The sequence below is a fragment of the Thamnophis sirtalis genome, unplaced genomic scaffold (genome assembly GCF_051295495.1).
Source record: "Thamnophis sirtalis isolate CommonGarterSnake01/CBP01778 unplaced genomic scaffold, rThaSir2_p1.2 scaffold_2, whole genome shotgun sequence".
In the NCBI taxonomy this organism is placed as follows: domain Eukaryota; kingdom Metazoa; phylum Chordata; class Lepidosauria; order Squamata; family Natricidae; genus Thamnophis; species Thamnophis sirtalis.
Genome location: NW_028261382.1, coordinates 100,558,125 through 100,813,124, shown reverse-complemented (window position 1 = coordinate 100,813,124; position 255,000 = coordinate 100,558,125). Strand labels below are relative to the sequence as shown.

Genomic DNA, 255,000 nt, shown 5'->3' with positions numbered 1-255,000 from the left:
TTGAGTAGAGGGTTGGACTAGAAAACCTCCAAGGTCTCTTCTGATTGATTGATTGATTGATTGATTGACTGGAGCCTACAGGCTGCTCTGGGGCCCCGGCAGCACCCGGGGCTTCTCTTGATCCCTGCAGACAACGGCCTCTGCTGGAAGAGACTGGGAGCAGGAAAAATAATGGGGGGAGGGGGCTCCCTGCAGTCCCTGGGGGTGTCTGGGGGGGGGTGAGCCAAAGGTGAGGACACTGCAATAGATACTCCACCCATTTCTACATCAGGGGTCCATGGGGGGGGGTAGCTGGGGGCGTTGCTGCCGGTTTGCTTCGCATGTGTGTGCAGTTGACTGCAAATTGTTCTGTGCATGCGAAGAACATGAAAAAATTACTGAAAAAACATGCTGGCATCAGCAACGGCGACTGGGGAACCAGTTTGGGGGCATGGCCAGCCTGGGTCCCTGCCAGTTCTGCAACCAAGGCCAAAATACCACTACCACTCGCGGAAACTAGTGTGAACCAGTAGCAACCCACCTCTGGGACCCATCCTGCGCAGGCTGACCAGGCCCAGAAAAACAGGGGGGGGGGAGTGCCAGTAAAAGCTCCAGGCTCTGCCCACAGAGACGTCCTTGGAAGGTGGCACAAGCGGCTCAGGACGGGCCCTTCCGGCACCCCATTACTCTATTCCTCCTGCTCCTTGTTGCTGCACAGCCTGCAGGCTTGGCCAGGGGCCCCTGGAAACCACCCTCGACCACCCGCCCACAAACGCCCAGCGAAGCAGCCCAGCCAAGCAGCCCGAGCCGGTTCCTCGCGCGGTCACGAGGGGGCGCTGCTGGCTCGCCTTCGCTCTCGGCCGCGGGGCATCCCAGCCCACGCCGCTGAAGCTCCCGGGCGAGCGGCATTTCCACGCAGCGCCTGGGCTTTCTCCTCGCAGGGAGCGCAGCAAGCCCCGAGCCCGCCCGCCGCTGCTTTCTGGGGCGCTGGCCCTCGCCTGGGTTCCACCGCAGTGTCGGCTCGGCTTGTGCTCCGCGAGGTTTGCGTGGCTCGTGGGGGCGATTCCTGAAACCGGCGTCTCTCGCCCCCCCCCCTCCGCTGCCCCCTTTGGCGTTCCTGGGGGCGGGCGAGGAGTGCAGGGCCGTTTGGCGGCGGGGGGGCTGTCTTTCCCGACCCAAGGGAAGGGAGCAACCAAACGGCGTGGCGAGGGGTGGGCGCCCCTTTCCAGATAGGAGACGATTTCGAGCAGGCGGGGGCGGCTTCTCCCTCTCCCGTAAGCAGCGACGGGGCGAGGTCTGCCTGGAGCCCCCCCCACTTCCGCCGGGGAAGCTCACGTCACTCTTTGCTCCGGCCTACCTTACAGGGTTGTTGTTGAAAGATCACTTTCCCTGCCGAAGGAGCTGCTGGAGGAGCGAGGGGAAAGATTGATGGGAGCCGTTGCCCTCTGCGCCCGAAGCCCGGCAGGGGAGAGTCGGGGGGACGGGCTCCCTCGGCAGTTACCCGCCCCCCCAGCCTTCCCCCAGGAGCCTCCCAGAAGTGATGGGGGGCAGGTAGCCCCCTCCTCACGTAGGCGCCCCCCCTCATTTCCCGTGGCACTTTCCTCGGAGCTAGGCGGCCCTTTGGATAGCAACCAAACTGCGCTCTCCGGCCCGAGGCCGCCTTAGTTCGGATAGGATGTCGTGCAGAGCCCGGCCGCGGCCGATGCGGCGCTTCCCCCAGCCGCGGGTCCTCCGCCGCGCGGGCCTGCTGCATTCTGACCACCGGCTGAGTCTTCGGCCGGTCGCCCAGTTTGCCCGCTGCTCGGAAGCCCCGCTGCGAGCGAGCCAAAGCGGCTGCGCTCGTGGGGAACCCGAGGGCGAGCCAGGGAAGCCGCCCCACGGGGGGCTAAGAGGCACTCGGGTTATTAGCGCGGGCGATTGCAGCCCTGGAGGTTTCTTGCGTTGGGCAAAAGACGAAAAGCGGCCAAATCCCCGGGGTCGAGTCTGGCTGCGGGGCTGCGGAGGGACGGGCACTTGGGGACGCAGAGGACCCCATCCCCCGGTCCCTCTGCCGGGCCAGTCCCCAGCCGACGCAGCGCTTCCTCCGGGGCTGAGGACGCCCCCTCCCCGACGGCTCTCGGAGCGAACAATGAGAGCCCCCAAGGCGGCTTTCGGGGGGGGCGAGGGGGGCTTCCCTGGGGGGCGCTGATATCTTTCTTTCTTTAGCGCTTCATTTGTTGCTGGCCGGGAGGGGCGCGGGGCGGAGGGAGCCCTCCGGGCCGGGTGACCACCCCCACGCTTCCTAGCAGGGTCTTTTGCGCAGAATGGGCTTTGTAGTCCAGAAGCAGGAGGTAGAGCCCGGCTCGCCCCTCCCCTCCCGGCAACAAAGCCCGGCTCGGGCCGGAAGCGTTTCGGCCGGGCCCCCGTCAACTCCAGGCGAACCAGGAGGCCCATAAGACTCGGGGCCCTAGGGGTGGGGCGGGGGTGGGCAGCGGGTCAGGATGGCCCCGGAAAGCGCTTGAACCCCTGGCATTAGAAGTAGCGGGGAAGCGACGGGGTGCGGGTGGCCTGGCTCACCAGCAGCATTTCCGATTCAAATCCCAACGTCCCCCTCCCCCCCCGCTTAATGCAGGCTGGTTCTGTCTACCGGTACTCGAACTGGGCACCCCTCGGGGGCCAATTCAGGTGAGGGCATGATTGGCAGTTCAAGGACGCCAGAGCATCCCCTTCCCCATTCTTGCTGGAAGATGCAGCCTGCAGAATCTGAAGGGAGGGGCTGCCTACACCTGGCCTTGCCCCCCCTTTCTCCTGGGGGGTGGTGGTCAGCGGAGGGGAAGAGGCTCTGTCCAGGAGGAGCCCTGGGAGAAGCGGCTGGCAGCAGGGGCTCCTCTGGGCGATCTTGCACGGGGCGCCCAGCTGCAGCTCCCTCCGCTGCTGTGGGCAGGGCATCTGTCCTTGGGGAGGGGTCTCCCCTGCCGCAGGGACGGAGTGGAAGTGGCTGGGACCCAGCGACCCCGCTCGGCCCCCTCCCTCCTTGCCGAAGACCCTGTCAGGCTCCCTGCCTTTCCTGAATCTGGAGCAGAGAAGAGCTGAAATGCACCAATGCGCCTTGGTGGTTCACTTCTTAATTGTGGCACAATGCTGACTTCATCAGATGCAGGAAGGGAGCACTGCAGCCTTTCTACCCGTCCCTCCGTCCCTCTGCAGTTTCCTCTCTCTCGCCTATTTATATTTATTTATGCATCATATCGATATTTATCTAGCATGATATTTCCAGACCGTCCCAATTAAAAAAAAGGCGGGGAACCCTGCGCATTACGGAGGGAAGCAGGAAGAAGCCAGCAGGTTACAACTTCATAGAATCATAGAATCAACAATGCTGCACTGAGGCTTCGCTGAGCCGTCGTTGCAAAGCCAAATCGACATAAAACAGGGTTATGGGCCCGTCTGGGACTCAAGAAGGAGGGGTCCGGAGGAGCGGGGAGGGGGCTCCCTGTGGGGTAGGGCTGTTCCCAAGACGTCCTGTCTTTCGGAGGCCTTTTCTCCCAATATAATTACAGCGTTTACTTTTCAGAAAAATAAATGCCTCCCTTTGCGCAGGTGATCCCGATCTCTGGCTTAGCACAGCGGTGTGAAACTCAAGGCCCCACGGGCCGAATCTGGCCAGTGCTTATATCTGGCCCCTGGGCCACCCTGGAAAGAGTGAAGGATCGGCCCTTGGACCTCTGCCAGGGGAAACGCAGGCTGCCCTCCCAACCTCCATTTTCCCTGGCAGAGGGTTGCAGGAGCAATAGCAATAGCAATAGCAGTTAGACTTATATGCCGCTTCATGGGGCTTTCAGTCCTCTCTAAGCGGTTTACAGAGTCAGCATATCGCCCCCACAGTCTGGGTCCTCATTTCACCCACCTCGGAAGGATGGAAGGCTGAGTCGACCCTGAGCCGGTGAGATTTGAACCGCCGAACTGCAGATAACAGTCAGCTGACGTGGCCAAGGTGAGCCAAGGTGGCGCAGTGGTTAAATGCAGCACTGCAGGCTACTGCTAGATCAGCAGTTCAGCGGTTCAAATCCCACCGGCTCAGGGTTGACTCAGCCTTCCATCCTTCCGAGGTGGGTAAAATGAGGACCCAGATTGTTGGGGGCAATATGCTGACTCTCTGTAAACCGCTTAGAGAGGGCTGAAAGGCCTATGAAGCGGTATATAAGTCTACTGCTATTACTGCTATTGCCTGCAGTACTGCACCCTAACACTGCGCCACCTCGGCTCTCTACCTGTCGCAACCTGAAATGGAGCTCGGGAGCCCGTTTTCTCTGGCAGAGCGCTGGGCCACCATAGTGACATTGAGCTGGCCACACCCACTCTGCCCCCCCCCCCCAGGTCAATCACAACCCTGATGCAGCCCTCAATGAAATCGAGTTTGATCCCCCTGGCTAAGCGCATAACTCCAGATCTGCCAGCGGAAGGCAAAACCACAACACTGTGTCTCCCTTACTTTGGCACATACCGTGAGGAGGAATTGACGGAAGAAAGCAAAGGATGTTAGTGGTGAAGGGAAACCGTCCACGAAAGGACACGACGGCCAGAGACCCTCAAGGCTGGAGCACAGAACGACTCCAAATAGCAATAGCAATAGCAGTAGACTTATATACCGCTTCATAGGCCTTTCAGGCCTCTCTAAGCGGTTTACAGAGTCAGCATATTGCCCCCAACAATCTGGGTCCTCATTTTACCCACCTCGGGAGGATGGAAGGCTGAGTCAACCCTGAGCGGGTGAGATTAGAACCGCCGAACTGCTGATCTAGCAGTAGCCTGCAGTGCTGCATTTAACCACTGCGCCACCTTGGCCCACCCGGCTTAGTGCCGGGTGGGAAGACGACGTGGAGAGACCTCCTGGGCCAGAGAATCGCCAAGAACCGGACTCAGCTGAAGGGACAATGCCGTCACCATCACGGCAGGGCTCAGCCCTGGGATGGAGGCCTGGAGGTCCCCTCCTGCCCAACCCAGGTAAGTCAGGAAGGTGGGGCAGCTGCAGCCCTAGGGCTCTGACTGACAAGGGGGGAAAACCCCAATAAAGCACAAATCTTCTTGTGGCCGCTTCCTTTCCCACGTAGCTTTGAAATGCACAACGACAAATATCAGCTCCCTGCTACGACTCCGCTGAGAAACACTGTGGATTAATCTCATCGGGTAGAAACGGAATAGAACTTCGCTTGGAAAAAATAAGAAAGGCGACATGGCATTTTATTTTTAAATAGTTGCATGCAAGGTTTTCAACAGAAGAGACGCAGAGCTGATATATATTGCCGTAATTAAAAAAGGAATCCCTGCGGATTTCATTACACTAATTGTTGCTGATTGTAGGGGGCTCAAGGACATTGAGTCAGCGATGCCCGGAGGTCTTTCCAGGCTCATGTGGCCAGCATGACATGGCAGAGCGTTGTTACCTTCCCACAAAAGGGGTACCTATTCATCCACTCGCACTTGCAGGCTTTCAAACTTCTCGTTTTGCAGGAGCTGGGTGAGGACGGGGGCTCACCCCGTTGTGTGGCGCTCAAGACTCGAACCTGGGCTGCGGACTTTCCAGCTGACAAATCCAGCATCTTAACCGCTGAGCCACCATGCTGCCCGATATGTATTATTCTGCACGGGATAATTTTAAATAATCAATAATAGTATACAACAGCATTAAGTCAGAGCTGCCAATTCTTTGGGCCTTTGTTGGTTGACATTTGCATTGAATTTCCCCCCAAGAACCAAGGATGATGTCCTGTATCGGCGTAATCCATGTGCAGATCCAGGCAGTGGGTCTTTTGCAACTGACAGATGGAAATGTTGTCAATGCCCAGATTTTCTAACCGCTGTGGTACCCAGGGTGCCGATAACCACCGGGACCATCATAGCTGCTTTATGCCAGTTTCTTTCAACTTTGATTTTCAGATCTGGAGCTTTTGTGATCTTCTCCCATCCTTTGTCTTCTACTATCTCCTGATATTGCTACACTTTCTGCTTTTCAACCCCGTTAAATCTGGAGTGTTATGAGCTAAGACCTCCCCAGTTTGTATTCAGAAACGCTACAATATTTTAACCTGCTCATTATTAGTATATTATTTTGGGTCACCACACAGCCAGCCAGATGTTCGGACTGGATTCGGCAATATCTTCCACCTATGGAACTCCTTCTGAAGGGATAGGCAGAGGTGCCGCTGGAGGAGGTGAGCTTATTATTTATTACATTTAATATAATTGCCGACTCTAGTGGAAGCCTGCGCAGTTTACAAACTATAATTAATAATTAAAACAATTAAAAATACAAACAAAACAGTGCAGACTCAGAAGCACAACTGAAATAAAACTCAGCAAGTTAATAGGAGGAGGGAAGAGGAAAAGAGAGAATGGCTCACTCAGATCGGTGAGAATGATTGGTTCTCTCCTCGTTTACAACAGGCCAATGTAAGTCTGATGTGTTAAAAGCTTCCGCCAGCCAAGCTTTTGGCTCAGTTTTGGGTTCCTCCCCAGTAGCGTTAAAGCCCCCCGCAGCCAGGCAGTGAAGGGGACGGGAGGGCCCTTCCCCTTTGGTGGGCGATGCCATTCATGCCACCCATTTGGTGGGGAGGTAGAGCATCAGGCTAGGACCCAGGAGCCCGAATCCTGCCAGGCTCCATGCCAGCTGGGTGAGCTTCGCTCAGCCCTGCCAGGAGGAGGCCGAGGCACACCGCTCCCACAACGCCTTGCCAAGAAAACTGCAGTTGCTTTTCCAGGCACTTGTCAGGAGTTAACACAACTGGCACATACACACACACACATAAAACACACACACACACAAACATACACCACACATACATCATCACAAGGCAGAGCAGACCGCCATGTTGGTGGGTTGAAGAGAGGGCCAGGGAAGGGGTTTGCCCCAGTTATAATTCTAGTGCCCTCTGCTGCTCCTCTAGTTGGCACCAAGCCAGCCTGGCATAAATCTCACTCGTCCTTCGGCCTCTTTTGCTTTCCATTTGAGCATCGTCGTTGGCGTGCATGCCAGTCAGGGCTTGGCCTGGCATTCCTGGCCGCCCAGCAGAGACATTTGCTGAGAGTGAGGACAATCAATCAGTGGAACTGCCTGCCACCAGAGGCTGTGGGTGCTCCATCACGGGAGGTTTTTAAGAAGAGACTGGACAGCCATTTGTCTGAAATGGTGCAGGGTCTCCTGCTTGAGGAAAGGACTAGAAGACCTCCGAGGTCCCTACCAGTTCTATTCCGTTCTTGTTCATTTTGACACCTCCACACAAGGGACTAGAAACCTAACAGCCCAGAGACCACCAGCCCAGGGGCTCCCCCGAGGCCAGGTGAAGCGGGCTCATCCTTCCTGGGCTGCTGCCTGGAGTGGGGCAGGGCCAAACTCCCCTCGAAAGAGGGCAGGGAGCCCCGGGGATGCTTGCTGGGACTTCCTTCTGGCGGTGGGTGAGACGCAGGGGAGGGAGGGCAGCCTGGATGGAGGCACAGCCTGCCATTCTGCTGATCACACGCGGCACCTGCACCATCGGCACCCAGCGAGTCAGAAGGGCGGAGGCAGGAGAGGGAGGACGTCCGGCAGGCTGGGAGAGCATTGCTGAGTCAGGAATTGGGGAGGGAGGAGCGAGAAAAGGGGCCGGAAGGACAAGCACCGCTGGGCCCCGTCCTCTGGGGCTCCGTCTGGCAAACGGCCGGTGGGGGAAGGGCCAAAGGGGTGGAGGGGCACCAGGCCACTGGGAGGAGCTGGCATGGGGGCATGGGGGGGGCTTCAGGCAGCCCCCATGTTGGATGTGGGGGGGGGAGCAGGGCATCTGCAGCCTCACTGACGCTGAGGGGCTGCTCCACCCCTGCGGAGACCCCCAGCCTTCCTTGGAGCGAGGTTAGTGGGAGATCCCTCTTTCGGGGGGGGGGGGGGTTCCTGCTGCCAGGCTGAATTACCTTCAGGATCAAGGGGGTGCCAGGTGGGTGGGTGGTTTGGTGCTGTCCTGCAGATGTTTTGCTGCAGATGTTGCTAGGCAACATCATCAGTGCTAGAAGATGCAAACCCTCCTCCCTTCCAGCGCTGATGACGTTACTTAGCTGGGTCGTGAAATGTCTGCAAGAAAACAGCCCGGCTCAGAGGGCATCAAAGAACCCTCATTTCAGCCCAGAGCCAGAAACCTTCTCCTTTATTAGATGCCAGGGGACAGGGCTGTGTCCCACCTGGGCAGTGCCCATCGGCTTCCTTCCTTGAAAGGGGTCCTTTGCCCATGCTGGCCGGGAGCTCTGAGAAGGGAGGAGCTCCATTATCTGCCCTAAACTCCCCGCCAGCCCTTCTGGGCCAGGAATCTCCCAAGGGCTTCTGGCGCTCTTCCTAAACCCCAGAGAAAGGAAGGGGCAGCCTGGATCCTCCCCCCCCCTCCTCTCTGAGCTGAGCCCGGCCGGGGCTGCCTTGTCTTTGCAGTGGTAGAGTCTCCCTTCCTCCTTGCGGTGGAAATTTGAGATTGCCAGCCTGCTGAATAATTCTGGGGCAGATCCCAGCTCCGACTGCATGAAGGTTGCAGGGACAAACCTGTGGATGTCGGCTGCCATCTCTGCCAGGAGGAGAAGGGAGCCCAGGAACTGCAGGCCTGCCATTCGCTCGTGCTCCTCCTCCTTCGGGCAGGTGTGAGAAAAAGTGAGCAGGCAGGCGGCTGAGATGGGCACAGCAGGGGAGCAATTAAACCGATTAACAACAGCAACATCTGATGGGTGCCATGTGCAGAACATGCAGCGGGCCTCCTTCCCCTGCCCCCCCCCATCCTCCACAACCCCCTCCCCCCCCACACACCCAGAGGGTGAAAGTGGCAAGAGCTGGCAAGAGTGGAGGGAAAAATATTTGGGGAAGAATGTAGGGTAGGATTTGACTTCTCAGGCTAACCTTGGCAACTGCTGCTGATGCAGCCCTCCCATACTCTCTCTCTCTCTCCTCCCTCCCTCCCTCTCTCTTCTCTCTCTCTTTTCTCTCTTTTTTCTGTCTCTTCTCTCTCCTTTCTCTCTCTTTTCTCTCTCTCTTCTCTCTCTCCTTTCTCTTTCTCTCTTCTCTCTCTTCTCTCTCTTTTTTCTCTCCTCTCTCCTTTCTCTCTCTTCTCTTTCCTTTCTCTCCTCTGTCTCCTTTCTCTCTCTCTCTCTTCTCTCTCTCTCTTTGACTCTCTTTCTCTCCCCCACCCTCACTGTGCTACCAAAGATGCAGACGTTTGTTTAATTCCCCAGCAGCTGGGCCTGCTGTTTCCAAAGCCATCGTTGAGCTAAAACTGGTGATAAGCGAAAAAGGAAGCAGGATTTCCAGCAAAGATGGGAAATTGGCCTATCCCAACTCCTGAAAAGCGCACCCCCCCCCTCGAGGGGTCCGGGACTGTCCAGATCCCCATCCCACCCATGGCCCATCACAGGCCCCTTCCCCGACTGGGGTTCGATCACACTTTTGGCTTTCTGGATTTCTGCCCCTCCCCTCCCCTCTTTTGTCTTCTGACTCACCTTTCCTCGGAGGAATTTCTAGGAGCCCAAAATCTCAGCGTAAATCAGGGTCTCCAACCGAGGCAACTTTGAGCCTGGCAGACTTCGACTCCCCCAAAATTCCCCAGCCAGCAAGAATTCTGGGAGACGAAATCAGGCAGGCTTAAAGTTGCCAAGGTTGGAGACCCCTGGCTTAGAGTTTGTGTGTTTCACTCTGAAGCACTGGGAGGGGGGGCGCATGGATTCTGACAGCAGTGGACAATGGGCCCTATCCAGCAACGGAAGAATCTGCACTTGGACAGGAAAACCAATATAGGCCATTTTTCATACTTATGACCTCCGCACGGTCACGTGATCCAAATTCAGGTGCTTGGCAACTGTCTCATGGTTATGACGGTCATAGTGTCCCAGGGTCACTATGGTCCCCTTTTGCGACCTTCTGACAAGCAAAGCCCATGGGGAATCCAGATTCACTTAACGACTGTATGACTAACAGAACAGCTGAGGGATTTTCTTAACAAGGTCGTAAAAGGGGACAATGTTCACGTAACAAACGTCTCATTCAGTCACAGAAATTTTGGAAACCACCGTGGTCGTAAACCAAGGACTACCTATGCTTGGTGGGGAGGATATGGATGGCCTGGTGGATGGAGGAGGTTGAGCACCTGACCAGCAGAAGAAACCAAGGTAGCCTCGGCCTTCCTCCCTCAAGCTCGCGGGGAGGGCTGAACTGGTCAGACTGGGGGCTGGAAGGTGGGGCCAGTTCCGGCTGCCACCATATTAGAGCCAAGGTGGCGCAGTGGTTAAATGCAGCACTGCAGGCTACTTCAGCTGACTGCAGTTCGGCCGTTCAAATCTCACCGGCTCAGGATTGACTCAGCCTTCCATCCTTCCGAGGTGGGTGAAATGAGGACCCGGATTGTTGTTGGGGGCGATATGCTGACTCTGTAAACCGCTTAGAGAGGGCTGAAAGCCCTATGAAGCGGTATATAAGTCTAACTGCTATTGCTATTGCTATATTAGAAGGAGGCGGAGGAGCTGGAAGAGGAGCAGGGGAAGGAGACAGGGGGGGGAGGGCTTAGCGGCCGAATGCTACGCAGAAGAAACTGGCTGTATTGATCCCCAAAAAGAGAGAGGGGGCTGTGAGGAGGCACGACAGTCTTAACAGAATGGTAGAGCTGGAAGGGACCTTGGAGATCTTCTAGTCCAGCCCCCTGCTAAAGGAGGAGATTGAGACAAATGGCTGCCCAGCCTCTTCTTAAAAACGTCCAGCGATGGAGCACCAGAGCTTCTAGTGGCAAGCGGTTCCACTGGCTAATTGTTCTCCTTAATTTCAGGTTGCTTCCCTCCGTGATTAGCCTCCATCCGTTGCCTCTTCTCCTGCCTACAAGGACTTTGGAGAATAGGTTGAAACCCCCCCTCTTCTTTGGGGCAGCCCCTCAAACACTTGAAGACGGCTATCCTGCCAGCCCAAGTCCTTCTTTCCACTCCCCGATTCCTGCCAGCCGTTCTCTGTCAGTCTCTCAACCCTCGGAGGGCTCTCACAGGGAGGGGGACGGGGGCAGCTTCTGAAGGTGGGGCTCAGAGCAACCGCTGGGAGTTTACGGAGGGGGATCCAAGGCTGCTCTGGGGGGGTTTCCCGGCCTTTGAAGCCAGGGAGCAGGGGAAGAGCCAGGCTCCCCGCTGGAGCTTCCATCAAGCTTCTGTCTGGGGTGGCCTGAGAATTCCTGCCTCGGCCAGGAAGCCTCCGTGGCCCTTTTCATCCCCCTGGCGCCATGAAGCCACGGCCATGCTCCTGTCGCCCCCCCCCCCCCATGCTTCTCCCCTTCCTTCCTCTGGCCCGGCACATGGCCTGCTGCTTCCGGGAGTCATTTCATGGGCTCCATGATCCCTGGGCTCCCTGGCAGAATCACGCTGAGGACCGTGTGACTGAGGACAGGTCGACCAAGGCAGCCGTAGAATGGATCCCACTTGATCAGAAGCCTCCTAAAAGAGACCCAAAACAAGATGGGGAGATGACATCATCAAGCAGGGCGGGCCCAATCGGGAAAAGGAAGCCCAGGTGTGTCTTGGTTGGGCACCTGCAGAAGAGGCCTCCCTCCTGATGGAGGAAGGCTAGAATGAGGAGAGGAGGAGGAGGAGGAGATGGCCTGGTCTTCCCTGCCCCCCTCCCTCTTCCCTGCCTGTCTTTGCCTCTTGGAGGAGGAAGAGGAAGGGCGCCCAGCCCAGGAGGGTCCGAGGGCACCTTCAGGGTCCTGCAGAGGCAGAGGGAGCCAGGAGTGCCCAGGGCTGGCAGGGTGACGAAGATGGGAGCTGGCATTTGCACTCAAGGAGGGAGCTAATGAACGGCTGAACATCTGCTGGGCCCGCCAGAGAGCCCTGCACCGCACACCCGTCTGCTGTCGCCCCTCCTGCCCGTCCGACAGCTCTGGGCACAGATGTCGTCCCGGGGCCAAGAGGGGGCAAAGGAAGCCGGCCAAGAGGACTGGCTTCCCGGGCAGGAGCCTCTGCCTTCAGGTGGGTGCCTGAGGCCTGAAGGAAAGCCTGACCCTCCTGGGGAGGGGGGGGCAAAGCCGGCCACCCTTCTCCCTCCCAACGGTTCAGCTTATGAAGGTGCCCAGAGGCCGAAGGGCTGCAGGCTGCCCTTCCGCTCCGCAATGCACACCCCACGGAGCCCACAAGGAGTTGGCGAAGAGGTGGTGCGCTTGGCCCCGCTCTCTCCACCACAGCCAAGGGAATTCTCTGGCGGCAGAACCAACCCGGGTGGTCGGCTGATGGACAAGAGGCTCACCTGGACCACCCATTACGTGGCTCAGCCACCAGCTAAAGACACAGCCGTCCTTTCACAAGAGTGGCCTGCTTTCTTGGGGGGGAGGGGGGAATGGAGCCCCTTAAAAAAAAAGCAGCCTGTGGGGCCGTATTGGGGAGGGGGCTCTAGCCAGGCAGGGGCTCCCTTGTGCTCCCACTTTGCTCAGTGGGCAAAGCCGCAGGGGAATGAGAACTCACTAACGGCCAATATGCTGCGGGACAATTCAATAATTCGATTTAATGATTTCCAATCATTAAAAATATTCTTAATTGTTGTCATTCCCATTTCATTCTGTCCCTCCTTTGGCCTCCTTTCTTTTCCAGCATTCGCTGGCTGGGGAATTCTGGGAGTTGAAGTCCGGACATCTTCAAGTGGCCAAGGTTGAGAAACACTGGCCACTAAAGTAAGGGTGACAAGAGGGGACAAAATGGAATGACGAAAATCAAAATAATTTTTAAGGAGTGCCAAAGGTGCTTTTTCAAGTGGTCTTTCTGGGGTTTTTCTTTTGAAGGTGTTTCTCTCCTCATCCCAGAAGCTTCTCCCGCTCTGACTGGATGGTGGGGGAGGGAAGGATGGATGCTCCTTGCAGCAAAGGCTCCCTCGCAATGGAATCCTCCCATTCAGTCCCACCATCCAGTCAGAGCGGAAGAAGCTGTTTGGGGTGAGAAGAGAAACATCTTCAAAATAAAATCGGGAAAGCCCAGGTTCTTGGTATGGGGACAACCTGGAGAAGCCCCGGGAATAATTTTCAAGGATTTTAAACTATTCAATCGAATTGTTGGGCCGTGGGAAGTTGTCCCATTCTGTTTACCAACACACCAAACCGTCTGGACTGCCTCTGAAGCAGAAGCCTTCCCACACCTCCTCCATGAGCAACTGGACGCAGAGGAGCCGGACTGCAGCCCCCCCCCCAAGCCCCTCCAGCCCAGATGAACCGCCAGGCAGAGCCAGGCAGCCCTCATTAGCACGGAAACAGCTGCAGAGGGGGAGGCTGCCCCCCCAAAGCCCGCTCCAGGTGCTTTCCTCCCCCTCAGACAGATGTGAGCAGGGATGAGCTTCTCGGATGGAGCATGGAGCGTGTCTCCTCCTTCGGAAGGGGTCTTGGGGGGGGCAGGGAGGGTGGCTTTGGGAGGGGCAAAGCCCCAGGAGAGGCAGGATAGGGCTGATCCCAGGGCTTGGGACTACTGAGGAACTCAGTGCAAAATCAAAGGAAGTAATGTATTGATGCAGCATGCACCCACCAGTGGCTGGCCAGGTTAGGTGGTCTTAATAGAATGGACCTTATAAATTCATATTAGCTTGGCTTTTATTCTAGTGCCCTGGAGTCCCAAAGTTGACTTTTAGCTGGAGTGAACCTTCTCCCCAACTTCCTCATGAGTATTACAAATAGGGCTGAACAGTGTGGCAAGACCCTGTAAAGTGGGGGCACAGGAAGTGAGAGATAGAAGAGAGGTGAAAGCTGCTGACAGCTTAAGATGAAATAGGAACTTCTCTCTTTTGTATTTCTCCTATGTCCTTCGCTGTAACATTCCAAAGTGAACTTCCCCTTTTGAAATGTCATGCTTGTCTCGTGTATGGAAACGCCTTGAGAATGTACCGGGTGGAACACGGCATAAAAGTAGGATCCTGGGCATTCGCACGCACGCACACACCCCCGTCCCCATACATGCACACGCATCTCCCGCATGCGTCCTGCCCCCGCGCATGTACAACAGCGACCCAAAAACCAGCTGGCCGGCAGTAGCAGCACACGCACGCATGCCAGCTGTGGCACATAGCTGCCATAGGTTTGCCATCGGGGCCCTCTGCCATTTCAGACAAGTGTTTATCCAGTCTCATCTTCAAAATCCCTATTGAGCTCCCACAGCTTCTGGTGGCAAGCAGTTCCACTGGTTAATTGCCCTCACTGTCAGGAAGTTTCTCCTCAATTCCAGGTTGCTTCTCTCCTTGATTAGTTTCCATCCGTGGCTTCTTGTCCTGCCCTCAGGGGGCTTTGGAGAAGAGGTGGAGCCCCTCCTCTCTGTGGAAGCCCCTCAGATATTGGAAGATGGTGTCATGACACGCCAGTCCTTTTTTTAAAGAGTTTATGTCAGTGTTTCTCAACCTTGGTGACTTGAAGTCCTGTGGACTTCAACTCCCAGAATCCCCCAGCCAGCGCAGCTGCGCTGGCTGGGGGATTCTGGGAGTTGAAGTCCACAGGACTTCAAGTCACCAAGGTTGAGAAACACTGGTTTATGTATACATTCTAATTTAACATACATAAGTGCTTTTTGTACATTGTATTGTCTGGGCCAATTAGCTTATATAATAACACTTTTCCTGCTCCTCTTTCCTCCCTGTATTATCCAGCCCTTTATAGAAGAAATCCCATGACTGCAAGCATCTTCTTTGCCTCTGATCCTTCGTGTCAGTCTGTCCATTTCCGCACAATCTAATCTTGTTTCAATTACATCTTCTTCTCTCCGTGTTTCCTCATCCAGCCCACTCCTCCTCTTCACCAGACCAGGCAAACCCAATTCCTGCAACCGTCCTTTCAACAGTTCAGCCTCCAGTCTCCTGGTCATAGTTTATAGTTATAGTTTATTGGAATTTGTAGGCCGCCCTTTTCCCTGAGGGGACTCAGGGCGGCTCACATAAACTAGGGAGGGGGGAGGATACAGACAACAAAATAGAGACAAATACTAAAATGGTAAACAACATACATTCATCATTCGGGAGGGGACTATCCTTATCCCCAGGCCTGACGGGCGAGCCAGTTCTTCAAGGCTGTGCGGAAGGCTTGGACGGTGGAGAGGGTGCGGATCTCTACAGGGAGCTCGTTCCAAAGGGCCGGGGCTACTGCTGAAAAGGCCCTCCTCCTCGTAGTTGCCAGCCGACACTGGCTGGCCGATGGAATACGGAGGAGTCCTAACCTATGAGATCTTATTGGTCGCAGGGATGTAATTGGCAGAAGGCGGTCTCTCAAGTATCCAGATCCACTGCCATGAAGGGCTTTATGGGTGATTAGTAGCACCTTGAAGCGCATCCGGAGATCGACAGGTAGCCAGCGCAGCTCGCGGAGGATAGGTGTTATGCGGGTGAATCGAGGAGCACCCGCAATCACTCGCGCGGCTGCGTTCTGCACTAGCTGAAGTCGCCGGATGCTCTTCAAGGGCAGCCCCATGTAGAGCACATTGCAGTATTCCAGCCTAGAGATCACTAGGGCCCGAGTGACTGTTGTGAGAGCCTCCCGATTCAGGAAGGGTCGCAACTGGCGCACCAGGCGAACCTGGGCGAATGCCCCCCTGGTCACAGCCGTTAGGTGGTGGTCAAATGACAGCTGCGGGTCCAGGAGGACTCCCAAGTTGCGAACCCTCTCTGAGGGGTATAGAATTTGACCCCCCAGCCTGAGTGATGGTATATTAGTCAAATCTTTGGGAGGAAAACACAACAGCCACTCGGTCTTTTCCGGGTTGAGCACAAGTTTGTTAACCCTCATCCAGTCCATAACGGCCTCAAGACCCCGGCTCACCACATCCACCGCTTCATTGAGTTGGCACGGGGCGGACAGATACAATTGAGTATCGTCCGCATATTGATGGTATCTGATCCCGTGCCTGCGGATGATCTCTCCCAGCGGTTTCATGTAGATGTTGAATAGTAGGGGGTCATCTTCCTGGCTCTTCCCATCCCATTATCCCCAGCCCCCAGGGTTTCTTCCAGGGAGATGGGTATCTGCATCCTCCTCAGCTCCGGTGGAGTCTGAATTTGGCAAGCTTGCACTTCTAACCGGGGCACCAGGAGGGGCTCCTGGGGCTCCCAGAATGAGAGAATCTTCTCCAGGATCACATTCCCCCCCTCTCCAAAGCCTGCAGGTTGTGCTGTCAAAGACCTCAACCCCCCCCCAGTCCCTGAAATCCAGAGGAATTCCCCCCCTTTTTGGCCTCTCTCCTGCCCTCTCTCGGGCTGCCCTCCTTGTTGGGGGGCTGGTGTTGGGAAGGGGGGGCTCCACCTGTCTCTTCTGCACAGGCAATTACAGGAGGAGGGGAGAGGAAGGTCTGGGTACCCAGCTGACGGTGGCCAAGGGCGCCCCGGGGAAATGCGGGCGATGGGTCCATCAGGGCTCTGGGCTAATTAACGGTTGGGAGCCGCATGTGGGGAGAGAGCTGTCCGGCGCCCAGGCCTGATAGGGAATCGGCCCACACATCTGCTCCACGCCAGCTCAGCGCAGGGCAATAAATCACAGCAAGGCCGGCCTCCCCCCCTCCCCAACCCAGCCGGGCCAGGCGGCCTCCTCCCTGCCTCCATCCGGCCCTGCCTGGGCTGCCAAAGGGGCACTTTGTGTGGCTGGATATCCATTGCTCTTCGGGGGGGGGGGTGGAATTGGCAGGGGAATGGGCTGGGAGAGCATTAACCAGGCTGCCACATGCGCCTTCCAGTTGATTATCCTCCAATTAGTGCGGCGTTCAGGGCTGCCCACTGCCAGTTCTGTGGCTGGCAATAGGGGAAGGGTCCCGAGGCAGAGGAGGAGGCGAGTGGGGTAGCCTGGATCCCTGGCCTGGACCATGCAGAGGGCCAGGAGAGTGTGGCCCTTGGAGCCCCCCCCTGCAGCTCTGTACAGCACTGCCGTCTTCCAGTATTTGAGGGGGCTGCCCCAAAGAAGATGGGGGGGTCAGCCTATTCTCCAAAGCACCTGAAGGCAGGAGACGAAACCATGGATGGAAACTCATCCAGGAGGGAAGCAAGCTGGAATTCAGGAGAAACTTCCTAACAGTGGGAACAATTAACCAATGGAACAACTTGCCACCAGAAGTTGTGGGTGCTCCATCACTGGAGGCTCTTAAGAAAAGGCAGGACAGCCATTTGTCTCAATAGGCTCTACTGCTTCAGCAAGGGGGTGGACTAGAAGGCCTCCAGGGTCCCTTCCAGCTCTATTATGATTGAGGCTGGGGGTGGGGGGGCAAACTGCACAGGCTGAGCAAGTTCACGGTGGCCTTTGCGGGGGGGGAGGGGGTGTTGCAGTGCATATTTGGGCCCTGCTGGGCCTGGGAAGGATCTGCTCAATGGAAGCTCACAGCCTGCTGGTTCTTGATTTACATCAGTTTGTTTAGTGACCATTTCCCACACTTACGACCGTTGTGGCATCCCCATGGTCATGTGATCTAAATTCAGATGCTTGGCCACTGACTCGTATTTATGACGGTCGCAATGTCGCAGGGTTCCTTTCTGCAACCTTTTCTCCAGCCAATTGGGGAAGAGAGATTCACTGAACAACAACTGCAGTGGTTTTCTTTACAGCTGTGGCAGGAAAGGTCGCAAAATGGGGCAAAATTCACTTAGGAGCAGAAATGTGGGAGTCAGCTGTGGTCTTAAGTTGAGGACTAGGGGCATCTGCAGGAATCTCCCCAATCCATCACGTGATTCTTTTACTTCCTTTGTCGCCCACAGGGAGGTTGTGGGGCCAGAGGTGAACGTCCTGGCATGGGAAACGGCCCCACTGGGCCTGTGTGGGTCCGGCTGTGGGTCCCGTCTGGGGTGTAAAAAGGCTGCCTCTCTGGGCCTTCTTCTCCTCCGCCTTGAGCGTGAAGATGGAGCCTCAATCCCAACCTTCTTCAAGAAGACACACTAGCCGAGTTCATACAACATGTGAGGTGCGAACGGCATTCACACAATACACAAGAAGCAGGACAAGGGTTGGGCTACTCTGACCTGCTGACCCACAACTGAACAATCCCATTGTATCCCAGCCTAATGAGAGGGGTGAATCCAGGCAGCTCCCATGGATCTGTCCAGGGAGGCTCTCGGTCCTGGTTGTCCCAAAGGAGGCAACTGGATTGTCTGTTTTTCTCTTTTGAAGAGGTTTCGCTTCTCATCCGAGGAGCTTCTTCAGCTCTGACTGGATGGTGGGGAATGGAAGGGTTTATACTCCTTGCAAGCAGCTGGTGATTCGTATTCTTTCTGAGAGTCACTGAGACCATCGGACCGGAAGAGGGCAATGGATTTGCAGGTGTTCATTGAAGAAACCCACTCGCCTTTCCTTTGGAGGACTCAGAACAGGATGCCGGGTCCATATAGGAGACCAAAGTCAGGGTTGCTGCAACAGCTGAGGGAAACCACCTCCCCACCTTCACCCACCTGGCTCAATTGGGCCACCTGAGTGCCAGCCTGCTTCTTGGCACCTCTAGCGTGCTGCAGGTGGCTGGAAAGGACCCCAGGAATTGCAGCACCCGGGCAACCCGCAGAGTGCCAAGGAAGCCCAGCTGGGCCCTGGGCAGGCAGGGCTGCACCGTAGGCCAGATTCAGGATTTCAGCCTCTCTCAGGTCCTTCCAAAACGGGTGCCTGGATGCACGACCCACTCATGACCGAGGCGGGCCTGTCACAGCTGTGGGAAGCTTGGCCGACGTGTTTCAGTGCATTTTACAGGACGCAAAACTGAAGCTGCAGGCAAAGCAGGGGGGGGGGGTGTCCGACTCCTTTGAAAGTGCGAGCTGCAGCTGGCCCTACTTTCTCAACCTCCCCCTCCTCAAAAGTCCCCAGCAGCTTCTGAGAAGAGCCCGGGCACAGAAGACCCCCAGCAAGGCTGAATAGCAGAATACGAGAGTCGGGAGGAACTTTGAACCTCGGCAAGGCTGCCTTGGGAATGTTGCATCCGGTTTTGGTCGCCACCATATCGAAAACATGTTGAGACTCTCAACGTCATTTTTACCAACTACCAACCCTCCACCCAAGCAGGAGACCCTACACCATTTCTGACAGATGGAAGTCCAGTTTCTCCTTAAAAGCCTCCAGTGATGAAGCTCCCACAACTTCCAAAGGCAACTTCTGTTCCATGGACTGATTGCTCTCACTGTCAGGAAATGCCTCTTTATTTCCAGGTTGAATCTCTTCTTGCTCAATTTCCATCCATTCTTCCTTGTCTGGCCTCCGGGTGCTTTGGAGAACAGCTTGATCCCTTTCTCCTCTCTGTGGCAGCCCCTCAAATATTGGAAGATGCTCTCCTGTCTCCCCTGGTCCTTCTCTTCTCTAGACTAGCCATGTCCACTTCCTGCAACCGTCCATAGTATGTTTTATCTTCCAGTCCCCTAATCCTCTTTGTTGCTCTTCTCTGCACTCTTTCTAGAGTCTCAACATCTTTTTTTATATCATGGCGACCAAACTGTCTGCAGGATTCCAAGGGTGGCCTCACCAAGGCCTTGTAAAGTGGTGCCAACACTTCCGGTGATCTGGATTCCATCTCTCTGCCTGATACCACAATGCCAGGGCTCCGTGTGGGTCCATGCAGGAGTGTCTGGGGTGCTTTTGATTCCTTGGTGCTCCGGGATGGAGCTCCGATGTTGCTGAGAAGGTTCTGACCTTCACCTCTTCTGTGTGCAAGGCCTTCTGTGTCCGCCACCCACCCTGGGAGATTGGCTTCAGCTCCCAGAGATGCCCAAGGGGCCTGGGGCTTCTGGAAGGATACTGAAGGGCCAGCTGGGGGAGTCCCCCACTGGCCATTTCCAGGCCCGGCGTAATGATCCCAGCTGAGGCCAGATGGGGTCCTCATCTTCCTGCCCAGCCTTCCGGAACAGGGTGAGGGATCTGGAGGCTGTCATCAAAATGCTAATGGGGGAGGGAGTCACCCCTCGTGCTGCAGCCCCTCCCTGCCACCATCTCCTCCCTCCCTCCCTCCCTTCGGCTGAACCTGCCCCCCCCCACCTCCTCCCCGCACTCAGGGTTCCTTCCTGCTATGCCCAGCTTAATTTAGGAAGCAGCCTGTGGACGGAGGCAGGCAGACCCTCCTTGCTGCTCCTCCTGCCCATGGAGGAGACTGCCAACTGTTTGGTCCAGCCTCCTCTGGTTTCCTCTGACGTTTGGGAATCTTTTCTTGCCCAGCAGCGAAGGAGGACGAGGGCTGGCAAATGCCTCGGAATTAAACACAGGTTATCCGTCTATCCAAATATAAAACACAGAAAATTCAAAGGACAGTGGAAACGGTGGGAGAGTAGAGGAGAAAAGGGGGGGAGGGGAAACAGTGGGGGAAAAAGAAAAGTGTGGACTTCCGATTCTTTGTTTGGAGCAGCAAACTAGACAGAGGAAACCTCAACTTTTTACATCGTCATATACTGTTGCCATTTCTGTCACAAGAAATTTAACTCGTCAGCAAAACCTAAAATCAACCGAATATTTATTTTCCACTTCAAGCACAAAGTCCAAAAGCGGTTTCCAAATAGAACCAAAATAATTTTTTTATTCTTTTCCCCTTAATCGAACCCACCAGTTTGGCCACCTCTGCTAACTCCCTCCTCTTTTGCAGCCGTCCGTCCGTCCGTCCATCGTGGGAGTCAAAGGGCCCTTCCGTTTTTTGTGCGGAGGCTGGCAAATGCCTCTGGCTTTGTTTGCAGAGGTTGGGAGGGGAAAAAACACACAGATAAGCTTAGGGAATAAAGAGCAGGGGGGGCAGAGGGGGGGGCTTTGATAATTGGGTGCCTGGTGAATGATGGGAACTGCCAAGGCTGCCATTTGCTGAGCTCCTCCAGGTCTTTATCTTGACATCCCAAACGGCTCCAGGAAAGCTTCCTTGCAGGGTCCCTACCTATCCTTGGGGAGGGGGTGGGGTGGGGGCTTAAAGCTGGTGCATGGATTTCCAAGAAGGCACCCCTGTTTGGATGCCAGGGAGTCCAGGGGGCAGACATGCCAGTTGCTGGGCTGGTTGGGAACTAGATGTTTGCCGATGGAGGAACTGGGAAGTAGGTGCAACCCGGAGGAAGTGAGAGCCATTGCATGGTGCAGCAGGAGAGTAGTGTGTGTGTGTGTGTCTGCCTTACCTCCCCCCCCCAACTGCATTCTCCTCACAACGAGAGAGGGCAGCATGCCCCAATGGTGACCTTTTTTCAAAAGGCACCTGGGCTTCCTTGTTGATTTGCAAGTGGGTGGGGGCCTCCCCACTCTCTGTGGCTCACGGATGCCCTTGCAGCCCTGCCCCCCCCCAGGAGTGAATCAGGCTTAAGCCAAGAGCTTTCGCTGTGCTGCGGCTAAAGTCCTTTCCCACAACTCCCCCCTCCCCCCCACTGCAGATGCTTTGATTGTGGAAACTCCTCCAGATCTTCTGCTGGCTGTTTTCCGGATCCCCCTGGTGGGGATGACACCGAGGAAAACCTGCGCCCGGATTTCACCTCTTATTCTGTGCCATGGAGGGGGGGGGGGTTGTCAAAGTTGCTACACCTGATCCCCCATTGGCTTGGGGAGCGAGGGGCTGCAGGGATGGGTGTGTTTCCAGAGGGAGCACATTTTACACTGGTAGTTTCCTACTGGTCCCTGGAAGGGGTTCCACCACAAAAGCGCGTAGGACAAAATCGCGCTCGACAAAAGCGCGCTGTGACGTCATCACAGCGCGACGAAAAAGATCGAAAAAATGTAAAAATAAAGCTAAAACCTTCCCCTAACCCCCCCAAACCTAACCCTAAACCTAACCCTAACCCTAACTCTTAACCTAACCCTAAACCTAACCCTAAACCTAACCGTTAAAGTAACGAAAAACGTAACGCTAACCCTTATCCTAACCCTAACGCTAACGCTAACGCTCTAAAGCTAACCCTAACCCTTACCCTAACCCTAACCCTAACCCTAACCCTAACCCTTACCTTTATGTGAATCGGCTTGCTTTAATTTAATTTTTATTAATTTTTATTTGAATTTTTCGATCTTTTTCGTCGCGCTGTGATGACGTCAAAGGCGCGATTTTGTCGATCGCGCTTTTGTCGTCCGCGCTTTTGACGGGTCACGCTGGAAGGGCTGAGAGCACCAGCTCAGCCATGGGGAAGAGCCGGGGGTCTTTAGCCAAGGGTTTGCACGATGCAAGGAAGCCTATGACCCCTGGCCTTAGAAGGAGAGCTGTGGGGAATGTGCACTGGGCTCCACTTGGAGAACCGGAAGGAGGATGGTGGGGTCATTACTTCCCCAGAAAGGCTGCAATTGCTGAACCCCGATAGATGAGGCTCTGGGTCATTTATTATAGGAGCCAGCCACGGACAGCAGCTGCCAAAAAAGCCAACACAGTTCTAGGCTGCATCAACAGAGGGAGAGAATCAAGATCACGTGAAGGGTTAATACCACTTTATAAGGCCTTGGAAAGGCCACACTTGGGATATTTGCATTCAGTTTTGGTCGCCACGATGTAGAAAAGATGCTGAGACTCTGGAAAGATTGCAGAGAAGAGCAAGAAAGAGGATTAGGGGACTGGAGGCTCAAACATAGGAAGAAGAAGGGTTGCAGGATTTTGGGTATGGCTAATTTAACAAAGAAAAGGCACAGATGACAGGAGAGCAGCCTTCTGGTATTTGAAGAGCTGCCCCAAAGAAGAGGAGGGGGAGGGTTCCACCATTCTCCAAAGCACCTGAGGGCAGGACAAGAAGCAATGGATGGAAACTAACCAAGGAGAGAAGCAACTTGGAACTAAAGGGAAATTTTCTGGCAGTGAGGACAATTAACCAGTGGAGCAGAAGTTGCCTCCAGACGTTGTGGTTCTCCATCACTGGAGGTTTTTAAAAAGAGTTCGAACAACCATTTGGCTGGAATGGTAGAGAGTCCCCTGCTTGAGCAGGGGTTGGACTAGAAGACCTCCAAGGCCCCTTCCTTCTCTGTTATTCTGCTGTGTTTGTATTTGTGAGGTTCTCGGTTATTCTGGCCAGGGACACTAGAGAGGTGATTGAAGATAGCAGCCACTGTAGCCCCTCTCTCTCTCTTTTAACATGACCAGAAACCCCTTGCCTTAAAGTTCCAGGAACATCCCTCTGCCCTACGGAAAGCAACTGGTTTGCAAGGGAGGCCGAGATGTGGGGCAGCCCCAGTGGCTTGCCTCTTGATCTCAGCACGCCTGGCAATGAAGGGTGCATCCACCCCAAGTCTGTGCGTGCATGGGGGGGGAGGGAGGCGGGCCGCAGCTTTGTTCCCGTGCCTGGAAGAAAAGGGGCCCCCGTGGGAACCAGCGACAAGGATCAGACACTCCAATTTGCATAATGGAGGCGCCCCCAGAGCAACTTTCCCACCCTGCACAGCCGAGATAAAGGGGACGGGTCCCTCCTGGCCAATCAGGGGGCTCAGCCGCCCCCTCCGCCCCTCCCGGGAGTGGTTATGACAAATAAGATTAATGTTCCCTCCGCCACCTCGCCTGGCCTGCACAAAGGCCTCTGTGCCGGGGACCTCGGTTATGGCACCCACGGGCAGGGGAGCCAGCTGGGCTGCGTGGGAGCCCACGGGAGAAGGGAGGAGTCTGCGCGCACGGACACAAACACAAACGCCTGGCGCCTTCCGTACGCCTCCCCGGGCGTGGAGGCTGTGGGAGACAAGGATGCGGCATCCCCGGTGTGGGCTGGATCAGCAAGGGCCCCTTGGCTGAAGGTGTCTGTCTGTCTGTCTCTCCTTTGGGCCACTTTAAGACCCGCAGCTGGGGAACTCTGGGAGTTGAAGTCCACAGGTCTTAAAGTGGCCAAGGTTGGACTCCCTGCTTTAGAAAGGAGGAGGAGGGAAGCGTTGCAGTGAACTGGAGCCAGCATTTGCTGCGGCCAGCCCTTCTGGATGGTTCTACCTGCTGTCCGGCCACCAGAGGAAGGAGAGAGCCATTGTGCAGGAAGGAAATTCTGTGTCCGGGTTTGGTCGCCCTGATACAAAAATGATCTTGAGATTCTGGAAAGATCAGCAAAAATGATTGTGAAGTACCCGTGGTTCGCTCATGAGGCCAATGTTGAGAAAAGACATGGACACGAGCTTTCTCGGGATGAGGCGACCCAGATTGGGGTCTGGGAGCCCCTTTTATTGAGACAGGACAAAGGCAGGAGGAGCAATCAGCATGTGATTTAAGACAGCCTGTCAAACTACAATTGCTAATCTACTGCTCAGGGAAGTTCTGTCTATATATGGTCAAATCCTGGGCGTCGTTGGGTAAGGCACATCTAGAGCGAACTATCAGGATGTTATGCTATGCACTATCAGGATGTTATGGAGTTTGTTTTTTCCTGTGTGGTTCAGCGTGGCTGTGCATGCCCTGTTATGCACTGGGCCATGGGTGACCGCCACACCTACACAAGGAGTTATATGACAACAAATGATGAGGGGACCGGAGACGAAAACCTAAGACAAACCGTTGCAGGAATTCGGTACATCTAGCCTAGTTAAAAGAAGGACCAGGGGAAACACGATAGCATCTTCCAGTATCTCAGGGGCTGCCCCAAATAAGAGGGAGTCAAGCTGTTCTCCAAAGGGCAGGAGAAGAATCAATGGGTGGAGACTAATCAAGGAGAGAAGCAACCCAGAACGAAGGAGAAATTTCCTGAGAGAACAATCGATCAGTGGAACTGCCTGCCACCAGAAGTTGTGGGTGCTCCAGCACTCAAGGTTTTTAAGAAGAGACTGGAGTGGACAGCCAGTTGCCTGGAACGGGATGGGATGTTCTGTTTGAGCAGGGGGCTAGACTAAAAGACCTCCAAGGTCCCTTCCAAGTCTATTCTATTCTAATTATTCTGAAATCAGGAACTCATTCCGTGGGTTGTGCAAATGAGGAAATGATCATGTCTCGAAGCACAGAGAAAAAGACTTGCTTTTATTTTCTTTATCCAATTTTAAAACCGCCCATTTCCCTCACAAAGAGATTCTGATGGTGTAGAACAGTGGTTCCCAAACTTGGCAACTTTAAGACTTGTGGACTTCAACTCCCAGAATTCTCCAGCCAGCTCTGCTGGCTGGAGAATTCTGGGAGTTGAAATCCACAAGTCTTAAAGTTGCCAAGTTTGGGAACCACTGGTGTAGAAGTGAAATATTAAAAACAGGAAAACACAAGGGTTAAACACGAGTAAAAAGCCAGGGGGGAAGGTTTCCAGGGTGCTAACCAGCCCCACGGCTGTGTGTTCCCCTCGGCACTCCAAGGAAGACAGCAGAGCTCTGTCTTCAAGCCTTTTTTTGGGGGGGGGCGCCTCCCCTTTGGGGGTAGATGAGAACGTTCCACAGGATGGGAGGGGGGGCAATGTCAGAGGAGTCTCTCTTCCTGCCACCCCCACCCCGGTCGTTTTTGGGCTGACGGGGGCTGCATTGCAACATGCCTTCCGTGCCTGACCAGGCGGGGTGGGATAAAGACCTTTCCATGGGGGAGCCTGGCCACAGGCAATTTGGGGGGGGGGGGGGCTTTAGGTCATAACCAGCACCCTGAATTGGACCCAGAAGCAAACCTGACCCAAAGCAGCTTGTGCAACGTGTTACATGCACCGTTCTTTGGAGGCACAAGATTGCCTGCCACCTTCTGCATCTCCTGCTGTTTTATAAATGGATGGTGTTACCTGCTTGGGTCATGAAATGTCTGCAGGAAAACAGCCAAGCACTCAGAAAGGTTTATACATTCTCAGGCCTGGATCAACCCCATCCCTCCTTCAGGACAGGCCTCTGTCAGATTCAATGGCTGGTAATGCCCCCACCCCTCCTCTTCCACTCACAGGGACACAGTGTGGACCGGGGCCCCAGGCATCTCCAGAGGAGCCCTGAGTGTGTTGCTTGACAACTTGTGTTTCCTTAGTGCAGTGTTTCTCAACCTTGGCAACTTGAAGATGTCTGGACTTCAACTCCCAGAATTCCCCAGCCAGCGAATGCTGGCTGGGGAATTCTGGGAGTTGAAATCCAGACATCTTCAAGTTGCCAAGGTTGAGAAACACTGCCTTAGTGTAAGAAGAGCCGAGGCTTAGGGCGTCTGAGAGTAAAGCAGATAGACTATGCCATCAGAGGGTGTGGGTGTCTCAGACCAGGAAAACAAAGGAGGCCCCTGGCTGGAATGTGGGGTCCCTGGTGCTCTCTGAGCTTGGTGATTTTCCTGCAGACATTTCACGACCAAACTATGTAACACCATTAGTGCTAGGAGGAGGAAGAGGAGGACTATGGAGAACCTGGTTCTCTCTGAGCTTGGCTCTCTTCCTGCAGACCTCTCATTACCCAGTTGGGGAACATCATCAGTGCTAGAAGGGAGTGGAGCTTGTGGGAAGGAGGAGGGACTGTGGAGTCCTTGATGTTTTCCAGCTCTCCCCCCCAAATAAAATAAAATATATCCCACCCTCAATCCTGCTCTCCCTGGTACAGCCTGATCCATTGGGGTGGGAAGGGGTTGCCCTGGGCTGGGCATCCTTCAGGCCAGGAAGGGGACGGGTCCCCCTTGAGGGGAGGATGGTTCAGCCCAGGGCTTCTCTTCTGCCCTTAATGGTCTTGTGGTCACCGCTTCACCTGCCCATATAGCCCGAGGCATCCAGCAGAAGCTACAATGGCGCCAACCCACATGGCAGCATCACTCCCTGTCCAAGGGGCGCAGAATTCTGCCTTTTGCCCGATGCCAGAGCACACAAGTCACCAGGCTCTCCTGCTTCCCCAGGAGATGAAAGCTGGTGGGTCCTGGGTGTGTGTGTGTGGGGGGGGTGGCTACTCCTGGGGGTTGTTCTGCCCCTCTTTGCACTCTGCCTGAGCCACCCCAGAGCTCCTGCCTTCCAGCTCGGCTGCTGTTAGCCAGTTCCAAGGCTTTTCGTGGTGGAAAGGTCAGGGAGGGGCTGAGGCTCAGCTGAGCTCCTGGCATCTGCTTGGGGGTCTCCTGGCAGCTCCCTTGGTGGGGGACGGGGGGACGGGGAGGTGTGCTTCCAATGGAATGGGAGGTGATGACCAGGTGGTCTTCCCAGCACTGCCCACACCTGACCCTCCTTGAGAGGGCGGCCCCAACGGCGTTTTATGTTTGAAGTGGGGCCGCTGGGGCCTCTCCTCCCACTTTCCTCTCTCGGCCATTGCACCGTCTTATCGCAGACAAGTGGGGGTCACAACCTGATGCGGGGACGGCAACCCCGCTATGACAGTGAGTCGCATCAGCCCGGCCGGGCGGTCAGCGGGAGTCCGGTGACCGGTCTCTGCCACGCTCCGGGGCGCCTCCCTTCGCGGGACGAGGGCCGCCGAGGGGGGAGGGAGGGAGGGAGGGAGAGCCTGGGGGGGGGGAGAGGAGGGGGAAGAGCGGGCGGGGCTGCAGAATTGGTCCCAGCTGCACCTCTTCACAAAGCCCCGCAGCCCCGGGGGTTCCTGCCCATCAACTCCAGTTGCGCGAGCTGACAATAAAGTTAATAAGCTATTCAGGCACAGGAAGGGACCCTCGACGCAACCGGGAGGCCGGCGCCAGGGGATCCGAGGCGGGAGGGAGTTCAGGGCAGGCTCCGTGCGGGGCCCAGCCACCCCTCCTCCGCCCAGTCCGGGGCTTCGCAAGACCCGCGACTGCTTTCAAGGGCCCCGCCGGCATCTGGGCAGCGAGCGACCCCCCCCAACTGCAGCGGCTGCAGGTCTCCACAACCCGAGAGGCGGCCGATGACCGCTCCGCCGAGGATAGGGACCCGGCTCGGGCCGCCACCGGTGGGTGGGCGAGCGTTGGGGCCCCCGTGGGCTGGGCTGCTGCTGCTGGGGGGAGGGGCCGGCCGCGGCTCCTTGGCTCCCCGTGCAAAGCGCGAGAGTGGGAATTAAATGCTAATGAAGCCCTTTGATTCAGCAGCAGCCGCCGAGCGCTCCGTGTTGCGGCGCCTCCTAGGCCATTATTATGCAAATGCGCGCGGGGCCCGCCCCCTCCCCCATTTAGCCGGAATGAGCTCTTCTTGGCATCATTCGGAGTCAATTACGGCACTTACCTGCTTAATGATCGCAGCCCGGAGAGCGGGCGGGGGGGGGGGGGGAGGCCGGCAGAGCCTTGCCGGCAGCAGGGCCGCCTCGGCTGGGGAGTGGGGGGGGGGGGGAAGCGGGGTAAGATCACTCCGTGCTTGGGCTGTGGGGGGGGAGGGGAGGCCTGAATTTGGGGTGATTGGGCGTCCGTGGCCTCCTGCCCCCCTTCTTTGTTCTTCGTTGGTCTTGGTCTACTCATTAATTTATCCGGCTTTTAATTAACCGTCCTTGTCCCCGAGGGCCCCGGGAAGATAACACCAATTGGGAAGATGAAATCAAGTGACTGAAATATTTTAAAGCCAAAGGCACCTGCCTGCCCCCCCCCCACGAGAGCAGGAGTGGGAGAGACCTGCCTTCCCATGGGTGGGTGGTGGGGCTCCGACCGCTTCCCAGCCTCTTAGGTGGGTGACTGCAGGACCTAGAAGGGAGACCCTTACTCCAGGGGTCCCAGTTTGGCTCTGGGTCTGGGCAGGCTGTGGCCTTTCCTTGGGGGAGCCAGGGGGAACTCCGCTGGGCAGGGAAAGGGGTTGGGGGGGGGACTGGGGCTGCCTGCCTGGCTGGGGGCGGGAATTGGAGGGGTGGGTGGGCTGCGGGATCTGGAAGACGTGCAGTTAGGTCCCCCATAAGACAGTGACAACCCCTCCCCCCTTCCCTGCTGAGCATCTGAAAGGAATTAAGTCCTGGGGTGGCCTTTTATAGGCCCCCCACTTCCTCCGGTGGGCCCAGGAGGCTGGCTGCCCAGGGCGGCTTCTCCAGCCCTTCCACCCCTGGAGGCCTTTCCAGAGGGCAGGTTGGGAGAGCCCCACACGGATCACTTCACTCTTCCGGGATCCTGGCTTGGCAGAAGCCATCCTAGCCACCCTCCCTCATTCTGGGGACGCTCCGGCTGCCCCACAAAGCCCCCCCTTCCCCCCCATGCCTTATGCATCCCAAATCCCTTCAGAGAGGTGGAGCTTCAACCGCACAGTCGCAATTGTCCTGTTGGCTGTTTTGACACAGGCAGAGCCTCCAGCTGCCTCTTTGGCTGCATTCACACAACACACTTAACCGGGCTACGAGGCTGTTTTCCCACTAAGCCTCATACTTCTGATGCCCATGGAGATTCTCCACCATCCAAGAAGCTGCTTCAGTTCCTGAAGAACCAAATGGTGAACTGAGGAAGCTTCTCGGATGAGGAGCGAAATGCTTTCAAAGGAAAAACCAGGAAAGTCCAGTTGTGCTTTTTGGGGAAAAGCTCCTTTGGGTTCTACTGGCTGGGCAGCCCCGGAGCCTTTGGGGAGCTTCTGTTCCTTGGGCTTTTTCATAAAATTTGCCCTCTGGAAAGGGGCAGCCTGTTCTCCCCCCTGCAGCCCCTGGCTGGGAAGAGGGCAGGAGGCTGCCTGAACCAGCCAGGTCTTTGCAGGAGGCCTCGACTTGCATTTAATGACCATTTGAAGCTATAGTAACAATGAAAAAAAGTGACTTATAACCTGTTTCCACACTTATGACCGTTGCACCATCCACATGGTCATGTGATGAAAATTTAGGCCCTGGGCGACTGGTCACCATTTGGCATCCTCTGGGTGGGATTCCAACAAGCGAAGTCAGAGGGAGAAGCTGGATTCGCTGAATGACCAAATGATTCACTTAACAACTGTAGTGATTTGCATCACAACTATGGCCAAAAAAAAGATTGTAGCGTTGGGCATGAGTGACTTTAACATTTGCCCTGCTTAGCAGTGGAAATTCTGTTCCCAATGATGGTCATAAGTTGAGGACTTAACTTTGAATCTTGGTTATTCTTCATGTTGCTTTAGTTTGACTGTGAACTGAGCCCCTTTGAGAGACACAGGAAGGAGAAGGCGGGGGGGGGGCTGGTTTTTGCATAACCAATGAAGCCCAGCACCCCCCACTCCCTCCCTCCCCTTTGTACCTTCTTTCCTCCTTTCCTCCTTTCTTCATTCCTTCTTTCCCCATTTCCTTCCTTCCCCATTTCTTACACTCCTCCCCTCCCTCCTCCTTTCTAACCTTCTCTCCTTCCCTTTATCTTCCCTCCCTCCGGAACGCAGGACCTTCCAGCAGGGGGCAGCAGTCAGGGCCTCCTTTGACCTTCATTCTTCCAGATTCGGCCTGGGAGCCTCTCGCTGCCTGCCAGTCGCTCAGCTCTGCAACACGTCGAGGGAGGACTAGGATTCCTGGGACACCTGCAGTGTTTCCCACCCCCGCTTTGAGAGGCAGCCGCGCTCCCGATTTTGGAGGAGAAACAGGGCGCGCGAAGGGCGCCTCCTTGCCTGCGGTGTAGCGCCCACCGGAGCAGCAGCTCCGTCTCTCAGCTTTCCCGGGCTGATTGTTGAACCGGAGGGCGAGCCATGCTGGCTGGGAACGACGGGGGCTGTGAGCCAAGAGACCCGGAAGGCGTCAGGTGGGAGGAGGCTGCCGAAGGGCCTACCCGAAGATTTTCAGCATAGCTTGCAAATCTTCAGCCGCTCAGAAGCGCCGTCCGTTCAAGGAATACGGACCCCTCCTCCCATTTTTCCCCTGGGGCTCCAAGTCCAGAGTGAGACTCGGTCCCTGAGCCTGAGCTCCTGCCCTGCTGGGCGGGGGGGGGGGCGCTTCCGTGGACCCCATACAAAGCATTTCTGAAAGCAGCGCTATTCATGCCCTTATCTGCGCCTTCCCAGGAGCTGCGAAGTGGCCATCTCCCACTGCGGGGTTTAATTCTTGCTCCTCCGCCGGGAGGATTTTGCGCTGGGATGGCAGGATTCCCAAAGGTTCCCAGTCCCCGTTTGCAGCCTGAGAGGCTGAGGACCTCCTGCTAAATATTTGCTTCGAGGGGATAAAAGCAGCTCTGAGCCAAGCGGAGCTGTGTTCACACCTCCGCTGGCCCCGAAGCCCTTGGGGTGGGCTGGGGGAGCTGCTGGTGATCTGGGCTCTTGCAAGAAGGGGATTCCTCAGCGGGGCTCCTCGGCCAATGGCCCCTCCTTGTGCCTGGGACATTGTCCCTGGGTGGGTTTGGGATACAGAACATCTGAGTCAGCTCAGCGGGAAAGTTTTGGCGTTACTAGTTCTCACTTCTAAAGAGGAGGAGCCAGCTGGGTGTAATGATTAAGGCAGTGTTTCTCAACCTTGGCAACTTGAAGATGTCTGGACTTCAACTCCCAGAATTCCACAGCCAGCATTCTGGGACTTGAAGTCCAGACATCTTCAAGTGGCCAAGGTTGAGAAACACTGGATTAAGGGATAAGTCTAGACGCTGGGTGACTGTGAGTTCTAGGTCTGCCTTGGGCATGATGCCGGCTGGGTGACCTTCAACCAATGGCTCTCTCCCAGCCCTGGGAAGGGGGCAATGGCAAATCACTTCTCAAATCTTGCCACGAAAGATAGATGCCGGGAGTCAATGCTGACTCAAAGGGGTTTACACCACACACACAACAAGCGCATGTTTAAGCAGGCAGAATTCTTGCCATGTCCAAGAACACCTATTCTGCACACACCTGATGACCGATGGGACCCCTACCAGAGGCATATGGACTAGCCACCTGACGTTCTGCCTCTCTCCCAAGTCATCTACCAGGGTCAACATGTCCCATGCATGGCACAAACTGCCTGACTCTCTGACTGTATATATCAGTGTTTCTCAACCTTGGTGACTTTAAGTCCTATGGACTTCAACTCCCAGAATTCCCCAGCCAGCTATGCTGGCTGGGGGATTCTGGGAGTTGAAGTCCATAGGACTTAAAGTCACCAAGGTTGAGAAACACTGATATATAGTAAAAGAGTCAGGCAGGTGTGTGTGTGTCTGTCTATGTATCCTGCCTATATCATCTATCCATCATCTGTCTGTCTCTGCCCATCCATCCATTCAATTTAGAAATCTTTGCTGCCAATACGGCCATCATTTTTTGATTCAAAATCCGGCTCTCTGTCACCTCCTGGACCCTTGCAGGTGTGAAGTCTTCTGCATTCCCCTCCACCTTCCACCTTCCAGGAGGGCTTTGGACAAGGCGGAGCTGAGCAGCTCCATAAGGTCACATCCTGCATCCAGCAATTCTCTCCCCGACCAAACCAAATTACATCCTGTTTACCCACCATTGGTTTGGCTTGAACTCTGAACGTTGTGAGGACTTGGAAAGCTGGGCTTTGTTCAGCAAGCCACGGCTAAGGGCCAGTTCGGAGCTCTTAAGGCAGTCACTATGAAGACAGGCCTTTACCTGTGGCTCAACCTCAGGGATGAGCCTCCATTGACCAAACCGGGGTCTCCTGCCTGGCCACATGCTGTTCCTGGCCAGTTGCAGGGGAAGAGGCATTCCTGTGGGATGGGACAGACACCCCCCACGCAGGAAAGCGGGAATGCTACAGGCATTTCCCACCTTCAACTCTAACCGCTCTTAGCTCGGCGCTGGTGCCCGGAGCCCCCTCCGAAGTCTTCCGCGAGCTGCTCAGCCTGATGCCTGCGGGGGGAGGGGAGGAGGGTTGGGGTCCCCCCGGCCTTTGTTGTCACTCGGGGTCCCTGCACGCTCCCTGCTCTGCAGAAGTAAACAAACCTGCCCCGGGGAAGACAATAGCGAGCGGGCTTGTTCCTAGATATTTGTTAATTAGGGACATATGTCTCCTAAAGGAATCGTTGTGCAAGGGAGGGGGGGGGAAACCTTCTGCTCGCCATCCCCCCCCCTCATTAGCATGAAACGAAGGCCATTGGCTCGGGAGCTGTGACGTCACGGGGTGACTTGTAAACTCGGGGCGATGGGGGATTGTGAGCTTGGTTTGCGATCCCGTCCTTCTGCTGGAAGCGAGAGGGAGGGCAAAAAATTCATAGGGAAAGCTAGTATGCAGCAGGCGCCCGCGCGTCCCCGGAGCACATCCTCGCTCTCGCTCAGGCCAAAGGAGGCGAGGAATCACGGTATTCATTAGGGCGCAGGGAACGGGGGCGACGGGAATCAAAAGGCAGGGCAGCCGGGAGCCGCCGACCCAGCCTTAGCGCCGAGTGCTCGGGCGCGGGGATTTCTACTTCGGAGTCCCAGCGCTGTTGACTTGCCGGAGGTCCTTGGGTTGGCGCGTGTGTGTGCGAGGCGGGGAATGTGACCTTCAGAGGCGGTCGGGTTGCAACCCGATTCCTCTTTCCCTTGAGTCCCCGAGCCCCGACTCCTCGCCCTCCCCCAAATCTCTGGGCCTGCTAAGACAGGAGAGACGCCCTCCGAGCTAGGAAGGAGGGAAGAAGGGTAGGGACTGCTGAATGGAAGTCTTCGGGGGTCCCAGCTGGGAGTAGGCGCCACGGAAGGCCAGGCTCTCCGCACCCCTTCTTTCTAGGGGGTCGTCCCCACCCTTCCCCCAGGCTGCCTCCCCAACCTTTGCAACCGAAGGCAGAACTCCCCCCCCCCGAAATTAAAAGGGGCTTTAATGGGGCCAGTCGATGCTTCTGCCGAAGGGCTGGCTTGTCTTGGCTCCTTTTGAGTTGCGGTGACCACAAGTCCATTAAGGGCAGCTCGAAGGTTTCACTTCCTCTGTTCACACACGCAGAGCGCAGGCACAAGCCACGAGTAAGCCCTAGTTTCAGAGGGAGGGTGCCAGGAGCTACACCTCACTTGGGTCCGATGAAACAATGAACCTGTTTCCTTCTGTCCACGGTTCTTGCAACTCAAGTGATTTCTGAATTCACAGGTGGGGTTTTTCATTCCATCCCTCCCTTCCCACCCCGCCCCCACCCCGATCATAGGAAGACCTCAGATGCGGAGTGAAAAGACAAACCGGCCCCGTCTACCAGAAATGAGGGTTTAGGAGTAATTTTATTCAACCTGTAAGTTTATACTCTGCTTCTAAAATCAAAATTAATCATAATGTACAAAGTTAGAAAATTATCAGTAAGAAAACCTAAAATATAATCAAAGTATAAAAACAGCAGCTTAAAGCTAGCGTAGATACAAAATCGGACTAGTTATATAGTTTTTAAAAACCCCAGGTGTTTAATATCAGCCAAAAGTAGAAATGAAAACAACCGAGAACTAGAGAGAGAAGTTATAATAAGTGGTATTAAAATACTGAAACGGCAGATCCGAAGCCATGAAAACAGGGGACAGTGTCGGGGGTTCAAGAGTCTCGCGGTGCCTCCAAAGGGCCAGAGATGAGCAGACTGGGGGCCGCTGAACGAACTGACCTCCGGGAGGGTCTGATCCGGGTCTTGAAAAGTTTGCTCAAGACAAACCTGGCATCTGGGGCGGGGCTCACAAGCGCCAAGGCCGGGTGGAAGAAACACGCTGCCTGAGAAAACGTTTGCTGCCACTTCCTGGAACTTGCCGGTGAGACGTGGCGTGGCCTCCGGAGGAGATCCGGGGACTTGGCTGCAACGGTGGGCTCTAAACGCGCGAGGTTTGACACTTTCCTGACTGCTCTCTGCCCCCCCCCCACCTCGGTTACTGACAGCCTCCGGCGCCCGCCCTTGCCCGATCCACAGGCGCTTCTGCCCCTGCTCCGCGAATCCCCCACCCGCTTCCCTTTGCACAAAAGAATAAAGGCCCGCTGTACTCTCACCTCATTAAAAACCGAGGGCTGCGCTCCTTTTATCTCATCCCGGAGCCCACAGGTCCTCCCGACGCTCCGTCCAATAAATCATTGCCCGGGTGTCGAAGGGGGGGGAGGAGAGATCACAAAGATCGCCCCACTTCGTTAGCCAGGACTGGTGGAGCGGAGCCCGTGGGCTGTGGAATCAGGCAAAACTTCCTTCTCTTGAAAGCTGCAAACGCGGGAGAATCCAAGATTTCCCCCCCCCCATAAGACGCGGGGGGGGAGACCTAATATTTTGCGCCTCCTCCTCCTCCGCCCCCTCCCACTCGCCTGTTGTCCTTCGCATTTCCCTGGCCAGCTGAAAAGCAAGAGGCGAGAGGAGGTTTCCGAAAAGATCGGGGCAGGAGGCGACTCACAACAGCATCACAAATCATTCCGTCTCAGCGCTGCTCCCGGGAGATTTTTTTTTTTTTTTGATGGATTAAATTAAGCGCTTCCATTTCCGTCCACCACCTGATCGCTGCATTATAAATCCGAACAGCTGATCCGCGAACCTTCAGAAATCCCGGCGCCTGCAAAGCGGAGGCTGCGGCAAGGAAGGCTGGGAGCTGTCCAGTGCTGAATGAGGAACCCCCAGCCAGCCAGCAATAACCGCCCCCCCGCCCCCCCCGGCTCCCGCCACCGCCGCCGCCGCAGCCCCGAAGCGGAACGACCGTGCCAATCGCAGCGCACACACAGGCTGGGAGGCGCGCGCATTCCCGACCCGAGCAGCGGCTGCCGCACTGGAGGAGAGGACCGGCGGTGGGGGGGCGGACCGGCGAAGGACACCGAGCCCAGCCAAGCCGCAGCAGCAGCAACCGCAGCCGTCGCCGGCCGGGCTGGAGGGGCGCGCGGGCGCGGAGAGCGGCCGGCCGGGCGAGCCAGCGAGCGCGCCACCGGCTGGGCATCGAGCGAAGCGGGCGCAGGGCCGGTCAGGAGCTGTCCAGGTGCTGACTCCGCCGGCCGCCTCTTATGAACCAGCGCGGCGTCGGCCGTGATCTCTCGAACTCCTGGGGGGCTCCAGAGGCGAGCTGGAGGGCAAGCGAGCGGCCTGCCGGAGAGGCGCAGCCTTGCCTCGCACAAAAGCCGCCGCCGCCGCCGCGGAAAGGAGGACCGGCGCGGCGCAACCGCCCAGGCTGGAGACCTCCGCGGCCGGCGCCGCTCCCTTCAGGCCTTCGGAAGCAGGAGGCGAAGCAGCCGCAGCGGCGGCAGCCCACAAAGCCATAGTCCCCGCGGTCGGCGACGGCCATCCCCGGCGTCCCCCCGCCTCCCTCCGTCGCGGCGGGCTCGTTCTTCTGCCTTTCCTCTGACCCCCCCCCTCCCCTCCCTTTCTTTTCGCTGGTCTTTTGATCGCCTCCCCCCTGCCCGCCCCCCCCCCCGCCCGGAGCCCATCGGCGGAAGCTGAGGGAGCCTTCTCACATTCCGGGGGAGTCCAGAACCATGCCCAGATCCTTCCTGGTGAAAAAGGTCAAACTTGACGATTTCCCCTCGGCGGACCTCGAGAATTCCTACAGCAGATCGCGGACCGACTTCAACTCCCGGATCCATGACAAGGGTGAGGAGGGGGACGGCGCGGGTGGGCGAGGAGGAGGAGGAGGAGGAGGAGGGGGGAGTCGGCCTCGATATGGGCCGAGAGGGGGGGCGAGGGCGGGTGGTCGATTTCCCTGCGCCCGGCTCGGAACTCCGAGCCAGCAGGCCGCGAGCACCCTGGCGCGAGCTAGGCAGGGCGCGCGGGGGCACCGGGCGAAGGAGCGCCGCCTTCCTATTCTGGAATGCGAGAGCCATATTGAGCGGCTCTGCGCCTGCCTGCCTGCCTCGCTGGCGGCGGCGGCGGCGGCGGCGTTGACTCGGCGCCTTTGGATGGAACGCAACCCGGCTAAAATTAGAGCTTGCGGGAAGGAGGCGGGGGGGGGGGCGGGGGGCGGCAGGCGGGCCTATTCCGGGGGATCCGGCTGGGCGAGAGGTGGGAGCGCGGGAGGGGCGAGGAGGGGTGCGGGCGGTGGGAGGCATTTCGCCGCAGTGGCGCCTGCCTTGCCAGCGGGGCCTTTTGTCTCTCGCGCGGCGAGTCCAAGGGCAAGCGCGCGGCTGCCTCCGACGGGCCGCTCCCCTGGGGCGCGCACTTGGGGAGGCCTGCCCATCCCCCGTGCCCGGAGGCCCCCCACCTCGCAGTCCGAGCGGACGATGCCCGCCCTCCGGCCCAGGGAAGCCCCCTTCCCGCTTTTGTTCGGGACAACGCGGCTGCAGCGCGTTGCATAATCGTCAGCATTTAGCTGAAGTGGCGGGGGGGGGAGGGTGATTAGCTTCCGCAACGCTGCAGCCCCCCCCCCCCAATGCCTTGGGCCTCCTTCAGAGTTGACCTTGAGGGGAGGGTGGGGGGGGAAGAGGATGCCTCTCTCCTCTTCCTCGGCCTACCCGCCCAAGGGACAGAGGCTCCCCCCTCCCGCCCCTCCCCCTCCCCCTCCGCGCCACTATCCGGTCCCCCGGCCGTTTTCTGGCCCAGCAGCCGCAGGTGAACGGGAAACCCCTCTAAGGACGGAGCCGGGAGCCGGAGCCTGGGGGAGCACTGCGGCTATCGGCGGGACGGCCGGTTGGGCGGGCTGAAGAGGGATGCGGGGCACAAGGGCCATTGCCTCTTGTTGCCTCCACTAAGCGGGGAGCCGCGAAAGCATCTCTGATGTGCATCTCTGCCGTCCTTGTCAGGAGCCTAATGGTCTCTCCCTCCTGCCTTTCCTCCCCGGGCCTCCCTCCCCCCTGTCTCTTGCCCGTCCTCCCTCCCTCCACCCCCACCCCTCCTGGCTTCCGCTGGCTTCCCCCTCCCTCCCTCTCGCAGGTGGCTATATCAGCGACTACATCGCGCCGTCTTCGGTGTACGAGGGGGAGGGCGAGAACGGCCTCAAGGTGCCCCCGCCGACGGCTGTCATCTACCCGGGGACTCACGGCGACTCGGACCAGGCCGACAGCCCGCACTCGGCCTTGGCCGGGGGCTACATCAACGGCGACGCGGCGGTGAGCGAGGGCTATGCGGTCGACGCCTTCTTCATCACCGACGGGCGCTCGCGCCGCAAGGCGGCGGTGGTGGGCGGCGGCGGCGGCGGCGGGGCCGGGGGCGCGGGCTCCCGCCTGGGCCAGCCCCCTCCCGTCAGCGGGCAGCCCCCGGCCCCGCCGCCCCCGCCGCAGCAGCGGCACACCTGCAGCGAGTGCGGCAAGACCTACGCCACCTCGTCCAACCTGAGCCGCCACAAGCAGACCCACCGCAGCCTGGACAGCAAGATGGCCAAGAAGTGCCCGACGTGCGGCAAGGTGTACGTCTCCATGCCGGCCATGGCTATGCACCTGCTGACGCACGACCTGAAGCACAAGTGCGAGGTGTGCGGGAAGGCCTTCAGCCGGCCGTGGCTGCTGCAGGGCCACATGCGCTCCCACACGGGGGAGAAGCCCTTCGGCTGCGCGCACTGCGGAAAGGCCTTCGCCGACCGCTCCAACCTGCGCGCCCACATGCAGACTCACTCGGCCTTCAAGCACTTCCGCTGCAAACGCTGCAGCAAGACCTTCGCCCTCAAGTCCTACCTGAACAAGCACTACGAGTCGGCCTGCTTCAAGGGCGCCGTCCCGCCGCCGCTCAGCCCGCTGGAGGCCTGACAGAGCACAGCACGGCGGCGCCCCCCTCTTCCTCCTCCTCCTCCTCCTCAGGCTGTCCCCTCCCCCTCCCCGCCCCTCCAGGAAAGCGGGTGGAGGCCAGGGGCGGGGCGAAACGCCCAGCGCCTCACCTGGACAGGTAACCCCCTCCCAGCCGCAGCCTCCCGGCCGCGCTCGCCCCCCTCCCTTTGCTGCTCCCGCGGAACGACGGGACCGACGCCTCCGCCCTCCCGGAGCCCCCCCCCTCTTTGCACTCGACGAGGGGTCGGCTGGTTTCCTTCCACGAAGCCGCCGAATTTCTATTTTCCTAAATGTTTACGTTACCTTATATTTTGATTTCGCTGTTTTAAGAGAAAAACAAGGACGGGAAAGGTAGAGAGGTATGTATTTAACACGGAGGCGGTCTTATTTATTTATTTATTTATTTATTTATTTATTCATTTGCTTCCTTAACGAATGTATTCATTTCTTTACCTGTTGGTTTATTGCGCGGGGCAGCGCCCCCTCCCTCCACGTTGCACTTTTGTGTTGGTTTTTTAATTATTTTGTTGTTTTTAAAGCCGAGCCGACGATTTTGCACCGCTGTTGACTTCCAATCCGTACGTTTGTTGCCAAGACTTCTTTACTATGCCAAAGTCTACGTCACTTTTTGAAAGGGGGGGGGGACGAGGAATCCAGGACTGGCCGTTCTTTTCTTTTTGTTTCTCCTTCTTTTGGTTTTTGCTTTCTCCCCTCCCCCCTTTTCCAGGTCGGGGCGAGGGTGGGGGGGCAACGATCGCCATCCTTTCTAACGCAGGATTTTTTGCATGCAAGAAGAAATGTACTTAAATCTATGCCAATTTGATGATGCTTTTTAAAATTATTATTATGATGATGGATTTTCATTTGTAACACTTTACATCACTTTGTTTTCCTTTGCCAAACTTTTAGATAATAATAGTCTATTTGAGGGCAATATTCTCCTACTGAACTAATAGAAGCAATAATTAACGTAATGCATGTTATTTTTAAGACAATAGTACTACTGAGGAATCAGGTAACTTTTAATCCAACTTCTTAATAGCAACGGATATCAGGGACTTTGCCAGTGTAGTGAACTCGAGTTAATGAGGCGAACCTTCCTCCTTCTCTTCTCTTCTTCTCTTGTCTTTTAATGAATGCACACTGCCTGCCTTCTTCGACTTTCTTCCGAGTAGCTTAGTCAAGTCTCCGGGCCTGTAGCGCTTGCCTGGCCGGAGAAATACGAGCAACACCCCGCCCGAATCCCCCCCCCCGCTCCTCTGCCTCCCTGCGGGGCCTATGCCCTACTCCGACTCCGTGGCTTTCAGGCTTTGCCAGCCCCGTCCTCTGCCTCCGGGGGGGGGGGAGGGAAAGGGGGCGTGGGATGCAGCCCAGCAGGGGTGGAGAAGCCTCTTCCCCGTCTCCCCCCCTTCTTTCCTTCCAGGGTCTCCCCCAGCGCCAGAGCCTGCACCGAACAGGTGCCTTCCGCCCCATCGGTGGAGAGACACCGTAGCAGGGATGACTTTCCTGGTCTCCCCAGGGTCAGGTCTGCCTCCCGGTCAGCTGCCGGGTCGCTGATGGCTCCGGCTGGTCCCCCCCCCCTCCCCTCAAGGCTTGGCCCTCTGGCACGGCCGCCTCTTCCGATCCTCCCGTTTCCCCGCAGGAACCTTCCGCCCACGTCACGGGCCTGCGGGGAAAGGGAGACTTCTAGAGACATTGCCTTCCGTTACGAACATTAAGCCCCCTTCCCGAAAGCCACGAGGACCCCCCCCCTTCTCTCCCACTCTAAGCACTACTTCCCCTGTAGGTCTTTCCATTTTATGAATAACTTAAGAAAAATAAACAGCACAAAAGAATAAAAAAATACCTTAATAGAAATCAGGTAGAAGGAACTTGTATTAGCTAGCACCTCCTGTTTTTGTACTTAAGATAATTAACGATGCTACTAGAACAATGACTTCTAATACTAATATTGCTATTAATACTCCCTCTTGCTGACTTATAAAAAGGGAACCGACGCGGATGCTTTGTAAATACCGTTTGGAAATTTACATGAATTTTTACAAGCTGTTAAAAGAGTTCTGGGCCTGTTTGTGGGGGGGTGGGAAGCAAAAAGCAAAAACCGAGACTCTTCCCGGGGAGAAAAGACGGACTGTCCGAGCGGAGAGCAATGGCCAGGATGCCAGAGAGGATGTTTGAGGCAGACGCTGAGCGGTGGACCAGTAAAGCACAATTCGCACACCGTGTCCTGCAGCATTTCACAATAATAAGAAGCATAATAAAAAAGAGAGGATACTCTTGTAGTAGACCGGCGTGGCGCCTTCTTCCTCCGCGCGAGCGAGCGAGGGGGAGGGGGGCTTGCTCTCTGCACATGCTCCGAGCCTCGTCAAGCTTGGGCCGGCCTCGAAGCGGGCTCTTTCCCCGGCTCGCCCTTCTTTCTCTTTTCGGTCGTCCAGCCGTCCACGCTCACCGTCGAGGAACGTCTGAGGGCCGCGGCTAGGAAAGCGGTTGGTCCGAACCAGCTGCGACGTCCCTCTGGCCGCCTCCCTGGCCCTGAGGCGCTGCAGCTCACCAGAGTGCTCCGTGGATCTTGGGCGTCCGCTGTCACCCGGCCGACCTCTGAGCCCCGAAGCCTGCTCTTTCCCCTCCATTACCCTGCAGGGAATGCCAAAGATGCGCTGGTCCCAGGAGTTCTGCCTCCCCTCCCCACATGCCAGGAGCGCATCGAGGAAAAGCCCCCTTGTGGACCCGAGCTGGTTGGGGCAGCGGAGGGCATTGGCAACGCCTGGAGGCAACTTCTGTCCCACTGATTAATTGTTCTCCCTGTCAGGAAATTCCTCCTCAGTCCTAAATTGCTTCTCTCCTTGGTCAATTTCCACCCATTGCTTCTTGTTCTGCCCTCAGGTGCTTTGGAGACTCTTCCACCAAAGGCCTATGAAGAGGCCAAGTTGGGTTACGCTTAAGCCTGGCCCTTCCCAGCTGAAGGTCCCCACACCCTTCAGACCCGCATCTGCAAAGCCGCAGTGCCGGGCTCCGCAATCCTTCCTCGGGGCGTTTTGTAGGGACAGCTTATTATTTCGGTCACGTCTGCTTCCAGGTTTCGCCGGCCAACTTTTCGGCGGTGGCCCCAATGCGCTCGGGCCGATCGCTCAAGGGAAGGAGGGCCTTTTTCTCGGGGCTGGAGGGCCGCCGGGCGAAACAAGGGGGGCCCTTTCTTCTGAAGTCGAAAAGCGCGGCGGATTTACTGCAACGGCCGGGATTCAGAAGGTCCCGGAGTCCAGGCTGGGCTTTTGGCTCCGCCAACACGCGACCTGGGTTGGGGCGAGGAGGCGAGTTGGGCGTCTGCTATGAGGCCGGGGCAAACAGTGGCGTTTCTAGCGCGCGGAGGTCACCTCGCTCAATGTGGGCCCCGAGGCTGTGACGGCCGAAGAGGCCCCGCGCGCTCTCAGGCCAGAGCTGGCCCGGGGCGCTTCTCCACATCAACCACCGGGCAAGCCTGGGGGAGCGAGGGGAAGCGAGGAGCGACTGAGATGCTGCTGGTTCTTGGGGGGGGGGAAGGGGGGCGTATTCTAAGGCACCGGGCAGGGCGAAGCGCAGGGAAGCCCCAAAGGCGCTCCTGATGCCGGGCGGGAGGGGACAAGCTGCTGCCTCCGCTCCCCGCCTGCCCGCTGACTCAGGCAGAGGCGGAGGAGGGTCAGCTCAGGTCAGGCTGCCGCAGCGGGGGCGGGCCGGGCTCTTCCCGCCCCCGCCGCACTCCGCTGCCCCTACAGGACAGTTGCACCGCAGACACCGGGAAGAGAGCGCGGGAGAGAGGATGGGACGGATCCCTTTGGCTGCGGTGGGCGCGCGTGCCGTGCGTGCGTGTAGCGAGCAGAGATGCGGACGGGGATGTCACGTGCTCAAACCCCCCCACCCCCCCAAAAAAACAAACCCCAGCAAACAATACTTTAAAGAAGGGAGCCCCTCCCGCTCCTCCTTGGAAGGAAAGGCGAACCACCTTCCTCCCCTTGGCCGTGCTGGAATTGGAGGGGCTCCGGCCTCGGAAGTGACACGAATAGAGCCTCTCGGGGGATCCCTCTGCCGTTGCCTTCGACCCGGCCAGGAAAGGCGCGTAGCCTTTACCTGCCAGGAAATAGCCAGAGAAACGCCCGAAGAGCCCGAACAGCCAGGGCGTCCCTCTTACTGCTTTCGTCAGCGGTTCCGAGCGGGGGAGGGGGAGGTCTGCAAAGGGGCGCTCCTGTCCTCCCCCCGCCGGAGAGCAAAGAGGGAGGAGGCTGCATTTCCCCCCTCGGAAGCATTTCCCATGGTGCACAGCTAGGCTCGGCGGCGTTGATGAGGGCCTCTCTACCTACACAGGACCCTCCTGGAGCGATTTCGGCGTTACCTGAGCAGGCCGTTGAGTCCCTCCTTCCTTCGGGGCTCCGCCTGCGTCTGCCCCGCTTCGGGGAGGGCCCCGGGAAGTCACCCGCTCTCCCCAGATTAGTTCGCCCATCAAGGTGAGATCCTGCAGCCCAGGTGCTTCGTGGAAGAAGAGCGGGGGCTCCGGCAGCCTAGGCAGGGCGGGAGGAACCACCGGTCCGAGGGGCCCCGTGCGGCTGCCTGCCGAAGGGCCCGGCGCGCGCCTGCAAATCGGCTCCCCCTCCCTCACCCAGGCGCCTCCGGTTCTCTAGCGGGGTGGCGCTGCGGGGCCGAGACCACCTGTGGCGGAGCCCCCCCCTTCAGCCCCGCCCGCCCAGACTTGCAGGGAAGGAGCGGAGGTCGGGCTGGCCGATTCCGGGAGGAACCCTTCTGCGGTTCTCAAGGCGGCCTGGGGCGTTTGGTGGGCTCTTCTACTCGTGGGGAGAAGCGGCGTGGAAAAATTCCTCCCCCGGGCAGAGTTTTAGCTCCGAGCGGATGGGTTCGGCTGCCCCGGCAGGGACCGGAGGGGTTAGTGGGCGGAGAACCCTCGGCGCCTTCGCTGACCGCCGCCCCCCCGCGCCACTCCGTTGACAACCGGACTTTTCCCACGGAAGAAACGGGCGGCGCTCCTTCAAGGTCATTGCTGCGGGGCCGCTATTCCCAGACGGGCCGCTAGGTGGAGCAGCGCGCCATGTCCCTGGCTTTCGGGCGCTGCGGCTGAGCCGGGAAGCAGAGCCGGAGCCGCGCCGGCGGCTCCTTTCCCACCGGTGGCCTTAATTTCGGAGGAGCCTCCCGGCTCTTCCGCAGCAGAGTAAGCGCTGCAGTGAGGAGTCTTCAGCGAGCAGGGCCCGTGCCTGGGAGCGCCCCAACGGGAGCCACTCTGGCGATCACGCGGAGCCACAAATAGGGTCCTTCAAAAGAGTTTAAAGAGGCCGATCTGTACCTGGCCAATCAGCCTCCGTCCCTCCCCTGACTTGGCCTGAGTGGCGCTTGGGGTGCTGGAACCTCTGGCAGGGAGGGAGGAGGAGAATCCGGCCACACACACCCAGCATCAAGTGGAATGCTTTAAGGCCCGCAGATGAAACACGTGAAGCAACAATAAAAATGCAACAAAGGCCGATCAAAGAACAGGGCCGACTTTCTTCCTTGGGGAGTCCAAGGACAGGGGGTGTGCATGCAGGGAACCCTCCCCTGGACAGTCCTTTTCTCCAGCCTGGTTCTTCAGCCATACTGGCTGGGAAGCATAGGCACTGGAGTCCCAACTCCTCTGGCAGGCAGGCAGGCGGGTCAGTGGAGGGAGCCATGGGGAGTCTGAGCCCGTGGCGGGTGGGGGTAGGTGGCCGAAGGGAAACCGGATCTGGAGGGTTCATCTCATGGTTCCAATTCATCTGGCTCTTCCTCCTCTCTCCACCTTCAGAAAGACTTTTTCCCCAAGTGGCAGATCTTGAAAGCAAAGGCTTTTGTCAGGTGGCAAATAGCAATAGCAATAGCAGTTAGACTTATCTACCGCTTCATAGGGCTTCCAGCCCTCTCTAAGCGGTTTACAGAGTCAGCATGTTGCCCCAACAACAATCCGGGTCCTCATTTCACCCACCTCGGAAGGATGGAAGGCTGAGTCAACCTTGAGCCTGGTGAGATTTGAACAGCCGAACTGCAGAACTGTAGTCAGCTGAAGTAGCCTAGGCTGCTGGCTCAGGGACCCTAGCAAAGGCTGGGCCCCCACCTGGCCGCCTCCCAGGAGGGTCTCTGGGGCTCCTGTAGGAGGCTTTGCATGGTTAACATGTTAACATGTTTATTCATATGATATTCATATGTTAATATGCAATATTGGAGCATTAGGGCCCCTTGACATTATTAGCACCCCAGGCGAGTGTAGGATTAGCACCTCAATCCAAAGGAAAGGGGGCAAGTGAGCGATCTGGAAAAAAGACAAAGCCAAGAGAAACACCAGGATCAGCTACTACAAGGCACCTCCAATAGAGTGGAGTGGAGGAGGAGTGGGAGTCGGATGAAGAGAGTAGGATGGAATAGAACGAATAATAGAGTAGGGTGAAGGAGGATGCAATGCAGAATACAGTAGAATAGAGTAGGAGTAGGTTGGAATGGAATAGAATAAGAATAGAATAGAAGAATATATAATACAATAGAATGCAGAATAGAATTCAGGAGAGGAGAGCGGGAGGGGGGGGCCTTCCTCCTGACGCAGAGCAGCTACAGAAGTTTTTCCATTGGAAGAAAACAGTGGAACCACTGAAGGTTGAATCTGGACGGCCCAGAGTGGGGATTGGTCCTTTATCCGCTGCTTGCAAAGGTCTTCTCTTCCTAAAACGGAGCAGGGAGGAGCTGAGATTTCTCTGTTGTCACCCGAGGGCCCCTTTCCAAGGCCTTTCCGACCCATCCATCACCCGCACAGGCTATTTCCAACCTCCTTATCGGGGGCTCCATCTGTCCCAGGCTCCTCTGGCGCCTTCGGCTCCCCGCCGGACAAGGCCATGACGTCCCCAAAGCTCAAGGGTGGCACAGGCTGCATCCCCGCCTCCCGCCGCTTCCCCAGAGAGCATCCAGACGGTCCCCTCCCACTGTAAGCAGGCCTCCTGTTGGGCCACCGATGGCTAGCATGGAGTTGGCCCTGGGCCATAAATGCTCCTGAGGGGCTGAGCACGGGGGAGGGGGCTCCCCGACTTGCAAGGCATGAGGCCTCCCTCACTGGTTGTTAAGACTTGTGAAGAGGACGCAGCGTGCCTCCAAGGGCTGGGCCACACTTCAGTCAAGGTGGGGGCTCCAGCCTTAAGATCAAAGTGCTTTTCATGTTTGCCCTGTCAATCAAAGAGAGGAGGGCTTAACTGGACGGCTGTGGCTACCATATGGAAGCTTTTGACCCCTTCCCACCGATACCCCAGGCAATTCAGGACTGTCTCTCTAGTGAAGAGAAGGACCAGGGGAAACAGGGTAGCATCTTCCAATATTTGAGGGGCTGCCCCAGAGAGGAGAAAGGGGTGAAGCTATTCTCCAAAGCACCCGAAGGCAGGACGGGAAGCAACGGATGGAAACTAATCCAGGAGAGAAACAATCTGGAATTAAGGTGAAAATTCCTGACAGTCGGAACAATTAACCGGTGGAACAACTTGCCCCCAGAGGTTGTGAATGCGCCAACACTGGAGGTTTTCAAGAAGAGATTGGACACAGGGACTTGTTTGAAATGATATAAGGGTCTCCTGCTTGAGCAGGGGGTTGGACTAGAAGACCTCCAAGGTCCCTTCCAGCTCTGTTATTCTGTTAATTCCCGGCTTCTTTCACGCTTGAGATAGGACTTGGCCCTCCACCCCCCACTGCCCTTCAGTGCCCCATTGACTCTCAGGGATCCGGCCCCACTCTCCGCCCTGCATCTATTCCTGCTATTCCCAGGTGAGGGGCTGTGAGACCCCTGGCTGGGGTGGCTCCTGCTGCCCATCATTCCCAGCCCCTGGGAGGGGGCAGAGAACCCCCTACAAGTGTCTGCTGTGCCTTGGCATGGGGCTCTCCCCCTCCCCTTCTGCACGTCCAAGGTGCCCCCACAGCCAGGGCTGAGCTGGGATTCGGTTCAGCCCAGCCTGCCGTGGGAGAAGCCGAGAAGGGGGAGAAGAAGGGAATCCTCTACTTAGGACCACAATTGAGACCCACATTTCTGTTGCTAAGGGAGACAGTTGTTAAGTGAGTTTTTCCTCATTTTCCTCACCACAATTGTTAAGTGAATCACCGCAGTTGATAAGTTGGTCACAGGGTCGTTAAGTGAATCGGGCTTCCCCATTGACTTGGCTTGTCAGAAGGTGGGCAAAAGAGACCCCGTGAGCCCAGGGGGCTACAACCGTCATCAGTCCATGCCAGTTGCCGAGCGTCCAACTTCGGATCAGGTGACCAAGGGGAAGCTGCAAGGGTCGTTGTAAGTGGGCAAAACAGTCATAAGGCCCTTTTCTAGCACTGCTGCAACTTCAAGTGCTCATTAAACAAACGGTTGTAAGTCGAGGGTTACTTTTAAATAAAAGAGCTGCCTCCCCTCCGTTCAGTCTCTGAAATTTGCCCAGTGCTCAACTTCTGCTCTGAATGTGGGGGTGGGAGAGGGGGGTCTCCTGGGGAAGGTGACCATCCCTGAAGCAGAGAGATCCCCCCCTCCTCCCTCTCGGGCTCCCAGGTGTTCAATCTTGGGGAGAGGGGGGGAAGCAGGGAAAGGAAGGGGGGAGGCGGCAAACTCCTTTCCCCCTGGGGTCTCTTGGCCTTAAACTCTTCACAGGAAGCCCCTCCGCCCCTCCAGGCTCAGGCACCGCTTCAAAGGGACCCACCGCTTCCCTCTTCCAAGAATCCCCACCTCCCGGCCTTGCCCTCCTGGCCTCTGTGGTATTTTTAGCGGAGGGAGAAGTTCAGAGGCAAAAGGGCTCCCGCCCACGTCCTTTGGAGCTCCCAGCCTTTGCCTCCCGGACACGGTGGGGCCTCTGCCACGCACAGGGCAGCCCACTGAAGCGGAGGGGGCCATCGGCCCATGGGACCCCCTCCCTCTGCCAAATGCGTGCTGGTCCCTCTCCTACCTTTTCGGTCCTTGGAAGCTGGCAGGAACCCCCCCAGCAGCCGCCTCTCCCATCCTTGGCAACTTGAAGATGGGTGGACTTCAACTCCCAGGATTCCCCAGCCAGAATTCTCTGGGAGTTGAAGCCCACCCATCTTCACGGTTCAGGAACATGGGTTTAAAGTAGCAGCCCTTTCGGGCACCAGAATTGGGACCGGTTCAGTGGAGAGATCTTTTCCCACCGACCGGAGGGGCCTTGGTCTCCCCGGCTGCTTGCATCTCGCAGATGGAGCCGGGCTTATTTGCAGGGATCAGTTTCTGGGATGCCACGTCCTAGGGGTGGGGGACCCCTGATTTAAAACACCAAAGGAATGCCGGGGTTCAATCCTTGTGAAATGTGGGTGGCTGTGGCTGCCATATGGGAGTTTTTGACCCCTTCCCACAGGTACCCCAGGCAATTCAGGAACTCGTGAAGTCCAGTCTAGGGAAGAGAAGGACCAGGGGAAACAGGGTAGCATCTTCCAATATTTGAGGGGCTGCCACAGAGAGGAGAAAGGGGTGAAGCTATTCTCCAAAGCACCCAAAGGCAGGACGGGAAGCGACGGATGGAAACTAATCCAGGAGAGAAAAAACCTGGAATTAAGGTGAAAATTCCTGACAGTTGGAACAATTAACCAGTGGAACAACTTGCCCCCAGAGGTTGTGAACGCCAACACTGGAGGTTTTCAAGAAGAGAGTGGACACAGGGACCTGTTTGAAATGATATAAGGGTCTCCTGCTTGAGCAGGGGGTTGGACTAGAAGACCTCCAAGGTCCCTTCCAGCTCTGTTATTCTGTTAATTCCCAGCTTCTTACATTCTTGATTGTCTATTTGATAACAGTATACCTTTATATAATCACAAATTCCAATATGAATTTTTTTTTACCAACCATTTATATTTGTATGTCACTATTTTCAATTATGCATAATTCCACCAATCAACTATTGGGTATTCTTATGTTCATTGTTGTCCTTGTACATCACACATTCAAACAGAGATCTTATTCCTTCATTTTTCAACACAATATTCTAAATAGTCGCTACATATATATGTACCAATTTTTAATTATTCCCTTATTAGAATTATTTATCAACAACAAGATATCATTGTAATATGTCCTTAACGTTATACATCACCAATCCTCTATCAAGTATACATAAAATTCTTTAGCTGTGCTATGCAGGCCTGCTCATCATCTGCTGATCTTCTGCCATTCCTCTGTGGCTCTTCTGGCTCCTGTTAATTCTGGCCCCTTTGGAACGAACTCCCCGTGGAGATTCGGACCCTCACCTCTCTCCCTGCTTTCCGAAAAGCCGTTAAAACCTGGCTGTGTCGGCAGGCCTGGGGTTGATGAGCTCCCCTCCCCTCTCGACAGGTGTGGTTGTTGGTCATTTTAATATGTGTATTTTGTACTTGTATGTTTCCCCTTCCCGTTTAAGTTGTTCGCCGCCCTGAGTCCCTTTTAGGGCAGTGTTTCTCAACCTTGGCAACTTGAAGATGTCCGGACTTCAACTCCCAGAATTCCCCAGCCAGCATTCGCTGGCTGGGGAATTCTGGGAGTTGAAGTCCCGACATCTTCAAGTTACCAAGGTTGAGAAACACTGTTTTAGGGAATAGGGCGGCATATAAATAAAACAAAACTTAAACTTAAACTTCTCCTCCGACATGCCAGTGGAGACGCCTTGAGGGACTCCTGGTCCCTTTCCACTCCTTCCCCTGGGCCCAGAGCCCTCACCCCCTGCCTGGCTCTGGAGGGGCAGGTGAGAGGAAGCTTCAACAGCAGCAGCAGCAGCAGGGGAAGGATCTGGGCAGGCCACGCCTGGCTCCCCCACCCTCCCTGCTGGGACGGCTGTCCTTGGGCGAGGGGTGTGGGGTGGGGGCGGGGGACGTCCACTGGCATAAAAGAGCCCTCCTTGGCTGCCTCTCCGGGAGAGCCCAGAGCGCAGGAGATGGGGGCATGCAGCCGGCTGAGGCCCCGCTCTGCTGGCCCCGGCCTTTCCCGGGCCCTCTCCCTGGCCCCCGCTGCGGTGGCTAAGCTGAGCCCCACCAAGGTGCAGCCCTTCGAGGCCATCCCACGCAACGGGCGCAGCGCCTGGCTCAACCTCTTCCAGTTCTGGAGGACCAACGCTTTCCAGAACCTCCATCGCGTCATGGACAGGAACTTCCAGCACCTGGGGCCCATCTACAGGTGAGTCTCTCCTTCCCCTGGAAAGGGGTCAGGTGGATCCCACTGCGGGCTTTCAGGGGTGGGTGGGTCACCTGAGGGGGCTTGGAAGGAAGGTCCTCATGAGGTCAGCTAACCCCGAGTCAGTGTGCTTAGCAATAGCAGTTAGACTTATATACCGCTTCACAGGGCTTTCAGCCCTCTCTAAGCGGTTTACAGAATCAGCATATTGCCCCCAACAATCTGGGTCCTCATTTTACCCACCTCGGAAGGATGGAAGGCTGAGTCAACCCTGAGCCTGGTGAGATTTGAACAGCCGAACTGCAGAGCTGCAGTCAGCTGAAGTAGCCTGCAGTGCTGAATTTAACCACTGCACCACCTCGGCATGTGTGATTGTGTGTGTGTGAGAGAGAGGGGCGGAAGAGAGGGAGAGAAAGGGAGAGGGAGGGAAAGAGATAAAGAAAAAGAAAAAGAGGGGGAGGGGGAGGGAGAGAAAGAAGAGAGAAAGAAAGAGGGGGAGAGAGAGAGAGAGAGAGAGTGAGAGCCAATCTGTGATGCTCTCTGAGGTTGGGGTTTGTTTTCTTGCAGACGTTTCATGACCCAGCTAAGTAACATCATCAGTACTAGAAGATGCAACCCTCCTCCCTGCTAGCACTGATGATGTTACCTACCTGGGTCGTGAAACGCCTGCAAGCAACCCCCCCCCCAGCTGAAAGAGCCCCAAAGAAGATTTCAACCCTGAGCTGCAAAGATTTTCCCTTATTAGAGAGACATTCGGATCCCAGACTGACCTCCTTCGCTTTTAGGGTTGTTACATGTTATTTCACAACCCTCCCAAAAGCAAATCCCTCCCCCAGAACGACCCCTCGGAGACCACCTCACTTCAGAAATCCCCCCCACCCCCAGATACAGTGAATGTCTCTAGAGTTTCTCAACCTTGGCAACTTTAAGTTCTGTGGGCTTCAACTCCCCTTGACCTCAACTCAAGTTGCCAAGGTTGAGAAACACAGTTTTAATGCCTTGCAAGCATTCGGAGGAACTCGCTGCGAGGGCACAAAATAGCACACACACACACACACACACACACACACATGCAAACGCACTGTGACGGTGCCCAGAAGAATGAAGGGAGAGTCGCTGGTTCTGAAAGAGGAAAAACTGTTTGGGGGAAGGAGGCTAGGCCGAACCCTTCCTGGCGGTGACGGGTGTCCTAGAGCAGAACGTAGGAAGGGGCCCTGAAGATGGGGGGCACTTCGACTCCCAGAATCCCCCCCAGCCAGCCAGCAAAGGGCAGAGAAGAACAGGGGATGATTGGAGGCTATGGAAAGTTCCTATAGGACAATGTTTCTCAACCTTGACAACTTGAAGTCCTGTGGACTTCAACTCCCAGAATCCCCCAGCCAGCATAGCTGGCTGGGGAATTCTGGGAGTTGAAGTCCACAGGACTTCAAGTTGCCAAGGTTGAGAAACACTGTCCTATAGGATGAACGTAGGAAGGATGCTTTGCACAAGCTGGATCTGCCTAGTTTAATGAAACGAAGGACCAGGGGAGAACAGGGGAGCATCTCCCAATATTGAGGGGCTGCCCCAAAGGAGAGGGGCTCAACCTGTTCTCCAAAGCCCCCCGAGGGCAGGACAAGAAGCGACGGATGGAAACTCATCAAGGAGAGAAGCGACCTGGAATTGAGGAGAGACTTCCTGGCAATTAAGGTTTAGGTTTATTAGATTTATATGCCGCCCTTCTCCCAAGGACTCAGGGCGGCGTACAACATTAAAAGAAACACATCATACAAAAGTTTAAAAAAATATATTAAATAGAATATCCCAAACCCAATTAAAATTGACAATGACATTTTTTTAAAATGATCCTTCCTTCCTTCCTTCCTTCCTTTCCCTCCCTCCCTCCCTTCTCCCTCTCCCTCTTTCTCCTTCCCCCTCCCCCTCCTTCCAGGCTCTCTGCTCTCGTCCCAGGAGCGCAGAGCAGGTGGGCAGTTCTCTCTGTGACCGGATTCTGTTGCTTTGGCAGGGAGACGGTGGGCAGCCATGACAGCGTCAATGTCTTCCTACCGCAAGATGCCGCCCAGCTCTTCCAGACGGAGGGGATTTTCCCACGCCGGATGGGCATAGATTCGTGGCTAGCCCACCGCAGCCTAAGGAACCACAAATGTGGCGTCTTCCTACTGTAAGTTAGGGTGCCGCATTCAGATGATGTCACTGCAGGGCGTCTCCTCCCAAAGAGAGGCCTCACTGACCCTCTCCGGCCACCAGGACAGCCGCTGTGCCGGCCAGGAGCCCCGGCAGAGGAGGGAAGGCTTTTGCTCGGGGAAGGAAGGTGCCCCTCCTGCTTTGAAGCCGGACAGTCCTGCTCCAAGGAATTGTCCCAATGGGCAGATTTGAGGGAAGCCTCCAAGAGGTCAACCTCCTTGGTGGGATGTTTCCAGGAGGAGATGGAGGACCCCCAACCGCAGAGGGGCAGGGAGGTCTTGCATGGAGCCAGGCCTCACCTGTGGGGGTGACCTTATCTTGCAGGAACGGGGAAGAGTGGCGCTCCGACCGGCTCATCCTCAACAAGGAAGTGATCAGCCCTGCCGGCACCCGCAAGTTCCTGCCCTTCCTGAACACGGTGGCTGAGGACTTTGTGGCCTTCATGCACCGGCAGGTCCGGAAGAACAGCCGAGGGTCTCTGACCGTTGATCTCTACCACGACCTCTTCCGCTTCACGCTGGAAGGTACAGGCAGGCCTCCCAAGAGGGCCCCGTCCCAGCAGGGCCTCACTCCCTTCTGCATGCGCCCCGCTGCGCCTCACCCTTGGGGACATCTCTGTTGAGGCCTGGGAGCTCTTCTTCTCCTGGCTCCCTCTGAAAGCCAGGCGGGCCTCCTTCCTCAGGCGGGCTATGTGTTACTTGGAAGGGGCAGGGAAAAGGACCCCAAGGGGCCCCTCCAGCAGGGGGAGGGTCCAAAGCTGATGGAGAAACAGGCAGTCACGAGAACAGAGAGGCTTCTACTTCACCCACTGAGGGCCAAAGCTGGCAGGATCATCTCTGTACACGGGGCCATTGACGTAACCCTCGCAGGGCATGCTGGACCCGTCTGCACAAATGGCAGCCCAAGGGCCGACATGCCGCCCCCTACCACTGGGGTGGAACCTGGAAGACAAGGTGCACTATTAGCGGTGTCCCTCCCTGGTTTACCAGGATGTCTGCGGTGGAACTGGGCGCGCACGCGGGGTGTGCATACATCCGAGGACCTAACCCAGGCGGGTAGAACTGACTTACTGTCACGTTCCGGGATTCAGGAGCGGCTGACAGCTACTTAACCAATTCATTTAAACCTCCCACAGTTGCATTCAACTAACCAGCTGGTTAGCCTTAACCTTGTGACTCAGCCAGTAGCTCAGCCTTGCAAGGGAAGCCTTGGCTCAGGGCAGGTGTGTCCAACTGTGGCAACTTTTAAGACCTGTGGACTTCAACTCCCAGAAGGTCCCAGCCCATTGTGCTGCCTATGGAAGGGCCCCTTTGCCAAAGGTGTCTGTCTGTCTGTCGGCCCCATGTTGCATTTCCCTTCAGGACAAGGGTGTCCAATCTTGGCAACTTTTAACGCCCAGAATTTTCTAGCCAGCCAGCTTTCCAACCAAAGTCCATTTAGGTTAGGGAAGAAACAGGGGCAAAATTCTGACGTAATTTAAATGAGGTTAGATCTGACTGTCTGTCAGGTTTCTGAAAGATGCCCTAATTAATTCATGAACCTTGAGCCAAGTTTCAAAAGAAAACCAGTCATTTATTAGGAACACCATTTCAACACTACTCCATTGCAGTCAGGTCTGACCTCACGTAAATGATGGCTGAACTTTGTTTCTTCCCTCTCCTCAGTCTGTGTCACAAATCACATTCTCTAACGAGGTGCATGCCTCCCAAGCCTGCTGTAGTAATCTGAGGTAGGCATGGAATGCGCTCCCCCCCTCCTTTCCTCACCATGGCAACTTTACGAGTTGACATGTAGTCTTTGGGGTGTCCCAAGGAGTCCATAAGTCTAAAGCAGGGAAGTCCAACTTTGCAACTTTAAGACGTGTGGACTTCAACTCCCAGAACTCTCCAGTCAGTTTAGTTGCCTAGGGAATTCTGGGAGCTGGAGTCCACAAGTCTTAAAAGTGGCTGAGGCTGGACAGCCCTGGTTTTACAAGTTTCAGAGGATTGTGCGAATCCAGAAAACCCAGTTAACTCAGTTGCTAAGTTAAACCCCGGTCCTAATCTCCAAGGCTAACTAGCCATTTCAGGAGCATGAAGTGGAAGTTGAACCCTATCTGGAGAACCTCAAAGTGGAGGCGGCTGATGGATGAATCGGCCGGTGACACACCTGTCCAGGTATCGGCCATCCTTCTGATCTCCTCTTGTAGGAGAATTCCAGAAGGGACCAAATGGCCCAAATAAGCCTCCTAGACCTGGACTGTGGCGGGTGGGTGATTTCCCTCCTTTCTCTGGCTGGGCCCTGCGGCTTGACCTTCTCCTCTCCCCCGTGACCCTTCACCAACAGCCAGCAGCTACGCCTTGTATGGGGAGCGCCTGGGCCTCCTGGAGGAAAGTCCCAAGCCCGAGTCCCAGGAGTTCATCAACGCCGTGGAGACCATGCTGCAGACCACGCTGCCTCTGCTCTTCACCCCCCCAGGCGTGATGCGTTGGGTGAACAACCGGCTCTGGCAGGAGCACCTGAAGGCCTGGGACACCATCTTCAACCATGGTCAGCCTGGGAGGAGCCGGGCAGGGGGGGTTGCGGGGGTGCAGATCACTTCCAACTGGGGAGGGGGGGCAGAGGCCTGAAGGGGAACTGCAAAGTGGGTTGGGAGAGAGAGAGAGAGAGATAACACAATGGGGTGGGGTCTGGGGTTGGTTAAAGGTCATTCTCTGAGAACTTCAGGGACAGCATCTGTCCTTCCAGAGCCAGGCCCTTCGCAGCTGCCCTCAGGCCCCCTAGATATCTCTCCGCCTCCTGTCCGGTGGGGAGGCGATGGGAGAAGGGCTCAGAAGGGAGGAAGCTGCTCCAGCACGACAGAGCCTCTTTCCACCCTGCCATTCTGGAAGCCCTCTTCCCACCCAGGAGAAGGATGGGTCGGACAAAGGAGAGTCTTTGCAGCTCAGGATTGAACGGAGTGGTCTCTCTGAGCTTGGTGGTTTTCTTGCAGACATTTCATGACCCAACTAGGTAGCGCCATCAGTCCTGGCAGGGAGTGGGGTTTTCAGGAGGGAGAAGGAGGAGGGGTTGGAAGGAAGGAAGGATGGGAAGGAAGAAAGAAAGGGGGAAAAAAAGAAAGAGAAAGAAGGAAGGACTGTGGGGTCCTTGGTGCTCTCTGAGCTTGGTGGTTTTCTTGCAGACATTTCATGAGCCAATAAGTAGCGCCATCAGTCCTGGCAGGGAGTGGGGTTTGCAGGGAGGAGGAGGAGGAGTTGGAAGGAAGGAAGGATGGGAAGAAAGAAAGAAAAAAGAAGGAAGGAAGGATGGACAGAGAGGCCCCTGATGTTCCGCGCGGCACCCCATTTCCATTCAGATTCCCTGTGTCCTGAGTGGTGGGGCCCACATGGAGCAGGGTCTCGGGGGGGGGGGGGGCTCACAGGGCTTCCCCTCCTTGGGTCGTCTCTTCCAGCTGACAAATGCATCCAGAACATCTACCAGGAGTTTTGCCTGGGGAAACCCCGCAAGTATTCGGGCATCATGGCAGAACTGCTGGTCCAGGCCGAGCTGCCTCTCGACTCCATCAAGGCCAACGTCACCGAGTTAACAGCCGGGGGTGTGGACACAGTGAGTGCGCCTCTGGGACACACCGGTTATCTCCAAGGGGGGAACAAGGATGCTGGTTGCACCATGGAACACACAGGCTACCCCTTGGCCCCTTGGCTCTGCGGGGGGGGGGGGAACCTCTAGGAATGGGGGGGGAGAGAGACCCCTGAGTTCCCCTGAGTTTTGTGGGAATCTTCCACACCATTCTTGGGCTGAACAACTTTTCTAGCAGCTGAGAACAATATTTGTGACGCAGCTTCTGTTGGTTGTAAGAAAAGTAGTAGCCACCAACTGCCCGTCTTTACACCGTTTGCAATGCCAGCCTTTTGAAGGTTCTAAGCCCCCAAGGCAAAGAAAGAGGGTGCCAAGAGCACAGAGGTTGCCAGGTGGCCCAGCAGCAACTTCTTGACGTTGGGCACAGAGGTTCCGGGCCACCTGGGACAGGTTCAGAGGCTCTTCTGACAGGCTGCTCGTCTGAACGGCTCTGGAGGGACAATGGGTCCCAGGATTAATCCTTCATTCAGGATACAATGAAAACATGACAGAAGAGAAGGAAGCACACACACACACACACACACACAGACACACACCCCAAGTTATTATATCCACAATGTAGATGGAGATGATGGCAGGGACGTCCTCAGAACTGGGGTGTCCAGATGAGCCCTGCAGGTAATCTCCTCTCTGGCCTTGTTCCTGCGGATATTCTGGGGACCCAGAGGACACACAGCGTAGGCAGCCTTGCACAATACGTTTAACAGTTTGCTTATCAGCACCGCAATCACAAAGAGCGGAACCCTTGCAGGTCAACTGTGTGTGTGTGGGGGGAATTGGCACGTCTTCCAGTGTCAGGCCTAATTTTATTCCATTTCATCCAGGCACAGAGAGGCAGGTCCAAATCAGTCTCCAGCTGTGGGTGATAACAGTGGCTCAAAAATTGAAAGGCGGGTCACTGCAGGAGAGTTGGTTGCTCGTGCGTGAGATTCTGAACAATTTCTCCCCCTCCTCTCTCCTTCCCTGCCTTCCTCTCCCCTGCCCCATCCATCCATCCATCCATCCATCCATCCATCCATCCATCCATCCACTCCCCTGCCCACCCCTCCTTTCCTCTGGCTTATCCATCCATCCATCCATCCATCCATCCATCCATCCATCCATCCATCCATCCATCCATCCATCCATCCACTCCCCTGCCCACCCCTCCTTTCCTCTGGCTTATCCATCCATCCATCCATCCATCCATCCATCCATCCACTCCCCCCTCCTGGCCCTCTCCCCGTCTCCCCCGCAGACGGCCATGCCTCTGCTCTTCACCCTCTTCGAGCTGGCCCGCAACCCCCAGGTGCAGGTGGCCATCCGGGAGGAGATCCGCGAAGCCCAGGTGCAGGGCTCCAAGGAGCTCTCCAAGGTGCTGAACGCCATGCCGCTGCTCAAGGGGGCCGTGAAGGAGACGCTGAGGTAAGGGGGAGCAGTGGGGGGGGGCTGGCTGACATGGGTGTCTGAGTGCCTGTGGGGAAGAGCCCTGGCTAAGGTGGTGGCCTAGAAACCAGGAGACTCTGAGTTCCAGTCCCGCCTTAGAAGCCACCTGGGTGAATTTGAGCAAATCATTACGGCAGTGTTTCTCAACCTTGGCAACTTGAAGATGTCCGGACTTCAACTCCCAGAATTCCCCAGCCAGCAAATGCTGGCTGGGGAATTCTGGGAGTTGAAGTCCGGACATCTTCAAGTTGCCAAGGTTGAGAAACACTGCATTAGGGGAGAGCGAGTTCTCGTCATGCCTTTAGGCATTAAAGCCTGCTGAATGACTTTGGCCTAGTATTCGCTCTGTTTCAGCCCAACCCACCTCACAGGGTTGTTGTGGGGAAAAGAAGGGGGGAAAAATAATATTGTATACTTTCACCATTTTAAATTATTTAAAGTACAAAATAGTAACCAGATACAAATCTACCGTATTTTTCAGAGTATAAGATACACCTTTCCCCCCACAAAAAAGAGAGTGAAAATCTGGGTGTGTCTTATACACTGAACACAGCATCTGTGGCCTCCCGAACCCCGCCCCCTTTGCAAAAAAACGGCTGTGCAGAGGGTTTGGGAGGCCTGCAAAGTGCTCCTGGGGGCTGGGGAGGGCAAAACCGGGCCGTGTTTTGTTCATTTTTGCCCCCCCCCAGCTCCCAGGAGCACTTTGCAGGCCTCTCAAATTCTCTGCATGCCCTGTTCTTCATGAAAAATGAGGCATGCAGAAGGTTTGGGAGGCCTCCAGAATGCAAAACCTTTTTTAAAAATTTATCTCTTCAAAATCTTGGTGCGTCTTATACTCTGAAAAATAGCAATTGCAATAGCAGTTAGACTTATATACCGCTTCATAGGGCTTTCAGCCCTCTCTAAGCGGTTTACAGAGTCAGCATATTGCCCCCAACAACAATCCGGGTCCTCATTTTACCCACCTCGGAAGGATGGAAGACTGAGTCAACCTTTGAGCCGGTGAGATTTGAACAGCCAAACTGCAGAACTTCAGTCAGCTGAAGTAGCCTGCAATGCTGCATTTAACCACTGCACCACCTCAGTAATATGGTAATAAGAACAACTAACCATGAGAACTGATCTCCCTTCCAAGCATGAAGCACTTTTGGATGCTCCCCTCAACTGCACGGCCCACATTTTTTCAGGAGTGGGTTGCTGGTCTCCTTTTCCTGCGGGGGGGGGGGGGGAGAGGGACTGGCCAAGGCCACCCAGCTGTCTCTATGCCTGAGGCCGAACTAGAATTCACAGCCTGCTGGTTTCTGGCCAGCTGCTTTTAACTCCAACATCCATCATCCGAGCTTTGAAACAACCAGGGAAAGAGACATGGGCTGCGGGGGAGCAGAGGGGAAGCAGCAGCCAGCCTTTTCTCCTCCCTCTCTTCCAGGCTCTACCCGGTGGGCATCACCATCCAGCGCTATCCTCTGCGAGACGTGGTGCTCCAGAATTATTGTGTGCCGGCTGGTGTAAGTGCTGTGTCCCCTCCCCCCACCCATCACAGGCCTCGCTTGGCCTGACGGGGGGCCAAACTGGAGGCCAGGATTTCCGGGGTTCAAACGCCTGTAAAAAACAGTTCTAGGGAGCAGGAGACCCCGTCAGCCCCCCCCATGCACCCCCTCTTATGACTCCCCATGGCCTTTTCATGGATGAGGCTTGGGGGAGGCCGGCTTCTCTTCAGGCTGCCCTTCTTCGCCCCTCCCTCTTCTGGTTAACAACAGTGACTGTAAATAGTCCTTGACTTACAACATTTCACTTAGTGACCATTCAAAGCTACAACAGCACTTTAAAAAGTGACTTAGGGCCATTTCCCACACTTGTGACCTCATCCCCATGGACACGTGATCAGATTTCAGACCCTTGGGAACGGACTCATATATGCGACCATTATAGTGGCCTGGGGTAATGCGACCCCCCTTTTCCTCACTTGTGACCGTTGCAGCATCAGACCCTTGGCAACTGGCTCATACTTACGACGGTCACGTGATCCCCGTTTGTGGCCTTCTGACAAGCCAAGTCCGTGGGGAAGCCAGACTTACTTAACAACCATATGACTCACTTAATTGCAATGATTCACTTAACAACTGTGGCAAGAAAGGTTGTAAGATAGGGCCAAACTCACTGAATAAATGTTTCGCTTAGCGACAGAGGTTTGGGGCTCAAGTGTGATGGTGGTGGGGAATTGGATCGATGGGGGCTGGGCTGTAACATGAGACCCTGCCCCTCAGGAGCCCCCCCCTCTCCTGCCCTCAGACTCTCTGCCAGGTGGCGCTGTACTCCATGGGACGGAGCCCGGCGGTGTTCAAGGACCCCGAGCAGTACCAGCCCTCCCGCTGGCTGGGCAAGGAGGACAACAGCTTCAAGGCCCTGGCCTTCGGCTTCGGCTCTCGCCAGTGCATCGGCCGGAGGCTGGCAGAGGCCGAAATGACCCTCTTCCTCATGCACGTGAGTGGGGAGGGGGAGGCGGGAGGGGGAGGCGGGGGGGCAGACAGTCACCTGCTCCGCCTAGGGGAGTCCTTGACTAGTGACCATTGGCAGTCACAACAGCCCTGAGAAAAGGAGGCCATTTCTCACACTTACAACCTCATCCCCATGGTCACAATTCAAGACGCTTGGCCACTGAGTCATATTGACGACGGTGGCCGTGTTCCGGGGTCACGTGATCCCCTTTTGTGACCTTCTGATGAGCAAAGTCAATGGAGAAGCTGGATTCGCTTAACGACCGGGTCACTAACTCCACCACTGCACTGATTCACTTCACAAACGTGGCAAAAAGGTGGTAAAGTGGAGCAAAACTCACTTAACTGACTTGCTTAGCGATGGAAATGTTGGTCAACCGTGGCGGTAATTCGAGGACTACCTGTAGGAGGAGGGCCAGGGTGGGTGCTTTGCTAGATGGCCAGCGAGCTGGCCGGGGATTATGGGAAGTGAAGCCCACTGAATGCAAAGGGGGAGGCCGGGAAGGACCCCGAGGGGGGGGAGGAGCCTTCCGGGGGCCTCTCCTCCTCATGGCCTTCACGGGGCTCTTCCAGATCTTGAAGAACTTCAAGATTGACACCGTCTCCAAGGAAGACCTCCACACCATCTACAGCTTCATCCTGAAGCCGGAGAAGCCGCCCAGGCTCACCTTCCGCCCCATTGACTAGAGGGCTCTCCGCGCGGAGTCATCCCGCCCACCGGCTCTGCCCTACAGTCTGCAGGCGGGGGGGAGGGGAAGGAGGAGAAGGGGCAGGACCAATTCTCAAAGACTTGGAAGCCTCCCAGTTTGCACAGCTGCCTCCTGACAGCAAACTCCACACTCCTTACTAGCACTGATGAGGTTACCTAGATGGGTCGTGAGACGCCTGCCAGAAAACCACCAAGCTCACAGAGAACCAAGGACCCCTCATGCCAACCCTGATTCTCCTTCATTGATCCAGTTTCCTCCCCCAGTTCCTTTGTTCTGCCCACTCCCCATCATGCTGTCTTGGGGGGGGGGGAAGCCAAATAAGCCCCTTCCCATTTGCAATTAGTGGGGGGGGGAGAAGAGGGAGGCCTCCTGCAAACTTCGAAGCAGCATCCAGAATCTCCCTCTGAGGGAGAAGGGCGGTTTCAATGATCAATGAATAAATAAATCTTCTCCCGGCTTTTTAATTTTACTTTTTGGAGTTTTTTTCCCCCTCAGTCCATATATGCAAAGGGTGGAAGGACCTTCTGTTGGGAATCAAGCAAAAATAAATATACCTGCAGCTGATGTTCTGTGATTGACAGCCTTCTGTCAGGTGTAACCCCAGAGGGGCTGAGGCCCGCCTGCCCCCAACCTGGTAACTCCAGGGGTGGGTGGGGGTGTAGAAAAAAGGCCTCCATCACTCTCAGGGCACGACTGAGGGACGCTTTCCTCTCTCTGGACAAGGAATTAAAAATGCAAGGGAGGGAGGGGTGTGTGTGTGTGTGTGTGTCCGTCCGTCCGTCCCCATCGCTGGAGGTTTTCCAATGAAGACTGAAGAGCTTCAAATTTTCTTGATTTTTCTGAGGCCTCTTATCCTTAAGGCAAATTCCATCTGTATGTACTGCAGCATTATAATTTCATTTTCTGCATCACCAACCTTTTGTTGAACCACATTCATTTTCATTACCAAATTAATATTGGAATCACTAAGATCTTCCAATTTATTTTCGATTCCTAATACATAAGCCAAAATACACTTGAAAGCCTCCAAAATATCGTCTCTAATTTGTTGGTTCCAAGTCTGGACCGAATTCATGAGCTCTTCTGACAATTCCTTATGGGCAGCAGATATCTCTTCCTTTATTTTAATTTCCATCGCAGCTGCATGATTTTTTAGGGCCTCAGCTAAGGCAACACTTAGATCTTTTTGCAGTATTTCTCTGGTCAAAGGCTCCCTTGCAGGGGTAGGAGGAGGTTGGGGGGGGGGGGGAAGTAGTGACTGTAATTTAGTTCCGGGAGCAGGTGAATTACCAGCGCTCTTCGAAGCATTAATCTTATGCTCCTTAGAAGCCATTCCACATTTAATCTTCTCCACCCAATTACTAAATCCAGGCAAACCACTTGTCCAGCAATTACTATTTAGTAATAAATCCCTACTGATTTAATGATATTTAAATGTTCTGAGCTCCGTAAAAATCTGTGTCATCAGAGCCTGACCCTTCCTACAAAGCTGTTCGGCGTCATTTTCTGTGTATTTCTAGCAAGTAATTTGTCAGAAGGAATTCTTTAAAATATGGAGTTAAAGTCTTTATACATACAATTAGAAGTTCTCCAGTATCAGTTCTGCCCGTATTGGAATCGGTAATAAATCAATCCTTGAGCTGAGGGTGGACGGCAGAAGTCCTTGATGCGGAGAATCCACTATGTTACCAGGTGGCTCCGTCTTTCCACCCCCAGATTTATGTTCTGGGGGGGTTAAATGGAGTGCTGTCCAAACATAGCTTACTCGCCTCCTCCTCCTATGCCCGTAGAAGAGGTAATCAAAGTGTCAAACAGTTGGTGGATACTGTTTAGACAGCTTAACGCAGCCAAGAATCCGGAGCTGTTAACAACAACTCCTCTCAGTCCCAAACCGGAAGTCTGACCTGAATCCCTTTTGACAGCTCATCTGTGTTCCTGGAGGAGAGGCCTCCTCCATGCTGCTGGCTATGGGGACAAAGTTTAGTCTTCCGCCCTGGATGCAACATCTCTCTCCTGGTTGAGAAGACTGGTCTTCTTCCCTTCTCAAAGCACTGCCCTTCTGGTTCACGGGGTCAGAAGGGGCCTTGGAGGTCTTCTAGTCCAACCCCCTGCTCAGGCAGGAAGCCGTATAGCCCATAGTACTGTTTCAGACAGACGGCTCTCCAAGGATCTAAAATGGTTCAATCAGGGCAAGTGGGCCTTCGTTGCTTTTCAATTTGGGGAAAATTTTTTGGGAGAACTTTATAGCTCCCGCTGCATTAAGAAAGTTCAAAACATTCTTAAAGATTCCTCTCATCCTGGGCACCTTTTTTTTTTGAACTATTACCATCTAGCAGCCGGTACAAGGCAACAAAAACAAGGACAAACAGGCTGAAAAACAGCCTCTATCCCAGAGCAGTCACTATATTGAATTCTACAGTATAGTGCAATATCAGGTTTTCAGTTTCAATTATATAGAACCGTGATGGCGAACCTATGACACAGGCGGCACACACAGCCATTTGTCAGGGCACCCAAGGCTTCGGCCTTCTTTTGAGGCCATTCGTCACCTGAAAAACGTCCCCACAGAGAAACCGGAAGTTACTTCCGGTTTGCTTGTAGGGTTGTTTTTCGTCCTCCGGAGCCTTCAGGGAAACCTCCTGAAGGCTCCGGAGGGCTAAAACTGGCCCTACGAGCAAACCAGAAGTTTGTTCCTGAATGTCCGGTTTGCCCGTAGGGCTGGTTTTTCTCGCTCCGGACCTCTGGGGGGTGCAAGGAGGCTGTTTTCGCCCTCCTCAGGCTCCTACAAAGCCTCTGGAGGGTTTGTAGGAGCCTGAGGAGGTTCGCCATCACTGATATAGAATGGAAAGGATGCCTGTTGGTGTTTTTATTTTTATAATTATAATGTGCGCTGAAGACGGCACTTAATGTCTTTGCACCATGTGCAGTGGCAATAAAGTAAAGCCCCTGCAGCCTGTATGGCGAGAGTCGGGGTTTATTCCAACCGCTCTCTTGACTATCCCAAATGTTTATTTTGGCTGAAGGAAGCTACCTGGATGAGTAACAAAACATCTTCAGTTGTAATAAAGGTTGGTCCAGCTGCTGCGATTTAACCATTTGTAAAAATGACACAACACACCTTCTTCCTCCCATCTAAAATTTATTATTTGTAAATGTAATAAATGCAGGGCATAAACAACCAGCCAAGGGCTTCATTTCCTCCCCAAATCCTTCTGGACCTCATCCCCACCTTCAGCCCAACCCAGGCGGGGTCTGCTCTGCCGTCCGCGGGTAACTCTACGGATTCCTGTGCGGAGCCCCACCCGCAAGGCACACCCCTCCCCTGGCTGTTTCCAAGAGAGGCAGTACCCCTGCCAACGTTGGGGGTGGGGCGTGGGGAGGGAGAAATCATCTTGCATCCCAGGGGTGGGTTCCTACTGGTGTTGGTACAGGTTCGTTTTGCGTGTGCAGTTCACTGTAAATTGTTCTGCACATACGTGAAAAACTACTAAAAAACATGCTGGCAATGGCAGTGGAGACCAGGGAACTGGTTCGAGGGTGTGGCCAGCCTGGGTCGCTGCCGGTTCTGCAACCCAGGCCAAATTACCACTAATGGTTCGCCTGAACCAGTACAGACCAGTAGAAACCCACCTCTGTTGCAACTGCCCATGAGCCCTTCCCAGTCCTTTCGTTTTCAGGCTGTGGAAATACCTACAGACCCCTCCTTACCTCTTGGAGGTGAACTGTTTACACTTCCTCCCTCAAGAGGACGCTATGGGGCATTGCACGCCCTAGACAAGGAGACCCAAGGACAGTCCCCCACCCCGCCATCCATCTGCTAAACAGCTGTTTCCCGCAACACTGTCTATGCCCGGGGGAGGTCAAACTACCTAGCAGGGCTGTATTACTATTACTCTGCTCATCTTTTCATCTTTCCTACCACCCATTTCCTTAGCTTCTTATGACTAACACTCGGTTGTTTGTATCTTGTGATTTAGGTTGATGGCTTTTATTTGAGTATTCTAAAGCCATCATTTAGTGTTGTATCTGATTTATGATGATGGTTTTTTATGATTATGATTTATCACTTGCTTATGTACACAGAGCTTCTGCACCAGGGACAAACTCATATAGGTCCAATCACACTTGGCCAATAAAAAAACTGAACTCTACTCTTCTACCCTAGCCTTGTACTCTATTCTACTACTTTACTACCCTACCCTACTCTTCTTCTCTATTCTAGTACTCTACTCTTCTACCCTACCACTCTATTCTACTACTCTAGTCCAGTGTTTTTCAACCTTGGCAACTTGAAGATGTCTGGACTTCAACTCCCAGAATTCCCCAGCCAGCATTCGCTGGCTGGGGAATTCTGGGAGTTGAAGTCCAGACATCTTCAAGTTGCCAAGGTTGAAAAACACTGCTCTAGTCTACTCTTCTATCCTAGTCTACTACTCTACCCTTCTACTCCATTCTACTACTCTTCTACCCTACCCTACCCTTGTACTCTACTCTTCTACCCTATTCTACTACTCTATTCCATTCTACTACTCTACTCTTCTACCCTACTACTTTACTCTGGTCTACCCTACCCTAGTATTCTATTCTACAACTGTACTACTCTACTCTATTTTATGACTCCGCTACTCTATTCTACTCCTCTACTCTACTCCCCTAGTCTTCTACTCTACTCTACTCCTCTACCCTTTTACTCTACTACCCAACCCCTCTACTCTACTCCCCTACACCTTGCCTCTATTCTGTTCCTCTTCTACTCTAACACAGCTCACCTGGCGGAGACCCCCCCCCCGAACGGAGCGCGGTACCCCTGCATCCCCCCCCCCGGCTTTGCCACAGGTTTCCCCCCCCCGGGGAGGGGCGGGTGGGGATGGGCGGGCCGCAGACTCCCGGGGGGGTCTCTCCGAACGGCCAGCCCCGCCCCCAATTCGCAGCAGCTGCGATTCCAGCGCCGCGCGTCGCCCGCGGGCAGCCGGCGAAAGAAACCACTCCCCCGTTTTCTCCCATTGGCCGAGTGCGCCGCTCGTCTGCGCTGGAGGCGGAGGGCGGTGCCTGGCCGCGCGGGGCTCCTCGGGACTTGTAGTTCCGCGCCGTGAGGGCCGGGCTGAGAAGGATCCAGGGACACCCTCGGGGCTCGGACCGATCGAAGGCCCAAATGCCCCGATGAGGGAAAGGAAGGGCTCCCCCCCGCCGCGCTTCCACCCTCTAGCAGTCTAAACCAAAGCGTGGAAAAAGCGGCGGGTAAGCAAGGGTTAAGAAGACCCGGCTTCTGAGGCGGAAGATTTTCCCGCCCCATCCATCCCAAGCCCCTCCCGCTCCCCAGGACGCGCCCCGCCCCCTCGCCTGCCATTGGCGGGCGCGCCGGGCGGGCGCGTTTAAAAGGGACTACATTTCCCGGCGGGCGCGCGAGAGCGTCTGGCGTGCCGGCGGAGAGAGTGAGGCAGAGAGAGAGAGAGAGAGAGCGAGGGAGGGCGGGGCTGTGCGCGTGGGGTGGGCGGGGCTACGGCGTCCCCGAGGCGACGCGGGGGGGGGACGCTGGCGGCTTCCTCCGAGGGGGCGGGGCCGGGCGCGCGGCGAGCAACGGACGGCCAGGAGGCGGAAGGCGCCGCGGGGCCCGCGCTCCCTCCGGCCGCTCCGACAGCCATGGGCGAGCGCGGCAACGGCGGCGTCCAGCAGCCCAGGAGGCGCACGGGGGTCGCGGGCGGAGGCGGCTCTCGGCAGACCCGCGGCGCAGAGGGAGAGGCCAGCCCGGCCCAGCGCGGCGCCGGGGATGGCGCGGACCCCTCCTCCTTCTCCTCCGACGCCGACTTCAGGTAGGGAGGCCCCCCGCCCCCCTGGAGGGAGACCCCCGCCCTCCCTGGCTGAGGGGGGGTCCTTCCAGCTGTTTCCACCGGGGGCGCCTGGCAAAGAGGGAGGGGGACCCCAATGCCCAGAATTCCCTCTTCCAGCTGTTAGGCTGCTCCAAACGGCCCCCTCCCCAAACTGCATGCGAGTCTATGCCTGCCCCCCCCTCCCCGGGTGCTGGGCTTGACCTTTTGCCCTTTGGGGTCAAGGCGGGGCAGGGTGAGGGTCCTTTCCCTTCACCCCCTCCCCTAGTGTGGGGCTGTGCTGCCCCACTTGCTCTCCCCCCCCCCCCCTTGGTTTCAAGGGGAGGGGGCTTAAGGTGTGGCTTTTCATGGGGCGGACACTGCATTTAGGGCTTCTGCATGGAGGGGGGTCTTAAACTGTTCCAACTGTTTTTGGGTGGGTGGGTGGGGGGCAAAAGTAGCCAGGGAGGTGAGAGTTTAGACCTCCAAGGTGGTTTTTCCTGGGCTTTGGGTTGGAGAGTTTTGAAGAAAAAATTGGGCAGCCACCTGTCTCAAATGGGCCATATAGGCTCTCCTGCTTGAGCAGGGGGTTGGACTAGAAGACCTCCAGGGTCCCTTCCAGCTCTATTCTGATCAAGAGTCAGGCTGTATTTTGGGTGTGTGTGTGTGTTCCTTCTTCCTGCCTTGCTCTCAAACCCAAAATTCTGCTCTGGGAGAGAAGCTTCCAAGTTGTAAAAGGGAAATAGAGAAAGGGGGGGGGGGAAAAACCCTTGGCGTTTTGCTGTTTGTGCCGCTAGAAACCGAGTTCCTCCTCTTTGGTGAGAGCCTGATTTGCCTGCGGTCGTTTGCGCGGAGTTCAAACCGCTCGCCCCGACCTCTCTTGCAACACAACCGTGCAGCCTTCCATGAAAGCTGGGTGTCACAAGGGCTTGACGGGAAGCTGACATGAGGCATGCGGTCTTTGCACCAGAAGTGGGAAGGGCCTTTGGACTTCCTTGCAAAAGGCGCACACACCCTCTCCCTGACCCCACTTTTACTCACTCTTCAGGTCCAGAGCATAGCAAGCGGCACGCCCTCGGAGAAACTCGACTGGGCTGTGTCATCAGTTTAGCAGGACAAAGGTGATCTGCCTTTCAACAGCAGCAGCTCCGCGGCTCCTCCTGACTTGGTTTGGGGGGGGGGGAGGGGAGGGAGGGCAGCTTTCTCCCGCTGTCTCCTGGGCCTGGGTCCCCTTCCCTGCCTTGCCAAGGGTCCGATCAATCTCTCTGGAGCTGCCCCGAAGGAGAGGCAGGGCTCACGCTCTTCTCCAAAGCACCCACAGGCAGGACGGGAAGCAACAGACGGACATCCCAAAGGGGCCTTTTCTCCCAAGAGGCCCCTGGACTTCCTGGTTTTTCTTTGAAGTTGTTTTGCTTCCCATCCAAGGAGCTTCTTCAGCTCTGACTGGATGGTGAGGAAGGGAAGGGTTGACGCTCCTTGAAAGGACCAGGTGTCTGCAAGGGGTATCAGTCCTTCTCTTCCCCACCAACCACGCCAGAGCTGAAGAAGCTCCTGGGATGAGAAGTGAAACCTCTTTCAAAGAGAAACCAGAAGATCCAGTTGGCTCCTGAAAAGACTTTTGTGGGCCCCCTGGCCTGGGTGACTGAGGGTCTCCATTCAACACATGGCAGCTAAATTTCCTGACCCAGGAGAACAGTGGAAGGGGTTAATTCCGGAGGTTGCGTATGCCTCCAACGCTGGAGGGTTTTAAGAAGGGATTGGACAGCCACCTGTCTGAAACGGTCCAGGGTTTCCTGCCTGAGCAGGGGGTTAGACTAGAACAGTGTTTCTCAACCTTGGCAACTTTCAGTCCTGTGGACTTCAACTCCCAGAATTCCCCCAGCCAGCTATGCTGGCTGGGGGATTCTGGGAGTTGAAGTCCACAGGACTGAAAGTTGCCAAGGTTGAGAAACACTGGACTAGAAGACCTCCGAGGTCCCCTTCCAACTCGGTTATTCTGTGCTCTGAACTTCCGCAGAGTTCAGGATCCTTGTTTTGGCTGAGCCGAGGGTTGGTGAGGCATTGGGGTGAATAATGGCAAACATTAATTCAGCTAGTGGCAGGGTAGGTGCTCTTCTGGATGGGCGTATCACGCTTGTCCTGTTCCTTCCTCCGTGCAGAAACTGGCTCCCTGGGCGAGCGTTTCTCTGGGCGAGGCGTTTGTTTTGGGAGAGCGGACTCTCCCACTTGGGGAGGTGCCCAGGCGGCTGCCACTGAACCGCAACCTCCACGCCCTGGCTGGCATAACACAAGTTGGCATAACATAGCTGATCCATTACCGGTGCCAGGAACAAATTGCACATTTCCGTAGGCTTTCCGTTTGGCAAGAGGCGATCTGGGTCTCTCCCAGGAGAGGATCCCTGAGGATGGGCTCCAGCCCCAGCCCCAAAGCTTCGGAAGGAGAAAACTCTGGATTGGATCCTGCAAGATTATCCTGGCACCCCGCCCATTTGCCATCTATTTATTATTGTGCCAGACTCAGACTCAGCCACGTGTCCCCTGGGTGTTCTTGTCCCCTGCCCTGGGGGAGACCCTGGGAGGGTCTCCTGTGCTTGAACAGCCCTGGAAAGCCCACACGGAGGAGGCTCAGCTGGGCTTTGACCTGTTGGGCTGGGCTTGGGCAGGGGGGGCAGAGTTTTGCAGCTCCCATTGCTGCTCCCACCCCTCTCTGTGTGCTGGGGCTGGAGGGGGCCTGTAATAGGAGCCCCCCCTCCCCCAAGTTTTCCTCCTGGCAGGGAAGGGGGCAGAAGCATGGGGGGGCCCTCCCTCTTCAAAGGAACCCTGATCTGCAGTTTTTCCCTTCTCGGGAATGTGGCTGGGAAGAGGGGGGGGGAGGCAGGGCTCCTTGCTCCCCTGGTAAACAGGCTCCCTCCTTCCACAGAGGGTTTGGGGCTTTAGCCCCAGAGCAAATTCTTCAGGCAGCAGAGGAGGCTCACATGAGACTGAGAGAAACATATGGCTCCAAAGTGACCCCAGGGCCTCCACTGGCTTCCCTGCTTAATGGTCCCTTAAGAAGGCCGTTTGGCTGGGTGGTTCTTCACCCTAGTTGGGGGGGGCGCTAAGTGAGCAGGCAAATAGTGGTGGGAGCAGAGGCTTCGGGGGGGGGGGGGGGGGAAACGCAAGGCCTTTTCCCTGCCGCCCTCTTCCCAGCTGCCTCCAAGGAGAGGCCCTTGAATCACCTAGGAGGGCAGTCAAGTCTGAGCCAGGCTCAATTGGGCCTTGAGTCAGGCTCCCATCTCTCACCCAGGGGTCTAAGCGATGGGGCAATCTCTCACGTGCCCTGGCAAGGCTTCTCCCCAGGGCTGGACGGAGGTGGGGCGTCTTTGGGGCCAGAGGTTGGGCACCGAGAGGCAAGGGAAGCCTTTGGAGCTGAGCAGGAACCGGTTTGGCTCCTCCTCACCAGGAATTGATGCACAGAGGAGCAGTTCTGCACCAATGGCCGCTTTCCAAAGTCCGGATCTTGGCCCGACGGAGGCTCCTGCGTGGCCCAGGTGGACTTTGGTTTTTGCTAAAGCCCACCTTGAAATGCCAGCTGTGAACAGCACCAGGGACATTGTGGCCCCCACAGGAGCTCAAAGAGTTGGGGGCCACGGGGTGTGCTGCGGGTGTTGGAGGTGTTCCTGCTTTGTGGGTGGGGGGAAATCCGCACTCGTTGCCCCCAAAGGGAGGAGAGGCCCTGAGTCCCAAAGGCAGCTGGGCTCCCTTGGCTTTTCCTCTCGAAGGCCTTTTGCTCCTCATCCAGGCAGCTTCTTCAGTTCACGAAGAACTGGAGGATGAACCGAAGAAGCTCCTTGGATGAGAAGCGAAAGGTCTTCAGAAGGAAAAGCCAAGGGGCCCAGCTGCCTTTTGGGCCAAGGCTGACCTGGAGGACGGAGAATCTCTCTGGAGTTTCTGCTGGGGCGTTTCCAGAGTTGGGCCTTTCTATAAAAGGACGTGCAGGAACCTGTTGTGGAAGTTTGTGCTCCTGCCTCACCTTTTCCTCTCCTCCTGCCCCCCCCTTGGGACAGGGAAGCCACAGACCCCTTAATGGAGGGGAGCCCTTCCACCCCGTCTGGAGCCCCCAATGTTTTCTTGGTCCTTGCAGGCACAAAGGGGCTGGCCAGGCATGAGGTCCCCAGGCCCCTCTTCCCCCTCGCTCACATCCGCTGGGGCTCCAAGGGCCACAAGTGGCTAGAGAGGGCTGTTGGGGGGGAAGCTGGGCTGCCCCCTGCCGGCTGGTCCAGAATGATTAATAGCTTCTGATTGACAGGATCCTTCAACCTGGGGCTGAAGGCTGAAAAGCGGAGGAGGAGGGTTGGCACACCTGGGTGTGGTGGGAAATTCCTCGAGTGAGAGCGGCTGGCAGAGACTTCAAAGTGGGTGGAGTCCGGTGAGAATCCGGTTTTTGACATGGGCAGAATAACAGAGCTGGAAGGGACCTTGGAGGTCATCTAGCCCAACCCCCTGCTCGAGCAGGGGAATCTATACCGTTTCAGACAAATGGCTGTCCAGTCTCCTCTGAAAAGCCTCCAGTGATGGGACACCCACAGCTTCCGAAGGCAACTTCGGTTCCCCTGCTTAATCCTCCTCTCTGTTTCAGGAAGTTTCTCCTTAATTCCAAGTTGCTTCTCTCCTTGATTAGTTTCCACCCATTGCTTCTTGCTTTTGCCTTCAGGGGCTTTGGGAAATAGGCTGAGCCCTTCTTCTTTGGATCAGCCCCCCCAGGTATTGGAAGCCTGCTCTCCTCTCCTTTTCATCCCACTTCCGCGTGTTTTGTCCTCCAGGCCCCCGTCCTCTTTGCTGCTCTTCTCTGCCCTCTTCCCAAAGCCTAACTTCAGAGATGGTCCTCACTTAGCAACGCCAAGGGGGCCGGCAGCTCAGCTGCTAGGCACAGTTTCTCATGACCCACCGGGACTTGTTCGATGTTCATTCTCCATGAACTCTGCTTGGGGCAAGGCAGTTGTGAAGTGTGCAAGTGGTGATTGTGTCGCTGTGGGTTGCTGTGAGGGGGGCGGAGGCAACGATTGATCGCAAAGACGGGGGTTTCTTCAGGTGTTTTCTAACTGAAGCACTTGCCAAATGAGGACTACCTGTTTAATTAGGGGGGGGGCGATGACAAGATAGCAGTATTCCAATTTTTGAGGGGCTGCCATAAAGAAGAGGGAGTCAAGCTATTCTCTAAAGCAGTGTTTCTCAACCTTGGCAACTTGAAGATGCCCAGACTTCAACTCCCAGAATTCCCCAGCCAGCATTCGCTGGCTGGGGAATTCTGGGAGTTGAAGTCCGGGCATCTTCAAATGGCCAAGGTTGAGAAACACTGCTCTAAAGCACCTGAGGGTAGAACAAGAAGCAATGGGCGGAAACTAATCAAGGAGAGAAGCAACTTAGAACTACAGAGAAACTTCCTGACGGTGAGGACAATCAACCAGTGGAACAGCTTCACTCCAGAGGCTGTGGGGGCTCCATCCCTGGAGGTTTTTAAGAAGAGACAGTGGTTTGTCCGGAGTGGTGTAAGGTTTCCTGCCTAAGCAGGGGGTTGGACTAGAAGACCTCCAAGGTCCCTTCCAGCCCTGTTATTCTGTATCCTCTTCTTGAGGCATCCCATATCTGGATTATCCCGCACTGAAGGCCGCCGATACAGCTGGAAAAATCCCCTCTGGCAGAAAATTGCTCTGGCACAACTGGGCCAGGGGGCACCGCTCCAATCAGAGGAATAACAGAGTTGGGAGGGACCTTGGAGGTCTTCTAGTCCAACCCTTTTGGAAATTTGGGGCTCCACTGAGGACGGGCTGTATTGGACTCCCAGTGTCCCACTTTGAAACGCAGCCTAACCTGTGGCTTCTTCCCCCCCCCCCTCCAGGTGTCACAAGCTGCAGGATTCCCTGCTCAGCTCCGCCAGCGGCTTCAGCAACTACAGGGGCATCTTGAACTGGTGCGTGGTCATGCTGGTGAGTAGCCCCTGCCATCGCCGGCCCTGATTCCTGGCTCGCTGCCCCTTGGCATCCCCGGGCGGCAGCTGCATTTCTTGGGCCTTGGGCCGCGAAAGCTGGCCTCCCGCCAGGCAGACACTCTCGGCGGCCACTTCGCAGCACAGAGAGGACATTGTGGTCTCAACAGCTCGGCAGCCTGGCCGCCTCGGCTTGGGTCGAGTGGCGGCTGGTGCTGGGATGGACGGACGGGCGGCTGGGAAACAGGCCACGGGAAAGAGTTTGGGGGGTTTCTGCGGCACTTCTGGCTTCTCGGGTGTGGTGGCTGAGGACATTATGGGTGACATACCCTCAGGGGTTGGGGGGGGTGGGGTCTTCCGAGCTTCTATTGGGGTGGGAAGGCTTTAGGTCTCCATGCTGCTGCCAGATGTTTCTCTGCTGTCTGGGGTCTGCAAACCCGGCCACTTCAAGAGGTGTGGACTTCAACTCCCAGAATTCCCCAGGCCAAGATGGTTGGGCATTCCTGGTCTGCTGGAGGGCTGCCCTGGTCCTCCCCCCTCCTCTTCTCCAAGCCTTCCACTTGTGAAGCTTCCTCAAGCGCATTTGCAGGGAGGAGGGTCAGTTCCAATCCAGAGGACCCCATATCTGGTTGCCAGAGGGCACAGCAAGGGAGGGCAGCTCTTAATGGGCCATTTCAGTGCCCACTGCGGCTCCTGAGGGCCTCTGGGGAAAAGCGGCTTCAGCCTCCAAGAATTTTGGGGGGGGAAGGCTCAATCCTGGAGCATGGGGGGGACATCCAGGCAGGTCCTCCATCTCGGGGGTCATTAAGGCCAACACAGGGGAGGGAGAACGGTGCCGGGAGCACCCTCCTGAGCTGTGACGGCTCCTGGCATCCAGAAGGCTGACCTCACGAAGCTGGCGTGACTGCAGGACAGACAGCCGCAGTGCTGGGCCGGCTCCCAAGGGCCGTCTGCACTGCAGATCTGCCTCTCCTGGATGGGGATCTGGTTGCCAGCTGCACCCGCTGGTGCACAGCTGCGCCAAGCAAGACAGTCTAAGTTGGCTTTTGCCAACTGGGCCAGGGGGCACCACTCGGGAAAAAGAGAAGAATAACCGAGTTGGCAGGGACCTTGGAGGTCTTCCATCCCAACCCCCCCCTGCTCAGGCAGGAAACCCTACACCAGTTAAGATAAATGGCTGTCCAGTCAGTCTCTTGCTAAACACCTCCAGTGATGGAAGCACCCACCACTTCTGGTGGCAAGCTGTTCCGCTGGTTAATTGTCCCCACTGTCGGGAACTTTCTCCTCCGTTCTAAGTTGCTTCTCCTCTTGCTTTTTTTGGTGCTTAGAGAAGAGTTTGACCCCCTCTTCTTTGGGGCAGCCCCTCAAATATTGGGAGGCTGCTATCATGTGCCCCCTTACTCCTCCTCTTCTCTAGACTGGCCACCCCCACTTGCTGCAGCCGCTCCTCCCGTGTTTGTTCATATTGAAACTGCCCCCCCTCAACATCTGTTCAGCCACAGGGACCCCCGAGAGGCCCTTGGGCCCCCTCTAAACAGAGGAGTGAGGAGCCAAGGTGGCGCAGTGGTTAAAATGCAGCACTGCAGGCTACTGCTAGATCAGCAGGTCAGCGGTTCAAATCTCACCGGCTCAGGGTTGACTCAGCCTTCCATCCTTCCGAGGTGGGTAAAATGAGGACCCAGATTGTTGGGGGCAATATGCTGACTCTCTGTAAACCGCTTAGAGAGGCCTGAAAGGCCTATGAAGCGGTATATAAGTCTACTGCTATTGCTATTGCTATTGCTATTCTGACAGCATCTTAAGGACACGGATTCCGCTCTTCCCGTTGCAGATCAGAGCTTTCTGAGGAAGTCCATACAGGTGTCCACCCTTGGCAACTTGTAAGACCTGTGGACTTCAACTCCCAGAATTCCCCAGCCAGCTAAGCTGGCTGGGGAATTCTGGGAGTTGAAGTCCACAGGTCTTAAAAGTTGCCAAGTTTGAAGACCTCTGAGGCTAGATGGCTGGGGAATTCTGGGAGTTGAAGTCCACAGGTCTTGGCAGTTGGAGGTGGCAGTCCCTTGCCGCGCTGGCTTCTTGACCTTCAACCAGGGTGTGGTGCTGCCTGGTGCCGCCGGCCCATCTGCCCTCCGGAGACCCAGCGATCCCTCCAAAGGTCGCCTCTGAGTTGGCTGCAGGATGAGTCAACCCACTGGGGGGGGAGGAGGGGGAGTCTAGAGTGTCCTTTGCTCTAGAAACTGAAACTGTGGGATGCCCTGCTGTGTCATTGCATGCCTGGCACGGCAAGGACCCTCCAGTGCCTGGGAGGAGCAGCCTCTCCCCCCTCTCCCCCACCCCCCGTTGCTGCAAGTTTTGATTCTGCAAGTTTTGAACTTGGGGAGAGCCAGCTAAGCAGGCTGGGGAATTCTGGGAGTTGAAGTCCACAAGTCTTAAAAGTCTTCAATTTGCCAAGGTCCCCCTGGTTTTGACCTGCCTGGCTCCGTCTGGACAAAAATTGAACAGAACTGCCATATTTTTTTGGAGTATAAGATGCATCTTTTCCCCCCCCAAAAGAGGGAGAAAATCTGGGTGCATCTTATGCACTGAACGCAGTATTTTTGGCCGCCCGAAACCGCTTCAAAAAAGGGACGTGCAGAGGGTTTGGGAGGCTACTCCTGGGGGCTGGGGAGGGCAAAAATGATCAGGAAATGGGCCGTTTTGGGCTCGTTTTTGTGTCCCCCCCCCCAGCACTCTACAAGCCTCCTAAAGGCTATGCATGCCCCTTTTTTTGGCAAAAAAACGGCCCCGTTTTTGCCGCCCCCTCCCCAGCCCCCAGGAGCACTTTGCAGGCCTCTCAAACTCTCTGCATGCCCCGTTTTTCACAAAAAAATCAGGGTTTGGGAGGTCTTCAGACTGCGAAAACTTTTTTTTTTAATTTACCTCTTCAAAATCTTGGTGCGTCTTATACTCTGAAAAATACAGGTGTGATCCCTTTGTATCAGTGGAGATGGAAAGTTTCCCCTTTTACGATTGCGGTGCTGATAAGCAAACTATTAAACGTATTGTGCAGGGCTGCCCCCTCTGTGCGTCCTCTGGGTCCCCAGAAGGTCTGCAGGAAGGAGGAGAGGAGATCGCCTGCAGGGCTCATCTGGACACCCAGTTCTGAGGATGTCCCTGCCGTCACCCCCAGTTACGACCATTGCATCATCTCCGTGGTCACATGATCAAAATTCAGATGCTTGGCAACTGACCGTTGTGTGGTGTGTGTGTGATGTAACCCCTTTTGGTGACCTCCTGGCCGGCTAAGCGAATGGGGAAGCCATGATTTAACAACTATGGGGGTTCCCTTGTCAACAGAGGGGGCAAAGCTGACTTAACAAGTGTCTTGCTTAATAACGGACGTTCTGGCTATCTGGATTGCTGTTCTTATCTACCACTACTTTCTTTTAGCCAAATGCTTGAAAATTATATCCTTCCTTTGTTTAAAAAAAATCATTCTTAGAGTTGTTAGCCACACCGGTCAACCTCGTCTGAAGCCTGTCCGGTGCAGGCCGGGTCCCTTCCTGGGGTTCAATCTGACCTTCGTTCTCCAGCTGCATGATCTCCCTGGGACCCAAGTTGAGCAGCCCCTTCCCCTCCCTCCCTCCCTCCCTCCCTGCCCTGACCGTCTTCTTTCCCTCCCAGGTCCTCTGCAACGCCCGCCTCTTCCTGGAGAACCTCATCAAGTAAGTGCCAGGATCTCTTCCTCCCTCAAGCCTTGCCAGGGGAGCCTCCCCCCCCCCTGCTCCCTGGCCTCTTCCCCAGGAGGGAGGGGCTCACGAGGGGACCACCGCTCGGGGGCCCCGTTGAGGTGACGGAGGGCAATAGGGCCCCCCTTTGCCCTTGGGTGCCAAGTCAGTTTAGGCAGGGCACGGAACCCACCAGAGTCTCCCTTCTGCAGCCTTGCTTGCCCTCAGCTTTAGCGGGGGTGGGTGGGTGGGTGGGTGGGTCTCTGTAGCCACTCAGGTAACTGCAGGGACCTCAATCCCTCCCCTTCCCCACCAGTTAGTCAGAACGGAAGATGCTTCTTGGATGGGAAGTGAAACATTTTCAAAGGGGGGGGGGGAAGCCCCTTTGGGGCAACCATGATTTGGATGATGGGGAGCCTCCATGGACATCTAACCACTGTATAAAGCAGTGAAGCTATTGGATAAAAGAGAAGGTGTTTGTTTACTGTCAGCACACGGGTACATCTCAAAAATGAAAATTCTCTTTCCTGTTTTCCCAAGAAACTATATATCTGCCCATATCTACATACATAACATCTGCTACACACATACATACTTAACACCCATACATATAGGTCCATGTATGTATTCATTAATGCAGTGTTTCTCAACCTTGGCAACTTGAAGATGTCCGGACTTCAACTCCCAGAGTTCCCCAGCCAGCGAATGCTGGCTGGGGAATTCTGGGAGTTGAAGTCCAGACATCTTCAAGTTGACAAGGTTGAGAAACACTGTCCTAACCACTGCTGGGGAATTCTGGGAGTTGAAGTCTGGACATCTTCAAGTTGACAAGGTTGAGAAACACTGTCCTAACCACTGCTGGGGAATTCTGGGAGTTGAAGTCCGGACATCTTCAAGTTGACAAGGTTGAGAAACACTGTCCTAACCACTGCTGGGGAATTCTGGGAGTTGAAGTCCGGACATCTTCAAGTTGCCAAGGTTGAGAAACACTGCATTAATCAGTACAGGATGGAAAGAGGAAGCTTGAGAGTCCACAAGGTTGATTCTCTGGGGAACAAAACTGCGACTGAATGGACTAGGAAAGGGGGTGTCCTCCCGCTCCGGCCCCTGCCCAGAGGGTCAGGCGAGGCCTGGTGGTCCTGCGGCCCCTGCGGCGATGCCAGCCAGGGTGCCAGGCTGGGAAGCTGCCTGGCGGTTTTCTGTCTCTGGCAGATGGGCAAGGGGGGTGCTGCCCCCCTGTGGCTCCTCATTGCTCTGCATGCCCTCCGTCTTCCCAGCAAAGCCGCCCTCTCTCCCCTTCCAAATTGAGATGACAGCTGGCTGGGGAATTCTGGGAGTTGAAGTCCACCGGTCTTCAAGTGGCCAAGGTTGGGCACCCCTGGTTTAGAGGCCGATGTGCTTCAGCCCCTCCACGGTGACCTCATAGTTTGCCCACTCCACTCAGGCCAAGTGCCACAGGACCATCAAATAGCTTTCTGCAACTCAGAAGGCTGGCTGCTCCCTTCCCCTACAGCGGGCAGAGTCCCAAGGGGGGGTGGGGGGACGACATTCGTGCAGTGCGTGGTGTGCATGCATCCCTCCCGTGGTAAAATGCAGGGTTGTGCCTGAGGTTTAAGCCATTCCCCACGGTCTGAAGATACGAAGGGCCTCCCAGCCCGTTCTTTAAGCCTGGGATCCTTCTCTACCCCTCCCTCACCCTTGGTTAATAATCTTGGAATCCTCTGGGGCAGATTTGGGGACGGGGAGAACTAGCACTGATGACGTTAGCTAGTTGGGTCATGAAACGTCTGCAGGAAATCAAGGAAGCTCAGAAAGCACCAGGGAAAATAGACAGGACTTTGCAGGGGGGGTGGGGGGGACTGACAGGCTGTCACATCTCACAATAGCAGTCATTCTCCCCCCCTCCCCCCCGCCCCGGTTCCAGTGAGCCTGCACCCAAGAAGATCCTTTATTTTCCAGGTATGGCATTCTGGTGGACCCCATCCAGGTGGTCTCCTTGTTTCTGAAGAACCCCTACAGCTGGCCAGCTCCATGCCTTATTATTGGTGAGTCCACTTGCCCCTTTTCTGTCCTTTGGGGTGGGGTGGGGGTGATGGTAGTGGGTTGTTACTGCCTCTGTATCGCTTGAACCCCTGAGACTTCGCTGGGGGAGGGCTTAGATCAGGGCCCTCTGGCGGGGCATGGAGAGGGCTAAGGGGGCCTTCCAGCTGAAGGGGGTTTAGGGGCGAGGGAAGCCTTTGGGGGAGCAGGGGTGGCCACATTCGAGTCCAGCTTGTCTGGGGCGGAGTCCAGCGTCCTTCTGCCTTCCTTTTCAGCGGCCAACGGCTTCGCCCTGGTGGCCCTCCACGTGGAGAAGAAGCTGGCAGCGGTGAGCAGGGGAGATGGGGTGGGGAAGAAGGGCCCAAGCCTTTGTTTGGGGGGGGGCCCTCTGATTACGCCCCTTTCCTTTGTGCTCCAGGGCTCCCTATCGGAGCGGAGTGGGACCGTCCTGCACACGTTCAACCTCTTGATGGTCTTGTGCTTCCCTGCCCTGGTGGTGCTGGCGGTCACCTCCATTACTCCAGGTGGGTCCTCCTCTCCTGCGATGGGCTGGGTGGGAGGTCTCGGGGCATCAGCTGTTCATGGAGGGGGCTGCGTCTTCCCCAGTTTCCTGCCAGCACGGTCAGACTTAAAGGCATAACAGAGTTGGAAGGGACCTTGGAGGTCATCTATTCCAACCCCTGCTGAAGCAGGAGATGGCCTAGACAAACGGCTGTCCAGTCTCTACTTAAAGACCTCTAGTGTTGGAGCACCCACAACTTCTGGTAGTAAGCAGTTCCACTGATTAGTTGTTCTCACTGTTAGGAAGTTTCTCCTTAGTTCTCAGTTGCTTCTCTCCTTGATTAGTTTCCATCCATGATTCCTTGCCTGGCCTTCGGGTGCTTTGGAGAATAGCTTGACCGCTTCCTCCTCTCTGCGGCAGCCCCTCCCTCAAACTATTGGAAGATGCTCTCCTGTCTCTCCTGGCCCTTCTCTTCCCTAGACCAGCCAGGCCCGGTCCCTGCAACCGTCCATCGTCTGTTTCCTTCCCCAGCCCCCTCCTCATCCCGGTTGCTCTTCCCCGCACTCCTTGTAGAGTCTCCACATCTCGTGACCAAACCTGGATGCAGGATTCCAAGTGTGGCCTTACTAAGGCTTTGTAGGGTGGTATTAGCACCTCCCTTGGTCTTGATTCCATCCCTCTCTTAATGCAGTTTAGGATTGCGTTGGCTTTTGGCTCCTGTTGAAATGATTGTCCTCTAGGACCCCCAAGATCCCCCCCTCGCAGTTGCTACTCTTGAGCCAGGTTCCACCTGTTGTATGCCTGTGAATTGGTTTCTTGTCACCTAAGCGTAAAAGTTTTAGGTTTCTCAGCATTCAACGTCCTTTTGTTGGGTAGGGCCCAGTGTCCAGGTCTGTTGGGACCCTTCTGTATCCGGAGCATCTTCTGGAGGGTGGGCTCATCTGAACGTTTGATGGGTTCCTGTTTGCCGAGGTCCTGGGAGGGTCGGGAGGGCCTCCAAAGCCGCCAAGCAACCCACGGGGCAGCTGCTGTCCTGCGTTCTGACCATCTGGGGCCGCCAGATGTTTGGGCTACTTCACTGTTGAGGAGGGAGGGAAGGATCTGTGGGGCTTCAGGGGCTGCTTCAGTGCTAAGGGAGGCCGTGGGCCTCTTCCTTTCAGCCTTCGGGAGGCCCCGAGTTCAGAGAGCTTCTCCCCCTCCGTCCTTCTGAGCGGAGTCCTGGATTCTTCACCACGAATTGCCCCACCTCAGAGCCCCTCACCCTTCTTTCCCATCTTCCTCCACAGTTGGGGCCACCTTTGCCCTCTCGGTCCACACCATCTTCTTCCTCAAGCTCTTCTCCTTCAGGGACCTCAACAAGTGGTGCCGCGAGAAGAGGGCTGCGAAGGCCGCCGGAGGGGACCCAGGTGAGCGTGGGGGGGGGCCCTCCTCTGAGCTGGGCTGGGAGGACATCCGGGGGGGAGGAAGAGGCTCTGCAGGGCAAGGGGGCTCTAGCTGGGTGACCACCGTCTCCTCCCCTTGCAGCTTCGGAGCCCCAGAAGGCCAACGGGAACGCAGCTCCACCAGAGGTGGCCTATCCAGACAACCTGACCTACAGAGGTGAGGGGGCGCGCGGGGGGTCGGGGGGGGGGCAGGAGGGGCTCATCCACTCCACTCCAGTTCATAAGAAAGACCCCTCCCACCAGGTCATTCTCTTGACCAACCGTGTTCTTTCCATCGGTCAGAATAGGGCTGGAAGGGACCTCGGAGGTCTTCTATTCCAGGGGTCTTCAAAGTTGGCAACTTTAAGACTTGTGGACTTCAACACCCAGAGTTCCTCAGCCAGCAAAGCTGGCTGAGGAACTCTGGGAGTTGTAGTCCACAAGTCTTAAAGGTGCCAAGGTTGGAGACCCCTGTTCTAGTCCACCCCTCTGCTCAAGCAGGAGACCCTGGGCTATTCCGGACGAATGGCTGCCCCCCGGTCTTTTCTTAAAAGCCTCCAGGGATGCAGCACCCACAACCTCCGGAGGGAAGCTGTTCCACTGAGTCAAAGGGACCTTGGAGGCCTTCTAGTCCAACCCCTTGCTCAGTGCGTATACCGTTTCCGTCCAGTCTCTTCTTAAAAACCTCCAGTGGTGAAATACCCACAACTTCTGGTGGGAAGCCCTTCCACTGCCCACCCCCCCAGCCTCCCCCAGCCCCCTCCCCTCAGGCTGGGCAGATGCGAAGTGAGTCTAGCAGGACCCAGTCTGGATGCCAACGTGGCCCCTGCCCTCTGCCTCTCCCCACGGCTCCCATTGAGGGTCTGTCCCCCCTCTCTCCGCCCTGCAGGCCTGTACTACTTCCTGCTGGCCCCGACTCTGTGCTACGAGCTGAACTTCCCCCGTTCCCCACGGATCCGGAAGCGCTTCCTTCTGCGGAGGCTCTTTGAGATGGTGAGCCTCTTTCCGGGGAAGGTCCTGGGTGGGAGGGGCTGGGGGCTCAGGAGGAGGAGGAGGAGGAGGAGGGGGGTGCTTTTCATGGGACGGGGGTGGGTGGGGGGGACAGCTAAGCCTTTTGATTTACGACACTTCGTAGTCACAGTGGCATGGAAAAAGTGGCGTGTGACCATTTTTCACGCTTAACGACCGTTGCGGCATCCCCGTGATTAAAATTCAGACGCTTGGGAACTGACTCATATTTATGACGGTCACATTGTCCCAGGATTCATTTGATGCACTTTTATGACAAGCAGCGGGGAGCCCAGATTCACTTACTAACAACGGCAGGGATTCCCTTAACAACGGTGGCAAGGAAGGTCGCGAAACGGAGCAAAGCTCACTTCCGCTTAGCAACGGAAATCTGGGGCTCAACCGGGGTCGTATGTTGAGGACTCCCTGTACTGATAGGCTGGGGGGGGGGCGCCTGTCACCTCCTCCGCAGGAGGCTCAGCCTAGAAGTGAGCTGCGCTGACCACGTTGGTCACTAGAGGTGCCTTGGTCATCTAGGCTGACCCCCCAGTGGCGGGAGGGGATTTCGGCCGGTCCCTCCTGCAGCCAGAGCGGGTCACCCTGGAGAGGCTGTGAGTCCAGGGAGGGCAGCTTCCGTGAGTTCCAGGCCAGAGTTTCTGGGGAAATGGTCCGATGGGCAGGAGTGGTTGGGCTGGAGCAGGGCTTGCTTGGCTGGTTGCCCTCACCCGGCCTTTCTTCCTCCTCCTCCTCCAGCTCTTCTTCCTGCAGCTGCTGGTGGGGCTGATTCAGCAGGTGAGTGGGGGTGGTGGGGGTGGTTCTGGGCCTCTCCTCCTCCCCTGTGATTCCAAGGGTGAGTCCTGGGACAGGTCTGCCTCTTCCCTCTCGTGAGGAGACCCAGCTCTTAGGAGACTCCTGGTGCACCCAGAGTGCAGGGGGGGGGGAGTGGGGCAGCTCCGGGGGAGGTTGCAGGATTGCCCCCTTCCCACAGATGGCGGCTGTGCCCTTCTGGGCTGAGGACAAGGCCCAGCTCTTAGCCCCACAGGGAGCCCTGCTGGGGCTTCTGGGTTACGGAGATCTGATCCTGACTACGGAGGAGTCTTCCCAACCTTTGGGGGAGGCCCCGGGGTGGGCTTCAGTGAGCCCAAGACCCCCGAGGCGTCCACAGGTGTTTGCCCTCTTGAAGGCTGGGGGGGGGGGCAGGACTGTCCCAGGCTCAGGAGGCCCCTCCCCAGCCCGGCTCCCTCTGAGTGGAGCAGAATGGCCCCTTCTGGTCAAGGCTGCTGGATCTGATGGGCCAGGATGGCTGGAATTCCTGTCCCTGTGAAGATGGGCCCCCTCAGCACCCCTTTCCCCTGCCCAAAGGCGTTTCGGGGCCCCAGGGCAAGAGAGGAGCCGCTCTCGGGGGGTTGGTTAGGCCGGGCAACCTGACCCATCCCTCAGCTGCCTCTGGTGTTCCTCTTCCAGTGGATGGTGCCCACGATCCAGAACTCCATGAAGCCCTTCCGGGTAAGTCCCGCCTTTCTCCTTCCCACCCTGAAGGTCCTTGGAGCACCAGGGACTAGAAGCTTCTGGGGATAAAGGAGAACCTTTGTAGCTCAGGGTGGAAACAAAAAGACCACAAAACACACACACACCCAAGTCAACACTCAGATAAGGCCAGAGTAACTCCAAGATTAAGGTTGGGCCATTGGTCAAGATGTGAAGGATACCCAACTCCAGTCAACAGCCCAAGCAAAGAACCTCCGAGGCCACCCTGAACCCCCTCCACCCCCCCTCCAACACGGACAGGGAAAGCCACTAGAATATGAAGTTTCTAGCCCTGGTGAAGTTCCCTAGTTTGGGCCATGAAACCCCTGCGTAAAATCAACCTCGGGGAACACCAAGGACCCCTGAGAAGCAGGTGTGTTTTGAGGGGAGGGTCTCTCTGTGGAAGACCCCCAAGGCAGAGACCCCTCCCCCTCCTCTCCTTAATGGCTTGTGATAAAGATAGCCCTGCTTTCTCCCACCTGGAGGACCCCACATCTGCCTCCTGCAGTGGGAGGGGGAGGCCCAACTTCTCAGCGGTGGCAAAGGAAAGTATTTTGAGCCCCACGTTGGCCCTTTCCCTCACCGGGTGCGCCGGGTGCCGTGAGTGCGCCGAGCAGCATGGCTCAGCTGTCATTTTTAACAGAGCAGCAGAGCTGGAAGGGAGCTGGGAGGTCTTCTAGTCCAGTGTTTCTCAACCTTGGCCACTTGAAGATGTCCGGACTTCAACTCCCAGAATTCCCCAGCCAGCGAATGCTGGCTGGGGAATTCTGGGAGTTGAAGTCCGGACATCTTCAAGTGGCCAAGGTTGAGAAACACTGTTCTAGTCCATCAAGCAGGGACCCCAGACCATTCCTGACCAACGGCTGGCCCAGTCCCTTCTCTAAACTCTCCAGTGTTGGAGCACCCACAGCTTCTGGAGGCAAATCCCAGGACTGCAACATCTGGAAATTTCAGCCGTTGCCATGCTGGCTGGGAAGTTGTGGAGGTTGAAGTTCACATGCCTGAAAGCCTGGGACGTTTGGGGGGGGGGGGCTCAGACCCTAATATTCCTCAACCAATTGGGAAAGATAGGTTGGGGGTGCGGTTGGGAGCGATGGGGGCCCGGCTGCCTTGGGCAAGGAGAAGGCTGAAGCCAGTCTTCCTTTGCAGGACATGGATTACTCCAGGATGATCGAGCGTCTCCTGAAGCTGGCTGTAAGTACCGCAAACGGCTGGCTGGGAATCCTGGGGGCTGTAGTCCTGATTGGGAAGGCAGGAGATGAGGCTCAGCTGGGAAGGGTGGTAGTGGTGGTGTGCAGGGTTGGGGGCCCAGACGCGTTCTGCTTCTTCGAAGGTAGGTTGGTAGCTCCAGTTCTGGGCCCACCTGCAGGATTGGGGCTGTCCACCCCCCGGAAGGCGCCTTTCAGGACAGCCTTAAGAAGGGCTCCATCCAAGGCCTGTCTAGATGGCCACTGGGGAAGCTCAACAGAAGCTCTTCCCTAAAGATGGGTGGGAATTGCCCTCCTTCGTCTCCGCTTCTGGTCTGACCAGGAAGTTGCTCCCGGGAGCTTCCTGGCTCCAAAGAGGAGGCCTCTCCGAACTTGGCCACTTTAAGGCTTGTGGACTTCAGCTCCCAGAACTCTTCACGCTGGCTGAGGGATTCTGGGAGTTGAAGTGGCCCTGTTTGGAGAGCCCTGCTCCAGAGGGACCCAAGGCCGGCACCCATGGGCCTCCTTTGCCTCCTCCCTTCTCCCCAGGTCCCCAATCACCTCATCTGGCTCATCTTCTTCTACTGGTTCTTCCACTCCAGCCTGAACTTCATAGCCGAGATCTTGCAGTTTGGCGACCGGGAGTTTTACCGGGACTGGTGGTGAGTTGGCGGCTGGTGTGTGTTTGTGCAAATGGGCCACTTGGGGGGTTTCCTACATCTCGGCACATGGTCCAAACTGATCGGAGTGACACTGGATCCCTTGGATTACGGTAGCCTCCGAGCCTTTAGCCAAGGTGGCAAGCAAATTCCTTTGGAGACAATCCCCTAAATTGGCTACGGTATATAGGACAATGTCAACCATTCAGAATAGAGCTGGAAGGGACCTTGGAGGTCTTCTAGTCCACCCCCCCTGCTCAAACAGGAGATGCTGAGCCATTTCTGACAAATGGTTGTCCAGTCTCTCCTTTAAAACCTCCAGGGTTGCAGCATTCACAACCTCTGGTGGCAAGCGGTTCCACTGGTTCATTGTCCTCATATACATGAAACCGCTGGGCGAGATCATTCGGAGGCACAGGATAAAATACCATCAGTATGCGGACGATACACAGCTGTATCTGTCCGCCCCGTGCCAACTCAATGAAGCGGCGGACGTGATGAACCGGGGTCTTGAGGCTGTCAAAGACTGGATGAGAGCTAACAAACTGGTGCTCAACCCGGAAAAGACCGAGTGGCTGTTGTGTTTCCCTCCCAACAATTTGGCTAATGTTCCATCAATCAGGCTGGGGGGACAAAATTTATACCCCTCAGACAGGGTCCGCAACTTGGGAGTCCTCCTGGACCCACAGCTGAGTTTTGAACATCATTTGTCAGCTGTGACCAGGGGGGCATTTGCCCAGGTTCGCCTGATGCGCCAGTTGCGGCCCTACCTGAACCGGGAGGCCCTCACAACAGTCACTCGAGCCCTTGTGATCTCCAGGCTGGAATACTGCAATGTGCTCTACATGGGGCTGCCCTTGAAGAGCATCCGAAGACTTCAGCTAGTCCAGAATGCGGCCGCGCGAGTGATCGTGGGCGCACCACGGTTTGCCCACATAACACCGATCCTCCGCGAGCTGCGCTGGCTACCTGTTGATCTCCGGGTGCACTTCAAGGTCCTACTTACCACTCACAAAGCGCTCCATGGTAGTGGATCTGGCTATTTGAGAGACCGCCTTCTGCCAATTACCTCCCTGCGTCCCATCAGATCGCACAGGGTAGGCCTCCTCCGAATTCCATCCGCCAGTCAGTGCCGACTGGCGACTACGCGGAGGAGAGCCTTCTCAGTTGCAGCTCCGACGCTATGGAACAATCTCCCTGTGGAGATCCGCACCCTCACCACCGCCCAGGCCTTCCGCACGGCCCTTAAGATCTGGCTAGCCCGTCAGGCCTGGGGATAAAAAACCTTAGTTCGTCCCCTCCCGAATGATGAATGAATGTTGTGCTCTATTTTTAATATTATGTATTGTCTTATGTTTTTTTGTCTTTGTATCCCCTTTCCCGTGCTTTGTAAGCCGCCCTGAGTCCCCTCAGGGAAAAGGGCGGCCTATAAATTATAATAAACATTCCAAATATTCTAAATATTCTCACGTTCAGGAAGTTTCTCCTTAGTTTTAAGTTGCTTCTCTCCTTGATTAGTTTCCATCCGTTGTTTCTTGTCCTGCCTTCCGATGCTTTGGAGAGTAGGTTGGCCCCCTCCTCTTTCTGGAAGCCCCTCAAATATTGGAAGAGGGCTCTCGTGTCACCATCCCTGGTCCTTCCTGCAACCGTTCCTCATGTGCCTTTCCCTCTCGCATTCAGTCACTCAGAAGAGAGCTGGAAGGGACCTTGGAGGTCTTCTAGTCCAGTGGTCCCCAACCCCCGGTCCGCGGACCGGTGCCGGGCCGTGGAGTACCTGGCACCGGGCCGCGCAGCGGCCGGGGGCCATGATCGCTGCAGCGGCCGGGGGACATGATCGCTGCAGCGCAAAGGCTCCTGGGCCGTGCGCAAAAGCTCCTGGGCCGTGCGCAAAAGCTCCTGGGCCGTGCGCAAAAGCTCCTGGGCCGTGCGCAAAGGCTCCAGGGAAGAGAGCCCCGCGCAGGTACGCAATCAATGTGTCATCGCGAACAACGCCCCCCCACCCCTGCGCGCGCTCAGCGGGCCACGGTAAAATTATCAAAGGCTGACTGGTCCGCGGCGATAAAAAGGTTGGGGACCACTGTCCACCTCTCCTGCTCAAGCAAGAGACCCTGCCCCATTTCAGTGGCTGTCCAGCCCAGTCTCTTCTTTTTTATTGAAAATTTTAAAAAAAGGGCTTTTACAAATATTTACCTCCCCTCCCCCACCCTCTCCCCAAACCCAACCCCCCCAACCTCCCCCCCAACTTCCCAGAACAAATACAGGGTATAAATCTTTAACAAAGATGTTCTAAAATAAACTTAAAGAAAGTTAGTATCATCTTTCATTTGAGCTTTAACTCCTTTTGTTAGGCTAACTCTAAACAGATTATCTCATTCCTCGCTTTTTCAGTCATAAGCTATCTGGAATTTCTTAGTCCCATATTTATTTTGAATATAGTCAATCCATCTTCTCCACTCCAGTCTATATCTCTCATTTGAGTGATCCTTGAGATATGCCGATATTTTAGCCATCTCGGCTAAGTTTGTAACTTTTAATGTCCATTCTTGAATAGTAGGCAAATCTTCCTTCTTCCAGTATTGCACCACCAACAGTCTTGCTTCCGTTATTAAATGCAAAATCAAGTTAGTCTCTATAACAGTATAATCAGTAGTTATACCTAACAGAAATAACTGAGGGGTAAACTTTATCCTTTTTTTAAGAACATTTTGCATAATCCACCATATTTTTATCCAGAATGCCTTAACCTTTTGGCAGGTCCACCATATATGGTAATATGTAGCATCAACACAATCACCTCTCCAGCATTTAGGTTGGACCGAACTCATAACTTCTTCTGACAATTCCTTAAGAGCAACAGAGATCTTTTCCTGTATTTTAATTTCCATCGCAGCTGCATGATTTTTTAAAGCCTCAGTTAAAGCCTCACTTAATTCTTTTTGCAGTATTTCTGGAGTCAAAGGTTCCCCAGCAGGAGTAGGAGGGGGCTGGGAGGGGAGTAATGACTGTAATTTAGATGCCAGAGCAGGTGAACTGCGCCCGCTTTTCGAGGCATTGATTTTTTTCTTAGAGGCCATTTCTCATTTAATCTTCTCCTGCACCCAGTTACTAAATCCAGGCAAGCCGCTTGTTCCAGTAAACACTATGTAGTATAGTAATAAATCACCACTGATTTAATGATCTTTAGATGGTCTTGAACTCTATAATAGTTTAAGCTCCGTGAAAATCTGTAACATCACAGCATAACCGCCCCTACAAAGCTGTTCGGCGACATCTTTGTCTTTCTGCCAGGTAGTTTATCAGAAGGAATTTTTAAAAAATGGAGTTAAAGTCTGTAATACATACAATTAGAGGTTCTCCGGTATCTGTCTGCCCATGTTGGAATCCGGTGTAAATCAATCATTGAGCTGAGGGTGGACGTATGCCTTCGTTCCGCAAAAAGGCAGAAAAAATCCTTGACGCGGAGAATTCACTGAGTTATAGGGCGGCTCTCACACCTTCCACGTCCCAGATTTATGTTCTGGGGGAGGTTGAATGGAGCACTTCCCAAACACAGCTTCTCACCTCTCCTTCTATGCCCGAAGGAGAGGTAATCAAGCTGTCAAACAGTTGATGGATGCTGTTTAGACAGCTTAACGCAGCCAAGGGTCCGGAGCTGTTAAAAACGAAACAACTCCTTCACGTAACGCCCAAACTGGAAGCCCGGCCCAGTCTCTTCTGAACAGCCTCCAGTGATGCAACGTCCATAACCTCTGGAGGGAAGCCCTTCTACTGGTTAATTGTCCTCCCTGTGAGGAAGCTTCTCCTTAATTCCAGGTTGCTCCTCTCCTTGGTTAGTTTCCCTCCATGGGTTCTTGCCCTGCCTTCAGGTGATAGCTTCAACTGTCCCCCCACCCACCACCTCCCCTTCCCCTGCCCTCAAGGGCTTCGTAGGCCCACTTTGTCTCCGAGAGCGAGGGCTCCAGATCGTGGGAGACCCCCAAAGGGGAGGAGGGGTCTTATTGGAAGGGAACCGGTCTCTGTCCAAAAGAGAGGGGGGGGAGGCTTAGGAGCATAGAGACGCACATTCTCCCCCTAGACCGGCCGTCCTCCCCCAGGCCCCCTCTGATCCCACTGCCTTTTCACAGGAACGCGGAGTCGGTGACGTATTTCTGGCAGAACTGGAACATCCCAGTCCACAAGTGGTGCCTCAGGTAGGACACGTCAGCACAGGCAGTCCCCGACTTACGACCGTTGGTTTAGAGACTGTTCGAAGTTAACCCTGTGACCGGGTTCTCACAGTTACGACCATTGCAGCAACCCTCTGGTCACGTCATCCAAATTCGGGTGCTTGGCCACTGGCTCGTACTTATGACGGTCGCAGTGATCCCCTTTTGCGAATGGGGAAGCCCAATTCCCTTAACGGCTGTGGGAAAGAGAGGTCGTGAAATGGGGCAAAACTCACTTAACAAACACCTTGTGCAGCAACGGGAATGTTGGGCTCCAACATTGTGGTCATACGCCGAGGACTCCCCGGAGGGTGGAAGGTCTGGGTGGGGAAGAGGAGGAGGAGGAGGAGGAGAAGGAATCCTCTTTCAGCCCCAGGAACGGGAGGGGGGGCCCTTCCTGCACAGGGGTTGCTTCTGAGGCCAGGTCCCCCCACCCCCCCTGCTTGGAGGCAGCCTCCCTCCGGCCCCTTTTATCCGAGGAGGACGGGGGTCTGCCCCTCGGGAAGCCAGAAGACTCCCCTTGGCCTGTTTCCCCTCCCTCTCTGGGTGGAAGGAGGGAGGCCTCTGGGCCCAGCTGGCATGGCTGAAGTGGCTCATTGCCCGGGCCGGCGGTCGGCCTCCTCCTTGGGGCAGAAGCTTCCCTGCCCACTCCACCCTGCTTGAGCCTGGGCTGCCAGGCTGTCTTTGAGACGCCAGCCTCAGATCTTCTCTACGGCGGGGCTCCCCAACCTTGGCAACTTTTAAGCCCGGAGGACTTCAACTCCCAGAATCCCCCAAAGTCCGCCAGGCTTCAAGCTGCCCTGCCCAGCTGACTCTTCCTAAGTCCAAGCAGGGAAGGGTGCCCGGGTGACGCCCAGAGGTCCCTGAGGTCGTGAGGGGAGGAGGGGCTTGGGGAGGCAGCCGGCTCCTCCCGCTCTTCCTCCTAAGGGTGGCCTCTCTTTCCCCCCCCCTCTGTGCTTTCCCCAGGCATTTCTACAAGCCCATGATGAAGAGGGGGGCTGGGAAGTGGGCAAGCCAGGTGGCCGTCTTCCTGGCTTCTGCTTTCTTCCATGAGGTTAGTCCTTCTCGCTTCTCTCCTGCACCGACCGACACAAGCCGAAAGGAACCCAGGGGTCTCCGGGGGGTTCTTGCAGGCGATTCATGACCCAAACAGGGTCCGTGACCAGCGCTAGGGATATTCCCTGGTTTGGCTCCCGAGACGTCTGGAAGAAACCCCCCCAAACTCACAGAGCACCAAGGACCCCACAGGCCTCCTCCCTCCTCTTCCTCCCTCCTCTTCCTCCTCCTTCCTCTTCCTCTTCTCTTTCCACTTCCTCCTCCTCCCCTTCCCTCCCTCCTTTCCAGCAAAGACTTTTAAATAAGAACTGAACCTCGTTTTGGCGGGTGCGGGGGTGTCCCTTTAGCCCCCACATGTCCTCTTTTCCTGGGCTCCGCCAGGGTCTCTTAAGAGACCAGGCTGGCGGAGATAAACCGACCCCTCTTCCCACGAGAGAGAGAGAGCCCCCTTTGCGTTGGAGCTGATTTCCCCATTTCTCTTCCCCTCCCCCTGGCAGTACCTGGTGAGCGTCCCCTTGAAGATGTTCCGGCTGTGGGCGTTCATGGGCATGATGGCTCAGGTGAGATCAGAAAGCTCAGGAGGCTGTGGGTTTTCCCCCACGGAAGGGGCCTGGGCTGCCTTTCCAGCTGGCCTGAGAGCCTTGCCACCCGGGGTCTCCAACCTGGGCAACTTTAAGCCTGGCGGACTTCGAATTCTGGGAGTTGAAGTCCGCCAGGTTTAAAGTTGCCCAGGTTGGAGATCTCTGCTTTGGACAAACCTCAGGGCTGTTGCCTCCCCGACCCCCAGCCCACCCCTGTCCCTCTCCTCCTGCTCTCCCCCCCCGCCCCTCCTGCAACTGGTCTCTTCCCCGTGCCCAGATCCCCTTGGCCTGGTTCGTGAGCCGCTTTCTCCGGGGCAACTACGGGAACGCAGCGGTGTGGATGTCCTTGATCATCGGTCAGCCGATCGCCGTCCTCATGTACGTCCACGACTACTACGTGCTGAATTACGAAGGGAGCCAGTGAGAGAGACTCTCCGTCCTGCCTCTCCCTCCTGAGGATCAGCCGGGGGGGGGGGGGCAGCCTCCTCCCTCCGGCCTTTTCTGCTGCCTCCCTGGAGGCCCAGACCCACTGAGGGCACCAGCCCAGGGAACGAAGGCGATTCTCCTCCGGAGTGTGTGTGTGTGTGGAGAGGCAGCCTCACGTGTGTTATCTTGTCTGTGTGTGTGTGTGTGCGTGCGCGTGGTGGTTGCCTATCCGTTACTCTTGAGTCCGAACATATTGGATCGATGCAATAACGTTCCTGGTGCCCGAGTTTTTAGCTGGTCCTCTGGCAGGATTTGGTCCCTTGAGCCGTTGCCTTCCATCTGTGCAATAGAGGACTGATGCCAAGCGTGCCTGGCAGGGCAGAGGGAAGCCGGGCCACTCAAGACGGGCGGGCAAAGGCGGCTGCCTCCCTGGCACTTTAGAAGGACTCAGGTTCATTTGGGGGCCTCGCCAGCCCCATCAGCGGGTGAGAGCAGCCCCCTCCCTCCGCTCTGCCGTCTTTCTCAGGCCGGCCTTTCCCAGGACCAGGCTCCTCTTGGCCCCTCCGTCCTGACGCAACTGGGGCCGAGCTCTGCACAGCCATGGGGCCCTTTGGGGGAGAGGCCCCTGGGACTCTGTCCGGGAGGCAGGAGCCGTGTCCGATTCCTGGGGTGGGGGTGGGGGGCTCTGTGGCTCGGCCCCATTTTTGTCAACCCTTTTTAAAGAGTTTGCAGAATTTATTCTGCCCGGTACAAAGTGAATAAAGCATATTTTCAAAAGGTTTCTGCGTCTGCGTGGTGGCAGCGGGGGAGACCCCCTCCAGGGAAACCAGCCAGAGGGTCCCTGGGGAGGGAGGGAGGGAGGGAGGGCTCTAGTGAAGGTCAGTGGGTCAGCCTACCTGAGGGTGGAGCTGGAGGCATTTGCTGCGGATAAGACAGGAGGGGAAAAATAGGAAGCGGAAGCAGAAGTGCCCAAGCTTGGCAACTTTTAAGTCCTGTGGACTTCAACTCCCAGGGTTCCCCAGGGCTGTCCTGAAACATGGGGTCTGAGCAGGCCTGGGAAGATGCAAAGTTTGGGGCAAACCCCGGGTTTTTCCTCCGCCTGGAGAGTCTCTCGGCAAGGCCACCTTTGGGGAGAGCCCGAAGCTGATGGCCGAGGAGAACAAGGTGACCCAGGAGAGCAGAAAAACCGCTTCTCCACCTCCATAGTTATTTGCATCCCCCCCTTTATTGTTTTTATAAATAACTCAAGGTAGCAAACAAAGACCACACTCCTCCCCCCACCTATTTTCCTCACCCTCTGAGGAACAACCACCTTGCGAGGTGGGTTGGGCTGAAGAAAAGGGTCACCTAGCCGGATTTCATGGCTAAGGCAGCCTGATAACCACTAGGCCAAATGGTAGCATTTTACACACATTGACTAGACAGAGAAGAGCAAGGCGGATGATGAGGGGACTGGAGGCTAAAACATGATGGAACGGTTGCAGGAACTCTGCCTGGCTAGTCCAGTGAAGAGAAGGACCAGGGGGGACAGGAGAGCATCTTCCAAAAGTTAAGGGAGGGGCTGCAACAAAGAGGAGGGGGGTGCATCAAGCTATCTTCCAAAGCACCTGAAGGCCAGAGAAGGATCAATGGATGGAAATTGACCAAGGAGAGATTCAGCCTGGAAATAAGGAGGAATTCTCTGACAGGGAGAACAATCAACCCATGGAACAGAAGTTGCCTTCGGAAGTTGTGGGAGCTTCATCCCTGGAGGCTTTCAAGAAGAGACTTCTTCAATTCAATTTTTAAAACAATGAATGCACTTGGATACTGTTGCTTTTTTTCTTTTTCTTTCTTTTTTTTTTCTTTTCCCTAAAATTTTTTTTCCTTATAATTTTAGTGTAAATTACAAAATGAATAGACCAATGAATAGTAAAAATACACTGAAGTGAGGAGTAGAGGGAAAGAAGAGGGAGGAATGAAGAGGGAGTGAGAAGGGAATGTAAGGAGGGTGAGATGGTGGGAAGGGGAGAAAGGAATGGTTGAGGGGGAGGGGAAGTAGAAGAGGGGATTGTTGGAGGGGAGAAATGAAAGTTGGAGGGGTAGAAGAAAGGGTGTATGAAGGATAGAAGTGTTATGAGTTGTATTTATTGCTCTTTTTTTTAAACTGCACAGTATTTAAGTGATTGTATAAAGGAAAATGAAAATGAAATAAAAATGTTTGAAGAAAAAAGAAGAGACTGGACTGCCATCCGTCAGAAAGGGTGTAGGTAGGCCTGCTTGGGCATGGGGTTGGACTAGATGGCCTACAAGGTCCCTTCCACTTCTGTTAATCTGTGTCTTGGACAGCTATTCCCCTAGTTCAGTGTTTCTCAACCTTGGCAACTTGAAGATGTCCGGATTTCAACTCCCAGAATTCCCCAGCCAGCGAATGCTGGCTGGGGAATTCTGGGAGTTGAAATCCGGACATCTTCAAGTTGCCAAGGTTGAGAAACACTGAACTAGTTACTTCTGAAGCTACTTGGCTAGCCTTTTCTTGTTCAGGCAGACTATTCAGATGGCTGACAAGCCATTCACTCATTGCTGATTCTAGGTTACCTACTGTATTAAATACAAAGGCCAGTCTAGAAGAAAAAATAATTATAATAATGGCTGGGCTATGATAAAAGAAATCACGGTTTCAGGCTTTGCTTTACTAGGCAAGATGTTAAGATGAGGAGCAAGGGTGATTCAGGTTCACTCAAAGTGGAGATTATAGCCGAAGACAATCCTCCTTCCTATCACCTGGGTCTCCGGCTTGAGCAGGTTTCAGCTCCCAGAATCTCCCCCTCCCCCGCAGTCCCCCATGCAAGGCTGCCCCCCTCAACTCGTGGCCCTTTTGGGCTCCTCCCAGCTACACCAGGAACAAAGCAGAATCACAATGGAATAGGAATAGAATAGAATTCTTTATTGGCCAAGTGTAATTGGACACTCAAGGAAGTTGTCTTTGGTGCAGATGCTCTCGGCGTGCATAAAAAGGCAGGATACGTTCCTCAAGAATCGTAAGGTACAACACTTAATGATAGTCCTAAGCAATCAGGAAACAATGTCAATATAAATCATAAGGATACAAGCAACAAAGTCCCAGTCCTGCAGTCATAGGTAGGAGGAGGAGATGGGTGAGAGGAACGATGAGAAGACTAAGAGTAACAGCAATGCAGCCTTGGGGAATGGTTGGAAGGGACCTTGGAGAGCTTCTGTCCCTTCCCCTGCTCCCCCCATACCATTCCAAAGAAATGGCTGTCCAGCCTCTCCTCGAAAACCTCCCCCGAATGGAGCAGCCACAACTTCTGCAGGGAAGCCCTTTCAATGCTCAACTGTTCTGACGGTCAGGAAACCCCTCCTTAGTTCCATCCATTGCTTCTTGTCCTCCCCCTCCCTCCCTCCCTCCCTCCTTTCAGGTGCTTTGGAGAATAGCTTGACTCCCTCTTCCTTCTCAAATACTGGGAGGCTGCTCTATCTATCTATCTATCTATCTATCTATCTATCTATCTATCTATCTATCTATCTATCTATCTAATCTATCTATCTATCTTATCTATCTATCATCTATCTATTTACAGCCATATCTATCTATCATCTATCTATCGTATCTATCTAATCTACCTAATCTAATCTACCTAATCTAATCTATCTATCTATCTATTGTATCTATCTATCTATTGTATCTATCTATCTATTGTATCTATCTATCTATCTATCTATCTATATCTGTCTATTGTATCTATCTATCTATCTATCTATCTATCTATCTATCTATCTATCTATCCATCCATCCATCCATCCATCCATCCATCTAATCTATCTGTCTATTGTATCTATCTATCTATCTATTGTATCTATCTATCTATCTATCTATCCATCCATCCATCCATCCATCCATCCATCCATCCATCCATCCATCCATCCATCCATCCATCCATCCATCCATCCATCCTGCCCATGCATCATCCAAGCTGCTCTTCTCTTGGCTTTTTCCAAAGTCCCAACCTCTTTATAATGTAGAATTATAATATATCAACTTGTGGGGGACCAAAACTGGACGGAGGATTCCAGGTCTTATTAAGGCAGCAGCGGCGTCCACAAGTCTTAAAAGTTCCCAAGTTGGGACACCCCTGTATTAAGGCTTTATAAAGCGGCGGCGCTGAAACTCCACGCGATTTTTGATTCTCTGCCTCCGCCGAGTGAAAGGACGACGCTCCCAGGTTGCAAAGCGGGCCCATCATCCCCAGCCGGCGCCGCTCTACAATCCAGAAGCTCCGCAGGACCAGCCGCAGCATCCCTTCACCCCCCCCTCTCTCTATGGCCGAACCGCGCGGCCAAACCGCCCTTTTGGCCGCTCTGCCCCCGTCCTCGCCCGGCTCTATGGCCTGGAAGCGGAAGCTGCCCCCTGGCGGCCCGGCGGGGAAGCCCCTCTTCCTTCCGCTCCCTCGCGCTCCTGCCGCCGCCGCCGCCGCCGCCATCTTGTCTCCCCCCGCGGCGGGCTGAGAGAGGCCCCCCCTCCCCCAGGAGCGGACCCGGGAGAGACCCGCCCGCTCCCCTCCCCCGGTCCTCGTCGCCGCCTCCCGCGCGGCCCGGCGAGGTAAGGAGGGGCCGCGGAGGGAGGGGGGCGCCCGGGAGGGGCGGCGGGCGGGGCTCTGCGGGGGGGGCTCCGCCAGGCGCCCCTCCCCCCGTAGCGATGGGCCGGGAGGGGGAAGGGAGGACCGGCCGTTGAATTGGGGGGGGGCTCGAGGGGAGGCTGAGGAGGCCTCTTCTGGGGGGGGAAGTCGGGGAAGGCTCCCCCCGCAGAGAGGGGGCTCTTTGGGCGGCGGAGCGGGACCCCCAGCCTCTCCCCCCCCCATAGCAACCCCCGGGGGCCTTTGGGGCGCTGGGGCTCCCCCCATCCAGTAAAGGATCCCCCCATGCTTCCCCTCCCCATGGGCGTCAGACACAAGAGGGACCCCGACTTTTCTGCTCTCCTGCCCCTTCCTCGCCCCCCCACCCACATTCAGCTTCCTGGGTGGGAGCTGTGCCCCCCAGAATGCCCTGCTTGGCACCCCCTGCCACGTCCCTAATGGCCTTCGCTTGGGTGGGCTTGGAGCGTTGGGTTGTGTGGATCCGGTGTGCAAACCATGTCCTGGCACAGAGTTCGAAACGCCCGCAAAGGCCCATCTCCAGTCCCCAAAACCACCAAGAGAGCCTCAGCTCATTTGCTTGTTTTGAAATCCGGCTGCTTCGGTTCAGGCACCTCCTGGACTGAGGGACGTTTCGTGACCCAACTAGGCAACATCATCAGTCATGTCTCCTTCCTTCCTTCCCTCTTTCCCTTCCTCGCCTTAGTGCTCTCTGAGCCCGGTTGTTTCGCGGCAGATGTTCATTACCTGAGCTAGGTAACATCATCAGTGGTAGAAAATTCAAATCCTCCTTCCTTCTAGCACTGATGATGCTACCTGGTTGGGTCATGAAGCGTCTGCCAGAAAGCAACCAAGTTCAGAGAGCACCAAGGACCCCACAACTTCCTTCCTTCCTTCCTTCCTTCCTTCCTTCCTTCCTTCCTTCCTTCCTTCCTTCCTTCCTTCCTTCCCATTCTCTCCTTCCTTCCTTCTTTACTTCCCATTCTCTCCTTCCTTCTTTCCCATTCTCTCCTTCCTTCCTTCTTTACTTCCCATTCTCTCCTTCCTTCTTTCCCATTCTCTCCTTCCTTCCTTCCTTCCCATTCTCTCCTTCCTTCTTTCCTTCCCATTCTCTCCTTCCTTCTTTCCCATTCTCTCCTTCCTTCCTTCCTTCCTTCTTTACTTCCCATTCTCTCTTTCCTTCCTTCCTTCCTTCCCATTCTCTCCTTCCTTCCTTCTTTCCTTCCCATTCTCTCCTTCCTTCTTTCCCATTCTCTCCTTCCTTCCTTCCTTCCTTCCTTCCTTCCTTCCTTCCTTCCTTCCTTCCTTCCTTCCTTCCCATTCTCTCCTTCCTGGAAATTCCAGGGCTTTCTTCTTTTGTAAGCAGTTGGCTTTATAAACATTCAGATCAGGGATATGCCCACCTTTGGCATCTCTAAGACCTGTGTTGCTGGGGGATTCTAGGAGTTGGTCCACAGGTCTTAAAAGTGCCGAGGTTGGACATCCCTGGTCTAGATTGGCCTGGTCCTTTTGTGTCCTACCCGTGTAACTGAATGAAAAGAAGGACGAGGGGTGACATGATAGTCTTCCACGAGTTGAAGGGCTGCCACTAAAGAAGATCCGGTCCACCTTTTCTCCAAAGCATCGGAAGGCAGGACAAGAAGCAAGAGATGGAAACTCATCAAGGGGAGAAGCAACCTGGAACGAAGGAGGAATTTCCTAACAATGAGACAATTAACCAGTGGAACCTCTTGCCTCCAGGAGTTGTGGGTGCTGCATCCCTGGAAGCTTTTAAGAAGAGACCGGAGACCTATCTGTCTGGAATGGAATAGGATTTCCATCCTGAACTAGAGGGGCTGGACTAGAAGAGGAACCCTCCAAGCAGAATGGCGTTCTGTTCGTTCTGCCTCTAAGGTTCATGTCCACACAGCCTTCTGGATTGATCTAGCCCTATCCAGAAGAACCTTTAGGGCTCCTACAACCTTGTGTTCTCCAACAGCTACTTGAGAGTGGGGCCTTCCATTTTTAAAATAGTTACCACAGCCATGTAGCCGTTTGTACAGAGCATCCGGGGTGTAAAAAAAAACAACCGTTTTGGGAAAGATATGAAAACTACAGAAATTATCCCTTCTCTTTTTCAGGAACGGGGCAATGCTATAACCGATGCCTGGGTCCTCGGAACCGCCTCTGTTTCTGCCCCCCTTGTGCCGGATGGAATCTGGCCGCTGACGGCGCGGGAGCACCCCTGCCATACCTTCCGAGCACCGGGTGGCCAGCCTCGCCCCCCTCCCTCCCCCCCTCCCTCCCCTCCTGGAATGCTGTATGTGCCTTGCTCTGCCTCTCGCAGGACAGCGCCCGGTGGCATTGGGGCGACCCACTGAAGCAGGCACGCTCAAGGTACTCTTTGCTGCTGCTATGGGCTCCCTTGAGGTCACATGTCTTTTCTCCGGGAAATCTGGGTGCAGAGGTGAACTCCTTTGTACAGGTAGTCCTCAACATATGTCCGCAGTTGAGCCCCAAATTTACACGAGGCATTTGAGGGAGATGGTGGAGGTGGCGGCTTTCCTGCTTAATGACGCCGAGTGTGGACGGAGCCCATCAAGGGCCTTGTCTCATTGCGTCTCATCAGGGAAGGGGCGTTTATTGTTTTACTCTCTTTATACAGGTAGTCCTTGACCACAATTGTGTGCAAAGTTTCTGTTGTTAAATGAGACAGTTCTTGACTGAGATTTGCCCCATTTTAAGCCAGTCACTACAGCACCAAGGACCCCACAATCCTCCCTCCCTCCCTCCGCAGTGGACGGATCTTAATCAGAGGCAGGAGAAAGTCGCCTTTGTCTCCTGGAGTCCACTCTCTCTCCTCATTGCTGCCAGGGCAGTTCTCGGAGCAGCAGCAGAGCCCAACCTCTTGCCCCACCAGGTGGGGCGGGGGTTTCAGCCTCCCCCTCCCCTCCACCCGGAAGGATTTTGGTACTAGCTTTCACTCTTTGGGGGCAGATTTGTTTGGAGCAGTCTTTCTCAACCTTGGCCACTTGAAGATGTCCGGACTTCAACTCCCAGAATTCCCCAGCCAGCGGATGCTGGCTGGGGGATTCTGGGAGTTGAAGTCCGGACATCTTCAAGTGGCCAAGGTTGAGAAACACTGGTTTAGAGCAAGGATGTCCGACTGTGGCCACTTAGCTGGCTGGGGAATCCTGGAGGTGACATTAGCCATGGCTGGACACTCCTGGTTCAGAGGCTGGGAAGCCCCCTCTGTGGGGAATTGAACATTAGGATTTGCGTTGAGCACGGGGTTGGATTGGATGGCCTCAATGATGCATTCGTAGGAGGCTAGAGGCGCATGCAGCTACGAAGCACATGAGTGTGGAAGGGCGTATCGCCTAGGCTTAATTGCACAGAATCTTATCCGATTGGTAACCTTGGGGCCTGTCCTATCACTCTGTGGTAGATAAGCTCAAAAGCACTAACCTCTGTCGGCTGGGAGGCGTTATCTATTATTATTATTATGCCAGTGTCGGCTGTTGTGTTTTCCTAACTCTCTGTGGTTGCACTCTTGGCAAAAGGCAGATGCTGCTACGTTTTGGCCTAGGAAAGAAAAAACGGGGACTTGGGAGAAAGTTTGTGGGAAGTTTTCTTCCTCGTTCCTTTTTGCTTGTGCTTTACATTGGTGCCCTTTGAATCTGTGTGTATGTACACGCAATCACGCAAGCACGTTGGTGCTTTCTCTCCTCCTGTGGGAATTCCTGGGAACTTGCTTCCCAAATGGAATATAATCTGGCAGGTTCCTTTCTGGAGCACCAGCTGTGAATGTTGGTAGAGTGGGTTTTGGACACTGCTGAGTCACTGAGTATCACCGCAACCGAGAAGGTGCTTTTGGTGGACAATTTCCAGCTGTTAGATGTGCGTGTTGAGCGGATCTGTGACAATTCTCTATGTCTCCACGGGACAGGAGTCACACTTAACATCGAAGAAATAGTGGAATGGATTCATTAAAGAAAGGATGACGAGAAGGGACAAATTAAAATGATTTTTTAGCTATTTTAAATCATTGAATTGAATTGTTGACTTTTCCCACAGCAAGTTGGCCGTGGCAGTTGTCCCATGCGGCTGTTGAGCAGCCCTGGGGTTTCTCAGGGGTGAGTGGTGCTTCAGACCCCCCGGCAGAGCCCTTCCTTCAACCCAGCACATCCAGGCGGCTTTTTCCAAAAGGCAACTGGACTTTCTTGCTTTTTCCTTGAAAATGTTTTGCTCCAAGAAGCTTCTTCAGTTCTGACTGAATGGTGGGGATTGGAGGAATTTACCGTGGCACCTCGGTGTTCATCGTAAAATTGATTGTGGGAGGCCCCAGGAGTCTTTTCCCTTAAGCAATAATGTGGAGTCACAAAGCTCGACCGACAACGAGAAGTTCTCACTTGTGCGTCGAGTATCCAACAAATGATGAGTATTTTGGCCTTGGACTATGTCGGGTACCAAATTCAGTGAGTTTCAGAGCAGTTGAGTACAGATAGTCCTCGACTTAACAACAGTTCACTTAGCGACCATTCAAACTTACAGTGTCGCTAAAAAAGTGAATTATGACCATAGTTCACACTTATGACCGTTGCAGCATCCCCAAAGTCATGCGATTTACATTCAGATGCTTGGCCATTGGCTCACATTTATGACCCTCGCATTTTCCGGCCCTTTGGGGCAAGGAGACCTTGGGGCCAGGAGGGGAGAAGGAAGAGCTCTTCCTGGTGTGTGTGTGTGTGTGTTGGCCTCCGCCAGCCACCATCAAAAGCTGATTTTTGATGAGTTTTCTGGCCGTATTTGTTGTGTTGCAATGTAATTTCATTTTATTGTTTTAGTTGATGTATTACGCCTTCTGCATTTTTGCAAGTTGCCCAGCTACACACACACACACAGACACACACACACACACACACACCCTGTAGACAATCCAGGAAGCAAAAGACAGGGAGGAAGGCAAACACAGGGTTGGCCTTCCAGCTCTTTCGCCTGGGCTGGCCGGCATGGCTGTGTCTGCAGCCTCCTCTGGGTGGAGGTGAAAGGCCCGATGCCCTTAGAGGTTGGATTTCTCCCTTGCAAAGGATGCTGTAGGCTCCCCTTCCAGGGGGAGGAGGACTCTGGGATACTGGCTGCCCAGGGCACGCCTGTGGGTCCTTCCGCTTGGCACAGCAGGGCTCAGAGGGGGCTGTTCCCCCAGCCCACCCTTTGCTCAGGCTTTCTCCAACAGCAGCAACAACAACATTCTTCCCTTCCTCTGGGTTGGATTCTTCCAAGTATTTGGAGGGGGGGGGGGTTCCTTAAATGCAGCAACTGGGGAGGGCAGATGGATTGGAGGGTGGTTCTTCAGGTATTCAACCCTCCCAAACTCTCCCACCTGCCAAGGGGAGAGGACCCCCTTGGGGGAAGGCCAGAGCTCCCAGGAGCTGCTTACTCTTACAGCAGGAATGCAGCTCAGCAGACGCTGTGTGGGAGTCCACCATCCCAGCAGTCCTGGGGGGAATCTCCCCCTTCACTGCAGGGGGCATCAGGAAAGGCCCCTCCCCCTCTTGAGACCCCCTTTGCGCTGGGAAATTCCCAAGGGGCCTTCCCCCCCCCCTTTGAAACCATTTCTCTTCTCACCCAAGAACCGAATAAGCTTTTTGAAAGAGGAGAGAAACATTTTCAAAGGAAAAAAGGAAGACAGTCCAGTTGCCTTTGGGGAAAAATTACCTTTGGGGCAAGCAGGACCCGTGAATCTCTTCAGACCTGGGCTGGGAAGGGTTGCTGGCTGCTCCTCTGGCTGCAGCCCTGATGAACCCTCCCTCCCTCCCTGCTGGATTTCCTGGTTTTGCAAGGGCTCCTCACTCCCCCCTTCACACACACACACACACACACACAGACAGAGCCTCAAGGCAGCGTCTCTTCTTGGCTTAATGGGCCTCTGGGCGGAGAGAGAGCGCAGTGGATGCTGTTCAGGTCAGGCGGCCTCCTTGCAGGCCTCCTGGGAAGGGAGCCAGCCTCACAGCTACTTCCTCTCCAGCCTGAGGGGGAGTTGCTGCTGGATCCTCACAGAATAGCACAGTTGGGAGGGACCCTAGAGGTCCTCTAGTCCATCCCCATGCTCTGGCAGGAGGCCCCTATACCGTTTCAGACAAAAGGCCGTCCAGCCTCTTCTTGAAAACCTCCAGTGTTGGGGCATTCACAACTCCTGCAGGCAATTTCAGTTCCACTGATTGTCCTCACTGTCAGGAAATTCCTCCTCAGCTCTAAGTTGCTTCTCTCCTCGATTAGTTTCCACCCATTGCTTCTTGTTCTACCCTCAGGTGCTTTGGAGAATAGCTTGACTCCCTCTTCTTTGTGGCAACCCCTGAGATATCGGAAGACTCCTATCATGTCTCCCCTGGTCCTTCTTTTCATTAAACTAGACCTGCCCAGTTCCTGCAACCGTTCATCATATGTTTTAGCCTCCAGTCCCCTAATCCTCTTTCTTGCCCTTCTCTGCACTCTTTCTAGAGTCTCCACATCTTTTCTACATCGTGCTGCATTCCTCGCGTGGGCTCCTCTGAAGAGGAGTCCCCATGGAGAGAGACCAGGGAGGAGACGGGCAGACCCCTCCTCCCTTTGCCAGGCTTGGCCGGATGGGGCACAGCTTGGAAGGGAGGGGTCCTTTCGTCCCTCCTTCCTGGAAAACTCGGGGCTCGGTGCACTAAAGTGGTGGCCCCAAACACTTTGGGCCCCAGCGACCGGATCCACAGAGAGGACCAGGGGGGTGGGGGCTGGGGCTGGGATTGTGTGCTGCCTGCATCCCATGGATGGGGCTTTGATGGTTTGTGCGGCCCAGTTGTTGGCATACCGTGGGGCCCGGTGCCCGTCTACAGACCGGAGATTGGGGACCCCTGCACTAAGGGGGCTTCCCAGGGAGGCAGATCCGGGGAGCAGCCAAGGCTGAAGCCCCAGAAAGCTGCCCCCAACTGCTGTATCAATGCTTGTTCTGGGCCATTAAGTCCTGCTCTGCTCCCCAACCTTCCCTTTCCAAGCAGCCCCCAATCCCCCGGGGGACGTTGGGCTTCCTGGGCCCCTGTGCAGCTGCCTCTGTGCTCAGGAGAGCCTGGTTCCTCCTGTGGGACCCCCAGGAAGCCCTGCTGAAGAGCCCCCAGGTGCCTTCTGGGGCTGCGCAGCTTCTCCATCTGAACAGGTGTAACAGGTGTTGGACTTCAGCTCCCAGAATCCCCCAGCCGGCCCATTCCATCTATTTTTAGGGGGTGGGGGGGCAGCCGTGTTCTGCCTTGTCTGCAGGTGATTAATCTCCTTGCTTCTTTCAGAGGTGGTGACCGTCACCCTGGGACAGCATGTCGGGCCCCGTCCCAAGTCGAGCGAGGGTCTACACGGAGGTCAACACCCAGAGGCCCCGCGAATACTGGGACTACGAGTCACACGTGGTGGAATGGGGGTAGGTGACGGTGGGCGCTCCCCTCCCCCTCCCAATCTCTCCCCCTCCTCCCCTGTGGACCCCCGAAGGCACAAAGCCTTTTCCCCCTTCAGTTCCTTCCCCTTCAGGAAGGAAAAGGCGAGGAAGAAGTGGAGGGAAGGAGAAGGGAGACACGTGGGAGAGGAAGGGGAAGGAGAGAAGGGGAAGGAGAGAAGAAGGGAGGGAAGGAGAAAAGGGGGAGGAAGGAAAAAGTACTGCTGTTGTAAAATAAGTTTATGGGAAGTAGAAAAGCAATCTTGATTATATCGTTAATTGCAGGGGAAGACAAAACATTATAAATGTTAAAAGATAATACGCGTTATTAATAACAGTTATGAGATTGTATATTTGTGAATATTGCACTCCCTTCCTATTAATTGTAAGCCGCCCTGAGTCCCCTCAGGGAAAAGGGCGGCCTATAAATGTCAAATAAATGACTAAAAAAAAAAGAGAAATAAAAATAATAAACTTTTTTTAAAAAACCAGCCCAGCCCAGAGAGTGCCAAGGTCCCCCCCCCCTTTCCCTTGGACTTTTTCAGCTGAATGAGCTGGGGGGGTTATTGGGGTATAATTGGGGCACCCTAAGTTCCACTCTAAAGGCCTAGAGGGGGGCGAATGCCAAAGGCAGCCGGAAGCTGTGCATCGGGACGGGGGAACACGGAGGCGGCAGGCGCTGGCCCTGGCTGACCGGCTCTGCCCGGGAGAGCCAGCCCTGGGGCAAGGGGGCAGCCGTGCCATGGAGCAAGGGAGCCTCTGGCAGCTTCACCCTCTCCTCTTTCCCTCCATTTCCACAGCAACCAGGACGACTACCAGCTGGTGCGGAAACTCGGTCGTGGCAAATACAGCGAAGTCTTTGAAGCCATCAACATCACCAACAACGAGAAAGTGGTGGTGAAGATCCTGAAGGTGTGTCGGTCGGCCTCTTCCCGCTTGGCCATTGGGGGGGGGGGGCTTCTGGCGCGGAACGTCCCTCCTTCGAGTCACCCTAACCCTCACCCCCCCCCACCCCTTCCAGTGGGGCTGATCATAACAGAACAGGGTAACAAGAATTGGAAGGGGCCTCGGAGGTCTCCTAGTCTAACCCCCTGATCAAGCAGGAGACCCCCTACCCTTCCAGGCCACTGAGGGTCCAGTCTCTTTTTAAAAACTTCCCCTGTTGGAGCATTCACAACTTGGAAAAGTTTTTAAGCAACCGATTGAGCAACCGGAAGTTACCGGATGCCAGCAAAAGCTTTCAACCGGCCTGGGGAATCTGCTGCTGACTGGGAGCCCCCCCTTCCCCTTCCCCCGGTCGGCTGTATGTTATATAACATTTTAAAAAAATTGTTTTGCATGGGGGTTGGAGGAGGGTTCATTGCCCAGAGCCACTTGGGGGCAGCCATGCAGATTTCCGATTAGAATGAATGTAGGAGGTGTTGCTATTTTAAACCGTTTTTCCCCCCCTCTTTTTTGTAAGCCGCCCGGAGTCCTTCGGGATTGGGGGGCATATACATTTTATAAATAAATAAATAAATAAATTTGCCCGATAAATAAGGAGCTCTGCGATGCTTTGAGGCCTGTACGGTGTGTGTGTTTGTGTGTGTGTATGTGTTGCCTCTGACCAAGCCAGCTCTGCCTGGAGAGCTTCAGAGGAGTGCTGTGGGCGAGGAGGGGAGGCAGAGAAGCAGCCCACCCCATGAGTTCCTGGGCTGTCATGGCTGAATTCAGCTGCAGGCGGGGGGGCTGGGTGTGGGGTGGGGGGGCTGAGGGTTCGGCAGAGGCCGGTTCAGGCAAAGCCCCCCCCCCCCCCGAAGCCGAGGGGTCACCGCAGGTGTGTCTTTTCTTTCAGCCAGTAAAAAAGAAGAAAATAAAGCGTGAAATTAAGATCCTGGAAAACCTCCGAGGGGGCCCGAACATCATCAACCTTCTAGACATCGTCAAGGACCCCGTGGTAAGGGGGGGGGCTTTTCCTGAATTTCCCCCACCCCCACTGCAAAGCAGTCTGTCTCCAGAGCAAACACACACACACCAAGAAAGAAAGGGAAGGCTCTCTAGTGCCCGACTGCTGGCAGGGAGGAGTCTGATGTCCTCCCTCCCTCCCTAAGCCTGGGATGGAGCAGGAAGGGACCTCGGAGGTCTTCTAGTCCAACCCCTTGCTCAGGCAGGGAACCCTACATCAGCGGTGGCGAACCTTTTGGCCCTGAGTGCCCACATTGGAAGGCAGGCCCACCGGAGCGCCAGGAACCCCCCAAAGACCGGCTGGCCGGTGCTCATGCTTGTGCCCGAAGCCAGAAGCGCAGCCACAGAGAGGGCCCTGCGTGCCACAGGTTCCCCCTTCAGACAAAGACGCTGGCCGCCTCCCTCCTCCTCCCTAGTCCTCGACTTACAACTGAGCCCCACATGTCCCTCGCTAAGCAAAACTTCAGTCCGTTTCCCCCCATTTTACGATCTTACTTGCTAACGTCATTAAGTGAATCCCCACAGCTGTCAAGCTAATAACACGGTTGTTAAGTGAATCTGGCTTCCCCATGGACTTCGCTTGTCGGGAATTGATCCTACGACTCTGGGCTGCTCCCATTGTCATAAGTACGAGTCAAGGGCCAAACGTCTGAATTTTGATCATGGGCATCCTGCAACCGTCCCCATCCATGTGAAAAATGGTTGCCTTTTGTCAGGGACGTTGTAACTTCAAATGGTCACTAAATGAACAGTTGTATGTCGAGGACTCCCTGTAATACACCTTCCTTCTGGCTCCAGGTCAGGCCCCAGTTCTGACCCACAGCCGCTGGACTCACACTTACGACTCAGACTCTGAATGACTTCCTTATAACTTTATTTTGTGGCCTCAAAGGGTCTCCTCCTCCTCCTCCTCCTCCTCCAAGAGACCCTCCAGAGACATGGCTCAATAAATAAATAAATACAATGCGACCCACCCCCTTCCTCCCTCATGGAGACCAGGCCCGACTCGGGGGTCCCCCAGCACTGCATCCAAGGCCCCGGATTAGGGGCTTCCTGCCCATCTCCCCTCGGCTGGCGGTGTCCCATGGAAGAACCCCCGTGACCCCCCAGGAAGGAAAGCGAGAGGAAGAAGGGGGCAGCAGCTAAACCTCTTGTTGCCTTTTCCTTCCTGCCTCCCTGCAGTCTCGGACCCCCGCCCTGGTTTTTGAACACGTCAACAACACAGATTTTAAGGTGAGGAAGTGGGTATGTCTTTGGGTCTCGGGCGACGGGACTGGACTTCAACTCCCAGAATTCCCCGGCCTTTGCTAGGCTGGGGGATTCTGGGAGTTGAAGTCCAGGCCTCTTAAGGTTGCCAAGGTGGCTCTGAGCTGGTTAATTGTTTCCTGAGCTGGGAGGAAAGGCTGCAGATTTCCTTCCCTTCCTTGAGTCTCAGCGCTGGGCAGAGGGAGAGCAGAGCAAGGGAAGGGATGGTCCCTCCCCACCCCCAAAGAGAGGAGGCAGCCCTGGGCAGGAGGCCAGTGGGGGAGGAAGGGCCCAGCATCCTTTGCAGGCCCTGAGTTCCCGGGGAGGGGGTGGGGGGGAGCGCCCCAGTAAAGCAAAGCAGGCCTCCTGGCGACTTCCTCTGGAGGGTTTCTGGACCTCCAAGGTCCCTTCCAGCCCTTGGAGTCTATGGTTTCTGTCCCGCAGCACGAGGGGAGCAGGTCCAAGGGGTGGGGGACGAGTGGGGGGGGGTTTGCTCCAGGCTAGAGCCTTGCGGGTGCAAAGAGCTTGGCTCTCAACCCTAAAAGCGTCCTGGGAACGGTCCCAGAGTCCTGGCGATGGTTGGGGCAGAAGGCCTGGCACAGCTTTCCCTCCCCGGAGGCTCTGTGCGTGGCTGAGGGGGAGCCCGGCGTTTGAGAGCCCAGGAGACGCCTCGCTAAGCGCCCTTCCCCTCTTCTGCCCCGCAGCAATTGTACCAGACGCTCTCAGATTTTGATATCCGATTCTACATGTACGAAATCTTGAAGGTAAGAATTAGGCAGGCGGCCGACTGGCTCCGTGGCAAAGCCGCCTCCCGGGGTGCAGGAGGGGGCGCGGGTGGGCGGGCGAGGGAGGTGACCTTTCCTACCTGGGCAATCCGGATCCTTACACCGCGAGGGCTGGCTTGTCTTTGGGGAGCGAATTTGCCCCGCGGCGTTTCCCGCGCCTGGTCCTTCAGCCACGAGGAGGCCGGGAGCTCAGTGAAGTCTCCTGTTCAGCCCCTGGCAGTGCCAGCTAAGTGCCAGCGGATCTGGGACAGGCTTGGCAGAGCTGCCACGCTGGGATGAGCTGGTAGCTGCCAACTTTATAAGCCAGCCTGGTGTGTTTGCAGCACATGTGTTTCCACCGGGGCTAACTGGGACAAGGGGTCCTTTGCCAGTCCTTGTGCAAAAAGCTAAACCCAGGTGGCACTGGGCTGGGCAGAGCGGGGGGTGGGTGGGAGGCCATGGTCCTTGTGTGACTTCTGGGAGTTGAAGTCCACAAGTCATAAACCCCTCAGGGGTTTTCCCTTCGCTTCCCCCTAACTTTCCCTGGCCAGCCATGTAGTTCGCCTAAGATGGAGCCTCCCTAGCCACTTGTTTTCACTTACTTTACTTTCACTTTGCACACACCCCTCACCCCTCCCCACAGACAAATGCAGGCCCCCTTGGGCAGCTGGCATTCATCTGCCTCCCTGCTTGTGCTCTGCGGAAGAGGCCGTCTACATTCTGGCCCCACCTGCACCCACCGGAATGCTTTGCCCAGGAAAAGTCTCCGGGGCCCGGGGGTTGCTGTTTAGGGGGCTCCTGGGGCTGGTGCAGAGCTGAGGGGGGGGCCCTCCTCCTCCACTCACCCGCTCTCTCCTCCCTCACAGGCTCTGGATTACTGCCACAGCATGGGGGTCATGCACCGGGACGTCAAGCCACACAACGTGATGATTGACCACGAGCACCGGAAGGTGAGCCCGCTGACTTTGAGGGTGAGGCCCAAAGGGTGCCCGGGCCACGCTGGAAGAGCAGAGCGCGGCCCCATGGCCAGCAGGCCCCGGCCCCTCCCGCTGCCTCACCTGGGGCGGCAGTCGGCCTCCTGGGGGAGAAGGACGGGAGCAGTTGCTGGAAGAGACCAGGAGATGCTGCCTTTGAACAGCTTCTCCATCCTCCAGGCCACGGTTGTCCCCAGTGGTGGCTTCCTCTTCCTCCTCCTCCTCCTCCTCCTCCTCCTCCTCCTCCTCCTCCTCCTCCTTCGTCTTCTTCCTCTCCTCCTCCTCCTTCTTCATCTTCTTCCTCCTCTCCTCCTCCTCATCTCCTCCTCCTCCTCCTCCTCCTTCTTCCAAGCAGCTCCTGGACTTTCCGGTTGTTCTTCATTTTGCTTCTCCAGCTGAGCTCTTGTGGAAGCTCCTTGGGGGCTCTGTGGTTTAGAGGTTTAGAGGTTTATTGGGATTTATATGCCGCCCTTTTCCCTGAGGGGACTCAGGGCGGCTTACAACCACAGGGGAGGGGGGTGCAAGGTCAAAAACAAAACAATATGTGCACAAAGAAAAAATAATAAAACACAACTTTCATTCAGCAATCAAACACTCGGGCGGGTAATTGGAAGCCTATCCCCAGGCCTGCTGGGAGAGCCAGATCTTGAGGGCTGCGCGGAAGGTCTGGATAGTGGTGAGGGTACGGATCTCCATGGGGAGCTCGTTCCACAGGGTCGGGGCAGCAACAGAAAAGGCTCTCCTCCGTGTGGTCGCCAGTCGACATTGACTGGCAGATGGGATTCGGAGGAGGCCCAGTCTGTGCGATCTGATTGGTCGATTTAGGGAGGTAATCGGCAGAAGGCGGTCTCTCAAGTACCCAGATCCACTACCATGGAGTGCTTTAAAGATGGTCATCAGTATCCTGAAGCGCACCCGGAGACCAACAGGTAGCCAGTGCAGCTCGCGGAGGACAGGTGTAACGTGGGCGAACCGCGGTGCGCCCACTATCACTCGCGCGGCTGCATTTTGGACTAGCTGTAGTCGCCGGATGCACCTCAAGGGCAGCCCCATGTAGAGCCCATTGCAGTATTCCAGTCTAGAGATCACAAGGGCTCGAGTGACTGTTGTGAGGGCCCCCCGGTCTAGGTAGGGCCGCAACTGGCGGACCAGGCGAACCTGGGCAAATGCCCCCCTGGTCACAGCTGACAGCTGGTGATCAAAAGTCAGCTGTGGGTCCAGGAGGACTCCTAAGTTGCGGACCCTATCTGAGGGGTATAAAATTTGACCCCCCAGCCTAAGCGTTGGTGTATTAGCCAAATTATTGGGGGGGAAACACAACAGCCACTCGGTCTTATCCGGGTTGAGTACCAGTTTGTTAGCACTCATCCAGTTCTTAACGGCCTCCAAACCCTGGTTCTGTGGCCTCGAGACCTTCACCCCTCGGCCTGCTCCTGCATCTTCTGACTGCCCAGCCCTCCTCTGGGTGGTCTACAGCAGGGGGTCTCCAACCGTGGCCTCTTTAAGACTGGTGGATTTCAACTCCCAGAATGCCCCAGGATGCTGGCTGGAGAATTCTGGGAGTTGAAGTCCACCAGACTTTAAAAGAGGCCAAGTTTGGAGACCCCTGATCTGCAGTGGGGTGTGTGTCTGTGTGTGCGTAGCATTCCCTCACTCGTCTGTCCCCCCAGGGTGAGACCAAATGGTGCCAATTTAGCTCCCGGCTTCCCAGTCCTGGATCCCCCAAGGCTGCTTCCAGATGCCCCTCCGTGTCTCCTCTGATCTTCAGAAAGGAACCGGGGGGGGGGGGGCTTCTTCCTCCCGAGACAGTTTGATTCAGGGCTCAGAAGCTCATTTATTTATTTTTCATCTCCCCCCCCGCCCCCATCCTACCGGCTGCTGCAGCTGCGCCTGATCGACTGGGGCCTGGCAGAATTCTACCACCCGGGACAGGAGTACAACGTCAGGGTGGCTTCCCGCTACTTCAAGGGGCCGGAGCTTTTGGTGGATTACCAGGTAAGTCGGCCGCCTCGGAACGGGGGCTGCCTGGGGCGGGGAGGAACCGGGGCGGATTGTGCCCCTTCCCGAGCAGAGGGCAAAGCCTTTAAGGATCAGGAGAGCCGCCCTGCCTGGTGGGGGAGAGGGGCAGCCTTAGCTCTGCTCTTCCGCCTTCTGCCTCCCTTGAGCCACTGGACCGTCTCTGTGCCCTGGAAGTGCTGGTACCGCTTTTTAATGCCCCGGGAAGGTCACAGGTAGAATCCTGCATCCTGATATGATAAGGAAGATGTTGAGGCTCTGGAAAGAGTGCGGAGAGAAGCAGCCGAGAGGATGAAAGGCCTGGAGACTAAGATACGGTTGCAGGAACTGGGCATGGCCCGTCTAGAGCAGTCTTTCTCAACCTTGGCAACTTGAAGATGTCCGGACTCCAACTCCCAGAATTCCCCAGCCAGCGAATGCTGGCTGGGGAATTCTGGGAGTTGAAGTCCGGACATCTTCAAGTTGACAAGGTTGAGAAACACTGTCCTAACCACTGCCGGGGAATTCTGGGAGTTGAAGTCCGGACATCTTCAAGTTGACAAGGTTGAGAAACACTGTCCTAACCACTGCCGGGGAATTCTGGGAGTTGAAGTCCGGACATCTTCAAGTTGCCAAGGTTGAGAAACACTGGTCTAGAGGGACGCGGGGGGGGGGGCATGATAGCAGTCCTTCAATACTTGATGGGCAGCCCCCCCAAAAAAGGGGGAGTCAGCTGATTCTCCAAAGCCCCTGAAGGGAGGCAGGAGAGGAAGCAACGGGTGGAAACTCATCAGGGAGAGAAGCAAAGGGGAATTAAGGAGAAACCTCCTGATTGGGAGAACAATTAACCCGTGGAACAGAAGTTGGAGGTTTCCAAGCAGAGGCTGGGCAGCCACTTGCCTGGGATGGCATAGGGCCTCCTGCTTGAGCAGGGGGTTGGACTAGAAGACCTCCAAGGTCCCTTCGCACTCTGCCGCTCTTCTGTGCGAAGAAGGATCCTCGAGGCCTGAATCCCTTGAGGAGAGGAGCTTCTCTGCTGGCAGGAGGACCTTCCGTCCGGAGCCTGGAGGGTGACGGGTCCCTTGTCCCTCCTGTTTGCAAGGAGGGCATCCTGGCAGGGCTGGTGAGAGGAAAGGTTGAGCCCCAGAGTCCAGAGAGGAGGGTGAAGGGGGCGCCAGAGAGGGACTCTGTGTGTGTGTGTGTGTGTGTGTGTGTGTGAAGGCAAAGGGCCCCTCGTCCTCTGCCTGGGCTGCTGTCAGGGGGGAGGCCTTTGGATCTGCGCCTGTCCTGCCGCTGCCCCATGGCCCCCCTCGCCCTGCTCTCTCCGACAGATGTACGACTACAGCCTGGACATGTGGAGCCTGGGCTGCATGCTGGCCAGCATGGTCTTCCGCAAGGAGCCTTTCTTCCACGGGCACGACAACTACGACCAGGTGAGGCCCCCTCTTGCCCCCGGCCCTCCCTCCCCTCGCCCCGGTAGCCCCTGGCGTCCTGCTCCTTCCTGCCTCCTTCCCACTCGAGTTGGAGTTTGGGGGAGGGAGGGGGGGCAGGCCTTGAACGGGAGCCCCGTCCTCCCTGTGCACAGAGAGGGAGGGGCTGCTGGAGTCGCCGCGCAGATTCTCCGTCCTCCAGGGGGGCTTTTCCCAGAAGGCAGCTGGACTTCCGTGGTTTCTCTCTTGTTTTACAAAATGCTCTGCCTCTCGGCCAAGAAGCTGCTTCAGTTCTGGAGACGTTCTGGGGCTTCCTGGGTCAGGAGGAAAATGGGAAACAAACACCAGAAAATCCCGTTGCCTTCTGGGAAAAGCCCCTCCAGGGCGGAGGCCAAGTGACCCCCCCCCTCTGCTCCTTCCCCAGCTGGTGCGGATTGCCAAAGTCTTGGGCACCGAGGACCTCTACGACTACATCGACAAGTACAACGTGGAACTGGACCCCCGCTTCAACGACATCCTGGGCAGGTGGGTGAGTGGGGACCCCTCCCGGGCACCCCTCCCTTTGGTGGGCCTCGGGGTGCGTGTGTGCGTGTGTGTGAAGAGCACCCGTGGGAACCTCTCCCCCTCTCCCTCTTGGGGCAGGCATTCCCGCAAGCGATGGGAGCGCTTCGTGCACAGCGAGAACCAGCACTTGGTCAGCACCGAGGCCCTGGACTTCCTGGACAAACTCCTGCGCTACGACCACCAGACGCGGCTGACGGCCCGCGAGGCCATGGAGCACCCCTACTTCTGTGGGTAGCAGCCTCAGCGGGGCTCCCCCTCAAGCCCACCCTTGGATGGACTCCCCATCCTGCAGAGGCCTCTTGTGGGGAAGGGAGCCTCCTCTGGCCAGCCCTTCTCTCTCTCCGCTGCCCTCCCGCCCCCATGCTGCCCCTTGCGCTGCCCTCCTGCAAGGTTCTCCTGCGCGGACTCAGCTGCCCCTTCTGGGTGCTGAGCAGGCAGGGGGCCCAGGGAGCCATCCCTCCACCTGCCTCACCGCCACTTCTCCCTCCCTCCCTCTCTCTGCACAGATCCGATTGTGAAGGACCCAGCCAGGATGGCCGCCTCCACCGTCCTCTCCTCATCTAACACGCCTGTCAGCTCCTCCAGCATGTTGGCAGGTAGGCGCCGTGGGTGTGGCTGGGTGGGGGATGCCGGCCGTAGCCCCGGGTGGTTCGGCTCCTGTGTGGTCTTCATCCAGGGAGAGCACGGATGAGACCTTGGCTTCCCAGGCGGCCTCCTTCACCCCTTCTTTCCTCCTTCATCAGAATAGAGCTGGAAGGGACCTGGGAGGTCTTCTAGTCCAACCCCCTGCTCAAGCAGGAGACCCTCTACTATTTCAGATAGGTGGCTGTCCAGGCTCTTCTTAAAACCTCCAGTGGTGGCAAGATGTTCCACTGATTAATTGAGCTGGATTATAGAATAACAGAATAGCAGAGCCAAAGGGACCTGGGAGGTCTTCTAGTCCAACCCCCTGCTCAGGCAGGAGACCGTTGGCTGTCCAGCCTCTTCTTAAAAACCTCCAATGTTGGAGCACCTACAACGTCTGGTGGCAAGGGGTTCCGCTGGCTAATTGGTCTCATTGTCAGGAAATTCCTCCTCAGTTCCAGGCTGGTTGTCTCCTTGATTGGGTTCCACCCGTTGCTTCTTCTGCCTTCAGGCGCTTCGGAGAATAGGCAGAGCCCCCCCCCCCCTCTCCTTTGGGGAAGCCCCTCAACACTGCCATCGTATCGCCCTCCCTTTCTGCAGGCAGGCCATGCCCAATTCCGGCCTCTCTTCTCCCTGTTTCCGCCTCCAGGCCTCCCTTTCCCTACCTTTTCTCCCCCTGCAGGAATCGCCTCCATGTCAGCCTCCCAGCCGATGGGCAGCTTGGCCGCCTCCCCCGTCATCGCCTCTCCGAATGCGCTGGGCTCGCCCGTCCCTGCGGCCGCCGGAGCTCAGCCCTGACCACCGGGAAGCCACCTCCGGCTTTGAGCACCGCCGAGGCCTCCGCCGTGCCCTCCTCCTCCTCCTCTTCCTCCTCTCCTCTCCTCACCTGCCCGCCTCTGCATGGCGCTACCGACGCCCGGGGCGGGCAGGAGGACGTCCAGGCGTGGCAGGGCGGAAGGGTCTCGCCCATGGATCCCGAATTCTTTTCTTCGTTTGTTTCTGTTGAGTATGTGGAGGAGCCCCGTGTCCCAGCCGCTGCTGCTCTCCCGCCTCCTGCCCTCGGAGGGGCCCCAAGGCAGACTCTGGTTCCCGGCAGAGGCTTCTTCTCCTCTTGGGGCGGGGGGGGGGGGGGTTGTGTGGAGTCCCGTCAGCCGCACTCTGGCCATGGGGGTCGTGGTTAGTGACGCAACTACAGTGTAGACACCTGAACGGAGAATAAATTTTATTTTCTATGTCCCTAAAAGGGGCAGGTGTTGGGCCCTGCTTCTTCCTGAGCGAGGGGACGTTGGGGTCTCCAACCCTGGCCCCTTTGAAGGCTGCTGGACTTCCACTCCCAGAATTCCACCAGCCTCACAGTGACCACGGCTGGAGGCTTCTCCCGTAGCAGAGAACGGAAGTGGAGGATGCACTTTCCGGAATGTCGCCCTCCTTCCTGTTTCCAGGCCTGGTCTGGGGTTCCTGAGGGTCGGGCCGAGGGGAGGAAGCTTCAGGCCGGGGACTTCCATGCGGGGGCTTTGGGGGGACCTTCTGCAGGGCAGGTGGGACTGGCTGAGCCCTTCTCACGCTGGGGAGGAAGGGGAGGCGGTGGCCCCTTCCGGTCCGTCAGATGGAAACTGGGGCCACGGAGGGGAGGGGTTGAAAGGCCACCTGGCCACGGAGGGGGGATCCCTGGCGGTGCCAACCCTGCAGCTCCGGAGGAACTTGGGGAGCAACACGGACCTCCCCTCCCCCCAGGTTGTCTTGGCAGCAAATCTGGAGCCTGCCCCTGTCAGGAGTGGGGCACAGGGGCTGCCCCCAGCGGAGCTTCCCTGCAGTCTGTGTAGATGTCCCCCCCCCCCCGCAATCCCCATTGGGCCCACGGTCTCCGTGGTTTCTCTTGTTGCCTTCCGTAGTCAACTCGGGGGCAGGATTGAAACTGATTCATCCCGAGACAAACGGAGGAGGGGCGGGGGGGGGGGGTCTCTCTGCAGAAGGCTGCTTCAGGGCAGGGGTCTCCAACCGTGGCCACTTGATGGATTCTGGGAGTTGAAGCTCACAAGTCGTAAGGTTGCCGAGGTTGGAGACCCCTGGGCCAGGGCAAGTAAATATCTGTGGAGACACCCCTCCCCCTCCAGGGGGGGCTTAATTCATGCAGTCGTAGGGCCAGTTCACACAGCCTCCCATCAGGACACGAGAGCCGGCTTCACACAACCAGCCTGAGCCTTGACTGACCTGCCAGCCGCTGCCTCTTCCTTCATGGGTGTTGGGCTGTCGGAGAAGGACTCCACTCTCTTCCTCCTGCTGGGGCCTGGTTAGGGGGTCCCACTTCCCCCCGGGGGACGGTGTGGGGATGGTTTTACCTCGCCCGGCTACCCTGAGCCTGGAAGGGGGGGATCTCTCTGCTCCAATGTGTTGCTCAGCGCAGGATCTGCACAAGCCTCTTGGAGAGAGGGATGGCCGGGGGTCTGCGTGTGACACTCTGGCACAGCCACTAGCACTGATGGTGTCACCACTTCTGGTCATGAAACGTCTTCGAGAGAACAGCCAAACTCGGAGAGCTCCAAGGACCCCACAGTCCCTCCTTCCCTCCCTCCCTCCGCAAATCCCACTCCTTCCAGGGCTGATGGTGTTACTATTTGGGGGTCACGAAATGACGCTCCAGCTCAGAGACCCACACGGAGGCCTCCCCTCCCTCTGCTTCCTTCTTCCTGATCATGATTTTTGGGGTGGCAACGTTCCTCGGCAGGACAGTCTTTTGCAAAGCTGAAGATGGCCGTCCTGTCACCTAATCTCTCTTCCCAGTTCCTTTTGCTCTTCTTCACCAGAGAACAAAGCTAAAAACGCAGGAAGAAAAAAATGAAGAAATCATTTCCGATTTATACCTTTAAATTGACCTCTTGTTCTGTGGCTACAATGCACCTTTCGTCTTTTTAATTTTTTTTTAAATCATCGAACCCATCCATCCTAATTACAGTTTTTTCCTGTTTCACGGAAAACCTCCAGAAGGTCTTTCATCAACGGTGTCTTTGATGAGGCTCCAATTATGGGTAGCTGCTCCCCTCGTGTGGCATCCTTTAAATAAAAACTCAAGTCAGGAATCTCTTATTCTAACCAAACCACTAGAAAATGTTTTTAAAAATCCTGTTTGAAACCTGTTCTCTCTGTGGCCCAGTGTTGCCATTGATGTATTTATAGCACAATAACAGTTGGAAGGGAACTTGAAGGTCTTCTAGTCCACCCCTCCTGCTTAGGCAGGAGACCTTAATACGGTTTCAGAGAAACGGTGGTCCAGTCGCCTTTAGAATCTCCAGTGTTGGGGTGAACTTCAGCAGGTTCTGGAGAACCGGTAGCGGAAATTTCGAATAGTTTGGAGAACCGGCAAATGACTCCTCTGGCTGGAGGGCAGATTTTTGCAGTATCCTTCCCCTGCCAGGCCCACAGAACGGGTAGTAAAAACAAATGGAATTTCCCCACTGGGAGCACCCACAACCTTTTGGTGGCAAACTCTTCCACGGGTTAATTGTTACGACTTGATTGATTTCCATCCAGTGTTCCTGTCCTGCCTTCAGGTGCCTTGGACTTAAAAGGGGGATTTCATAAGAGGGCTTTAAGACCGCAACACGAAACATCTGGGCAGATGTGGACGTCGCCTTCTCCTTCGTGGTCTTGACCCTCTTTGCCTTTGTATCTTAGAAACCCAAACCCAGAAACGAAAGAATTGCTCAAAGAAAGTTTATTCAAGAGAGTCAAGATTGATGGAGTCGTGTCCTAAGGCTCAGGGGTCCTGGATTCACACCTGGGTCCCGTAGACCTCCGCCTCGTACAGGGCCAGGGAGACCGTGCGGCCAGGAATGGTGATGGTGACGTAGCGTCCCACTTGACCGTCACAGGAGATGGTGCTGGTGGAGCCCAGGCGGGTATCGGAGATGGTCCCACAGCTGTTGGAAGGGAAGAAAGGAGGACGCCCTTCCGTGGTTTGTCGTGGTTCAGAAAGAGCGAATTAAAGAAGAGAGCAGTTAATGCCTTCCTACAGACGGAAACACGGACAGTTGGAGAACGTCTCCGCGGGAGATTTCCAGGCGCCTGGCATGAGCTCCTGGCAGCCCCAGCAGAAGCAACTGGAATAGGTGCAGAAGCCGCTTCCTTAGATAATCCAACTATAACGTCTATCCCGTTGCAAATCTATGGTGCCATATTATGGTAGTTTTATTACGGTTTTATTATAGTTTTAATATTTTATCTCCTACATTTAGGCGACTTAGGTTTTGCTTATAAAATTGTACATAGTTCTACTTGTAAATGACTTTTGTAGTTCCATTCATAATATAATATGTGAACAACTGTATTTTAAACCTAATGTAAACTGCTTTAAATACGCTTGTAAAAATTTTGATTTTTGATGCAGAGTTGTCAAATTATGGAATATCCTACCCGATTCAGTTGCCCAGCTGCTACCTTTCACAGTTTTAATTTCGTGGACTTCATCCCATACTTAAGAGGTTCCTAAAGGGACATGTATAAGTGCCCAACGCGCCTATTATGTGCCTGTCACATTTTATTTTACTTTTGTTTAGAAAAAATTGTATTGACCATTCATCCATCCATCTTTTATCTATCTTATCTAATTTGCTGATGCTTTATTTAAAATTATATTTGTATATCATGATTGCATGACTTCTCTAGATGCCATACACACTAAATAAAATTAAGAAATGCATTCCTAACCAAGAAATGCACAGATGGCCCCTGTGACTATGTAGGACAGGTGGGGAGGAAGCTCTCCACCAGAGTGCAAGGACGCAAGCGAGTGGCCAGACGGAGAGACCTGGTCTCGTTGGTAGCCTCCCACTGCAGTGAAGAAGGACACACATTCAACTTGGCAGCCACTAAGATTGTTGGACGGACAGGCACAAAAACAGCCAAGTAATTGAAGCCTGGGAAACAGGACATTCGAGAGTCAACAGGAGTGCTGATTTGCCACCAGCCTATCAAGTACTTCGAAGGCCAGGACTGGGCAGCACAAGCAAACAACAGCCATCAACACACCCCACTCAATATCTAAAAAGCCACTTACAACAGGCACTATAAATACTCCCCCCCCCCACACACACACAACAGCAACACACAGAGAAGTTTCCTAAAGATGGACTCCAGCTTGAATTGAAAGCCCGGAAGACAAAACCTCTGGTCCCAGTGACTGATCCAGATTGGATCCTAAACAAGATATCCCCAAATATGGAAGCCTTAAGCATTTTAGCCTCCTCCCACCAAACACTGCCCTTGTCTATGTTGGACCAAATGGGAGTCCATTTCCTACCCACTTGGTCTCCTGATTAACCGAGTGGGCCAAGAGGGACTTACAGACGATTGGATAGCCCGTGGGTGGGCACACAGTCAGCCACGCGGATCTCTGCCCCCTGGAGCCTTTCTCCACAGCAGTACTCTCGGTTTTTCACCACCACGGAAGAGACGGCATACCGGCTACCCAGGTCCACGTACCACCAGGGCCCCCTTTCTCGCTTCGTGTGGGTGCAAGTGTTCTGCCCAATCCAGCGTCCGCTGCAGTTCCCGTCCACGGCTTTTCTGGCTACTGAATTGAACTGGCTCACGTAGGTGGACGATTGGAAAGCTGGACGTCCTCTGGCCACGTTTGTAGCTGGAAAGAAGTTTGGGAGAAGAAAGGCGTGTCAGGGGCTTCGTTCCCGGGTGACCTTTCGGCTCTGGATTTGCACACAAACGTCCGGGAGGGAACGCAAAGTCCGTGGGACAACTTTCCACTCTCTTGAAGTCTTTCTGCCTGTTGGAGACCAGTTTGGAAGAGCACAGGGGAGGGAGAGGCTGGTGACCCTCTGGGCTTTTCTGCACCCCTGACCAGGAAGTGGCTGACCAGAACGCATGGACAGAGGCAGGCTGGAGAGCTTGTGAGAAGAAAAGAATTTGGGAGTTCTAACTTGGCCATTCTCCGTCTTTGCTTTATTTGCAAGACAGCAAAAGGGTGGAAAGGAAAATGCCTGATCTCCATCCTCCTTGTGAAGAAGGAATGTGGTGCACTCGGAGTCGGTCTTGATATCAAAGAAGGTGATTTCCAGGGTGGAAATAAGATCCTGAAGATGGCTTTGCTAAAAGTGGAGCTCATGAGTGTGGCAGAATTAAGAGCTACCAAGAAGACGGGCTCTTTGTAATTCCTCTCTGGAGAACGAGAGGACTTGAGATCACCCTCTAGTCTGGTGTTTTGGGCAGTTGTTCCTCACGAGGAGATCACGAGACAGCGGCCTCTGAGCGCTTTGGACCTCTGGAAGACAAGGGAAGGCCCTCTCTGCTCAAATCATTGTTGACGCTCTTATGGACCCAGGAGGTGCATATTTTCTTTTCTAATCGCTTTTGGAAGTTGCTTGTTAATTGCTTTTCAGGTATTAAGGCTCTTCAGATCAGCCATCGGGTGATTTACCTTAGCAAAAGAAGCTTAAATATAGGTTTAAGAACTTTATTTTTTTTTTCTTTTGAAATAAACAGAAAAGGGTGATTAGTTTAATTTTGGAAATTACAATGGACTAAGGCTCCAGATAAAAACAAGATTTTAAAATTAATTATAAGAATCCTTCCTGTGGAAAAATGTTTTTGTGTTGAATTCTTTAAAAAAATATATGATAAGAGCAACTTTAAAGGTTGGTCACTAGAGGGAACTAGAAGAAACTAAAAAATAACAATTAAAAGGAGAAGAACACTTAAATTCAACTTACTACTGGTAGTACAGAATGGAATGAAATATCATAACGACAGACTTGTTGAAGTATATTTTTGAACAATGGATCCAGAAAGTTAATTTTAAGAGTGTCCGCCATTATAGTGTTTGAATGAACGATGAACAAATAATACTGGGCAAGACTATTGACTGAAAGTGGATTTCAAAATGACAGGCTATCAAGAATGATACACAAAAGGATGCTACATTGAGTGTACAGATTAAATCAGACGATGTTCTAATCATTAAAAGGGATATACAAATGAAAAAACCCCAAAAAGTGAGATGGATAATTTTCCTATATTGGATTTATTTTTAAAAAAAGATTTTTTAAAACCTGAATAATTTTGAGTGTGGAGACAGAGAAAAAAATTGAAAATAAATCAAGTTCTAGGATATTATTTGAAGGGATTAAAGAGAGAAAGGAATATAAACTTCCTTTACATGATCAAAGTTAAAATAGAGATGTAATAGGTTTTGGCTGACCAGGACTGAGGATCAAAACTTCACGGCTACAGGGAGATCATAATATGTCATATTTAAGAGAAAGATAAGTTTCTAAAATTGGTTACAGATGTGATGAAGGGGGAAAGTCATTGAATATATTTCTTTTTCTTTACAATACATACAACCTAGAGGTAAGGAACAATTAAAGAATGGAATAGCTTCCCTACCGGAGTTTTGGCTGTTTCATCACTGGAGGTTTTCACACAATCATTTGACCGAGATGGTATAAGGTCTCCTGCCTTGAGCAGGGGGTTGGACTAGAAGACCTCTGAGGTCCTTTCCGGCTCTGTGATGCTATGTTGAATTGAACAGCCTATTGCCATTTCCCTCTATGCACAATGGCACAGATTAACATGCAATGCCGATGCCCCACTCTTGAAAGACAAGAAAGACCGTGCGCCAAACAATATTGCCAATCCAAGGATGATGGTAACAGTCATAACAGCAGCATCCCCAAATGCCAAATAATTACCAACATTCTAGGTTTCCTGTCTGCACTTTCTAGTTGATTTATTCCTTTTTTTTTTTAGTTTGCATTAACGGTTTAATCTCTTTAATGTGTAAGATTTGATAAAAGTCCTTAAAAAAAGATCCACCAAGGAAGGCCAGGGGGAGCTTTTACAAAGGTAAAAGAAATACAGGTTTATTGATGCATCGAGTTCAAAGTGCTAACACACCAAGATCTGAACTGCCTGGGCTCTGCCCAGGATGCTACTTTTATGCCGTGTTCCACACTGTGCATTCTCAAGGCGTTTCCATACAAGAGACAAACATGATATTTCGAAAAGGAGAAGTTCACTTTGGAATGTTACAAACAGAGAAGAAGTACATAGGAAAAATACAAAAAGAGAAATTCCTATAATGTCTTAAGTTATCGGCCGTTTCATCTCTGTTCTATTTTACACCCACGCCTGGCTTCCTGTGCCCCTCCGTTACAGCGTCTTGCCACACTGTTCCAGTAATATGCGTTAACACAAACTGAGTAAATAAAACCAAACTTAATAAAAGTATAGATTAAGTATGTATGAATGCTCAGAAGCTAGTGAGAATTTAGAGCCTGGGGGCTCCTATACCCAGGTGATATTTTGGTTCATCTTCTCCCACCTGCCTCACTCTGACTGCCTGTCTCCTATAACTCAGCTGTTCCCAACAATAAGAAACCTACTTAAAAACAGAGGTACCCGTCTCTCTAAGATGAATCCTCTTCCCCCAATTAAACTTCTGTCTGCAGCTCCTGACAAGAGGTTCCGGTTGCTTCCACCTGAGACTGAGCTACTACTTGACGGAAGAGCCGGGTCTTCTCCGCCCTCCAGAAGGCTAAGAGGCTTTAGAGCTGAGGGAGGCTGACGGGTCATGTAGTTCAGGGGTCTCAAACCTTGGCGACTTGAAGACTTGTGGGCTTCAACTCCCAGAATTCCCCAGCCAGTTGAAGTCCACAAGTCTTCAAGGTTGGACACGCTTGACCTATTTGACTTTCCTGCCTGTGGCAGGGTACAAATTCATGGCCTTCTACTTAAGGCCTGGCTACAACACTGGGTCACACTACAGTCTGCCTATAAATGATCTCAGCCAACACACAACACTCTTCAACTCCCACCCAGATGAAAAGCATTTTACAAATGGATCCATCAAGGTGGGGATCTCCTGATCAAGGTAGCGAAGGCAGCGGGTTCTGGTCTTAGGCATTCACTCCATAGTTTCACTCACCTGGAGTCTCTCCCCTGGCCAACCAAATGTGGGTGAATTTCACAGCTGCTCCTCTTCCAACTGCGATGTCTCCCAAATATACGTAGTTCTTCTGTTTTGGGCAGTTTTAACTTCTTTCCTAATGGGGTGGATCTTCCTTCAGAGAACCCAGCCAGCCAATGGGAAGGTGCAGAGCCTCTCCTGGAGACCAATCAAGACCAGGCTACAAATCTCCCATTGGTTGCTTCCTCCTTGATTCTGACAGTGGGGGAGAGGGGACGTTACATAACCCACATCCTACAGGATCTCACCTCTTTGCCCGTTGACTCTCTTCAGAGGAACATATAAGTCTTCCTTGGCAGAGGCCAACTCCTTTTCCACATTGGGACATCACCATTCTCTGTGAGCAAAGAGCAATGTGAAGCAAACGCCCAAACAGACTCAAGCAGGCTCACATCTCCAAAGTCAACATGAGTGGGCAGCTACATTTGCCGCAAGTGACCAGAATAGTGGATTTGGGGAGAGAATGAGGCCCTACAGAATATCCAAAGACGTTGAGATTCTAGAAAGAATGCAGAGAAGAGCAACAAAAGGTCATTAGGTGACTAAAAGCTAAAACATGAAGTTTTGCAGCAACTGGGTATGTCTAGTTTGATGAAAAGAAGGACCTTGGGATGGACATGAGAGTAGTATTCAAATATTTGAAGAGAGAGTCAAGTTATTCTCCAAAACATCTGAGGGCCGGACATGAAGCAATGGGTGGAAACTGTCAGAAAAATATATTTCAGATATTTTCTATATATTAAAAAAATGGTCAAGGAGACCATGATCAAGAAAAAGCATCTACCGGTATTTATTTACACTTGAGCAAGTGGATTCTTGGAAAAGAGAGAATCATTGACAGGGCAACAGGCAAGGCTTAAATACACAATTCGTGGGCATCATCAAGGTGTTTCATAATACAGTTACATAATTCTACTTGGCTACCATTACAATAGTTTGGCCACTGTTACAATAAGTAAGGTAAAGGCCAAGAGCCCGATCTTCCATTCACATGGAAGATGTGAATTATTTCTCTCAAGGAGAGAAGCAATTGAGGAGAAATTTCCTTTCTGTGAGAACCATTAATAGTGGAATAGCCTCCAGAAAGCAATTGGAGGTGCTATTCACTGGAGGGTTTTAAGAAGAGACTGGAACAGCCTCTTGGATGGGATGGCATGGGGACTCCTGCTTGAGCAGTGGGTGGGACTAGAAGACCTCCAAGCTCCCTTCCAACTCTGTTATTCCTCTTTCTCTTTCTTAAGAGGTCATGAATCTTTGAGGGCCGCTTCGCCTGGAGTCTTCTGCTTTGAGGAGTTCAGATGAAGTTTCCCTGTCAAATGACTATTTGGCCTTACAAAGCAGAGGAAGCCAGAATGTCTGCTGGAATTAAGTAGCGTGAGATTAAGAACCGATGAATTGAAGAACGTTCTGTGCAGAGGAGGCTTGTGAAATTTCTCTCCATTAGATGCAGTGAACTTCTTGGTTGGCCTTCAAGTAACAATACAGGGACTCCTTGACGTACGTCCACAACTGAGCCAAGAAACAAGTCCTTGTGGTCATTAAGCAAGGTCTCCACTTGACCATTTCACTCAATGACCATAATTCCAACTCTCCCATTGTGGTAGCTAAGTGATTATTAAGTCAGGGGTCCCCAAACATGGCAATTTTAAGACTTGTGGACTTCAATTCCCAGAATTCCCCAGCCAGCCATGGGGAATTCTGGCTGTGGAGGTGAAATTCTTGATGGATTTTCAAGGGTCTCTCAGAAAATTCAGCAGGAGAAAGGGAGAAAACGAGAGCTGTCAATTGCTATCCAGAATTTCTATAGTGAACAATTTGTGTCACTGTGAACATGGTACGGTGTACAAAGGTGGAGAGGAATCTTGTCATTGCCGAAGGCTCTGGATTGGCCAATGGGGGACCTGGATTGCCAGGCCTGGAAGCCATTTTTTGCACTGGGCCTTCAGGCCTGCCATAGTTTCTACTGTGGGAAAATGGGAGGAGGGATTATACAGAGTGTGGGTGACATGTAGCCATAACAACATTCTTTCTTGGAAAGTCAAGGTCATCTGGCCATGCAGCTGTGATGAGATGACTGGGAGGTTACTCCTGGCTTGGATGATACTTGATTGGCTCATGGGATGCACATGTGGGTGCTGGGCAGGGAGTTGGACTTTCACTTGGGTGGGGAAAACCTGGAAACTTTCAGATTTGGGTTTTCCCAGATTTGCCAATATGACAACTCTAATAAAATGGAACTTGGAGGAAACTCGAGCCTCTGAGTCTTCTTTCGTTGCGGCTCTTACTTGGAACCCTGCCATGGGTGATGCTTTGTTGCTTCATATTTCTCTCTTTGGGGCTTTATTTGTTACTTAAGTGCAACCTGCTGCTTTTCAGACACAAGCATGCAGAGTCCTCAAACTTTAAATAATTGAATAAAAGATTGTTGTGTTGTGCTGGATTCCCGGTGCTTCGCCAGATATGTGTATAAATATCAGAACAGAACAGAATAACGAAGTTGGAAGATCTTCAAGTCTAACCCCCTGCTTAGGCAGGAAACCTTACGTCATTTCAGACAAGTGGCTCTACAAGCATCTAAAATGGTTAAATCCAATCTCTTCTTTAAAATCTCCAGTGTTGGGGCATTCACATCTCCTGGAGGCAACTTCTGTTCCCCTGGTTAATTGTTCTGCCTGTCAGGAAATTCCTCCTCAGTTCTAAGTTGCTTCTCTCCTTGATAAGTTTCCACCCATTGCTTCTTGTTCTGCCCTCAGGTGCTTTGGAGAATAGTTTGACTCCCTCTTCTTTGGGGCAACCCCTGAGATATTAGAAGATTGCTATCATGTCTCCCCGTGTCCTTCTTTCCATTAAACTAGACATTCCCAGTTCCTGCAACCGTTCCTCATATGTTTCAGCCTCCAGTCCCCTAATCATCTTTGTTGCAATTCTCTGCATTCTTTCTAGAGTCTCTACATCTTTTTTACATCGTGGCAACCAAGACTGGATGCAGGATTCCAGGTGTGGCCTTACCAAAACATTGTAAAACTGGTATTAACACTTCACATGATCTTGATTCTATTCCTTCACAGCAATCAGTGGAAGGGAGTGTACTATTCCAATACAATAAATATATAAAAAGTAGAATATGGTAAACCCCTTGATTAAACATTGACCAGGTAGGCAAACATGAAGCAGACTGCCATGGTGTGCCATCTGGGCTGTTACATTTGCCCATCCCTGGCAGTCAGCAAGGGGGGTTCCTGGGAGAGCTTTAGGGTCTTCTTAGCAATCCAGCAGGGTGTTTCATGGAGCTCCTGATGGATTGTTGGAATCAAGAGGCATCTCAGGTGGCTTGGAATGATACATATGAAGAATGGTTGGGGGAACTGGGCATGTCTAGTCTAATGAAAAGAAGGACTAGGGGTGGCGTGATAGCGATCTTCCAATATTTGAGGGGCTGCCACAAAGTCGAGTGGGTCAAACTATTCTCCAGGGCACCTGAAGGCAGGGCAAGAAAGAATGGACAGAAACTAATCAAGGAGGGAAGCAACCTGGAATTAAAGAGGAATTTCCTACCAGTGAGGATAATTTAGTGGAACGGCTGGCCTTCTAGATGCTTCATCACTGGAGGTTTTTCAGAAGAGACTGGACAGCTGCTTGTCTGAAATGGCACAGGGTCTCCTGCTTGAGCAGGCAATGGACTTCCAAGGTTCCTTCCAACTCTGTTATTCTTCTATGGGAGGGCATGTTTCAAACCAAAGCCAGAAACGAAAGAATTGCTCAAAGTAAGTTTATTCAAGAGAATCAAGGTTGATGGAGGACTTCAAGTGGCCAAGGTTGAGAAACACTGTTCTAGAAATTCCTAGAGAGGACATCTAATCCAGTTTAATTAGGACTACATGGAAATATTAGGGCAACATTTTTGGAAGTGTTTTGCCCTGATGTTCTTTTTAGGGCTGAGGGAGAGAGACTGGCCCAAGGCCATCTAGTTCAGGGCTCGCCAACTTAAGACTTATGGACTTCAACTCCCAGAATTCCCCAGCCGGCATGTCTTGAGTTGAAATCCATAAGACTTCAAGTTGGAAGGTTGGACACTCCTGGGTTACAGCAAACCTAGAGGATGGAGACCCCTGACCTGTTTGACTTTCCTGCCTGTGGCAGGATAAGAATTCATGGCCTCCTGTCTACGAAGGCATGACCATAATCCTGTGTCAAATTGCATAATTGGGTCTAAGCATACACAAACACACTCAACACTCTTAAAACGGTTTGTGTGTCAACTCCCAAGCGGATGAAAAGCATTTTGTAAATGTGTTCCTCAAGGTGGGGACCCCCTGATCAAGAAGAAGACAGGTGGTTCTGGTCTTCTCAGACTTTGATTTACTCACCTGGAGTCTCTCCCCTGGCCAATCAAATGTGGGTGAATTTCACAGCTGCTCCTCTTCAATCTGCAATTTCTCCCAAATATACATAGTTCTTCTTCTGTTTTGGGCAGTTTTAACTTCTTTCCTAATGGGGTGGATCCTCCTTCAGAGAACCCAGCCAGCCAATGGGAAGGGGCAGAGCCTCTGCTGGAGACCAATCAAGACTGGGTTTCAAATTCCCCACAATTGGTTTCCCCCCTACTTCCTGGGTGTTGGGAGTGGGGGGAGAGGACACGTTACACAACCCTCGTTCACTGGATTCCCCCTCCTCTTTCCACGTGTTCAGGGATTCTTCTGGACAGGGACATAATATTCTTCCTGGCCAGATGCCAACTGGTTTCCACATCAGAACCTCATCATTGTCTGTGACCAAAGAGCAACATGAATGTTGTATTTGCAAGGCACAAACATGAGCTCACTTCCAAAGTCAATAATAATCCAATTTGCAGACGACACCAAGCTGGCAGGAATAGCCAACACTCCGGAAGAGGCGGGCTCAAGATGCAGGAGGATCTTGACGGACTTGAACATTGGGCGCTATCTAACAAAGCGAAATTCAGTGGTGAGAAGAATGAGGTTCTACACTTAGGCAAGAAAAACGAAATGCACAGGTACAGAATATGTGCTACCTTCCTCAACAGTAGTAACTGTGAGAGGGATCTCGGAGTCCTATTGCAGGGATCCCTAATCCTTGGGCCATGGCCCACTACCAGGCTTTGAACTGTTCAGATTAACAGAGTTGGAAGGGATCTTGTAGGTCATCTAGTCCAACCCCCGCCCAATTAGGAGACTCTACACCATTTCTGACAAGTGGCAGATGTCCAGTCTCTTCTGGAAAGCCTCCAGGGATGAACCAGGCCCTGGTTCAAGTGGCAGGTGAGCATGTCCATGCACATTCCATTAGCAGGATCGTTGGGTGGGCAGCCGCTCACACAAATGAAGCTGCGTGCACACACACACAGAGGTTTGCCCACTGCAAAGAGCCAAGGTGGCGCAGTGGTTAAAAAGCAGCACTGCAGGCTACTGCTAGATCAGCAGGTCAGCGGTTCAAATCTCACCGGCTCAGGGTTGACTCAGCCTTCCATCCTTCCGAGGTGGGTAAAATGAGGACCCAGATTGTTGGGGGCAATATGCTGACTCTCTGTAAACCGCTTAGAGAGGCCTGAAAGGCCTATGAAGCGGTATATAAGTCTACTGCTATTGCTATTGCTATTGCTCATGTGGATCCATCCTCTCTTCCCCCCTTCACTGGTTGGCAGAGCCAGAAAGGTTGGGGACGTCCGTCCTATGACACAATCGCTTCAACAGGAGCAGCTGCCAAAAAAGCCAACAGAGTTCTAGGCTGCATCAACAGAGGGATCGAATCAAGATCACAGGAAGGGTTAATACCACTTTACAAGGCCTTGGGAAGGCCACACTACGTTCAGTTTTAGTTACCACCAGATGCTGAGACGCCAGAAGGAGTGCAGAGAAGAGCTTCAAAGATGATTAGGGGGCTGGTGGCTAAAACATACAAAGGCTGTTTGCAGACATTGGATATATCTGGTTTAATGAAAAGAAGGCCCGGGGGTGATACGATAGCATCTTCCAATATCTGAAGGGCTGCCCCAAAGAAGAGAAGGTCAACCTGTTCTCCAAAGCACCCGAGGGTAGGACAAGAAGCAACAGATGGAAACTAATCAAGGACAGAAGCAATCTGGAAGTAAGGAAGAACTTACTAACAGTTGGAACAATTAATCAGTGCAACGTCTTGTCTCCAGATGTTCTGAGTGGAGGTCTTTAATAGAGATTGGACAGCCATTTATCCAGAATGGTTTAGAATTTCCTGCTTGAACAGGGGGTTGGATTAGAAGACCCTGAGGGTCCCTTCCAACTCTGTTATCCTGAAATGATTCTTCCCGGTCAGCTTCTCGGTCCCAGGAGAACCTCTTGGTGATGGGCAGAAGTGATGCCCAGAGCATCAGTGGAGGAAGACAAAAATGGAATTTGACCAAGACCAGATCTGCACCCAGGCCTGGCCTTTCACGGAGGTGGGACCAGCAGGGAAGCTCCTGCAACTCGAGTTTCATTGCACCTGCAGATTCCTTTCCACTGACCAGATTTAAGGCCAATCTTAAATGGGGGAGGCCAGGCAGGAAAAGCTGATTACTTGTTTTGTTTGTTTTGTTTTGCCTTTATTTTACTTGATATTTTATATTACTTGAGCAGAATACGCTTCAAGGAAATCTTAGTTAGGTACACACAGGTTGCGTCCAGAGTTGTTTATTTAGCATCCTTTTCAGGACAGGCTCACGGATGTGTGGGAGGGAGGAAGTGCGTAGTACACAAAGCTCGGCTTTGGCAGCTCTACAGAATGGCATGGGGGGGAGGGGGGCGAGAGGGGTAAGTATGCAGCAAAGAGTTTTTTTTAAAAAATGGCCATGGAGAAGCTGGGAGGTGAGAATCCAAGGGGCTTGTTCTGGAAAGAGCCTGGCAGCTTCTCAGTCTGCCTGCTTCTGTCTGTGACCAAATGGAGAAAATCTGGCAATGGTTTTGGTCTCCCAGTTGGAAACTTGGATGGTTGCATACAGCAGTGTTTCTCAACCTTGTCCACTTGAAGATGTCCGGACTTCAACTCCCAGAATTCCCCAGCCAGCGAATGCTGCCTGGGGAATTCTGGGAGTTGAAGTCCGGACATCTTCAAGTGGACAAGGTTGGGAAACACTGTCCTAACCACTGCTGGGGAATTCTGGGAGTTGAAGTCCAGACATCTTCAAGTTGACAAGGTTGAGAAACACTGGCATACAGAATGGTGAAATTCAATTTCTTTTACTACCGGTTCTGTGGGTGTGGCTTGGTGGACATGATGTGGCTTGGTGGGCGTGGCTTGGTGGGCATGGCAGGGGAAGGATACTGCAAAATCCCCATTCCCTCCCCATTCTGGGGCCAGCCAGAGGTGGCATTCGCCGGTTCTCCCAACTACTCAAACTTTCTGCTACTGGTTCTCCAGAACCTTTCAGAACTTGCTGGATTTCACCCCTGCTGTGATGGGGTCTGGCTTGGCAAGTGTTAAGTACTGCAGTATTATTATCACATCCTGGCATTTGTTAAGGGCACAAAGAGAGAACCAAGGTGTTGTAAATGCTTTATCTGTATTGTTGCAAAGCTTGCGATAACCAGATAACGATCAGCACAAAGGCAAATAAACAGAGTCAGCTGTAACCCGGTTAACCACACCATAGTAATATATACTCTTGACCCCACCCTAATTCCCTATACGCCACACACCCCTCCCTGTTCTCTACTGATGATGCCGTCACCTATTTCCCCCCCCCCCAATGTCCACCCCCCACGGATGCCAAATAGATCTTGTATTACCTCTTATTTCCCCTTTCTACTGGTTGCAAGCTTTTGGTATAATTATTATTATTTTCTCTGTTGTCTTGGAAGTGCAGTGAGTGTTTCTCTATTCAAGACAAATCCCTTGTGTTGTGTGTCTAATCACACTTGGCCAAATAAATATTACTCCTATTCTATTCTATTCTATTCTATTCTATTCTATTCTATTCTATTCTATTGTATTCTACATTCTATGTTTCTATTCCCATTCCAATCTCTTCTATATAGCAGTACTCCAGTATTTGAGGGGCTGCCCCAAAGAAGAGGGGGTCAAATTATTCTCCAAAGCACCAGAAGGCAGGACAAGGAACAATGGATGGAAACTAATCAAGGAGAGGAGCAACCTGGAATTCAGGACAAGTTTCCTAAGAGTAAGAACAATCAACCAGGGGAACAGTTTGCCTTCAGGAACTGGGCCTGGCTAGTCTAGGGAAGAGAAGGACCAGGGGAGACAGGAGAGCATCTTCCAATATTTGAGGGGCTGCCACAGAGAGGAGGGGGCCAAGCTGTTCTCCAAAGCACCCGAAGGCCAGACAAGGAACAATGGATGGAAAATGACCAAGGAGAGATTCAACCTGGAAATAAGGAGGAATTTTCTGACAGTGAGAGCAATCAACCCGTGGAACAGGAGTTGCCTTCGGAAGTTGTGGGAGCTTCATCCCTGGAGGCTTTCAAGAAGAGACTTGACTGCCATCTGTCAGAAATGGTGTAGAGTCTCCTGCTTGGGGGTTGGACTAGATGACCTCCAAGCTCCCTTCCAACTCTATTATTCTATTATTATTATACAATTGTATCACAGCAGCCAGTTGTTTCGCCAGATTTGGCATCGGTTACTAGTCGGGCCCCACCCAGGGGCCTAGGACGTCGTAACGTATTTTCGTAATATGCGTGCAGATCCAAGCAGTGGATTTGACTGCATTTGACTGATGGTGGTTTTGTCAATTTTTAACTGTTTTAAATGTAATTCCAGTGCTTTTGGAATAGCACCCAGTGTGCCAATTACCACTGGAATTACCACTGCTGGTTTGTGCCACAGTCGTTGAATTTCAATTTTTAAGTCCTGGTATTTTGCGATTTTTTTCATGTTCCTGCTATCACCTGGTATTGCGATGTCTCTGATTGTGACCTTATTTTTCTCAACCAGTGTGATGTCTGGTGTGTTATGCGCCAGTATTTTGTCTGTTTGTATACGGAAATCCATCCATCCTTCCATCCATCCATCCATCCATCCATCCCTCCCTCCCTCCCTCCCTCCCTCCCTCCCTCCCTCCCTCCCTCTCTTCCTCCCTTATATATATTTATATATATATAAATCCTTCCATCCAATAGCAATAGCAGTTAGACTTATATACCGCTTCATAGAGCTTTCAGCCCTCTCTAAGCGGTTTCCAGAGTCAGCATATCTCCCCCAACAACAATCTGGGTCCTCATTTCACCCACCTCGGAAGGATGGAAGGCTGAGTCAACCTTGAGCCTTGGATGGATAGATAATAGATAAGATAGATACAGAAGATAGATAGATAGAAGATAGATAGATGATAGATTGATAGATAGATAGATAGATAGATAGATAGATAGATAGATAGATAGATAGATAGCAATAGCATAGCAATAGCAGTTAGACTTATATACCGCTTCATAGGGCTTTCAGCCCTCTCTAAGCGGTTTACAGAGTCAGCATATCGCCCCCACAGTCTGGGTCCTCATTTCACCCACCTCGGAAGGATGGAAGGCTGAGTCAACCCTGAGCCGGTGAGATTTGAACAGCCGAACTGCAGAACTGCAGTCAGCTGAAGTAGCCTGCAGTGCTGCATTTAATCACTACGCCACCTCGGCTCTATCCAATCCAATCTTCCATCCTTCCTTCCATACATATATATATACATGTATACATGTATACATACATACATACATACATATATACATACACACAGTCGTCATCTTAAATGCAAAAGTCTGGGAGTTCAGTTCCCAGGACAGGTTGAAACCTTGACAGCCATCCCTCTCTGAGGAGTCCCAATAAGGACAAAGTGGCCACACAGGGATTCCTGGGGATCCATAGATCAGATGACCTGAAAGGAGGGGGAGTGATGAGGATCAGGAAATAATTCCCTCAGTAGATACAAAGGTCTCCCTTTTAACCAGAGAACAAGCAGAGGAAACCTACAAATGACTCCTAGGAGATCATTTATTTGGAGATAAATTGGCATTTTGTGGAGTGTTGATCAACCTCCCACCATGCAAGGCGTGGCTTCTCTACTTGGGGCTGTAGACCTCCACTTCACAGATGGTCAAGTAGTTCTCCCCAGGTAAGTGGACACTGATGTAGCGGCCTTGCTTCCCGTTGCAGTTGATGGTGGTGATGGAGCCTCGGCTGGTGTTCAGGATAATCCCACAGCTGTGGGGCAAGAGAGGTCACGTTAGGAGAGCAGCCCTGCTGGTCACCCCAAGCTCACCCTGAGGACACAGCCCCCCCCCTCGACTCCTCCAGGGCAGCCCCATTTCAGCATCTGTCCAGACCTCGCGACCTCCGCTGCCTCTGGTGTTGGGCCTCCCTTCTGCCTCTGATATTCCGATTGATTGGAGATATTGACCGAGTGGGAAGACCTATTGAGGGGATTCCCCGGGGTGTGGTTCTTTGATTGGCGCTTTTTTAGAGGCTTTTTTAAACAGTTAAGCACTAAGCCGAGTCATCCACTGTGACTCTGGCAGCAACTACCTCAGCCTTTTATTTCCTTTTATTTATTTTTTCTTTTCATGATCCAGGGGTGAGGCTCTTCTCCCCTGCCTCCCCTGACTGCACGCCACTGTTGACAGCAGTATTCACACAGTCCCGTCCCCCACCCCAACAATTGAGACCACAACTTAGCCAGTTGGTATCAGTTCTTTCCCCGTCTCTTGGGGGAGCAAGGAGGGGGTGATTTCACAATCTCCACACCAATGGACTCAGGACACCTTGGCCCCAGGACAAAGTCGGCATCTCAACAGCACCCCAAAGTCACCTGCTCTGTCTGTGGAGTCTGTCTCTTCCGTCAATGCCCTAATTACACGGAGGACCCCAGTTGGGGATGACTCAAAGCGACTTACAGGGGGTTGGCTCTTCCATGGTCCTCCAGAGAGTCTCCTAAGCGGACCTCCGCTTCAAACAGCCTTTCGCCACAGCAGTCCTGCCGGTTTTTCACCACCACCACCGAGATTTTATGAGACTTCCCGAGGTCCACCAACCACCAGGGGTTTCTCTCCAAGTTAGTGTGGGTACAGGAGGCACCGATCCACATCCCGTTGCAGTTCCCATCCACAGCTTTCTCTGGTGGTCCACCATACTCATTGGAGTAGATGGAGGACTGGGAGGTCGGCTTCCCTAAGGCCAAATTATTTGGCTTTGAATCTGCAGGAAAGAATGGAGGAGACCCTTCAAGCAGAGAATGATTGGGAGGAGGAGGAGGAGGAGGAGGAGGAGGAGGAGGAGGAGGAGTGGTGCAAGGCCACAAGTGCAATGCTACGTTCCTTTGCTCTTGGGGGAGGAACCCCTTGGCCTCCTTTTCTTCCACTCCCAGAGAAGATCCGGACCTCATCACAGTAGATTCAAAGAGATCTACATCAAGCGGCCTTTTACCCTGTGATGCTACCACCCGAGTGATTGGTTCACAGCCACCGGACAGACTAGGGAGAGGAAATTTCCGGCTGGCCTGAAGTGCTGGGGGCATTGGCACCCCTCCCCCAGTTTATCTTCTATTGGCTTGTTCCCCTGCAAGTGCCCCCAGGGCCCCCCCGGAGGCTCTGAAGTGTGGGCATGGGTTAGAGAAACAGAGAACACACATCAAGAGAACAGAACGCCAAGGGCCGAGGTTGTTGGGAGACATACACGCTGGAGTCCCTGCTCCCAAGGACCTCTCACAATGGCTGTGCAACAGACGAGGGAGGTTCGGGGGTCTCGTGGCCGTTTTTCCCTTCAGTCAACGACCGTGGGAAGTGTTGCAGGCAGTGTGGTGGTATAAGACTAAGAGGAGAGTCTGGGAGAGGACGACTGGATGTTGAGATGGCAGGACCACCCCAATATCCACACACACAAACACACAAAGGTCTTTACGTGGTTCTTACCTTCAGGTGGAGGCCTGCAACTCTGAGCTGCTGCAGGGCCTGCCAGGAGGGTCGTGGCCAGCAGAGCCCCCCAGACGATGAGCTTCATCCTGCAAGCGAGGAGGGGAGAGATCAGGGAGGGCGTGGAATGAGCAGCTGGCTGCCTCTACTCCACACACCTGAGCACCAGGACTGGCCATGGAGACCTGCCACTCACCTCCTTCCGTCTCTTGGCGATGTCCAGAGGGCTGGAAGTCCTTCCTGGAGGGTGAACAAGGAGAGCTTCTTTCCACCAGCAGGTGCTTCAGGTGAGCCCTGGGCCTCCCTCTGACCAGCCTCGGTTTTATTCCCTTCCTCCCAGGTGGGGCTGACCTGACTCACAAAGTCCAAGCCAATCAGGAAGCTCTCAGCAAACACTAAAACCAGCACTGAATTTCACAAGGGGGGCAGTTTGCTTAGTTTTACAAGCAGGCCAAAATCATTCTCAAGGTTTTTATTTTAAGAAAACCGTGGCTGCGTCAACTCAGCCAACTATTCATTATTTTCTCCATAATTCTCTTCTCCAATCCCATCTCCTTCTCCACGTGGTTATTACGTCTGTTGAAGACCCAAGGGTGAGGAGCAACGTTCTCCAACAGGTTCTGGTCTCCTGCAGGACCCAGGATCCTCAAGAACTGGGCCCTTCCAGGAGAGGACCCTCAAGGTCCTTTGATCCCCCCTGACCCCATCATTTTCAGAAGATGCCACCCTCAGAGCTTGAAAGTCCCTAGGACAAGCTCTGCTCTAGCAATGTCCATCAAAGTGGGGACTCCCTGTTCATAGGAGACCAGGAGGAAGGTTCTGGTCTTAGGCATTGTCTCCACAGACTTTCTTAAAACTCACCTGGAGTCTGTCACCAACCAGATGAATTTTCACAGCCGCTCCTCTTCAAACTGCGATTTCTGCAAAACGTTGAACTTCTTCTGTAGCAGATATTTTTCACTCCCTTCCTTCAACCAGCCAGTGGAAAGCAGCAGAGCTCCTGCTGAAAACCAGGGGCCCAATCAAGACCGGGTTTCCCCCCTACTTCTTGGGTGTTGGCAGTGGGGGGAGAGGACACGTTACACAACCCTCGTTCTACAGGATCCCCCCCCCTCCTCTTTCCACGTGTTCAGGGATTCTTCTGGACAGGGACATAATATTCTTCCTGGCCAGATGCCAACTGGTTTCCACATCAGAACCTCATCATTGACTGTGAGCAAAGAGCAACATGAATGTTGTTTTTTGCAAGAACCACCCATGCTCACACCTCCAAAGTCAACACAATTTCTGGTAGCTGAAAGAACCAGATCGCTTCCTCCAAATCCTGAAAGGCGCTATTATCTAAGAAGTGATTACAGTCTCTTCTGGAGTACAAGAAGCACCAAGATTTTGAAGAGGCAAATTTAAAAAAAAGTTTTTGCACTATGCGGATCTCCCAAAAATGGCCTGTTTTTCGTGAAAACGGGCCTGGACTGTTTTTTGGGGGGAGGGGCAGGTACGACGGGAGCTTCAGGGCTTGCCATTACCAGGGAAGGAGGGTTCGCTACGCCACAGCGATCCCTCGTTCCGGCCCTGACAGCTCAACTCAAGGACCAAGTGGCAAGAGATGTCAGGGCCCTGGTCTCAGGTTGCTGTTGCTAAATGCCAGGTCTGCGATTCGTAAAGCTCCCCTCGTCCGGGACTTAATATTAGACGAGGGGGAAGATCTGGCAGGTATTACTGAAACCTGGCTGGGCCATGAGGGAGGAGTCCCCCTCTCAGAAATGTGCCCAGAAGGGTTTCAGGTGCTCCACCAACCACGACACCAGTGAAGGGGTGGGGGAGTGGCACCTGTCATCCGAGAATCATTAGTTCCTCATGGGATCCCTGCTCCGGAGACTGTCGGGTGTGAGTCCCTTCTGTTGAAGCTGGACCTAGGGGATCAAGTGGGCTTGTTTCTAACGTACCTACCTCCCAGCTGCATTACAACAGCCCTGCCTGCGCTCCTAGAGTCAGTAGCCGGACTGACGGTTGAATTCCTCAGACTGATAGTTCTGGGGGACTTCAATCTGCCATCTCTCGGCGATCGCTCTGATGGGGCGCAAGAGTTCATGGCTTCCATGACAACCATGGACTTGACCCAGGTATTTCAGGGTCCGACTCATACAGCGGGACAAACGCTCAACCTTGTGTTTCTCTCGGAGCAGTGGAGATGTGATCTGGAACTGAAAGGCATAGAGATCTCGCCCTTGTCATGGTCAGTCACTTCCTATTGAGGCTGGATTTTCAGAAACTACTCCCCCACTGCAGGGAGGTGGAGCCGATTAAATGGTTCTGCCCCAGGCACCTGATGGGCCCATTGGGATTTCAGACGGAGCTTGGAAAGACACCTGACTCTCTTGCCCACAATCCGACAGAGTCCTTGGTCGCTGCTTGGAATATAGCGGCGGCTGGAGCTCTTGACCGGATTGTGCCTTTGCGGCCTCTCTGCGGCAGTGGATCCAGGAGGGCCCCTTGGTTTACCGAGGAACTCCGGGAGATGAAGCGCCAGAAGAGAAGCCTAGAGCGATGCTGGAGGGCCAGTAACTCCAAATCCGACCGAACACAGCTAAGAGCCTTGATTAGGACTTACTTAGTGGCGATACGGGCAGCAAAATGTGCTCATTTTTCCGCTCTTATTGCGTCTGCAGAATCTCGCCCGGCCGCCCTATTTAGGATAACCCGCTCCCTCCTGAAAGGGAGGGATGCAGGGGAACTCTTACAGGGAAGAGCTGAGGAATTTGTTCAGTTTCTGTCGGACAAAGTCGCTCAGATTCGGACGGAACTGGACTCCACTTGGACAGTACCAGCCGAGATGCCGAGGGTGGGCCTTGATCGGAGTTCTTGGAGCGAGTTCCAGCTTGTCACTCCTGATGAAGTGGACAAGGCCATGGGAGCAGTGAGTGCCTCCACCTGCTTACTGGACCCGTGCCCCTCCTGGCTGGTCTCAACCAGCAGGGAGGTAACACGAGGCTGGCTCCAGAGGATTGTTAACAGCTCTCTACAGGAGGGATCTTTCCTGCAGCCTTTAAAGGATGTGGTGGTAAGACCCCTCCTTAAGAAACCTTCTCTAGATCCAGCTATCCTTAAAAACTACCGTCCAGTCTCCAACCTCCCCTTTGTAGGGAAGGTTGTGGTGGCCTTTCAACTCCGACGGACCTTGGATGAAGCAGATTATCTAGATCCCTTCCAGTCGGGTTTCAGGCCTGGTTACTCCACCGAAACTGCTTTGGTCGCGCTGACCGATGATCTCTGGCGGGCCAGGGATAGAGGACATTCCTCTATCCTGGTACTTCTTGATCTCTCAGCAGCCTTCGATACCATCGACCATGGTATCCTTCTGCGACGACTGGGGGAGGTGGGAGTGGGAGGCACCGTTTTACGGTGGTTCTCCTCTTACCTCTCAGACAGGTCGCAGTCGGTGTTGGTTGGAGGACAGAGGTTGACCCCTAGGCCCCTTAAATATGGGGTGCCGCAGGGCTCGGTCCTGTCCCCCCTCCTATTTAATATCTACATGAAGCCCCTGGGGGAGATCATTCGCCGGCACGGGATTAAATACCACCAATATGTGGACGATACACAGTTGTATCTGTCTGCCCCGTGCCAACTCAGCGAAGTGGTGGAAGTGATATGCCAGTGCCTGGAGGCTGTTAGAGTCTGGATGGGAGTAAACAAGCTGGCACTCAATCCAGACAAGACCGAGTGGCTATTGATGTTGCCCCCCAAGGATCGTCCAGATATTACATCTCTTAGCTTGGGGGGTGAAATCTTATACCCCTCAGAGAGGGTCCGCAACTTGGGTGTCCTCCTGGATTCACAGCTGACATTAGAACACCATCTGTCGGCTGTGACCAGGGGGGCTTTTGCCCAGGTTCGCCTGGTGCACCAGTTGCGGCCCTACCTGGACCGGGAGGCACTTCGAATGGTCACTCATGCCCTCGTCACCTCAAGGCTTGACTACTGCAATGCGCTCTACATGGGGCTGCCCCTGAAGAGTGTTCGGAGACTACAGATGGTCCAGAATGCAGCCGTGTGAGCGATATCGGGTGTACCTAGATACACCCATGTTACACCTATCCTCCGCGAGCTGCACTAGCTTCCTATCGGTCTCTGGAAGCGCTTCAAGGTGCTGGTTATCACCTTTAAATGGCCTAGGACCTGGATATCTGCGAGACCGCCTCCTGCCACATACCTCCCACTGGCCGATAAGAACTCACAGGCTGGGCCTCCTCTGGGTGCCGTCGACCGGACAATGCCGGCTGGCGACCCCTCGGGGGAGGGCCTTCTCTGTAGCTGCTCCGGCCCTGTGGAACGATCTACCCGCAGAGATCCGGACCCTTCCCACTCTCTCGGACTTCCGAAAAGCCACTAAAACCTGGCTATTCCGGCAGGCCTGGGGCTGTTGACCCATGAATGAGGTCCAGCCCCCATCTAGGTTTGAGTGTATGGTGTGTTGCTTTTAAGAGCCAAGGTGGCGCAGTGGTTAAATGCAGCACTGCAGGCTACTGCTAGATCAGCAGGTCAGCGGTTCAAATCTCACCGGCTCAGGGTTGACTCAGCCTTCCATCCTTCTGAGGTGGGTAAAATGAGGACCCAGAGTGTGGGGGGCAATATGCTGACTCTGTAAACCGCTTAGAGAGGGCTGAAAGCCCTATGAAGCGGTATATAAGTCTACTGCTATTGCTATAATGCTATAAAATCTGTTTCGTTTTTCCCTATATTTTATTTTTTTTATTTTACTCTTGTATTTGTAAGCCGCCCTGAGTCCTACGGGATTGGGCAGCATATAAATTTATTAAATTACAATTACAATTACAATTTTTTAAAAGGGGCATGCATAGCCTTTAGGAGGCTTGTAGCGTGCTCCTTGGGGCTGCCTTCCCCAGTCCCCAGGAGCCCTTTGCAGGCCTCCCAAACCCTCTGCACGCCCATTTTTGTGAAGGGGGGGGGGCAAAAATGCTGTATTCAGTGTATAAGATGCACCCAGGTTTTCACCCCCTTTTTTGAGGGAAAAAGGTGCATCTTATACTCTGAAAAATACGGTACTTACAAATGAAAGTCAGACAAAAGCTTCCTGGGAATGAAAGTGAACCACACTGAGATTCCTCACTGAAGGAAATGTTGGGCTCCGGTTCACCGATATCTGTGTAAAGTAGCCAAAATGCCGTCCAACTGAACAGGAGGATGGACTAGATGGCCTCTGAGGGAAATGCCAGGTAAGTGAAGGACACCTGCTTTCGGGGGACAGGAGACTCCTGGTTTGTACGATGAATGTGCTGCTATGTACCTGGAGAGGTATATATACTCTATAAAGCCCTAGTAAGGCCATAACTAGAATCCTCCATCCTGGTTTGGTCACCCCACTACAAAAATATGTTGAGAGACTCTGGAAAGAGTGCAGAGAAGAGCCACCAAGAGGATTAGGGGACTGGAGGCTAAAACATATGAAGAACGGTTGCAGGAACTGGGTACGTCTAGTTGAATGAAAAGAAGGACTAGGAGAGACATGATAGCAGTCTTCCAATCTCTCAGGGGTTGCCACAAAGAAGAGGGAGTCAAACTATTCTCCAAGGCACCTGAAGGCAGGACAAGAAGCAATGGGTGGAAACTGATCAAGGAGAGAAGGAACCTGGAAATAAGGAGGAATTTTCTGACTGGGAAAACCATCAAGCCGTGGAACAGACGTTGCCTTCGGAAGTTGGAAGCTCTCAAGAAGAGACTGGATATCCACTTGTCAGAAATTGTGTAGGGTCTCCTGCTTGGGTGGGGGGGTTGGACTAGATGGCCTCCAAGGTCCCTTCCAACTCTGTTATTCTATTATCATTCTATTATTATATCAGCCACTGTTGAGCTCTGTTGACTGTAATGAGACCAACTGGGGGCCAACAGCCACAGAGTTGGGGGGTGGGGTGGGGTCCTCACAAAATGTGAGAGTTGGGGATTGAGGGGGAGGGGATCCCCTCATTCATGAAGTGCCACCTGCTTCCTTGGTCCAACAGGGGGAACAAGGCCACCTTGGCTAGTTGGTTGAATTTACGCCCTAATTTTCCTCCAGGAAAACCAAGGGGGCTTCTTGGGAAATCTCCATTGACTGGCGGTGAAGGGAAGAGCCTCCGTCAGGTAAATATTGGGCTGTGAGGAAAGGAGAATGGCTCAAAATGGCGCTGGGTTTCTCCAGATGAGGGTGGATGTGCTCCCATATCAGCCCTTGGATTGCTATACAAGGCTAGCTGGGCCCTATGGAAGGCAGGATGGCAGACGTGTGGCCCATTGGAGGGTATCCCTCCGCCTTGACTCGTGGAGTCCTTGGTGCTCTCTGAGCTTGGTGGTTCTGTTGCCTTGTGACATTGTGGTGTTTGCCTGCATGGAGACAGCCAAACTCAGGGAGCAGCAAGGACACCACTTGATGGACTGTGGAGGCTGATGGAGAAGCTCAGTCCCCAAACTCCTCTGTGGAAAAGGAGGAAGCCCCACATCTGAACTCGATCCCAGGTGACCCCAGACATGCTGTTGTCTTGTGACATGACACAGGCGGTTTCCCAGCCTCAGAGGCTTTTGCACTTCCTGGTCAAGCTCAGCTTTGAGGGAATCCTTTGAGGCGATGCTCTGAAGCGCCATCAGAATGGTACATGCGGTCCATCTTCCGTTAAATTCTCAAGGAGAGGCATAGAGGGGTTGGGTTAGGCTTTGCCCCCCTGTAAGGGAGTTTACATGACCCCCCCTCTGTTTTTGCACAGTGTACAACCTGTATGACTCTCTCCATCCGTCCATCTATTCATATATCCATCCTTCCATCCATTTATCCCTCCCTCCCTCCCTCCCTTATATATATTTATATATATATAAATCCTTCCATCCATCCAATCTTCCATCCTTCCTTTCATACATACATACATAGACACATTCGTCCTCTTAAATGCAAAAGTCTGGGAGTTCAGTTCCCAGGACAGGTTGAAACCTTGACAGCCATCCCTCTCTGAGGAGTCCCAATAAGGACAAAGGGGCCACACAGGGATTCCTGGGGATCGATAGATCAGATGACCTGAAAGGAGGGGGAGTGATGAGGATCAGGGAATAATTCCCTCCGTAGATACAAAGGTCTCCCTTTTAACCAAAGAACAAACAGAGGAAACCTACAAATGCCTCCTAGGAGATCATTTATTTGGAGATAAATTGGCATTTCGTGGCAGCATTGATCAACACCCCCCGCCCCCATGCAAGGCGTGGCTTCTCTACTTGGGGCCATAGGCCTCCAGTTCACAGATGGTCAAGGCGCCCTCCCTGGGTAAGTGGACACTGATGTAGCGGCCTTGCTTCCCGTTGCAGTTGATGGTGGTGATGGAGCCTCGGCTGGTGTTCAGGATAATCCCACAGCTGTGGGGCAAGAGAGGTCACATTAGGAGAGCAGCCCTGCTGGTCACCCCAAACTCACCCTGAGGACACAGCCCCCCCCGACTCTTCCAGGGCAGCCCCATTTCAGCAGCTGTCCAGACCTCGCGACCTCCGCTGCCTCTGATGTTGGGCCTCCCTTGTGCCTCTGATATTCCAATTAATTAGAGACATTAACCTCGTTGATCAAAGTACAAAGGTGCTTTTGCAGGGAATGGTTTTTAATAAAACATTGTTTTCTGAGGGTCATCATCTTGAGTTTTTTCAAACCAGCCTTGAAGAATTCTGCCGGAAAGCATGAGAAATCAGGAGATCCGTGGAGTTCAAAGATTATACAGGTGCATTGAAAGCGAACTGGCTGTAGATAAAAGCCAGCAGAATTCAAGGTGGGCTGGTCTAGGATCTCTTGTGGGCATGAAAGGATGCAAGGCGTCTTTGACACCCCCTCCCCTCCCTCCCTCGGGCTCAGCCTGGTCATCTCCTACAGCTGCGGTCATTTTTGGTCCTGCTGTGAAGAATGCTACAGTGGTCATCAAGGGCCACATGGATTTATCCAACCCAGTTTTCTCCCTGACCTGGATGGCTGCCTTGGCCAAATCCATCCACTGCACCTGGGCAGCTAATCAGTTCAAATAAACATATAAATAAAATCCCAGATCTAACGAGAGAGAGAGAAGGGAAACCTGAGCCATTTATTCCCCCACAACTGAACTTCTTTCTTTTGCTCTCTTGTTGGGGGGTTATTTACCCAGTTCAGAAGGAACCCATGTTCTAGATTTGCAACATATTAGATAGAAAAAATTAACAATCAGGTGGAGTTCGCACAGTCCCCCCAACCATTGAGACCACAATTGTTAGCCAGTTGGTATCAGTTCTTTCCGTGTCTCTTGGGGGAGCAAGGAGGGAGGTGATCTCACAATCTCCACACCAATGGACTCAGGACACCTTGGTCCCCAGGACAAAGTCGGCATCTCAACAGCACCCCAAAGTCACCTGCTCTGGCTGTGGATTCTGTCTCTTCCGTCAATGCCCTAATTACATGGAGGACCCCAGTTGGGGATGACTCAAAGCGACTTACAGAGGGTTGGCTCTTCCATGGTCCTCCAGAGAGTCTCCTAAGCGGACCTCCGCTTCAAACAGCCTTTCGCCACAGCAGTCCTGCCGGTTTTTCACCACCACCACCGAGATTTTATGAGACTCCCCCAGGTCCACCAACCACCAGGGGTTTCTGTCCAAGTTAGTGTGGGTACAGGAGGCACCGATCCACATCCCGTTGCAATTCCCATCCACAGCTTTCTCTGGTGGTCCACCATACTCATTGGGGTAGATGGAGGACTGGGAGGTCGGCTTCCCTAAGGCCAAATTATTTGGCTTTGAATCTGCAGGAAAGAATGGAGGAGACCCTTCAAGCAGAGAATGGTTGGGAGGAGGAGGAGGAGGAGGAGGAAGAGGAGGAGGAGGAGGAGGAAGGAGGAGAGGTGCAAAGCCACAAGCGCAATGTTTTGGGGACACAAGGAGTAAGTTTTGAAGACTGGGAAATGGGTTGAAAGAATGTTGAGATGGCAGGACCAACCCAATAGCCACACACACAAACACACAAAGGTCTTTACGTGGTTCTTACTTTCAGGTGGAGGCCTGCAACTCTGAGCTGCTGCAGGGCCTGCCAGGAGGATCGTGGCCAGCAGAGCCCCCCAGATGATGAGCTTCATCCTGCAAGCGAGGAGGGGAGAGATCAGGGAAGGCGTGGAATGAGCAGCTGGCTGCCTCTACTCCACACACCTGAGCATCAGGACTGGCCATGGAGACCCAGAGGAAGGCTGGAGGCACTTTCAAGGTTCTTCCATTCTCCCAGAGGACCATCAAGAGCGTCCCAGAAATTGCTCCTCTGCCTCTTCCCTCACCTGGCCTTCCCCACACGCTTATGTCAGTCCCATTGAAAAAATCAAGGTGGGTTTATTGAAGTCTCTCTCTCATCTGCTCACTTTCTCGGGCCATCCCATAATTCCACCCACCCCTCCTTCAAGAACTCGCTCAGTGGTTGGTTCTTCCTTCTTTCCCCGCCACTCACCTCCTTCGGTCTCTTGGCGATGTCCAGAGGGCTGGAAGTCCTTCCTGGAGGGTGAACAAGGAGAGCTTCTTTCCACCAGCAGGTGCTTCAGGTGAGTGTGGACCTCCCTCTGACCAGCCTCGGTTTTATTCCCTTCCTCCCAGGTGGGACTGACCTGACTCACAAAGTCCAAGCCAATCAGGAAGCTCTCAGCAAACACTAAAGCCAACACTGAATTTCACAAGGGGGCAGTTTGCTTAGTTTTACAAGCAGACCAAAATCATTCTCAAGGTTTTTATTTTAAGAAAACGATGGCTGCGTCAACTCAGCCAACTATTCATTATTTTCTCCATAATTCTCTTCTCCAATCCCATCTCCTTCTCCACGTAAATAGAAAGATTGGCTATCGTCTCTGTGGTTATTGCGTCTGTTGAAGACCCAAGGGTGAGGAGCAACGTTCTCCAACAGGTTCTGGTCTCCTGCAGGACCCAGGATCCTCAAGAATTGGGCCCTTCCAGGAGAGGACCCTCAAGGTCCTTTGATCCCCCCCCTGACCCCATCATTTTCAGAAGATGCCACCCTCAGAGCTTGAAAGTCCCTAGGACAAGCTCTGCTCTAGCAATGTCCATCAAAGTGGGTTCTCCCTGTTCATAGGAGACCAGGAGGAAGGTTCTGGTCTTAGGCATTGTCTCCACAGACTTCCTTAAAACTCACCTGGAGTCTGTCACCAACCAGATGAATTTTCACAGCCGCTCCTCTTCAAACGGCGATTTCTGCAAAACGTTGAACTTCTTCTGTAGCAGATATTTTTCACTCCCTTCCTTCAACCAGCCAGTGGAAAGCAGCAGAGCTCCTGCTGAAAACCAGGGACCCAATCAAGACCGGGTTTCCCCCCTACTTCTTGGGTGTTGGCAGTGGGGGGAGAGGACACGCTACACAACCCTCGTTCCACAGGATCCCCCCCCTCCTCTTTCCACGTGTTCAGGGATTCTTCTGGACGGACATAATATTCTTTCTGGCCAGATGCCAACTGGTTTGCACATCAGAACCTCATCATTGTCTGTGAGCAAAGAGCAACATGAATTTGTATTTGCAAGAACCACCCATGCTCACACCTCCAAAGTCAACAAAATTTCTGGTAGCTGAAAGGATCAGATTGCTTCCTCTGGATCCTGAAAGGTGCTATTACATAAGAAGTGATTACAGTCTCTTCTGGCGTATAAGAAGCACCAAGATTTTGAAGAGGCAAATTTTAAAAAAAGTTTTTGCACTCTGTGGACCTCCCAAAAATGGCCCGTTTTTCATGAAAACAGGCCTGTGTTTTTTGTTTTTTTTAAAGGGCACGCATAGCCTTTAGGAGGCTTGTAGAGTGCTCCTCGGGGCTGGGCCCCCCCATAAACGAGGGGAAAAGGGCCTGTTTTTCACTCATTTTTTGCCCTCCCCAGCCCCCTGGAGCCCTTTGCAGGCCTCCCAAACCCTCTGCATAACACAGTATTGCAGCAAACAGATGCTCAGCAGAGGGTTGGCCTGAGGGGAAACTATAGGGGTGTGGGGTTTTTAAAAAAAAATACTTTGATTGTTCTATCAAGGAAAATGCCTAATTTTGCTCCCTTGTGCCTCAGTTTCTCTAAGGGAAGGATTGAGTCCATCTTCTTTGCTGTTTCCCTCTCGGGACAAAATCCCTTTGGAAGGCATCTTTCCCACTTCGAGAGCATCTTTTTCATGGTGAAGTGGCCAGAAGGCCATGTACCAAATCCAAGCAGAGAAAAATACCTGCCACAGCCAGGTGGCCTCATATCAGGGGCTCAACTGCAGTCCTGACGGAACCCGTGTTCTAGACTGGCGACATGCGTATTAGCAGAATGTAACCCATCCGGTGGAGTTCACACAGACAGACCCCAAAGTAACTGGGACCACGATTGAGTCAGGTGAGTGGCTGGCATCAGCCCAACGTCAGCACTTTCCTCTGTCTTTTGGGGGAGCGAGGAGGAATCTCCACACCAGTAGAGTCAGGGCCAAAGTTGGCACCTGATACTCAACAGAACCCCAAAATCATCCACACACGTAGCTGTGGATTCCCACTTTAGATAATGTGACCTATGTAAAATTTGGAGGAGACCACTGGGTTATTGAGATGGCCAAGACTGCGCCTGTATCCCCACACATGGGTCTTCTGGTAGTTCTGACCTTCTGGTGGGGTTCTAAAAATCTGCACTGCTGCAGGGCCTGCCAGGAGGGTCACGGCCCCCAGAGCCCCCCAGACGATGAGCTTCATCCTGCAAGCGAGGACGGGAGAGATCAGGAAAGGCGTGGCAGGGCCACGTAGGGACCAGGAGGTGCTGGCTTCCTCTACTCCACACACCTGAGCACCAGGACTGGCCATGGAGACCCAGAGGAAGGTTGGAGGTACTTTCAAGGGTCTGCCATTCTCCCAGAGGAGGATTCCTGGAATTGCTCCTCTGCCTGTTTCCTCACCTGCTCTACTCCATCCTATATATGTCCCTTCAGGTGAGTTGTTGAAAGGTGAGAAGGCCTGTGTCTTTGGCAGTGGAACAGTTGGCCTCCAGAAACCGTGGGCCCTCCAACACTCCAACGTGTTTTAAAGAAGGGTCTAGACAGCCACTCATCTAAAATGGTATGGGTTCTCCTGCTTGAGGAGGGGGCTGGACTAGAAGACCTCCAAGGTGTCTTCCCACTCGTTCTATTCACCTGGAGTCTCTCACTTGGCCAACCAAATGGAGGTGAGCTTTCAAGGTTGCTTGAAAGCCGCAATTTCTCCAGAATAGGGAAATTGTTCCGCAGAGGGCTCTTTTCCTGGGGCAACTCCTCCAGAGAGCCTGCCAGCCAGTGGGAAGGGGCAGCGCTTGTGCTGGAGACCAGGGACCCAATCCAGACCAGGTTTCAGGTCCCCCACAAGTGGTTTTCCCATTGTTCCTCAGTGTTGACAGTGGGCGAAGGCCATGTTACACACTCCACATTCCACAGGATTCCTTCCGTGTGTTAAGCAACTTCTTGAGAGGAAAACCCAACCATACTCCACACCTCCAAAGTCAACACAAGCCAGCAGTTTGCAGGTGCTGGAGAGAACCTGATCGCTTGCCCGCAATCTCCCTAGAACATGAGAAGAGAATATTTCCAAATTAAAGTTTAAAAAAAAATCTTCCTGGCAATAAATAACAATGAAGTGCTTTACCGAGGAAAATGTTGAGTTCTTGTTCATTGATGTGTTTGAAAAGTAACCAGAAAGCCGTCTTTTGAAGACAATCAACTGAACAGGAAGCTGGACTTGATGGCCCCCCAAGAGGAGCTTCCAAAATGCCATATAAGTGAAGGACAACTGCTTTCCGGGGACAGGAGACTCCTGGTTTGTACGATGAATGTACTGCTATGTACCTGGACGAGTAAGAGGATAGTAAGAACTACTCCCACCTCTGATCACCTGGGCTTTCCATTCACCCAAGTCTGGCCTGATGAGTGCCAGCAATACCCTTTACAGAATAACAGAGTTGGAAGGGATCTTGAAGGTCATCTAGTTCAACCCCCCACTACCCAAGCAGGAGACCCTGCACCATTTCTGACAAATGGCAGTCCAGTATCTTCTTGAAAGCCTCCAGTGATGAAGCTACCACAACTTCCGAAGGCAACTTCTGTTCCATGGGTTCATTGTTCTCCCTGTCAGAAAATTTCTCCTTACTTCCAGGGGTTAGGTTTAGGTGTTAATTTTAGGTTTAGCGTTTACAGCGTACTTCTGTCTCCGCACTTTTGTTGCGCTGTTGATGACGTCAGCTACGCGGTTTCGTCGAGCGCGGTTTAGTCGAACGCGGTTTTGTGGTGGAACCGGATTCCCTTGTGGGACCCTTCATAATTTAACTGATGGTTTCCATCTGCTGGCCCATCCCAAAGCTTGGTGGTTATGTTTGTCTCCTAACCTTGCACACAATGCAGACAGAAGCAATAAAACAAAGTCAGGATAGATTTTACAAGAGCTTATTTCAATAATGGACCCTCCCCACTCTCACGGCCTTCAAAAAGTCTATTAAGACCTGGCTTTTCCGGCAGGCCTGGGGCTGTTGACCTATTGAATGAGGTCCAGTCCCACTACGGTTGAGTGAGTGTTGTGTTTTAACCTACTTTGTCTTTTACGTTTAAAACTTTTTAGTACTTTTAAAATTGTCTTTTATGTAAGCCGCCCGGAGTCCTTCGGGATTGGGCGGCATATAAATTTATTAAACTTAAACTTAGAGGGAGCTTAGGAAGCATCAAGGGGGAAATCCCTTTGAATCTTAAAGGGGAAAACAACACAAGAAGTTTGGGAAAATTCTGAAAAATGAGATTATAAAAGCCCAGTCTAGCACAAGACCACTGAAAAAGATAAATGAAAAACCTTGACCTTTTTCTTGTTTGGCACATTTTGAGAGATTTGTTATTATTATTTCTTTTATTCATTAAACATGAAACTCAGTTAACTGAACATTTAATGATGTGTCACAAATAATGGTTGAAAAGGGTTGCTGCCAGCGTCTTAGGTATCAACTAAGCATCAAGCATCTTCTTAAAATCTATAATGTGCCTAGTAGTGCAGTTTTTTGCAGTTTTCCGCTGGTGCTATTGCAGGAAGCTGCAATTTCTTTATGTGTTTTGTAACATTCTTGGACATGGTACCAAGTGCCCCAATGACAATGTGTATCACTGTTGCATGTTTCATCCATAGCCATGTAGTTGCAATAGCCAGATCACAATATTTCGTGATTTTTCCCCAGTTCTTTTTCTTCGACTCTGGCGTCTCCTGGAACAGCGATAGGAATAAACTGTATGCTTCAGCCCTCTACAACTGTGATATATGAGTGGTGCAAATGGTTCCTGTACTCTGCAATTTTTCTCTGGAAATCCATTCCTACTCCCACAACATTCAAAGGGTGTCCATCCCAGATTGCATAGCTATAAGTCTATCAAGATTCTCAGTCATCCAGGTCATGGTTGTCCCAAAGTGGTTTTTCAGAGGCAACTGGACTTCCAGAGGAAAAACTGCAGATTAAAGGAACCAGGAGCACCACTCAGGTGACCCTCAGGACACAGATAAACCTCCAGGACTCTCTAAAAGGATGCAAACATCCAGCTGTCTGCAAGGAGCATAAATCCTTCCATTCCCCACCTTCCAGTCAGGGCTGAAGAAGCTCCTGGGATGAGTAGCAAAACGTCTTCAAAGCAAAAAAAAAACAAGGAAGTCCAGTTGCCCCCTGAAAAAGCTCCTTTGGACAGCCATGACCTGGAGGACGGAGAATCTCTACAGTGTCTGCATGGAGACAGTGAAGCTCAGGAAGAACCAAGGACTCCACTTGATGGACTGTGGAGGCTGCTGGAGAAGCTCAGTCCCCCAGCTCCTCTGTGGAAAAGGAGGAAGCCCCACATCTGAACCAATGTTCCCTCTAGGTTTTTTCCAGTGTGTGCGGAAAAGTATGGCGTTTGAGCGGCACATTTTCATGCCTGAGCACCTGAATTTTTTTCACAGATGTTTCACAGAGCAATTGATTTGTAGGATCCGAATTGGAATGGAGAAAAATGGTTTTGTGCATGCGTGAGTGTGTGTGTGTGTGTGTGTTTGAGTGAGCGACGGATCCGGTAAGGGAACTGCGCCTATTTAGAAAAGATAAATTATTGCAAACATGATCAATCAAAGATAAGTATGGGGACAGGTTGGGCAGTAGAGAGAAAGTGAAAAAAGAGTGGGAGAGAGGAAGAGAGGAAGAAAAAAGAGGGAAGAGAGACAGAAAGAGACAGAGAAGGAGAGAGAAAGTGACAGAAGAGTGGGAAAGAAGGAGAGACAAAGATAGACAAAGAGACAGAGGGTGAGAGAGAGAGAAAGAGACAAAGAGGAGAGAGAAAGGAGGAGAGAAAGTGACAGAAGGAAAGAGAAAGAGAAGGAGGATGAGAGAGACAGAAAGAGACAAAGAGGAGAGAGAAGGGAGAAGGAGAGAGAAAGTGAAGGAAGAATGGAAAAGAAGGAGAAAGAGAAAGAGGTTGAGAGAGACAGAGAGAGAGGCCCTGCCCACCCCAGAGACCCCCTGCAATTCTTCAGGCATCCTTGGCTCTCCACTGCCCTTGCGTCGGTCCAGAAATGGCATTCTGCCGGTTCGACCCCGTTCAGGCAAACCGGTAGCAGCAGCGGGAGGCTCCGCCCACACGCTCAGATGTCATCATGGATGCTCTGTGCATGCACAGAAACGCCCCACACGAGCTCCCAGTTCCGAACTGGTAGCGAAGGAAAGAGAAAACCATCACTGCCTTGGTCCCTGGGCCTTGAGCTGCCTGGATCCTTGACACACAAACACACACACCCCCATTCCTATGAGAGACTGGCAGAACATGGGAGAGGGAGGGAGGGAGAAAGGAAGGAAGGAAGGAAGGCCCAGATGCCAAGAGAGGTGACTATTTTAGAGGAGATGAGCGAATAAAGGAACAGGTCCGTTTCTGAGGTTCCTCAACAATTTTTTCCCATTTGTGGGCACCTGTCCAGGACAGGTGAGCTCGGGGCCTGTGTGTGCACAATTGCAAGATTTGTGTGTGAGTGCATGTGTGCCATAGCTCTCTGGGGCATCAACGGTATTGTGTGGCACCTGCAAGACTGGTCAATGTGTCATCATAGAAATGTTTGTCCACTTGAGTTTTCTGTATTTATTTAAAACATTTATATAGCCACCCATCTTGTACCAATCGTGGGAAAGTTGCCATTAAGGCTGGGGAAACAGTTGTCCACAGGAAGGACTGAAGGACTCTCTATAAAGCCTTAGGAAGGCCACACCTGGAGTCCTGCATCCAGTTTTGGTCACCACACCATAAAGAAGATGCTGAGACTCTGGAAAGAGGGCGGAGAAGAGCAACCAGGATGATGAGGGGATTGGAGGATAAAACATATGAAGAACGGTTGCAGGAACTGGGCCTGGCTAGTCTAGGGAAGAGAAGGACCAGGGGAGACATGATAGCATCTTCCAATAGTTTTTTCTCATTAAAGAGTTTTAATAAATTTTACAATTGTATACCCTTCCCCTTCCCTCCCTCCGTCCCAATCCCTCTTCTGGGCCTTGGTTAAGATCGTTCCAGTGCCGAGGCAGTTGGGGAGCCCGCCCACGTTCCCGGCACCGGCGCGGCCGCTCCCAGTAGCCGCCCCATCAACCAATGTTCCCTCTAAGTTTTTTTCAGTGTGAGCAGAAAAGTATAGTGTTTGAGCGTTACATTTTCATGCCTGAGCACCTGAATTTTTTTCACAGATGTCACCTAAGACAACAACGAAATTATTTGAAACTCAAAGTTATGTTTATTCAAGGGACCCGCTTAATTAAAAGTGTTCTATAATATCAGTATGACTTATAATACTGCAAGTCTGCAATATTAAAATACTTGTATAGGGGATCCCCGGGATCCCCCGAAGAGATCAAATCACAACCAGTATGCCACCTTCTTGGTATATTGTTTTTATTTTCATTGAGTTTTTAAAAATGAGCATTATTTCATCCTTTTTTTATTTTTGATTGGTATCTGCAATTTGTTTTAATTCTGTTCATACATAAAATATAAATGAAAAACCCAGTTCTCTTAAAAATCTTTTAAGTTCTTTGTGGTGCTCTCTTTTAGAATTGGCCAACTAATATTTCTGTTCCCCCAACTAATGCCAGGCAGAGTTAACTGGAAAAGTAATTTTTCATGAAGGGACATTTTCCTAGTATTTATGAATAATAATTCATATTTATATCTGGTAGGTTCAGCAGAGGATGACCAATTATTCTAAAGCTATTATTGTTGCTTGTATCTCCTAATTTCAATATTTTTCTTGACACTCAGTATATCTTGCAACTATTTGCATTTGGCAAATAAATAGGGTAAGTGATTATGCTTTTTAAAGACATTTAAGTAATTGATAATAATTAGTATTTTGCATGTTGTGCACAAAAGTATTGCGAGAGTATTCCATACTGGGGGAGACATTCCCCAAAACACAGCAGGAACAAAAAAGATAACATTCCCTCCCCCTCTCCTAAAAACCTTTCAACTGGAAAGTTCACAATAATTACATGCACTAACCTCTTAAAGGAGCCGTTGCAAATACCCATTTTTTACCGTTTTACTGAAATGTGAAAACTCAAGATAAATGTTTTTAATTCATTGCTAAGGAGGGAGGGGGCAGGGGGGTGTTTATTGTTTACTACTTTATTGAGGGCTCCAGACCGTCACCCACCGTCTTGCAAAAAGCATGATCTCACACCCACTAAAATCTCCCCCTCCGCCTCAGTTCATTATCCCTTTCTGCAGCCACTTTTCCGCCTCCCCCCCCCAAGATTCCCCCGCCAACACCAAGAGGAACAGGAAAAGAGGCGCCTTCTCTGCCCGCTGCCCCATTCCACTGTGCCCCGAAAGCCAGCCGGAACCCCCCCAAAGCGGCCGGTTAATGAGCTTCCCCACTTCAGTCAAGTGAAGCCTCGGCCAGGAGCGGGTGGGCGCAATCCAATCCGAATGGGAGCCAACACCCGTCGTTCGTTCCCTGCTGGCTTATATTGTCCTGGGAACCGGCAAGTGTGAGCAAGAGAGGGCGGGAAACGCCCGCTTTCTCTCCCCCGCCGCCTAAGTCCGGCTGCACAACCAACCACGGACCAAAACTTTCCCTGCCTCCGCCCCGAGAGTGGAGAGGTAGAACTTCTGTGACAGAAATCAGCCTGGATGTTCCGCAGCTTGGAGCAGAATCAGCAGGGACTCCAGCCGTTATGCAAAGAAAGCCCAGGAGCGCAAAAGTTAGCGCCGGGAGCGCAGAGTGGCCTCTCATCTAACAGGAAGTGTCACATTGAAAATCATGCGCGGCACTTGGAAACTGCTGCGCGGTGTTTCCATATTATGTGCGCACCTACGGCAAGGAGGGAGGGTGGCGAGGACCCGCCCTGGGGAAAGGGTGCCCAGCCTGGGGAGGGCAGCAGAGGCCGCCCTGAGAAGGTCCAAAGGGATTCTTGGTTAGATTGGTGGCCTGGCCTGTTGTCCAAATGTGGCTTAAATATCCCTGGTTCAAATTGGGTGCAAACCCAAAGCAGGAGTAGTTTACTCAAGCCTTCTCCTTCCCTTTGGTGAGGATCAGGTCCCGGACAGCAGCTCCTCCTGCCCTTTCTGCCACTAAAGGAAGCGGTCAGCAAGGGAGGACCAGGATGCCAGGATAACTGCCCACCCCCATCACTCCCGAAGGCCTCTCTGCCCATCATCAGATGCAGAAACGGGATGGGGCTTTTCGGCTTCTACCCTCCCGCCACGCCTGCTTCTCCGCCAAGGTTCCTCCTCCGGGGAGTCACCTCTAGCTTTTCCCCTCGGCTGACACGCCCCCGCGCATTTGCCCTGGCCTTCACCCACTTTACGACCTTTCTTGCCACTGTTGTTAAGCGACTAGTGGCAGTTCTTAAGTAAGTCACATGGTCGTTAAGTGAATCTGGCTTCCCTGTGGACTTCGTTGGTCAGGTCGCAAAAGGAGATCACGTGAATCTGGGACACAGAGCCCGTCATAAGTAAGAGTCAGTTGGATCACCTGACCATGGGGATGCTGCAACGGTCGTTAAGTGTGAAAAACAGTCATAAGTCCCCTTTTCATCCTGTAAAGTGGGTGAAAATTCACTGAACAGCTGCCTCGCTTTGCAACAGATATTTGAGGCTCAATGGTGGACATAGAGTAAGTCGAGGAGTCCCCTTACCCTTCCCTTACGAATGTGTCAATCACCGGTAATCCAGCAGGCCTTTGCTCTCAAATTCTCAATCTGACCCACAGTGATTGACACCCACTGTTGGACGATGGATTGAGTCAGATGCGTTGAAATTCACTTTAACAATGCTCTTGCTTAGCAACCAACCAAAATTTTGGGCACAATTGTTGCCATAAGTCAAGGACTATCTCTGCCTTTCTCAGCATGGCAGCCTTGCCTAGTGAACTCCTTCCCTTTTCTGGGAATTTCTCCTCTCTGTTAGAGGCAGCAAAATAACCAAGACGATACAAGGTCTGCTGGAGCAGGGGGTTGGGCTAGATGATCTCGAAGGTCCTTTCAGCCCTGGATTGCTGTGCTGTTTCAAAGCATCCCCTTAAGCTGCATCTAAGGACCAGGGTTTGTGGTCCTTCCTTCCTCTCCTTTTTCTCCCTCTCTCCGTCATATCTCATTCACTTTCCTTTCCCTCCTCCTCCCTTCCCTCCCTCCCTCCCTCCCTCTTTTTTTTCTTTCTTTCTCCCTTCCCACACTTTTTCTTTCTTTCTTTCTTTCTTTCTTTCTTTCTTTCTTTCTTTCTCTTTCTTTCTTTCTCTTTTTTGCATCCCTTATCTCTCCTCTCTTTCTCTCTTTCTCTCTCTCTCTCTCTCTCCTCCCCCCTTCCCTTCCGATGAAGCCAGAGTACTTATCCTCCCCCCCTCTTCCCTTCATTATCAGGGAGGTCCAGGAGAGCTTCCATTCCCTCCCCTCCCTTCTAACGAGAGCACCCGAGACTGTTTGGCTGCAACACCTCCCCACCCCACCCCCACGATCTATCGTACCAAGGCTTCTGGCTGCGGGCATTGACAGATAGCTGATTGGTTGGTTGCTAACTGTCCCAGGTTCCTCCTTGCAACAGATTTACTCCCCCCCTCCCTCTTCCTTGGACTACTGACACAGCCAAGAAACCCCACCCCTTTCCCTTTGCTTTTATCCCTTCTTGGAACAGCATCAGTCCCAATGGTGCCTCGGCCATTCACTTTTGGGGGGGGGGGTTGATGGGGTACAGAACATTCTCACCCCCAGGTTGTCCATTATCTTCCTTCTTAACTTTTAATGTTTTTATTCGTTTCAATTCTTTTTAGCACTTTTAAACTGGTGTTACATTGTAAGCCACCCAGAGTCACTGCATTATTGAGATGGGTGGCATAAAAATTAATTAATAAATAAAACAAGCTTTCCATTTCCTGGGTTGTTTTTTGACATGCTAATGTTGAGCTTTTTGCTTTTGGGCCTTTGCCCGGACATTCTTGGCCAAGGCTTAAGGAAATGCCACCTTTTCCTCGTGACACTAAAGACCCACTTGCAAAATTCTTCTGCGTAGTTGCAAATCCACTTTCCTTTGGCTGAAGCGTTTGTTTATGGTTAACCTCTCTGGCTTCTTCAGGTAAGTGATGAAATAGGTGTTAGCTAACCGCTGGTTCTAACAATGACTCTGTCAAGCTAACAAAGCAATTGAGTTGGATCAGCTCTGGGTGAAGCCACTTCATTGCTCATTTGCAAAAACCCACTAATAATTTGCCAATAAATTAATAGGTCAGATCCTCAGTGGATTAGCAATAGCAGTTAGACTTATATACCGCTTCCTAGGGCTTTCAGCCCTCTCTAAGCAGTTTACGGAGTCAGCATATTGCCCCCACAGTCTGGATCCTGCAGGTTCCCAATAGCCCTCAAGGGCAAAGGCTGTGTAAATGGCAGAGCAGTAGTAGAGGCAAGTAGAGACTTCAAACCCCAGAGTTGGCTCTGAGCCCACCCCCTCCAGATGGGGGTCCTACCCAGGATCTCCGGGAAGCCTGGCACCCAGGGAGCTTCTGAAAGACCAGGGAGGCTGATGCTGCTCAGGAAAACATTTTATTGGAGAAGAGTGGCTGATGGGTGAGGCAGGAAGGCTCACCCCCATCCCCAGGCAGAAACCACGGGGACCTGGCTCTCTTCATCCTCTCACTTGGTGCGGTAGAAAATGTTCGTGCCAACCCTACAATGAAGCAGGAGGGAGGAAAATGTCAAAATTCATGGTGGTAGGATTGCTGTCCCGCCAGACTGAGCATCCCCCCAAAAAAATTCCCTCCTTCCACCCAACGAGTGTTGCCAGCTGTGGGCTCAGCTGATTGTGATGCCAGCCAAACCACACTTCAATGATGCCAGCCTCTCCCGCGGGAGCTGCCCAGGGTGCTGAAACGGCTCTTGAAAGGACGGGGCCATCGGGGCAGCCTTTCAAGAGCCACTTTCGGGGGTGGGAGGGCAGAGAGGAAAAGAAGGGGCGCCCCAAGGAGACTCCCGGGAGCCCTTCCCGTTAGGGGGCAGAGCAGTTCAGCCCCTGCGTTTCCTTACTTCGTTGCTCCCCAGTCGTCTTTCTTGGAGGCCGCTGTCTCGCGCAGCAACCAGACGGTCTTCAGCAGCTCCTTCCCGTCCTCAGCCACGAAGCACTGGCCGGCAAAGACGGTGACGGACTCTGAGGGAGGAATCGGCCAGGGGCTCCATTGGGGAGGGGTATGTTTCCCCCAAAGACCCCCCCCCACTCACCGAGGCTAGCTTTAGGTTGGGAAAGTCTTTGGGCAGCTCCAGCTCACGGGGAGGGGGCGCATTCAGTGATAGGATCTGGAAGAGGCAGTTCTAAGGAAGGGGAGATCCACTAGATTCCCTCCCGCCCCCTTCCATTTGCTTCCACCCCAAGTAGTGAGTGGCTTTACCAGAGAAGCTCCAGTTGACGGTGAAGCCGAAGGTGGGCTTGTCCCCCTTGCGCTGGATGCCCCGCAGCGGGGATGGCCGGATGGGGTTGGCGGAGGACGAGACGGCCGTTTGGTAGACGCCGCTGAAGACCCCGGTGTTACTGACGCTGCCGAATAGGACGGTGGAGGCCAGGTCATTCGTCCAGTTGCCAGACAGGACGCACTAAAGAGAGGGGAAGCAGGTCACGGCGCTGGCCAAGGCCGGCTGCCCAAGAGGTAGAGAGGCTGGCAGCGCTGAAACCATTTTCTCCGGGGATCTGAAAACTCCCGCTGCTGCCACGTGCCCGATCCCCTGGGTGGGCCCACGCCAGCGGGGGCTTTCCACGAGGGAGGCCGGGACCCTCCGCCCACCACTCCGCATCTCACCTTCGGCCTGGCGAAGCGCCCCGAGTTTTGAGCTTCGGCAGAGGTGCCGGAGCAGCCGAGCAGGAGAGCGAGGAGTCCCAACGCTGCTGTGCCTATCGCCATGGTGCCCTCCAGGACTCGAGACTTGCCAGCCCCGGCGGGACGGGCCCTTATAAAGCCCCGCTTGGGCTCGCGCTGGCTACACCCCCCATGCAGCTGCCGCCTCCCCATACCCCTGGCGGCAGGGAAGGGCAGGATCCCTGCCCGAGGGGACGGAGGCTTCTGGGAAATCGCTGGCCCTCAAGGGGAGTGCTGACCAGCACTTCGGCAGCAAGGGGTGGGGGTGGGGGCTTCTTCTCTGACTCTCCATCGCGGCTGGCCCAACGCGGGCATCCTCTCTCGGCTCCATGGGCGCTCCTCTCCCGCCATTGGTCCGCCAGCACTCTAAACCCCGCCTCTTCATGCCGGGCGTTTGACGGTGCGATCCTTTCCCAGGGACCTTTGGCTGCGTGGGACGTTTAAACGCGCATCCTGGCTGCCAATCCGCGGTCCGAGGGGTGGGCGGCCTGTGAAACACGAAGAGAGAGGACGTTGCTTTGATGTCCAGGCAAGGAGAGGAGGGGTGAGGGTCAGGGTTTCTCCCTTCCCAGCCTTTCAGGAAGCTGCCCCCGCCCCCCCCCGTAACGAAAAGGTTAATGATAAGCCGATCAGGCTTCCCTGCATGGTTGCACCCCCGTCCCGTCTTTTTAACCTCCTCCCACTTCGTCCAGGTGCCTCTGGAGAGAAAGGGCGAAAAGGGGTGGGTGGGGTGGGAGCAGGTTTATGAGTGCGTGAATGAGAGAGCGCATCGCTCCCCTTTGATAAAATGTCTATGGGGATTCTGCGTCCTCCAGGCCACGGTTGTCCCAAAGGTGCTTTTTCCAGAGGCATCTGGACTTTCTGGCTTTCTTTTGAAGCCATTTCACTTCTCAGCCAAGATCTTCCTTGCAGACAGCTGCTCATTCGCATCCTTTTAGAGCAGTCTTTCTCAACCTTGGCAACTTGAAGATGTCCGGACTTCAACTCTCAGAATTCCCCAGCCAGCATTCGCAAGGACAAAGTGGCCACACAGGGATTCCTGGGGATCCATAGATCAGATGGCCTGAAAGGAGGGGGAGTGATGAGGATCAGGGAATAATTCCCTCCGTAGATACAAAGGTCTCCCTTTTAACCAAAGAACAGAGGAAACCTACAAATGCCTCCTAGGAGATCATTTATTTGGAGATAAATTCGCATTTCGTGGGAGCACCCCCCACCCCCATGCTAGGCGTGGTGTCAGCATCGACTTCATTTAGTAATCAGGAAAGAAACCACTCAACTCCATTTGATTGAAATCAAGTGTACTTTTACTAATTATAAACGAACAGTAGCAAAGCTAAGCTGAATCTAGTTAATTAGGCGCAAAAGCGAATAATATCATGTATAGGTCAATCCCCTCCCCTTGGCACCCCAGTCCATAGTCCAATTATAATGTATCCAACTGTCAGGTGGGAGATAACTTCAAAAGTCATCACCAGGATGGAATGCTGGACAGTTAACCTTGGCGGGAAACTCCCTTTCTCCACATGCGCAGTAAGATGGTCAGGCAGCGTCTAGAATCTTCCTCCAGCACATTATGATTCCCCTCCCAAATACCATGCCCCCCGTCTTCCCGTTTCAATGGCAGCCGAAGCAGCAGCAAGCGGAGGCTGACACGTGGCTTCTCTACTTGGGGCCATAGGCCTCCAGTTCACAGATGGTCAAGTAGTCCTCCCCAGGTAAGTGGACACTGATGTAGCGGCCTTGCTGCCCGTTGCAGGAGATGGTGGTGATGGAGCCTGGGCTGGGGTTCGGGATAATCCCACAGCTGTGGGGCAAGAGAGGTCACGTTAGGAGAGCTGTTCTGCTGGCCTCCACCTGCTGGTCACCCCAAGTTCACCCTGAGCACACAGCCCCCCCCCTCGACTCTTCAAGGGCAGCCCCATTTCAGCAGCTGTCCAGACCTCGCGACCTCCGCTGCCCCTGATGTTGGGCCTCCTTGTGCCTCTAATATTCCGATTAATTGGAGATATTAACCTCGCTGGACAAACCACAGGGGTGATTCTGCAGGGAAAGGTTTTTAATAAAACATTGCTTTCTCAGGGTCGTCATCTTGATTTTTTTGGAAACCAACTTTGAAGAATGCTGCTGGCAAGCATGAGAAATCAGGAGATCCAGGCAGATCGGCCACAAGGAGATAGACTGGGAAGAGCGCTCCTGCGGGGCCCTGAGTTCCAGGGCTGACAAACCATTGCCTGGGGGTCCACAACCTTCTTGGAGAGAAGGTGAAAAAAAGAGCAGCATCTTGAACAGCCAAGAGGGAAGAAACAGGTTCCTCGAAAGCCAGAGACTAGCTCTATGAGCAGGCAATGGTGGAGGCAGACATAAAATGTACGTCACAAAGTTGGAGGCAACCAGGCTAAGCATGAGAACAGGAGTGATGGCTGGACAAAGCAAGACAAGACAGGGTGAGAAGATTTAAAAATCCACGGATAGAATAAAAGTGGAGTTGTGATTAGGAGAGAATTCAAATGCAAATGAGCACAAATGGAGAAATTAGGAACTGCGTGGTAAAGCAAAGAGAAAGGAAAACAGATGGCGGTTTAAAAACATCAAAGCCCAAAGAGAAAGGACTGCTTATTTACTTTAGAAGGTGAAATTAAAAGAAGGACTGAATATTTTATTAATACGGGGGGGGGGGGAATCTTCTCTCTAGTTGAAGACCTTGCATCAATAGAGGGTAATTAATAAACCCCAAACTGCATGGAAACATTGCAAAGAAGCTGAAGCGGGGGGGACGGGACACCCAACAACTATGATTTGAAACTGAAGAAAAATACCACCACCCGCTTCTCTACTACAACTTGTATTCTGTGCTCTCGTGGAGTTAAAGATTAAAGTTTATATTTGACTGGGGGGGGGGGGAAACCCCAAAGTTAAGAAGTGGAGACTTATCAGAAAAAAACAACTTTTACCAGGCAGAGACGAAATTGGGAACTGAAAAAGCTGACAATTGGAATTTAACAGCAAAAGCCAAGAGACTTGCTTCCAACACGACTTCACCATTTAAAACTTAAAGAAGAAATCCCCTCCCGTCTCTTACTCCTTTGTTACAATCTGCATTTTGTGTCTCTGTGATTTCTCATTTGAAAGAACAAAAGAGAAGAGCTGATTCTGGCTGTGAGGAGATTGGATCTTTAAAACAACACAAGTAGTTTGATCAGTTTTTTTGTACAATGAAACCATCTTCCTTTTCTGTTTGAAGGGAGGAGTTTTGAAACATAAAGAATTGAGATACGATCTGAAGAAGGAAAATCGCAAATTAAAAGTCGGGCATTATGGAAGGGTGGGATCTTAAAAGAAATATGTGAAATGTTGAAAACTATGCATTTGGGTTGAGAAAGGATGATAATTGGAATATTATGGAAAGAAATGAAATTGAACACCCAATGATAGAAAAAGCAAGAAAGAATGAGAGAAATAATAAGCAGATAAAGGATCTCATTGGACTTAATAGAGGCGTAAAAAAGAGGGAAGAACGTGTTCCAATAAAAAAACAAAAAAAGGGAAAAGGAAAGAAAAGAATGGAGCAGACAGGCAGCATGATGAAAGAAAGAAAAGAGTTCACTACAGGGGGAAAATATAATAAGAAAAGAAAAAGGGGAAATAGGCTGAGGAGACAAAAGGAAATCCTGAAGAGGTTACGATGAAACTTCAGAGATTGGGATTTAAGATTTTTTTAAAAATAAATGGAAGGGAAAATAATAAATTGATAGATGAGAATGGGGGGGAGATGGTGAATATTTGCAAAGCATATACTATTGTGAACTTTAATTAACACTGAAATGTAATATGTGTGTATAATATAGAAAGGATTATAAGCAAAAAAGAATGGTAAATTAAGTAAGGTGAATAAAGATAGTAGGTCAGCTGATACGTATTAATAATGGAAGGTGAAATAATCATGCTAGGTTACAAATAAGAAAAATATTAGTTGGAAAAGTTATCAGAAGAGGGGGGAAATGGAGGGAAAATATGAAAATACTTCTAATAATGTATAGTTAAAATAACAAGATGAGACAAAATAGGGGGCTTAATGATGTAAAAGTATGTAACAGCATGAGGAGGATAGCAGGAAGTTTGAATCTGTCTTGCACTGTGTCCAAAAAAGAGGTTGTTGTGTGTGGGGGGAAACAAATGGAATTCGTATAAAGGTATACCTTTAAAAGAAAAACTACTCAAAAATGTTTGTTAAGATGTATAGGTATACTTTGGATTATACTATGTATGTTAAAAAAAACATTTCTCAAAAAAATAAAGTCAGAATTCAAGGTGGGCTGGACTTGGATCTTTTGTGGGCATGAAGGGACGCGAGACTGATGACATGTTTGACCCCCCTCCCTCCCTCGGGCTCAGCCTGGTCATCTCCTACAGCTGCGGTCATTTTTGGTCCTGCTGTGAAGAATGCTACAGTGGTCATCAAGGGCCACATGGATTTGTCCAACCCAGTTTTCTCCCTGACCTGGATGGCTGCCTTGGCCAAATCCATCCACTGCACCTGGGCAGCTAATCAGTTCAAATAAACATATAAATAAAATCCCAGATCTAACGAGAGAGAGAGAAGGGAAACCTGAGCCATTTATTCCCCCACAACTGAACATCTCTCTTTTGCTCCCTTACACAACAATTCCTCCAAGTGCAACCAAATGATTGAGTCCACCTGTATTTGCTGTTCTTTTCTCCTGATTTATTGCTTCCGTTCTAAGTCTGGCCCAAAACACCCTGGAAGCCTTTTTTCCACTCCGAGAAGGTCTTTTTTGAGGTGCTGAGACCAGAACAAAAATCCAAGCAGAGAAACCCCCTTTTTCTAATACCACAGCCAGGTGGCCTCATCTGCGGGGTGTTTTACCCAGTTCAGAGGGAACCCATGTTCTAGATTTGCAACATATTAGATAGAAAAAATTAACAATCAGGTGGAGTTCGCACAGTCCCCCCAACAATTGAGACCACAACTTAGCCAGTTGGTATCAGTTCTTTCCCCGTCTCTTGGGGGAGCAAGGAGGGGGGTGATCTCACAATCTCCACACCAATGGACTCAGGACACCTTGGTGCCCAGGACAAAGTCGGCATCTCAACAGCACCCCAAAGTCACCTGCTCTGTCTGTGGAGTCTGTCTCTTCCGTCAATGCCCTAATTACATGGAGGACCCCAGTTGGGGATGACTCAAAGCGACTTACAGAGGGTTGGTTCTTCCATTGTCCTCCAGAGAGTCTCCTAAGCGGACCTCCGCTTCAAACAGCCTTTCGCCACAGCAGTCCTGCCGGTTTTTCACCATCACCACCGAGATTTTATGAGACTCCCCCAGGTCCACCAACCACCAGGGGTTTCTCTCCAAGTTAGTGTGGGTACAGGAGGCATCGGTCCACAGCCCACTGCAGTCCCCATCCACAGCTTTCTCTGGTGGTCCACCATACTCATTGGGGTAGATGGAGGACTGGGAGGTCGGCTTCCCTAAGGCCAAATTCTTTGGCTCTGAATCTGCAGGAAAGAATGGAGGAGACCCTTCAAGCAGAGAATGGTTGGGAGGAGGAGGAGGAGGAAGAGAAGGAGGAGGAAGAGAAGGAGGAGAAGGAGGAGGAGGAGGAAGGGAGGAGCTGGAGGAAGAGAAGGAGGAGGAAGGAAGGAGGAGGAAGGGAGGAGGAGGAGGAAGGGAGGAGGAGGAGGAAGAGAAGGAGGAGGAAGGGAGGAGGAGGAGGAGGAGGAGGAAGAGGAAGGGAGGAGGAGGAAGGGAGGAGGAAGAGAAGGAGGAGAAGGAGGAGGAGAGGTGCAAAGCCACAAGCACAATGTTTTGGGGACACAAGGAGTGAGTTTTGAAGACTGGGAAATGGGTTGAGAGAAGTGAGCTAAGGGCAATGCTACGTTCCTTTGCTCTTGGGGGAGGAACCCCTTGGCCTCCTTTTCTTCCACTCCCAGAGAAGATCCGGACCTCCTCACAGTGGATTCAATGAGATCTACATCAAGCGGCCTTTTACCCTGTGATGTTACCACCCGAGTGATTGGTTCACAGCCACCGGACAGATTAGGGAGAGGAAATATCCGGCTGGCCTGAAGTGCTGGGGGCATTGACACCCCTCCTCCAGTTTATCTTCTATTGGCTTGTTCCCCTGCAAGTGCCCCCAGGGCCCCCCCGGAGGCTCTGAAGTGTGGGCATGGGTTAGAGATGGGTTAGAGAAACAGAGAACACACATCAAGAGAACAAAACGCCAAGGGCCGAGGTTGTTGGGAGACATACACGCTGGAGTCCCTGCTCCCAAGGACGTCTCACAATGGCTGTTGAACAGAGGAGGGAGGTTCGGGGGTCTCGTGGCCCTTGTTCCCTTCAGGCAACGACCGTGGGAAGTGTTGCAGGCAGTGTGGTGGTATAAGACTTAAGAGGAGAGTCTGGGAGAGGACGACTGGATGTTGAGATGGCAGGACCACCCCAGTAGCCACACACACAAACACACAAAGGTCTTTACGTGGTTCTTACCTCCAGGTAGAGGCTTGCACCTCTGAGCTGCTGCAGGGCCTGCCAGGAGGGTCGTGGCCAGCAGAGCCCCCCAGACGATGAGCTTCATCCTGCAAGCGAGGAGGGGAGAGATCAGGGAGGGCGTGGCATGAGCAGCTGGCTGCCTCTACTCCACACACCTGAGCATCAGGACTGGCCATGGAGACCTGCCACTCACCTCCTTCGGTCTCTTGGCGATGTCCAGAGGGCTGGAAGTCCTCGCTGGAGGGTGAACAAGGAGAGCTTCTTTCCACTTGCAGGTGCTTCAGGTGAGTGTGGACCTCCCTCTGCCCAGCCTCGGTTTTATCCCCTTCCCCCCAGGTGGGATTGACCTGACTCACAAAGTCCAAGCCAATCAGGAGGCCAGAGCAAAGGTCTGTTTCCCAACTCAGTGGATGTTTTGGTTTGCTTTGCTGCAAGATCTGTCGCCAACTTCGCAAACATGATTTTTCTCCAGAATTCTCATCCCCATGGCCATGACCCATCTCCAGCAGGGGTTGGCTCTCTCCCAGTTAAAGATAACCCACGGCTGTTTAGCAACCATCCTCCGGCTCAAAATAAGCTCTCAGCAAACACTAAAACCAGCACTGAATTTCACAAGGGGGGCAGTTTGCTTAGTTTTACAAGCAGACCAAAATCATTCTCAAGGTTTTCATTTTAAGAAAATCATGGCTGCAACATTTGAAGAAACATTGACCCTCCCACTCCTACAAGTCATGAATGAAGTGATGTCTGAGAGCAAAATACCGAAGTCATGGTCAGAAGCGTATATCACACTACTACCCAAGGAAGACTACAAGCTATTTGCATCTATACTAGCTGAGAGACTTAAAAAATACTTAAATGGCTTCATCCACCCAGATCAAAATGGCTTTTTACCTAAAAGACAAATTAAAGACAATATGAGAATGATTTTGAATACCTTGGAATACTATGAGGCCCATCCTGAAAAACAAATGGCACTGATGTTCCTCGATGACAATGTGAATTGGCAATTTATGTTTTTGCAACTGGAGCAGATGAATTTTGGCAAGAAATTCACTCAAACTATATGAATGATATACCAGAAAGAAGCAGCAAAGATAATGGTAAATGGAGAACTAACAGATCCGATTGAAATAAAGAGAGGTACAAGACAAGGCTGCCCACTATCACCGCTACTCTTTGTCCTAACACTAGAGGTCTTAAACAGAAAGATCAGAGAAGAAGAAGAAGAAATAAGAGGAATGAAAATTAAGAGAGAAGAGTATAAATTGCAGGCGTTCGCAGACGACTTAGTCTTTATTCTTGAAGATCCATTAGAAACAGCATCCAAATTGCTGGAAAGAATAGAGGAATATGGAGAAGTAGCAGGCTTGAAAATAAACAAAGATAAAAAGATCATGACAAAGAATATCCCAGCAACACAAAAGGAAGAGTTGTCAGAAATGTTGCAGATTCAAAACACAAGTAAGGTTAAATATTTGGGGATATATCTATCACCTAGATGTAGCACTCTTAAAGAGGATAACTATACCAGATTAAAACGACAAATAGCAATTGACTTGGAGAAATGGGAAAATTTGCATTTATCAATGATGGGAAGAATCTCTACAATTAAAATGAACATTCTACCTAGAATTCTATATCTGTTTCAGACAATCCCAATCAGATTGGGTAAGGATTTTTTTCAAGATTTAAATAAAATAGTTTTGAAATTTATTTTGCAAGGGAAAAAAGCTAGAATAAAACTTAAATTACTACAAGATGTTAGATCGAGAGGAGGATTTGGGTTACCTGATTGGGAGCTATACTATCAGGCAACAAACTTGATGTGGATTAAGGAATGGATATTATTAAAAAACTCTAGATTATTAAATGTAGAAGGTCACGACTTGCTGTTAGGATGGCATGCTTTCTTATGGTATAAGGGTACTAAATCACATGGTTATTTTAGAAGACATTATATAAGGGAGGCGTTGCTGTTAAATTGGGAAAAGGTTAAAAGACTACATTATTTAAAAATTCCAGTCTGGATATCAACAATTGAAGCATTTTCATATCCGATAATATATAAAAAGGAACAAACAGTTAGATATACAGAATTATTGAATTCAGAGGGTGAGCTCAAATCTAGTCAAGAGTTGAAACAAGAAGGGATGGAAATGAACTGGTATTCATATGTACAGATACAATCTAGATATAATGAAGATAGAAAAACCAAAGGTCTTTATAATAAAATGACTGAGTTAGACAAAATTCTAACAGGTACTGATGAAAAAGTAATTAAAAAACTATATGGATATTTATTGGAGTTTAAATTGCATGAAGAACAAGTTAAAGAAACTATGATAGCTTGGGGAAAAAACTTTAGGTATGGGATTGATTTATAGAATTGGCAGAAATTGTGGTCTCAAAATTACAAAATGACAATGTCTACTGCATATAGAGAAAACTTAAGATGTTTTACAGGTGGCATCTACCCCCCAACCAGAATCGCAAGAATGTTCAAGAATAAATCAGAAAAGTGTTGGAAATGTCACCAGATACCTGGCTCATACTACCACATGTGGTGGACTTGCACTGAAGCTAAAAGATACTGGACTAAAATCCACATGTGGTTGGAGAAAATGACACACAAACAAATAGACTTTAAACCAGAGGTCTTTTTATTGGGGATCATACCAGAAACCTATAACAAAGACTTAAAATATCTGATTGCAAATGTGCTAACAGCAGCCAGAATTGTATTTGCAAAAAACTGGAAAAACGAAACAATACCAAAACAGGAAGAAGTTATCCGAAAAATAATGGACTGTGCTGAAATGAGTAAATTGACATTTGAAATTAGAGAGCAAGAGGATGAACAATTTTATAAGATACGGGATTTGTTTTATCGGTGGCTAAGGGGAAAAAAAAACTTTGGAAATGAAAAATGATATACTTATGCCTTAATTGAAAAAAGTAAATGATGATATAATTATGCTGTGAAATAATCTAATAATGACACAATGAAGTATTAACATAAGGTCTGGGGATACAATGTATAAGGTTAAGAACTTATTATAATGATATTTCGCTGCTGATAAGGCAATTCTAATAGGGGAACAAATGAAAACTGGTATATATAGGCAGCGATGCTTTGTTGAACAATGAAGGAATAAGATCTCTGTTTGAAGGTATGAAATGCAAGGTTAACAATGAATAGAAGTATATTCTCTGGGGGAAAACAATGCTAATGTTAACTGAATATATATTGTAGAATGAAAATGAGGCCTTTAGTTATATTAGATGAAATATTTGAGACGGTAAATATTATTTGAAGATGCAGAGGTTAAAACAACTGTAACCAAATGACATGCTGCATGTGATGATGGGTTTTTTTTGTCTTTTTTGTCTTCCCCCTCCCCCCCCCTTTTTTAAACCCTAGGTTATTGTGGTGTTTATTAAATATACAACAGAGAGATACGGGATGTATAAACGTAGTAGGGATGCACCTGTGATCAAATGACATATTGTATGTGATGATGGATTTTTTTCCCTTTTTTTTCCTCTCCTTTTCCCATTGTTTCTTTTCTATTGTTATGTGATGTTATCTATGTAATAAAAAATAAAATTATATATATATATATATATATAAAATTAAAGCTATTAAGGACACCCCCACACCTCGCAATCAGACCAAACTGCAGGCATTCCTCGGGCTCCTCAATTTCTACGGCATCTTTCTCAAACAGAAAGCCACCATTGCTGAGCCACTACATTGACTCCTAGCCAAGAACACGAAATGGTCCTGGGGCAAAACCGAGGCCACCGCATTTGTCGCAGTAAAACAACTTTTTTTTTTGAATTTTTTATTTTATTTTAATTGAACAAAAACACAAAAAAAAGGAATCACCCTTCATTACATCTTGTAGAAAGCGTGTTGATTGGTTACAGATAACATTCGTGCATTTCTTCCACAGTCATTATTTATAGTTCATATTAGATTATATACTTACTATCAATGTACCACAATTCTCATTTGACTACAATTATTTGAACATGCTTTTACCTCAAATCATTCCTACTTAAAGACACAACCACATAATGTCATTCATTAGCTATTTCAAAAAATCCCCCAATAACATTACACCTTTATAACATCTTTTAAGTTGTTTATTTTATTTTTTAACATTAACAACAAACAAACATTTTAAGTAAAATTAATAAAGTTTCTAACCCTTTTTATATCCTACTTTAGCCAATACCATAGCATATATATATATATTGTTAAACAATGTCCATTAACATTTCCTTGTTATTATAATTGGCTAAAAACCATTTACTATTTATGCCCCATCTCCTTTCATCACCAAAAAAAAAACAAAAAAACCCTTACACCTTTATAACAAGATCTAAATGAAAATTTGTTAATAAAATCTATAGGTCTTTTTCCCAATCACAATTTACAATTTATATCCAAATTTCTTTTACTAAATTGTCAATACATGTATATATCATTACGCTGTATCCATTATCATTTCTCATTGTCTGTGAGCAAAGAGCAACATGAATGTTTTTGCAAGAAGCGTGTTCACACCTCCAGAGTCAACACCAGTTGCAGCTGCTGAGAGTTGCTGAGAGAACCAGATTCTTCCCCCAGTGTTGTAAGTTGATAGGAGATAGGAAGAGAATGTTTCCAAATGAAAGTCAGAAAAAAAAGCTTTCTGGCAATAAATGAGTGGACCGGTCTCTCTAAATCTTGGCTGCCGGAAGGTGAGTGGACTTCAACTCCCAGAATTCCCCAGTCAGCAGAGCTTGGCTGTTGAAGTCCACCCATCTTCCAGCAGTCAAGATTGAGAAAGTGTGTGCGACACTGATCAAGAGAGATCGGGAGAGAAATGTTCAGAAATAAGCCAGGAAGCCATTTTTATAAGCTGACCAATTGAGCAGGAGCTTGGACTTGACTTGTCTCCGAGAGAAGCTTCCAAAATGCCAGCTAAGCGAAGGACACCTGCTTTCTGCAGAGGGAAGACTCCAGGTTTCTACAATGAATGTGCTGCTATGTCCCTGGGACAGGTAAGAGGATAGTAAGAACTAATCCCACCTCTGATCACCTGGGTTTTCCATTCACCCCAGTCTGGCCTGACGAGTGCCAGCAACACCTTCCTTATCTGATGTCCCAAACATTTGCTGTCATATGTAAAACACATTTAGACACACTAGAATAGAATAGAAGAGAATAGAGAATAGGGAATAGGAATGGAGAGGAGATGGAATGGAATAGGACAGAATAGAATAGAATAGGATTTCTTTATTGGCCAAGTGTAGACTCACAAGGAATTTGTCTATGGTGCATAAACTCTCAATGTACATGCAAGCAACAAGTGATAAATCCTAATCCTAAAGCACAATCATCATAAACCTCGATACAACACTTAATGTGTCATAGGCTACTAAATAAGCACGACAAAACCACGGTCCACTAAAGCGCGCCCGATTAAAGCGCGTACCTGACGTCATCAGCAATGCGACAAATACGACCGCGGAGAAAAAAGGGCGCTTTTTAAGCAAGCCGATTCACGTAAAGGTAAGGGTTAGGTTTAGGTTTAGGTTAAGGGTTAGGTTTAGGGTTACGTTAAGCGTTAGGGTTAGGTTAAGGGTTAGCGTTAGGTTTAGCGTTAAGTTTAACGTCATTTTAAGGGTTAGGTTTAGCGTTAGGTTTAGGGTTAGGTTTGGGGGGGGTTAGGGTAAGGTTTTCGTGTTAATTTTAACTTTACCGCTCACAGCGTGATGTTTTCGTCGCGCTGCAATGACGTCAGGTACGCGCTTTCGTCGAGCGCACTTTAGTCCACCGCGGTTTTGTGGTGGAACCAAATAAGCAACCCATGTAAATGATAGGATACAAACAAGAGAAAATAGAAAACTAACAGCAGAAAAAGACCTGATTGTCCATCAAATCTGCCTTTTGAGTTCATTTGCTTTTTCTTGCTTTCTCCAGCAGACCCCGAGGCCTTCTTTTTCACCAAAGAAGGACCAGAGAACACCCAGGAGTCTTAGGAGCCCAGAGGCATTTATCTGGATTTATTTGGAGAGCTGTTGACACTTCGCAGGCGCGTCAATCATCCCCAGTACAAGACGTGGCTTCCGTACTAAGTGCTGTAGGCCTCCAGTTCACAGATGGTCAAGTAGTTCTCCCCGGGTAAGTGGACACTGATGTAGCGGCCTTGCTGCCCGTTGCAGTAGATGGTGGTGATGGAGCCTGGGCTGGTGTTCAGGATAATCCCACATCTGTGGGGCAAGAGAGGTCACATTAGGAGAGCAGCCCTGCTGGTCACCCCAAGCTCTCCCTGAAGACACAGCCCCCCCCCACACTGCCCCCCCCAAGCTCTCCTGTGCTCTGCTTCCTATTGTGGTCTGCCTCCAGTGTGTCTTTAATACTCTTGGACTGAAGGCTTCACAGGGGCTCCGTCAGAATGTCGCCTTGGGGTTTCAAACTTCAGCAAGGTCCAGTCCAGCAATGGGTCTGAGGCCATAGGCACCTGGGTCTCAAACGCTTTGGCAGTCCAGCCCTACGGCGCTGCCCATCTAATCTAACCAAAGCTGGATTATCCCAGTAGCTGAATCCCAAGCGGTGCAGAAAGATTCCCAGGGGATGGTTAGACCTATCTGTGAGGTTGGGCATCGTGAAAATGGTGCACTCACCACCCACCCACCTTTCAAAACCATGGAGGGGGTTTCGCCAGAGGAGGATCACGTTGTCGCGGTCTCGGGAAGCCGTCGAGAAGAGGGAGAAGCTGCGGGTGAAGTCGGTGAAGAAGCGGAAACAAGGGTCAGCCGTCGCAAGCGTTGATCGAGGTTGGGCTTCAGGAGGACGTAGGAGTTGGCAGGAAGCTTGGGGAACACGAAAACCACCCAAACCTGAGGAAGAAAGAAGAGGGAGAAGGCCATCAAAAGGTGGACTTTGGATTTGGATTTACTTTATTTGTATGCCGCCCTTTTCCCTGAGGGGACTCAGGGCAGCTCACAATTCAGGGGGAGGGAAGGACAAAACAAGTTACATACATGAAGACAATACATCGTTAAAAAGTGCAACAGTCATACTATTCGGGTGGGGGGTGAAGTCTTTAGCCCCAGGCCTGTCGGGACAGCCAGGTTTTAAGGGCTACGCGGAAGGTCTGGAGGGTGGTGAGGGTACGAATCTCCACGGGGAGTTCATTCCAGAGGGTCGGAGCAGCCACCGAGAAGGCTCTCCTCCGGGTGGTCGCCAGTCGACACTGAGCGGCTGATGGAATTCGGAGGAGGCCTAATCTATGGGATCTTATTGGCCTAGTGGAGGTAATTGGCAGTAGGCGGTCTCTCAAGTACCCAGATCCATAAAGTACCCATAAAGTACTTTATGTCCACAGAGCTATTCAAACACACCTTGCATGAATCCATGGTGGTGGGAAGGTGGATTCCTGGCAGGTGAAGGTTCTACCATGGAATGAAAACTTGGTCAAGGTTCCTGAGATGCAGAAGATCGCAAGAAGGACTGTATGAAGCAACGGGCCGCCTCTTCGTCATCGTTTTCACCCAGCATCGCCACCGGTTCCTGGAGTCCGTTGCTTGAAGGGCCGCCAGAGAGGTCCTTTCTGTGTAGCTTGGCTGTCTTGGTTGAGGTAGAGAGAGACCTCAACGGTGTAGAAGGTTCCTCCTGCTTTTGAACGGAGTCCTCAAAACTCCCCCTCCGAGGTGTGTCTGCAAAGATGACAAAGAAGCACCAAGCAAGGGAGGCAGACGGAGAAGCAGCTCTGAGATATTATGGTCTGGGCCATGAGATGATGCCACGGCAGATTCAGGTTTGCAGCCAGACTCAAAATGAAAGTTCTGGCCTGGTTAGGGTTACCTTTTTTTAAAACCACTGTCAGAACTTTGGATGGTCACTAAATGAGACAGTTGTTAAATAAAGGTTTTTACAATAGCTTCCCAAACTTCACAATAAATTAGAATTACTATAGCTCACCTGTAGTTGTGTTTCCTCTCTGGCCTACCTCGCAGGGCTGACTTGCAGCTTGTTTACAATTGGGTGACCTCTAAATTTCAAACAACTATTACATGTAGTGCCTGACTTATGGCTTTAATTGGCTCAGGGGTTAAGACGCTGAGCTTGTCCATCAGAAAGGTCTTTGAGTTGTACGTGGCTTTTGACAGGATGAGTTGTAAATAACAATTGTTATAAACAGTTGCGAATTCAAGATGGCCTGTAAGAGAAGGGAATCCACCCTGCCTATGAGGAGGGGGGGGTCTTCTGTTTATACAGAATTTGGCATCTTGATGCACCCATCACCAATGATGAGACCAACTCCCCTTCATGGGCTGGAATGGGGACAATTGAACGCAGCGAGATTTTCGCACCCATGCTCCCCCATAGCATCTGACCTATCTTGGGCAATTATTGGCCATCCCTGGCCACTGGGATCCACTGTCCTCCCCCCTCCCCCACAGCTGCATGATCACAGCCGATTTACACCCAGGGAGACTTAATAATGGCCAATTCGCAGAGCAGGAAAACTAAATGCCAGCCAATTCCCGCGCCGAGCAATCGGTCTCGGCCTTCTCAATGGATGGTAGAGGCCTCGGGTGCCGGAGAGGCAAGGGACAGAGCGTTGGGGTCTGGAAAGGCCCACAGGGGGAGGGTCTGGCACCACACCTCTCCCTTTGCTGCCCCGAACTTTGCATGAGCCCCAAAACACCTCTAACCCAGCACAGGAGACCTTGAAGGGGGGCAAGGTGGCCTGCAGCGTGGGAAGTAGAGTTCAGGGCTAAATGCAAAGGTCAGGGGCAGCAGTGGAAGAAGCATGGTGGCAGACCCCCACCGGCGGAACTTCCCAGATCCCATCGCTCTGTCTCCTGCCTCTCCGGTGCCCGATGCCACTGCCCTCCACCGAGGAGGCAGAGGCCAATCCCTCGGCACAGGGATTGACTTGGCCTTCAATTGTCCTGCAATGCCAATTGGGCAGAAATAGGTTTCGCTGGGTGAATTGGCCGTGATCACATAGCAGGGAGGAAGAAAAGTTGACCAGTGGCGAGGGGGCAAGAGATACCACAGGGCCAGCGGAGAAAGATTGCCTAGGATAGCTCAGGCTAACATGGGCGCGAAAATGTAACTGCAAGGAATTGTCCTTGTGGGGCCTTCTCAAGCCCCAAGAACCATCGCCATGGCCAAATTAGGCCAGGCAAGGAAACTATAATATCTATTTCTCTGTCCGGTTCTAAGAACCATCGCCATGGCCAACTTATGCCAGGCAGGAAATCTATAAAATCTATCATCCTCCAACAGCCATGCCTAGCATTAAAATGAGCCATTGAGGTTTTCTGTCTGGTTCTAAGAACCATCGCCATGGCCAAATTAGGCCAGGCAAGGAAACTATAATATCTATTTCTCTGTCCGGTTCTAAGAACCATCGCCATGGCCAACTTATGCCAGGCAGGAAATCTATAAAATCTATCATCCTCCAACAGCCATGCCTAGCATTAAAATGAGCCATTGAGGTTTTCTGTCTGGTTCTAAGAACCATCGCCATGGCCAACTTATGCCAGGCAGGAAATCTATAATATTTATTTCTCTGTCCGGTTCTAAGAACCATCGCCATGGCCAACTTATGCCAGGCAGGAAATCTATAAAATCTATCATCCTCCAACAGCCATGCCTAGCATTAAAATGAGCCATTGAGGTTTTCTGTCTGGTTCTAAGAACCATCGCCATGGCCAACTTATGCCAGGCAGGAAATCTATAATATTTATTTCTCTGTCCGGTTCTAAGAACCATCGCCATGGCCAACTTATGCCAGGCAGGAAATCTATAAAATCTATCATCCTCCAACAGCCATGCCTAGCATTAAAATGAGCCATTGAGGTTTTCTGTCTGGTTCTAAGAACCATCGCCATGGCCAAATTAGGCCAGGCAAGGAAACTATAATATCTATTTCTCTGTCCGGTTCTAAGAACCATCGCCATGGCCAACTTATGCCAGGCAGGAAATCTATAAAATCTATCATCCTCCAACAGCCATGCCTAGCATTAAAATGAGCCATTGAGGTTTTCTGTCTGGTTCTAAGAACCATCGCCATGACCAACTTATGCCAGGCAGGAAATCTATAATATTTATTTCTCTGTCCGGTTCTAAGAACCATCGCCATGGCCAACTTATGCCAGGCAGGAAATCTATAAAATCTATCATCCTCCAACAGCCATGCCTAGCATTAAAATGAGCCATTGAGGTTTTCTGTCTGGTTCTAAGAACCATCGCCATGGCCAACTTATGCCAGGCAGGAAATCTATAATATTTATTTCTCTGTCTGGTTCTAAGAACCATCGCCATGGCCAACTTATGCCAGGCAGGAAATCTATAAAATCTATCATCCTCCAACAGCCATGCCTAGCATTAAAATGAGCTGTTGAGCTTTCTGTCTGGTTCTAAGAACCATCGCCATGGCCAACTTATGCCTGGCAGGAAATCTATAAAATCTATCATCCTCCAACAGCCATGCCTAGCATTAAAATGAGCCATTGAGGTTTTCTGTCTGGTTCTAAGAACCATCGCCATGGCCAACTTATGCCAGGCAGGAAATCTATAATATTTATTTCTCTGTCCGGTTCTAAGAACCATCGCCATGGCCAACTTATGCCAGGCAGGAAATCTATAAAATCTATCATCCTCCAACAGCCATGCCTAGCATTAAAATGAGCCATTGAGGTTTTCTGTCTGGTTCTAAGAACCATCGCCATGGCCAACTTATGCCAGGCAGGAAATCTATAATATTTATTTCTCTGTCCGGTTCTAAGAACCATCGCCATGGCCAACTTATGCCAGGCAGGAAATCTATAAAATCTATCATCCTCCAACAGCCATGCCTAGCATTAAAATGAGCCATTGAGGTTTTCTGTCTGGTTCTAAGAACCATCGCCATGGCCAACTTATGCCAGGCAGGAAATCTATAATATTTATTTCTCTGTCCGGTTCTAAGAACCATCGCCATGGCCAACTTATGCCAGGCAGGAAATCTATAAAATCTATCATCCTCCAACAGCCATGCCTAGCATTAAAATGAGCCATTGAGGTTTTCTGTCTGGTTCTAAGAACCATCGCCATGGCCAACTTATGCCAGGCAGGAAATCTATAATATTTATTTCTCTGTCCGGTTCTAAGAACCATCGCCATGGCCAACTTATGCCAGGCAGGAAATCTATAAAATCTATCATCCTCCAACAGCCATGCCTAGCATTAAAATGAGCCATTGAGGTTTTCTGTCTGGTTCTAAGAACCATCGCCATGACCAACTTATGCCAGGTAGGAAATCTATAATATTTATTTCTCTGTCCGGTTCTAAGAACCATCGCCATGGCCAACTTATGCCAGGCAGGAAATCTATAAAATCTATCATCCTCCAACAGCCATGCCTAGCATTAAAATGAGCCATTGAGGTTTTCTGTCTGGTTCTAAGAACCATCGCCATGGCCAACTTATGCCAGGCAGGAAATCTATAATATTTATTTCTCTGTCCGGTTCTAAGAACCATCGCCATGGCCAACTTATGCCAGGCAGGAAATCTATAAAATCTATCATCCTCCAACAGCCATGCCTAGCATTAAAATGAGCCATTGAGGTTTTCTGTCTGGTTCTAAGAACCATCGCCATGGCCAACTTATGCCAGGCAGGAAATCTATAATATTTATTTCTCTGTCCGGTTCTAAGAACCATCGCCATGGCCAACTTATGCCAGGCAGGAAATCTATAAAATCTATCATCCTCCAACAGCCATGCCTAGCATTAAAATGAGCCATTGAGGTTTTCTGTCTGGTTCTAAGAACCATCGCCATGGCCAACTTATGCCAGGCAGGAAATCTATAATATTTATTTCTCTGTCCGGTTCTAAGAACCATCGCCATGGCCAACTTATGCCAGGCAGGAAATCTATAAAATCTATCATCCTCCAACAGCCATGCCTAGCATTAAAATGAGCCATTGAGGTTTTCTGTCTGGTTCTAAGAACCATCGCCATGACCAACTTATGCCAGGCAGGAAATCTATAATATTTATTTCTCTGTCCGGTTCTAAGAACCATCGCCATGGCCAACTTATGCCAGGCAGGAAATCTATAAAATCTATCATCCTCCAACAGCCATGCCTAGCATTAAAATGAGCCATTGAGGTTTTCTGTCTGGTTCTAAGAACCATCGCCATGGCCAACTTATGCCAGGCAGGAAATCTATAATATTTATTTCTCTGTCCGGTTCTAAGAACCATCGCCATGGCCAACTTATGCCAGGCAGGAAATCTATAAAATCTATCATCCTCCAACAGCCATGCCTAGCATTAAAATGAGCCATTGAGGTTTTCTGTCTGGTTCTAAGAACCATCGCCATGGCCAACTTATGCCAGGCAGGAAATCTATAATATTTATTTCTCTGTCCGGTTCTAAGAACCATCGCCATGGCCAACTTATGCCAGGCAGGAAATCTATAAAATCTATCATCCTCCAACAGCCATGCCTAGCATTAAAATGAGCCATTGAGGTTTTCTGTCTGGTTCTAAGAACCATCGCCATGGCCAACTTATGCCAGGCAGGAAATCTATAAAATCTATCATCCTCCAACAGCCATGCCTAGCATTAAAATGAGCCGTTGAGCTTTCTGTCTGGTTCTAAGAACCATCGCCATGGCCAACTTATGCCAGGCAGGAAATCTATAAAATCTATCATCCTCCAACAGCCATGCCTAGCATTAAAATGAGCCATTGAGGTTTTCTGTCTGGTTCTAAGAACCATCGCCATGGCCAACTTATGCTAGGCAGGAAATCTATAATATTTATTTCTCTGTCCGGTTCTAAGAACCATCGCCATGGCCAAATTATGCCAGGCAGGAAATCTATAAAATCTATCATCCCCCAACAGCCATGCCTAGCATTAAAATGAGCCATTGAGGTTTTCTGTCTGGTTCTAAGAACCATCGCCATGGCCAACTTATGCCAGGCAAGGAAACTATAATATTTATTTCTCTGTCCGGTTCTAAGAACCATCCCCATGGCCAACTTATGCCAGGCAGGAAATCTATAATATTTATTTCTCTGTCCGGTTCTAAGAACCATCGCCATGGCCAACTTATGCCAGGCAGGAAATCTATAATATTTATTTCTCTGTCCGGTTCTAAGAACCATCGCCATGGCCAACTTATGCCAGGCAGGAAATCTATAAAATCTATCATCCTCCAACAGCCATGCCTAGCATTAAGATGAGCCGTTGAGCTTTCTGTCTGGTTCTAAGAACCATCGCCATGGCCAACTTATGCCAGGCAAGGAAATCTATAGCCTGTGGAGAAAAGTGCAAAATGTATTATCAATCATAGCACCAACTATGAATCAAACTTCAATGGGAAAACTCCTTAGTTTCACAACCTCCAAGACACACAACCATATGTAATTTCTAAACACCTGGCACTCTGACAAATTAACCGCCAGTAGCCACATAGACATAAACAATATCTATATCTGTGCACAAGTGACCATCAAGAAGCCCAAAAGGAATCAAAAGGACCAAAACACCTGCTCAGCAGCAAACACCACGAATCAACAAGTAGTCCAATCAAAGACTCTCTAAAGACCCTTTTTAACAACACTGAAACCACAAGCCACTAGGAAGCACGTTGAGAACAAACCTCACCCTCTCCTAGTACTGATATTCCCTAAATAGTAAAGGCTCTGCAAAAGAAACTACCAAGCCCAGAGAACACTAAGGACCTCTCAAACCGCAAGCCGCAAATCTTCTCCTTTGTATGCTGCTCATCACCAACTTCACTTTCAGCTCTAAGAAGTCTGACTGGTACTGTGGCCTTCTTTCTCAGAATGAGAAGGTGGGAGGGGGGTAATCCAGAAGGATCCCCTTCCAGTCGGAGTACCGAGGGGGTCCTCAGGGACTGGAGGAGGCTTGCGGCTGAGCGCCCGTTGCCTCCTCCAGGTTGATTCGCCCTCACTGCTCGCTCAGGGACTGAAAGGGTCACCCAGTGGAAACCCCAGAGAGGCTGTCCAGTGTGGGTCTCTTCAGTGTGGGTGTCCAGGGATTGAATGACCTCCACGTGGGGGGCATCACCCCTATCCCCACACTGTAGTGATATGGGGAGTGCTTGGGGGGGGGGCTCTGGTTCTACCACAGCCAGTGGCTAAAATGATCTCACATCCCAAATTGTTTATATGTTTTACTTTTGTTACATTACTTTGCATTCCCCCCCCCAAAAAAAACTTGGCTAAAGCATGCCTTAGGGCGCAACGTCTGCAAACCTATGGCATGCGTGCCTAAAGTGCCATGTGGAGCCATGTCACTTGGCATGTGCGGCATCGCCTGTTCCTCTACTGGTTTCCAGCAGGCGCAGGTGCAACAGCCAGCTAGACTGCCGGTTACGGGCTTGCGGTCAGCTGGCCAGTGTGCGTGCTCACGCCGGAAAACGGAACCCTGGCTCTTCCAGTTTCCGGCAGTGCCACACGCACAAAGGCCAGCTGATTGTCGTGTGGGCGTTTGCACCAGAAACCCAAGAGGAATGGCCAACGCCACACAAGCCAGGCGACATGGCTCCGCATGCCACCTCGCACACGCATGCCTTGGGCTCGCCATCACAGCCTTAGGGTAAGCTTTATAGCACGCCCCAAAGGTTTTTGCAGTCATAAACCACATGATGCCGATAGTACCTGTCAGGCTTCTTGGTTAAACCCAGCACTGAAAAGTTAGTAAACCTTTGACTTAGCTTTGATGTCTTCGACGGCTTGTCTGAGGTGATTCCCTTCGTGTAGAGCGCCTGTGAAGTAATAATAAGAAGAAATCAACATCAGCAAACGACCACCTGATGTTCAGAGACTAGAAAACCAATTCACCAATTTTACAAAGCTGCTTTTACGTTCTTTATCCTACAAGTGAACGAAGGCAAGATACAATGAATTGGAAAGTTGTGCCCTTGAGAATGACACAAACCACTGGTTTTTACTGTTCCCCAAAGATATGACCTCCAGCTCCAGGAGTTTCTCTTACTCTCCAGGAACTGGAAGGCATCCCTAAAATTGCTTTCATTTACCTTCCTGCAAGAAAGTCAGGTCAGTTCCTGGACCTGATGCAATTTTACTTTTGCCATTAGTTCCTTGAAGTAGCTAGTCCTCTGCGTGTTTTAAGGAGCCTTGGCTAGAATTATCTCAGGTCCCAAGAATTGACTATTCCTAAGAACAAGGTCAATTCCTGGACTTGAACTAATTTTAAACTTTTGCCTTTACTTGGTCAGTCATCCACATGCTTATGTATCCTTTATTTGGCCAAGGAATTTAAGAACTTGAGCCTTGACTTAAATTAACTCAGGTCCTAAAAATTCACTTTATTCCTGAAAGCAAGGTCAGCTCCTAAGGTTTAATTATGACTTCCCTGTGGTGGTTTGGTCCTTTTTAAAAGGACATGGGTGAGAATACCTCAGGTTCCACTAGTATTTTATTCTAAAAAATTAAATTTTGGCTAAAAATTACCTTAGGCCTCAAGATTGGACTATTTCAAGAAAGCAAGGTCAACTCCTGGACCTCAAATAATTTTAGTTCACTTTTACACCTTTAGTTACTTGAAGTAACTAGTCCTCTGCATGTTTTCTTTCAAGGACTTGAACCTGGGCTAAGAAAAATAGTTTCTCAGATCCCAAGAGTTTAAATTTATTAAACAAAGTCAGGTCACCTGCAGGGACTGAAGCAATTTTGCCCTTTAAGCTAATTTGAACACTTACATCCACCTGTGGTAGCTTAGCCCTTTTTAACTGCTCCTGGTTAAAATTGCCCCAGCTGTATTCCTTTTAAGCTACTTTTAATGGTTACTTGTCTCTGGGGTGAACAGGACACCGCTGAGATTATCTCAGATTCTGCCTAGTTCTACCATTTTAACTCCTAAAAACCTTGGTTAAAATTCTTCTGGACGTTTGCCTTATTTCCCCGAGGGAAAGTGGGACTGAGGTAAACTCACTATAGGGAAGCTGTGGCGTTGGGAGTCTTTTAAAATAAAGGCACCCTTGAGGTAATTACCTCAGCCACCACTGGCGTTTTACTCCTGAGGAAACATACACCCTGTATGTTAAAATCACCTCAGGCGCCGTCCTTACTCCCTGAAAATAAGGCTAAATTCACCTCAGGCGCCGTCCTTACTCCCTGAAAATAAGGCTAAAATCACCTCAGGCGCCGTCCTTACTCCCCGAGAAAAAGCTGCTCCTTAGCTCCCCTCAGCATCCCACCACGCCTAAGAGCCTCAAACGGGGATTTACCTCAGCGTGCAAGAGGCCACCTCGCGGTCTAATCTGCGAAGCCGTAGGGAGAGGGGAGGTTTGCTCTCTCCCCGCAGCGTCGTCTCTTTCGAGGGGGGAATAAAAAAGAGACGACGCGGAGAAGGCGGCGGCGGCAGCGGCGGCGGCACGTGCTGCTTCTGCACCGCGCTCGCGCTTTCGCCTCAGCCCGAGGAGCCCGCCGACTTTTTAAAGCGTCCCCGCCCCTCGGAGGAGGGGGGAAGGAGAAAGAGAGGCCGCTCAGCCAATCCGAAGGACGGGTTTCCAAAGCAGCCAATCGCAGCCGAGGTGGGCGTTTGGCTGGAAAGGCAGGTGGCTCACCAGGTGTGTTCCACCGCCTCGCAGGTGAGGGCGATTGGAGGCAATCACGTGTCTGCGCGCGCGTGTCTTTTTTCCCCCCCTGTTCTCTGCTCTCAAAAGAATATCTAATCTATACATTTTAATCTGTCGCGGTTTATAACGCTGTACGCCATATATTCTTTTGTATATCTTTATATCTGTTTCTAATTTGTTAAATCTTCTTTCATCCTTCATTTTTTTTTAATCTCTGCCCCTATTATCTAGGCATTTATAGAATATTGAGTAATGGTCTGTTTCTCTAAAGGATTGTATAAATAATATTGTATAAATGCCCAGATAATGAGGGCAGAGGTTAAAAAATAATGAAAGAAGATTAACAAATTAAGTTACATCGTTAGGTACACTCTGTTTTTTTTAATTACCATTTTATCTGTAGGTGTACATCTGTTGGTATAGAGTGATAAATGTATAGAGTGTTATGGCACAGCTATATAAATAATGTACAATATCATGTATTTAAAAAGAGATCATATTATATGATTGATAATGGTTATGATTTGGGTGTATAACACGGTGTATATATTTCAAAAGGACTTGATAACAACCAGTATAGATAGTGCTGTTGCAAAATTGAAATTGTGATGTAGAATAAAGGAAAATGTACAATAAAAACATAACAATAAAAAAGAATATCTGATCTGTGTAATCTATTTTATCTAATCCATCCATCCATCCATCCATCCATCCATCCATCCATCCATCCATCTATCTATCATCTATTTGTCTATCATTTATCTGTCTTTTATATCATCTGTCTGTCTGTCTGTCTCTCTGTCTCTCTATCTATCTACACACCACACACATTTATGCATCCTACACACACACATAAATATAAAGCACTGTCCATTTTGAATACATCGTATTCATAGTGTAATGCCTTCTCTAAGTTTCATCCCCTCTGGGAACCCTTTGGACTACAAATCCCATGCGCCTGCCAGCCAGTGCTCACCCCTTTTGCGACAGCTGGCTCAGAACAATTTACAGAGGATTGGATCTTCCCTGGTTTTCCAGAGAGTCTCCCACGTGGATCTCAAGGCGGCTGATGAGTTCCCCACAGCAATCCTCGCGGTTTTTCACCACCACCATGGAGATGTTGTAAGAGCATCCCAGGTCCACATACCACCATGCTTAGGCCTCATGCTTGGTGCGGATGCAGGAGCCGCGGCCCCAGCCCCCGCTGCAGTTCCCGTCCACGGCTTTGTCTGCTGACCCAAGGATCTCCTGGGGGGTGGACGGAGGACTGGAAGGCCGGTCTCCTTAAGGCCAATTTCTTTGTCTTTATTCCTGCAGGAGAGAATGGAGGAGGCCCTGGAGGAGGACGGGCAGCAGGGGACCTTCAGGGAGGGAGAAGGGAAGGGGCAAAGCCCCCCAGGGCAGCCCTTTTGGAGGAGACAGTGGGGTGGGTTTTGAAGGTGGGAAAGGGGTGGAAGGAGGGGAGCTGAGTTCCGTGCTCTGGGGTTCCTTTGCTTTGGGGGAGGAAACCTCCTCAGCCTCTTGTCCCAAAGGTGCTTTTTATTTCTCAAGAGGCAACTGGACATTCCGGTTTGAAGACCTTTTGCTTCTCATCCAAGCAGGGCAGGGGGGGATGGACTAGAAGACCTCCAAGCTCCCTTCCAACTCTGTTATTCTGTTCTATTCTATTCTCTTCTATTCTATTCTCTGCTCTGCTCTGCTCTGCTCTGCTCTGCCATGCCATGCCATGCTCTGCCATGCCATGCCATGCCATGCCATGCTATATTCTTTTTTTCTCTTCTCTTCTCTTGATTCTTCAGCTGAAGAAGCTTCTTGGATGAGGAGCGAAATGTGTCCAGTTGCCACTTGAAAACAATAAATAAAATACCTTTGGGGTAACCATGGCCTGGATGACGGAGAACCTCTGTAGACATTTAGCAATGCACCCTTAGCCTCTTCTTCCTCCCTCCCTACTGTGCAACAAATTGGCCTGAGAGGAACTGGACCTCAATCGATGCAACGCCATCTCTATTCAACCATGTTTTTATTCTGACTGGCCAGATTTCCCCATTTTAGATAATGTGACCTATGTAAAATTTGGCTCCGCTGGAGACCAGGTAGGTAGGAGGGGGTGGTTTTGTAAGACAGTCTGAGGGGAGCAAGTCTCCATTTGCCCTGAAGTGCTGTGAGGCCACGTAGGGACCAGGAGGAGCTGGCTGCCTCTACTCCACACACCTGAGCACCAGGACTGGCCATGGAGACCCAGAGGAAGGCACTTTCAAGGTTCTGCCATTCTGCCAGAGGAGGATTCCTGGAATTGCTCCTCTGCCTCTTTCCTCACCTGCTCTACTCCATCCTTCACCCTTCAGGTGAGTTGTTCAAAGGTGAGAAGGCCTGTGTCTTTGGCAGTGGAACAGTTGTCCTCCAGAAACCCATACAAATTCTGCCTAATATGTAATATAGCCCAACAAAAAAGGCAACAGTAAAAATATTGGGTTTCTGCCTGGATGGTCTCTTGTGACGAGCGGAAGGACAGAGAATGGAAGTAGTGATCTTCCTCCCATATTTGGGCATACCGGGGGTTGTAAAATCACACACACATACATACATATATACAGGGCGGGGCATAACCTTTTCCTAGGGGGGTCACAGCAACACTTGTAATAACAACACAAATAATTCATACACCATTCGAAAGCCCATCAAAAACTGAGTTTATTGACACGATTTAATAGTCAGTATGACCACCATTAGCCCTTCGAACAGCATTCAAACGAGGTGCCTCTCGAAAGGCAATGCATTTTATTCTGTCAATGATCCTTTGTTCTTCCGAATCGAATTTTCCAGCCATTCTTAAAGCAAATTTAACATTTAATAGCTCATTCAATTCAGTTTTTTATGGGCTTTAAAATGAGGTGTCGCGGAAGTTGTAAACTGCTGTCGATCTTGCTGTGACCCCCTAGGAAAAGGTTATGCCCCGCCCTAGAATTGCAAAATAATGACTGTTTGAAGATTTGTTGTGTTCTTATCCACCTCGTTTGAATGCTGTTCGAAGGACTAATGGTGGTCATACTGACTATTAAATCGTGTCAATAAACTCAGTTTTTGATGGGCTTTCGAATGGTGTATGAATTATTTGTGTTGTTATTACAAGTGTTGCTGTGACCCCCTAGGAAAAGGTTATGCCCCACCCTGTATATACACACACACATACACACATATATACACATACATACATACATATAATCAATCCTTCCATCCTTCCATCCGTCCAGAGATACACCCAGTCGTCATCTTAAATGCAAAAGTCTGGGAGTTCAGTTCCCAGGACAGGTTGAAACCTTGACAGCCATCCCTCTCTGAGAAGTCCCAATAAGGACAAAGTGGCCACACAGGGATTCCTGGGGATCCATAGATCAGATGACCTGAAAGGAGGGGGAGTGATGAGGATCAGGGAATAATTCCCTCCGTAGATACAAAGGCCTCCCTTTTAACCAAAGAACAAACAGAGGAAACCTACAAATGCCTCCTAGGAGATCATTTATTTGGAGATAAATTGGCATTTTGTGGAGTGTTGATCAACCCCCCCACCATGCAAGTCGTGGCTTCTCTACTTGGGGCTGTAGACCTCCACTTCACAGATGGTCAAGTAGTCCTTCCTGGATAAGTGGACACCGAGGTAGCGGCCTTGCTTCCCGTTGCAGGAGATGGTGGAGACGGAGCCTGGGCTGCTGTCCAGGATAATCCCACAGCTGTGGGGCAAGAGAGGTCACATTAGGAGAGCTGTCCTGCTTGCCCCCACCTGCTGGTCACCCCAAGTTCACCCTGAGCACACAGCCCCCCCCTCGACTCTCCCAGGGCAGCCCCATTTCAGCAGCTGTCCAGACCTCGCGACCTCCGCTGCCTCTGACGTTGGGCCTCCCTTGTGCCTCTGATATTCCAATTAATTAGAGACATTAACCTCGTTGATCAAAGTACAAAGGTGATTCTGCAGGGAATGGTTTTTAATAAAACATTGTTTTCTCAGGGTCATCATCTTGAGTTTTTTCGAACCAACCTTGAAGAATGCTGCCGGAAAGCATGAGAAATCAGGAGATCCGTGGAGTTCAAAGATTATACAGGTGCATTGAAAGCGAACTGGCCGTAGATAAAAGCCAGCAGAATTCAAGGTGGGCTGGTCTAGGATCTCTTGTGGGCATGAAAGGATGCAAGACGTCTTTGACACCCCCTCCCCTCCCTCCCTCGGGCTCAGCCTGGTCATCTCCTACAGCTACGGTCATTTTTGGTCCTGCTGTGAAGAATGCTACAGTGGTCATCAAGGGCCACATGGATTTATCCAACCCAGTTTTCTCCCTGACCTGGATGGCTGCCTTGGCCAAATCCATCCACTGCACCTGGGCAGCTAATCAGTTCAACTAAACATATGAATAAAATCCCAGATCTAACGAGAGAGAGAGAAGGGAAACCTGAGCCATTTATTCCCCCACAACTGAACTTCTTTCTTTTGCTCTCTTGTTGGGGGGTGACTTACCCAGTTCAGAAGGAACCCATGTTCTAGATTTGCAACTTAAATGATAGAAAAAATCAACAATCAGGTGGAGTTCGCACAGTCCCCCCAACAATTGAGACCACAACTTAGCCAGTTGGTATCAGTTCTTTCCCCGTCTCTTGGGGGAGCAAGGAGGGAGGTGATCTCACAGTCTCCACACCAATGGACTCAGGACACCTTGGTCCCCAGGACAAAGTCGGCATCTCAACAGCACCCCAAAATCACCTGCTCTGTCTGTGGATTCTGTCTCTTCCGTCAATGCCCTAATTACACGGAGGACCCCAGTTGGGGATGACTTACAGAGGGTTGTCTCTTCCATAGTTCTGCAGAGAGTCTCCTAAGCGGACTTCCGCTTTAAGCAGCCTTTGGTTACAGCAGTCCTGCCGGTTTTTCACCACCACCATCAAGTTTTTATGAGACTCCATCAGGTCCATCAACCACCAGGGGTTTTTCTCCAGGTTAGTGTGGGAACAGGAGGCACCGATCCACATCCCGTTGCAATTCCCATCCACAGCTTTCTCTGGTGGTCCACCATACTCACTGGGGTAGGTGGAGGACTGTAAGACTGGCTTCCCTAAGGCCAAATTATTTGGCTCTGAATCTGCAGGAAAGAATAGAGGAGACCCTTCAAGCAGAGAATGGTTGGGAGGAGGAGGAGGAGGAGGAGGAAAGGAGGAGGAGGAGGAGGAGGAGGAGGAGGGGAAGAGAAGGAGGAGGAGGAGGAGGAAGGGGGGAGGAGGAGGAAGAGGAGGAGGAAGGGAGGAGGAGGAAGAGGAGGAGGAGGAGGAGGAGGAGGAGGAGGAGGAGGAGGAGGAAGGGAGGAGGAGGAGGAGGAAGAGAAGGAGGAGGAAGGGAGGAGGAGGAAGAGGAGGAGGAGGAAGAGAAGGAGGAGGAAGAGGAGGAAGGGAGGAGGAGGAGGAAGGGAGGAGGAGGAGGAAGAGAAGGAGGAGGAAGGGAGGAGGAGGAGGAGGAAGGGGGGAGGAGGAGGAGGAGGAAGAGAAGAAGGAGGAGGAGGAAGGGAGGAGGAAGAGAAGGAGGAGAAGGAGGAGGAGAGGTGCAAAGCCACAAGCACAATGTTTTGGGGACACAAGGAGTAAGTTTTGAAGACTGGGAAATGGGTTGAAAGAAGTGAGCTAAGGGCAATGCTACGTTCCTTTGCTCTTGGGGGAGGAACCCCTTGGCCTCCTTTTCTTCCACTCCCAGAGAAGATCCGGACCTCATCACAGTGGATTCAAAGAGATCTACATCAAGTGGCCTTTTACCCTGTGATGTTACCACCCGAGTGATTGGTTCACAGCCACCGGACAGATTAGGGAGAGGAAATATCCGGCTGGCCTGAAGTGCTGGGGGCATTGACACCCCTCCTCCAGTTTATCTTCTATTGGCTTGTTCCCCTGCAAGTGCCCCCAGGGCCCCCCCGGATGCTCTGAAGTGTGGGCATGGGTTAGAGATGGGTTAGAGAAACCGAGAACACACATCAGGAGAACAGAACGCCAAGGGCCGAGGTTGTTGGGAGACATACACGCTGGAGTCCCTGCTCCCAAGGAGGTCTCACAATGGCTGTGCAACAGACGAGGGAGGTTCGGGGGTCTCGTGGCCCTTGTTCCCTTCAGGCAACGACCGTGGGAAGTGTTGCAGGCAGTGTGGTGGTATAAGACTAAGAGGAGAGTCTGGGAGAGGACGACTGGATGTTGAGATGGCAGGACCACCCCAATAGCCACACACACAAACACACAAAGGTCTTTACGTGGTTCTTACCTTCAGGTGGAGGCCTGCAACTCTGAGCTGCTGCAGGGCCTGCCAGGAGGGTGGTGGCCAGCAGAGCCCCCCAGACGATGAGCTTCATCCTGCAAGCGAGGAGGGGAGAGATCAGGGAGGGCGTGGCATGAGCAGCTGGCTGCCTCTACTCCACACACCTGAGCACCAGGACTGGCCATGGAGACCCAGAGGAATGTTGGAGGCACTTTCAAGGTTCTTCCATTCTCCCAGAGGACCATCAAGAGCGTCCCAGAAATTGCTCCTCTGCCTCTTCCCTCACCTGGCCTTCCCCACACGCTTATGTCAGTCCCATTGAAAAAATCAAGGTGGGTTTATTGAAGTCTCTCTCTCATCTGCCCACTTTCTCGGGCCATCCCATAATTCCACCCACCCCTCCTTCAAGAACTCGCTCAGTGGTTGGTTCTTCCTTCTTTCCCCGCCACTCACCTCTTTCGGTCTCTTGGCGATGTCCAGAGGGCTGGAAGTCCTCCCTGGAGGGTGAACAAGGAGAGCTTCTTTCCACCAGCAGATGCTTCAGGTGAGTGCGGACCTCCCTCTGACCAGCCTCGGTTGTATTCCCTTCCCCCCCAGGTGGGACTGACCTGACTCACAAAGTCCAAGCCAATCAGGAGGCCAGAGCTAAGGTTGGCCTCTTTCCCAATTCACGTGGACCTTTTTGGTTTGGTTTGCTCCAAGATCTGCCACCAACTTAGCAAACATGATCTTCTCTCCAGTATTCTCAACCCCATGACGATGACCCATCTCCAGCAGGGGTTGGCCTTCTCCCATAGCCAAAGACAATACATGGCTCTGTAGCAGGAATCTCTGCATTCCCCTCCAGCTCACAATAAGCTCTCAGAAAACACTAGGACACGTTACACAACCCTCGTTCCACAGGATCCCCCCCTCCTCTTTCCACGTGTTCAGGGATTCTTCTGGACAGGGACATAATATTCTTCCTGCCCAGATGCCAACTGGTTTCCACATCAGAACCTCACCATTGTGTGTGAGCCAAGAGCAACATGAATGTTGTTTTTTGCAAGAACCACTCATGCTCACACCTCCAAAATCAACACAATTTCTGGTAGCTGAAAGAACCAGATCGCTTCCTCCGAATCCTGAAAGGTGCTATTACGTAAGAAGTGATTACAGTCTCTTCTGGAGTACAAGAAGCACCAAGATTATTTTTTAATATACATTTTTATTTTTATTAAACAGACCACACACACACACAACAATAAAAAAGGCAAAAAAAGCATCATCACATACAGCATGTTGTTTGTTTACAAGTGTTTTTGCATTCATATTCTCGAATAACATTTACCATCACAGATTTTTCATCTAGTATAATTAAATACCTCACTTTCATTGTACAGTATATGTTCAATTACAATTAGTATTATTTTTTCCCAATAAATCATAATTCCCTTACATTCTTGATTGTCTATTTGATAACAGTATACCTTTATATAATCCCCATGTGAAAGAAACTTTTTTTTTACCAACCATTTATATTTATATATCACTATTTTCAATTATGCATAATTCCACGAATCAACTATTGGGTATTCTTATGTTAATTATTATCCTTGTACATCATACATTCAAACAGAAATCTTATTCCTTCATTTTTCAACAAAATATTCTAAATAGTCACTACATATATATACCAATTTTTAATTATTCCCTTATTAAAATTATTTATCAACAACAAGATATCATTATAATATATTCTTAGGGGGCAAGGATAGTTGATGCGCAAAATATACATTGCAACGCTTATTGCAAAGCCTCTCAACTATCAAACGACAACCCGGCCTTCACGTGGTGCCCCCTGTTCCCACCAATCGGGCTCTGTCGACCCTTGGGACTGGCGTCCCCTTGGGTATATCCAGCCGAAACAGCTTCCATGGATCGCCGTACCGAAAACAGTGGCGTCAAATTTCCATGGAAGTCGCCTATACCCACGATGGGTGAAGAGGCGTCAAGTACAAGTACAAGTACAATATATTCTTAGGGTTATACATTATATCACCAATCCTCTATCAAGTATACATAAAATCATTGTTATCCTTATCCTTTTTAAAACAAAAAATCCTAAAGTATTCAATTCATAGATGTATCAGTTTTTCATTCTATCGTTGTTAATCTATTTCACAGCATAATTGTGTTATCATTTAACTCCTTCAGTTAAAACATGAGTAAAACATTTTTCATTTCCAGGTTTTTTCCCCCAGCCACTGATAAAACAAGTCCCATATCTTATAAAATTGTTCATCCTCTTGCTCTCTAATTTCAAGTGTCAATTTACTCATTTCAGCATAGTCCATTATTTTTCGAATAACTTCTTCCTGTTTTGGTATTGTTCCATTTTTCCAGTTTTTTGCAAATACGATTCTGGCTGCTGTTAACACGTTTACAATCAGATATTTTTAATCTTTATTATAGATTTCTGGTATGATTCCCAATAAAAAGACCTCTGGTTTAAAGTCTATGTGTTTGTGTATCATTTTCTCCAACCATGTGTGGATTTTAGTCCAGTATCTTTTAGCTTCAATGCAAGTCCACCACATGTAGTAATATGAGCCCGGTATCTGGTGACATTTCCAACACTTTTCTGATTTATTCTTGGACATTCTTGCAATTCTCCTAGGGGGTAGATGCCACCTGTAAAACCCCTTATACAAATTTTCTCTATATGCAGTAGACATTGTCATTTTATAGTTTTGAGACCACAGTTTCTGTCATTTCTCTAAATCAATCCCATACCTAAAATTCCCACCCCCAAGTTATCATAGTTTCTTTAACTTGTTCTTCTTGTAATTTAACCTCCAATAAGTATCCATATAGTTTTTTAATTACTTTTTCATCAGTACCTGTTAAGATTTTATCTAACTCAGTCATTTTATTGTAGAAGATGATGGAATAGAACTTGAGAATGAAGAAATGATAAAGGCAGTAAAACCAGAAGAAGGCTACAAGTACTTGGGGATTTTAGAGGCCTCTGACTTAATGCATAATAAAGTCAAGGAATTAACTTCAGCCAAGTACATTCGACAAATTCGCAAGATATTAAAATCCAAATTGAGTGGAGGAAACATCATAAAAGCCATAAATACCCTTGTGGGACCCTTGATAGTTTCACTGATAGTTTCCATCTGCTGGCCCATCCCAAAGCTTGGTGGTTATGTTTGTCTCCTAACCTTGCACACAATGCAGACAGAAGCAATAAAACAAAGTCAGGATAGATTTTACAAGAGCTGATTTCAATAACGGACCCTCCCCACTCTCACGGCTTTCAAAAAGTCTATTAAGACCTGGCTTTTCCGGCAGGCCTGGGGCTGTTGACCTCTTGAATGAGGTCCAGCCCCACTACGGTTGAGTGAGTGTTGTGTTTTAACCTGCTTTGTCTTTTACGTTTAAAACTTTTTAATACTTTTTAAATTGTCTTTTATGTAAGCCGCCCGGAGTCCTTCGGGATTGGGCGGCATATAAATTTATTAAACTTAAACTTAGAGGGAGCTTAGGAAGCATCAAAGGGGAAATCCCTTTGAATCTTAAAGGGGAAAATAACACAAGAAGTTTGGGAAAATTCTGAAAAATGAGATTATAAAAGCCCAGTCTAGCACAATACCATTGAAAAAGATAAATGAAAAACCTTGACCTTTTTCTTGTTTGGCACATTTTGAGAGATTTGTTATTATTATTTCTTTTATTCATTAAACGTGAAACTCAGTCAACTGAACATTTAATGATGTGTCACAAATAATGGTTGAAAAGGGTTGCTGCCAGCGTCTTAGGTATCAACTAAGCATCTTCTTAAAATTTATAATGAGCCTAGTAGTGCAGCTTTTTGCAGTTTTCCACTGGTGCTATTGCAGGAAGCTGCAATTTCTTTATGTGTTTTGTAACATTCTTGGACATGGTACCAAGTGCCCCAATGACAATGTGTATCACTGTTACATGTTTCATCCATAGCCATGTAGTTGCAATGGCCAGATCACAATATTTCGTGATTTTTTTCCAGTTCTTTTTCTTCGACTCTGGCGTCTCCTGGAACAGCGATAGGAATAAACTGTATGATTCAGCCCTCTACAACTGTCATATCTGAGTGGTGCACCCACGCAGCTTAGGGGGAACATTGATCTGAACTCGATCACAGGTGACCCCAGACATGCCGTTGTCCTGTGAAGATGACACAGGTGGCTTCCCACTCTCAGAGATCTTTGAGCTCCCTGGCCAAGCTCCCCTTCATGTTTTATTCTAGTTCTCTTTATCTAGTCTTCATTCTAGCTCTCTCCGATGCTCTGAAGCTCCATCAGGAGGGCACATGGAGCCCACCCCCCCTCAGATTTGCAAGGAGAAGTATTGCCAGCCATCTTGTGCCAACATCTCTAATAAATTGGAGCTTTGAGGAAACACAAGCCTCGGGGTTTTATTTCATTGGGGGTGTTTTTTGGAACCCTGACAGGCATTCAGAGGTTGTGTTAAGTCTTGCCCTTGTGTGGGGAGGGGGCTGGCATGACCCCCCCCTGCTCTCCTGGAGAGTACGCTTGGTTTTGTTGATCCTTGAGGCCCCCTGGTGGTCAATGGATTAAATGTTTGGAAGAGTAAAGTGAAGGAATAACAGTGTGGGGGGTTTTCTAGTCTGTCCCCCTGCTCCCCCTCCTCAATAGCATTCCAGACAAAGACCTGGCCAGCCTCTTCCTGAAAGCCTCCAGGGATGAAGCATCCACAACCTCTGGAGGCTTCTTTCCTCTGATTCATTGTCCTCACTGTCAGGAACTTTCTCCTTAGTTTCAGGTTGTTTCTCTCCTTGATGAGTTTCCACCTGTTGCTTCTTGTCCTGATCTGAAGTGCTCTGGAGAATAGGTGGACCTTCCCCTCCCTTCTCTGTGGCAGCCCCTCAAACACTGTAAGACCACTATCGTCTCACATGTGCCCGGGGGGGGGGAAGAGAACGGACAAAGAACTGAGGGACTTCCTTGGTCTCCCTGGACTGACCCAAAGGCCCTGCCCACCCCAGAGACCCCCTGCAATCCTCCAGGCATCCTTGGCTCTCCACTGCCCTTGTGTCGGTCCAGAAGTGGCATTCCGCCGGTTCGACCCCGTTCAGGCAAACCGGTAGCAGCAGTGGGAGGCTCCGCCCACCCGCCCAGATGTCATCACGGATGCTCTGTGCATGCACAGAAGTGCCCCACACGAGCTCCCACTTCCGAACTTTATTTATTTATCAGCACAAATGCAACACAAATGTAACAGAGGCAACAGTAAAAATAATGGCTTTCTGTCGTGATGGTCTCTTGTGACGAGCCGATAGACAGAGAAAGGAAGCAGTTAGCTTCCTCCCATATTTGGGCATACCAGGGGTTGTGACACAATACATACCTATTTCCCTGGCCCAGCTGATAAGGGAAGAGAGCCTGTGGCTTAGTGGCTAATATAACTGCCTGATATGTAACACAGCCCAGGTTCGATTCCCAGTAAGGGTATGGCTAGCTGATGAGAGCTAAATAGCTCGAAATAGATCTATACTAGTCTCCCTTTATTTATTTATCAGCACAAATGCAACACAAATGTAACAGAGGCAACAGTAAAAATAAGGGCTTTCTGTCGTGATGGTCTCTTGTGACGAGCCGATAGACAGAGAAAGGATGCAGTAAGCTTCCTCCCATATTTGGGCATACCAGGGGTTGTGACACAATACATTATATACATATATACATATATACACATATACACATATACACATATACACATATACACATATACACATATACACACATACACACATACACATATACACATATACACATATACACATATACACATATACACATATACACATATATATATATAATCAATCCTTCCATCCGTCCAATCTTCCATCCTTCCATCCGTCCAGAGATACACACAGTCGTCATCTTAAATGCAAAAGTCTGGGAGTTCAGTTCCCAGGACAGGTTGAAATCTTGACAGCTATCCCTCTCTGAGGAGTCCCAATAAGGACAAAGTGGTCACACAGGGATTCCTGGGGATCCATAGATCAGATGACCTGAAAGGAGGAGGAGTGATGAGGATCAGGGAATAATTCCCTCCGTAGATACAAAGGTCTCCCTTTTAACCAAAGAACAAACAGAGGAAACCTACAAATGCCTCCTAGGAGATCATTTATTTGGAGATAAATTCGCATTTTGTGGAGTGTTGATCAACCCCCCCACCATGCAAGGCGTGGCTTCTCTACTTGGGGCTGTAGATCTCCAGTTCACAGATGGTCAAGGCGTCCTTCCTGGGTAAGTGGACATTGAGGTAGCGGCCTTGCGTCCCGTTGCAGGAGATGGTGGAGACAGAGCCTGGGCTGCTGTCCAGGATAATCCCACAGCTGTGGGGCAAGAGAGGTCACGTTAGGAGAGCTGTCCTGCTGGCCCCCACCTGCTGGTCACCCCAAGGAATGGTTTTTAATAAAACATTGTTTTCTCAGGGTCATCATCTTGAGTTTTTTCAAACCAGCCTTGAAGAATGCTGCCGGAAAGCATGAGAAATCAGGAGATCCGTGGAGTTCAAAGATTATGCAGGTGCATTGAAAGCGAACTGGCTGTAGATAAAAGCCAGCAGAATTCAAGGTGGGCTGGTCTAGGATCTCTTGTGGGCATGAAAGGATGCAAGACGTCTTTGACACCCCCTCCCCTCCCTCCCTCGGGCTCAGCCTGGTCATCTCCTACAGCTACGGTCATTTTTGGTCCTGCTGTGAAGAATACTACAGTGGTCATCAAGGGCCACATGCATTTGTCCAGTTTTCTCCCTGACCTGGATGGCTGCCTTGGCCAAATCCATCCACTGCACCTGGGCAGCTAATCAGTTCAAATAAACATATAAATAAAATCCCAGATCTAACGAGAGAGAGAGAAGGGAAACCTGAGCCATTTATTCCCCCACAACTGAACTTCTTTCTTTTGCTCTCTTGTTGGGGGGTGTTTTACCCAGTTCAGAAGGAACCCATGTTCTAGATTGCAACTTAAATGATAGCAAAAATCAACAATCAGGTGGAGTTCGCACAGTCCCCCCAACAATTGAGGCCACAACGTAGCCAGTTGGTATCAGTTCTTTCCCCGTCTCTTGGGGGAGCAAGGAGGGGGGTGATCTCACAATCTCCACACCAATGGACTCAGGACACCTTGGTCCCCAGGACAAAGTCGGCATCTCAACAGCACCCCAAAGTCACCTGCTCTGTCTGTGGATTCTGTCTCTTCCGTCAATGCCCTAATTACACGGAGGACCCCAGTTGGGGATGACTTACAGAGGGTTGGCTGTTCCATAGTCCCGCAGAGAGTCTCCTAAGCGGACCTCCGCTTTAAACAGCCTTTGGTTACAGCAGTCCTGCCGGTTTTTCACCACCACCATCAAGTTTTTATGAGACTTCCCGAGGTCCATCAACCACCAGGGATTTCTCTCTTGTTCGGTGTGAGTACAGGAGCCAGTCTTATATATCCCGTTGCAGTTCCCATCCACAGCTTTCTCTGGTGGTCCATTGTGGTCGATGGAGGACTGGAAGACTGACTTCCCTAAGGCCAAATTCTTTGGCTTTGAATCTGCAGGAAAGAATGGAGGAGACCCTTCAAGCAGAGAATGGTTGGGAGGAGGAGGAGGAGGAGGAGGAGGAGGAGGAGGAGGGGGGGGGAAGAGAAGGAGGAGGAGGAAGGGGGGAGGAGGAGGAAGAGAAGGAAGAGGAAGGGAGGAGGAGGAGGAGGAAGAGAAGGAGGAGGAAGGGAGGAGGAGGAAGAGGAGGAGGAGGAGGAGGAGGAGGAGGAGGAGGAGGAGGAGGAGGAGGAAGAGAACTGTGGGGTCCTTGGTGCTCTCTTAGCTTGGTGGTTTTCTTGCAGACGTTTCATGACCCAACTAGGGAACATCAATGCTAGAAGGGGAGGGGGGTTGTGGAATGGAGCTGATGGAGGAGGAGGAGGAGGAGGAGGAGGAGGAGGAGGAGGAGGAAGGGAGGAGGAAGAGGAGGAAGGGAGGAGGAGGAGGAAGGGAGGAGGAGGAGGAAGAGAAGGAGGAGGAAGGGAGGAGGAGGAGGAGGAAGGGGGGAGGAGGAGGAGGAGGAGGAAGAGAAGAAGGAGGAAGGGGGAGGAGGAGGAGGAAGGGAGGAGGAGGAGGAAGAGGAGGAGTAGAGGTGCAAAGCCACAAGAGCAATGTTTTGGGGACACAAGGAGTGAGTTTTGAAGACTGGGAAATGGGTTGAAAGAAGTGAGCTAAGGGCAATGCTACCTTCCTTTGCTCTTGGGGGAGGAACCCCTTGGGCTCCTTTTCTTCCACTCCCAGAGAAGATCCGGACCTCATCACAGTAGATTCAAAGAGATCTACATCAAGTGGCCTTTTACCCTGTGATGTTACCACCCGAGTGATTGGTTCACAGCCACCGGACAGATTAGGGAGAGGAAATATCCGGCTGGCCTGAAGTGCTGGGGGCAATGACACCCCTCCTCCAGTTTATCTTCTATTGGCTTGTTCCCCTGCAAGTGCCCCCAGGGCCCCCCCGGAGGCTCTGAAGTGTGGGCATGGGTTAGAGATGGGTTAGAGAAACCGAGAACACACATCAGGAGAACAGAACGCCAAGGGCCGAGGTTGTTGGGAGACATACACGCTGGAGTCCCTGCTCCCAAGGAGGTCTCACAATGGCTGTTGAACAGACGAGGGAGGTTCGGGGGTCTCGTGGCCCTTGTTCCCTTCAGGCAACAACCGTGGGAAGTGTTGCAGGCAGTGTGGTGGTATAAGACTAAGAGGAGAGTCTGGGAGAGGACGACTGGATGTTGAGATGGCAGGACCACCCCAATAGCCACACACACAAACACACAAAGGTCTTTACGTGGTTCTTACCTTCAGGTGGAGGCCTGCAACTCTGAGCTGCTGCAGGGCCTGCCAGGAGGGTGGTGGCCAGCAGAGCCCCCCAGACGATGAGCTTCATCCTGCAAGCGAGGAGGGGAGAGATCAGGGAGGGCATCTGAGCACCAGGACTGGCCATGGAGACCCAGAGGAATGTTGGAGGCACTTTCAAGGTTCTTCCATTCTCCCAGAGGACCATCAAGAGCGTCCCAGAAATTGCTCCTCTGCCTCTTCCCTCACCTGGCCTTCCCCACACGCTTATGTCAGTCCCATTGAAAAAATCAAGGTGGGTTTATTGAAGTCTCTCTCTCATCTGCCCACTTTCTCGGGCCATCCCATAATTCCACCCACCCCTCCTTCAAGAACTCGCTCAGTGGTTGGTTCTTCCTTCTTTCCCCGCCACTCACCTCTTTCGGTCTCTTGGCGATGTCCAGAGGGCTGGAAGTCCTCCCTGGAGGGTGAACAAGGAGAGCTTCTTTCCACCAGCAGATGCTTCAGGTGAGTGCGGACCTCCCTCTGACCAGCCTCGGTTGTATTCCCTTCCCCCCCAGGTGGGACTGACCTGACTCACAAAGTCCAAGCCAATCAGGAGGCCAGAGCTAAGGTTGGCCTCTTTTCCAATTCACGTGGACCTTTTGGTTTGGTTTGCTGCAAAATCTGCCACCAACTTAACAAACATGATCTTCTCTCCAGTATTCTCAACCCCATGACGATGACCCATCTCCAGCAGGGGTTGGCCTTCTCCTATAGCCAAAGACAATACACGGCTCTTTAGCAGGAATCTCTGCATTCCCCTCCAGCTCACAATAAGCTCTCAGAAAACACTAGGACACGTTACACAACCCTCGTTCTACAGGATCCCCCCCCCTCTTTCCACGTGTTCAGGGATTCTTCTGGACAGGGACATAATATTCTTCCTGGCCAGAGGCCAACTGGTTTCCACATCAGAACCTCACCATTGTCTGTGAGCCAAGAGCAACATGAATGTTGTTTTTTGCAAGAACCACTCATGCTCACACCTCCAAAATCAACACAATTTCTGGTAGCTGAAAGAACCAGTTCGCTTCCTCCGAATCCTGAAAGGTGCTATTACGTAAGAAGTGATTACAATAGCAGCAATAGCAGTTAGACTTATATACCGCTTCATAGGGCTTTCAGCCCTCTCTAAGCGGTTTACAGAGTCAGCATATTTGCCCCCAACAACAATCCGGGTCCTCATTTTACCCACCTCGGAAGGATGGAAGGCTGAGTCAACCCTGAGCCGGTGAGATTTGAACAGCTGAACTGCAGAATTGCAGTCAGCTGAAGTAGCCTGCAGTGCTGCATTTAACCACTGCGCCAGCTCGGCTCTCTACAGTCTCTTCTGGAGTACAAGAAGCACCAAGATTTTTTTTTTAATATAATTTTTTATTTTTATTAAACAGACCACACACAACAATTAAAAAAAGACAAAAAAAGCATCATCACATAAAGCATGTCGTTTGGTTACAAGTGTTTTTACATTCATATTCTCGAATATATATATTTTTTGGACATTTTATTAAGATTTATAGGCCGCCCTTCTCCCTGAGGGGACTCAGGGCGGCTTACAATCATGAGGAAAGGGGGTGCAATAACAAGAGACAAACAATAAGTGAACAAAATAAAATGGTAAACCACAACATGCATTCAACTGTCAACACTCGGGCGGGTAAATTGGAAACCTATCCCCAGGCCTGCTGGGAGAGCCAGGTCTTGAGGGCTGTGCGGAAGGTCTGGATGGTGGTGAGGGTACGAATCTCAATGGGGAGGTCGTTCCACAGGGTCGGAGCTGCAACAGAAAAGGCTCTCCTCCGTGTAGTCGCCAGTTGACATTGACTGGCGGATGGAATCCAGAGGAGGCCCAGCCTGTGCGATCTAATCGGTCGGAGGGAGGTAATCGGCAGAAGGCGGTCTCTCAAGTATCCAGATCCACTACCATGGAGTGCTTTAAAGGTGGTCATCAGTACCCTGAAGCGCACCCGGAGACCGACAGGTAGCCAGTGCAGCTCGCGGAGGATGGGTGTAATGTGGGCGTACCGCGGTGCGCCCACTATCACTCGCGCGGCTGCATTCTGGACTAACTGCAGTCGCCGGATGCTCTTCAAGGGCAACCCCATGTAGAGCCCATTGCAGTATTCCAGCCTAGAGATCACAAGGGCTCGAGTGACCGTTGCGAGAGCCTCCCGGTTCAGGTAGGGCCGTAACTGACGGACCAGGCGAACCTGGGCAAATGCCCCCCTGGTCACAGCCGACAACTGATGGTCGAAAGTCAGCTGTGGATCCAGGAGGACTCCTAAGTTACGAACCCTGTCTGAGGGGTATAAAATTTGACCCCCCAGCCTGAGTGTTGGAATATCGGCCAAATTATTGGGAGGGAAGCACAACAGCCACTCGGTCTTGTCCGGGTTGAGTACCAGTTTGTTAGCGCTCATTCAGCTCTTGACGGCCTCAAGGCCCTGGTTCATCACGTCCACCGCTTCATTGAGTTGGCACGGGGCGGACAGATACAATTGTGTATCGTCCGCGTATTGGTGGTATTTTATCCTGTGCCTCCGAATGATCTCGCCCAGCGGTTTCATGTATATGTTAAATAGTAGGGGGGATAAGACCGAACCCTGTGGCACCCCATATGTTAGGGGCCTCAGGGACGATCTCTGCCCCCCGACCAACACCGATTGCGACCTGTCCGAGAGGTAAGAGGAGAACCACTGCAAAACAGTGCCTCCCACCCCCACCTCCCGCAGTTGTCGCAGAAGGATACCATGGTCGATGGTATCAAAAGCCGCTGAGAGGTCAAGGAGAACCAGGATGGACGCATGGCCTCCATCTCTGGCCCTCCAGAGATCATCGGTCAATGCGACCAAAGCGGTTTCTGTGCTGTAACCAGGTCTGAAGCCGGACTGGAAGGGGTCAAGATAGCTAGCTTCCTCCAAGGCCCGTTGGAGCTGGAAGGCCACCACCTTCTCAACAACCTTCCCAATAAAGGGGAGGTTGGAGACAGGACGATAGTTGTTTAAAATGGCTGGATCCAAGGATGGTTTCTTCAGGAGGGGTCTCACCACCGCCGTTTTAAGTGCGGCGGGGAAGTGCCCCTCCCGAAGGGAGGCGGTCACGACTGCCTGGATCCAGCCATGTGTCACCTCCCTGCTGTTGGCAACCAGCCAGGAGGGACACGGGTCCAGAATACAGGTGGAGGCACTTACAGCTCGAATGGCCTTGTCCACATCCCCGGAGGCAACATCCTGGAACTCAACCCAGAGAATAACATTTACCATCACAGATTTTTCATCTAGTATAATTAAATACCTCACTTTCATTGTACAGTATATGTTTAATTACAATTAGTATTATTTTTTTCCAATAAACCATAGTACCCTTACATTCTTGATTATCTATTTGATAACAGCATACCTTTATATAATCCCATTTAATAGAATTTTTTTTTTAACCAACTATTTATATTTGTATATCACTGTTTTCAATTATGCATAATTCCACCAATCGACTATCAGGTATGCTTATGTTCATTATTATCCTTGTACATCATACATTTAAACAGAAATCCTATTCCTTCATTTTTCAACAAAATATTCTAAATAGTCACTACATATATATACCAATTTTTAATTATTCCCTTATTAGAATTATTTATCAACAAGAAGATATCATTGTAATATATTCTTAGGGTTATACATTATATCACCAATCCTCTATCAAGTATACATAAAATCATTGTTATCCTTTTTAAAACAAAAAATCCTAAAGTATTCAATTTATAGATGTATCAGTTTTTCATTGTATCGTTGTTAATCTATTTCACAGCATAATTGTGTTATCATTTAACTCCTTCAGTTAAAACATGAGTAAAACATTTTTCATTTCCAAGTTTTCCCCCCCAGCCACTGATAAAATAAGTCCCATATCTTATAAAATTGCTCATCTTCTTATTCTCTAATTTTAAATGTCAATTTACTCATTTCAGCACAGTCCATTATTTTTCGAATAACTTCTTCCTGTTTTGGTATTGTTCCATTTTTCCAGTTTTTTGCAAATACGATTCTGGCTGCTGTTAACACGTTTACAATCAGATATTTTAAGTCTTTATTATAGATTTCTGGTATGATCCCCAATAAGAAGACCTCTGGTTTAAAGTCTATTTGTTTGTGTGTCATTTTCTCCAACCACGTGTGGATTTTAGTCCAGTATCTTTTAGCTTCAATGCAAGTCCACCACATGTAGTAATATGAGCCCGGTATCTGGTGACATTTCCAACACTTTTCTGATTTATTCTTGGACATTCTTGCAATTCTCCTAGGGGGTAGATGCCACCTGTAAAACCCCTTATACAAATTTTCTCTATATGCAGTAGACATTGTCATTTTATAGTTTTGAGACCACAGTTTCTGTCATTTCTCTAAATCAATCCCATACCTAAAATTCCCACCCCCAAGTTATCATAGTTTCTTTAACTTGTTCTTCTTGTAATTTAACCTCCAATAAGTATCCATATAGTTTTTTAATTACTTTTTCATCAGTACCTGTTAAGATTTTATCTAACTCGGTCATTTTATTGTAAAAACCTTTTGATTTTCTATCTTCATTATATCTAGATTGTATCTGTACATATGAATACCAATTCATTTCTATCCCTTCTTGTTTCAACTCTTGGATAGATTTGAGTTCACCCTCGGCATTCAATATTTCAACATATCTAACTGTTTGTTCCTTTTTATATATTATTGGATATGAGAATGCTTCATTCGTTGATATCCAGACTGGAATTTTTAACTGGTGTAATCTTTTAACCTTTTCCCAGTTTAATAACAAAGCCTCCCTTATATAATGTCTTCTAATGTGCTTTAGTTACCTTATACCATAAAAAAGCATGCCATCCCAACAGTGAATCATGACCTTCTACATTCAATAGTCTAGAGTTTTTTAGTGTTATCCACTCCTTAATCCACATCAAGTTTGTTGCTTGGTAGTATCTAGCATCTTGTAACAGTTTAAGTTTTATTCTAGCTTTTTTCCCTTGCCAAATAAACTTCAAAACTATTTTATTTAGGTCTTGAAAAAAATCCTTACCCAATCTGATTGGGATTGTCTGGAACAGGTATAAAATTCTAAGTAGAATGTTTATTTTAATTGTAGAAATTCTTCCCATCATTGATAGTTGTAAATTTTCCCATTTCATCAAGTCAGTCGCGATTTGTTGTTTTAGTCTAGTATAATTGTCCCTTTTGAGAGTACTGCATCTAGGTGATAAATATATCCCCAAATATTTAACCTTACTTGTAATTTGAATCTGCTAGTGGATCTTCAAGAATAAAAACTAAATCATCTGCAAATGCTTGTAGCTTATATTCTTCTTTTTTTAATTTTCATTCCTCTTATTTCTTCTTCTTCTCTGATCTTTCTGTTTAAAACTTCTAATGTTAAGACAAAGAGTGCTGTTTAGTAACTTTTGTTATTCTTTCTTTTTTTAAAAAAAATGTTTAAATGGAAGCTTTAGTACTGAGTTGATGCAAGCTAAGAAGCTAACACAAGCTAACACTGCCATCCAGTGTTCTTGAAATATTGTTACCAAAAATTTCCCCTGTAAACTGATTGACCAGACTGAAAAAAATCAGGCTTTATTTATGCAGCTGGAGCTTTTTACTAGCTGGAATCCTACCTCAGACTAAATAACAAAGCAGCAAAGGAAGTTGAGAATGACCTTGGAAAGACTTTTATCTTAGGGGGGAAAAAAGACTGAATTTATTTGTTCTAGCTTGGTGGCAGTTTTTATATTATTTTTATATTATCTTGCTGGGGAGATACTGACTTTTTAAAACTCCTTTTGACTTTTTGACTCCCCCCCTTCCTTTTTTTGTGGCTTGAAGTATCTTTTTTTTGCTTTTTTTTTACCCTATGTCTTCTTTCTGCACTCTTTTCCTTTTGAAGATATTGGGACATCAATGGATGGCTCGCCTTAAATTCTGAGCAAATTGGGCTGAAGAGTTTTCTTTTTCTTTCTTTTCCCTCTCCCTCTCTCTTCTTTTTTTCTCTCCTTTACCTTCTTTCTTAAGTCAGATTTTCACTCTCCCCCCCCCTTTTTATGCCCTTTTCTCATTGCATTTATAACCTCTCACCTTCAAAATTTGTTGAGCATGAGTAGAAAAGTAACTCCTGTTGGCTCTACGACGACAATCCCTGCCTCCTCACCTGTGGGAGGTCAGAGGTCAATACGGTCAATGCTTCAGCAAGAAAAAGAGAAAGGAGCAAACTTTGAGGCAAACATGCAAGCGATACAGAAATTGCAAGCAGGAGTTGATAGCAGGGATGATACGTTAGACCCCATTGTAAAGAAGTCTGAGAGTATAGAAAAAAGAATGGAGACAATAGAACAACAAAATCAAAGCATAGTACAAAAAGTTGACAAAATGGAAGGAAAAATGGAAAATATGCACAACTGGATGATGAAATATGAAGACAGGATTCAAAACATTGAAGGTGAAATTCAAGAAGGAGAGAAGAAAACTGAGAAGTTAGACAGTAGACTGAGCGACGTGGAAAGGGAGAGTAGTGGAATACTAAAATGGGAGATGGATAGGTCTGAATTTTTCTTAAGATTTCAAAACATAGAAGAAAAAGGAGAGAACTTAGTATAGATAATATCCAAGATTCTGACAAACGTATTAGAGATACCCCAAGAGAAGATGATGGATGGCATAGACGAGTACATACAAGATATGCAATGAGAAATGCTCTTCCAAGGGAAGTTCATGTAAGATTTACTAAGAAAACAATCAAATTACAAATTCTACAGAAAATGAGAGATAGAAAATTAGAATATAAAGGCAAGGAGATTGTAGTTCTCAAACAAATTCCGAGAGAGGTGGGAGAGAGGAGAAGAGAATACCAATTTTTGACTAAAGTTCTGATTTAAAAAGGTGTTAATTACAGATGGCTCATACCAGAAGGTCTATTATGTACATGGCAGGATAGACACAAGATAGATACAATTGATAAGGCAGAAGCTTTCTATGCAGAATATTTTAGAGAAATGGCTGAGAAAACTGGGAAAGATGATTTTGTGGCACAACTACTGGAGGCACCTACAACTGAGACTGAAAAAGCAGAAGGAGCTGTAGGTGGAATTGAGAAAGAAGAAGGTGCAGTGGGAGGTGTAAGCTACAGAGAAAAACGAGAACCCAGATCTATTAAAGCTATAAATCCTGAGAAAGTGGTGGCCTTTCAACTCTGGCGGTCCTTGGATGAAACCGATTATCTGGACTCCTTTCAGTCTGGTTTCAGGCCTGGTTACAGCATGGAAACTGCTTTGGTCGCGATGAGTTTTTTAAGAGAAGGGACAGGTGAGCTCAGGGCCTTTGTGTGCACAATTGCAAGATTTGTGTGTGAGTGCATGTGTGCCATAGCTCTCTGTGGCATCAACGGTATTGTGTGGCACCTGCAAGACTGGTCAATGTGTCATCATAGAAATGTTTGTCCAGTTGAGTTTTCTGTATTTATTTAAAACATTTATATAGCCACCCATCTTATACCAATCGTGGGAAAGTTGCCATTAAGGCTGGGGAAACAGTTGTCAACAGAAAGGACTGAAGGACTCTCTATAAAGCCTTAGGAAGGCCACACCTGGAGTCCTGCATCCAGTTTTGGTCACCACACCATAAAGAAGATGTGGAGACTCTGGAAAGAGGGCGGAGAAGAGCAACCAGGATGATGAGGGGACCGGAGGCTAAAGCCTACGATGAACGGTTGCAGGAACTGGGCCTGGCTAGTCTAGGGAAGAGAAGGACCAGGGGAGACACAATAGCAGCCTTCCAATATTTGAGGGGCTGCCACAGAGAGGAGAAAGGGGTCAAGCTATTCTCCAAAGCACCCGAAGACCAGACAAGGAAGAATGGATGGAAACCGACCAAGGAGAGATTCAACTTGGAAATAAAGAGGAATTTCCTGACAGGGAGAACAATCAGCCAATGGAACAGAATTTGCCTTCGGAAGTTGTGGGAGCTTCATCCCTGGAGGCTTTCAAGAAGAGACTGCATTACCATCTATCAGAGATGGTGTAGGGTTTCCTGCTTGGGTGGGGGGTTGGACTAGATGACCTACAAGGTCCCCTCTGTTAATGCGAATTCTGGGTTCCTGCTGGGGACAACAGACAGGGTCTGTGGTGGGGATACACTGAAACGCCCACCTCCCACAAAGGGTTTTCTCTCTAGTTCACCAGCAGGCGCCCTGCCAATTGCAGAAAAAGGGGGGGGGATCTCCCCTCCCTTGGATGACCAAGTATCAGAGGAAATCCAAGAATGCATCTTAGTAGCCCATTTATTTGGATTTTGGGAGATAAATTGGCATTTCATTGGAGCATTGATTCCCCCCCCCATTCAAGGCGTGGCTTCTCTACTTGGGGCCATAGGCCTCCAGTTCACAGATGGTCAAGTACTCCTTCCCGGGTAAGTGGACACTGATGTAGCGGCCTTGCTTCCCGTTGCAGTAGACGGTGGTGATGGAGCCTCGGCTGGTGTTCAGGATAATCCCACAGCTGTGGGGCAAGAGAGGTCACGTTAGGAGAGCTGTCCTGCTGGTCACCCCAAGCTCACCCTGAGGACACAACACCCCCCCTCGACTCTTCCAGGGCAGCCCCATTTCAGCAGCTGTCCAGACCTCGCGATCTCCGCTGCCTCTCGTGTTGGGCCTCCCTTGTGCCTCTGATATTCCGATTAATTGGAGATATTGACCGAGTGGGAAGAGCTATTGAGGGGATTCCCCGGGGTGTGGTTCTTTGATTGGCGCTTTTTAGAGGCTTTTTTAAACAGTTAAGCACTAAGCCGAGTCATCCACTGTGACTCTGGCAGCAAATACCTCAGCCTTTTATTTCCTTTTATTTATTTTTTCTTTTCATGATGACAGTGGTGAGGCTCTTCTCCCCTGCCTCCTCTGACTGCACGTCACTGTTGACAGCAATATTCACACAGTCCCGTCCCCCACCCCAACAATTGAGACCACAACTTAGCCAGTTGGTATCAGTTCTTTCCCCGTCTCTTGGGGGAGCAAGGAGGGAGGTGATCTCACAATCTCCACACCAATGGACTCAGGACACCTTGGTCCCCAGGACAAAGTCGGCATCTCAACAGCACCCCAAAGTCACCTGCTCTGGCTGTGGATTCTGTCTCTTCCGTCAATGCCCTAATTACACGGAGGACCCCAGCTGGGGATGACTCAAAGCGACTTACAGGGGATTGGCTCTTCCATGGTCCTCCAGAGAGTCTCCTAAGCGGACCTCCGCTTCAAACAGCCTTTCGCCACAGCAGTCCTGCCGGTTTTTCACCACCACCACCGAGATTTTATGAGACTTCCCGAGGTCCACCAACCACCAGGGGTTTTTCTCATTTTTGGTGTGGGTGCAGGACTTTTGGTACCAATCCCCAATGCAGCTCCCATCCACGGCTTTGTCTGCTGACCCAATTATGTCATGGGAATGGATGGAAGACTGGCTGGCCGGCTTCCCTAAGGCCAGGTTTCTGCCGTCTACACCTGCAGGAGAGAATGGAGGAGAAGGTGATGGGGAGAAGGAGAAAAAGGAGGAGGAGGAGGAGGAGAAGAGGAAGAGGAAGAAGAAGAGGAAGGAGGAGGAGGAGGAGGAGGAGGAGGAGGAGGAGGAGGAGGAGGAGGAGGAGAGCCACAAGATCACCCTTTCTGCGGGAGCTGGGGGGGTGAGGTTTGAAGGCTGTGAAAGGGGCGGAGGGAAGGGGGCTCAGCGCAGCTCTCCGTGTCTTTGTTATTGAGGGAGGGATGACCCCCTCCTTGGCCTCCTCTTCCTCCCTCCCCACTTGGCTGCAAATTGGCATGCGAAGAACTGGGCATCATCACCACAGTTTCCATGAGACCCCAACAGAGTAGCCATTGAGCAGGGTTTCATTCTGACCGGTGAGATCTGCCCCTAGGTATAAATACAGGCACAATCGGTATGGAAGGTTGCTCCACCGGAGGCCTCCTGGGCGATGGAACTGCAGCCGGTGGGCAGACGCGGGAGGGCAAAGGGTCCAGGTGGCCTGAAGTGCCATTCCCCACCCCCACCCCCAGTTTCCAGTCTAAATTGATCTCCCCAGTTCTCTCCGGGGGCACCCAAAGGCTGTGGAATAGGAAACCATAGAAGGTACGTCCGAGAAGGAACCTAGAATCCCAGGGCTGGAGGGGGCCTTGGAGGTCTTCTAGTCCAGTGTTTCCCAACCTTGTCAACTTGAAGATGTCTGGACTTCAACTCCCAGAATTCCCCAGCCAGCATTCGCTGGCTGGGGAATTCTGGGAGTTGAAGTCCGGACATCTTCAAGTTGACAAGGTTGGGAAACACTGTTCTAGTCTAACCCTCTGCTCAAATAGGTCAAATGGTTGTCTAACCTGTTTTTGGAAAGCCTCCAGTGATGGAGCATCCATAACTCCAATAGAACTAGCCCTTAGACGTATACGTCGCTTCCCAGGGCTTTTACTACCCTCTCTAAGTGCTTTACAGAGTCAGCCTATTGCCTCCAACTATCTGGGCCCTCATTTTAGCCACCTCAGAAGGATGGGAGGCTCAGGGCCACACCTGGAGAACTGTAACCAATTTTGGTTGCCATAGTATAAAAGAATGTTGAGACTTTGGAAAAAGTTCATAGAAGAGCAACTAAGATGATCGAAGGCCTGGAGACTAAACCATAGGAAGAATGGCTGCAGGTTTGGGGTCTGGCTAGTCTAAAAACAGCAGCCTTCCAATATCTCAGGGGCTGCCCCCCAAAAGAGGGAGTCAAGTTATTCTCCAAAGCCCCCAAGGGCAGGTCATGAATCAATGGGTGGAAACTAATCAAGGACAGAAGCAACTTAGAACTACGGAGAAACTTCCTAACAGTGAGGACGATTAACCATTGGAACAGCTTGCCACCAGAAGTTGTGGGTGCTTCCATCAATGGAAGTTTTTAAGAAGAGACTAGACAGCCACTTGTCTGAGATGGTATAGGTTGTCCTATACCTGGACTAGAAGATCTCCAAGGTCCTTCCAGCTCTATTCTATTCTATATAGAGGATCGAACTCCTGGCACTGGGCAGAGTTAGCCTGCAGGACTGCATTCTGGCCACTGTGCCACCAATGGAAACGAAAGGGCCAAAGTGCCCACTTTGTGGAGGAAACACGCAAGCCGGAGCCCCTGGTCTCCCAAGGCAGACCCTTCCTTCCCCCTTCTTCCTTCCAAGCAACCGGGCACGGCCCCAGATACGTTGGAGGCTGCTGAAGGCCTCTGGAGATTCTCCGTCCTCCGGGTCCTGGTTGTCCCAAAGGAGCTTTTTTCCCAAGAGGCAACAGGACTTTCTTGAGTTTTTCCTTTGAAGGTGTTTCGCTTCTCATCCAAGAAGCTTCTTCAGTTCCATTTGAGGAGAAGCGAAACGGCATCCAGGCGAAAGTCCAGCTGCCTTTTGAAGAAGCACTTTTGCCGGCTGCTGCTCTCTAAGAGGAGACCATGAGGGGACTTGGAAATGGCCAGGGGTGTCACTATATCTACGTATACGCAGCACGCGCGGCTGCTCCGGTGCCTCTTACCTTTAGGTAGGGGTCTGCAACTCTGAGCTGCTGCAGGGCCTGCCAGGAGGGTCGTGGCCACCAGAGCCCCCCAGACGATGAGCTTCATCCTGCAAGCGAGGAGGGGAGAGATCAGGGAGGGCGTGGCATGAGCAGCTGGCTGCCTCTACTCCACACACCTGAGCACCAAGACTGGCCATGGAGACCTGCCACTCACCTCCTTCGGTCTCTTGGCGATGTCCAGAGGGCTGGAAGTCCTTCCTGGAGGGTGAACAAGGAGAGCTTCTTTCTTTCCAACCGCAGGTGCTTCAGGTGAGCCCTGGGCCTCCCTCTGACCAGCCTCGGTTTTATCCCCTTCCCCCCAGGGGAGTCCAAGCCAATCGGGAGGAGGCCAGAGCAAAGCTTGGCCTGGGTCCCAACTCACAGGGAGTTTTACGTTTGCATTGCTACAAGATCTCTCACCAACTCAGCAAATATGGTCTCCTCTCCTCTATTTCCAGCCCCCGATGCCCGTCCTAAACGGCTGTTGACTCTGCTGCTGTTTTATAGCAGGAAACGCGGCATTCGCATCCAACTCAGCAAACACTAAAATTGTTGACTAATCAGTTCTAGATCTGAATCTTTCCCCACATGGGAGGCATAACCAAGTAAGGTTTGAAATGCTCCATTGAGCTTCCCCGTTCTCTCCCCCCCCCCCCCCCCCGGTCTCTCTCTGAATCTCACAAGATCTCCGCATACTTTGCATAGAATGGGGACATTGTTTCATTGGGGCAATTTTTTTAAAAAAATTTATTTTATTTTATCAATTTCATATATACATTCACAATTATATGATCTCATAACTGTTATTAATAATATGTATTTATAACAATTTTTCCCTACTGTTGACAATATACTTGAAGATTGCTTTTTTATCATCCCATAGATCCATCTTATCTTACAACGGTCCTACTTCTTCTTCCCTCCCTCCCTCTTTCCTTCCCTCGTTTCTTCTCTCCTACTCCCCTTCCCTCCCTCCCTCCTTCCCCCTTCCCTCCTTCTCTCCTTCCCTCCTTCCTTCCTTCCCTCCTTTCTTTTCTCCTTCTCTCCTTCCTTTCCCCCTTCCTTTCCTCCTTCCTTCCCCCTTCCTTCTCTCCTACATTCCCTCCTTCCTTCCCTCTTTCCTTCCCTCGTTTCTTCTCTCCTACTCCCCTTCCTTCCCTCCCTCCTTCCCCCTTCCCTCCCCTTCCCTCCTTCCTTCCTTCCCTCCTTTCTTTTCTCCTTCTCTCCTTCCTTTCCCCCTTCCTTTCCTCCTTCCTTCCCCCTTCCTTCTCTCCTACATTCCCTCCTTCCTTCCCTCTTTCCTTCCCTCGTTTCTTCTCTCCTACTCCCCTTCCTTCCCTCCCTCCTTCCCCCTTCCCTCCCTCCTTTCTTCTCTCCTTCTCTCCTTCCCTCCTTCCTTTCTCCCTTCCTTCTCTCCTACATTCCCTCCTTCCTTCCCTCGTTTCTTCTCTCCTACTCCCCTTCCTTCCCTCCCTCCTTCCCCTTCCCTCCTTCTCTCCTTACCTCCTTCCTTCCCTCCTTTCTTTTCTCCTTCTCTCTTTCCTTTCCCCCTTCCTTTCCTCCTTCCTTCCTCATTGGGGCAATTTGCTTAGCACTAAGAGCAGATCAAAAGCAAAGTTAACTTTTCAAAAATGTGTCCGCTGAACCAGGGGTTCCCAATCCCCTCTAGTGGGCCATGGCTTATTCAGAACCGGGCCACACAACGGGATGGACTGGCACACATGCCCTCACACAGTCCCATGCCAGCTGCATGCACCCCAGCTCATCCCTCATATGGTCCGGTCCCCCTCTCCCACCAAGCCAGGCCGCCAAGCCTCAAAGGTTGGGGGCCGCTGTCCAAACTTGGCAACTTTAAAGCTTGTAGATTTCAGCTCCCAGAGTTCTCCAGGCAGCCATGCAAAATCACGGGGAAGAGCAATTATGCAGGGAAGCGTCAGTGGTCATAGGGAGCCAGGCTGCCAAAGAACACAGAGGCCAGACACCGTCACAGCTGGCCGAGCAGCAAGAGCACAGACTGAGCCAAAGGATCAGAACAGGAGCAGAAGATGCGGAGGGACCAGCTGGCCCTTAGAATAGGAGAGCCAAGGTGGCGCAGTGGTTAAATGCAGCACTGCAGGCTACTGCTAGATCAGCAGGTCAGCGGTTCAAATCTCACCGGCTCAGGGTTGACTCAGCCTTCCATCCTTCCGAGGTGGGTAAAATGAGGACCCAGATTGTTGGGGGCAAGATGCTGACTCTCTGTAAACCGCTTAGAGAGGCCTGAAAGCCCTATGAAGCGGTATATAAGTCTACTGCTAAAAAAAAAAAAAATAGCCAAGGATCGGACGTGACTGATGGATATCATCATCATCACCACCACCACCACCACCACCATCATCACCATCACCATCACCATCATCATAATCTCATAGCAATTGGCAAATTCCTGTCCAGCTTCCTAAGGTCCTTACGTGAACAGAAGAAAAAACTGCAAGCAGAAATCAATCTTTTTTGACAAGAAGTTTTTGGCTCCAGCTGTTTATTCCACATAGGCCTGCAATGCATCCGATAGCTTTGCACTCCTACGCAATCAGCATAGGGCAGCCAGTCATGCTCCGAAATAGCCAGACTTCCTCATTAGAAGAACGTCATGAATGCAGGGCTTTGGAGCAGGTTACAGCTCGTAATGTCCCTGGGTGAAACAGTTAACGCATCGTAAGACTGACAAAAATGCAGGAAGAAATAAAAACCTTTGCAGGCTAACAGATGGGCAAGAGTCCCAAGCTGTAATGTTCAGGGATTATTGCATATTTGTGCTTTTTTAGCTTCTGGTGGAGATTTATAAGCCCCAACCGACGTTTGGAACAACGGAAGTCAATAATGCTTTGCCACATTTCAGCTCCCCAGTGATGAAGAAAGAGAAAAGTCTAGAAGGAGGAAGAAATCTAGAAAGAATGCAGAGCAAGAAAGATGATTAGAAGGCTAGAGGCTAAAACGTATGAAGAACGGTTGCAGGAACTGGGTATGTCTAGTTCAGTGTTTCTCAACCTTAGCAACTTGAAGATATCTGGACTTCAACTCCCAGAATTCCCCAGCCACCATTCGCTGGCTGGGGAATTCTGGGAGTTGAAGTCCGGACATCTTCAAGTTGCCAAGGTTGAGAAACATTGGTCTAGTTTAATAGAAAGAAGGACCAGGGGAGACAGGATAGCAGCCTTCCAATATCTCAGGGGCTGCCACAAAGAAGAGGGAGTCAAACTATTCTCCAAGGCACCTGAGGGCAGGACAAGAAGCAACGGATGGAAACTAATCAAGGGGAGAAGCAACTTAGAACTGAAGAGGAATTTCCTGACAGTGAGAACAATTAATTAGTGGCCACCCCGGAGTGGGATTTAGGAGTTCTCCAAACTGCACAGAATCTTAGCTAGAAGTTCTCCCGAACGCCTGCAAATCCCCAGCAGCCTAATCCTGGGGTCAACCTGTTCTCCAAAGCACCTGAAGGGAGGCAGGACAAGAAGCAACGGATGGAAACTAATCCAGGAGAGAGGCAACCTGGAATTAAAGAGGAATTTGCTGGCCTGCAGAACAATTACAGTAACCAGTTTGTGTCCAGAAGTTCTGAATTCTCCAACACTGGAGGTTCTTAAGAAGAGATTGGACAACCATTTGTCTGAAGTGGTGTAGGGTTTCCTGCCTAGGCAGGGGGTTGGACTAGAAGACCTCTGAGGTCCTTTCCCAATGTGTAATTCTGTGAAAGCAGCAGCTGAAGAATTCTGCTTTGGAATAAAATGTGTGGGTCACAAAAGGGACTATCAGACTCCTCAGAGTTCCCCTTGGAAATTCTGATTTTGCCCTATGGTTTCATGAGTCCTTTTTTTAATCTCTTCTTCAAGCCTTTGTTCACATCCCTGCCAGTCGCTTTGATCAGCCATTCACAGGTCACAGTGACCAGCAGCTTAATTTTAGGAACAAAGATCTCTCTCTCTCTCTCTCTCTCTCTCTCTCTCTCTCTCTCTCTCTCTCTCTCTCTCTCTCTCTCTTTCTCTCTCTCTCTCTCTCTCTCTCTCACACACACACACACACAAACTCTCCTTATTCCCAGAGCAGCCAGAATGTTTTAAAAGTGTTCCCAGATTTGTTTTCCTAATCTCACGAGTTCTGTAGAGTTCTGTAGACTTTTAGTTCCAGATCATTAACACTTTTTCACCATTGTTAGCTCTAACTCTTTTGTGGCTTTCTTGTAAATGTTGCCACGCCACACAGAGGATGGGAAATGGAACTCCTGGCCACAAGAAGACAAAGGGAAGCCCTTTAGCCCAGGTGAGTCACTGCCACAAGACCTGGAATGTCTACCAGCCACTCAGCAGAATGTCAATAGGCCACAACTGAGAGCCATAATCTTCTCCGTAATTAATGGTGTGAGCTGACAGACCTGGATTTATTCGTTATGTTTTCCCAAAGCAGACTTACATGCCTCTCCTACAATCTCACCAGAGAGGCCAAAACTCCCAACCGCCAAACGGAAGAGGGGGAAACGGTGTTGCAAAATGTTTTCCAAAATGAGGAAGGGAAGATCCAGAGAATGACCATCCGAGTCATGTCCAGAGATATAGCAGAGGCTACCTTATTCTACTGCATTATTCCATAGAATAAATTACGTAGACTAGACTAGACTAAGAACAGAATAGAACAGAACAGAATGAAGAGGAAAGAAGTGTTGAAAGAAATGTCCTTCTGGGTTTGGCTCCAAGTGGGGGAAAAAGACACCGGAGATGACATGGAGGCTGCTTGGAAAGATGGTTTTAATGGTGGACAGGACCACATGGCTTGAGCCCCGAACAGAAAAGGTGATCACATGCTTCAATGTTGATGGAGTCCCCACAACTTCCAAAGCTGTTCCATTGAATACAGAATAACAGAATTGGGATGTCCTTCGAGGTCATCTAATCCAACCCCCTGCCCAAAAAGGAGACCCTACACCATTTCTGACGGATGGACATCCAGTCTTTTCTTGAAAGCCTCCAGGGATGAAGCTCCCACGACTTCTGAAGGCAACTTCTCTTCCATGGGTTGATTGTCCTCCCAGTCAGAAAATCCCTCCTTATTTCCAGGTTGAATCTCTCCTTGGTCGGTTTCCATCCATTGTTCCTTGTCCTGCTTTCAGGTGCTTTGGAGAATAGCTTGATCACCTCCTCCTCTTCTTTCTAACTTTCTCCTTCCCTTTCCCCTTCCCCTTTTCCTTCTCCTTCTCCTCTTCTTCTTCCTCCCCATCTCCTCCACTGCCTTCTCTTCCTCTCCTCTCCCTCCTCTACAGTATATATTTCCCTGGCAAGCCCTCGAGGCCTGTCCCCCCACTCCCCCACCCCCCCGGGCCAGCGACATGAAGAACAATGTCCCAAATCCTCCACATCCCTCATTGCAAATGCTCTCTTCTTGCTTCTTTCTTTGAAGGCAAAAGAAATGACCCCTGCAAGCAACTCATGCCGGAAAGTCCTCCTTCTTCTTCTTTCTAGAGCCAAGGTGGCGCAGTGGTTAAAAGCAGCACTGCAGGCTACTGCTAGATCAGCAGGTCAGCGGTTCAAATCTCACCGGCTCAGGGTTGACTCAGCCTTCCATCCTTCCGAGGTGGGTAAAATGAGGACCCAGATTGTTGGGGGCAATATGCTGACTCTCTGTAAACCGCTTAGAGAGGCCTGAAAGGCCTATGAAGCGGTATATAAGTCTACTGCTATTGCTATTGCTATTGCTTTCTCCCCCACGGAAGGAAAGCGGAATGGGAAAGAACAATATTGCGGTTGAAGAGAGGACCATGGAAAGGTGAGGGTGATATTTCGGTTCCTGCTGGCCCTTTCTGCTCAGAAAGCTGCTGGCACAAGGTGAGATTGCGCTCCTGAGGTCTGCGGACATCTGGAGCACCTGGGAGAATGCGGACAACTAGTGATTGTAAGGCCGTCAGCTGAATTCTGAGATGGGGAGAAGGACAGCCAGAAATAAGAACCTCATCTCGGCTGAAGGAAGAGAGAGGCAGTAGAAGGAATAGGCCCTTGTTAACCCTCTCAATAAAAGAACCAGAAAGAACATTGGCTCATAAACTTAATCACCTTTGTTGCCTTCACACAAATATTGCATTGATGGGAAATTCCTCTGACTGGAAGGCAAACAGGGCTTTCAATCCTGATCAGGGAAGACTCAGCCGTTGCTCGTGAGGTTGCTTGGCTTTGGAACTCTCCATCTGGGGTGCACGTCCGTGATTCATGTATGAGCACATCAGTGGTGGGTTTCAAATTTTTTTTGAACCTACTCTGTGGGTGTGGCCTCCTTTGTGGGAGTGGCTTTTCGGCCATGTGACCTGGTGGGAGTGGCTTGCCGGCCATGTGTTTTCTTTCTTTCTTTCTTTCTTTCTTTCTTTCTTTCTTTCTTTCTTTCTTTCTTTCTTTCTTTCTCTTCCTTCCTTTTGTCTCTCTGTCCCTTTTTCCTTTTTCCTTTCATCTTTCTCTCACTTTTTCTTTCTTTTTTCTTTTTTCTTTTTTTCTTTATTTCTTTCTTCCTTTCTTTGTCTTTGTCTCTCTGTGTGAGTCTCTGTGTGTGTGTGTGTGTGTGTGTGTGTGTCAGTGGTGGGTTTCAAAAATTTTTGGAACCACTTCTGTAGGTGTGGCCTGCTTTCTGGTGGAACCTAACCGGTTCGGTAGATTTGACGAACCGGTTCTACTGAACTGGTGCGAACTGGTAGGAACCCACCTCTGGAGCACATGCATGTGATGAGTGCACTCTTCAAGGTCCTCCCATGGGGTCCAGTTAAGAAGCAAGGCATTTTACCAACACAGAAAATAGAATGATAGAATTACAGCTTAGAAGAGTAGAGCGGGGCCTTGGAGGTCTTCTAGTCCATCCCCCTGCTCCCCCTCTGTACCATTTCAAAATGGTTGTCCAAAATCTTTTTTTTAAAAAACCTCCAGCGATGGAGCCCCACGATTTCTGGAGGCAAGTTGTTCCACTGGTTTATTGTTGTCATTGTCAGGAAAATGTCTCCTTAATTCCAAGTTGCTTCTCTCCTTCGTTAGTTTCCATCCATTGGTTCTTGTCCTGACTTCAGGTGCTTTAGAGAACAGGTTGACCCCTTCCTCTCCATGGCAAATATTGGAGCACTGCAAATATTGTGTTACCCCTGGTTCTTTCTCTTCCTTAGACTAGCCATGCCCAGTTCCTGCAATTGTTCTTCATATGTTTTAGCCTCCAGTCTCCTAGTCCTCTTTGTTGCTCGTCTCTGCACTCTTTCTAGAGCAGTGTTTCTCAACCTTGGCGACTTTAAGTCCTGTGGACTTCAACTCCCAGAATCCCCAGCCAGCAGAGCTGGCTGGGGAATTCTGGGAGTTGAAGTCCATAGGACTTAAAGTCGCTAAGGTCGAGAAACACTGTTCTAGAGTTTCCACATCCTTTTTTACATCATGGCGACCAAAACTGGAAGCAGATTAACACATGTGGCCTTCCCAAGGCATTATAAAGTGGTCTTAACACCTGTAATACTCTCTGGTGATTCAGCCTAGGACTGTCTCGGCCTTTTGAATGCATCTCAAATGACCAGATGCAATTTAATTTATTTATTCACTACATTTTCATGCTGCCCCTCTCCCCTACCAGGTGACTCTGGGAGGCTTGAAATGCAACTGAAATAGGATGGGGAGTGCTTGAATTCCCTCGCATCCACCTGAGGAACCTGTGAGTGACCTCGGCAGGGTTCGGCTCTTTGTCCAAAAAGCAAAGTCCGAATTACGAAGAGAAGAAAGGAAATAAAACAGACAAAACCGCAAGGGCCTTGGACAAATATGTGTTTAGCTCACCCCTGGGGAAGTGTGTGCTCTGAAAGGGCATTTGGGTCAGCTGGGAAAGATCCCAAAACAGAGAGCAAAACTTTTATGGGAATTAAGAGATAATAACGACATGCACAGAGATGGACGGACGGACTCTGGAGCTCAAAGACAAGGAATATCACGGAATATCACGAAATCTGGGACAAATGGTACCAATGGTCAAAAAGGAGAGAAAAAGGGCAGAAAAACAAAGACAAGTTAAGAAATGGAAATTAGGGTATTAAGAATGTGTGGTATGTAGAAATTGGATATGTATTTGTATGATTAGTAATTATATAAAAGAAAGGATCAACTGACTGACTGCATACACCTATGGAATGGATATGAAACGTAATTGTTACAAGATCTAATCACTATATGGAAATGTTTATGCCAGAAATGTCGCGCTATGTCCAATATTTTTAATGTTCATCTATAAAAAAACTTTATAATAAAAAAAAACTTTTAAGGGAATTATGTAGTTCTGTTGCTTTGGAGTGAAGTATGGGGGAAAGTCTTTCTCCCTGTTTTCCATGACCGTAATTCCGATTTCTCCATGAAAACATAATGTGGAAGTTGAAGGACCCATTAAAAAGACTTTTCTCTTCATTCTGTTCTGTTCTGTTCTCTTCTTAGTCTAGTTTAGTCTACGTAATTTATTCTATGGAATAATGTAATAGAATAAGGTAGCCTCTGGTATATCTCTGGACATGACTCGGATGGTCATTCTCTGGATCTTCCCTTCCTCATTTTGGAAAACATTTTGCAACACCGTTTCCCCCTCTTCCGTTTGGCGGTTGGGAGTTTTGGCCTCTCTGGTGAGATTGTAGGAGAGGCATGTAAGTCTGTTTTGGCAAAACATAACGAATAAATCCAGGTCTGTCAGCTCACACCATTAATTACGGAGCAGATTATGGCTCTCAGTTGTGGCCTATTGACATTCTGCTGAGTGGCTGGTAGACATTCCAGGTCTTGTGGCAGTGACTCACCTGGGCTAAAGGGCTTCCCTTTGTCTTCTTGTGGCCAGGAGTTCCATTTCCCATCCTCTTTGTGGCGTGGCAACATTTACAAGAAAGCCACAAAAGAGTTAGAGCTAACAATGGTGAAAAAGTGTTAATGATCTGGAACCAAAAGTCTACAGAACTCTACAGAACTCGTGAGATTAGGAAAACAAATCTGGGAACACTTCTAAAACGTTCTGGCTGCTCTGGGAATAAGGAGAGTGTGTGTGTGTGTGTGTGTGTGTGTGAGTGAGAGAGAGAGAGGGTGGGAGGGAGGGAGAGAGAGAGAGAGAGAGAAGGAGGGGAGAGAGATATTGAGATCTTTGTTTCTAAAATTAAGCTGCTGGTCACTGTAACCTGTGAATGGCTGATCAAAGTGACTGGCAGGACAGAATTCTACAGAACCCGTGAGATTTTTTTCCATGACCGTAATTCAGATTTCTCCATGAAAACATAATGTGGAAGTTGAAGGACCCATTAAAAGTTGCAAATGAAGGGGAGGGAAGAAACCAAGTACTTATCAAATCCAAAACAGATGGTATTCCTGGCTTGAGAGTAAACTTAAAACTTAGGGTAGGTATAAAATGTTAAAGTATAATATATAGAATGTAAAAGGTATAGGAAATAGATGATATTGACTTGCTGCTATTATAACCTAAATAAGGATATAATTCAGGATAGTGAAATGGAGATAGAATTTTTGTAAATAGGATTGTTCCGAAAGATATTGATACCGATATGGAAAAGCGGTTATAAGTGTAAATTTGTGTTTTGTGTTTTGTCTTTTAAATGTTGTAAAATTCAATAAATACTTTTTTTTTTAAAGTTGCAAAGAGGGCTAACAATATTTGAAGAAACCTCAATTGTCCTCCGGAGGCCCATCATCCAGAGAGGGCAAAGCGCCCACTTGGAGCTCCAGATAAGAGCCTGGCGTAGAGACCCAGAGCTTCAGAGATGGGGAGAAGCAGGTGGTCCAAGAGATAGCAGCGCCAGATGTGGGGATTGTAGAAACCCAGTGGCCACGGCCGGATTTTCCTATAGGCTAACTAGGCTTCAGCCTAGGGCCTCAAGATCAAGAGGGGCCTACTTTCAAATTGTTAGCAAAATTAAAATTACACTATTCTAAAAACAGTGAACACTAAAACACTGAACCGAAAATAAGGAGAAATTCTACGCATATGACTAAGAAACAAACATAAAAATGTATTGGTTAAGATCATTCCAGCGCCGCGGCAGTTAGGGAGCCCGCCCACGTTCCCGGCACCGGCAGTCGGGCGAGAGGCGCGGCCGCTCCCAGTAGCTGCCCCGTCGACGCAGAGCCCACCAGCGGCCAGGCAGGTGAGGGCGAGGGGGCCGAGCCGGGCAGCTGAGCGCAGCAGGGGAGGCGGCTGGCCTCGCTGCCTTTGCCGCAGAGCAGAGCCGCCCTCCGTCGGGAGGCCAGCTATATATATTGATATATATCACAGTAATGATGTATTTTATTGTCTCTCATGTAATTTACAAACTTAAAAATGGGAGGTGAAAGGGCCTCATAAGTGGAATAGCCCAGGGCCTCTTTTCATCTAAATCCGGCCCTGCCAGTGGCTCAAAGAGATTTCTCCTTTACCGGCTTGCTCTACACCGGCCTGAATCAAAGCTTTGCAGGTTTTGGGGTTCTGGTTTCAGAGGGTTTAAAAAACCACCTCTAACTAGGATTAAAGATAGATTTTCCAAAATCCATGCAGCTCCTTGCTTCTTGAGTTAACCACCTACGTGGGGTTAGCAGAGGCCCAGTCCGGCTTTTCCAGTATTGTACGTTACGTTGGACACACGTAATATTTGTCCTCAGTAAATCAGGAGCCACTCCAAACAAAATGTCTATTAAATCACAACTGGAGCAACGGCTGGCCACACCCACCTCAAAATGAAGGGCAAAGGGGCCATGAATGCCAGGACACAAATGCCGCCCGTTCAGAGGCCACGGCTGATCCGGCATCTCAAACCACAACCTCAGAGCTGGTTGGAAACCTGGAGAGTCCAAGATCCCTTCAGCCGCTCTCACCTTCTCCTCCCATTCTCATCGTATCTCCTCCCCCATCCCCAGCCATCTTAGGGAGCTTGATTTTATCGTATTATTGTGTTTATTATAAAGTATTCCCATATATCTTTTCATGTTGTAAGCCGCCCAGAGTTAATGTGTGGCAAGATGGACAGCTAATAAATTTGAGAGAGAGGGAGGGAGGGAGGGAGGGAGAGAAAGAGATATATGAATGATAGATAGATGATAGATGATAGATATGATAGATGAGAGATGAATGATATGAATGATAGATAGATGAGAGAGAGAGAGAGGGAGAGAGAGTTGAATGATAGATTGATGATAGATTGAAAGATAGATAGATGATAGAGAGAGAGAAAAGGAGGGAGGGAGAGATGAATGATTGATAGATTGATAGATTGATAGATTGATAGATTGATAGATTGATAGATTGATAGATTGATAGATTGATAGATTGATAGATTGATAGATTGATAGATTGATAGATTGATAGATTGATAGATTGATAGATTGATAGATTGATAGATTGATAGATTGATAGATAGGAATGAGAGATGAAAGAGAGAGAGAGAGAAAGAGAGGGAGAGATGAATGATAGATTGATAGATGATAGATTGAAAGATTGAAAGATAGATGATAGAGAGAGAGAGAGAGAGAGAGAAAGGGAGGGAGGGAGAGATGAATGATAAATGATACATTGATAGATTGATAGATGATAGATGATAGATAGATAGATAGATAGATAGATAGATAGATAGATAGATAGATAGATAGATAGATAGGAATGAGAGATGAAAGAGAGAGAGAAAGAGAGAGAGATGAATGATAGATTGATAAATGATAGATTGAAAGATTGAAAGATAGATAGATGATAAAGAGAGAGAGAGAGAGAAAGGGAGGGAGGGAGGGAGGAGAGGATGAATGATAAATGATACATTGATAGATGATAGATGATAAATGGAAATAGATAGATAGATAGATAGATAGATAGATAGATAGATAGATAGATAGATAGATAGGAATGAGAGAGAAAGAGAGAGAGAGAAAGAGAGGGAGAGATGAATGATAGATTGATAGATGATAGATTGAAAGATTGAAAGATAGATAGATAGATGATAAAGAGAGAGAGAGAGAGAGAGAAAGGGAGGGAGGGAGAGATGAATGATAAATGATGAGTGATAGATAGATAGATAGATAGATAGATAGATAGATAGATAGATAGATAGATAGATAGATAGATAGATAGGAATGAGAGATGAAAGAGAGAGAGAGAGAAAGAGAGGGAGAGATGAATGATAGATTGATAGATGATAGATTGAAAGATTGAAAGATGATAAAGAGAGAGAGAGAGAAAGGGAGGGAGAGAGAGATGAATGATAATGTACATAGATAGATAGATAGATAGATAGATAGATAGATAGATAGATAGATAGATAGATAGATAGATAGATAGATAGATAGATAGATAGATAGATAGAAACGATAGATGAGAGAGAGGGAGGGAGGGAGAAATGGCTCACCAGCCCAGTATTAGACATAACAAGGCTGGCCTGGTTATTACAATCTCTCCATCGGGTGGCAGCCTTTATTCCTCTTGTGGAACTTAACAGATTCGCAATAGGGGGCCAACCTTCGAAGCAGCCCCTGTGCTCGGAATGCCCGAGCGGCCGGTTCCCCAAACAGGAGCCCAAAGAGGACTTGTGTTCAAAGCCAGCCTGCCCCCCTCCCCCCAGGGACTATTTGTCAGGAAGACCAAGGTGAGCCAGCCCTGGGCTGCAGCCTGCCGAGAGAGCCAACGCAATCCTAGGCTGCATCAACAGAGGGAGAGACTCAGGATCACATCAGGATCTAGCTAAGGCCACGCTTGGAATCCTGCATCCAGTTTGGATTGCCACCAAATTTGGAAAAAAAGATGTGGAGACTCTGGAAAGAGTGCAGAGAAGAGCAAGAAAGAGGATTAGGGGACTGGAGGCTAAAACATACGAAGAACGGTTGCAGGAATTGGGTAGGTCTAGTTTAATAGAAAGAAGGACCAGGGGAGACATGATAGCATCTTCCGATATCTCAGGGTTTGCCACAAATAAGAGGGAGTCAAACTATTCTCCAAGGCACCTGAGGGTATAACAAGAAGCGATGGGTGGAAATGAATCAAGGAGAGAAGCAATGTAGAAGGAAGGAAGGAAGGAAGGAAGGAAGGAAGGAAGGAAGGAAGGAAGGAAGGAAGGAAGGAAGGAAAAGAAAGGGCAACTTGATCCTGAGTATGAGGAAAGTGTGAGAAAGAAACTCAGAAATAATCTGATTTTGCTGTGTATCAGATGGAATAGAAACCTTGACTTGCTTTGAGATTCTCTTATGACCCCCCTACAAAAATGAACCAGCGTTGTTGGACTCCCTCGTGCCTCTTCCCCCCCCTCAAGGGCCGACCTGATGGCATCTGAGGTGGGACGTTGCACCCCTCCCTCCCTCCTTCAGCCCCAAGAAACCTTCATCATGGCTGAGAGAACAATTGCCGGAGCCCACAGGCTAATACAATACAATAGCAGAGTTGGAAGGGACCTGGGAGGTCTTCTAGTCCAACCCCCTGCCTAGGCAAGAAACCCTAAACCGTTTCAGACAAATGGCTATCTAATCTCCTCTTTAAAAACGTCCGGTGTTGGGGCATTCACAACTTCTGGAGGCAAATTTGGTTCCACTGATTAATTGTACTCACTGTCAGGAAATTCCTCCTCAGTTCTAAGTTGCTTCTCTCCTTGATTAGTTTCCACCCATTGCTTCTTCTTCTAGCCCTCAGGTGCCTTGGAGAATAGTTTGACTCCCTCTTCTTTGGGACAGCCCCTGAGATACTGGAAGGCTGCTATCATGTCTCCCCTGGTCCTTCTTTCTATTAAACTAGACATACCCAGTTCCTGCAACCGTTCTTCCTATGTTTTAGCCTCCAGTCCCCTAATCCTCTTTGTTGCTCTTCTCTGCACTCTTTCTAAGAGTCTCCACATCTTTTCTACCTCGTGGAGACCAAAACTGGATGCAAATATTCCAAGTGTGGCCTCATCAAGGCTTTATAAAGTGGTGTTAACCCTTCAGGTGATCTTGATTCTCTCCCTCTGTTGATGCAGCCTAGAACTGTGTTGGCTTTTTTGGCAGCTGCTGCCCACGGCTGGCTCCTATTTAAATGGTTCTCCACTATGACTCCAAGATCCCTCTCACGGTTACTACTATTGAGCCAGGTACCACCTATACCAAGACAGCTGGCTTCTCAAACCTTCCCTGCCGACGGAGGAAGGAAACGGGAGAGCGTTCCTTGAATCGGGAGTTTTATTAGGGAGCCATTCCAGTTCCCGTCTCCATGATCTCTAGCACCCCTCGCCCACTCTGGAGCCATAGACCTCCAGCTCGCAGAGGGTCAGGAACTCTGCTCGGCCAGGGATGACCACCGTCACGTAGCGTCCTCGCCGTCCATCACAGCAGACGATGCTGAGGGAGCCAGCACTTCCGTTGGAGATGGACCCACAGCTGCAGAGAAAGAAAATCAACTTACGTGGGGTTAAAGACTCCCATACAGGCAGCACCTGCAGAAAAAGGCTGGCATGCCATCTGCCAGTTCACCTTTCGGGCGCCCTCCGAGCCCCATTGCAAAGAAAGCAGCTGCCTCTAGGCCCCCTTGCTCCCCTTGGGGGGAGGCTCCTTGCCAGCCCTGAAGTGACCTGACCGGAGCCATCTTGGAGCTTCAGCGCTGCCATACTGGAGCTGAGGGATGGGGGACGGGGGATTAGAGATAGCTGGGGGTTTTGTAGCCAAAACAAAATACTTTCTCTTGGGATCCAAGGACTTTCTCACGCCTGGCCGGAGGAAGGAGGAGTGAGGTCACCAGGCAACCAGACAGTGCTTTGATTGGGCCATGTGGCTGATTGTTTGGGGCTGAGGGGAAACTTTTGCCTTTAATTACCGATGAAAACCGTGGGAACTTTCAAAGTCGGTTTTCACCAGAGCCGTGCCAATAGGGTGTGTCTTATAAAACTCTTCCTTGAGGACTCTACCTGCCTCGGAGGGTTGCTTGATGTGGAACTATTAATAGCAATAACAATAGCAATAGCAGTTAGACTTATATACCGCTTCATAGGGCTTTCAGCCCTCTCTAAGCGGTTTACAGAGTCAGCATATCGCCCCCACAGTCTGGGTCCTCATTTCACCCACCTCGGAAGGATGGAAGGCAACCTTGAGCCGGTGAGATTTGAACCGCTGAACTGCTGATCTAGCAGTCAGCTGAAGTAGCCTGCAGTGCTGCATTTAACCACTGCGCCACCTCGGCTCTTGGAACACTGACATTTAACCGACTCTCCTAAATCTCAAGCTCCCATCAAGCTATCCAGGGTCCTGAGCCCCAGATGCTTACCCAGTCTAGCCGGGCAGCAGGACGACTCAGGGAAGGTGGCGGAGAAGACCCGAGAGGCCGTGGGCACCTCCCAGAGCTTGCAGACAAGAAAGTGGTGGAAGAGGTCGGGTGCCAGGTGGGTGCCCAGCCCAAGTCTGCACCGAATGGCCGGCCACCCGGGAGCTCTACCGAGTGGAGGAGGACTTTGGCTGCCGGGATGCGTTCCCGGCGCCAGTGAGAGAGCGCCCAGTCACCTCGAGGAGGGAGGCAAGAACAGCGATCCTCGAGTGGCGGTTGAGGGCCCCACTGGAACCTCCCTGCCCCGGAGTTTTGTTTGCTGTGGGCGCACCCCTCGGAACCCTGGCACGCCTTACATTGGGTTGCGCTTGCCGTGGTGGGCCCCACAGTCTCCCACGTGGATCCGGGCCCCCTGGAGCCTCCCCGAACAGCATTCCTGGCGATTCTTCACCACCACGGCCGAGATGGCATAGGAGGCGCCCAGATCCAGGCTCCACCAGGGCTCTTCCTCCTCCAGGGTGTGGCTGCAGGAGCCATGGCGCCAGTCCCCATCACGGTTGCCGTCTACGGCTCTCCCTGCTCGGCTGTAGACGGTGCCCCACTGCGGGTACGTGGAGGACTGAGTGGCAGGCTGGCCTCTGGCCCAGTTCCTGGCTGAGGGACAAAGGGAGACAGTCAGGGTTCCCAATAGCCTCCAAAAGTAAATCAGAGTCCGAGGCAAAAGGTTCCCCAAAGTCCCAATTTATTAAGAGAGCCACGTTGGCACATCTGGGGAAACTCGAATCTGAAAGCTTCCTGGTTTTCCCCATCCAGTTGAAAATTCAAGATCTTGCCCCCCACACCCACAAGTCTATCACATGGTCCAATCTCCCACTGCCACGCTGGCAGCTTCCACCCATCCAGTTCCGGTCAGGTGCAGAGACAAAGGATGACCTTGGCTTTCTAGAAAGACTATTGTTATAGCTACATAGCATCTCACTCTGTACAAACCCCCCTCCCGTTTTCCCACCATAGAAAAATCATAGCAGAATAACAGAAAGGCCTGAAGTCCAAAAAAGAAAAGACAAAGGTTGTTGTCTCGGCTGTGCGTCCATTCCTCAGACTGAGAGTGAAGAACAAGGAGGAGGAGGAGGAGGAGGAAGAGGAAGGGCAGAGGGGGAGGAAAACAGCCAGAAATCCCCTTTTGCCTTCATGCCCCAACATTATTGGGACCCCCTGGCAAGGCAGACCTCCCCTTCGTCTCTCGGGCCCTTGGGTGGCTCCTGGCTCTTCCCCCGAGTTCTAATGCAAGTGCTCTGGAATGAGTGGGGGGGGGGGTTGCAGAGGAGAGAAAAGTGAGACCCCGGGGAAGGCACTGGAGCAGAGAAAGCTTCCTGGAGAGGCCCTGCAGGATTAAGTCAGCACAAGAGGAGGAGGCATCCGCCATCCTCAAGGGAGGACGCCATGTTCCCAAGATCCACAGGTGAGGCCGCTTGGCAGTGGTCTATCAGGGATGGGCTCTAGAAGACCCCACAGGAGCCGCTCAAGGGCATCTCCCAAATGCAGCCAGCCTCTTTTAAGGTCCGGCTGCACTGGCGCCCTCTGCCTGGAGAAAGAGGGCAGGACAGCACTAAGACGCCCGTCCTGCCAGGTAGAGGGAGGTGGGCATGGCTTTGCGCGGGGGCATCTGTCCCCAGGTAAGGACGGTGCCCAATATTAGCCCAGCACAGCTGGAAGGCAGGAGGCTGGGACGGTAATCCAATCTCTCTTCTGTTCCCCTGGTTAATTGTCCTGACTGTCCGGAAGGTTCTCCTTAATTCCAAGTTGCTTCTTTCCCAGATTAGTTTCTATCCGTTGCTCCTTCTCCTGCCTTCAGGAGAATAGGTGGAGCCCCCTCCTCTCTGTGGAAGCCCCTCAGATATTGGAAGGCTGCCACGGAGTCCTTCTTTTCCCTAGATTAGCCGTGCCCTCCTCCTCGTTACGACCTTCCGAAGTTCTTCTACAGCTTCCAAAAGAAGAACTAGATGTTCTCCAAGCCCAGATGTCTCCTGCCCCAAGCCATCTCCCGCCCAGCCTTTGTGCCATACCTCCCCACAGCAGAGCCCCCTTCCCCCTTCTTACCCCCTGGAGGAGGCACGCAGCTCAGGGCCCCCCTCAGCCCTTCCAGGAGACCCACAGCCAGCAGCCAGCTCCAGACCCCAGCCATCCTCTGAGTGAAGAGGGGAGAGAGAGGGAGACGCCCGAAACAGCCACCGTGGGTGGAGAAAAGCACGTGGGGTGCTGGACGGAGTCCAGAGGGCGCCTCGCCCCAGACTTCTGGGTCCCAGCTGGGACTTGGCTGGCTTCCACCTCAGGAGAAAGGCTCCGGGAGATCCTTGGCTCAGCTCCGGGCCAACGATGCAGGAGGTCCTCCTAGGAGGAGACCAGGAGACCCTGCTGGCTCCACCATCCCACAAGAGTCCCAGCCATGGGTGACTCCGTGGGGAGCTGCAGGAAGCCGCCTCAGGTGACCCCCAGCCCTCCCTCAGGCCGATGTCCTGCTGGGCCCTCTTCTTCCGCACCCAGTGACCAGAGCTGGACTCTCGTAGGATGGGGGGGCTCTCAGCTGTTCATTCAGGGACCGTTTGAAGCTTGAAGCTACATTGGCACTGAAAAAAGTGACTTATGACCGTTTTCCACATTTACGACCGTTGCAGTGGTTACGTGATCAGAATTGGGACGCTCGGCAACTGACCCGTACGTATGACGGTCGCAGTGTCCCTGAGTCACGTGATCCCCTTTTGCGACCTTCCGGCAAGCGAAGTCAATGGGGAAGCCCAGATTCACTTAACAACCGTGTGACCGATTTAACAACTGCAGTGATTCACTTTACAAGGATGGCAAGAAAGGTTGTAAAATGGGGCAAACCTCACTTGACTGTCTCGCTTAGCAACATACCCTTTGGGCTGAATTGTGGTTATAAGTCGAGTGACTGCAATGAAGGGGCTGGTTTCTCAGCCAAGGGCACGTCTAGAAGACCTCTAAGGTCCCTTCCCAGGCCCTTATTCTCTTCATTACTATTCACCATTCATTGCCTGTAAATTAAGACACATGTGGCGCAGTGGTTAAATGCAGCACTGCAGGCTACTTCAGCTGACTGCAGTTCTGCAGTTCAGCGGTTCAAATCTCACCGGCTCAGGGTTGACTCAGCCTTCCATCCTTCCGAGGTGGGTGAAATGAGGACCCGGATTGTTGTTGGGGACAATATGCTGACTCTGTAAACCGCTTAGAGAGGGCTGAAAGCCCCATGAAGCGGTATATAAGTCTAACTGCTATTGCTATGTTTATCAAACTGGGGCATTCCAGTGATTGAATGTTCTCACTGTCAGGAAATTTGCATCTCTCACACCTGAAGTGGTATGGGGGGGGAGAGAAAAAGAAAAAATAAGAGGGGGAAAGGGAAGAAGGGGAAGGAGGAGGAGGAGGAGGAAAAGCAAAAAGAGAAAGGAGGAAGAAAATGAGGAAGAGGAGGAGGAGAAGAGGAGGAGGAAGAAGGAGGAAAATGAGAAGAAAAGAAGGAGGAGGAGGAGAGGAGGAGGAAGAAGGAGGAAAATGAGGAGGAGAAGAAAAGAAGGAGGAGGAGGAAGAGGAGGAGGAGGAGGAGGAGGAGGAGGAGGAGAGGAGGAGGAAGAAGGAGGAAAATGAGGAGGAGAAGAAAAGAAGGAGGAGGAGGAGGAAGAGGAGGAGGAGGAGGAGAACCACCATCCTGGTCATCTCAAGGTCAACTCACTCTCATCCCAGGGCCCTCTGTGTGTGTGTGTGTGTGTGTGTGTGTGTGTGTGTGTGTGTGTGTGTGTGTGTTCTCCAAACCGACACCTCCCAGATGGCTGAACTATAACTCTCATCTCACCCAGCCTGGAAGCCCAAAGCCTCTGGAAGTCCACCTAGCCCGGCTGGGCTGCAACAACGAGATGGGGATGGGCTTGTTTCAGCCGACGCAGCAGCCGTGCGGCTCCGCTCCCTGGACGAGCCCCTTGGAAGGGAGCCCAGCGGCCGATCCTCTCTGGCCCCGAGGAGACAAAGCGGAGCGAGGGCTTCGCGGCCTCTGGGGCCTTTCCAAGGGAGCCATTGTGTCTCTGGCCGATGGGCCCGGCCTTCCCTCCCACCTGCTCTCCCATGAAGGTTGATGCTGGAGCCACTTCTCTGCTGGTGTGGAAGGAGCTCAGCCTGGGCTTAGCAGAAGGATGCTCAGGTCCAACGTGGACCCCTGGACCCCTCCAGACAACCATATCCAGCCTCTTCTTAACAACCTCCAGATGGAGCCCCCACAACTTCTGGTGGGAAGCTGTTCCCCTGGTTAATTGTCCTCCCTGTCAGGGAATTCCTCCTTCTATTCCATGTTGCTCCTCTCCTTGATTAGTTTCCATCTGTTTCCATCTTCTCCTGCCTTGAGAGGCTTTGCAGGACGGGGGGGGGGGCGGTCTTCTTTGGGGCAGCCCCTCAAATATTGGAAGAAGCCTCTCATGCCCCCCCCTCCTTTCCTTCTGAACTTTCTACAGAATACGTTACGACAGAGTTGGAAGGGATCTTGGAGGTCTTCTAGTCCAGTGTTTTTCAACCTTGGCCACTTGAAGATGTCCGGACTTCAACTCCCAGAATTCCCCAGCCAGCATTCGCTGGCTGGGGAATTCTGGGAGTTGAAGTCCGGACATCTTCAAGTTGCCAAGGTTGAAAAACACTGTAATCTAGTCCAACCCCCTGCCCAAACAGGAGACCTCAGCCTAGAGCATTCTGGGCAAATGGTTCTTTAACCCCTTCATAAAAGCCTCCAGTGATGGAGCCCTCACAACTTCTGGTGGGAAGCTGTTCCACTGGTCAACTGTTCTAATTGGCAGGAAATTTCTCCTAAATTCCCGGTTGCTCCTCTCCTTGATTAGTTTCCATCCGTTGCTTCTCATCCTGCCTTCTGGTGCTTCAGAGAACAGGTGGGGCCCCTCTTCCTTCTGGCAAACATTGGGGGGGCTGCTGTGATGTCGTCCTTGGTCCCCCTTCCCATTCAGAGGAGGACTTGGGAGAACTACAGCCAGCTTCCTGCTTTTCCAAATTCCCTGGAATGGAGCCAGACAGGAGAAGGGTCTTCAAAACACCCCCCCCCCTTGGTCGCCTTCTCTCCTGGTCGCATGTGAAGTTTGAAGTTTGAAGTTTTATTTTATTTATATGCCGCCCTATTCCCTAAAGGGACTCAGGGTGGCGAACAACTCCAACGGGAAGGGGAACATGCAATACAAAATAGACATTTAAAATGACCAACAACCACACCTGTCAAGAGGGGAAGGGAACTCATCAACCCCAGGCCTGCCGGCACAGCCAGGTTTTAACGGCTTTTCAGAAAGCAGGGAGAGAGGTGAGGGTCTGAATCTCCGCGGGGAGGTCGTTCCAGAGGGCTGGAGACCCTCCAACAGAGAAGGCCCTCCCCCAGGGGGGTTGCCAGCCAGCATTGTCTGGCAGATGGAACCCAGAGAAGGCCAAGCCTGTGCAATCGAATCAGTCTTTGGGAGGTAATTGGCAGGAGGTAGTCTCTCAGGTACCCAGGTCCGATGCCATGCAGGGCTTTAAAAGTAACGACTAGCACCTTGAAGCGTGTCCGGAGACTAATGGGTAGCCAGTGCAGCTCGCGGAGGATAGGTGTTATGTGGGTGAACCGAGGTGCACCCACAATCGCTCGCGTGGCTGCATTCTGGACAAGCTGAAGTCTCCGAATGCTCTTCAAGGGCTGCCCCATGTAGAGCGCATTGCAGTAGTCCAGTCTTGAGGTCACGAGGGCACGAGTGACTGTTGTGAGAGCCTCCCGGTTCAGGTAGGGCCGCAACTGGCGCACCAGGCGAACCTGGGCAAATGCCCCCCTGGTCACAGCCGACAAATGATGTTCTAAAGTCAGCTGTGGGTCCAGGAGGACTCCCAAGTTGCGAGCCCTGTCTGAGGAGCGTAAAATTTCACCCCCCAGCCTGAGTGATGGATGTGATGTGAGCACAAAGAGACTCCTGCAGGAGCTTCTGGGCCTCCAGAGGGACAGGGCCTCTGCTGAAAGAAAGCCAGCCCCATGTCTGGCGGGGGGTCCTTGGGTCCCACTCCCCAGGGAGTCTCCCTTCCCCCTACCTCAAATGTAAAACAGCAGGGAGGGTCCCGCCTCTAAGCCTTGGTGGGTGTTGGGAGACGACCTTGGGAACATCTCCGGAATCACACGGCCTGCAGACACCTCCATACAGGCAGTCCTCAACTTACAACCATCAGCCTTCCGTCCTTCCCAGGTGGGTCAAATGAGGACCCAGAGTATTTGGGGCAATTTGCTGACTCTGTAAACCGCTTAGAGAGGGCAGGAAAGCTCCGGGATGTAAGTCGAAGGGCCATTATTTCTTTAGTAACCCTTCGGAGTAACACCAGCACTGCAAAGGGGACTTATGGCCGCTGCTCACACTAACGACCATTGCGGCATCCCCATGGCCATAGGATCAAAATTCAGACGCTTGGCAACTGACTCGGATTTATGACGGCTGCAGTGTCCTGGGGGGGGTCACCTGATCCCAGAGTGCATGGGGAAGCCAGATTCACTTAACAACCGTGTTACTGGCTCAACAACTGCAAAGATTCATCTAACGACGGTGGCAAGAAAACCCATAAAATAGGGCGGAATTCAGCTAACAAGTGCCTCGGTTAGCAACAAAACGTTTGGCTCAATAGGGCTCGTAAGCCGAGGACCACCTGCAAATATTGCTGGCAAATGGAGGTGGGGGAGGGAGGGAGGGAGGGGAAGGCAGGAGCTGTTTCAGGCGGGGGCCCTGCAGCCAATGTCCTTTCCAAAGAGGGCCAGAGCAGCTGATTCCTTCCTCCCTTTAAGATAACACCCCCAAGGGGAAGATTTTGGAGGCATCACTGGAGGCTTTCAAAACCAGACCGGACCACCATTTGACGGGGCTGGTAGGAGGCTCCTGCCTTGAGCAGAGGGTTGGACTAGAAGATCTCCGAGGTCCCTTCCAGCCCTGGGATTCTACAAGAGTAGCCAAGAGGACTCCTGATGGTGAACCGGAGGATCCCCCAGACCCTCAGACCCAGCCTGGCCACCCCTCTCGTTCATCACACACACACACACACACACACAAACACACACACCCGTGTGTCCATGAGAGAGCCCTGTTCGTGGGTGGGGGCTGGAGAAGGCTGCTGCCTATTCCTTGGACAGTAAGTGTGACTAACAAGCAAGCACCAGATCGCGTAACTCCAAAACACGGCATTGGAAAACCACAAGTCTCTCTCTCTCACTTTCGAATAACAAGAGTGGGAAGGGACCTTGGAGGTCTTCTAGTCCAGCCATCTCCTGCTCAAGCAGGAGACCCTCTGCCATTTCAGACAAATGAAATCTCTTCTTAAAAATTTGGAGCACCCACAACTTCTGAAGGCAAGTCATTGCGATGGTGTTATTGTCCTCCCCGTTAATACATTCCTCTTTATTTCCAGGTTGAATCTCTCCTTGGTCAGTTTCCATCCATTCTTCCTTCTCTGGCCTTCGGGGGCTTTGGAGAATAGCTTGACCCCTTTCTCCTCTCTGGGGCAGCCCCTCAAGTATTGGAAGGCTGCTCTCCTGTCTCCCCTGGTCCTTCTCTCCCCTTCCATGCTCAGTCCCTCCAGCTGCTCATCGCATGTTTTGAGTCTCCAGTCCCCTCATCATCCTGGTTGCTCTTCTCTGCACCCTTCCTAGAGCCTCGACGTCTTTTTTACATCATAGCGACTAAAACTGGATGCCGTATTGCAGGCGTGGCCTTACCAGGGCGTTTATTTGGCCACGCCAAACGGAGGAGTTCCCTGGAGAAAGCAATTGTGCTCTGGGGAGTGAGGGGGGAAAAGGAAACCGGGCCTCCAATGAAGACGGTGGCCAGGGAAGCCGACACAGGCCGGAGCGGAGAAGGAACTCAAAGGAACTCAACGCAAGAGAAGAAGATGTGGAGAAACCGCCTGTCCCAGAGACTGAATGGATAACACACCAGAACAGTCTTTCTCAACCTTGGCAACTTGAGGATGTCCGGACTTCAACTCCCAGAATTCCCCAGCCAGCGAATGCTGGCTGGGGAACTCTGGGAGTTGAAGTCCGGACATCTTCAAGTTGACAAGGTTGAGAAACACTGTCCTAACCACTGCTGGGGAATTCTGGGAGTTGAAGTCCGGACATCTTCAAGTTGCCAAGGTTGAGAAACACTGTCCTAACCACTGCTGGGGAATTCTGGGAGTTGAAGTCCGGACATCTTCAAGTTGCCAAGGTTGAGAAACACTGTCCTAACCACTGCTGGGGAATTCTGGGAGTTGAAGTCCGGACATCTTCAAGTTGCCAAGGTTGAGAAAGACTGCACCAGAATAACAGGAAGGGACCTCGGAGGTCTTCTAGTCCACCTCCCCGCTCAGGCAGGAAACCCTACACCTCTTCAGAGAAACGTTTATCCAACCCCTTCTTAAAAACCTTCAGCCTTGGAGCGCTCACAACTTCTGGTGACAAGCGGTTCCACGGATTAACCTGCAGAGACGGGATTCAGCTATTGATCAGATCGGTTTTATTGATCCTCTGCAGCCCCCCCCTTTCACATTCCCAGCCATGTGAGGGAGGGGACCCTGGCCCCCTCTTCCCCCAAGGCCCAACCTTTGTCTCAGGAGGCTTCCGGGTTAGACGGGCAGATTCTCCCGAGGGTCTCTTTGCAGGGTGTCCACCCCCCCCCACGGATTGCAACCTTCCCTGAGCCAGCCGGGTCCATGAAAGGGGCAGAGGGCCCCCCCTGGGGAACCCAGAGCACGGAGGCCAAAGGATAAGGCAGGAATGGTTGAGCCTCTGAGGGCAGAGCAGCAACTTGGCTTGATGGCCCCAGATCTCTCAAGGCAGCTGGTGGAGAAGGTCCATCTGTAGGTCCTTGAAGGCCCCGTTCGAGGTCAGGCACAGCTGGTGACTTTCTCAGATGCCCGGCTGGGCACGGAGCCTTCCCCAGTCTCTGCTTTCATCATTGGGGGTGGGGGAAGGGTGGGGCTGGGGGCACTTATGAACCCCAAAGGTGGGACGGAGCCCAGAGGGTGACCCCCACCCCCACCCCCTCGGCCCACCCACTGCCCCGGCTTCTCTCCGGCCAGCCTTCCCGGAGACGCTACAGCTGGCCCTGGGAATATTCCCGGGTGAACTTGGCGTGGAACTGGCTCAGCTTCTGCAGGAGAATCTCCAGCTTCTCCTCCGGAGGCAAGATGGTCATTCTGGGATGGAGAGAGCGAGAAGAGAGTGTGTGAGAAAGGAAGGAAGAACGAAGAAAAAAAGGAGGGAAGAACAAAGGAAGGAAAAGGAAGGGAATGAGGAAGGAAGGAAAGGAGGGAGGGAGGACGGGAGGGAGGGAGGGAAAAGAACAGGGGGAGAGAGGGAGGGAGGAAGGAAAGAAGGAAGGAAGGAAGGAAAAAGAGGGAGGGAAGGAAAAAGAAGGTAGGAAAGGAGGAAGGGGAGGGAAGGAAAGGAGGCAGTAAGGGGAAGGAAGGAAGAAAAAAGAAGGAAGGGAGGAAGGAAAGGAAAGGAAGAAGGAAAGGAAGAAGGAAAGGAAGAAGGAAGGGTGGGAAGGAGAGAGGGAAAAAGAACAGGGGGAGAGAGGAAAGAAGGAAAGAAGGAAGGAAGGAAGGAAAAAGAGGGAGGGAAAGAAAAAGAAGGGAGGAAGGGAGGAAGGGGAGGGGCGGGAAGGAGGTAGTAAGGGGAAAGAAGGAAGAAAAAGAAGTGAAAGGAGGGAGGAAGAAGGAGAAAGGAAAAAAGGAAGGAAGGGGAAGGGAAGGAAAGGAGGCAGTAAGGGGAAGGAAGGAAAAAAAGAAGGAAGGGAGGAAGGAAGGAAAGGAAGAAGGAAAGGAAGAAGGGAGGGAAAAGAACAGAGGGAGGGAGGAAGGAAAGAGGGAAGGAAGGAAAAAGAAGGGAGGAGGGAAGGAAGGAAGGTTATAAGTAGTCCTCCACTTATAACCAGTCATGTGGTGACCCTGTGAAGTTACGGCCGCTCAGGGCAGGGCAGGGTGGGGGGTGGGGGCCTTACCTGAAGTGGAAGGTGCCTTCTCTCTGGCCGAAGCCGCTGCCGGGCACCACGCAGATGCCCGTCTCCTCCAGCAGCCGGAGGCAGAAGAACATGTCGGGCGCCTGGCCCAGGGCCTGCAGGGGGACGGGGGTGGGGAGGGGGGGTCAGCCTGGCTTTGCTCTCAGCCCCATTGCTTCTCCGGTCTCTTTTGACGGCCCAAGCATTGGAAGGGGGGGGGAAAGGGGCCCGGGGGGGCTCGTGGGGGAGACCCAAAGCCTCCGCAGGGGAGTCAAAAGGCTGCTTAAGGCAACCTGAGTCTGCATCATTTGCATACTTTCCCCCCATCACCTGGCTCCGCATTTGACCCTCCCGCCAGGGAAGGCTGAGCCAGTCAGGATCGAACTGCTGACAGTGGGCAGTCAGGCTGCAATGCTGCTCTCTAAGCACTGGGCCCCCAAGTCAAGAGGGTGGGAAAGCCCCACAGCCTTGAAGGCCCCTCCCCTTCTACCACTCAGGCAGCAGCCATCTTGACTTTTCTGACCTTCCCCTGGTCGGCTCTTCTCCCTCTTCCTTCTCCCCCTGAGGAGAAGATGGGCCCCGCCTGTCCTCCCCTCCCTCCCTCCTTCCCTCCCTCCCTCATTCTTCCGGGTCCTTCCCCATCCGTGCAAGGGAGCCCCTCCTCGCTGGGGACCCCTCACAACCTCCCCCCCCAGGCTCCTGAAGGCCCCCCCTCTGCGAATGCCAGGGCCACAGGTGCCCACCTTACCTGAGCCTCCTGCACGGCCCGGACGGGCAGCTCGATCCGGGGAAAGGCGTACATGGCCCCCTGCACCGGGTTGCAATGGATCCCGGGCGCCCGGTTGAAGATCTCCTCGGTCAGCCGGGCCTTCCTGGCCAGAGCGCCCAGCACAGCGGCCTTTTCCTGGACAGGTGAGGGCGCAGAATCGCTTCTAGCTCAACCGCCAGGTGGGTCTCTAATGCCCACAGCCGTCCCCCCCCACACACACACAGAGGGGAATTCAGAGGCTGCGAAGCCCCCGCTTAGCTTCGCGTGTTGTGGGACCCCCACTACGGGAAGCCTAATCAGCTCAACTAGGGGTGTCCAGTCTTGCAATTTTAGGAGTTGTGGCGTTCATCTCCTAGAATTGCCCAGCCAGCCCTGATGATGTAACCTAGCTGGGTGATGAAACGTCTGCAAGAAAATAACCAAGCTCAGAGACCACCAAGGACCCCAAAGTTACCATCTTCGTCCTCCTCCTCCTCCTCTCTCCTCCTCCTCCTCTCCCTTCTAGAACCGATGATGTTACCTAGCTGGGTAATGAAACATCTCCAAGAAAACCCCCAAGTTCAGAGCCCCTCAGGGGGCTCCACAATGGCTTTGCAGCCTGCCAGAAGAGGGCAGGGGGCTACAGGCAGGCCTGGAGACTCTGAAGCCCCCCAGCCCCCTCTTCCTCCTCCCATATTCCCCTCCTCCTTTTTCATGCCTGCATTTAGCTAATTTCTCGGGCCGCCCTTCGCACCATCAGCTCTGGATGAGACATTTTGGCAAAAAGAACCCAAATTAAGTCCGCAAAATTAACGGCCAGAGGGGAGGCGCCAAGACCTCCCGGATGGGCCCCCCCCTGTCCTGCTGGCGCCGTTTCTGGGCAAAATGTTCTGATTTCTCCCTTTGGCCTTAAATGACTCAACGGCAGGGATCCAAGCCTTTTTTTGGGGGGGTGGGGGGGGAGGAAGACACGCAGTGCAGAAGGAGAATCTGTTGCATCCTCAGCAGGAAAGGGGCCAAGCTTCACAGTCGCAGTGGCCATCTTGACTTTTTTGCCCTTTCCCGCGGCTGGGGGCTCAAGGCCAAAACGGAAGCTTTTCCACGGGGGCTTCCCTCTGAGTAAACTCAGCCTTGGCCCCTCCAGGTGAAAATAGGCCCCGGTTCAAAGAAAAAATCAAATCTCACGCTCTGCATTATACAGCATATGATCCTCGACTTACGACGGTTCACTTAGTGACCATTCGAAAATTGCAACCTCACTGAAAGCAGTGACCTATGACCGTTTTGCACACTTACGACTGTTGCAGCCGCCCCATGGTCACGTGATCGAAACTCAGAAGTTTGGCAACTGACTTGTACTTATGACGGTCGCAGTGTCCTGGGGTCACGTGATCCCCCTTTGCAACTGCCTGACAAGCAAAGTCAATGGGGAAGCCAGATTCACTTAACAACCGTGTCACTAGCTTGACCACTGCAGTGATTCACTTAACAACAGTGGCCAGAAAGGTCATAGAGGCAAAAAAACACATCGAATGTCTCACTTAGCGACATAAATTTTCAGCTCAATTGTGGTCATAAGCCAAGGACTCTCTGTACATGCCACTATCTCCACTCTCATGTCCTCTAGATCTGTGGGATAACAACGCCCACAATCCTCAGATGGTGCTAGATGGGCATGATGGGTATTGTAGTAGTTCAGAGATCTGGACTCAGGAAGTCCAATATCAAACACAAAATACAGGCAGTCCTCAACTTATGACCACAACTGGAATCAAAATTTCCATGGCTAAGCGAGATGGTCGTTAAATAAGCCGCACACAATTTTATGATTTTTTTGGGGGGGGGGTTTAAGCCAATCGCGAATGGCGTTGCTTGTCCAGAGTCAGCTTGGGGGGGGGGGAACGGCCATCACGTGACCCGCAACTTCTATAAACACCTGTCAGTTTGTCATGGTGATTCTGTGGGTGCTGCGACGGTCATACATGCGAGGACTTGAGCCACTTTTTTTCAGAGCTGTTGAACAGCCGTTAAACGAATCATTGTAAGTTGAGGACTGCCTTCGTGGCATCCAGCAGATGTTCTGGACTTTTTTTACCATCTTAATGCAACCGATTCCTTGGCATCAGTAACGGATGGGGGCCCCCCACTCTTCCCCCCCACCCCATTTGCCCCCCTGCCCCTTCTGAACTCACCTGGCTGAAGCGCTGGTAGGAGGGGTCTCCTGGCTGGGGCCGGTTGACCACGGCGTCCAGGAGAATCTGGCCAGTCACAGGTGGGCATAAGCGGACGGAGACCAGCTTGGTCAGCTGCTGCTGGACTCAGGGTCCATGTTAATGACTTCCATGTAACCTCCACGGAAACCACACCTGGCCAGGTACAGGTTAACAGAGTTGGAAGGGACCTTGGAGATCATCTAGTCCTTCCCCTCAACCAAGCAGGAGACCCCGCTCCGTTTCTGACAGATGGAAGCCCAGCCTCCTCTTGAGGAGAAGCCAAATGTATTCAAAGTGGGGGGGGAACCAAGACAGTCCAGTTGCCTTTTGGAGAAAAACCCCCTTTGGGTTCAACCGTGGCCTGGAGGGCGGAGAAGCTCCACGCACCTCCAGAAGGGAAGTCGACCAGCCCCTGCTACTCACTCGCCCATGAAGCCCTTGGAGATGGAGTGGAAGGAGGCCAGCTCCACCGCTTCCGAGTACTTGGGACCCATTTCGAAAAGGACCTTCTTGAAGGAGTGGAACTGGGAGCCCTCCGCGTAGACGTTCTCCTGGTACACCTGGGGGTGGAGGGGGGGAAACCCAGGGGTGAAATCCAGCAGGTTCTGGAGAACCGCTAGTGGAAGTTCTGAGCAGTTCTGGAGAACCAGCAAATGCCACCTGTGGCTGGTCCCCCCCAGTGGGGAGGGAATGGGGATTTTGCAGTAGCCTTCCCCTGCCACGCCCACCAAGCCACACCCACCAAGCCACACCCACCAAGCCACACCCACCAAGCCACACCCACAGAACCAGCCCGGGGGGGGTGGGAATTGAATTCCACCACTGGAAAAACGCAGGTGTGGTTCGGAGGCAGCAGGGAAACCTCATCTGGAGAACCCACTTCAGCCCAGACTTTTTCCAGATGTTTTCAGCTGGAATCTCCTGATCCCTGACTGGGCTGACTGGATCTGCTGGGAGGCTGAGTGGGAATGGGGGGGCCCAGAAGCCTCATGGAGACTCTGCACCCACTTCTCTCCTCCTCCTGGCTCAAGGGGCCCCACCCTGCACAGGGAAGGGGTTTTTTTGGGGGATGGCTCAGTTTTGGGGGGCAGGAGAGACGTTTTACCTCGTCGGCCATGAGGAAGAGGCCTTCTTCCCAAGCGAAGTGGATGACCTCCTCGATGCACTTGCGGCTTTGGACTTGACCTGCGGGGAGAAGGAAGGGACTGGCTGAAGCAGGGCCTCTGCACGAAGGACTCCGGGCCTCAGGAAGGGAGAAGGGAAAGGACCCCCCCCCCAGAAATCAGCCTCAGCCCAGCGCTGAGTCTTGGGAAGGAAGGCCTCTCCCCCCAAAAGGAGAATGGGGTGATTTTCTTGCAGACGTTTCATGACCAGACTAGGTAACATCATCAATGCTAAAAGGGGGTGGAGTTTGCAAAGGAGGAGGACTGTGGGCTCCTTGGAGTTTTCTGAGCTTGGTGGTTTTCTTGTAGAAGTTTAATTACCCATCTAGTAACATCAACAGTGCTAGAGGGGAATGGAGTTTGCAGGGAGGAGGAGGAGGAGGAGGAGGAGGAGGAGGAGGAGGAGGAGGAGGAGGAGGAGGAGGAGGAGGAGGAGGAGGAAGGGAGGAGGAGGAGGAAGGGGAGGAGGAGGAAGGGGGGAGGAGGAGAAGAAGGAGGAAAGGGGAAGAGGAGGGAGGAGGGGGAGGAGGAGGAGGAGGGAGGGGGGAGGAGGAGGAAGGGGAAAGAGGAGGAGGGGGGAGGAGGAGAGGGGAGGAGGAGGGGGGAGGAGGGAGGAGGGGGGAGGAGGAGGAGGAAGAGGAGGAGGAGGAGGAAGGGGGAGGAGGAGAAGGAGGAGGAGGGGGGAGGAGGGGGGAGGAGGAGGAGGAAGAGGAGGAGAAGGAGGAAGGGGGAGGAGGAGAAGGAGGAGGAGGGGGGAGGAGGAGAGGGGAGGAGGAGGAGGGAGGAGGGGGGAGGAGGAGGAGGAAGAGGAGGAGGAGGAGGAGGGGGGAGGAGGAGGAGAAGGAGGAGGAGGGGGGAGGAGGGGGAGGAAGGGGGAGGAGGGGGAGGAAGAGGAGGAAGAATGTGGAGTCCTTGGTGCTCTCTGAGCTTGGTGGCTTCCTTACAGACGTTTCATGACCCAACTAGGGAACATCATCAGTGCTAGTTGGGTTTGTAAAGAGGAGGCGGGAGAAGAATTCTGGCGTCTTTGATGCTCTCTGAGCTTGGGGGTTTTGTTACAGGCATTTCATCACCCATCTAAGGAACGCCATCAGAGCCAGAGGGAAGAACGTCAGGATCCCCACTGATGACCAAACCCCGAGAGCTTCCAGCCCCCCCCCCCCCTGAAGGCCTCTTCCACCAGCGGGCGCCCTGCCTCCCCCAGAGCTTCCCAGGGTGGCAGCAGCTCCTGGGTGACCTTGGAGGGTTCTGTTTTTTTAAATGCCTGACTTTCCAACCAGCCTTTGATAAGGTTCCCTTGACGGCCTCCGGAGTCCACTTGGCGCAGGGGTTGTTTACACAAGTCCTCCGTGCTGGATTTGGACTCCCCTCCTGGTCCTTCTCCGTCTCACCCGAGGGGCAGAGGAGCAGAGGGGCTGCCAACTGGCCCCCCCTTCCCATCCCTTCCAGGACAACCGACAAGGGTGTTGCTGACAGGGGTGGGGGGGCGCTTGTGAAGGAAGCGGGGAGGAAGAACTGGGCCAGGATGATGCTCTTTAGGGCTCGGATATCAACTCAATGTAAATCATTCCAAACGACTGTACAAAAAAGATATGATTTTCGTACTAGAAAGCTCCCCCTGAGCCAGTTGTCCCAGCCACAAATGTCCACACTTTCAGTCACAAACTGACTTCCGTGGACCCCACTTCCTCCTTCAGGGGTCCCTGGAGGGGGTGGAGGCTCCATAAGCCCACGAAGGTGCCCATCGTCCCTCTCGCTGCATTTTATACTCTTCCTCTTTTCGTTTCTGACAAATCGCAACCAACAAAAAGAAACAAATATCCAGGAGGGGCGAGGGACCCAGATCTTGCACCATGCTAAGCTTCCTTCCAGGAAGTCCTCAGCTTACGACCACCTTGGGGGCCCAATATTCTGTTTTTTTCCAAGCAAGGCAGCTGTTAAGCAACCTTTGCCCCCGTTTATGACCTTCCTTGCCAAAAGTTATTAAGTGAATCGCTGCAGGGGTTTAACTTAGCAACCGAGCCCCCCCACTGATTCTGCTCCTCAGAAGGCTGCAAAAAGAGATCGCGGGATCCCCGGGAGAACCGTCACAAGTACACGCCAGTTGCCAAGCCTCTGCATTCCAACCACAGGGATGCTGCACGGGTCGTTAAGTGTGAAAAAACCGTCCTGTCACTTTTTTTCAGCACCGTCGTAACGTCGAACGGCCACTAAATGAACCGTTGTAAGTCGAGGACCACCCGTAGCTAAATTGTGGCTCGGTGTCTCTGTTTGCAAATGGAGCCCACCGTCACGTGTGGCAGAGTGTGAGCTCAGCAAGGATTTCCCTCCTGCTCCTGGGACCTTCTGGGCTTTCTCTGAGCAGGAGCTCCTGTTTGGCCACCCTTGGGGGGCTCCCCCTCCCACCCCCTGGAAGCTCCCGGGGTCTCCCTGGACCTCCTGGGAGCGGAGGAGAAGGAAAGGGGGACTCAAGCCTTCCAGGCAGCCCCCCACCCTTCCTGGGAGGGAGCCCAATTCAGGGGTGTCATTGAGGGATGCATCAGGGTTGTGTTTGACCTGGGGGAGGGCAGTGGGGGGGCATGGCCAGGGGGTGTAGGCAGCTCGACGTCACTCACGTTGGGGGCACCTGGGGCTGGCTAAGGCAGGGCTTCCCTCAGACCCTCCCTCTCCTCTCCTCTCCTTCCTTCCTTCCCTCTTAATTCTCCTTTCTTCTTCCTTCCCCTCGTTCCTTCTTTTTCCTTCCTTGCTCTCTTTCCCTCTTTCCTTCTTTGCTCTCTTCCCCTCTTTCCTTCGTTTTCCTTCCTTGCTCTCTTCCCCTCTTTCCTTCTTTTCCTTTGTCTTTCTTCGTCGTTCCCTTCCTCCTTCCCTTCCTCCTTCTTGCATGCTCAAAAGGAAAGGCGAAACATTTCCCCTTTCGCTTTCTTTTCAGTTTCTTCTGCCCCGGAAAACGGCGCTTGGGCAGAGGGGCGGGTGTGCAAGCCCCCTTGTTGCTGGCAGAGGCCGCGTGGGCCGGTCCTTTGGTGCCTCCAGGGCCAGATCTAAGCACCCCACGGGCCACATCAGCCCTCAGGCCTTGAGTTCGACACCCCTGGTCTCATCCCAGCCTAAGCTCTTCCTAGCAATGATGACTTCTGTGGGAGACAGGAACCCTACAGGTCAGGGGCTCCTCAGAGGCCGAGGGCTCTTGGACCACAGACAGGTGCCCCTTCCGGGCAGAAACGGTGTCCACGGGGGCCACACTTATGGAAAAGGGCCTCCCAGGTCCCTCCAACAAGGCCTGGCCAAGGCTGCCCCCGAGTCCTGGAGGAGGCCCTCTCAGGAGAGCTTTCTTCTTCGGGAGAACCTTCGGCCGAAGCCCACCTGCTCCTTTCCCCGAAAGGGGGACCTCATGAGGGGCTTGGCACCGTCTGCGCTGTCTTAAGAGGCCCCTCCGGAGCTGCCTGGCACTGGGGCCGCCATACCTGTAGGGTTGCCCGGGTTGATGACGCAGAGAACCCGCGGCCGGCAACGCCTCCGCGCCTGGCCCAGCGCCCTCCGCAGCTCCTCAATGCTCAGAGCCCAGCAATGGTCCTCGTCCAGGTAGTAGTTGATCTGCTGCGCGTTGAGTTCCGCCAGGGTGGCTGAGTAGAGGCGGGTATTGGGGGATGGGAATCATCACGCCTGTCCGGGAAGACCCCTCCCCTGAGACCAGCAGCTTCAGGACCGCCTGAGGAAGGAAGCCAGAGGGGTAGCCCCACCAGGAGCGGCTCAGAAAGGTTGCGGCATTGGGGTTTATGTAGTCCAACAGAGAAAAGGACTAGGGGGACGTGGTAGCAGTGCTCCAGTATTTGAGGGGCTGCCCCAAAGAAGATGGGGGGGTCAGCCTGTTCTCCAAAGCCCCCGAGGGCAGGACAAGAAACGACAGGTGGAAACTCATCAAGGAGAGAAGCAACTTAGAACTAAGGAGAAACTTCCTAACAGGGAGGACAATTAACCAGTGGAACAGCCTGCCACTAGAAGTTGTAGGTGCTCCATCCCTGGAGGGTTTCAAGAAGAGACTCCAGAGCGGAAGAAGCTTCTTGGATGAGAGGCGAAACGCTTCAAAGAAAACCCAGAAAGTCCAGTTGCCTCTTGAGATTAAAAAAAAGGCCCTTTGGGAGAACCAGGACCGGGATGGCTGAGAATTCCCACTGGCTTCCCCACTGTTTTTAGTTGCCAGAAGGCTGCCCCTACGACCGTCATCAAATGGAAAAGGAAGGGGAGACATTCTGGTGCCACTCAAGGCGGGCAGACAGTCATGGCAACTCCTCCAGACTGAGCAGCTCTCAGTCCCCCACCTGCTCGGGGGGTCCTGGGCAAGGCCGTCTCCCTCCCTTGGCTGCCCCACTTCTGCCAGGAGACGGAGGGTGCCAGGAATCAGGGACAAAGGGGGCTTTGTGTAGTTGGTGCCATGCCCGGCGCTGTGAGGCGAGCTGCAAAGGGGTTCTGCCAGGGAGGGCATTGGAGGGGGGCTAGCGGAGGAGGAGGGTTGCAATTCTGGATTGTAATTCTATTACGCCTGCCAGTCCCAGCACTGATGAGGTTACCCAGCTGGATCATGAAACGCCTGCAAGAAACCCCCCACCGAACTGAGTGCCCCCCTCCCCTCCCAGAAATCTTTCTTCCCTTCCATCCTTTGGCGCCCTCTGAATTCAGCCCCACCCTTTCCCCAGTGGCTCCCCAGGGCTTGGCTTCCTTACCACAACAGCGCTGCTGGCCCCCGTGGAGAGGTAGATGTTCTGTGGGTCAGAGGGGATACCCCCATCTCGGCACTGGATGAAGGCAGCCACATCCTGACGGATGAGTTCAATCCCAGGACTGGCACTGTAGGCCCCTGAAAAGTGGGGGGGGGGGGGGAGAGAAGGAAGGAAGAGAAAATGGGTGGGGTGAGGAGGAGGAGGAGGAGGAGGACTTGGCTCTGGTCTTGGGGGGGAGGGGCCGAAGGGGTTAATGAGAGGAAGGGGCATTTGCATCAGGGTTAGCCCATATTTGATGGGCAAATATGTGGGGGGAGTGCAAAAGGGGGCAGGAATTTATTATTTTATTTTATTTATGCAATTTATAGGCCCCCCCCCCCAATTTATCTCAAGGGAACTTTGAGGGCCTATAGATTTTATAAAACAAGGGGGGGACACACACTCAAGGGCCATGCTGTCACCCTGGAGCAATTGGCGGGATCCCACGCGATGCATACGGGGGTCCCACACCCCCTCCTCGCCCCTCTTCAGGCACCTTGCAAAGGGGGCATCCCAAGGCTTGGGGGGTCAATCCAAGCGCCCCCACCCCCCACCGCAGGAATGCAGGAGATGCTTAATACGGAGCTCCCCAAGAGGGTCCCCCACAACCAGTTGCTTTGACTGCCCCCCTCCCCTTTGCAGGATTGGCCCTCCGTATAGAGGGGCCAGGGGAAGCCCCTCCCCATCTTTGCTCCAGGTCAGGGTTAGGGTTACCCCACCGCGAGGGATGTCCAGACACTCACCAATGCTCTGCCCTCCGCAGGCGGCCAGGAGCCTCTGAGCTTTCTGCTTCGCATCTTCAGGGATATCGGGGGAATTCAGGAGGTCAGGATACATGCAGAGGGCGCTGACCTGTTTGGGGGGGGGAGGAATTAGGGTGATGCTGCAGCCCCCCCCACTTCCCCCCCCCCAGGTCTCACACTCGAGCTACTTGTGGGCTTTCTGCCCATGCTCAGAGTCCCTCTGTTCTCCCAGGTCCCCGGTTGGTCTGGGTGAGTTTGGGGGCGCTGAGAAATGGGGCTGGGCCTGAGCAGGGGAGGCTCCCCACTCCTTCTCCCCCCTCCCTGCCTGGGCATACCTGGCGCAGGAAAGTGATGGGCTTCTGCCCCATAGCTTGGGCATCCCCAATGTTGGCTGCAATCACTTCGGTGAAGGGTTTCTCCACCCCCTGCAAGGGAGAGATCAAGACGGGAGTTGAGATTCAGACCCAGATTAATTCTTTTATTGTCGTTTTTCTCTACAGCAGTGGTTCCCAAACTTGGCAACTTTAAGACTTGTGGACTTCAACTCCCTCTCTGCAGAGCCGGCTGGAGAATTCTGGGAGTTGAAGTCCACAAGTCTTAAAGTTGCCAAGTTTGGGAACCACTGCTCTACAGGCAGTCCTCAATTTACAACAGTTTATTTAGAGACCGTTCAGAGTTACAACGGCATTTGAAAAAAAGTGACTTATAGCACTGACCGCTCTCCAGCCCTCTCTAAGCGCTTACAAAAATACCAGCCCCCAACAATCTGCCTCCTCATTTTACCCACCTCAGGAAGGACGGAAGGACGAGTCTTCCGAAAGAAGGCCAAGAGGTCCTCGAGAAGACCTCAAGAGGCCAGCAGGTCTGGAGCCTCCGAGACCACTGGGTGATGACCCAACAGAGGGAACTTAGGAAGAATCCTTCCAGACCAACCTGGGGCAGGAGAGCTGAACGGCGGAGCAGACGTTGCGTCCAGAGGTTGTGGGCGCTCCACCACGGGAGGCCTAGAAGAAGAGACTGGACAGCCACTCATCTGGAGTGGTGTAGGGTCTCCTGCTTGAGCAGAGGGCTGGACTAGAGTAGAATCGCAGAGTTGGAAGGGACCTTGGAGGTCTTCTAGTCCAACCCCCTGATCTGGCAGGAAACCCTACACCACTTCAGACAAACGGTTGTGCAAATCTCTTCTTAAAACCCTCTGGTGTTGGGACATTCACAACTTCTGGTGTGTTCCAAGCTGTCCCACTGGTTAATTGTTCTGACTGTCAGGAAATTCCTCCTCAGTTCTAGGCTGCTTCTCTCCTTGATTACTAATATTAATCAGAGTAGAGTTGGAAGGGCCCTTGGAGGTCTTCTAGTCCAACCCCCTGCCTAGGCAGGAATCCCTATACCGTTTCAGACCAATGGCTATCCAATCTCCTCTTTAAAAACTTCAGTGTTGGGGCATTCACAACTTCTGGAGGCAACTTCTGTTCCACTGATTAATTGTTCTCACTGTCAGGAAATTCCTCCTCCATTCTAAGTTGCTTCTCTTCTTGATTACCAATATCAATCCGAATAGAGGTGGAAGGGCCCTTGGAGGTCTTCTAGTCCAACCCCCTGCTCAAGCAGGAGACCTTACACCATTCCAGCCAAGTCTTTTTAAAACCATCCAGTGGTGCATCACCCACAACATCTGGAGGCAAGTTGTTCCCCTGGTTGACTGTCCTCCCCATCCGGAAATTTCTCTTCGGTTCTAGATTGCTTCTCTTGTTGGTTAGTTTCCATCCAAGGTCCCTTCCAGCTCTGTTCCGTTTGAAGCTCCCCGAGGAAGACTGCCTTCCTTCCTTCCTCCCAGAGGGCCTCTTCTCTGCTGGCGTCCCATAACCTGAGAGCATCTTCATGCCTTGGGTGGCACAACCTCCCCGTCCCTTGGCCCAGGTCATGATCCTGGCTTCCTTCAAGAAGCTGAGACCCCTCCTGGGCCTTGGGGGTCCTTCTCCTTTATCTTTGTCGGTGTGCATCGAGCAGATCCTGCTTTGCAGCTGGTGCTCGCTTTACGACCGCAACTGAGCCCAGAATATTGATGCTAAGCAAGACAGACCTTCAGTGGGTTCCATTTTACAAGCTTTCATGCCACCGTTGTTAAGTGAATCAGGGCAATTGTTAGGTAGTTAAGTGAATCGGGCTTCCCCGTTGACCGTCAGAGGGTCGCGAAAGGGGATCACGTGACCCCGGGACACTGAGGCCGTCATAAATGTGAGTCAGTTGCCAAGAGTCCCAAATTTGACCATGTGGCCATAAGGATGCAGAGATGGTTGTTAGTGGGGGAGTCACTTTTTCCAGTGATCTATTGTAACTTCCAATGGTCACTGAATGAACTGCTGTAAGTGGAGGACTCCCTGCATTCCAGGACAGTCAGGGGAAAAAACTGCCAGGGTTGAAAGAAGCTGCCCAGAATCACTTGGGACGCGTGTAAATTTAATAACTGGGCTAAACTAAATTAAAATTAAACTAAATTGAACACTGAAGAAAAGTAAAACTAAACCGAAGCCAATGAATGAAGAAAAGACCCCACTTTCCAATCTCCAGACTACTCACCAACAGGCAGGTGATCTAGTCAGTTGCCCGGCTTACCTGCATCAGCTCCTTCTTCAGCTGGTTGGCCGGGCAACGATGGGCCCCCGCACAGCGTACTCCACCATCCGGACATGGGGGTTCATGGACTCCAGAGTCAGGACTCGGTCCTTGGGCATCGTCCGGCCGTCCGCCATGCCCGGCTGCTCCGCCTGCCGCCGCAGCGCCCTGAAAGGCAACGGAGGGTTCGGGGCTGAGCAAGGGGGGAGCCAGGCAGAGGGGGCCCCTCACCCGGACCCCGGGGAGCCTGCTGCTCAGGGCGGCCCTGGCCAAGGGGAGCCCCCGCATGAGCCCCAACAGCTGCTGCAGCTGCACGGAGATCCGCTGCTTGGGATCCCGGCTGGGGGAGGGGAAGGCGGGATCCAGTCCACAGGTGGCTAAACTCTCTCCCTTCCCAAGTGGCTGGGGATTTGGCAGGAGCGGGGGGGGGGGGGGGGCTCCAACTCAACCAAGGGGAGGGGCAGAGGCAGCCCTGTCCTTTCCCAGCCTTGGGCTCAAGGTTCCCCTCCCTCTTGGCCCTCTTCCCTGCCCCACCATGCCCCCACCCCAGCAAAAGGAGGGACCCACCGGTCTCCCAGGCAAGCCGAGCAGTTGCTCCCACATGGGAAGAGAGGGGAGGGCGCTGCTCCTTTTAACCGGGGGTGGGTGTGGGGGGCGGAGGGAAGAGCCTGGCCGGAAGAAAGCAGGGCTTTGTGAAGGCGCCTGAAAAGATTTGTCCCCCACACCGGCCAGACCAACAACGACAACGGGAACAAAGCCAGAACGGGCTGTACCACCGAGGCTCTGCCTGCCAACTGCGGGAAGGATGCCCAGGTGGCAGAGAGGGAGGGAGGGAAGGGCTGGCTGGCTGCCTCGCCCTCACTTGCACCCGGGGGGGGGGGGAAGGGGCAGAGGAGGGATGCCAAGGCTGAGCCACCCGCACCCCCAAAACTGGCTTGCTGGCACTCTAAATCTCCCCCCCCTTAAGAACAAGCGGCATCTGGGCACTGCCAGTTGCTTGCAATGGCTGAACCCCATCTTTCCCCCAAGGGTGCGTTTTATTTGTATTTATATATTTTTTGTTCTGCATTGGTTGGATTGGATTGGATTGGATTGTACAGGGATTCCTCGATTTACAACAATAGCAGTTAGACTTATATACCGCTTCATAGGGCTTTCAGGCCTCTCTAAGCGGTTACAGAGAGTCAGCATATTGCCCCCAACAATCTGAGTCCTCATTTCACCCACCTCGGAAGGATGGAAGGCTGAGTCAACCCTGAGCCAGTGAGATTTGAACCGCTGAACTGCTGATCTAGCAGTAGCCTGCAGTGCTGCATTTAACCACTGCGCCACCTCGGCTCAACAGTTTAGTGACTATTCAAAGTTACAGCAGCACTGAAAAAAGTGACTTATGACCAGTTTTCACAGTTATGACCGTTGCACGCGATCAAAATCCAGCCAGTTGGCAACTGACCCACGTTTACGACGGTCGCAATGTCTTGGGACCACGAGCAGATGCCCTGCAGAGGAGCTGAACTCCAACCCCCCCCAGAATCCCCCTGGCCTTGCTGGGCTTCGGGGGGGGGGCAGATTCCACCGGCAGCCCCTCCTGTGCGGGATGGAGGTCCCAGGGGGGCTTTTCCCAAAAGGCAAGTGGGCTTCCTTGCTTCTCTGAAAAACTTTCGCTTCCCCCCCCAAGAAGCTTCCTCAGTTCGTCGTTCAGTTCTCCATGAACTGAAGAAGTTTCCTGGATGAGACGCGAAACCACTTCGAAAGAAAATCCAGTTTCCCTTGGGAAAAAGTCCCTTTGGGACCACCTGGACGATGGAGAATCTCCAGAGAGACTGGGGGGGGGGGTGCAAGGCTGCATCTAGAGGCCCCACCTCCCTGTTCTGGTGGACACCCACCCCCCTTGCATCAAACACAGTACGGGATCAATCAACCAGAAGAGAGCTGGAAGGGACCTTGGAGGTCTTCTAGACCAGTGTTTCTCAACCTTGGCAACTTGAAGATGTCCGGACTTCAACTCCCAGAATTCCCCAGCAGTGGTTAGGACAGTGTTTCTCAACCTTGTCAACTTGAAGGTGTTTGGACTCCAACTCCCAGAATTCCCCAGCCAGCGAATGCTGGCTGGGGAATTCTGGGAGTTGAAGTCCAAACACCTTCAAGTTGACAAGGTTGAGAAACACTGCTCTAGACCAACCCCCTGCTCAATCAGGAGACCCCATACTAAAAAAAAACCGTGACGGGGCACCCACAACTTCCGGTGGCCAGCTGTTCCACTGGTGAATTGTCCTCATTATTAAGAAGTTTCTCCTCAATTCCAGTTTGCTTCCCTCCTTGGTCAGTTTCCATCCGTTGCTCCTTGTCCTGGCTCCGGGGGTTTTGGGGAAGAGCTTGGGGCAGCCCCTCAAATATTGGAATATTTCTATCATGGAATATTTCCTTTCTCCAAAGTAGGCATACCAAGTTCCTGCAATTTCGTATGCTTTTGTCTCCAGGCCTTTAATCGTCTTAGTTGCTCTTCTCTGAGTTCCAGCCCCACTAAGAACTGAGTATATGTTGTGTTTTTTTTAACCTCTTTGTATTTTAAATTATTTTTAACTGTTTTTATGTGAGCCACCCGGAGTCCTTCAGGATTGGGCAGCATACAAATCCATTCAAATTCAAATTCAATTCAACTCTGCACTTTTTCCAAAGTCTCCCCATCATGTGAGCAAAACTGGACACCGGATTCCAGACGTGGCCAGGGAAATATTTCCCAGGGGCACCTGGAATCCACGCAGTATTTCTTGGAATCCACGCAGCGTACCCAGCCTGTGGGGATTACATCCATCCATCCATGCAGAGCCCCCCGTCCTGCCCGTGGGGGAATCCTCACGAAGAGAAGCCGTTGGTTGGCGTTCACGCTTGGCTTCCCACGCGCCTTGCACAGCCCTGCGTGTTGTGTATGCCGCTAAAGGTGAGCCAGGCGCCCTTAAACGGGCCGGGTTGGCCAAGAAGGTGGCTTTGCAGGTGCCAAGATAAATGCCTCCCTGGCAGGTCACCTGCAAGGAAACGGTCACCCTCGGGGAGAGGAGGGAGAGGCGGAGTGGCCCAGGGTGGGTCCCAAGCCAGCCGATCCAGGAGGTGGGATCCGGAGCTCCATATGGCTGACTGGCACCGAGTCCCTGAGCAAACAGGCTCACCTGCAAACCTGAGGAACAGGTTGGGCCCTGATCAGGGGTGAAGCCAGGACAAGAGAGGAGGCAGCCTCTGGCACGCCTATCAATGCTCAACTCATTGCAGGGTACCTCCCCCCACAAATCTGGTGCCCTCCAGGCCTCCCTGAGCCGACAGGGGCCCTGGGGGTGGGCTGGGGGGGTCTCTGTGCAGAACCCCAGACAAAAGAGGGGAGGAATCCACCAAAGAGCCCCCCCACCGGGGTGCAGGAAGCCTTTGGAGGTGAGCTGAGAAGAGTCACCCCACTCCGTCTTTGCAAGCTGGGCCCCCACGTGACCCAGACCCCGGGCTCGGACAGGGAGGTCAGCATGCCATAATTCCTCCGGTCGAGTGGCCGTTATTACTGCTCCATTAGTCTTCCATCCTTTTTAAAAATCCCCTGCCAGATTGAGCATTTGGGGGGGGGGGGTTGGACTAGAACAGGGGTCTCCAGCCTTGGCCACTTTTTACGACTTGTGGACTTCAACTCCCAGATTTTTCTGGCCGAGGAATTCTGGGAATTAAAGACCACAAGTCGTAAAGTGGCCAAGGCTGGAGACCCCTGGATTAGAAGACCTCCAAGGTCCCTTCCAGCTCTATTCCAATTGATTGATTGATTGATATTGATATTGATTGATGGGAACAAAGAGGAAGATCTCCCAATAGAATCCAGGGGAGGGGGCTTGCTCAGACCATCAGGGGAGCAGGTGGGCAAAGACCTCCGAAGAAGGGTGGGGGGGGCAACACCAGTTCCTCTCTTTATCACAAAGCCCCCGCAGATCTTCAGACCTGCTACAGCAGGGAGTCCACCCCAAGAGGAGTCAAAAAAGTCAAGATGGCAGCCCTGCCTGGGGCCAGAAGTGAGTCCTAGCAGGAGTGGCCTCCATCTCCATCCATCTCCGCTTCGGGCTTTCCTTGGCAGAAGCTGCCCACCAGCTGGTTACGTTCCATGACAACCCTGGAGACCCTCCGTGCAGGTAGTCCTCGACCTACGACCACATTGAGCCCAACATTTCCGCTGCTAAGCAAGACAATTGTGAGGTTTTGGCCCCATTTTATGATCTTTCCTGCCACCGTTGTTAGGTGAATCTCTGCATTTAGTAATAGGGTTGTTAAGTGAATCAGGCCTCCCCATGAGGTCACAAAAGAGGATCGTGTGACGCTGCAATCCTGCAACCGTCGTAAGTATGAACCAATTGCCAAGTGTCTGAATTTTGATCACGTGAGGCTGCAACGGCCATAAGTGTGAAAAATGGTAAATAGGTTGTGGTCGTGCAGTGGTTACAATGCAGTATTACAGGTTAACTCTGCCCACAGAGTTCAGCAGTTCAATCCTGACTGGCTCCAGGTTGACTCGTCCTTCTGAGGTGGGTAAAATGAGGAGGCAGATTCTTGGGGGCTGATATTTTTGTAAGCGCTTAGAAAGGGCTGGAGAGCGGTCAGTGCTATAAGTCACTTTTTTCAAATGCTGTTGTAACTAAATGAATTGTTGTAATTTGAGGACTACCTGTACTTCGCAAACCTCCCCCCCCTCCCCTCCAAGCCCAGTTCCATCCCTGCCACTGGGAGGGTTTCTACCAAGGATGCCAGGATTTGGGCAATGAGACCCTTGAAAGGGAGACCTTCGGAGGTGCCTCCTTACCTGGCTGAGCTGCACCGGATCCCTGCAGAGCTCCTGGGCACAGCTAAGCACGGCCGTATCAACCCGGCACCTCCTCCCTCCCCCCTCCGCCCCACGGCCGGCCTTTCCACCCTCGGGAGCTCAGCCAAATCCCTGGCCCAAGGCCACCGAGGTTCCCAGGCCGGCAGCTGCCTCCACAAATAGGAAGCAAACCTCTCCTGAGAAGCTGCCAGCGCCTCCGGTTGGCACCTGCTCAGCCCTGCCCTCCTGGTGCCCCGGCTGCCCACTCCCGGGGGCAAAACAAGCCCAGTGTGTCCTCCGGCAGAGATAAAGGGACAGAGAAAGCCTCACCTGGGGTGGGACCAGGTGTCATTAAAGGGGCAGGGGGGGGCGCAGAGCAGCTTGAGGGGGGGAGGGGGTCCAGAAGAGAAGCGGGGAAGAAGGTGGCATTTCAGTCACTGACCAGGGCTTAAGGCTGGGAGAGAGAGGGAGGGAGGGAGGGAGGGAGGGAGGGAGGGAGGGAGGGAGAGAGAGAGAGAGAGAGAGAGAGAGAGAGACGGTCTCCCTGCTCTCTCAGCTGGGCTGCTTTCTTGAAGACATTTCATGACCCAACTAGGGAACATCATCAGTGCTACCCAGTGCAAACCCAACTCCCTTCTCGCACTGATGATGTCTCCTAGTTGGGTCATGAAACGTCTGAAGGGGAAAGGAAGGGGGAGGGAGGGAAGATAGGAAATAAGAGAGAGGCAGAAGAAAGAGGTGTATGGAGAGTAGAAGAGCTAATAATGGGTGTTAATCTTTCTGGGGCGTTGAGGACAAGAGGAACTGATGTAATCATTATTTAATACTATATGATACTGGCGATGTATAGTATACATGTGATTGTATGTTATGAAAATGAAAATAAAAATATGTTCAAAAAAAAAAAACGTCTGCAGGAAAACAAGCAAGATCAGAGAGCACAATGGATCCCCCAGTCCTTCTCCTCTTCCTCTCCTTCATCCCTTCCTCCTTCTCCACAAACCCCACTCTCTTCTAACACTGATGATGTCACCTAGTTGGGTTATGAAATGTCTGCAAGAAAACAACCAACCTCAGAGAGCACCGAGGGTCCCACATCCTCCACCACCACCACCACCTCCTCCTCCTCTCCACAACCCCACTCTCTTTTACAACTGATGATCTAACCTAGTTGGGTTATGAAATGTCTGCAAGAAAACCACCAAACTCAGAGAGCTCCAAGAACCCACAGTCCTCCTCCTCCTCTTCCTCCTCTCTACGAACCCCTCTCCCTTCTAGCACTGATAATGTTCCCTAGTTTGGTCATGAAACATCTGAAAGAAAACAACCAAGCTCAGAGATCAGCTAGGACCCCCACAGTCGCCCTCCTCCTCCTCCTCCTCCTCCTCCTCCTCCTCCTCCTCCTCCTCCTCCACCACCACCACCACCACCACCACAAACCCTTCTAGCACTGATGGTAGTGCCTAGTTGGGTGATGAAACATCTGCATGCAAAACACCAAAGCCAGAGAGCACCAAGGACCCCACAGTTCCCCTCCACCTCCTCCTCCCTCTTCTCACTCCTCTCTGCAAACCCCTCTCCCTTCTAGCACTGATGACACCACCTAGTTTGGTGATGAAACGTCTGCAAGAAAACCGCCAAGCAGGGAGAGAAGCAAGAACCTCACAGTCCTCCTCCTCTTCTTTCCCCTTCCTCTCCTCCTCCTCCTCCCCACAATCCCCACTCCCTCCTAGCACTGATGATGCTACGTAGTCGGGTGATAAAAGGTCTTCAAGAGAGCACCGAGGGCCCCTCATTTCAACCCTCAGCTACAAATATTCTCCTTTATCAGTACCATCAATTGTCCCCAAAGGGACGGAATGGGGAGGGGCTCAGGGATGATTGAAAAAAAAACAGATTATATCCCCCCCACCACACCCCCAAAGAGGGGGGGGGCAATGCCAACCCAGGCAGCTCTCTAGGGGGATAGGCTCAGTCCTTTGCAATGCTGAGCCCACCTCTGGCTCCTTGGGTGTAGGGGTGGGCACAATGCTGCTTGCCAATAGAGGCGGTGGGCAGAGGGTGCTGGCAGGCCACGTGGCATGGCCCCCGGGGCCCGGTGGGGGTCAAGAGGAGCCCCGAGCACCAGCCCAGGAGCAGAGCTTGTCCATCCTACCTTTGGCCCCCTCCCAGTTGGCAAGAAGTCCTCAGAGCCTCTTCTTGGAGGGGGGTGGGGTGCTGCTGGAGAGAGGGGGGAAGGCGTCCTGGGCAGGGCTGAGCTGCCTCCACTGCTGGGCTGGGGGTGATAAGGAGCACGTCGGTCCTTGCCCAGCCGCTGCGGAAGGTCCCCACCCACTCCAGAGCTTCTGGTGGCCGCGGAAGGAGACTTGGGGGCTCTCTGGATTATTATGCCAGCCTCTCTCGCCTGCTTTTGGGACGTCCCTTCAACCAGGCACTGCCAGCTGGCATCGGGCCCCGAAGGAGAAGCTGTTGGCTGGGAGGTGCCTGCATTTCTATTTATTTTATTCTTCGTTTTATTTTGTATACGGCCAACCCCTCATTCTCAGTGACTCTCAGGCAGGGCCCTCCAGCCTTGGCAACCAGAGAAAGAGAAAGTTGGGAAGAACATTTAGGCATGTTGGTGACGCAGCGAAGGGGAGCATGGAAAGCAACGCTTTAAAGCAAGGGTCTCCAACCTTGGCAACTTTAAGCCTTGGCGGACTTCAACTCCCAGAATCCCCCAGGCAGCAAAGCAGCTTCCCTAGTTGGGTCATGAAACATCTGCAAGAAAACAGCCAAGGGCAAAAGGCACCACGGACCCCACAGTCCTCCTCCTCCTCCCGCCTCTGCTGATGATGTTACCTACTTCGGTTATGAAAGGTCTGCTAGGAAACCCCCAACCTCAGAGAGCACCAAGGAGATACAGGCCGTCTTATCAATCTCAATGGCCGGCTTGCCCCTCTCTAGGGCACCAGCTGACGGGCCTCCAAGGCCCGGGCTGTTTCCTCACAGGGTCATCGGCTTCCTTAGTCCGTAATCAGCCACCCTCTGGCCAAGGACAGCCAAACACCCCCCCCCCCCCCGAGAAAGCAGGCCGACCCTCCTTCAACCTTTTCCATGGGGATTCACAAAAGGCCTCCAAGGAAAGAGCCTTGCCGGGTTTTGATCTGTCTGTCTGTCTGTCTGTCTGTCTGTGTGTGTGTGTGTGTGTGTGTGTGTGTGTGTGTGTGTGTAAGAGAAAGAGAAAAAAGGGAGACACAGACAGACGGACAGTCAGAGGGAGGGAGAAAGAGAAAGAGAAAAAGAGGGAGGGAGGGAGGAAGAAAGACAAAAAAGAGGGAAACGGATGGGTGGACAGACGGAGGGAGGGAGGAAGAGAAAGAGAAATAAAAAAGGAGAGACAGAAAGACAGACAGAGGGAGGGAGAAAGAGAAAGAGAAAAAGAGGGAGGGAGGAAGAAAGATAAAAAAAGAGGGAAACGGATGGGTGGACAGACAGACGGAGGGAGGGAGGGAGGGAGGAAGAGAAAGAGAAAGAAAAAATGGAGAGACAGACAGACAGATGGAGGGAGGGAGAAAGGGAAAGAAGGAGAAAGAGAGAGAGAGAGAGGGAGATTCCTTCAGCCTGACTGAAGGTTGAATTCATTGTAGGTTGAGTTCCCAGGTGAGACTTCTTGACAGTCTTATGAAGCGCTTGGCCTGCTGGGGGAGATGGGGCTCAACTCTGCCTGCCTGCCTGTCACCCCCACTTTATGGAAGGCTCCCCCCAACCAAAGACCTCCTGGACTCCTCTCTGTTGAGCATTCAAATAAGCCCAGGTCAACAGCCCAGGAGGGAGGGTCAGGAGGGGTCAGGGAGGGTCAGTGCCAGGAGACGTGTGGGATGGGAAATATTTCTATATCGGCTTTCAGCTTTGAATGGGTGGGGAGATCCTGAAAGGCGCAGATGCTGAATCAGGACTGATGAGGGACTGTGGTGGAGCATGAACATTTGCAGAACAAACCTCAAAGGGCTGACTTGGAATTTAGCAATAGCAATAGCAGTTCGACTTATATACCGCTTCATAGGGCTTTCAGCCCTCTCTAAGCGGTTTACAGAGTCAGCATATTTGCCCCCAACAATCCGGGTCCTCATTTTACCCACCTTGGAAGGATGGAAGGCTGAGTCAACCCTGAGCCTTGGATGGATAGATAATAGATAAGATAGATACAGAAGATAGATAGATAGAAGATAGATAGATGATAGATAGATAGATAGATAGATAGATAGATAGATAGATAGATAGATAGATAGATAGATAGATAGATAGATAGATAGATAGATAGCAATAGCATAGCAATAGCAGTTAGACTTATATACCGCTTCATGGGGCTTTCAGCCCTCTCTAAGCGGTTTACAGAGTCAGCATATCGCCCCCCCAGTCTGGGCCCTCATTTCACCCACCTCGGAAGGATGGAAGGCTGAGTCAACCTTGAGCCGGTGAGATTTGAACAGCCGAACTGCAGAACTGCAGTCAACTGAAGTGGCCTGCAGTGCTGCACTCTTAACCACTGCGCCACCTCGGCTCCTATTTGAATTTGAATGCTTTACTTGGCCATGCGTGATTAGACACACAAGGAAGTTGTCTCCGGTAAATGGAGCACTCAGTGGACTGCAAAGCAACGGAGAGAATAATAATAATAATAATAATAATAATAATAATAATAATAATAATAATAATAATAATATTAACACATCAAAGATCCACATCTGCCTATCTCAGGTCCTTGGAAAAGACTCGAGGAGGGGTAGACAAACAGGCCAAATCCAGTCTGAACATCTGCCTGACTGTGCAACAAACGATAGAAGTGGGCTCAAGCATGAGATGCCCCTGTCCAGCCTCTTCTTAAAATTCTCCAGTGTTGGGGCACCCACAACCTCTGGTGGCAAGCTGTTCCACTGGTTAATTGTTCTCACAGTCAGGAAATTTCTCCTTAGTTTTAAGTTGCTTCTCTGCTTGGCGAGTTTCAATCCGTTGCTTCTTATGCTGCTTTTCGGTGCTTTGGAGAATAGGTTGGCCCCCTCCTCCCCTTTCTGGCAGCCCCTCAAATACTGGAAGACGTCATGCCACCCCTGGTCCTCCTTTGCATTAAACTAGGCCTGCCACACATAGCATTCATCTATAAGAAGGAAAATAAGATATGAACCCTGTGGGCTAAGCCAGGGGTGGCAAACTTCGGCCCTTTTACACCCTGTGGACTTCAACTCCCAGAATTCCTGAGCCAGCCTTACGGGCAACCTGTGACCCACCAAGACCGCCAAGAACATCCCCCCCCCCAACCGTATGGCTCCCTTCGACTTTGCCCTGGGATTTTCCTCCCCCCCCCCCCCCCCCCAGAGAACTCTGTCTTCCTGGCTGGTTTCCTCCCAAGGGATCCATCTTGTCCAAATCCTCCTGAGTCATGAGATCCATTCCTGGCTCCCTTTCTTTTTAAACCTTTCATCCCCGTCATTTCGGAAGGTGTGGAAGGCGTGTGCAGGTTGAAGGCAGAAGAAGCAACAGGGAATCTAGTCCCTGAGCAGAGCGGGTGTTGGGGGATGGGGAACCATCACAGCTGTCTGGGAAGACCCCTCCCCTCAGACCAGCCGCTTCAGGATGGCCCAAGGAAGGAAGCCAGAGGGGGTTAGGGACACCAGGAGGACTCAGAACAGGTGCAGGGTTTGGGTAGGTCCACTCTAAGGAAGAGAAGGACCAGGGGAGACAGGAGAGCATCTTCCAGTATTTGAGGGGCTGCCACAGAGAGGAGGAAGGGAGTCAAGCTATTCTCCAAAGCCCCCAAAGGCCAGACAAGGAAGAATGGATGGAAACAAGAAGAGAGATTCAAACTGGAAATAAGGAGGAATATTCTGGCTGTGAGAACAATCAACCCAGGGAACAGAAGTTGCCTTCAGAGGTTGTGGGAGGCTTTCACTGGAGGCTTTCAAGAAGAGACTGGATTGCCAACTGTCAGAATTGGTGCATGGTCTCCTGATTGGGCAGGCGGGTTGGACTAGATGACCTACAAGGTCCCTTCCAACTCTGTTAATCTGTTAACAAAGAGGGTTGTTAAAAAGAGTTTGAGACTCTGGAAAGAGTGCAGAGAAGAGCAACCAGGATGATGAGGGGACCAGAGGCTGAAACATACAATGAACGTTTGCAGGAATTGGGCCTGGCTAGTCTACGGAAGAGAAGGACCAGGGGAGAGAGGAGAGCAGCCTTCCAATACTTGAGGGCTGCCCCAGAGAGGAGAAAGGGGTCAAGCTATTCTCCAAAGCACCTGAAAGCAGGACAAGGAACAATGGATGGAAACCGACCAAGGAAAGATTCAACCTGGAAATAAGGAGAATTTCCTGACAGGGAGAACAATCAACCCAGGGAACAGAAGTTGTGAGAGCTTCATCCCTGGAGGCTTTCAAGAAGAGACTGGACTGTCAGAGTGGGAAACAGAGGAGAGAAGAAAGGTAGGAAGAGAGGGATAGGAGAGAGGGTAAGGGGGAAGATGAGGAGGATAAGGAGGAGGGGAATGAAGAGAGAGGAGAAGGAGAAAGGAAGGGGAAGTAGAGCAGGAAAGGATGATGGAGGGAAGGAAGGAGGTAGGAGAGAGGCAGAAGAAAGAGGTGTATGGAGAGCAGAAGAGCCAATAATGGGTTTTTTATCTTTCTGGGCGTTGATGACAAGAGGAACTGATGTAATTACTACTTAATACAATAGGATATTGGCTATGTAATAGTAGACATGGGATTATATGGTATGAAAATGGAAAATAAAAAAAGTATATTTGAAAAAAAAAGAAGAGACTGGGCTACCATCAGTCAGAAATGATGTAGGGTCTCTTGCTTGAGTGGAGGGTTGGACTAGATAACCTCCAAGGTCCCTTCCATTCCAATTCTTCAAGGGCTGAGCCCACCCCTTCTTTATCCTCCTCCTTTCACGGCCCCAAAGCCCCCGTTATGGTAGCTCCTCTCGTCTGCCCGAGGCTGGGCCTGAGGCCTCCTGACTCTCCTTCATCCAAGGTTATCTGCTGGAGCTCCTCCCCGCCTGACCCTTGTTAACTCAGTGGAAAGGCATCTCACCTCCTTCCAGGATCTTATTTCGGAGACATTCCCAGGCCTCCTTTCGGCCTGGCATTTCGGTCGCCTCCTGAGCCCCAGAGGGCAGCTCCTGAACAGAATAGGGCAGAGCCTGAGGGGACCTTAGAGGTCTTCTAGTCCAGCCCCCTGCTCAGGCAGGAAACCCTTTTACCATTTAAGACAAATGGCTGTCCCAGTCTCTTCTTCCTGATAATGAGAACAATTAATCACTGGAGAAATTGCCTCCAGAGGTTGTGCGTGCTTCATCACTGGAGGTCTTTAAGAAGAGACCGGACAGCCACTTGTCTGAAATGGCCTGGGCCCGGGGTGTCCTGCTTGAGCAGGGGGCTGGACTAGAAGACCTCCAAGGTCCCTTCCAGCTCTATTCTGATTGAAATGGCATAGAGTCTCCTGCTTGAGCAGGGGGCTGGACTAGAAGACCTCCAAGGTCCCTTCCAGTTCTATTCTGATTGAAATGTCCTAGGGTCTCCTGCTTGAGAATGATTAATCAACGGAACAGCTTCCTTCCCAGAATTATGAGTGCTCCATTGTTGGAGGTTTCCAAGAAAAAAAAAACAGGATGGAATAAGCATGCCTGCCTTGGGCTGAGGGGTGGACTAGAAGACCTCCAAGGTCCCTTCCAGATCTAGGATTCTATTATTCTTTCTATAGCTGCCGCACACAACAATCAGTGCTGCTTTCTTTCGACAAATCTTCCTACTTGGATTTTGTTTTTTCCACCCTTAAAATCCTAAAGCCCAGTTCGAAGAGTAACAATTAAAAAAAACCCCGTATCTTTAAATAAGCATCCGGTCTCTTGTTCCCTTAGGACCCCTCCCCCTATTGGCCTTCAGAAGCTCTGGGTCACCCAGTGATAGGGTCTCTGCAGCCCCCTCCCCTGATAACAGCCAGCGCAAGCCCTCCCACAGCCCAGAGGCTGAAATCAGAATAACAGAGTTGGAAGGAAGGGACCTTGGAGGTCTTCTAGTCCAACCCCCTGCACAAGCAGGAGGCCTTATACCAGGGGCCCCCAACTTTGGAACTTTAAGACTGGGGGACCTCAACTCCCAGAATTCCCCAGCCAGCATA

General features: G+C 52.0%; 10 protein-coding genes and 1 long non-coding RNA gene across 14 annotated transcripts; 4 read left to right on the top strand and 7 right to left on the bottom strand.

Moving 5' to 3' along the window:
- Positions 1-35,774: 35,774 nt before the first annotated feature.
- Positions 35,775-40,369, top strand: SCRT1 (scratch family transcriptional repressor 1). Its single transcript, XM_087706575.1, has 2 exons — positions 35,775-35,982; positions 37,258-40,369. Exons 1-2 carry the CDS (start codon positions 35,868-35,870, stop codon positions 38,064-38,066), a joined length of 924 nt encoding a protein of 307 aa, XP_087562701.1. The 5' UTR covers positions 35,775-35,867; the 3' UTR covers positions 38,067-40,369.
- Positions 40,370-51,204: 10,835 nt separating this feature from the next.
- On the top strand, positions 51,205-59,649 carry LOC106545562 (cytochrome P450 11B, mitochondrial). Its single transcript, XM_087706571.1, has 8 exons — positions 51,205-51,385; positions 51,733-51,932; positions 53,734-53,937; positions 54,839-54,993; positions 56,264-56,430; positions 57,878-57,956; positions 58,741-58,932; positions 59,520-59,649. Exons 1-8 carry the CDS (start codon positions 51,321-51,323, stop codon positions 59,631-59,633), a joined length of 1,176 nt encoding a protein of 391 aa, XP_087562697.1. The 5' UTR covers positions 51,205-51,320; the 3' UTR covers positions 59,634-59,649.
- Positions 59,650-65,197: 5,548 nt separating this feature from the next.
- Positions 65,198-90,523, top strand: DGAT1 (diacylglycerol O-acyltransferase 1). The gene is made up of 17 exons (XM_087706567.1): positions 65,198-65,466; positions 71,339-71,426; positions 75,089-75,129; positions 77,092-77,177; positions 77,448-77,500; positions 77,591-77,696; positions 78,961-79,080; positions 79,199-79,273; positions 79,985-80,088; positions 80,857-80,895; positions 81,568-81,609; positions 82,780-82,824; positions 83,367-83,479; positions 87,601-87,666; positions 88,648-88,735; positions 89,235-89,297; positions 89,596-90,523. The coding sequence occupies exons 1-17, from the start codon at positions 65,297-65,299 to the stop codon at positions 89,740-89,742; spliced, it is 1,446 nt and encodes a 481-aa protein (XP_087562693.1). The 5' UTR covers positions 65,198-65,296; the 3' UTR covers positions 89,743-90,523.
- A 3,664-nt stretch (positions 90,524-94,187) lies between these two features.
- LOC106545565 (casein kinase II subunit alpha) lies at positions 94,188-112,587 on the top strand. Of its 2 annotated transcripts, none has more exons than XM_087706569.1 (14): positions 94,188-94,344; positions 96,496-96,751; positions 101,665-101,792; positions 102,605-102,716; positions 103,639-103,740; positions 104,931-104,981; positions 105,698-105,757; positions 106,624-106,707; positions 108,616-108,726; positions 110,058-110,159; positions 110,581-110,681; positions 110,799-110,947; positions 111,227-111,316; positions 111,994-112,587. In XM_087706569.1, exons 3-14 carry the CDS (start codon positions 101,692-101,694, stop codon positions 112,140-112,142), a joined length of 1,212 nt encoding a protein of 403 aa, XP_087562695.1. In that variant the 5' UTR covers positions 94,188-94,344; positions 96,496-96,751; positions 101,665-101,691; the 3' UTR covers positions 112,143-112,587. The 2 variants fall into 2 exon arrangements, with proteins under 2 accessions (XP_087562695.1, XP_087562696.1); XM_087706570.1 differs by having other exon boundaries at positions 94,189-94,344; positions 112,027-112,587.
- A 2,452-nt stretch (positions 112,588-115,039) lies between these two features.
- On the bottom strand, positions 115,040-204,755 carry LOC106545561 (uncharacterized). The gene is made up of 19 exons (XM_087703526.1): positions 204,672-204,755; positions 204,476-204,564; positions 202,140-202,440; positions 167,208-167,345; positions 161,272-161,394; positions 161,076-161,164; positions 159,784-160,084; positions 156,237-156,386; positions 145,051-145,145; positions 144,688-144,768; positions 140,689-141,013; positions 139,458-139,604; positions 132,715-132,779; positions 132,400-132,610; positions 132,204-132,292; positions 131,190-131,490; positions 130,363-130,500; positions 116,684-117,002; positions 115,040-115,323 (listed from the first exon to the last, which is right to left on the bottom strand). The coding sequence occupies exons 2-19, from the start codon at positions 204,561-204,563 to the stop codon at positions 115,114-115,116; spliced, it is 3,171 nt and encodes a 1,056-aa protein (XP_087559652.1). The 5' UTR covers position 204,564; positions 204,672-204,755; the 3' UTR covers positions 115,040-115,113.
- Positions 141,213-142,581, bottom strand: LOC148049043 (uncharacterized). Its single transcript, XR_015695582.1, has 3 exons — positions 142,372-142,581; positions 141,679-141,876; positions 141,213-141,320 (listed from the first exon to the last, which is right to left on the bottom strand). It is a non-coding gene; the product is annotated as an uncharacterized LOC148049043 (long non-coding RNA).
- LOC148049042 (avidin-like) lies at positions 153,251-154,815 on the bottom strand. Its single transcript, XM_087706577.1, has 4 exons — positions 154,511-154,815; positions 154,106-154,307; positions 153,747-153,867; positions 153,251-153,390 (listed from the first exon to the last, which is right to left on the bottom strand). Exons 1-4 carry the CDS (start codon positions 154,718-154,720, stop codon positions 153,357-153,359), a joined length of 567 nt encoding a protein of 188 aa, XP_087562703.1. The 5' UTR covers positions 154,721-154,815; the 3' UTR covers positions 153,251-153,356.
- LOC148049041 (fucolectin-like) lies at positions 181,219-184,723 on the bottom strand. Of its 3 annotated transcripts, XM_087706581.1 has the most exons (5): positions 184,605-184,709; positions 184,450-184,493; positions 184,003-184,091; positions 182,545-182,845; positions 181,219-181,447 (listed from the first exon to the last, which is right to left on the bottom strand). In XM_087706581.1, exons 3-5 carry the CDS (start codon positions 184,088-184,090, stop codon positions 181,306-181,308), a joined length of 531 nt encoding a protein of 176 aa, XP_087562707.1. In that variant the 5' UTR covers position 184,091; positions 184,450-184,493; positions 184,605-184,709; the 3' UTR covers positions 181,219-181,305. The 3 variants fall into 3 exon arrangements, with proteins under 3 accessions (XP_087562707.1, XP_087562708.1, XP_087562706.1); XM_087706582.1 differs by lacking the exon at positions 184,450-184,493 and having other exon boundaries at positions 184,605-184,723; XM_087706580.1 differs by having other exon boundaries at positions 184,450-184,721.
- LOC148049040 (fucolectin-like) lies at positions 190,156-193,573 on the bottom strand. The gene is made up of 4 exons (XM_087706583.1): positions 193,290-193,573; positions 192,877-192,965; positions 191,300-191,591; positions 190,156-190,384 (listed from the first exon to the last, which is right to left on the bottom strand). Exons 2-4 carry the CDS (start codon positions 192,962-192,964, stop codon positions 190,243-190,245), a joined length of 522 nt encoding a protein of 173 aa, XP_087562709.1. The 5' UTR covers position 192,965; positions 193,290-193,573; the 3' UTR covers positions 190,156-190,242.
- Positions 204,756-218,666: 13,911 nt separating the features above from the next.
- On the bottom strand, positions 218,667-221,937 carry LOC148049039 (fucolectin-1-like). Its single transcript, XM_087706578.1, has 3 exons — positions 221,849-221,937; positions 220,105-220,402; positions 218,667-218,871 (listed from the first exon to the last, which is right to left on the bottom strand). Exons 1-3 carry the CDS (start codon positions 221,931-221,933, stop codon positions 218,712-218,714), a joined length of 543 nt encoding a protein of 180 aa, XP_087562704.1. The 5' UTR covers positions 221,934-221,937; the 3' UTR covers positions 218,667-218,711.
- Positions 221,938-228,280: 6,343 nt separating this feature from the next.
- Positions 228,281-246,916, bottom strand: GPT (glutamic--pyruvic transaminase). The gene is given in 15 exon segments (XM_087706566.1): positions 228,281-228,985; positions 229,792-229,904; positions 230,537-230,692; positions 232,729-232,856; positions 232,859-232,902; positions 233,173-233,309; positions 233,855-233,934; positions 237,374-237,542; positions 237,544-237,618; positions 238,631-238,764; positions 239,410-239,518; positions 239,745-239,834; positions 242,023-242,048; positions 242,051-242,190; positions 246,845-246,916. Coding segments are annotated over 14 exon segments (1,473 nt in total). The 5' UTR covers positions 242,160-242,190; positions 246,845-246,916; the 3' UTR covers positions 228,281-228,882.
- Between the last annotated feature and the right edge of the window lie 8,084 nt (positions 246,917-255,000).

What these genes read in the sequence shown, in the direction of transcription:
- DGAT1 (XM_087706567.1), top strand. Translation starts at nt 65,297, where the DNA reads ATGGGCGAGCGCGGCAACGGCGGCGTCCAGCAGCCCAGGAGGCGCACG. An exon ending in TGGTGGGGCTGATTCAGCAG is followed by an intron (nt 80,896 to 81,567) that starts GTGAGTGGGGGT and finishes TTCCTCTTCCAG; the next exon opens with TGGATGGTGCCCACGATCCA. An exon ending in ACTCCATGAAGCCCTTCCGG is followed by an intron (nt 81,610 to 82,779) that starts GTAAGTCCCGCC and finishes CTTCCTTTGCAG; the next exon opens with GACATGGATTACTCCAGGAT.
- LOC148049040 (XM_087706583.1), bottom strand. Translation starts at nt 192,964, where the DNA reads ATGAAGCTCATCGTCTGGGGGGCTCTGCTGGCCACCACCCTCCTGGCA. An exon ending in TTGCAGGCCTCCACCTGAAG is followed by an intron (nt 191,592 to 192,876) that starts GTAAGAACCACG and finishes TCTTTCCTGCAG; the next exon opens with ATTCAAAGCCAAAGAATTTG. An exon ending in TATGGAACAGCCAACCCTCT is followed by an intron (nt 190,385 to 191,299) that starts GTAAGTCATCCC and finishes CTTGCCCCACAG; the next exon opens with CTGTGGGATTATCCTGGACA.
- LOC106545565 (XM_087706569.1), top strand. Translation starts at nt 101,692, where the DNA reads ATGTCGGGCCCCGTCCCAAGTCGAGCGAGGGTCTACACGGAGGTCAAC. An exon ending in TGGTGGTGAAGATCCTGAAG is followed by an intron (nt 102,717 to 103,638) that starts GTGTGTCGGTCG and finishes CTTTTCTTTCAG; the next exon opens with CCAGTAAAAAAGAAGAAAAT. An exon ending in ACATGTACGAAATCTTGAAG is followed by an intron (nt 105,758 to 106,623) that starts GTAAGAATTAGG and finishes CCTCCCTCACAG; the next exon opens with GCTCTGGATTACTGCCACAG.
- SCRT1 (XM_087706575.1), top strand. Translation starts at nt 35,868, where the DNA reads ATGCCCAGATCCTTCCTGGTGAAAAAGGTCAAACTTGACGATTTCCCC. An exon ending in CTCCCGGATCCATGACAAGG is followed by an intron (nt 35,983 to 37,257) that starts GTGAGGAGGGGG and finishes TCCCTCTCGCAG; the next exon opens with GTGGCTATATCAGCGACTAC.
- LOC148049042 (XM_087706577.1), bottom strand. Translation starts at nt 154,720, where the DNA reads ATGGGGAGGCGGCAGCTGCATGGGGGGTGTAGCCAGCGCGAGCCCAAG. An exon ending in GGCGCTTCGCCAGGCCGAAG is followed by an intron (nt 154,308 to 154,510) that starts GTGAGATGCGGA and finishes CCCTCTCTTTAG; the next exon opens with TGCGTCCTGTCTGGCAACTG. An exon ending in GACGACTGGGGAGCAACGAA is followed by an intron (nt 153,391 to 153,746) that starts GTAAGGAAACGC and finishes GCTTCATTGTAG; the next exon opens with GGTTGGCACGAACATTTTCT.
- LOC148049039 (XM_087706578.1), bottom strand. Translation starts at nt 221,933, where the DNA reads ATGGCTGGGGTCTGGAGCTGGCTGCTGGCTGTGGGTCTCCTGGAAGGG. An exon ending in CTGCGTGCCTCCTCCAGGGG is followed by an intron (nt 220,403 to 221,848) that starts GTAAGAAGGGGG and finishes TTTGTCCCTCAG; the next exon opens with CCAGGAACTGGGCCAGAGGC. An exon ending in CACGGCAAGCGCAACCCAAT is followed by an intron (nt 218,872 to 220,104) that starts GTAAGGCGTGCC and finishes CTTTCTCTGCAG; the next exon opens with CTGTGGGTCCATCTCCAACG.
- LOC148049041 (XM_087706582.1), bottom strand. Translation starts at nt 184,090, where the DNA reads ATGAAGCTCATCGTCTGGGGGGCTCTGCTGGCCACCACCCTCCTGGCA. An exon ending in TTGCAGGCCTCCACCTGAAG is followed by an intron (nt 182,846 to 184,002) that starts GTAAGAACCACG and finishes TCTTTCCTGCAG; the next exon opens with ATTCAGAGCCAAATAATTTG. An exon ending in TATGGAAGAGACAACCCTCT is followed by an intron (nt 181,448 to 182,544) that starts GTAAGTCATCCC and finishes CTTGCCCCACAG; the next exon opens with CTGTGGGATTATCCTGGACA.
- LOC106545561 (XM_087703526.1), bottom strand. Translation starts at nt 204,563, where the DNA reads ATGAAGCTCATCGTCTGGGGGGCTCTGGTGGCCACGACCCTCCTGGCA. An exon ending in AATGGAAGAACCAACCCTCT is followed by an intron (nt 156,387 to 159,783) that starts GTAAGTCGCTTT and finishes AACGTGACCTCT; the next exon opens with CTTGCCCCACAGCTGTGGGA. An exon ending in ACGGGCTATCCAATCGTCTG is followed by an intron (nt 115,324 to 116,683) that starts TAAGTCCCTCTT and finishes TCTCTTCTTTAA; the next exon opens with TTCGCTCTTTCTGAACCACG.
- LOC106545562 (XM_087706571.1), top strand. Translation starts at nt 51,321, where the DNA reads ATGGGCATAGATTCGTGGCTAGCCCACCGCAGCCTAAGGAACCACAAA. An exon ending in GCCGTGAAGGAGACGCTGAG is followed by an intron (nt 56,431 to 57,877) that starts GTAAGGGGGAGC and finishes CCTCTCTTCCAG; the next exon opens with GCTCTACCCGGTGGGCATCA. An exon ending in TGACCCTCTTCCTCATGCAC is followed by an intron (nt 58,933 to 59,519) that starts GTGAGTGGGGAG and finishes GGGCTCTTCCAG; the next exon opens with ATCTTGAAGAACTTCAAGAT.